The sequence below is a fragment of the Toxotes jaculatrix genome, chromosome 21, assembly GCF_017976425.1.
Source record: "Toxotes jaculatrix isolate fToxJac2 chromosome 21, fToxJac2.pri, whole genome shotgun sequence".
In the NCBI taxonomy this organism is placed as follows: domain Eukaryota; kingdom Metazoa; phylum Chordata; class Actinopteri; family Toxotidae; genus Toxotes; species Toxotes jaculatrix.
The window spans coordinates 17728964-17967613 of record NC_054414.1 but is presented as its reverse complement, the minus strand read 5'-3'; the positions used below and the strand labels follow the sequence as shown (position 1 = coordinate 17967613).

The following is a 238650-nucleotide window of genomic DNA, read 5'->3' as shown; positions in this document are numbered from 1 at the left end:
AAGTTAAAGTCCATTTTCATTTTCTTTATAAACTGTTAGCTAGCTGGAGCTCTTCCAAAGCGTGGATGTGCATGAGACGCTCCTCAGCAGTATGAGTCACAAGTGCAACACACTCCGGTCGTGTCGCAGTCCAGAGGATCACGACATCTGACGCCCATATCACACCGTGGTAAATCAGTTTACCTGATTCAGATTCTGGGTCAGTTTTGGATGAATTTGAATGTTGCAGTGTTTCGTTCGCGATCGTAACCGATTTTAGCAACAGTGGCTGAGGCTCACGGGTATCATTTAAAGCCATCTTTCACAGACTGATGAGTTAAAAGACACAATTTCTCCATATTGAGGTTAATTATGATCAAAATTGACACACAGCTCTGTTTAATTTAGCCAGACTTTTAGTTTTTAGGAACTCTCCTGGTCATTCTGCTGCTTTGCGTCTCCTTCCTCTCAGCCTTTACACCCACAGCAAATACCTGCTGACATAAGCCGACCCCGATATCTGACACGGGTCAGTTTGTGATATCAGGCAATAAAAAAACCAAGGCTTCTGTGAGGAACTGCGGATCAGTGAGGCTTTGATTTTCTCACGTTGCCCTCTTTGGAATCGTCTGTGGAGCCTGTAGTGCCAACAAAACCAATAACAGCCCGCTGGAAATATCAGTGTGGGCTTTGCTCAGGAGAGAAGAAATATTGAAGACAGAGGACGAGGAGAATAACGCTGGTTTTAATGAATTGTCTTGAGTCTTTCTTTTGGAGAGGCAGCACTGAGGCTTAGGAGTAAAATGTCTTTGATTTTGAACCAGCTGGCATTTTCTATACACTAGCTGTGTGTCTGTTTTGGAGTATTGCTGGTATTTGGGGGTGCTAGCAATGATGCCGAGTGCAAGTTGAAACACAGATGAGAGTGAAGCACTGTTTTCCAGCCTGGTATTAGAAAAAGCAGGTGTAAAATCTGCGTCAGTGTTCTGTGCAGCCTATAGCTGGAGCTTATAGATCAGACACACATCGAAACATCTTGGTGATAAATTACATTCTGCAGAGAATTTTTCAACAGTTCGTATAAGACCAGTTTATAGGAGAACAGTGTGACTGCTTATTTCTCATGTCGTCTTTTCCTCTGGTTTGCCTTTTAATCCTGTCACTGATCTTTTTGTTGGGGTGATAACACCAGGCTGCTTGACTAATATTTCCTCATGTATAGCCCTCCTCGTGCAGGAATAGTACACATTGTAGTGCCAAAAGTGTCTTTTGTTTTTTGTATTCCACATTCAGGAACAGAAAACACTTTCCTTTGAGCTCTACTGCTTTTCAGACGTGCGCAGCACATGTCTCAAATATCCCAGCACCAGTGCATGTCATGCAAACCAGATGAACTGTTGTAAGGCTGTTTTACATCTGTAGTCTCAGTAAACGCTTTGCTAAATAAAAAAAAAAAAAAGTAGTTTTCAGTAAAAATCTCTCTTAACAATAAGAGCTCCTTCTCTCTTCTTTGTTTCTTTTTCCCTCTTGCTCTCTTTCTCTTTTAAGATGATTTTCACTTGGACGCTAGTTAGCCACAGGGATGCTCCCAGTCCCTCCTCTAATCACTCACTGGACCTGCTCCAGAGCAGTGGGCCTCTATGCTACCAACCTCTGAAAATGTCTGCATTGCAGAAGAGTCAGAGAAGCTGGCAAACGACAGAAATGGGGAGATGTGAGGGAGGTGTATTTCCACTATGTGTGAGGAGAAAGAAAGCCCCCCCCCCCCCCCCCCCCCTTTGGCAGACTGACATTTCATTGGTGTGATTGGAGAGAGGTGCAGCAGAAAAGGTTAGGGGTACACGCCAAGAATGGAAGCTTTAGACAGTGTATGATGGAGGTTCCAGCTGTGCCAGGAGTCTGCAGTTGTGCCGGGAAAGAGGCACATCAGCAGCAGACTGTATGTTCCTTTGTAACGGAAACAGAGTGGAAAAAATCTAAAGTGAGCTTTGAGTTTGAACCATAAAATGATATATATATAAGAGAAATTAGATATTTTTACACACTGTTTATGCAGCGCTATCAGTCGCTTTAATATCCCTGGTTCAGTTAACCTGTTGCGATCAATGTTAAAAATAATTGATGAGCAGGACTGCTTTATTGGCTTCAAATGGCTTTTTGCATTAATGTGATGCAGTGCCAAGAAAATTAACTAATATATTTATGATATAACGACCCGCACACCTCTACTGACGTTTATATCCAACAAAAATATGATTATTTCTCATCCTAGAACTTCAGCCATGTCAGTAAACCTGAAGTGCAAGTAGTTCCACACACAAAAAAAAGCTTTCAGATGAAGGAAACATGAGAAGGAGCAGGGCTTGAAAAAGGAGAAGTTAGTGAGCTGTGGGTTTTGGATCAGTGGGTAAAAAGAAGAAAAAAGAGAAATGCTTGAGTAAGCAAAAGGGGTTAGATGTGACCAACGGGACCCGACTGTGTCACACTGTGCACAGGCGTGACCTGTTAACACACCGGGCCCTCTGTCTGCTCTGAATTGCTGAACCTTTATTTCCCGGGGTTGTGCACACTAAGGGCAGCCCTCAGTGGGCAACTCAGTGTCACCACAGCTGAAATGCCAGTGACCACAGTATTTACTGTAGTGTGTGAGTTTTCCTCAGTTTCTGATCAGCTGTTAAACACCAAACAAACTGCGATTTAATCAGTGCAGCAATAATTTCATGTTTAGTTTGCTCCCTGTGGTTTTTATAATAACCTAAGCATAATGTGCCACGTAAGTATCCTGTGCAGATATAGATACAGTCAGATTAGAGCCATCGTAGCAGCTGCTATGTTGCACTCGTACTATAAAAATAAGTGAGTGTATCATCCCTGTGAGTCTTCGTGCCTTTTTGGTGTAGAGTTCCTGCGTTTGGCATTCACCCTGCTGTATGTTTGTTTTTACCCAAAGTGTTCATTACATGGTATATTTGATGATAATAAATGAAATCTCAGTTGGAATGGCTGAGAGCTAAACAAGGGAACACTTCCCAACAACAAAGACATTTGGTTTGGCAGCGGCACACATGAGAAATTAGAGCTCGCATTCTTCCTGCTCGCATACCTCTGCAGCTTTTCCTCCTCTGCTTTCAGTGTCTTGTTTTCTCAGGCTTGTGTGGAATAAGAGACATCTGGGGAGAAATGGGTGCAGAGAATACCTAGCGATGCGGCGGCAGAGGCTGTGTTTGTTTTGGCTTCAGGTTGTAAATGAGGTTTATGACAGCTGTGTGCTTCCAGGCATGCGACATGATAAGGCATCTCAGGAGTTCTAGGCTACATCAGTGGCAGACAAACTCACAAAGGTGAGGAGGAGATGAGTGGGCAAAGCTTGCTTGCATGGTCTTAGATGTCCTGTGAGTTTGAAGTGAGATCACAGCCATTGTTGCATCACATCTCCCAGCTTCCCCTTTTTCCCCCCGCAAGATTATCCTTTAATGTATTTTACCTTTTATTTGACACAGACAGGAAACGTGGAGGAAGAAAGGCAAATGACATGTGAGAAAGGTTCCCCCGCTAGACTTCAACCAGGACAAAGTACAAGACTTAGAGCACTTAACCAGAAATGTTATCATCTCTACATTGTATGTACAAAAATCTCATGAGAAAAACAGTCATGGAAAAACCACTTTGTTTCAACAAAGTAAAAATAAGCAGGAATATAAACATTTGGATTAAACTGATCCGTTTTCCTTTCACCTGGGCACTAGGGAGGTGTGGCCTCTTCGTTAATGGTATGAAAACCAAGAGGCATATGCACATACACACACAATAGACAAACCATACAATATACAACAATATCCATACATTGTTCCCAGATCTTCTCTTAGTTTATGTGGAGTAAAATGTACTTTAATATAAATATATGTATTGAAATATCACCTGTAAGTGTGAATTTCATCTGCAAATTCATCTGCTGTTGGAAAACTTGGTGGCGCTGTGTCTACTCGTGGGACGAGCTGGAGAGCTACCCAGGAAAATGATAGCAGAAGCCAGCTAGCATCGTGAGCTCGACGGCTTATTAACAGCCAGTTAGGATGCTGCTGCTCAGCTGCCAGCTGGACGAAAACCACCGACTCATGTCTGACAATGGACTGTAAACGATGCCTCTTTAGTGAAGCGGTTTGTACAGCGGCTGAAGACAGTTTCACAAATACTTGTGTTTTTTAAAAAAATACGTTTTAAATACTTAATTTACTACTCGTGTTGGATTTGGTGTGAATATTATCAATACTCCACAGCTGTGGCAGATTGCTATCACCTCACAGTACATTAACAATGAATCTGTTGGTCTTGACGAGACTAATAATAAGAAAATATATCTTTTAATAAAGATTTTGAGAATTATGATCCATCATCAAACATTTTATCTGACAAAAAAACATTCAAAATAATATCATGTAATGTCTTTTTAACAGACAGCACACTACATGCTTGATTTAGTGTTTTTATTATATTCCTCCCCTCAGTTCTTTTTCCTGTCACCTGTAACTGTAATCCTGTTTACTTGATTTTATTTAGTTGTTAAAACGAATCATCTGAGCTTGATAATGTGTAATTTCATCATGAATTACTTACACAGGTGTGAGTCACATCCTCATCCTTACCTGAGGACAGTCTGTGGTTAAAACGTTGCCAGTTCGCATAAAATAAAAAGGAAAACTGGGGATGAGACGGCAGCGTGCAGGTATTTTTTCTTTCTTTTCTTTTCGGTGAGGTCTCACTTGGCCGTGTGCAGACTGAGGAAACATGGCCTGACAGCCTCGCCAAGTGTCAACATTGATAGATGCGTTACAGTTTGCACCGAACAGCGAATACGGCTTTCACCTCCAGAAAAAAAACTTTTCAATCAAGGCCACTCCAGTATAAGCTAACCCATCTCTCCCAGGGCTCCTTTATGTCTTACTCCGATGTCCTTGGCAATCACCACGCCAGCAGATCTTCCATTATCTTCAACACAAAGTATCACTGAGGTGGTGAGGTAGTGAGCGAGCGACAGCCATTGTGTAGCACAACAGCTTCATCAATTTGTAGAGAGCATCAGACCTTTTCTGAGGAAAAAGACGGTGATTATGTTGTAGCGCTCCTGTTTTGCTGTTTACCTGAGTGTTTGTGGAGAGAGATTGAAAGCAGTGCAAAGTGATGTTAAGAGGTCGCAACAGATGTTTCTGCAAGATTTCTGTTCTTCCCTCGGGTCAGATCTTTTAGGTTGATACAGCACCAGAGGGGCTGTAGCAGGTTGGCCGTTAATCGCATGGTTGGTTGAAGTGTACTTGAGAAAAGTGCTGAACCCCAAGTAGTTCCCAGTGCTTGTTAATGTGAAAATTGCAAGCCATTTGGATAAAAGCGTCTGCCAAATACTGGTAATGTAATGCACCGGAGTGGGCCTTGTTCCTCGACTGATGAGACTCCGTAACAAACAGAAATGGGAGGTGGGTTATTGTTACGGTACTGTAACTACCCAGTGCTGCCAGGTTTGTACATTTCTTCTTCTTTAATTTAATGTAAAAAATAACTTTAACAGCAAAGTCAGAACTTTTCGAAGGGGATGCCCTGAGAATAAAGAAAAATATAATTTAATGCTAATACTTCTTTGCACCACTGGGTTCAGCCAGCATATTAACAAGTGCCAGCTGAGCCGTCACTGTTACCAGTGTGACAATTGTGACTCGACATCTTTAAAAATCTTTAGCAACTTTGCATAATGAGATTTTTTTTAAGACAAACATTTTAAGGATTCACACTGATTCCCCACCGGAGCGAGCCCACTGGCCTGCAGTGCGGGAACATGAGAATCAGGGCAGCTTAGGACAAAAACGGGAGGATTTTTCTGATTCATTTCCCAGCTGCTGTGTACACGGAGGCAGGAAGTCTCTTTTGGAGGACATATACTCATTTTCTTCTCCTTTGCCATGAATATCGAGCAGGATTTACCAGCCTCCTCGCTGTGGTAAATCCTCTGCACCTGCAGCGCCTGGTCTCTGATGGAGCAGCACTTTGATCCTCGGTGCCGTCAAATCTACGCAGCCGGCGACGTTGTTGTTGTTGTTGTTTGGAGTGTTGGTGTGAATACGATGAGTGATTTCCTTTTACTGCAGCGACTGTGTGTGTGTGTGAGTTTTGTCTGTGTGTGCCGCTTGTGCCATTTGAATGTGTTAACAGTAAACACTCAGCACAGAGAACTGTAGGATTAAACGTGTATTATAGAGTGCAGGCTGTTTGTGCAAACATAATCATGGATGTGTATGTGGTTATGGAGAAATCATAGCTAAAATTGAATGATCTGGTTCATGTGGGAATAGCAAACAGATGAGTGCTTTAACACAAGTTTTAGGCTGTCATGATTTATTCAGCTAGCAAATAAAAAGGGACAGATTTTGACAAGTGATTCATTGAGCAGATACATCACTCAAAATCGAAGAGAAGAAGATATGACAGAGCCTTTCGTGCTCCAGGGCTCAGTCTCAGTGTGATGGAAGAGTCTCGTCTTTTGCGTCTGAAAACTGGCTCTGTCGGGGGCGATGGCTCTGTCACTCGGTCCGTCAGTCGGATGGTCCACCACTTTGGTCCAGACTGAAATATCTCATGGTCATTCACGGTCCTCAGAGGAAGAATCCTAACAGCTTCGGTGATCCTCGGACTTTTCCTCTAGCGCCACCAGCAGGTTGGCATTTTAATTTTTCCTATACTTTGGTTTACGACCAAAAAACTGCAAAACTAATGACATTCTCAGCCGCCTTCCAGCATCCCAGTTCCTAATTATCCCAATATTAATTGTTGATACTGAATAAATCGCCCAGTTCGATCATATTTTCTTTGCTTTCAAAAAGGGGAATGTGACGGAAAAAAAACTGAGAACCACTAGATCAAATACCAGAATTGTAAAATTCTCATCAGCTAGTGGAGAACAATGCTTTGCGTGATCCAGAGTGGATATCTGTATAAGAATATGCTTTCTCTTGTGGGCTCAGCACAGCTACAGACTGAAGTGATCTCTTTATAACTCTGTCTCTGTGTCTCACACACACACACACACACACACACACACTCTCATGGACCAAAAATATTCAGAATTTGCTTCAGATCCATGCCAGCTCCCGGGCAGAATGGCTGGCATGTGTTAGAGGCACATTTTTGCAGAACATACAGGCCTTGTAAGTGTTGCCAGGAGCCGGGTTTGCATTTGGGATCCTGACGCATTGCAGAGGGAAGCCGGTCTTGGACATGCGTCTGCGCTCACACGCGTACACGTTGTGTAGATGCACACAAATTACACAGACATGCATATTCGTAATTGTTATCATGCTCTCTCCTCACTTGTCACTCACAGCCTCGTGCACTCAGCCCATGCATTTAGATGGAAGCCTGTTTGGCAGAAGAAGAAAGGCGATAGCAGTGGGAATCTGGAGGCTGTACGTTCTATCAAACAGCCACATTAGTATGCAGAGGAGCCCAGGAGCAAAAACACAGGCGATCAAGATGCTTCTATAGCTGCTTGAAAAGAGATGAGGGCCACTTAAAGGTATGATGGCATACGACCACAAGTGTCCTCTGGGGTTGAGAGGCAATTTAGCACATTTACATGTAATATTTTAAACATTTGAGGCATTTCAGTGTCACCCACATTCACAGTAACCAACAAAAAAGAGAGGTTTCTCTTCTAAGCCTTAGTGGTATCAGGCCATACAGATAGTTTTGGTTTTTCTGTGGTAATGCTTTGACATGTTTTGACAAACCACCGCTTTAGTACATTACAGTACAATATGTGCGTGATTATTCTTTGACTTTAAGTGGAACCAAATTGCAGTGATCATACTGTCTTGATTTATAAAATTAAGATGTCCAGAATGAGTTATTTGAAGTATACGTTGTAAGTCTCTCAGTTTTTCTTCTGTTGTTACTGTTTTTTTTTTTTGTCTCATTTAATGCGTAACAGCGGAGCACTTATCATCACATTTAATTATTTCATGTCATTTTGCAAATGTATTGTGATACTCATTCTAACCTTTTTGCCCAGACCCTAATAGCAGTACATGTTCTGCTGCTGAGGAGTTAGAAATGTGCTATAAAGCATTGAATAGGCCAACTGACCTTGGAAATTTAATGCCTAACATCACTGACATTTGCTGTACACAGTCAAGACTGAACGGACCATAACAGCACAGCAGCAAATAAATAATAAATTCACAGTGGTGTAGTGAATAGCAGTGAAGAGGCAAACTGTTGACTTCAGCACTGAGACACACAATGTCTCAATTTTAATTCAGTGCCATTTCCACTGTTATTTTCTGTCTTCTTACAGTCTATGGTGTTTTCTTTCTCTCGCTCTGTTTGCCATGATCTCTGTCGCCATGGACATGTAAGCATGTTGTGCACAAACACTATAGATGCCCCCTCACAGTACAGAGTTCTTGGTAGCCGACAGTGTGATTCCAGCAGGCTGAATTTGCGCAGCTCTGGGTATCACACTACGACATACTGTATGCAGTATTGGATCATTTGATCCTATGATTAAAAGCTCTGCTTCAAAGAGGCTTTCAAATGGAAGTGTGAAGAATTTAAAAAAGACCTGCTGGAATATCTTTTTTCCACAACTGAAATATCAGAAGTTTATTTTTTGGTCTCTTGTATTGAGGTTGCCACCTTCAACTTTCTTCATATAAGCATGAAAAATAAGGTGCCTCTACGATCACTCTCAGTCTTTGTAGGAAAATAAATCATGAAGCACCTCCTCACTGTAGTCCTCAAATATATTTGCGCATGAGCTGTCATGCTCAACAGAGGAGAAATCATGTAGATCTCAACAGAGTGACAATACATCAGAATAGCTCAGATGTCACCGCTGGAACCAACTCATCCATCAGCTTTCAAAAATAGAGTTTTACAGAACCGCTATCTGTGCTCTACAAATCTGTAAGTGCGTATCTTCTCACTTGTGGTTCAGGCAACTCGGTTCAAGTAACTCAACACTGGTGTTTTATTTGTCTTTTTTGGTATTTTGGATAGTTGTGTCTCTGGAACTGCTAAAGGAAAATGTTATTCTGAAGGCTCTTCTGTAACTCCAGCGCCCAACAATGCCTTAAGACCTTCTCCGTGATGAATGGCAGCATGTTTACATCTTTGTGAGGTGTGAGGGTGTTACCAAGTGATTCAGTCTCCTAAGAATTATGCACTCGGAAACAGTGTATGTGTGTTTGTGTATTCTGACTTGCTCCTCAGTGGGGCAAGGAGGAATGATGGACTGCTAGCTATTACAGTTGTAATTTGCATTCATAGCTTCACTTGTGTGCATCACTAAACGGTGGACACAGACGATGCACAGGAGTCACAGCAGAAACGGCCGTGCTGGATTCTCTGTGTTCCTGCTGTTCAATCAAGGTGTCAGTTTTTTTTTTCTGCCAGGCTGGGATCTTGATTATAGACACGCAGACTGAAATATGTCCGGAGCTGCAGTTCTCCTCTACTCTTCAATTAGACTATGGTTCCATTCCTGGCTCTGCGTCAACACATGAATTACTGCATCTGCACTCTAAGTGGTTATAGGACCACGTTCAAAGAAACCCAAAACAGACTTTCCCTTTTCAATTCTAATATCGGATAACTATTGTGGCAGTCCTCCATCTGAGGTGTTGTACAGTTCAGGTTACAAGTCTGAAGCTGAGTTATCACACTTCTATTTAAAAGTCTGTTGCTATATTAACAGTGGCGAAGCGTTTTCTTATGTGTGAGAGCTGCTAACTGAAGTACGCATGGATGGTAATATAAACGTCTTCAAGCAGGCGAGAGACAATACGTCATCTGTGTTTATGAATGTTTAATCGCCTGACGTTAAGCGCACAGCAGAACACTGTTCACCAAACCACAGATTGTTTGGCATTTCTGAAACACGCTTATTTGCTTTCTTGATGAAAGTTAGTTGAGAAGATTGATGTCACTCTGTGCAGCGTGCGCTGTCTGGAAGTGCTCGGCGGATACATTTAAATCCGGAAATGCCATTTTTACATTTCTGTTTCTTATATGGAAAAAAAAAAAAAAAACCAAACAAACGAGACGCGAGTGTGTTAATTATCGAGCTTTAAAGTTGTTGACAGGTGCACTTTTAAACACAGAGAGCTGTTTCCTCCTGCTTCCAGTCTTTACGCTTACCAGGAAGCCTCCTGGTTCCTGCCTCATATTAACACACAAGTATGAGAGTGGTATTGATCATCTCACTCTCAGCAAGAACGCCTGCTATTTAAGCATATTTCTCAAAACGTTGACCTATTCCTTTAATATTATTGATTTTTTTAATTATTTTTTTAATTATTTAATCTCTGTACATTTTCTGAAATTGAAAATTATGTGTGAATCCACATTTATGATAAGAGCTTAATGCTTTGTGACTAATTTCCTAATTATTGTAAACAGATTATGGCTGATCTGTTCTCCGTGCAGCCCCAGCTCTCTCATCCACCCATCTTTACTGCTGGACACTGTGAAAATAATTGAAAACCTACTCCACAGATATTATCTTCAGTATATATTCAACACCCCAGGATCTTTTCAGATAGCCAGTTCCCTTCAGATTTCCTCGTCTCCCCACAGAGATGTAAAACACTGTAGGAAATATCATAGTAATCACTATTCATGGAAAGTGTTTTTTAGACAGTTTAGAAAACGGTCTCACCACAGGAACTCCTAAAGGTGCAGTGGACACGTCCATTAACAATCCACCTCCCGAAACGACGCGTGCTCGTGCATTAGTGCATTGCATTGTTCCAGCGGGAACGCTGAAGATCAGGGTCAAAAGCTGCTCTTCTCTCTGTGACATCCGATCAGGAACAATTTCTCACATTACCTTAAAATCACTGCACGCTGATCGGTCACGTGAATGTTTTAACAATGTCGAGTCAAATGAAAACTGTAGGTTCTTAATAATGGAGTGACTCTTCCAAGGTTTCCGGATATTTTGCAGCTCTACAAAGTAGAAGCCAAAACTGAAAGTAAAAAAAATGCCCAAACATTTCTCTCCTTACTGTACAAAAAAAAAAAAAAAAAAAGCAAAAGTCATGCACTGTTTAGGAATATCAGCTAAACACAGACACAGACTTGTGTTCAGTGTCAATGCCAACAGAACTTCGAAATAAAGCATCCTTTTTGAAACTTTATTCTGCAGCAGACCTTCTTTCTGTGCTTTGTCTGTCCCCAGCCACAAGTCTTTTCATTCCTTTGTTCACAATTATTTCTTCACAGGCCTCCTTCGCTTTGTTTAGTCTTTTCTGCGCATCTTTCTTTTCCTTTTGTTTCATTTTGTCTCCTCGCCGTATTCCCCCAAGTTGCTTGCATATGCGTGTGCTTTCTCAACGCAGGCGCGTGGCCATGTGACCTCGGTACACATGTTGACGTTGCTTACAGAAAACCTTCACAGAGCCTCCGTGCAAATCGTCCTGTCAGTCAGAACCAACTGGGCTGATCAACGCCGGGATTGTGTCCAGACCAGAATCTGATGAATGTAAACTGTGTGTGTGTGTGTGTGTGTGTGTGTGTGTGTTAGATTGGGTGCTGCACAATAGACGGAAAGAGGCCATGTGACACACATAGAGTGTTTGTGTGGAATGGAGAAAGAAAGAGAGCACACAGAAGTGAATATTCTGGCAGGGAGGGGATTCAGAGAGGAGTGGGCCAAAGTGTTTATGGTGTTTTCGCCATTAGAGCTCAGCTTCACATTTTTCAGACACAATGATGACCAGGCCTCTCCCATCAACCCTGACTTGTATTGTGCCCTCATTAATAAAATGGCAGCGCAGAATAAATGTTTGTTCTCCCTACTGCAAGTCTCTCTTGGGCCACCCTGGCCCAAAGAGGCAGCTTGACCACATCTCCAAACCTTGAGGTCCGACCGCACTCAAACTCTTCATGAATCCATATGTTGCTTGTTTAAAAGCGCTGACGTACACACTCAGTGGATGGTGCTGACATAGGGAAAGCTAAACTTCATGGTCAACCAGCGTGCTTGGCAGCTGGGTGGATGTAAACACACTGTGCAATTGCAAACTTATGTTTTCATTGCCAAAGTCGGATCGCACATTTGGAGGAGAGTGCACTGTATCTCTGCACTCGTTTCTCCATTTGACACATGCTGTGTAATTACTGCTGCTGTCAGAGGCAAGTGGATTGTTGTGATTCACGGGCTGATGAATGAAAATTGAATGTAATGATATTTGGTGCATATATATATAATTTTAGGTTTTGTCGCCTAGTTTCATTATGGGTGAACTTAAGTGGAAGAAAAGTACTGGGTAATTATTCACGGACACTTTCTACATTCCTTCGTTGGTGTTCCAGCTGGCGTAGACCTCCTACGGGGCTTCTATCACAACAGAAATTTTTTTTTTTGTAAAGGTTCACACCTCAGAACTCAAAATCTGGGACTGTTTTCATAAAGTATCTTATTTTACTGCTGGCACTCCTCCTAAATACCACTTAAAGTTCCTAACTAAGACTTTCCCCTTAAAACCCACAAAGCTACTAAGAGCAACTTTTGCTAAGGAGCAGAGAGGAAGGCAAGGTTGGCTCTGCTGCTATGGCTGGAATCATGTTTCATGAATGAGTTTACCATGTCTGCAATGATCATATCGAATAATTATAAAAACACACAATAATTACATTAGCTAAATAGAAACCGTATTCGTGTCTCTTAATTCACACTTGGCAAAACAGTCTCATCTCAAGGTCCATGTGTCTCTTCTGCAGTAACTCAGCTTTGGTTGTGTAATATGTTCGAAAGCACAGCCTCTAAACTGCCCTTGAGGTGAGACTGTTTTGTTAACTGCTGCTTTCAAACTCAAAATTAAAAGTGAACATGAACAAGGACTCCTTTAACTACTCAGATAAAAAAAAAACCTTTAAAAGAACCTTAACATTTCTAAGGGCAAACTTCTTTGGCTGATGAAGATCTTGTGATATGATAGAAAATGCGAGTACAGCCACTAAAGTGGATACTGAGCTGAGATCGCTTTGTCAGTAAAACGTTGACTTGTCAGGGATATTGAATCTTTGATCAAACTCAATCTACATGTTGATTCTTTTACATTTCTTTCCAAACAAATGGTGTGATCCTGCTCATTGACACTCATAAAGCTGCTGAGTGGGTCTGAAGAGGGCATTCACAGTCTGATGAATGCTTCTGAAACATGGCTGGGTATTTCAAGGTGGCTTTCCTAAGCTTGAATGTGCTGCATGTTTTTCTGTGGCTCTCAGTCGTAAATGGATTGTTTTGATTTGTGTGTTGAGCTGATTGGATCCCTACAAACTCTCCTGCTGTCAGAAAACCCTCTCATCTGACAAGATACCATATTTTAAAGTTCATTATTGTTTAACTATCTGTTTTCTTCTCCATTTGGGGGCAGCAAAACAATCTGTTAGCACAACACTGACCTATTCTCACCTATTGTTGTCTGTTTACCCTTCAGCAGACACAGAGCAAGATCTGTATTCATCTGGACGTGTGTGCCTGACAAACCTGAGTCCAGTTTTTTTTCCCTTTTTAGCTCAGTTTTGGTTCCCATCACTTCTTACTGCCAACACGGTCACTGTGTGGACATGATGCTTCTCAGTGCGTCCGTCTGAGTTTGCACGTGTCGTCCAACTGGTTTTAGGTAACTTCTACACCGCCGTGTCACACTGGGAGCTGCTAATCACCTCTAAACAAGGTGTGCCTTCATCATGGAATGAGACACTTGGCGCTGTGCATTTCAAAGGGTTCCTCTCATGACTGGCCATATCCATTTGGATTTTGCTCCACAGGGATTTTGCCTCCCTCATTTCCTCCCCGCCACTGCAAAACCAGAGGAAATCAGTATTTGCCGGTGCTGAGCCCCAACTGTAATGAGATTTGAAGGACATCAAAGTGCCTCTCCTTTGAGGAGGATAAATAGATGTGATGAAAAATACGCCTGAAATGCAAATGTCCCACTGTGATGATGAACATGAATCAGCTTCCTCAGGAGTGTGGCACAAAGGGGATGAGACAAGTTTGGACAGCTGAGAAGTTTTGGAAAATGAGTTAATGGATGTGTTTCAAAACTAACCTATTAGTGTCTGAATCTAGTTATGAATCATGTTGTGAGGAACGGCCGCAGGGGGGCAGACACAGAGGCGAACGTGTCAGACCAGATGCATTAAACAAGTTAGTCAACACGGGAAACTCAGTGGTGTCACAGGCAGCGTCATCCAATCTCTCTTCAGCTTTGATTATTGATCGCTGACCTCACTGTCACATCAAATAGGTGCTTCGTTGGCAAACTGTAAGGTCAACCCCGGCTTTTCAGTCTCGTGACGTGACTCAGCCCGAGCTCCGTTGCCATGGTAATGGTAATATCATTGGGACATACAGTTGAACAGTAAGAGGCGCTGTGGTTGAGTTAGCGGTTTGCTTTTCAACATAATCAGGTGTGACCTTAAATCAGAGATGTAATACATGTCTGTGCTCAGTAAGGAAGTTTAATGATCTTTTACAGATTTCTTAATTCAACTCTCATTTCATAAAGTACGACTGACTGAATAAATCCATGAACTCTGCCCTTCTCTAATGAATCATAAAGGCGTATTCTGGTTTTCTGCGTGCTTGATGTTCCTGCTGCCTTCCTCTTCCTCAGAAAGTGGTGATTTTTGTATAGTATTGTGTGGCTGCTGTCTCCTCATTAAAAAAACAGCTGAGTAGAGGCTCAATTGACTATTGATGAGCTGGCCCCTCCAGCTACCGATACTGTCGAAGGGTTAGGGTAAATGAAAGTTTCCTGTAAACACCAGGGGCCAGCTGCCAAAACTCTGTGCACGAGCAAAGACTGAAATATGCAAAGGGATTCTTTTCATCAGATTTAGAAAGGCCTGTTTAGACCTGGTTCTGTTTTATAAATCTCAGTCGTTGGGTACACATGCACAGTCTCATTTCCACTCCCACAGTTAGCCAAGACTGGAACAGCAAAGAGGACATGTCATTTTACAAAATGTGCCACGCTTAGTGCACACGTAGGCTGCATAAAACTTGGGAGAGCACATCAAGTTACCCTCATTAGCAGCTGCGTCATTGTAAACACTTATTTTAATTAGTGATTTATTAACAGTGCTTACTGAAACAGAGTGCTTCACAACAAAGGATAAAATGAAAAGACCATTAACTCAGGGAAATAAAATAATGCCTCCCATCAAAGAATGACAAAATGGATAAAAAAAAAAATGGAAATTAAGTTTATAAATCCATGTTTGACATTTTTCAGATCTGTTATATAACAACACCAACAATGAAACTGGCTAACAGCCAAGTTTTAAACAAGCTTTAATATTTGGATTCTGTCTCTTATTTTTCATCTCCATCTTTTATCGCCCTCAGATCGCTATCAAAAAAAGTGTTTATGTCTGGTCTGGAGAATTTGTGACCTGCACACATAGCAGGCTCTTCCTTATCAGTTACCAGAAATGTTGTATGCATGCTTTTCGTGTGTGTGTGTACACATTGTTTACACATCTGGCTCCGGGCTCTGCTCTTCCTGCCTTAAAGTTAAAGTTGAGTTTGGCTCTCGGTATCCCGCAAAGTTATTATAAGGCAGACTTTCTCCTGCTCATACACTTTAACTGATATTTTTCATGTTATTTTTATTCTAGTTTGCAATTTCGCTCTAAGTCTTTTCTCCCACACAATACATTTACCTGCACACACGCTTCCGTTTCATTAACCTGAACAGCAGTATGAAAGACTGCACCTCTCTGTGACAGTAATGAGTCATTTCCTCATAGCGGTTTGAATGAAACTTGGCTGCTGTCACTGTTATTACAAGCAGAGCTTTTATACTAACATTACATTTACACAACCCTGTAAAGGTTGCTGGAAAATGGACAGTGTAGATGCAGGGTTAGTTTGAGCCAATGAGCTGGTTACATAAAGGACATGTTGCTTGTGATCAGTATGACGGTAATTACAGTAAATTGTTGGCTGCCTGATCAGGGACGTGTCTTTTATACAAGCTTAATATTGTCATTTTGGAAATTAGTGTAGAATTTGGTCGACAGCACTAATAATAAGAGGCACTGACCTGGAGCAACATGGTAGAGAAAAGTGAAAAAGGAATGAGAAGTACATTTTTAGTGTGTGAGTATCAGTATCTGGAGAATTGGTCGGGGTTAACTCATTTTTGCCTCCTTTGCTCTTCTGGTCTCAGTACACTCTTTTTTTTTCCCTTTTTCTCTGGGAACTCAGTCTGTCTGTTGTTTAGAGCAGCACAGCGAGAAGGAAGAATGTTCAGATTTTTTTTTTTTCGACCTCAAACCATCAAATACAACAAAGGAAGAGCACAGAAATAATAACTGATTTTATCAGTGAGATGAAAATCCCAAGGGGCTGGTAGAAACAGAAATTTCTCCGGAAAACAATGGAGAGGACAAACAGGAACATCATACAGCTGAAGGATGCTCGAGATACATTTATTTCATAGCTAAATGGTACATGTGGGATGACTCAGAGAACACTGATGCAAGATAAGATGCATAAGATAATAGAAAAGCAGCCACGGAAAATTAATAGAAGCAGGAAGATGGAAATTTATAAATGGCCACCCCTTCAGTTAATTTTAGCTGTTTTTTTTTTTTATGAAAGTACAGACGTAAACATAATATCATGAATCCACAGTGACTGCCTTGAGTGGGAGTGACATCGACAACCCATAATTCATTTAATTTAACCAGTTTAAAACGGCTGCCTTTGGAAAAAGTTTACTGCTGGATGACAATTTGAAAAAGCAAAGGTAGTCTTACATTTGGACTGATATCCGACGAGCTAACTGAAGAATAAGGGTTGATTCAGTTACATGATTTGTTTTTTGTCTGTTGCATGTTTACAGTAAGTAGGTTGTCAATGGGGGTTATGTTATTTCCTCTTGTGCGTTTTGTTTGTTACAGAAAAAAAACAAGTCTCTACTCTGCAATATTTGTACTTAATCATCTGGAATCACTGCTGTGAAAATAAATGGAACCTTGAATAATAATTTTCGAGAGGAAAATTGTACCACATCACACCACTGGCCTGAAATTAATGGAAGTATTTACCTGTTTTTCCAGCCCAGTGTGTTATCTCATCAGAAACACGCGCAGTTCACCAATTTGTTTTAAGGAAAGTAGGAGTCCTTCTTTTTTTTTTCCCGTGTGGCTGAATTTGACCTCACTCTGAAGCTGTGAGATTGACAAACATAATGTTCTTGAGGTGCTGGTCCTCAACACCTGCAACACCTGTGGTTCCTGGTGTTAAAAGCAAGTGTGGTTTAATGCTACAGCAAACACTTGATGAGCAGCTACTTTGTCAGAAGTACAACAGAAGAGCAAGCGGTGCATGTGTTTACAGAGCCGTCAAACAAACCTGTTTTTTCTTTTGCTAAAGAAGCCAATCAGAAATAATTGCAACCATGATCTGATTTCATGCTGCACACATGGTGAGCAGTTTTCCACACGACGGCAGGGCACAGGGAAGTTTGTTACCTTGCTGCGGAGCTGGAGGTGTGCTTCATGTGTACAAGTAAACAGTCTAAAGAGGTAGGACACACATTCAAGGCTTTTTAAAAAAATAATTTAAAAAACAAAATAAAATAAACCAGTTTTGCAGCTGAGATAAATCTGAGTCACTGTGTTGAAATGAGACAAAGCAAATGGGAGCACTTCAGTGACAATTAGAGTCTTAGTGTATAAAGCTTTATCAAAACGAGAGATGACAAAATGATTCTGCCAACAATTTTCTAATTCACAGTTAGTGTGGCAGTCAATTAATAATGCATTGCCACATAACCTTTAACACGGCGGTTCTGTATAAACCAGAGAACAACACGTTAACTTCAATCAACAGAGGGCTTTATCATGGGCTGGGTTGGGTGCAGGTTCCATTAAGGCGGAGGACAAGCTGCAGATGGAGTGATCCATTATTCAGGGCAGAGTCTCTCCAGTATCAGGCTCTGACAGCCATTTGTTAGATTAACTCTCACTTGTTTGCATTTGGACAAAGGATGGTTCATGCTGAAAAATGTATGGGCTAATTGGAAAGTGCTACATCTCAACCTATGCACATAAAACACTTTTAGAGATGTAGTTTAAAATGGCGGCTTCCGCCAAGGTTCTGTGTTTGTATTCAGAAAGGTTTAGACTACTCATTTGTTGTCGTAGCTTTTCAGTGGGAGGAACAGCGGGTAAATGTCACAGGTGCAGCCCGTCATTAAAGCCAGGTGATGACAAAGTGGCACAGAATCACTCAAAGGGTCAAGAATACAAGTGCAAGTGAAGGTAAATTGAGGGCAGAAGCATGACCAGTGTCAACGACTGACCACTCCAAAATATTTGTTCCAACCTTTGAAGCCTGATTTGGAAATTGTAATTAATGAACACTCATCTCCACACTCAGCTCTAAGAGCTGGATCCTCAACAACAAAAATCATCAAAAGGACAGAACTCGATTACACACAGAATTAGATGATTTTTTATTGCGCATTCATTTTGGGCAAATGCCCTTCCTGAGCGTTCAGACAAACCATACTCTGATATTATACAACAGCTTATGTCCGTGATATTTAACTTATCTTTTATAAAGTACGCTTAAGGTACAAGCAAACTGTTTTTGAACTGTCACAGTTTTCACATCTATACTTAAAGAACATGTGATGTATCTCATCTTTATCTCGGTTAGTGCTTTAATAACAAGTCCTTAAATAATGGATAACAACAGTCTTGCTTGTTGGTCCATTACAGGCTCAGCCGTGTGCCTTAAGGGATGCACATAAAATAATAAACTTTCACTATTTTAATTCAGTTTTAAATTCAGATTCAGATAAATGATAAAGACATTCATAGTGTCAAGTGCAACCTTTGAAATACAATGAAAAAAGGAGGGTCAGGATGAAAGCTGTAAATTCTCTGCCTTTGTGTGCATGTTCTTAAACAAATGCAAAAGCGGTTTGTCGACATTTTGAAAACAAAACTTTGACTTTGGATGTGAATAGCAATAATATTAAATCTTTAAAACATAGCGTGTGTGCATCCGTATGTGTGAGTCCGCTCATGAATGCTTGCTCTTGAGTGTTTGAGAATGATTCACAACACTGGCAATAAAAAGTTTATTTATGTAACACATTTCATTCCAAGGGTGTAATAACTGTGCTTCACAGAAAAGCAAAGATCATTAAAAGTACACATGCATGCATGATGTGCACTAACAAATGGTTAAAACTATGCAATTAAAGTCACCATCACAGTGACACAAGGGTAATTTAAAGCACACGAGACAATAAATATTTGTAGTTTGTTTTTCCAGATTGTGAGGTATTTGTTTATTTAATCGTCCTAGATGTCTTAGCACGTCAAACTGTGACACTTTGCAGAAAACACTGCAGACAGATTTGACTGTGGCAACTTTCCCTTTGACCAAATGTTAATTTTGTGGCTTCAGTAGTGGTTGTGAATTGTAAACCCAAATCAAAGCCTCTAAGTCCCCAGATGCTATGGCCGTATTTTTTTTTCTATGGTCTGTGGTGGGAATAGATTCATATAGAAGGGCTGTTGTCCATCTGTCCATCCCTGCACTCATTCACGTATTCATCCATCCATCCTCCAGGCCAGACGCCCTCTTCCACAGCAGCTTCCTCCAGCTCCTTTACAGCTGAACCTCTCTATAGCAACAATGTTCACTAGGACAGTTCTGCAATTTACGACTTATGTCCAGTGCCAACGCTCAGTGCCAGTGCAGGAAGGAGGGTGACCTTTATAAAATGCTGCCAAAAGAAAGGTTGGAGTGTTGGACATGCATATAATTAACATGCTTGATTGGACAGTGGAGGTTGGAGATTTTTATTTATTTTTTTTTTTTTTTGCCACCTGATTTGACCAACTCAGTCTGCTGAAGCCTCATATTAGCATCACTACTGTTGAGTTGCACTAGAAAAGGATCTCTTCAAAGCCATTATGGGCAGGAAGAATGATTACAGCAAACTCTTTCATATGTAAATATGTATGTAAGTATTGTATTGAGATGGACCTATTCTTTAAACATACTGTGACCACACTGTTTATCATGACCATGATTGTTACCCAACCTTATAGTTTTAGTTGCCTAAATTTAACCTTAATGATTTTCTTGATTTGATGAGTTGATTGTTTTGTCATTGTACTGTGAGCAGAGTCACAGCTGCTCCCTGGGAAATGTATTCCCCCCTGCCTGTCCTGATTCTGTCCTGAAGTCTCCTCTGAAGAGCTTGTAATGTCGTCTTTCAATCTGAAAAGCTGTAGGGAATCTGGTAATTGGTATCACTCAGTAATTGGTATCTTTCAGAGTTGTCACGGCAACTGAAACAGATGACATTTACATTGTAAACCGGACACAACCCTACAAATCATACACACACACAACGGGCACTTTAAAGGGGGACGGAAACCAGCACCATGGAGCTTAATGTGGATGCTCCACTTTGTTCTATAGGGTAGACTTCCTGGAAACTGAAGTGGAAGTGAAACGGTGCAACCAAAGACACTGGCATATCATCAAATAATAACTTCCTGTATCAGGCCACTTTATTCACTCGCACATACTGAAATGGAAAAAAAAAACAACCTTGTACAGGCATGTAGCCACAAACACACACGTTCACACAGACATCAGTAATGGTTTCAGAGAAAAAGCAGGAATCTTTTATGTGTTTGCCGCAGTGGCATTTGCACTTAAACCTTGATTCTCTACCACAAGTTCTTTCACTTCTGCAACTGTAAACCATAAAATGTAAATATCACACATGCTGGGCATTCAGCACTTGGAGAATGTGTCACTCTCACAGCTGGTGATTTTTATTTATTCATTTTTTTTTGCATATTTGCCTGCTAGATCAGTCGTGCAGAAATATCTATATGAGTTTTTGGACATATATTTGCTCAGCACAGAATTTGTTCCAAGACTGAAGAGAGGAAGGAGAAATCATTTCAATCGTAGCTGAAGCCATCCCACTGAACATTATTTCATAAACCCTTCCTGCACTATATATTTTAAGTTGAACTTCACTCTAAAAAGGATGTGATGGTATGAATCTATAAAAAGGCTTATTCAATTTGCCATATGCTGACGGATTCCTCGGCTCCACGCTGACGTCAGGATCCTAGATGTTTTCAGGATGCCGATGTCAGTGTGCGGCCTATTTGAAGCAATTATGGTAATTTTGTAGACGGAAAAAAAGATTCTGTTTTTCCAGCTGTTGTTTTGATCCACGTAAGTGGAGTGTATTAGCTCTCAGCTTAAAATGGAATGCAGATATGATGATGATGATGAGGAAGAATATTATCCACTTCTGTCTATCCGTCCGTCCAGCTAAAGATTTGTTGGCTGCCATTAAATAAGTGAAGTGATGTAAAGCAAACCAGGGATTATTTAAAAAATCCTCCTTTAGCAGGATCAGAGTGCTAAAGGTCCGCCGTGGTTGTGTTCATTCTGTGATAACGGCCACCACAAAAAAAAGTATCGCTTACAAAATGCGTTCAAAATAATTTTATGTGATAACTGTCACATGTTCAGTACGGTAGCTGACGAGTCAAAGGTCAAATTTCCCACAGAATGATAGGCCCAGGTTGAGGATGTAATTGTGGTGGAAAAGATATTTTTTCATTAATTTATTCAGTCTACAAAATGTCAGCAGACAGTGAGACAAGTTTCCAGACCTTTGTACTGTTTGTTGTTCATTCTGAGCATTTCTTCTGATATTTTACCAAGATTTTTAGTGACTAAATGATGAACCGGTTATAAAGCAGTTGACAAATTAATTGATAATGACAGTAATTATTAGTTGCAGCCATACTCGTTTTGTCTCCAACCCAAAGATTTCCAGTGAGCAGTGATGGAAAACAGAAAAGCTGAAATCCCAGAGAATATTTTGCATTTGTGTTTGATAAATGATTCACTGATTATCAACATTATTTATTTATTTCCTATCACTCAACTGATAACTGATTAACTGACAAATTCTATGAACACTAATTAATATTAATATCATATTAATAGAGATCAAACAGTCAGTCAGTAAATCAATTAGTCAATCAACACAAATTGAATTGTCAACTATTTTAATTACGGATTCATTTAAATGATTGATCTCGTTCTAGTCTCAAATGTGAGGATTTTCTGGTTTTGTCTGTTTTCTATTATTATAGATTGACTATCTGAGGGTTTCTGGACTGTATGTGATAAAATAAGCAGTTTAAAGAGGCTCAGAACACTTGGTTAATAGTATTTTTCACTATTTCCGTACATGTTAGAGACTAAACGATGAATGGATTAATGAAAATGATCATTAGTTGCAGCCTCACTTCAAATTTCTTGTTTTTTTCCCACAAACATTGAATTAAAAATGAGAAAAGCAGTAAATCCTCACATTTGAGAAGCTCAGAGTTGTAAACGTTTTACTTGATAAATTATTAGTCGATTTGTAAATTTCCTGTCAAGTGACTAATCGATTAATGGTCTTATGATTTCAGCGCTAATCAGTTTTATTACTGTTGAATATGTCTGACAAACTAACAGCTATAGTAATTCTTCTGGACTGCGGAGGACAGTGCTTCTTATGGCAGTGTTTAATGGCTCAGTCGTCTCCCTTCACTAAATCTCAAATTTCTTATCCACCTGGCAAAAGGTAGAGAGACTGAGCTCATCCCAGAGCGAGGAGGGGGAGGGGGGGGGGAGGAAGGAGGAAGGATGGGGAGGGAGTGAAGTGATGAAGTCAATAAATAAGAACAGCAGAGGCGACTCGAGGCAGAGGACGTTCCGCATCTCACCCCTCGGCGTCCCAACATGTGTTTGTGTGTGTACAGTTTGTGCTTTACAGTGGTGGTCCTGTAGAGAGCGGTAGATAGTTTTAATAAGTGGTTACACAGCCGAGCGCTCCCCTTACTGTACTGTACATCAGCGGAGGGAGGAGCGACCGTGTAGTATTTCTTTTTTGGTTCTTTCCCCCTGTCGTTGCAACCCATCCAAACGCTTCTGGAAGGCAGCGAAAGGGGAGACAAACTACTCATTTTCACGCCCAAAGCTTTGCAGGAAGGAGGACGGGGAGCCGTGCGAGGAGGGAGGGATAATTTGACGGTACGAGGCGCAGCAGCTTGGCGGAGGACTGGGCTCGGGGCGAGGGGAGGACGTGTAGCCGTCCAGCGCTGCCGCTACACTTGTGCAGAAATCGGAGGAGCCCCGCTGACTTTCTCCCGCTTCATTTCCGCCTGATGCCCTAATATCCGACCCGAGCTGGCGTCCGGACCGCGCCGGGGGTAACCGATGGTGAGTGCCGTTATCGGGCTCTGACCTGCCCGACGTCCACAGCGTGGTGTGCATGCAGTTGTTTGGCCGTGCTAGCTCCAGTGGCCTGGGCTGGTCTTGACAGATCAGATCGGCAGCCAAGGTACGCGCGGCGTACAGTACAGGAGGCGAGCGCTTATCTCGTCGGCGTGTAGCCATTTCGCCGCTATTGTATCGCTGTGGTTAGCGATTGTTGTCATTGACGCGCTAACGCTGCCGGATGTGAGCGTGCAGCGGTAGCGGTGCCTTTTCGGTGTGTTCTGCTCGCGCTGTGCGCTGCACACAGGCCCCGAACTTGGATTTATGCCTGCTGCACTGCCGCACGCGCGCACGGTCCGCTCCTGCATGCACACACACACACACACACACACACACACACACACACACACACACACACACACACACACACACACACACACACACCGAGGCAGATAAGGTAATCGATAAGGATCACTAGATATAATGCACCTGTAATACTCCGTTGGGGAGCTTTTAGTGTTCTTGGTACTCACTGTCTGTTCAGTCATCTGAACCTAATTTACTTTTCTCCTACAAATGTTGTAGAAGTGACTTTTACTTACTTCTTTAATATTTGCATTATTGTTAACATGTCAATAACAATCCTACATGTCTACATTAAGTGTTACAGTTAAGTTAAGGCTGTAGTGAAAAGGGAAACTCACCTAAACACAACTTGCATCTGCACACTTTATAAATCTGTGTAAACAAAATGCAGTGAGTGTTACTGACTCATTAACACTCACACAATTCACGCATCTCTGGAAACGTAGAGGACTTTTGTGTACAGTGGCTCCTGTGATGCGCACAGACTGGCATTTATAGAGTTCATTTGTCCATCTTTTGCCTCGTGGTTATGTTATTGATTAGGATATGGCAAATGCTCAGTGCAGCCCTGATTATTGTTCACTGTCTGATCTGATCAGTGGACGTTTATCAGAAACTGAGTTGTGGTGGGGGACAGTGTGCGTTATATTAAAACTGTCAGGGCTGGGTGCTGAATCACTGCGACTCATACAAAAGAGGAAAAAAAAAAACGGTGTGTTTAAGATAAACAGAACTCGAATGAAGGAACTGAGTTTAATAATACAGCCTGATGTCCCACAGCCCTGACTGACTGCTGACACGCAGCACCGACACTTTATCATCCACTCAGACCATGTGAGAACCCCCTGGGAAAATAATCTCAGTGATATGATTGAGCACAGCGGATCGTGAATATAACGGTGATGGTTTGCGTGGTGCATTGGCAGCTGTTTGTGTGTGAAAGCCTTCATCGCCACATTACAGCGCTGTAATAATTAAATCACTCAGTGTAACCACTCTGCTCAGACCCTTTTCGGGGTCTCCATTCTAAGTCAAGTGCATTTTCACAGGAGTGTCCTGCACAGTCCTGATAGAAAGTGACAGTCTAAAAGCTGTATGCTCTTGCAGCTGAATCCATCAAGCTGGCAACATATGCATTTCCTCTGGCACACTGAAGCTTGTTTTAAAAGGCAGAGTGTATAGATGTTCCCATCAACATGGTAAACACTGAAAATTTTAAATAATTTAGGCTCTTAGATGTCTAAATTTTTAGACTCCAGATGTCTTTGTAAACTTTGACAAGGTTGTAGTCTCAGTACAATATTTACAGTTGTGAATACAGTAAATCAGGGACAAAAATATCTAAAAGACTTTCTCAGTGTGGTGTGTTACAGAAATTAATCTAGAAAATACAGATTTATGTGTTTATTTCAGCTGTGGGTTAATGTTGTGGGTTTTATGTTTAAAAACTGTTTTACATGAAGATATGGGCCAGTTTACACCTCAGTTCAAAGGTGTCTTATGTAAACGTGTGCGGCACTAAACCACTGCAGAGTGTTAGGATTTTATACATAAAGGGGGCAAAGTAAAGCTAATTTATGTCAGATCAGCAGGTATGGCCCCAGATGTTCATCCACTGTTCATTAATCATTATCCATCAGTTTAAATCGCAGTGTTCTCTCCCTGGGTTGATTATTAGCCCTGGACAAATCCACCATTCAAGTATAAACATTTTCTCTAAGGATACAGTTTTAAATACACCAAGAGGGTAAAACCCTGTGTAATCAAAGGCAGGAAGATGAGTGTTGCACCAGAGACATTTAAATGATCTTTATTTCCCCCCCCCTCCTTTGCTGTAAACATTATTCCCATGCATAGAAGGAAAGCTAGCGATTGGTTTTGCTAGTGACTGAGTGATGTAACAGTGTTATACATGAGAACACAGAGAAGTTGGATGGGTGTAGCCCCACATGACCTGGTCCTTCTCTCCTCTCTTCTTCCCTCTTCTCAGTTGGGGCTCCTTCAGGGGGCCAGAGGTGACCTTCTTCAGTCTTTCCCTGCAGCAAGCACCCCAGCGGGCCTCTCTTTTTGTGACCCTGTTTCTGTCTGTCTTTCTTCCTGGCCTCCTCGCTCCTTTTCCTTCTCCTTTACCCCCCTCCCCCACCTCCCCCCCTCTCTGGTCTACTCCCATTCCCTCCTATTCCCCGTGGTGGGGCAGCAGCGCCGAATGCTTAGAAACATAGTGTTCACTTATATAACCTCGGCTGCGCAGCTGATGTCCTGGTTTGTATCTGCTGTATAATGATGTCAGAGCTGTCTAGAGAGGCAGAGGGCATGCTGGGTAGGCCAATATGTTAAGAGCTATTCCTGAACTGAGCATGGTGAGTGGGGAGAGCCCCAGGTTTGCCCCCTATTACCTCGTTTTTTGTTACTCAGAGTAATTTTGGGAGAAGACGATGCAAAGACGACTCGTTTTATTTGTCAGTTTTAATGAAACGTGTGAGCGATGCATCCCAGTATAAGGAATGTCTTTGACATGGTAGCAGTTGTCCCGAGGGAACAGCTTCACAGTTTGCCCATGTGTCAGTCTGAATATCTCAAGACATCGCTTCCCTGATTTAGGTTTTTTTCGGGCATTTCCAAACGCACTCGTTGGAGTTTGGAGGACGCCGTAACTACAGGTCAGTAAAGGTGCAGATTAGCTGAGGTTAGCATCGCACGTGACATGTTCAGTGTTCACCTTTTCACCACAAATGCACCTCATAGACTACAATAGAAGGACATGCCTGTTATTCTCTCGCTTCTTTACTTTCTTTGTGACCTGAGCTGACTGCTGGTTATCCTATAGATAGTGCCTCTCCAAGGCACTTTACAGTGTTGTCTGTGTTTTCGCCTATGACTAATTAGATTATAGCACCCATATGCCGTAGACTTGTAGGTTGGTTTATAGGATCTATTCAGCCAGGGCGAATGCAGCCAACCACAAAATGTCATCTGATTATCACGGGTTTCTGCACTAGAACTGGGCTAATAGATTTTGTGGTGGTGTACAGTTTAGCTTTTTTTTTTTTTTTAACTAGCAAACTGTATTTAGAGGCATCATGTCAACAGAGCCATCTTTATAAAAGAGCACTTGCATAGAAATGTTTTGCAATTTGAGCAAAAAACCCGACTCCTTCATGCATGAAGAGATGGCTCAGATGACTAACCAAACATCAAGGCTCTTTATCTGTGTATTGTACATCATTGTATAAGCCAATTAATAGTCACAAGCTTACTGTTGTTCCACCAAATTCAGTTATGATGTGAAATATACAGCATGTACAGCCTGTCACTTCAACTGCTTTCGCTGCTTATACTGTGCCTCAGCTGAACCTGAACTAGCTCTAATTTCTTCCATTGAAATTTGGGCTTAATTTATCAACTACACGCTGCAACTGGCAATGTCAACTGGAGCTATATCGGTCAGTATAAGCTTATTGTAGGTACATCAGTGTCTGTGTTGGCTGATGAGTAACAGGAAATTGCGGGACAGAAATACCCGACGAGGTCGGGGTCTGGGATGAACAACGAAACAGTGTCACCGTTCACGTTTGTGAAGGTTCACAGCCATCCAGGTCGTGGTTGTCCACAGAGAGTTCATTCGAGGGCAGGTGGACTTGGTCGTCACTGCCTCATCGTTTGTCAACAGGAGATCACTGACAAGTTGATTTGTACACGTCCTGCTTTGAATGTACGTGGGTTACAAATTTCAAGCAGGCGCACAAACATTGTAGTTCAGAAAATTTAGCATTTTGTAGTTTTGATTTTAAATTCTGATTTCAGAAATTTAAAAGGCTGTACAGCACACCAGGGACTGTTGCAAAATTCTTAGTAAACAATCCCATTCAGACTATATATGCCCAAAAACACTTGGCCTATATTGATATAAAACAGGGAAAAGCAGCAAAGATTTGCATTTGAATAGCAAGAGCCACTGAATGTCTCTGTGATTCATCTATCATATGAAATCTATTGAGCTAAAGTAATTAGAGTCCTCACAAACTAGGCCGAGTCAGCTGATATCTATATCAGTAACAATAACAAGTAATGTGCATCCTCTCTCCTCGCTGCCATGAAGGAAATTCCATGCCGTTTCCTGCTGTAATATCTGGCACACAGAGTAATGAGTGTGTCCTCACTGGCAATTCAAACCTCATTAGCTGAGAAGAATGAGGCTAACCGCTCAGAGTGATGTTGTAGCTGGTTTGTTTTGCATTCAGAGACTCGTCGCCACTGATAAGCATGCTGTCATGGTGAACACGACAAGAGATTATCAGCGCGCTCTGCACCGGTCTTCACACACACCACTGGGGGTCCTGTCTTCAAGATACTGTAACAACCCATCCCCCTAACACACAAACACACTTGCAGACACATGACATCAGATGTCAGGCAGCCGCTCCAAGTTTGTGGCTTTTATCTCAGTGTTGTGTGTGTGTGTGTTTTTTTTTGTTTTTTGCCCCTCCCTCTTTCCAGCTCTTAGCATGTTTGATTTTGTTTTAGTCGTTTTTTTTTTCCTGTTGTTTCTGTTGAGCAGTGGTTTCTATGCAGATGGTTACCAGAGGCTCCCCTTTGTCTTTTTTTATGTCTTTGTACCATTGAACTCTTGTAACTCTCTACTCAGCAGACTTGCGCTTCATCGGCTTCCAAATCACCAGAGAAAATAATGACTTGGAAAACGGCCTTTATTGGCCAAAGAGAGTAGCAGAGCGCTTTTACACAGCTGCACTTCTCTCTTATTAACACCAGTCAGCTTGGCTCGGCCCGGGCACAACTGGGGCCACTCACAACTGTCTTTTCATCAACGGGAATACTTGGCACCGAGGCCCATGAGGTTTATTTTTGCCAGGGTGAAGCGGAACACTTTACGACGAGGACATCTGACATTTGCTGGCACCGGAGCGCTTTTGCTCCCTCTCTGTGAGAGCCGCCTCGATTTATGCAACAGTATGAAAATTTAGTCACGACACATTTGCAGACATGTTAAACAGGCAGTTCCCAAGACAATAAAGTGACTGCTTTTTTCTCTCCTGTCATAAACACCGAGGCGTTGTGGCGTACAGAGGGATTCCCTTCACATGGATTTGAGATTAAACTGGCAATAACAATTTCAGTTTCTGTGGCTCAGAGGCAGAAGATAATCAGTTTATAATCAGCGTTCCCCAGAGGAATTAAAGTGTGCGATTATGAGTTAGTTTGTATGTGGGCGTTAAAGTGTTAGATTATCGGTCGTTGCTGGATATACCAGCACAAAATGCACATATAACACCTGTGTGTTACATATGTACGAGGGCTGTATCAAATGATTGCTTTCATTAATCTGCTGACTCGGTTCTAAACTAGCTGATTCATTGCCTGATCTATTAACTGTCCAGAAGTAATGAAAAAGTGCAGAATCTAAGGCAGCACCTTTCCCTTTAATCGACTTTCCCACAGGGGATCAGTGAAAATCTTCAAATTGCTTGTTTTGTCCAAACAAAGAGTCAAAAAACTAAAAACTAAAATCTAATAACTCAGTGAACCTTAGTAGGAACTGTTATAATAATCGGTTTCTACATCAGTGTACCACATTTAGTTATTTGCTCTTATATGTGTATATAGTACACAAATCATTTTACCAGCCACCTCCCAGTGGTAGAGGAAAGCATGGCTGATAGCTCTAATGATTAAATCAATAGTGTTAGAATGCATGTGATAAGAGTCAAAAAGAGCTAATCTAAATAAATCTAACTACGTCCACTTGGATGGATGCAGTTTCCACCCTTCAACATGTTATCTGCTGAGGTAATGAATAACTCTGAGCAAAGAAATGCTTTTAAAAAAACCCACAATTAGAGTTTTGGCCCAAAACCAAGTCCTGCTATGGCTAATCTGCTCTTCCAACATGTAGTGTATATAGGTCAGCATTTCATTACTGTAGGAAAAAAAAAAGTCATGAGTACAGAAAAGTTTGACCTGTTTAAATATCAGAGTGAGTTTAATGCTTTTCCTTCACTGTTATAGTAAATAAAACTTAACCAGGCTTTAGGTTTGTTTTTTTTGGGAGAGCGGAGTTTGAGATGTTTTCTCTTATAAAGCCTCCACTGCTCGAATTCCTCTCGAATAACCCAGAATTAAGAGCTGGATAAATGGCTGGCTCTGCAGAAGAAAGGCTGCAGTTTTATTGCTCCCTGTTTTGTAATCTGTCATGCTTGAGGAAATTTGGATGGAGCCGTTCCAACGCCTGACGGTTTGGCAAGCTTCTAGTAAACTCCACCTCTTGATCATTATATATGTATATATATATATATATATTTATTGAGATTGGGGTTAAGGCCACTATTTATGTCAGACACCTACAGTACATTTGCTATGAAATAGCTAGATAATTACATGAACAAAATAAAAGTCCCAGGCCTTCAGATTAGAAGCATGTAGCTTTTCATTAGGGCCATGGCTTTTCGCTGCAGACTGTGTGGAATTACAGATGTCAGGAGTGAATGAGGCTTCACTTCACTTGTTCTACAGCAGCGACCTCTTTTGTCAGACGCACCCTTGAACTAATTTCAAACCAGATGTTATTTAACGATCATTAATCTTAAAGTAGATACAACAATCGACCTGTAATTGCACAGCTCTCCTGTTAATTTACAGCAAGGTGGTTCCTCAGTTGAAGAGTGCCCTAGATTTCATTCACACATCTGGTTTTCACAGCAGTCACAAAGCCACAACCTTGTCTAACTGGGCCAACAAGTGTGTGTGTGTGTGTGTGTGTGTGTGTGTGTGAGATATTCCCCTGGCCGAAGAATTAGACTTTGGTTTATGTTATGACTGTCTGTGAGGTTAGAGATCGCTGCAGAGTTTAGCTGGGTTTCTTTGAAGTGTGACTGACGGTGACCCACTCTCCACGGGGGCCCCTCCGTTACTGCTCACCAAGCACTTTTCTGTTTGGGGAAAGTTTTCTTTTTTATGACATCACATCCAAAACCTTTCCGAAACAAGAGGCGTTTGTGCGCCAGTGGCAGTTCTCCTCCCTCCGATTATTTGGAGTGCGTTGCATGTGAGAGAAAGCGAAGTCCGACACTCGTTGAGTCGGGTCGGTGCATTTGTTGAAGGAATCACCAGCGGCGAGGTCGCCTTTCTGTGCGTCTGTGTGAACGTCGCAGTGCGATCAAATACTGATGGTGGCGGAAAGTGTCTGCTGTCATATTACAGCTGCAGGTGGGTATGCTGGGGTTTTTGTGGAGGACCATGTTGGTGGCAGGAAACACAAATGAGTCACCTTTTCGACAGTTTGTTGATGCTGTGATGCCAAAGCCGATTGTGATGAATCTCCCTTTATCTGTCATCTTCGCACCTACTTCTTTGATTATTATCTCAAGTTCCTGCTCACTGGCACACTGGCACACTTGTCATTTATGTCGCTGATTAAAGGATGATCTCAAAAAAAAAAAAAAAAGATTAATGAGTGATGATCATTGTGATTAACATTTGAGTTATTTAGCATGTCATTTGGAATATTTAATTGAATATTTTAACATAAATTTAACATTAAAAAAAAAAGGCAGCATTAGTGTCGCTCAGTCATTGTGGCTTTGTTCAGAGATAACGAGGCAACGCTTGAGAGGAACTGCTCACCTGAAAAAATGTCGCTAAAAGGGGACAAAGTGACCCTTTTTTTTAATCCAGAGCAACGCTGCAGGCATTACTTTGTGATGTTCGTCGTCCATATGGGTTTAACCTTTTAAACCTTTTATGACAAACTCATGCTGTGTAGCAAAGCTCAGCTGGCCCTGCTCATAGCCGCACGCCCAACATGGGTTTCTCAAATGTGAGAATTTGAAGCTGCTCTTTATCATATCGGACACTGGAGGGAATATCTCTCTGGCCTTTGGATTATTGTTTGAATAAAACAAGCAGTTTGCATGTGTCGGCTTGGGATGTTTGAAACTATAGTGTGTGTTTTTCAGCATTTTCTGACTTTTTACAGAAAAAATAAGCGAATAATCGATAGAGAAAATGATGATTAATTGCAGCCCCAGTGTTAGGGGGTTTATTACTTGACAGTTTTTTGTTTGTTCTACTTCCTATTATCGAATATGTCCATTATTGTTCTTTTTGTACGAGGCATCAGATTTAATCATTAGACTTCCTGCTGCATGGTGACACTTTAACATGTTCCGGGCGTGATTCCTGTGAAAGCTGTGTATTGGGTTGTTGATCGTTTAAAGGGAAAATTGTTCAACTCTGGCAAATAATCAAACGAAAAGTGTAGTAACTGCTCTGGTGCTGGCAGACTGCCCTAAAAAAAAAAACTCAAACATAATTAAATCCCCATTTTCCAGAAGGCTGCTGCACAGTGGCATTCTGTTGCTCATGAGCTCTGATTAAAACCTTTAAAAACTTAAAGTACTAGTTGTGGAGCAATGTGGGACAAACAACGATTAACGTAACTCTATAAGATCACCCTATTCTGCACACAGCCCAGATATTGTTGTCCAATTTGAATGCGTCGCTTATCCAGGGATTTGCTCTGCATTTTACCTGAGCCTGTTTTTCGACCTTATTTGGAAAATCTCCAAGGACATTTTAGGTCTGTGAAGTATGGATGACAGCAGGTGCCGCAGAGCCAGGGAGAGTGTTTCATCTCTACCTGTTAGTGTTGCTAGCCAAGTAGCGGGAGGATGGAGAGCTACACACTGGGAGGTCCAGACTGCCAACTTAATGCCAAGTGCCCTGAGGCGGTGTGTATACGTGTGTGTGTGTGTGTGTGTGTGTGTGCGCGTTTGTACGAGGATTGAGAGACTTGCTGATCTGGCAGCCGTGAAACATTCCTCATCTGAGTTTTCTCAATTACCTCAAACAACAAAAGCTGGCATACAGTAGTTAGCGTAGTACAAGTTGATTCAGCTTCTTGCAGATATTGAAAGTAACGCCAGCTCTTTTACACAACCTGCGCGTGTGGGCATGTCGCAAGGGCTGTGCTGTGTGTTGATGCTTATACAGTTGAAACCAGAAGTTTACATACGTTGAATAAAAAGACACATTTCTCACTGTAATAAAAAAATTATCTGAAAAATTCCCTCTCTCATTATTCTGGCATTTAGCAAATAGAAATAATATTGGCAAATACTAACTGACCGAAAACAGGAAAAGTTTAGTCTGATTTAATGTCAGACAGTGAGGAAAAAAAAGGTTGTGCGTCTCTTTTTATACGGTGTGTGTAAACTTCTGCTTTCAACTGTACGTGCATGTGTGTGGCTGTGCGCAAGGCTGTTTGTGGGAGCACTGTATTTCTGCAGCGTCCCCATATGCTCGGTGTAGAGCACGGGCTCATGTTTCCCTCAACATAGCTGGCCCAGATAGCAGGAAACTCAATAGGCAAAGTGTGAGGCAATCACTCTGTGATTAGTGCTCACTAGTGCCCTGCCGCATCTTTGGTCTGGCAACGCCGCACACTGAAATTCAGTGGCATGCAAGCGTTTCACACTTGCACAGCCACTCGCACATGTGATATGCATGTTGTTTGACTTTGTTTATGCTGCTTTTGTTTGTTTGGGGTTCCAGCTAGGTCTCTCTCTCCCTCTGCTCAGTTTGTCTAGGTGTTTTCTCTCTTTGAAAATTTTTAGTCGTCCCTCATTACAGGATGCACGCCTGATGGCGTTTCCACCCTACACACTGAATCCAAACGAAGACGACACGCAAAAGTCTTAAAGTTCCTTTAAAAAAAAAAAAAAAAAAAGTAATCCCTCACAGCTCACAGCCTTCATTCACACAAAAAGACTTACACGTCCATGTTTTCCTGGAATCTTGCTGCTGGTAGTGAGAGAGAAAGAGTCAAGTCAAGTCAAGTCAGTGTTATTTATATAGCAGCAAATCATAACAGAAGTTATCTCAGGGCACTTTTCATATAGAGCAGGTCTAGACTGTACTCTCCATGATATTATTTACAGAGACCCAGCATTCCCCGCGAGCAAGCGCTCGGTGACAGTTACGAGGGAAAAAACTCCCCTTTAACGGGAAAAACCTTGAGCAGGACCAGGCTGCGGGTGGTCCGCTATGTGCCTCGACCGGTTGGGTTGAGAGAGAAGGAGAGAAGTGGGAGGGGAGGCAGAGAGCTTGGCTTCTGTGAATCCAGTGATCCAATAAGAAAGACGCATGTGAGGACAGTTGTCAGAGGTGGTTGAACAGGTGAGTGCGAGGGATTAAACAGCCTCGCTTTTAAATTGATATTGTGCAATATCAGGCGTTTTGCTCCGTCCGCCGTCTGTCCCCTGCACTCTCCCGCCGCCGCTGATTCACTGAAGCGAAAGCAGAAGTGGTTTGAATGGTGGCGCGAACAGCGACCATATCAGCGTGCAAGTGGGTGTTTGTGGAGGTGTTTAGAAGCAGGTAAATCCTGGTTATCGCAATGCATGCACGCATTCGCACCAGAGACACATCTGAAAACCACACACATTCATGTTCACATGTTCGCAGGCAGCTATTCTTGGTCTAAGATGTTATCACTCATGCTTTTCGCAGATCACTTCCCTGTGAAGAACACATGTTGCATTAGATACTCAGTGTTTATGCATTACTGTACATAGGAATATACACAAAGGCACTTACAGTTCATTTTTCACCTCGCCATGTCCCTGTTTGTCCCTGTTTGGAGACAACTGTCTCCAGTGAGTGTTTAATTAAAGTTGTGCCCAGAAACAACTGCTCGGCTTTGTTTAATGCAAAACGACACTGAGTGGAGTAAGAAGCTGACAACAAACCCTGTAGGACCGGAACAACTTCCTGTGTCAAAACAGTTGTTTGTCATTAATGCCGTCAAAATTTTTTTTCATTTATCGTTGTTTGGAATTTAGTCTATGGCAGTTTGTCTATATTCTAATAAAACCCAAACATCTCTATAAGACAAAAATTGAAATATCTCGATTTTTCAAATATCTTTTTGCAAAATCTGGAGGTAAAAGCCTGTAGCTGCTGTAAATGCTCTTTGTTATTCAATGAAATTGATAGGACTTTAAATTTAAGGATACTTTTGTCAGAAGACCAAGAATATGACCAAATTTTTGCAAAAGTGTGAAAGTGAACAGCCAAAATAATCAAACTGGCCCGTGGAGCGTTCTGGCTGGAGGCCCAGGGTGAGTGACAGGGGTGACGAGCTGGCCGGGTCCTGAGAAGAGGCTCCAAATGCTGCTTGTGTTCTCTCAGTTGTGCCCCTGACCCTTGTCCAGGTTGGACGGGCTCCAGCTGGTCCCCAGAGCTCTCTCCCCCTACTTTCACATCTGTAGTCCTCTTCTGTGCCGAGGCAGGCAGCGCTGACCCTGCTGACCTTGTGTTTGTGTGTGTGTGTGTGTGTGTGTGTGTGTGTGTGTGTGTGTGTGTGTGTGTGTGTGTGTGTGTGTGTGTGTGTGTGTGTGTGTGTGTGAGAGAGAGAGAGCTATAAACAGATAACGTTAGAGCGAGGAATTAGCATAAAGGGAGAGATGGTATACAGACCGTGTGTTGGACTGTGAGCTAATGTATTCTCTGTGTGTGCCTATTTGTGTGGGTATCATGTGAAAGTACATTGTTCACAGTCCATTGCTTCCCCTTGTTATTCCTGTACTTGTGTGTGTGTGTGTGTTTTAATGCGCTAGGCACGAGTGTGTCGGTAGACCCTTACCTGACACAGGGGGATTAGTTGACCGAAGGCGACCCCTGGTCTCCTCCACCCTCTGCTGGAGTCCTTCCCCTTGTTTTTCCACAGATTGCCACTTACGCATGTCTGCTCCGCTGCCGTAAAACCAGACTCTGCATCAGCTACTGTACATTAATTTAAAGGACCATACCGGCTGTTGTGCACGGTTTAGTCCATATTGTGCATTCTCAGAAGTCCTGTTAATCATTTCCTGAAGCGCACCATATGTTTCAGATTGATTTCCCAACCTTTCAGGTTTCCTTTCATTTTCATTTCAGCGTACTGCTATTAAAGGGTCAGTTGACCCAAATGACCAAGAAAGCTAACTTAGCTATAGTATTGTATTTCCCTGTGTTTGTCATTAAAGTCATAATCGGATTATGACTTTAAAGTTTTCATTAGCTTGATGCTGCACATGCACAATTAAACAAAACTAATAAAGGGAAGAACTTGTCAACAAAAACCAACAAAGATAACTTTTGCGTGAGTCCAATCATGCACAAACATATACATCGCCGTTGGTTTCCAGTATCGATACTGCTGTTAAATTATATATTTTGAGAAATCCACCTCTGAGACTTCTTCCTAATCCCTGAAACAACGGTGGTGAATGGAATGATGTGGTCCATAGTAACCTGGAAAATATGTTCCTTTCATAATTTGGGTGAGCCGGCCCTTCAGAATTCACTTGCACTGACTTAAGAAATGACGTACAACAGTGAAGTTACGCCTGAACGACACTGTACACCACATATGATCAAATTTGGAAAACCACAAATTATTATATGCCGCAGTGCTATCAGGGGAAATGTCTCCACATAATTGTGTATAATTACACATTCCTATATCCATCATCACGCTCTAATGTGACTGTTTCATTCTTCAGAAACGCGATAAGTAAATGTTTTTGTCTTTGCATCTCACAGTTGTGCCGGCTGATTTTATTATTAGAGATGAGCACCAGTGTATTTCCAGCGAGTGAATAATTGATTATTGAATCGTCTCCGTTGGAACACAGGCTTCTCATTATACATGCTGATGAACACATACAGTACATGTGCCTGTGCCTCGCATTGGGTACACACACACGCAAACACACACACACACACACACACACACACACACACACACACACACACACAAGCTCCCATCAAAGCCCACACACACAATATGAAACTGTTTTCAGTTCAAGCGTAGCGTGGTCTGTTTTCTTGTTCCAGTTACAGCGCTGCTATGCTGTAGATCAGGTTGGCATATGTGGATGTGTGTCTCAGTGTGTGGGTTTGGGTCCTGTGGCACTGCTTTGCGTAGAAACGCACAACTCACTGCTGCACCACTGAATCTGAGTCATAGAGCTTCTTTACTGTAGATTAGGGGAAGGAAGGAAATTAGAGAAAAGGAGGAGAGGGAGTGAGCGAGAGCAGAAAATGGGTCAGACATCAGAGAGCCTGGCATTCCTTCTGCGATGGATGTCAAGACATTATCCAATTGCACCATTTTTTAAAATTTCTTTTTCTTACTTTCTCTTTCTCTCATGCATGTTTTTTTTTTTTTACTCCTCACTTTCTCTGGCCAAGGAAAAGTGCAAAGAGAGGAGAGAGTTATTATGCTTGGCATGTCTGCAGAGGACGGGCTTTAATTTGGACACGGCCCAGCTGATCAATCTCCACATTGGCTCGGTTACACCACTGTGTGTGTGTGTGTGTGTGTGTGTGTGTGTGTGTGTGTGTGTGTCTGAGTCCATGTAACAGCTAAGCTTTTAAACTATGCAAACCAGCAGATCGCTATAAAAGTAAAGCACACTGGATTAATCCTGTGTGGAAATGACTTATTCTGTACACAGACCCGTGGAGGAACAATGAATTGGATTAGAGCTGGAATGAGCGTTAATGGAATACATGCTGCTCTCATCTGTTACAGAGTCAAAATAAAGGAAATTAAGTTTATTCTCAGAAAGGCAGTGTGGACAGGAGCACCAGCCGAACGCCAGAAATGGAAATGTGGAGTCTTTCAGGTGGCGCATCTGACATGAATGATTGTAGATGGTAAGCTGATTTGGAAAGGAGCTCTCCCTCTCTCACTCTCACATAAACACACACACACACACACTCTGATTTATACTTAAGTAACTCTAGGTGATTTGCATAATATGCAAACAGATGGATGTGATTCAGTGGGTGGTTTGGCAAAGTGTAAGCGAGCCTGCAACACTTCCTGTTTGAGGTCTTTCTCTGGCATCGAGAGCACTTAGCCCACTTCTGTTTGAAAGTCCTAGTTGAAGGCATGACAGCAGCTCTCAGAAACAAGCCTGCAGCCTGGGTCCCCACACAATTCATTCAGGATTAAATGCCCCACAACAACACCATTATTTAGTGCGGGGAAGAAAAGCGAAACAGTCCATTTTATTTCTTTTTTTCTTGCTGTGAAGAGACCAGTGCAGATTATTTTCTCAATCAATAAATTGGTTTGTAGTGAAAAATGCCTGTTACAATATCCCACCGCCCAAGGTGATGTCCCCAAAGGAGAGCAGAACATCTGAGAAGTTGGAATCAATACATTTTTGGCAAAAGACACGTGTCTTCTCTCGGGGTCCACAACTTAAAAGGTGCAGAAAAACGTGTAAAATATAAATGGACAATGAAAAAGCTAGAAAGCATTTTCTCCTCAATATATGTTCCTGCTTTAAAATGGAGAAGCTTGATGGTGTTTACGACATAAACGTCTGACAAGCAGCTCTGTCCCAAATGTCAGAGTTGTCTAAAAAGATTAACAGTAGCTTCAGTCTAGTTTTGGGAGATGCTGTCATCTTACAAAAGAGATGATTTTTTTTTTTTTTTTTTTATTGTGAAGATTAAGCGACACCAGCTGTGTACAGAATTTTGGTCTGCAGGACTGGCATTAAAATTTTTTAGGCACATTCCGTGAAACCCACAGGGGAAAAAAATGGGATAATTCATCAAGTAGGATACAGCTTTGGCATGAAAACATAGAAGGTGAAGTTTCTCATTCTTATGAGCCTTTAAAAAATCCTTTCTACTAACAGTCATACTGAAAATATGTAGTCTCTCACTAGTAAGAGAATGATTGCAGAGCAGACAAGCAGGCCTATATAAATGCCATATTGGCCTTTAGAGTTATTGGCAATTAGGTAGAGTCATATAACAAGGTGAGCAATGCATCGCCAGCTTTAATGCAGAGAATCACTGTGGATGCAGCTGTTCGTCTTCAGCCTCAAAGTATTTTCTCTTGTAAAAATGAAACATATGGTTAGGAAATACCTCCAGCTCTCACCTTCTGTGTAGCACGTTCAAGAATCCTTCATGTTCAGTTAGTCATAGGCATTCCTTCATTCTGTTTTTCAGTCACAGACTCACACACTTTTCAGAGGTGGTTAGAAGATTTACTCTGGACTGCTGCGTCTGTTCACAGATGGTAGAAACTTGTTAGCTTAGCTACATTAAGGCTACACACAGCCCAAAACATTCAGCCCAACATTTAGCTCTTTCTTTTAAAAAAAAAAAGTGCGTTGTATTATGAAATGTACACGAGCAAGTTCCTCCCATCTATCAGCAGACACGTTGCTAACAACATGTTTTTCTGCCGTGGAGGAAATTCCAAATGAGAGTGCAGACATTAGATCGGTATCTCAGTCCAAAGAAAGCAAATAAGTGTATTTGCTGAAATGTTAAACAGTTCTTCTGAGGAACTGTCTCAGCGTGTAACGCAGAGAACGTGTGCTGTTGTAGGGATGTAAGCGACTGGAGCTCAAACAGAACGCAGCCGCCACTTTTTCAAGCATCCGTCCACCCAGAAAGAATTATTTTATGTATAGTCAGGCTAATGCAATAATCCATTACCATCCTGGGATAAAACGAGTTCGTGTTTTTTCCTGTTTATGTTCTGGATGTGGTCATATGGTGAAGGAACAACTTATATTTTTTAATGCTTGTAAAACCCAGCCGTAGGGCTCATACCTCAATCTGCTGTGGCCATCTGCTGAACCTCAAAACCATCCGTCGACCCACTGGTGTGGCTGTGTGTTGTTGTGCCGTACGATATGTCACAAGACTAGAACTCGTGTAGGCATGCTTCGTTGTAGACAGAATAATTCAGTCTCTCTCTCTTCCTGGTTATTAGAGTGCAGAGCTCAGGAAGAGTAATATCCTTGGGAATTTCTGCTGCTCCTTCTATCTGTTATTCCATCTATTAAGTGTGCGGTGCAGAACAGAGCAAACCGGACATTTGATGGCAGATTTTGGTACTTGACAGGTTTCGATACTCGTCCTATGGATGTCTGAACCGTAAAAGTATTGAGGTTTCGAATGATTCCCAGCCCTGATAAAGATGCCACTGCACAAGATGCTCCTGAACAGGGCTGAATCATTACTGTACGTTTCCTATTTGCAAATACTAACCTTTAAGTCTGTCATTCTGGTTAAAGTAAAACGGGGCACTTACTGTGAACAGGTTTGAGTGCTGTCAGGTTTAACCCTAACCCTCTGGCCCTCTTATCTGTCCCGCCTGTACCCATGCATATTTATCTCTGCCTGAGTGGCTGAGAGCTGGCTTAGCATATGGATTAGCCGGAGAATCAGATGCATGGCCACACTGAATCGCCGTAGCTGCTAATGAAAACAAACTGCCGGCGCTGCTTAAAGAAATATTCAGTCCTTTGCTTCACCTCAGGCCTGAGTTGTGGAAGGGGTGAGCTGTGCTGTTGCGCCTCAGTCTCTAGTTAATAATTCTCCAGTATACAGGCATCCCTTGACAAATCCCACACATCCCACCAGTGGGTGAATTTCAAGCATATCAGTGAAGAAGTACTTGTTGAGACTCTTTGACCTTTCCAGTGATTTCTGTTAAAAATTGAAGGCACGCAAAAGGCTTCACTGCCCTCAGATGTGAGGCAGCATATACCTTGGGAATTATCCTGGTTAAGTGGTTACCAGAGCTGAAATAAAGTGTATAGTATTTGCCTACATTATTTGTATTTGGCCGAAATAGAAGTAGAAAAGGATAGGATAGGAAGAAGCCTGCATTGTATAATATGGTCTAATACTATATGTGCTTTTTTTCTCCTGTCTGCTAAAAGGCAGGTTCTCATAGCTATTTAAAGTCAGAAAAACCCATCAAAGTATGTTTCTCCGAGACAAGTGGGAATCTGTTCAGTCCTAATAGAAGCCTTCAATAAGCTCATCCACCGAAATCTAATAGATGTCAGTTTATGTGGAACTGCATTTAGCAGTCGGTGCTTTCTTTATGTTCTCTTTGAAGGTTCTTTCTTAAAAACATTTAATGGTATCTGAATTATGCGGAAAGAAATTTGTCTAATGTGAAATACACAAGTTCAGTGTTTAAGATACTGAACATGACTTTGATTTGTGAGACAGCGGCCGTTCTGAGACAAAATCTGATAGCAAAAGGCCACCAGATCTGTTTCATGTTCCCTTTGATAAAGCTGCCAACAAGCTGCCACGATTGTGTGGATCCCACAGTTATTTCATTATCGTCTCAGTGTAAGATAGGAGTGGCCTTATGATTACCGCCTGCCAAGTCAGGTGGAAAGGTGAGGGTGTCGCGGTGCCTCTTGGCTGAATGTCATCAGATGATGATACAACCTGGAAAAAATTATCTAATATGCCAGAGACAGAGGCAATTATTACTTAATGATAGTGTGTGAGTGAATGGATGTGTCTATCTGTAACGATCAATAAACAGATTTGTTGAATGACGGAAGTTAGTATAATGCATTTTAAAAATACTTTGTCACTCGTGTTGACATTCTGTGAACTACACACAGGGGTGTGTCTCTTCCAGTCTCAGGCGACACAATGCATATCAAGATAAACAGTCTGAGATCGGAGACAAAAACTACGCAGCTACATTTGTAATGATGAGACACGCTGCACAGTCAGTTCAGTTCATATTCCTCTGCCACAGAAGGATTTGTTTTAACAGTGGTAAGCACTGGCCTTTTAGCCAGTCACTAACGATGATGGGTTTTCCACAGGAATGCTGCTGACTGGGTGTTGTTTACCCCTGTTCCTGGGTCAGTGTCGTATTTCTTAATTAGCTGTGTTCAGTAAAACTGCATCGACACATGGCTTCATTAATCAGAGGGAGTTGGGGACCAGTAGAGATTAGCATTAGCTGCTAACGATAGCTTTACTTACCTTCTGTTGGCTGCACCGTAACTTTGCTGTCAGCTCACATCACCTTCTTATACTGTATGTGCACTGAGGTTTGTTGTTTTTTTAAATAAAAATAAAAACCTTTCACACACAAAATGCTGCTCAAAATGCAAAAACAACAAACACGGTTAAGATAATGAAATACATAAACAAAATGATAAACAATAAACAACAAGACTGCTAATTAGGCCTGCAGATAATATTTTTTATTGTCAGTTAATCTGTTGACCATTTTCACAATAAATTGATTGGTCTATAAAATCTAAGAAGATAATGAAAAATTTAAATTTCTCATGTTCACAATTCATTTCTCATTTCTGTATTGTTTAATCTTTATATCTCTGTGGTAAATACACGATTAATCAACTAATCACAAAATGAAATGAATGAAAGCAGTTTTAGCTGCAGCCCTAATCTGTGAATTACGTGTTCTGATGCACATGTTTTCCTGTGTGTATACAGCATGTCTGTGTACCGGTATGTTCATCTGACTGCGTGCATGTGTTTCTGTATTGCCCAGAAAAGGCACAGATGTGAAGCATTATTCAATTTGCCTCAGCCTGATCACTTTATTTAATCCAATGCAAAGAGGCAGATTTAGTCCTGTTCAGTGTAAAATGACTGAATGAGATGTACAGTGGAATATAAGGCCAAGGCTCCTATATTCATAAAACACATAAAAAGTGAAGGTTTCTGAACAGGTATGCCAAATATGCGCTCGCTCTCAGAGACACGACATTCACGACAGTTATGCAGATTCACACACTTAACAGTTTCTCACCTTCACCTATTATTCTACTTTTGCTGCCAGGATTTTGACATCTTGAGTATGAGTAATAATTATATTCATCTTGGCCAAGCCATCTGTTTAATATTGCCTGAAGCCTTTCTTTTATGTTAGTAGTTCCGTAGGAGTAAATGATAGGTGTAGTTGTGTGGAGAGTAAAGTAACCAAAGACATGATAAAGGGAGTACCTGAAGTACATTCCTGAACAGATACTGTGTACTCCTGGCCTTTAGAAACTCCAGCAAGGTTCATACTACGACTCCCTTTGATTCCTTTGGCTTGGCTAAGCCTTAAGTTAGACACTTCATTTGGCTAAAGGATTAGCCTGCTAAGCCTTTTAGTGGTAAGCTGGTCACATGAAAATCTAACATCGCTTTTGCATAGACAAGAAAACCTTGCACCTACCTCAGGGATTTTCCTCTCTTGAACTCTCAGACTCCTCCCATGTCACCCCTGACTTGGCAGAACATGCATGCATCAGTGGCCATGTGGATTTCCTTGTGCTAGAGCGACGGCTATCTGTAGGATTTGGCTAACTCCTGTCTTGCAGGATTGCTCTGTAAGCCTTTTCACTCCTCGTAGTGTTTTTCCTGGTGGATGTTTTTCTTTCTTCTGTTGGCAGAGATATGAAGGAATCACAGATTGTCTGTTCTGATTACAGAGTTCCCTGAGACCTGTGCTGGGATGAGAGCTGGGATCAAAAGTGTAAAAAACAACAGTGAAGTGAAGACAACTGACCACCAAGGTAAGAAAAGCTTTCATAGCTTTATTTAAACCTGTGGAGGTACATACGTAATTACCTGTGGAGCTGCATCAATGGGATCTGTGAGTGTATAGTTACAGTGATACCTCGCGTCACACAGTGAGAGGACTGGTATGGAGGTGGGGTTGGTTTTATTTTTCATTCTGGAACACAGTGTCTCATTTCCACAGGCGCAGATATCAGATTTGGTTTCGGGGGGAACGTTGAGGGGTGGCGCGGGGGGGTTAGTGATTTTTAGGTGTAATCATATACCCTGCCAACACGTTTTAGAATATGGCTGATCAAACAAATCACGTTTTGAATATCCTGTAAAAAAAATTATGTTTTAGCTCTGTGTGTCTGAACCTCACCTCACCTTTGTGCGGGAGAGATAAACGTCCACATCACTGCACTTTATCTGGATGACTGAGAAATCTCGTCATGCTGACACACAGTAAATGGACACACTGGAATTAGCTTGGTAATGCAACAGGTTTTCTGGGCCAGTTTTTCTTTATGTCTGCTGGCGGCGTGCCAGCATAGCATCGCGCAGTTCACAGACGGTGTTGAACCTGCACTTTTCCCTTTCGTTCCCTGTCGTCACAGATGCCGTCCACAGTTTAACACGCTGATCCTCACTGACAGGTCACACAGCAGTTTTCATGTTCACTGATGATCCTGTTCATGTTGCATCGCCATGCTTTAGGTGTGCACTGTGACAGGATAGAACGCACAGGTGTAGCATCTTGTTTGATGCTCAGGTCCATAGGAAATGGTAGTGAGATTTGTGAGGTGTGCGTATTGGCTGCTCTGTGACCAGCGATTACCCATAACACCTTTCTCTGTGCAGACATGAATCTACGAACATTAAACACAGCTTAAAAAAGGATCCAAAACAGAACCTCACTAATATAGTAGACTCATTTTTCTGTACCTGAATCCAAACAGAGTGACTTCTGTCAGAGGGATGAGGGGGGAGCGTGGCTGCTGCAGTGACCCACACATCCTGTCCTTGTATGTCTTGGGTGGCAGAGAGAATGAGCTGAGCTACTCCCTGCCCATCTGTCATGCCCATCAGGAGAATCACTTTCCCGCTCTGGCGCACGCTCTCACACACACACACACGGACGAGTGCACACACCCCCAACCTGGGCACGCATTCGCGGATGCAAAATGCAAACATGCACACACATAATCAAATGGACAAATATGTACAAACATCCACACGCGGACAGATACAAACACACACAGTCTCACACATTCAAATCCATACACAGATAATCTCTGAGCTGTGCTGACATTTATCTTCAACCAGGGAGCACAGGGGATGCACAAAGCAGGATGGGCAAACTGTGAGTGGGCTCAGAGCCAGCAGCTGAATTACTTTTATTCTCCGACAGTTTGACTCACCACCTGGCTGGGTAATCTCAGCTCACGCTTTTGGACAGCTCCCGTACTAAACCTCAATTTCAATTTGAGTGAATTGAATTTCTCATATGGCCATTCAACCCCTGCCTGGTTCTGACGGGAAGAAGCTTTATGGCCCGTTAATGCTGCGCACGGGAGAGAGACAATGACATTTAAAGTGAAACCATTACAGTCAGACGAATGTGCGTGCAAGCTGTCGCTATATTACTGCTGTCTCTTTTTCTGTTTGTGACATTTGAATGAGGATTTTTTCTTGATAATCAATAGACTAACTTAATAACCTGGCTTGAGGGTCTTGGATGTCTAGACAGCATGGAGAAATGGCAATTTGGTTTTACTCTGCAAAGAAGCCAGGGATTAATTGAGAAAGACAATTACCAAGCATGCTGCTAAATGACATTTCCAGGAACTGAAGAAACAACAACTGAATAATGATGCTGGCCAGGTTGAATTAGTTTGTCTTTGTCCAGCACAATTTGTGGTTGTGTTAATACTGTGATTGGTAGCTTTACCTGTGCTGTAGCCAGGAGGCTTGGCTGGGTCTCAGTGAATCGTTGGAGGTGAGTGCTCTCTGCTTTCTGCCATATGGTTTTATTGTAGTGCAGGATAAACAAGGTGTAGCTGTAATGTTAGGATGCAGCATCGTAGAGTTTTATGAAACTGTGCGGTTTCTTGGACAGCTTTCTCATTCACTGAAAGGAAGTGGTTTTTGCGTCCTCTCAGCAAAGCACAGAATGTTCCTCTTTTGCAGCTCCCTGTCAATACTCTGTTATTTCATTCATTTTTGTGCGTTCATATCAAGATCTCTATTAAGACGGGGTCTGATTAAGGTCAGAAGGAAGGCTCAAGTGGAAAAGAGCAAACCGCATTTGGCAGAGAAAGTGTTTGTGGTGTAATGTTAGGTACTATTGTTCCTGGTTAAGATTGTTTACCTCTCAGAGCTGTGTTTGCACTTGAACTGGAGTTGATTGGTCCCCACAAAGCTTAGGTTTGCTACACGTGTTTTTGCTCCTGAACTTGCACAGACTGTCTTTTAATTGCCTTCTTTTAAATCACATTTTTATGTCTTGATGTAGTTTGAACTGCGAGTAATCCACATCATCAATCCTCGAGTAATGTCTGGATAAAGGGCATACAGCAGTTGATGCCAAGGATAATATGGACTTTGCTATACTGGAGATGTGGCACAGGATTAATTTGCATAATTAAGTAGTGATATAGGACAGCACTTTTCAACACCACTTAATTATACTGTGCTTCCTGTGCTTTCTTTTTTTCTTTTTTAATACTGTTGGGTTTGTTGGTCTAAAAGTTATTTCAGATTGGGTTCTTCAGCACAGCCCTGTTTCTGGAACCAGTTTCTCAGCCCTCCTATATAAATATACCCTGTAGAGGTTCTCATAAACAAACAGTTATGTTTACATTCAGTGTTTTTCACCAAAACATATGTTGTTTGTCCTTGAGGCCTTATAAAGGTTCTGAGTGGCGTTTTCTGCTGAGCTGATAGTTGGATATATTGAAAGCAGTCTTCTTCTTCCCTGCCCTTTGGTAGGGCCGGCCTGTTGCAGCTCTGCTTGCGTCACCCACAAGCTTTTGCAAATACACGGGTGTCCGAGAGCATTTAACAGATGAGAGCAAGATAATAAAAAAGCCTCTCATCTCTGCTTTGCTCCATACTGCCACCTGTGGTCAAAAACAGAACCTGAGACAAACATTTTAATAAGGGTCCCTTGAAATTGATTAATTGTAAATATTTGATTATTGTAACCAAGATATTTATGTGATAATTTGCAGGCGTTTTCTAGCAACATCATGTTTAAATTACTTCAAACCTTAGACACATTTTGTACCACAGTGTCTTCTTACTTATCTTGGAGTGTAAATGTGTGATATGCTCAAATTGGGTGATGATATCAGCCACGTCAGTGTCTCGGGCTTTAGTCGAAAACTTCACACTGTATCTTTAACTCAGCTGAAAAAACGGATGTGTTGAACCTTCAAGCAAACCAACAGGAACACACAGAAAAAATAAGACGTCATGTTCCCTTTTGAGACTGACATTCATTTTAAATCTTCAGCAGCTCAGAGGCTGCACAGCTTTATTACTGGTCCACAGAACTGACTTTCTTCTTTCAAAGTAGGCTTCTCATGCTGTGAGTGCACTTTGTTTGATCACCTCAGGCCGAGACAGAAGGGAAAGCATCAGATTTGACATACTGATTACAGAGTGTGTCACAACGACACGACTGAAATGTTTGCTTTTACTCTGAAAATTTTTCTTGTAATTTTCTGTCTGAGTGACAACTGGGCAACCTGTGATCACGGCTTGGACTGCGAGTCACATTCACGTTGCATGTCACTGACGTTCCTCATCGGGCTCTGCGGAGCGCCGGCCACTGCGGCAGCTCCCGTCAGACCGTGAACTGGATATCACGGTGTGAAACAGATATGATTGAATCGTGTGGCATCCAGTTTCAAACTAACAATGAACGACTTCTGTTGGCAAACCAGACTGGGCATTGTTTTAAATTCACAAGTTTCACTGGGAACCCATGTTTCCTGACGCTGCAGTGACAGCTAGTCTGACGGGAATTGAAATATTTAAAGCCTTGACATTTCAGTACATACTTGCACAGGTATCGACATTAGCTACAGCCCTCTGGCTTTGTAGGTGTGTATATAGACAAAACCTTCAGTATACTCTCCTTTTCCTCTGTGTACTGCAGCTTGGTCAAAGATAACCGGATGTTTGCACAGACATTATTATCATAGATGGTTGTTATTGTAAATTAAAGCCATAGATACATTAAACTGCTGTCTGCTCCTCCTGCCACAGCTCTTTGAGCCTTTGGTGGCAGTTACATGTTCGTGAGGTGTGAGGGGATTGTGTAACATACCAATTTCTAATTACAGGGCATGATAAGAAATCTGATATAGGTGGTAATGAGGCATGGTTGAGGGCATATAAATTAAACCACTGTGCGAAGGGCCTCTGTGGTAATCACATCTTGGCAAACTGTCACGGGCAGCGCCTGCGGTCAATGCTTCAGCTATGTCTGTCACGGTAATTCATTTAGCTTTTCCCCACGTAGGACTCATATCATATATACATCTGATGCTGAGTAATGATATCGTATAAACATTTATACTTGCTATTACATGAGCTCTAAAATTGTCCATCTGCATGATTTGTAAGTGCAGCAGGTAGTGCTGTTGTAATCAATCAATAAATGTATAATTTGATCCTTAATCAACAAGTTTTGATGTTTGATGAACTATTAATATAAAACTGACTGTAAATACTGTGATTTACTGTGATTATTGTCTTATGTCTATGTTCTGTGTCCACCATTCACTGTCCATCCTCACGTAAGGCCTGGGTTCAACAAGTTCCTCAGCTTAAACAACAACAACGTAGGTCCTTTGTCACTGAAATCCAAAACATGATCTGACACAGTGTCAACAGGACACAAGGTTTAATCCGTGTTTTCCATGTGAGCCTCCCTGTGTCTGTGATCATGGTTACCACGGGTTGTTGCTTTTCATCGAACAATCATTGTGTCGCACAGATAATGTCATATGCTGGATTTAAAACTGCAGATGAAAAGAGTCAAAACGTGCGAATAAATGCAAAACAGCTGTTCACAGCTATAGTTGATGGAAAACCTAAACTGTTGACAGTCCTAGAAACAGTATGTGCTACAGTGAGTTATTTTACTGGTTACTTGATGCTAAATGCTTAAAAGATCTGCTGTTAATAACAACAGAGGATCTAAAGCGGTGTGTGTGTACGTTGATCACAGCTGTGTTTATGCTGAACGTGTATAGGTTCTGACAGATGCGAGGGCCTAATTCTTGCATCACATTTTGTCCCTCGCTGTCTCCCCCTGTGCCTCCTCCTCCGTGCTTAATCTTTCCCCCAGAGCGGTGCCAGTTGAGGCACAGAACAGGTGCAGCGGGGAGTGATAAGAACACACAAAGTTCCTGCTCAAACAGTTGGCCCCCTGCTCACATTATATATGACATACAGTCCAGTCTGCCACTGCGCCGCCATTCACATGGGAAGGCAAAACAGGTTCAAAGTACTCGACCACGCCAGATGCCTTTTCTTGTTGCGCTGGCTGTGTTTGCTCTCGGTCTCTCCCCGTCAGGGTTCAGCTGTATAGGATCATAGATAAAGATAACATACACGTTGCAGACTAAGACCTCAGGGTGTCTTTCACCTCCAGCTACGACCAAAAACACTGAGTGTCTGCTGGTTTACAAGTTTGCTGAGTAACACTTCAGAAGAATTGTACAGTATATCTTGTTTGGAAAGAAAAGCGGGTCATTTTTTTGCACATGCTCTGAGGGCACGCAAGAACATGCTGGCTCATATGGTTCTATACCTGATGTTTACGACTGTATATAGTACTTTGTATGTCTCCGTGGCGAGTAGGATCTGATACTTTGCACTCTGGTGAGCAGTGATCTCGACCGAGAGGTGTGGGTGTAAAGAGTTGGTGTTAATTTCAAAGATCCCTTTTGCCCAAGAAAGGCTCTCTTTGTGGTCACGGGCACCTCACTGAGACTCAAAACAAAAGCCAGTATGTCTGTAGCCAGCTTGTTTATTATGTTCAAACTGCTGTAAACATGGGTAGAAAGCTCTGGATACAGTGAACATTTCCTTAATCAAGACCAGACCACTTTTCCTAGAGGAGCAAAGACTCAGGGAGAAACAGGGGAAAAAAAAAAAAAAGAAGAGTAGAGGACAGAAAATTATGAGAAAGAGGGAGAAGAGGGTCGAAAAGGCCTGGGAGTGGTGGGCAGCATTAACCAGTTTAGAGATGGGCATTCCAGCTCTTTTGTTGCTGGGCCACAAGTATTCCAATCTTCCCTGCTCGCTCCTACTCCTTTGCCACACAACTGAAGTGAACTTCAGCTGACTCTAATAAAGGCAGAGAAGAGGGAAGAGTATTAAATGCCTGGGGTTAGCGGCGCTGGCTAACTACATACAGTGGACAGTGTTTTAGCTCTGCACGTGGTCTGAACTGTTAGCTGACACTTTTGAGTTTTTGGCAGGCGTGTTGGAAGAGTTTCCGAGAATTTCTGCGTCTTCGCATGGACACTAGCAAAGACAGACGAGGAGGAGGAGGAGGAAACAAGAACTTTAACACAGCGAGTTTTTTTTTTGCTTGCTCCAAATCTAAGCATGCACACAAAACCCGCCTCCCCCCCCTGCATACAGTTGAATGTGTGCACAAACATGTAGAGTATATTTGAATTTTTTCCCTCATAGTCATTCCAGCAGGTAGCGAGGGGATGGGCGCAGGAATGCTTCAGCCTACCTTTTGTACCGTATTTGGAGGAGTTCCAGATCAGTGAACCGTGTTCTGCACCTTCTCATTAACGACGCAGTTCAGCAAGCTGGTGGGCTGGTTTCAACACGCCGTGACTACTTACAGCCATAGTGGGACTTTTTCCCTCCATAACTTTCAGCCATGTAGGCCACATATAGATCATGTAATTAAAAAAAAAAAAAACACTCCTCTGTTTGTTTATCTTGATGCTTGGTTGTACATAAACTGAGCGTAGGCTTCGGCCTTTGCCCGTGTGAGTGATTTCATCAGTTATGTCAGAGCGAGCCGGCACTGAGGCCAGACGCATGACTCATATTATCTCACGTATTAGTCCCAAAGGACTGGAGAGGTCTCATTCTCTTTCTAGCTTTATTTATCTCTATTACATGAATTGCCCACGTGCCATTTGGCTAAGCACCTCGCGTGTCAGCCAAGTCTGTCAAGGTTAGTTAAGCTGAAATCGTGCCAGTGTGGTTTGACACACCTCCTGTGTGTGTTTGTGTGTGTGTTCAGGTGCTGTTAGAAAGCTGTGTGTCAGATAGACCTGTGAGACACACTTTTTTTTTCCCCCTATATTTGAATATTGTTTTGCATTGTTGATCCTTATTTATTCCAGTTAACCCAGTGGATTTAGATAAATAAAAATTGCATGTGTGGTTCGGTTTGACAAAGTGTCGCAGTATGCTGTGTTCTCAGAAAACCGGCAGCCTTGACCTTTGACCTCTCTGTACACTGCCTCAATCTGAGCAAGGCTGCTGGGGTCATATCAGTCAAGTACCACGTTCATCATGTCCCTGTGATCTCAGCCTCTCCTTGACAGCTCCACGTCTTTATGGTTCCGACAGACACAGTTTGACAGTTCCTGTAACGTTGTACATTTTGCCTCAGACTGAAATGAAACTCATTTGTAATATCTCAAACTAAATGTACGAGTGGACATTCAGTGGCTCAGGTGGTAGAGTGGATCTGCCGTTAATGGTAAGACTGCTGGGTACATTAGAGTGTACTTGAGCAAGACTCTGAACCCTCATAAATGACTCCTGCTGTGTGTATGTGGGGCCAACAAAAGGTAATCTGTTTTAGAAAAGAATGTGTGTAATGTTATTTTTATCATATAGTAATCTGCTGATTATTATTTTGATTAATCGACTCATCTTTTGTGTAAAATAGTGAAATATGTCCATCATAGGTCTCTAGATTATGTCTTCAGGTTGTTTGTTCTGTGGAGCAGTCTAATACCTGAAGATGTTCAGTTTGCTTTCATAGAGGGCAAAGGAAGACCAGCACATATTCACCTCAGACTCTGGAACCAGTGGATTTTTGTCAATTTTGGTTAAAACAAAAATCATTTCAGCTCTAGTAATGCAGCCTGGTGTGAGTAAACCAAACAAACAATGCCCGATGGTGACATACAGTCTGGACTGATTGATTGATTGATTGATTACCATCATATGAAGTCAGTTGTTTGTGTTTACTGTCCACAAATCACTGGATTGCTGCATTTTTCCTTTTACTGTAATATATTCAATGATGTGTTCATGTCTTAGTGTAAACCTTTTTGTTTGTGTATGTCTGTTTTTATCCCAGTCTGTGTGTGTGTGTGTGTGTGTGTGTGTGTGTGTGTGTGTGTGTGTGTGTGTGTGTGTGTATCACTCTCTATATTTGACTCTATATGTGCCCTCAAATGTTCGTCCTTGTGTAGTGTCTCTGAATGTGTCCTGGTATGTTTATAACCGTCTGTATCTTTGTCTACGTGTGCATGCCTGAGGCTGTGTGTGTCCATTTATGTATACGTCTGAATATGTGTTATTGTGTGTGTCTCCTCCTGTCTAGATAATTCCACCACTGTCCATATGCTCATGCACACGGCGGTGGGAGACGAATGCAGAGGCATGCCTGGGGATGTGGTCAGGAGAGGCCTGTGTTTTATGGAACATACTGTACTAAGCTGCGCTGCTGCAGTAAAGGTGCTATAAATAGAAGGTGCTGATAAAGAGGAAGAAAAAATAAAAAAGGGGGCTCAGTGTGAAACAGACTCACCGAGCCGGTTCCTGTTAGAACACTCAGGCAGCAGCTGAAGGATCACAGCAAGTCCAGGCTGAGCTAAAACCAACACTGACCCACGTAAACTCTTATAACCAAGAACAGAATCAAAAGCACCAGTGTGCTCAGATTTACTTTTTAATTTAAGTGTTTATGTTAAAAGTTAGGGTTTCGAGAGACGTGATGTATTTACGACTTTCATTAGGGAAGTAACTGTGCCGGACTGCAGCCACATCTGACGCCGGCATGGAGGTCAGTTAGAGAATCGCCTGTCTACAGACGCAGCAAATGTTTAGCGTTAGCATTTTTGAGTAGGAAAATCGGAATGAAAATGAATGATGTGCAAATGTTCTTTCAGAGGCTCAGAGATAATAAAACAGCTGTGCCGATGCTGAAAACCTGTGTAGGCCCACTTTTCTTTTTTCTTTCTCAGACTCTATTAGAGAGAAAGAGCATCAGCACCGGCAGCAGCTCCATCAATTAATGAGCAGCAGTGGTTGTAAAGAACAGTCATTTCCTCTGCACCTCAGTTCACACTCTGCCTCTCATTTCTAAGAAACACGTTTTTCTCCTGTGATCATTACGACACGGCATGTGATCAGGGCTCATAGCGAGTTAGCCACTCAGGTATTAGACATGCTGACACACAGGTCTGAGACCCGTGACTTGACTCTGGTTCTGGTTCCTAGTTAAAACGAGTGGTCCTGGACCAAGCTTGCGGACGCTGTTGTTAGCGAACAAGCTGACTGAAAAGAACATTTCTTAGTTATCAGTAATATCGTAGCGGTAGTAGACACAGTAATGGGATTTTTTAGGACAATAGTACATAGTTTTTTTTCTATTGTATTGTAGCTGTTGCCACTTTCTCAGTCAATTACTCTAAGCCAATTTTGTATTTATATTGACCAAAATTATAAATGTCCCACAAGGTGTTAGATGAGAAATGTTTTCAAAATGTGGCCTGTTACTGGCTGGATCCTTCACTGAGTTTTCTGGTGGTTGAGCATGAGAAATGAGAGGAGTCTTGACCCCTGTGGAGAGTGACTCATTCTCAGGAAAGTGGAGTTTTGTAGGTTCTCAAACAAATAGTTTGGCCTCTGATCCCACGGGTTATAATGGGGCTTACATTGATGAATGAAGGGGATGGAGGGAACTTTGTTTGCGTAGCCTCAGATAAAGGTGAAATGCATATGGATGGGAGAAGAGAACTGTGGCTCTCTCGCTCGACTCACAGCCTTCCTCATGTTGTTTTAGCATGAAAAAGCATTTTTGCAGTTTGTGCCTACAAGCAATTAATTTCCCATTGAAGGCCGTGCACTCCTCCAAGGTGCTAATACATACTGAACATATTCAGCCCAAGGTTGCGACACATCGATTTGGAAAGCCAGTTTCATCGCCATGTGTTCGTCAAAAGCCTCCGAGAAATCTGATTCAGGAAATTTGTATGAAATGACATGATCACTTGAGATTCTCAGTACTGGTCCATCAGGCTTTGTGAGGCACCATACGTGCCAGCGCTCCCAGTGGCGTACGACTCTTTCTTTTTTCATGAAGAGGCTAAATCCTTAGCGGACACCTTGACCCTGGTCTGCCCTCTTGCCCTTTATTCTAATTGTGCTTTACCAACTGTAACACTGCTTCAAATACACTTTATCCCTTCATGCTAACACACAGCGTTACACATATACACGTGTAACACAACTGGATATCTATCTGGCACCCTGCACGCACTGCACCCCCAATGTTCCCATTTGGAATTCTCCCATTCCCGCATTCCCAGAATCTTGTTTCACCAGTATGTCTGCGCTCTCTCTCTCTCTCTCTCTCTCTCTCTCTCTCTCTCTCTCTCTCTCTCTCTCACACACACACACACACTCACACACTTATTTTATATTCACCACATTCCCTTTTTTTTCCCCTCTCTCCTTTTTTTTTTCTTTTCCCTTTATACACCAGTTCTGGCCTGGTTTCTTTGGCCGCCCCCCTGCTTACTGTGTTCCTTCAGGAATTTTGGCTCACGCTCAAAAATCCTAAATCAACTACAGACTGCTACAGCACCCTGGGCCCCTTCGCTCCGCGTCTGTCACCCCACATGTTGACCCCAGGGAGTGTGTGTGTGTGCGTGCGTGTGTGTGTGTGTTTGTGTGGAAAGGGGGACTGACAATCAGGCCACTGACGACCTGTCCCAGGAAGGTTTTGCAGACCGTCAGACGGCTTTTACCCCCGTCTCTTTAGCTTTCTTTTTTTTAATTTTCTCACGCTTTTACTTCCAGTTTGCTTCTTTTTGTCACTACCTGATAAATTGTCCACCAGCGATTAGCTAACCTCTGTGACTCACATCACTCTCACTCTCCTTCAGGGATGCTTGATTTTGTAGCCTCCAGTTAAAATCTCATTATCTCTCACAAAGAATGGCTTTAATGCTTTACACTCATCCGTACATCAGTGACATGTGCCCGCACAGGTTACATCTTTATTGTCATTTTCCAAAACAGCCCTCGCAATAATAGAAATATGACATAATAGTGTAATAATTAAATAAAAAATACTCCTGAGGAAATTTGAGTCATCCTATTCCATGTCCCGTCTCAGATACTGTAAGTTATGGGTTACATCATATTAATCTTATTTTGTATAAAGGACTTTCAGCATTGCTTCATTTGTACATGTGCTTCTCTTTGCATTTGGCGGCCTCAGTCTCTTTTCTAGTTTTGCCTCTTTCTCTTCCTGAGCTCGCTCCGCTCTGCCTTTCCCATTTTGTGAAGGAAAAAAAAGCACAGTGAACTGGAAAGAAGTTTGTTCTACAGATGTTGTCTATCCTGAAGCCAAAAGCTTAGTCGAACAGAGGATTTCTTGCTCTCCCTACCCTTTCTGTCTTCATCTGCGTCCCCCTCTCGACTCACCTGCCTCTCCTCTACCTCTGTGTGACCCTTCTGTCTCATTTGCCCATTTTCCCTGTCTCGTGTTTGTCTGGTCTGCGCATGCTGATTAACAAACTGCCTTTAATTGTTTTAGTGTGCTGGTGTAGTGTAATGCTAAGATCTGCTAAGCCGTGTCAACACAGAGGTCTTCCTGCTGTGCTTTTATATGGGTTCATGTAGGCTAAATAAGACTTAGCATGTACAGAACTGGAGAAAACATTCAAGTGTTTTTTTTGTTTTTTTTATTGCATGTGTGAGATGCTCGGATGACAAACCTGCTGCACATTAGTCCCGTGATTTAGTGAGTTTGGCTGCGGCGCCATGCTTATCCCCTCCTGCCTCGACTCCCTTGCTTGTTCATCCCTCTATATTAGGCATCTTTGGTTGTCCATTATATTTGGTCTGGTTCAGATTTCCAGTTTGGTGGCTCCTCTGAGGGCGGAGAACACATGTGCAGAGCGGATGTGTTGTCTTGCATGTTTGCAGCCAAGCCAGCTCCCTCACATCTCGCCAGTTCTCCCTGTCATGGCCAGAACTGGAACCCAGTATTATTCATGCCTTTTGTGTGTGTTGTCACCTCAGAACGGCTCCGTACATGTAAACAGTCACTGTGTAGTGAGCTCTGTTTTTGTAATAGTGTGTCTGCCTTGGAGGGCTTTGGACATCACAAGTCCTCAGTCAACGCACATCCTTCGTTACAGTGAAGTGCTGCTGGTTAAACCTGTCCTAATCCGCCCGTCCTTTTTGTCTCTGAGCTTCACACACGGAGCTTAGGCTGTTTCTCCGAGTCGAATAGTTCTGGTGTCGCGCTCATTGACAACTGTTTTCTCAGTTAGAGAAGCAACCGACAAATCAGAGCTTTGTAGGCGGGATTAAGAATGGAGACGTACAGTTATCCGTTTCTGCTAACTGCTACCACAGCTTCCATGTTGATACAATCAGTGGGTCCATCACATGCTACTGATTATTTAGGGCAAAACAGAACAAATATAATCCCCCTTTCAGACTCTAATTGACTAGCATGAACAAAATAAATAAAGTGAACGACTACACAAAGGCCTCTTACACTGCAGTGGAAGCTGTTGCATCAGGCAGTTAGAAGTCTTTCAGTTGTTCTGCAGCCTTACAGTTTAGCAGTAAGATATTCATGCCAATTACCACAGAATGTCCTCCAGGCCTGTTGTGGTTGTTGACATATGTCTTTGAATATCAGGCTGCATTTTAACATTTAAAATCCTCTGGAAGATATAACAAGCCTGACTCACTTCAGCATTCTTCAGCTGCCAACTACTGCGCTGTATATAATTATTTGATATCTTCAGATGAGTAGATCAGCTCTTTGTTCAACCAGTAGACAGCTTTTCAGGAACCATTATCAGATGTCAGGCACAGGCGGGCTCGCAAGACGGCAAAAGCAGCAGGTATCCTGATCCAGGGTTCACAGAAAATGTTTCCGCTTTATCACAGATTTGATCGTAGATCATATAGCTGTCACATATCCAGTTCTCTGAGCACAAAAGGCAAGTATACAGTTACTCTACAAGGACTGTCTCTGTGTTGGAGATACCTGATCCAGCCAAAACATAGTAGCTCATATGCTGAACCATCAATTATGTACTACGTGGATGGCATCACGTTTTCTGTAAAGGGCTTGTAGTGCTTTCTTAATTTAAGTTTGGCTCTGGTGGTGTTATTCTGTGGCGGATGATGTTAGCACAGGCCAGCAGCAAAACATTGTATAGCATGCGATCCCCTGGCACCACAGAGCTCAGCTGTAAAATACTGTGAGTCATTTAGCTCCTGTTACTAAGAGAACCAAATCAAGAGGGACCCATTATGGTAGACTTCCCATAACTTCAACTGTTTAATCATTAAAAAACAAACAAACAAACAAACAAAAAAAAAACAACCTTCTCCCAAGATGACTATATGACATCAGTGCTCCACAGGCCCCTGGGAAAATGAGTTTTCTCTGCTAAGGCTGCTGCAGATGAAGACTTAAAAGAATGCAGGTGTACAGTATTGAGTGTTGCATCTCAACAGGAAGTTGTTGGTTAGACGTGCTACGCATGACACCGTACAGTATCTGTGCTGTGGCTGGCTGGTCTGGTTTTTAAAAAGCAACACAGCACATGTACACAATCGGAGGATTTGGCAGAGCGGTCGGTCAGAGTGCGGGGCTGCCAGAGCTGACGCTTTTTCCTCTGCCTGTTCCTCCGCCAGGCCTCTACTCCAGTGTTGTTGTGCTTATCTGGCGAAGAGAGGAGGAGAGGGGAGGGAGGCGGGAATTGGCTTGAACTTATGACAAAGTCAAAGTGAGTCCAGATCAGCTGGGAAACTTTGGCTGCTGTGCATTCATCAGGCTGCAGCTGAATGTCTTTCAGCTGACGGTCGCTGGGAAACTGGAAACTAATACTACAGTGTGTTTGCTGCACTATTTATTTACTGTGCTTGTGTTTATTTTGATTCCCTCCAGCATTGACTTTGCTGGGTATTTAATACAAATTCAGATACTGCTGTTGAGAGTGTGACAGGAAATGCTTAAGAATCTGATCTCAGTGATTGTATTTCCCATTGTCAATGAGCTGTGATTCTCATGCTTCTAAAGTCGACCTACTTTAACTCAATTTTGCACGTTCCCGGCCGGTAACACAAGAAAGTATAGCATGCATAATGAATGAGGCTGGCACTGTTTCATATAGGTTGTCGATACAAAAATCACTGGAATTTTTGTCATTTAATAAAAGAAGCTTAACTTCTCAAATGTTGAAGGTTATCCAAGCAGCCAATGAAGTTTTTTGTCTGAATAAAATTGTTTAAAACAGGCAGAATTAATTCATATAATAATATATATATAATACAGGTGTTATCTGATGAAAGATAAGGTTCTTGAAAGACACATTTTGTTACCGTCTCTATTTTTTGTGACGTAGTTTGTAGACTTGTTTTAAAGACCCTGTTCTGCTGCCTGGGTGAGTTTGTGTTGCATGACTCGTTCAGCATGTTTATCGTCTCAAGGGGAGCGCTGCCCCGACCTCACCCACACATGAGGAGGTGCTGAAGGACTCGGACGAAGGTCACTCACTGCAGGGTTTACAGGGTGAGCGTCACAGGGAAAACCGTCCATGAAATCTGTATCCATCCTCCCGTCTCCGTTCATAAGCAGAGTCATGAGGCGAACATTTGACTGACCTCAGGTCAGCCTACATTGAGCAGCTTGTCCGTCTCACAGAGCTGTTTATGGACTGGCACTGACCTCACCACTGGAAGTGAGGAGATAGGATAGGAGGTCATGTGGCTTCAGGCTGGGTAATTATTTTCCTTCTGCAGCTGGCAGCCGTCCCATCCTGCCTCCGCTTCAGACCTCGCCTCCAAAAACCTTGTGTAGCTCTGTACTCGGCAGGTGACTTACGTTCAGCAGCAGTGTGTGCTGTGTGTGTCTCATGCACACTCTGGATGACGGGCACACACAGAAGGCCAGTGCAGAGGCAGACAGGGCCGGTAAAAGTGTTATGGGCTGTTTGATGGTCTCTTTCTCTTCTTTCTCTCTCTCTCCCTCTCGCCTTGGCCAGTTGTTGCCACGTGTCTGAACTTCCTGTATTCGTCGTTTCCAAGTAAAAGCCCTCTGCAGAGTTGTGAAATTGCGACTTCATGAATTGCGGTGGTGGCAGTGTATACAAGGGAAACACTGAGCAGTAGGGGATAATAATGTCTTCCCTCACTTTTTTGCAAAAGTTTTATTTGTATCTGTATTTATTGTGTTCACCGCTGCAGTGAAGGAATGCAGCTTTGTTCCCCTGTTTACTGAGTATTGTATATAGAGAGAGAATGACAATTTTTCCTTGTGCCTTGAACTGTGAAAATTAATTTAACTTTGTAAAAGACCTTGAAACCCATCCTTCTTCACAGAGGGATATCTGTGTGGCTAGTATGAAAAACATGTTCTTGTCCTTTAAGCACGGAGCAGAACAGGCCAGGTTATTTTGTCAAAGCCATTTTTGAACAAGGTTTAGCCCTGAACACTTTCCTTCTCCTCCTCTTTCTTTGTGGGTTTTCTTTTCATAGAAGTGTCAACACCATGGCAAATGATTAACCTTTAAATGTTTTGCTGCATTTTTCTCTTGACGTCGCAGTGCCGCGATTCACCAGGCATCGTATCGTACAGGACTTTTGATAGACCCGCCCCACACAGAGAGACACACAGGAAAATTCCACTCTCATAGTTGTCACACAGTGTAAAGATGTTTGAAATCAGGGACTACTCAACATGTCCTGACACCAGCTTCATTAACACACAAACATGGCACTGATGTGAACCATCTAATCTCACTCTGCCTTTGACATGGCTCACACCCTTTTCCCTGTCGCTCCTTTAAGCTCTGCCTCTACAAACCTTTCCCATTTTTCCAGCTGTGAGAGAAAAGACGACTTTCTCTTCCTCGAAATGTTCACGGTGTCGTCAAAGAGGGCCTGTTACCGGTTTCGTGTGAGTGAAAGGGATTCTGTCACTTTCATCATTCTTCAAACGATCTCCTGCCATCGCCTTTTTAATGTTGTTAGACATACTGAAAGGCCACAGCAGGCTGTGACACAGCAGGCTCTAACACCATCTGATCTCTGCTCTAAAACAGACCTGCATCTGTGGCTTCACTTGATGAAGATCTCCCTGTGTTCATGATATAGATCCACTGATGTTGCCTCTCCAGCGGGGACAATGCGCTCTCACATCAGGGTTCACAGACGAATAGGCAGCGAGGTGGACACCCTTCTTATCTATGGCCTGATTCTGTAAGAGAGGAGAGAGGATTGTTTATCCTGAGACTGTAGCCCAGTTCAGTGTCATGGTTAAGTACATAATGTACTGCACATTACACATGCTGTACTGTACACTGCAGGGGAACACTGGAAGCTGGAGCCTGGCTAAGACAAATAAGGGTGTGTCCACATGACGCCCTGCTACAGAATTCAGCTTTTATAACATGAGCATGAAATGAAAGAGTTTATCATGAAGCAGAACAGTGTGTTTTATTCTAACACACTGGAGGGGTGTACGCTGTGAGATGTTATCTGTGGTGTGGGGCAGGCCTTCAGCTCGTTCTTAAGGTGGAACGGCGCAGTAGTGCTCCTGACTTACACAGTGATCGTGCAGCCACTTTCTCGCTCTCTGGGCCGGTTTGTGCTTTAGTTGTTATCTGCAGGGTGATACTGCACCAAGGCTGCAACTAATCTTTATTTCAGTGAGTTGATTATTTGTTTGGCCTATAAAATGTCCAGAGCTCAAGGTAATTTGTCTAAGATATTTAACTAAATTAAATGTATTTGTTAAATAAGCAAAATATTTGTTTAATAAACATTAGTAACTGAAAATCAACGAATCATTTCGACATTCCAATAGGCTGCAGTAGACTAACAAGTTACCTCACTCCTTTGGCAGTTGTTCTAGTGGAGGCAGACTGCCGTAAACGTCTGAAGCGGAATGTCTTCGGATTGGCAACAGGTTCAAATCATCACAGCCCACTGGCAGAATTTCTTTAGTAAAAGCAACACACAATGGCCAATCAGTCTGTGCAGTCACCACAATGACTGCAGTGGGTTTACTTGGGTCGCTTTGTGTTTCCTGGCGCAGTGTTTCCAGTGCAGAAATTCTCTGTGACACTGCTGTTGCTGCTCTGTATCTGTTCGACAGTGATTGTGAGAGTAGGCGCCTTCGGCGTAGCAATGGCGGCGTTTCGTCTCAGAAGTACATTATAGTACATCTTCTTTTCATGCAGTCGTTCAAAATCACTTTCACATTTATAATAATGCACATTACTGAAAACCAGCCTCGGGGCACAGCCATGCTCAGCAGTATGTCCTGCAGATCACCCAGTTTATTTAGATGTGGATGCTATATTTCTGAAAACATAAAGAAAAATAATACGGGTGTTAATTTAATATTTATGTGCCTGTTATGCACTGTGCGGTTGGCTGTCACTGAACCTGGATTTTAAAAAATAGTCCCGCTCATAACTCATCATAGTTTAAACAAATGAGATGCTAATTAGTGAGCTAATTAGCAGCTAGCTGTTTCCCCCCTTTCCAGGATTTGTGCTAAGTTAAGCTAACAGACTGAAACACTTAGACCAGTTCAGTGTCTGTGGGCAGTGAAGAGATGGCTGTAGTGATAGCAGGACAGTTCAGTATGTAGCTGTATGAACAGAGACCATACGACACAGCTACATGAAGCACATGCAAAACCTGAAAGAGAGAGAAACCTCACAGGACTTACATTACATGCCACCGCTGTGCAGATTCAAGCAGAGAAAGTGGAAAATCCTCAGAGGGAAGCAGTGAGAAACAAGAGCCCAGAAAAACAAAGATAAAGATACGCAGACGTACAAGTGGTTCACGGCTTAAAAGGGCTTTGCAGAGTCTGTGTGTGTGTGTGTGTGTGTGTGTGTGTGTGTGTGTGTGTGTGTGTGTGTGTGAGTGTGTGGGTCCCATGACAGTGTGATATCTCTATCAACCAATGTCAACGCACTGATTTTCAGTGAAATGAAGGCTTTGTGTGTTTAAGGTTTTCTGTGAACCTATTGGCTTTCGTGTGTGTGTGTGTGTGTGTGTGTCTTTCATTGTGCACTTTTGTCGGCCGTCCTGGGAGAACATACATCAGGATGGATTTCATTTGACAGTTTATGATACAAATACTGATATATTTACAGGAGTTTTGGTTCTGATGCCTGAATCATACTTTGCCTTAACAAAACACAGCCTCAGATTTGACACATATAGATTTATATATGTGTAAGTATGAAGTAATCAATCACAGACATGACATGACATTTGGTTTGCTCACATTGAACTTCCTGTCGTGTGACCTTAAAGGGTCGCATACTCTGACTATACATAGTCTGTGTCTCTTTAGGTTCAGTCTCGGGGTTAGGCAAATATTAGAAGTACGGTGAGGTTCAGTTGAGGTGAGGAGTGACGTTGTACAGCCTGTGGAGATGAATCTGTTTTTTTTTCTCTAGAATCGTCACTGGACTTATGAGATTGGCCAATATTTCCAACAACTTTTGGCCGTAGTACCGAAGTGTCCGCGCTGTGGCCTGCCTGGACCTGCAAGTGGAAATAAAATGAGAATGTGAAATGTCCTCAGCTTGTTTCAGCTGACTTTCTCTCCTCCCAGGAGTGTTGTGTGGGGACACAGCCAAACAGAGCCGACACAGAACAGAGGCCTGTCCCTCAAAACATCTGACTGCACAACAGAGATTTAAAAATAGATGTGCTGCAGCTCTTTGTGTACTTTTCTTTGTTTATGAGGGTGAACTAGGGCTGGAACAAATAATCAATAGGGCTATATACAGTGATATGTACTCACGCGGTGCTGAAGCGGAGGTGTCTTCTTCTTTTGTTACGGACATTTAAGCTTGTTATTCTTTTTCTGGCAGGTAAACAGTCAGTTATTTAATGGCTGCCTGGCATTTAATTGATGGCTCAGATGTGCTCTGTGTGTTTTGGATAACAGTTTCATCTCAGCTCCTTCACCTTAGACGCCTAGGAGTAAACTAATGTTGACTATTTCGTAACAGTGACACATTGGTTCCTGTTTTCACAATTACTTTGCCATCCTAAGGGTTATACGTATCTTTTCATCTGAACACATATCATGATATAATACAGAGTCTTGCAGAGTATCTGTCGCTGTGGTTTGATACCATCTTGAACACAACATCATGGCGGTACTTCATCATGAGGCATCTGTTTGATTCCTATCCCTAACGTTTTTATGCATGCCTGTTCCTTGAACCCAGGTGGAGACACACTAGGATGACTTCCACTCTGATGAGTTATGTTTGCAGCCCTCGCTGTCAATTCGACAGCAATTGCACAGCAAACAGCGTGTGAATCCGCGCACTTGTCTGTACCTCTTTGTTATTTATTTGTGCAGTGGAGAAGAGAAGAGTTTCAATTTAAAATAAAACAAAAGAAGCGAATGGGCGGTAAAAACGGTTGCAGATGGGGGCAGAGACAGACACAGTCGTAGATAACAGACCCATTGCCACATGTGGCATCATGTGGTGAGTCACATGCTTTGTCAGTTTGATGTACTCAACCACTTACTCCTAAATGTCTCTTACTGTGCAGTAAAACACCATAGTTGTAATGAGGAGGTGATAAACAGACTGAACAGTGTTTATATGTACAGACAGGTGACAAATGAAAGGAAAGTCTTGGCGTTGGGCCACGTATGGATCACATCATTTTCATACTCATCAGACCATTCAGTGACAGGCCGCTCCCATCAGGACAGAAATGTTTCATCACAGGATAAAGACGATCACTCAGAACAACTTTCGTTTTGATTTGCAGTGACTCTTCCCTCTGAGGGGACGAGTGAACCCAAACTAACCCCCCCTCCCCACGGCCGAGCAGCGCCACAGGATCCCCCCGCTGTAGTACACCATACATGCACTCGCCCGCTTGTGGAGAACATGGCAAATGACTCATCTGACCATATCAGTTTTTCCCATATCTCTGTAGACCAGAGCTTGTGGTTTTTGCACCACTGAACTCTCAAATGTGCATTCGTCTTTGTAATGAGGGGTTTACGCTCGGCAGTCCTACTCTAATATCCCTCTCTGTGTAACTGTGGATGGACCTGCTCTTGCTGATACAGTCTGATCACGTCCTGCATTGACATTCTCCATCACCTGAGGAAGAGCTGCTCTTCTGTTTATCCTTACACATCACACTAATGCGAGAGCATCACGGTCATCGAATGCGAGTTGTCGACTTCAATTTCCAGCCCTGTTTACTGACGTCTTACCCGTAGATTTGAGTGCAGATATCACTTCAGCCACAGTTCCTGCCACGGAGCGTGATTGGATCTTAATGGCTTAGTGTGGAAGCATCCGTATTTGTTATGTTTCTTCACTCATTTATTCGGGGGTTGGCTCTCTGCATTATACATCTGTTTAAATCAATGTTTTCTGTGTGCAAAGCCATATTTCAAAGGTTAATTAGACTCATAAAATTACAGTTGGTGAAGTTTTGACTGTTCTCATGTGTGAAACTCATCATGTGGTGGAATCTGCTGCATCAGACGGCTCCTTATGTCTCATGGCTTCTCATCACATATGTTCTGAAGGCACTAACTAAAGAACTCAGTGCACCCATGGCCCCAGCAGTGTTCTGGGTTATGTTAATAACATGGCTGCACAAAGCAACTGTCTGCTTTAATTATGGAAGAGTGTTGGGCTCATGGCTGCTGCTCCCCTTTCTGTTTCTTTGATATTCCTTCCTCCTCTTCCACACAGTTCCTTCCTTTTTTCACTGCTCCCCCTGATGCTGGCCCTTTGATTTCCCCTCCCCTGCACTGTGAGGAGAGGTGGACTAATCCCCTGAATCAAATGTGTCACCTACTCTAAGCAGGAATGAATAGGCCCTAGATTACCACTGGACACTAATCGCATTTAGCCTCCACGATGATAGCTTCTGTTCTGGCCTGGGCTCTGCGGTCAGGGTGATTTAATGCATGTCTTGAGCTTCGGTGGAGCCCAGCTGTTGTCATGCACCTGTTGAGCTTCTTCGTTCCTTTTCCTCCCTAGATTCTGTGGAAGGAAGCTCATTGTGGGATCATAAACAAATTATATGATTTGCACAGTTGGGGGAAGAGTCAAGTTTGTTTTTAAAACTCATATAAAATCAGCCATTGAACCACAGACATTATTGAACTTACTGAACATAACTTGCACACATTCAAACATAAGTGATCAGAGGGGAACCAGCTCGCCTGGCTCTGTCCAAAGATAAAAAAAAAACAAATCCACCCACCATCTCCTCTAAAATTCACAAATTAACACCTTTAATCATGTTTGTTTAATCCACACAAAAACCACAGTGTAAAACGACACGTTGCAGTCATACAGTGGGTTGAGTGTCGGTGATGTGGGTTGTAGATTCTTCTTCCTCAGTCAGTTAATGTCTAGCAGCAGTTGGCTGGTGTAAGTGCTGATGGATCGTTGTAAAATGCTTTACATGTGGCGTGTGACGCGCTGAGGAGCAGCTCCCTCGTTGTCTCTGTGCTGTTGGCTGTGCTGAAACATGATTAAAATGTTTCACGTGTGATAATTACATGGATCATTTGGGACATACATAGTAATGTACTAATTGTAACTGTGGGACCCAGTGGCATTGCATCTCAGTCATAAGTCCAGTTTTTATGTCTGTCAAGCTTTGTTTACGTTTGATGAGACTTGAATGAGAATGTTGTGGATGCCATGTGGTCAGTGGTGCGGGTTCCCAGACGGGCATCAGGACATGGCCCAAGAAAATTCATTTCCTCTAAATCCTCTAAATCCTGTTCTCGTCTCTGTTGTTAAAAGAAACCCCAAATCCCGAAAGGGAAATCATACTAACCTATTTCTTAAAGTCCAATTACATCAGCAGTAATTAAGGCACTTGATTAAGTCATATTTACAGCATCTGAACAAGATATTAATTTTATTTTGCACAGGACATTATACACATATGGCTGTACCCAGAAAACGAAGGAAAGAAAGGCTGGAATGCATTTTAAACTATTCACAGCCAGTCTCTCTCCGCCTCATGCCCATGCACAGATAAGGATTCTCAGAGCTTCCTTGCTCTTTCCTCACCCTCCTTGTTTTTTTCTCCACACGGTACTTTATGCTAATGCAGTGTCAGGGGCACTGGAGGAAAGCTATCTGCAGCTTGACCGACAGTAAATTTTCATTTTGACAAGTCCTGTTGCATTGTCTTCTCCCCGTTTGCCGTGACCTTCCCGCTCCCCCCCCCACTTCTGTCTCCTTGAACCATCCAGCTGTGTAGCCTCTCATCAACGAGGCCTTGTGTTCCTCGGTCTTTCGGTCTCGGTGTCCGTCTGTCTTCATCCTCTCTCTCCGTGTTGCTGTCCTCCTCCTCGTCTCTCTTTCGTCATCTTCTTCCTGACTGCCGTGCATTTTATGACTGCTCATATAGTGAATCCAGTCTTTCACCGGGACAGTTACTGTAGTTTATGTGTGAGGGTTTGGGCATGCACATCCATGTATGTGTGAATAACTGGTTATATCCACAGTTACACTCATTGCACATGGCTCAAGAATTGTTTCCTGATGTTTTAGGTTACATCTCAGGCTTTATAGGCTGATTGAAGAATGCATCCAAACCCCGACATGTTTTGTTTTGAACTACATGAAACAGCTAAAATACCATGAAGGAGCAATTTTTTTTGTCCCTCACTTTACATCAGTTCCAGATGGGCAGTACAGATTTCCCAAAAGAAATGTTTACATGTGTGTGTACTGCTGTCATGCAAAGCCCATAATGATGCGGTTTTAGGATGATGATGCCTGTGCTGATGTGCATTGTGGACCACATACACATGACATGGAGGACTCTCGTGGAAGGCAGTCCACCATGTCTTGCATTCCAGAGGGACTCCACATCTTGTATCCCTCCAGTGAGGTGAAGCCAAGGCACTGAGGTCCAGTTTGATAATCACTGCCCCCTGGAACAATGATCTTTTACATCAACTCCCCTTAGTTAAATAAAAAGGTTCAGTTTTCCATTCTTTGAAATGATTTGCTAGATTCTCAGTGGCTTCACAAACATGATGTGGACTTGAACATTCAACTAATTAATATGTATGAGCGTCATACCGAACATACATAATTCACCCTTTTAAGTAACAGTAAAGCTCAGTCTAATCTGTGATTCATTCAGTGATCAGTACAAGCTGCGATAGCTTCAGCAGCACTCCGTCGTCTGCCAGTGAAAAATAAATGTGATTTTGTGCATAAGATGGAACGAAAATAGACTCGATGCGTAAAACAGCACTTTTGTGTTCGGGTTGCACATAAGGTGTGAGTGGAATGTGAGCCATTACATCGGTGCTGTTTAACCATATCTGCTCTGATGCTTGTGAGATTTACAACTGAAAAATGCAGCTGAAATTTGTGCATGGGGACAAAAAAATACTAGTTTTTGTCCCCATGCACTAGAGTTTTTCAATGTAAGCTGGTAAAGACTGAAATCAACAAGCCTTAATTTTAGTGGAGCCTCAGTAAATGTGGCAGTACCCTCTCACCCACCCTGTCCCACCCTGAGAAGGTACTGTAGCTTGGGAGGTTCCAGTTTTAAGTCTGGACTGACGCCTGGACGAACAACTGATGCCCATTTCTGCCTTGACGTGGCTCCAGTGTGACTTATGCCTCTGTATTTTCTGTTTTCTCAAACCAATCATCCTCCATGTGATGAATAATTGATTAGTCATGTGGAGCTTATAAGATACATAATGCACGCATACACATACACATGACAGATGTCACACCGCTCTCTTCAAGCCAACAGAGATCCATACATCATGCAGTACACTCGCTGACTCGCTTATAACAATGAATAATTTTCTCTCTTGTTCTCTTGCTCACAGTCCCCAGCCAAACGCGTTTGTGCTCCCTCAGGCTCTTGGCACTGATGGCTTGATAGTGTTTTTCCTTGATGCCGCTGGTTTGTGTGGTTCAGGTTGTTGGTGCTCTGTCCTCTTTCAAAAAAGATCAAGAGTGGCTTTGGATGTTAGATCTAATTCACTGTTTATTTTGACTAAGTGAGATGGGTCAGTGTGCCATGTGGGGAGGAGGAGATAGTGTGAAGATGGTGATGATGGTGGGATTTAAGTGCTACGAAGGAGTTCTGTTTTCATGAGAACTCGGCGAAGCCATTGACAGGGGATCTGCTTTATAGCAAACCACTGCAGATTGGTTCTGAGCCCTTTCCCACAGACAAGCCACGAGAATATCCATGATGCAATGTGCTGATGCAAAGTAGACGAGTGGGATCTTGGCTGGCATTTTTGCTGAAATTACACGAGTTCCCTCCACCCAGCCTAGATTACTACTTGATCAAAACCATTGCAGCACATACTTCAGTTATAATCTCCTCAGCTTTGACATTTTAAAATAATGCATTGTTAAGAGAGCGCCTCAGAGTAATCCTGAAGGCATCTGCCTCCCGCTCTCATCGCCAATGATCTCTTTTGCCAAAATAACTGGTATAATTTAGGCCTTTGTGTGTTAAAGTGACGTTTTTCACCCCGAGCGCAAGAGCTTCGTAAGACTTGCCACGTTTAGCCTCGCATGGCTCGGACTGCTTCGTCAGAAGATCGTCTCCCCGAAGGCAGAACAGCGAGGCAGGATCTGATCGTTTCCATCCACCATCATTCATAGTCCTGACAGGCCAGTGAATTCCCCACACCCCTCCCAGCCAGCAGTTCAAAGCCTTACATTTGCCAACAGAGGGGGGGGCGTAGTGGTGAACGTGGGGCCCACTGACAGAATTTACCCTCAAGATGTTTTCAGTTGGATGTCCTCTGAAGTGGGAAGACTTTTTCTGCTTCTGTTTTAGACTTCCTCAAGTCCACTGCGGGAATTTTATCTGTTGACATCTTGTTAGTCGAACTTTCACTTTGGCATTTTTTGAGACACTTGGAGGAAGCAGAGGAAGCACATATGGTATAAAACAAGCCTCTCTTGAAGCGCGCATCAAAGACGCCTCAAATGTAGAACTTTCAAGTTGCCGCAGTACTTATGATTACGATACCTCTGCTGTTGCCGCAGAGTGTAACATCACCGCCTTTATTCTGTATCAGCTAATGATTGTTTTCAGTGTCGGACTGAAAAACAGAAGTGCAAATACTTGGGCATAGCAGTCTCTGAAATGCTTAAACGCCACGCCATAACTTGCTTTGTGGTCAGATTGTTAAAACATCATAAACTATATTTACAAGGCAGGTTTTACAGTCTCCCTTTGAAAACATAATGATGTGGTGGTGATGCTGGGACTTGGGGCACGCACGGTCAGATAGGCATCAAACAATCAGTCATGGTGAGCATGAGACTCAGCCTTTTATGGATCTTATCAAAGCCTCCCCCTTTAGTTTTTCTGGAACTCTTCCAGGCTCGTATGGTTCATTTGAAACTATCAGATAATTACATTTTCCTGTTCAGAAGCGTCTTTATGACTTCTCTGTGCCTTTAGGTCAAATGAAACGCATTTTGACACAGACCATTCAGCTCCTTCTGTACCTTTGATCAGCCTCTTAACAGTTCTGGTTCTGAGTGGAACCTGATCTCCTTGTGATGTAGTCTGGTACCTCTGCCATACTACCTTTTTTTTTTTTTTTTTTTTTGTGTGGCATGTGAAGGGTCAAGGGTCACCATGTCTTTATGCATTTAACAAAAACAGCATTACCAAAGGCATACAGTGTACTGCATATTTTATGAGATAATTAATTGATCAGCCTTTCATTGTCGAATTACATCATCATTTTCTTTTCACTGTGGAAAATTGTACGTTTTAATTCCTTGAGTTGAGTTGAGTTGAGTTGAGTTGAGTTGAGTCAAACTTGCCCTTTGCTATGCAGTGCTGATAATGGGCCCTTTTCTTTGTGCAACCTCACAACCCCATATGGTTTACTGTGTTTGCTTTGTTGACAGGAAATAGGAAGTTGCCTGTTTACATCTTGGTCTGCCGTTGCTTTATTTTTGATGCATCTGCACCTCCTGAACGTGCTTCTTGAAGTATTGGTGTCAGGTGAATATCACGCAGCACACCTATAAACCAAGATGTATGTGTCGCTTAGATATTTTTGTGGGTTAAGGTTAAAAAAAAAAAAAAAAACAAGTAATTTGATACAAAACATCATGAAAGCTGTTGATTACTGTGTGACCCTTGATACAGTTTGCTAAGGGTCATGCCACTGGTTTAGACCCGCCTCATTTACTGTACAACATGATCTGAGAGTGCTGCAGGACCGGCTTAGATACTCTATATAAGATAGCTGTCAGTACAAATATAGCAGGAGCATGTGATCACATGCCATACTCACACTACTGAAAACCAACTTGACACAGGACACCTATCAGCATGCACACAGGGCCAGCGAGGTTTCACACATACTGCACACAACAAACTGCATATTCACTTTATCAAAAACTAATCCGTCATAGATGCTGGATCCACCTCACGTCATGTTGTTTCAAATAAAACTAACGTTGTTAAAAGCCACAAAAGGACGACTGGTTTTACAGACAGTAAAACTCTCCATCATGATTAAAATTGACCTTTAGATGTAAAATCAGTGGATTTCTCCTTTAAAATCTCAATACCCATGAACATTAGAGACATTCAGCCAATCCTCAGCTGTAGATAGGCAGAGTAGCTGTTAGATTCTTGTAGGTCAGCCACTCCCCAACAATTCAATGTAAACACCAACTGGAGGATTCATATTGGGTTTTGACAACCCAATGCTGGTTAACCACCTGTCAGATCTCTGCCTTGGAAACCGGCTCAGCATGGGGGCTGAGAAATTCTTTCTCACTCACATACCTTTTTTCCTCCTCTCAGTTCAGAACACTCAAATTACATTATTACGTTAGTTTTAGCCCCAGCAGGAGGGCATCACAGGACTGCTCCTCCGTTCGGCTTCCTTATTGTTTGCCCAGTGAGCTACCTCTCTCCTTGTGCCCTGTCTTTTTTTGCCCACGCAGGCCTGCAGAGGAAGAGCCCTCCAGCTAATTTGAGACTTGCCAGTGGAATTTCACTGTGACAAAGGGAGCTATTCATGGCGGCGGGATGGTGAAAAGGCCGCCCTGGCAGCGGCGATAGCATTGCTTGGAGGAGTTAGCAAAAAGAAGAGACTTCACTTTGAAGCTCGTCTTGAAGACAGCGAAGCCTTCGACCCCATGCTGTCAGTGCCCTCTCACTTTGCCTCTGTTTGGCCCTCTCCTTCTGCTGTAGGAGGGTAGATCTGAGTTGGCCTCTGTCAGAGACAGTAGGCACAGGGGCTAAATAGTTGACCTCCCATCTTAACATGTTGTTTTCAGTGAGCTGATGGGGTGTCTCTGTCGTATCTGACCCATATTCCTTCAGTGTGCTTTTCAAGTCAAACATTCAAACACTGCACACACGCAATCCATTTCACTGCGTCACTGTAATTCCACTGCGAGCACCCCAGAGATCCCATATGTAAACTCTGTGTTTGACCTTCGACCTCATCGGTTTGCAAAATTAGTCGTGTTTAGAGCCACTTGCTCTTATTTGCACCTCCATCCATGAAACCATCCGTCATCCTACCCCACCCACCCCACCGTCCTTTCCTCTCCACTGCACTTTCTATAGGAAAATTGATTCTTCATGTTCAGACAGAGGGGAATTCCCCTCATGCGGCATGTTAAGCGTGCAACTTGTTCTTTTCTTTTCCTTCACATATACATAGATAAAATCATGGTATATGTAATTTCACATCTGCTGGATTATCACTTGAGAAACTTGATTGTGAAAGTTGACTTTTGAAACAGCAGTTGAACCAAAAAAAAAAAAAAAATTCCAGACAGAATTTTCTGTTTTGGGAAAATTTCATAATTGAAACACTTGAAATATCAAGCTCCACTTACCAGCTTTTTGTAAAGCTTTCAACCGCAACCTGTGGGAGTCTTCAGCAGATGGAATTTCCTAGGCCAAGTAAGATAGATATATACCTGAAAAAGAAAGTGACACAAAATGAAAATCAGTAAATCAACCATCCTCACTGATAATGCGGCAGTGCCTGCTATGGCCTAACACAGTCAGAGATGTTAAAGGGACACCTAACGTGGTGTAAACGATTTATAGAAACGTTTGATCTGTTGATCAGTTTATATCGTCTCACGGTAAAAATCAACATATTGCCAAACCCCAGTGTTCAACACATAGATTATACATACACATATCAGCCTGTATTAGATCATGCATACTGTCACAGCACGAGACACAGACACTCCCCAATTTCACATCATGCACACATGCACATGTTCCGATGGGACCGTGAAGACATTAACTGCTTCCTCTTTCCCCTCCTGTCTCAAAACACTTTACAGTGTAGGTGGTTTTCTTTCCTTCCTCTTTCTCACTTTCACAGATTTTCTGACTGACTGTGGATATTCTCTCACTGAATCTCTCTTTTCCTCTCATCATCTGTTTCTCCTCTCTCTCTCTCTCTCTCTCTCTCTCTCTCTCTGTTGTGGCCAGCGTGCCTGCTGATGCTTGTGTGCATTCGCGTCCATGTGGAATTTTTATGGACACACAAACCATAATGAATTGTTGCAGGGATAAATTGCCTGTAAAAGCTTAGATACATTTTGTCATTATGTCTTTATGAAGTAGTAATTTTTGTAATGAGCTTCACCAGAGAATGGACGTGTTGTGACAAACAGCTGGTGTAATGACAGCTGATCAGCTTTTCATCTTGCGCTTAATAGAAACTGACTGACAGGAACTAAAGTCAGAAGTTGTATTGAAGCAGAACAGCAAGGTCACATATCTGCCCTTCAGCTGACATTATGCTGAGTCACTTTTTTTTTTTTTTTGCATAAAGCTGAACTCTGAACTGAATTTTCTCTCGTTGCCAAGTCGCTGAGGTTTAAAATTTTAAGCTTAAATTACCACCAAAATTGTAAAAGTATTTTGTTAGAAATAACTTTGCTTTTCTGACTGAAAAACAGAAAAAAAATCCGCTGCCTTCCTGTGAACGCGGACAAATCGAAAGCACGGAGGAATTGTGCGACATCTCAGGAAAAAAAAAAAAAATATATATATATATATATATATTGATTTCTTGCTGAAAATAAGATGAGAAACTCCACACCACTCTCATATCTGTCCGTTATAAATTGAACTGAATTGTTCTCAGGAGGAGTAGTTCACACACATTAACTTCCTCTAACACCACAAACTGTCATATTTACATTTCTGTTTTTTTTGTTTCTTTGTTTTTTTTGTTTTTTGTTTGAGCAGACTGTTTCCCCTATTTCCAACTGGACTAAATATTCTCTATTCAACGCATAGACATGGGATTTTCTGTCTGACTTATAGAAAAGAAAGAAATATGTTGAACTAATTCTTCAGTTATACTGAAATTTGGTAATTTGGCGTTGCTAGCTTAGCGTAAGAGTGCTGCACCAGCTTCTTATCTGAGATTATTGGTTAGTAAACATCAAAGTTAGACCCTGGTTGTTGCATAAGTCTGTAGCATGCATGCTAATGTCTGCCTGATGCCAGTCTGCCGAAAGTCTCTATTTCCAATGCTGACATTAGAACCAGTAATGCTAGCTGTAGGAGGGTGCTTCTGCACCTATTATAGCATGACTGTGACGCAGGCCCATAGATAAATGTTTGGCTTTCATGTCTGTCTGTGAGGTAAACAAGCCAAGGCTCCTGAGGCCTGAGTTAAATTTTCACAGAGGGTGAGGGAGGGGGGGGAGAAAAAGATGGAGGGAACAAAATCAGGGTCTTTAAAGTAAGAAGAAATGGAAAGAGAAGAAAAATGAAGGTAAAGATGTCAGAAGAAGAAAAGTAAGCATGAGGAATGAGTGCAAAGGGGATTTCAGGGAGAGGATGGGTGGGTGTCTCTACTGGCCTTTGTGCTGTATGGCCTTGTTTGTTTTCTATACGCTATTTCCCTTCCTTCCCTCCTCCCTCTGCCCTCTACCCTCTGTCTCAGCCGCTCACCCACCCTAACAATCCCCTTTTTATTTCTTCCAGGGCGGAGACAAGGCGGACCACACAACGCAGGAGGCCTGGGGAAATCATTAACCATGCACAAACCCATACGAAATGACTGGTACGTTGTGTCTGCCCGCCTGCCCCACGTGTTTAGTACATGTATGCATATTGTGTGTGTACGTAACAGACTCAGTGAGCGGCTGGTTTAGAGTCTCCGCTGTTTGTATAATGATTCATTATCTTTATCTTTTCTGCTGTCTTCATTCCCTGATGTGTGCACAGTGATTTGTTACATGTGCAGCGTGCTCATGTGCTCACTCTCGCTGCGGCCACGCCCCTTACAATTACACCTCTGCAGCTTATAAACAGGAAGCTTAGGTGACTCCCGCTGATGACCTGCCACAGTTTAAATCGGAGGAGCTCAGCTTCGTAAAAATGTGGACATGTGTTGCTGTTCTGTGTTACCTTGAGTGATGACTTTGTGCTCAAATTTAAGTAATTAAGAGCAGAGAAATAAAAGAAAAGCAGAGCTAATGACATGCATGGCTTTACCTGGACCAGGGATGTTGCAAATCATGATCAGCAGAGAATTATCACCTGAATGTGCAGCTTCCCTCTGCTTCATGGAGATGCACAGCAAGTTTGGTTCACTCCCATTTCTCTCATACTGTTGTGTTTGTCTGCAGCAGGCAGCTGTTTTCAGTGACAAAGCTCCAAAAGCCCACTGCTCAATACTATTAGCATTCGAACACAGTGGAGCATTTAGCAGCTAAAGAGCTGGATATTTCCCTCAGGAGTTGAGAACAAAAACAGAGCTAAAAGAGAGAGAATATTGAACTGCTGCATGGTGAATAGGCAGCTGTTTTCTGGCTGTTTGCCATATCAACTTAAAAGATAAAGATATGTCAATGTTGTGTTCGCAACCTGTTTCCGATTGCTCTTTTGTGGTTAGACGTGCTAACAAAGCCTTATCTCAGTCACAGTTCTCTGGTAGTAAAACTGAAAGCAGTGAATCACTAATGCAGATGTTTAGGCCATGTTCAAAGTTTAATTCGATTCCTGACCAGAAGAATCGGACTGTGCAGCTGGAGCTCGCCATGAAAAGTGTTTTTTAGATATTGTCTCAATAAAGATGCGACTGTGGTTTGTAGAGACCCAGATATTTTCATACCGCAGCAGTAGGCCCATTGTAATAAATACAATAGGACAGAAGAAGACATGCCATCCTATGCTATTACATAATGAAGAATAGCATGAAATTTTAAAGGAGTGCACAGAGTGATTGGTAACTATAGATTTCTGATTTTGATCATCTTTGTTTCGGAGCTTATTTTCTCATTCCTCATGATTTATTCAGGTTTCAATGGTTAATAATGACAGAACCGGTTAAGTAAGAGGTTTTTCTCAGCAGAAATCTCCTAGACAGGAAATTGACAAGTGTGATTGTTGGCACCATGTGCCGATCCTGAAATCAAAGATTAGATTTTTATTTAGATTCCATTTTTAAGGCTCTGCTCAAAACATCTTTAAACAATCAAGTTTTGAATTGTGTTTCCTATATTCCTCTTCTCCTGTCCCCTCCCCTCCTCTCCTCTCTTCTCTCTCCTCTCCTCTCCTCTCCATGCACAGCTGGAGAGAATGGGGAAGCGCATAATTGAGGTTTAATCCTGCTCTAAGTCCCTGCAGCATTAGGGAAGCATCAGAGGCAGATAATGCATAGCAGCTCGGGCAGAGTGAGACGGAATAACCCCCAGAGTTGTTTGGACAGATGTTTGGTGAGAAAGGCTTTAATGGTAGAGAGCTCATAGCAGACCAAAGGGGACTGGTGTCAGTCACAGGCTGAAGTGCCACATGAGGGAAGTGGACACAGGTGATATTAACCTGAGTCTCTGTAAATGCTGCTGTAACCATGAGAGGTAAATCCAGTATGATAGAATTAGATAATTAAATAGAATTTTAAGTTAGAAACTGTATGATGAACTACATAATTATGGAAAATTATACAGATGTGGCGTGTATTTGTTCTTGAAAATTCACAAAAGCAGCATTTTTTTTTTTACTGCATATTTGCTGACTAATCAAATACTGTTTCCAAAATCTATACCTCTGAGTTTACTTGTTTACTCAGGCTATAGAATATTTAGCAGCAGCCAGAAAAAAAAATGCAGCTTGACACTTTCTGTCAGGGATGAGAGCATCTCCAATGTCATCCAGTAAAGCGAGAGGCCTTGGTGATTCATGACGCTTGTAAAAGCTGTGAAACGTCCTCCCTTGTCACTGGCTCTGGCAGTGACCGTTTGAGCCACTTTCAAGCTGAGCCTTTCAGTCAGAATGGTCGCCACTGGACATTATCTCCCTGCTCTTAGGTTAGACAAAGGCCAGGACTGTGTGTGTTTTTTCCATAGGAGGAGGAGATGAGGGAAAGAAAATTGTTGGAGGCAGTGGAAATTGGTACTGGGGATATTTTAGAAGGTGTGTTTATCCCCAGGAAGTGAGTCTTTCAGCGCAGCGATGGGGGCGGTGCAGACGTTAGGCTCACACTCTAAGGTTCAGGGGTTGATGTGCACGTAGGTGTGTGTATGTGCCGCCGTGTGTTCATGTGATCGTGTGTCTGTTAGCCCCTGTGTGCGTCTTTAAGTAGGAGCCAGGCAGGGTGTCAGGCGGGGGTACAGGCAGGCGAGGAGGTGGGATCAGTCTCCCGTCACTGGGTTACAGGCAAGCATTCTTAACACCTCATAAATCTCACCTGGTGCTACAGGACCTCTGCTTACATAGCTGCTACGGTGCACACTCACACATGCATGCACTTTTTTTTTTTTAAGTGTGTGCATGTCGTATGTTGCTGTGCGTATATATATAGTAGGTTTAATTGCACACACGCAGTAAAGTAAGAGAGTCAGTCATGTCAACAGCAGCAGTGAAATTGGAAAAATAAAGTGATGTATAAACTGTCGGCCGTCTCCGTGGGAACAGTACACCTCTTATTGAAAATTATTTCTGTTTGAACAAAGAGAAGAAATAAAGTAGAATTAAGAAAATCTGGCTTTGTTACTCTGACTAAAGCCTCCTGCGTCAAAGTTTCGTGTTACTTCATAGCTGCGCTGTGATTTGATGTTCTCCTTCCTCTACAGGTGCTGTAGAGAACGAACATCTGGAACATTCGGTCACACGGTTTTTCTTTTCTGTCTGGGTTCGAAAGCGTGCGAAAACAGGCAAAGCCGCCAGTTTACTACAACTCCGGCTTTGTTGTTGTTTTTATCAGTTATAATGACGCGATCAGAGAGGTTGTGAACAGTTTAGCCAAATTAATAAACTGCTTAGTTTGCCTGTTCTGGTCAAATTAATCTCAGAATGCAGTAATGATGATAATGTGTTTTAAGCAGATACCATACAGAATAAACCCCACGAACTCAAATGACATAGTGGCAAAAATAATTCGCCACTCTGAATCAGTATTGTCGGAGAAAAGTCCCATTTTTATAGACATGTTTATCAAAGTGTGACCTTATGCCCGTCCACTCTTTTGACAAACACAAGAACAGAGTAAACTTAATCTTGGCTGCGCTGTAGATGCAGAGTCCAACCCATTGAATTAATCCAAGTAAGACTAATCCCTCTCCCCATTTGTCCTATTTCTCATCACAATCCAGTGACTTTTATGTTGATCCTTATTGATTCTGTTTTTTTCTGGTAACATTAGGTGTCAGTAACTGTCCAAACCAGGTCTAAAATCTTAACATAATGCTCTACATAAAACATTAGCCCCTTTTTTTTTTCAGACTTATTGGTATTCATTGGATTTTAATAACATGCCTGCTGAGACGGTCTGTCAACTCACATTCACACTGTGACGCTGAGCCAGTTGGTGATGCATCCAAAAACAGGAGCAAGTCTTTGGTTTATTAGTGACATGGTGATTTCGAGGTTTAAGTTTGTTGTGATATATATTTTTTTCCTCAGTGATTTTACAGTGATATAATTACTTTTAATCAATAAAGTAAATAATTCATTTATTCATAGACAAGTGATTTTTCCTGTTACCTGTTGTTTTGGTTGTGTAGCTCTCTGTAGATACTACAGCCCCGGGGCTCTGCACAAGACAAGAAAAACATGTTTTCCACTTTGCTAGTGGGAAATCCCAGTTACCCCCCTTGGCTCTACCCCTCCATTGTGTGCACTACAGCTTTGGGTATAATGTCCTATTTTGTTTTGGAGATCGAAGGGGAGCTCCACCCATGTGAGGGCACTCATGCTTTCTTATTTTCTCCTCCGCTAAAAAATGTGGATGTGTTGTCACTGACAGTGAAGCAAATTACCCAAATAACCCGCTGTAAATTTACAGCGATTAACTGCAGTCAGAAGACAACAGATCCTGGGGTGGGATGTTAGGGTACTTCTGAGTTTCCTGTACAGAAAGCAGGATTAAACATTTCTTCAGGTGTACTGTAAACACCTGTTAACAGAGTGCAGTAATGGCTGGATCGATCTGAGTGTCGGGGGAAGAGAAATCTTTCTTTTTCTCTGAAGCTGCTCACACAGTGCACCTGCTCTGTCTTTTTAATCCAAGAAAATTAGTGATGACTGATGTGCCCACTCAGCACAAACACACACACACAGACTCGACTTTAATGACCACAGGGCCGCGTTCAGTGGAATTTGTTTTCGGAAAAGTATGACAGGTAAGCTCCGTTCAAGGTACGGGTAAAATCAGTCTGCCCGAGGCATCATGGGAACAGTCAAGCATTCTTCCAGTTTACCTCAGCCAGTTCACCTCTGACAGAGAAGCTGTTTATTGACTCTTCTCACTATATGTTGCCAGTGTTTCTGCAGGTTACCATAGATGTTTCCTGTGGTTTTAGGAGGTGACCAGTAATTTTGCTTTGGAACAAAGTAAAGTCTTAGCAGGGTTGGGGATTAGCGCTCACTGTCTTCCCCCCGTCATGCTCACTCACCAAAGAAGTGTTGAGAGGACAGCACATGGTGTTATCGCCACTCTCTCCTCTGTCGTCTTTTTCACATGGCTGTGAAGAACACACACACGCCTGTGAACGTTTGCACAGTAACAGCAAGCAAAAGCCGCCAATTCGCTGGCTATCACACACGCTCCATCAGATATAGATGAGAATAAATATTCACATTTTTAAAAAAAAACAAAAACTGTGATTTCAAATGTTTTTATTGTTGTTGTTTAATTTGTTGATTATTTTTCTGATCACTAGTTTATTTAATATTAATTTGAGCCCAAGGTGATATTCTGTTATTGTTTGCTTTGGGTGGGGGGGGGGGGGGGATGTTATTGCCAGCAGCAGTGGCTCAGTGGCTGTGTGTTTAAACCGTCACTCCTCCAGCCTGTAACAACCACAGGGAGAGATTCACACATACACAGAGGACCTTGGCTTCGTCAGCCTGAATGTGTCTTTGCTGGTCTCTGTCAGATTATCAGCTGAACTAACTAGCTGTCTGATGCCATCCTGTCCGCAGCTCATTGATCACCCGGCTCCCCCACCACTCAGGGGCTATTTGCTAGCGGCTCAGGGGGGAACGGTTTCCTGGCAAACAAGCGTGAGTCTGGGTAGGGATAGAGTGAGTTCTGTGTGGCGGCCACGCACACTCACGGCAACTGAAGTGAGCAATGTTTTAGCTTAACGAGAGATCGAATACATTAGTGCTGAGAGTATACAGTGCCGAAGCCGCAGCTGACCACCGCACTTCATTGCCGCCGCTCATGTTTTTGAGTGAGTGTGGTTATTTGTTGCTGTCATGCACAAGTGAGGCCCTGTTTTGTGGTGGTTGAAGACCAGACTCATTCATTTTCCCTGTGGCATTTTGATTTGTATTTGAGGATGTCAGCTCCCCCAGCGCCGCCCCTACTTTTAGATGCTTTTTTTGGGTCTTTTTGCCTTCTATTCCCAGACCTGGTTAACATTAATGAGCTGTTATGTTAGCCACCAGCACTGCTGCCTTAGCCACATCTCTCCTTTCTCTGACTTCATGTCAGTATACACTATATATATATATATAAATGGAGCGAGGCTGAAAGTCCCACATTTTATGTGCTTGCTGGCTGCTTCCTGCACTGCTGGTGAAACCTGGGCAGACGCAGCGTGATGTAGGAGTTTTGGCTGAGAGATGTTTTATCCAGCATTAAAGGATAAGGCTGCTGTTATTCTGGATCCTTTATTGTCAGCAAATCTCATGAAAAGACCAAAACCAAAAATCAAAGTCCGTCAGTACTTTCTGTGGCACTCACCCCAGTCAAAACATAAATATCTAAAAATGGATCATTAAAAAAAAAAAAAAAAAAAGGTAAATGGTTTTCTTAAACTGCTGGGCACTGTCGTTTGAACAAATGTACTCAAACAGGACTGAACAGTACATTTGTTGGGGACTGTTTTTAGCTACAGATTAGTTGCTCTGGTTTTCACAGTAATGAAGAAACAAGTCCCCCAGTTGATTTTAGTATATTCCTCTGAACTCTATGGCCCAGAGGAATAAGGTATTTCAGGTTTGGAGTACACACTTAATACTTGTTAAACAAAGATAAAGTTCATTGTTGGTTTTTGTCTTTTTATGGGTTTGGTTGAAAATCGGAAAAATATACGACATTGCGAGTGCAAAGCGCATCGTTGCGTTGCACCTCAACATGTCTGAAGAGCAAGCATACCGGGCTCTGCCACTAATTGGACAACGGTTTGGCTGCAGTAATTGCAAACAGGTTAGAGTGTGTCTCCTCCCAGCTGCAGTTTCCTGGAACGATGTATCCGTAAAACCGGGGAGGGTTTTATGGTGTTTTGCCGCCTGCCAGAATCCTCGCTGATAAATTATCATGCGGTAATTATCATTTGTTTTGTTTTGCTTTTCCATAATAAATCCCTTCGAGGTCAGTGGCTAAGGCTGTCATCCGAAATCTCACTGTTTGAGCGTGTTCACATCAGATAATGAACTAGAACAAATAAGCCTCCCTCCCTGTGTCTGTGTCAAGTGTCCAGTGTAATGACTCGTCCACATCCTCTCCCTGCTTATCTTTTGGCTCGTCTCGCTCCTCCTCACATGCCCAACATCGTCTCTGTGCCTTCAACACAGAGACACAGTGATGCTGTTCAGCTTGTGAGGAGCAGCAGACTCGGAGGGGACCCAAAAAAAAAAGTGCCTGTTTGCATTGTATGTGCGTATTTTTGCAGCATGATAAATGTGCAACTGCTTTTAGCATGTGCTTGTGTGTGTCTACAATTTAGTCCCCCAGGACTTCAAGTATGACAGAGTGTAAATATTCACACGCTGTATTTTATCCCAAAATGGCATCTGCATATTCAGGAACAAATATTATGCGTTTGGGGGTAACAGCATAAAGAAATCCTTGTTACGCTGCCAAAGCATGTTGCAGTTCTTCCTCCTTCTATTACACCAGGGAGCAAAAATTTTTTCAGACTTGTCAACATGAATTTTTCCCCTGCGAATACAGTATTTCATCTGGTGTGGGCCGCCGCTGATGACATCAGAGCGTGTACAGTGTGGGTCTTTGCTGATCAAACGACCACAAGCGGCCGCCTGGTCATTGTCCCATCAGTCAGCTCGTAAATGTCATCAGAAGGATGTGGGACGTGGCAGCTCTGGGACAGAAACATGTTGAGAGGACTTTTATCCGGCACAGTGGGATACAGTGGGAGGTAGAACTTTACTCCTGGTCTGGGCCAGTTATATAAGTTAGAGCCTGGTTTCTTTAAACTAGCAGCTGGGGCCTGGTTTGGTTGACAGGCCTGCGTCGGGTCAGTCCCCCAGCGAGAGCGGAATAAAGTGATTTTTCCAACCATGAAACCAGCAGGATTTTAAGGTCCATTCTGAGTCAGGTGTATCACCTAGTGTCATGAAACAAGGAACCGTAACTGGGCTCGAGCCGGGGACGTTGTGACTCTGACAACTCTGCTCTTTTTATTCCTTATTTATGGGGCTTTCTGCTGGTGTGAAGGCAGCGTGACATAAATACTTTGTTTACAGTAGAGGCAGAGGATTTATTTTTAAAGTCTGTTTCCATCTGCGTTTATCACAGCACGAAAGTCCCTTGCATTTTGTTTTTCCTCAGATTTCTGACATTTTCACTCTGAAAATTTAAATGCAGAAAGTGAAACCACTTGCATGGAAGTCGTTTTGAGATTCTTGTTTTTCCATTAACATGGACACGTAAAACAAAATCATAGTCAAAGACTGATTAGTTTCCTGTGGAAGTTTCCAGCAGTGCTCTTAGAGTTTAACAGCAGATTCCTCAGACTCACTCTGCATGTGCACAGACGCATTCATACACGCTGCTTATAAACCAGATACCTAATGATGTGGATTATTAGAGCCCACCCACAGCATGAGCTTGGACCACTGTCTATCTGTTTGATCAGATAATTATCACCATTATCCACACACACAAACACACACACACTACCCAAGAGGCTGGTTTAATGCAGTGCAGTCAGTGCCGCTGGGCTTTGGCTCCCCCCTCTCCCTCTCTTTACTCCTCACCATCCTCCTCTTTTCTTCATTCCTGGCCTCAGAGCAGCAGCTTGTGAGTTAACAACGTCTGGAAACCAAAAAAAAAAAAGTATAAGTGGCCTTGAGACTTGTTAAATTTATATCAGTCCTCGACATGGCACTCCAAAACATTGTTGGGTACCGGCTCTAAGCTGCGGTGTGTGTTTAATGATGAGGGTGAAATATGAAATTTAAGGTTTTCTGATGCGTGGAAATTCTGCATTTACAGGACCGTAATTTAAATGCTTTCACTGAAACATGCTTTATTTAGCTAAGTCCTGCAGCATTCAGGCTTGGACCTTGATCTTGTTGTACTGCTACTGCTTTCTGAATGTTAACGACCGAGCTTTCACTCAGTGATTAACGTAGAAACATGGATCAGAAACAGGGATGGAAATATCTGACTGCTGGTCCAACACTCTGGTCCAGCCTAAAATATTTCAACTACTGTTGGATGGATCCCATAAAATGTACAAATGGATCCACAAAATGTTTACAGAGGAAATCTTCTTTTATATATAAATATCTGAAAGTTAGCGTTGACATTATCATATGACATTATGAGCACACAAGCGAATTGATGATAGCATTTAGCTAAGAATTACAAAAACCTCTCTGCCGACCCGTCCTCTTTTAACTACCATCTCTCTTTCTCACTTTCTACATGTCCCATTTTTTATTCACCTTTTCCCTTCACATGTGCCCTCGCTTTTTTCCCCTCTCTCCTTCATTTCTCCCCTGCAGAAAGAACGAGACACTTTTCTTCTCTGTTAATTACCATAATCGATGATGGTCCTGCCACCGCGTTACCCATAGTGCTGCTTTCTGCTGTACTAGCACCTGTATGCTCTCCCTCTTCTCTCCCTTTTACCACCTCCGGAGTGATTCCTGCTCGGACAGATTAGGGTCATTACCTGGCAGTCGGGCCTGGAGTCCTGCTCAGTGCATTACAGCCTTAAACTTTAACCTATATCAAGTGACTGAAAAGCACAAAGACAACACAGCCCGAGCCATTAGCAGCTTCTCAGGCTATTGTATTCCTTACCATAGGGAGTCAGAATATTATAGCAAAGCATCTCAGTGCCAAGAAATACATTTAATACCTTTTTATAATCTTTTACAAGTGATTTTCTTCAGGCAGGGTTATTTATTTTTTATACGTTCTTTCATTTTTCTTGGATTTAACTCCAAGATTTATGTTTTTTGCTGCTTTACGGTTGTTGGTCAGAAGGCCAGAGCTGGAATTTCCCCTATGCGAGCCTTGTGCTGTTGCAGCCTTGTGTTTACTCATCGTGTAAAACTGCAGTTTTACATTTCCTTAATTTAATTTCAGCTCTTATAAAAGACAGCTAAGCAGAACGGGCTGGATCACATCCACAGACTGCACTGCTAGGTTTCTAATTATAGCAGATCATCAGAGCTTATATCTTTTACTAGTTCTACCTCTCTTTCTTTGTCCACAGGCTTTTGACTGTCATTCAGTTTTATGTCCATAGCCATACATCAGCAGCTAAGCGGTGTGTAGATGGAAAGCTCTTACAGGTGGTCTGAGATGAGGTTCCCTCTATGAGTAAAGTGTGTGGTTTAAAAGGCGGGCTCTTGGAAAAGCCACAGAAAAAAAAAAGCAAGTTCAGGTTTAGAAAAACTTCTTTGACCCATAGGAACAAACTTTTTCAATATCCTGCTCCTGATTGTACGTCATTGGTCCCTTTTATGAATCAGGGTGACTGTCACCTCACCTCACCTCATCAAGTGCTTCCCAGAGAGCCTATCAATGAAAGAGCAGTGGAATAGAAACACAGTGTGTAGGTGTAAGCAATGTGTTTTGACACGGCCAGTCACTCTTGGCAGCTGTCCTCCGCAGCACATTCCAGCTCTGACGTTTGCTAATGCGCTGACTCCTGCACCAGTGTGTCCGTACTGTATCTGTGTTTGTTCTCCATGTCTGTGGGAAGATGTTTGGATGTATATGTGTGCGTGGGTGGATGTACAGTCACATGACAGAGATGCAAACCTCTAATTGCCGAGTCAGAAAGTCCAGGAGCTAGTGCCAGGAACCTCGCTAAGCATTTCAGAGAGGGGCGTGTCGGGGGTGTGTACTGCTTTTATCCAATCAGCTCGCAGCTCTGGCAGGAAGCTGTGGTTTGAACACGTGTTATTGTGGCTACAAGGGAACTGAAAGGATAACGAACAGGGAGGAGAAGGAGCTGTTTAGTGCTGCAGTGCAGCCTCTGCAGTTCGTTTAAGACTGTTCTTTTATTTACAGATGCACTGACATAGAATGAGGCAGATAGTTTTACTGGAGTCTGTAATGATTAAAGGGGTGTGAGGCAGCGTTAGAGCTTCGACCGCAGAAATGCAAGCACACAGAAATGAACACGGATGCTCACACAGATCGATGAAAGGAAAAAAGAAAAGGCAAACTTATCTGCGTGGGCTGGCTGTGAGAAATTTAGTCTCAGCTTTCACAGCACAGCGCTGTCATGTCGCTTTGGTAATGTTCTCCTCGCACTCTTCCATTGTCAGCTAATGGACCAGGCCAGTATAAAGGCGTTTTCCCCATACATGCAAACACACAAAAGGCCTCACAGGTCGCCCGGTGTATTCAGTTATCCTGGGAGAAGATTGAATGACATAAGCCATTATCTTCCTGCCCAAATAGAGTCACACTATTACTGCAGGTGATGCACAGTGGTGCATTTGCATGGTGAGGTCTCGGTACAACAAAAGAATTATAAAACAGCAGCATTAGTGAGGAGGCTTACACACTGTCATGAGGGTACGTGGTGTACAGGTCAGAGGATTGAGTTTCGAAGAAATTTCAGCAAAAATGATTGAAACGTGTCTTCTTCCCTCCGGGAGAAACGGACACCGCCGCCCACCGCCTCTGAAATTAACACCAGCTTTCGGAAAAACTCGTCTTTGCAGATAAATCCAGGTTGGATTAATTAGCGAAGATCCCCTGCCATGTTTTGACAAGAATGTGATTGAATTGTATAGCATCTTTTTCCTCTCTGTCTTGCCGTAGTGCCTCGGCCACTCAGATCAGATCAAAACAATGGCTCGGTATCAAACAGGCTCCTGATTTGCTGCCAGTTTCCTTGACTCCAAACAAAGCGGTAATGTCTAAACTAGCGTAAAACTCTCCTGTTCTTAATCTACTCCCTGGCATCTGGTGCTTCATCAAACATAACATTACTCCCACATGGTGAGTGAGAACGGTTTAAAATGAAGCTCTACATCTGCTCTCTCTGTCTTTGTTAAATGTTTAGCAGCAGAATAGCATTTCTATAAAAGCTTGTGCATTATGTACATTCGCCTATGAAGTTTTTCTAGTATGAAAACCTTTTGTTTAAAGAACAGCAGCTGAAAAGCGTTGCCATGTTAATATCAGAGTATTTTTCTTACTGTTCAGCGCACATCAACTTACAGCTCACATTAAAACATAATACAAGATTTGGTTACTGTATTAATCAGGCACACCTTAGACGCACACCTTGCGATGAGGAGTGTGGGTAAAGAAAAAGAGAGATAGAAAGAATTAGAGAACAAAAGAATGAAAGGAAAGAGCAGGCGCCTTCCCCGGCAGAGGGGGTGGTTAAAGCCATTTTATTAAATCAGATCTTCAGTTTATGCTCTGTGTGCAGGCACAAAGGCTGGTTTCCCCTCGAGAAACTTTCTGCCTGGCATTTCCTGCTCTGGGATGGCCCCGTCCAGATTAGAGGAAATTGATTTAATGGCTTTAGTTTAATGGCTCAAAAGGCTCCATCTACACTGTGGATGCTTTCTGTTTTTTTTTTTTTTTTTTTTTTCCTGCTCCCACTTATTTCTTTCTCATCCTGTTTGTGATTTCACCTAATTTCCTTTATTTTCTTTGCAGTAGGTATGGTGCAGTGTATGCGTACCTATGTGTGGATGCTCCAGCAGACAGGATAGCAGGCTGGTCTTTGCTTTAATAAAGAGAGACCTGGGATCAATAGCCGTGGTAAACCAACACATCTAGCCTCAGGCCCAGCAGGGTGTTCAATTAACTGAGGCTGGTACAAACACAAACACACACACACACACACACACATAAAACTGGGGTGTTTCTGCTTACCATCAGTGCACATCCTTACCTTCACACTACACCCTGCGGATCCTGAGTGACCCAACGGTGCCCCTGGGGGAGATTCTTGGAATGAAATTACGAGAGAACGATATTGAAGAAAAAAAGGGTGGAATTCCTCAAATGTGCGTAAAAAAAAAAAAAAAAAAGCCAAAGTCTAGCATTCACGCATGTTGGTGCAGGAGCAGTGTCAAAGAGTTAAAAAGACAAACGGTTTGTTTAGAAGAAAAATAAAGAACAGGGAATGAAATTTTCTCATTCAGCTTGGTGCTATGAGCAGTGAGATCCTTTATAAAAACATTTAGAATTTTCTGCCAACAGTTGGAACAGTTTTCGGTTATTTCATGATTTATTCATTTATTTACTTATTTATTTATTTATTGGGTGGGCCTTAAATGTCATACATGCTGTATGTGTTATGCAAATAGTATTATACTGTTACGGTGCCAACATATAAACTTCCTGGTTTTTGACATTTTGCCAACAGACCTATTGACATTGTATTCCAAAAGAAGGGAATACATGAATGCAGCCTCGTTTTATTTCTGCTGGTTATGTAAATAAAATCATTGAAGTTTAGAGGAAGTGGTTCATACAGTGTACGCCATGGGATTATTACTGTCAGAACCCTGTTTGCCAGCGTTCAAGAACAAAGGTCATATTGTAGAGTCTGTAAGTCCTGCTGTGTTAAATGTATAAAACTTACAAGTTCATGACAAGTAAGATAAACAGTGATCTGGCAGAGAGAAAACTTTTCTGACTTTTGATCCGAACACACCCAAATGTGTTTAAGTTGTGGCACATGCACTGTTTACGTGGGCCTATAGAGAGGGTGTATACCTACAACGTGAGGAATGTGTATGTGAGCTTTGAGTTTTACGGGATCCTCTTTCACCGCTGTTAAATCTCCACATATGGATGACATGACAGGTGCGAGCCAGCGCTGAGGTCAGGGCCCTTGCAAGGACACAACACATTGCTGTGCACTGTTAACAAAAACTAAAATCTGTGGGGCTGAAATATATTTTCATTTTCATCATCAAACTCTTGATAATGAAACTGTGAGAACATAGTAAGATTTCTTGTTTTATCCGTCCAACAGTCCAAAGATATTCTGTTTTAATTTACATTCAGGAAGGTGGAAGCAGTACGTTTTAGCATATTGACTTGAAAAATGAATCAGAATCGACTTCAGAACCGTAGTTTTCCAAATGTGGCTTTTATTACATGACAGTGTGCAGGGGTTTCTACTTCCTCTGTACAGTTGGTTTACCTTTGCACATATACATTCATGATAGTTCACCACATCTCCTTCCAAGGGCATCGCTTGCATGCGTACAAACAAATTCCTGTGTTTGTGGAAACATGTGCAAATCAGCCCGCTCACAGGCTGAACATGTAATCTAATGTTCCGTGTTTGTTTTATTCTGCTTAGCTCTCGAACGTCGCGGTAGATGCCACACAAACATGCAGACAGAGAGCACGGTGAGCCCAGCCAGCTCGCCACCACACCGCAGTAAACAACGGATTTTGTTGTGACTTTTATAATGTAAAAAACAACACTGGATCCCGCAGATGACCTCATGTTAGTCGTCCCATGTGGCCATTAGGCGACAGATGTTCACAAGCAATGAACTTCCTTGGATGGAACCCATTCAGAGTGCAATTAATTAAACATAGACACAACAATGACATGTGCCCATTCTCCAAAACGGCCTGTGTGACAGCTAATAAAGATAACCATGGGATTTTGACTAATGAGCAAGGTAATTAAATACCCACATACAATGTGATTAGCTGCAGCGTACAGAGGTCAGGGAGGGGACACACACACGTGTTCCTTTCACCAGTGCTGAGGGACCGTTAGCGAAGGGAAGCAGGATGGCTCCAATCCTCTTTCCCGGTCCCCTAAGGTCCCATGTTATTTTAATGTTTCCCATCTGACATCGGCCATGCATGTCTGGCTGTGTTAGTTAACAGCGGCGGAGAAGCCAGCGTAGCCAGTCTGTCTGTTGTGCTACCTCGCGTGATCGCGCATGGTGTGTGTTTGAGTGTGACAGATGAGGGGACGCAGTGTGCTATCTAGGTTATCTATTTAGACCGCTCGTTGAGTCGCAGAGAAGCCTTGCGGGCCGTGATTATGAGTCACTGCGGCCTGAATCCTTCCCTTGTTTTCCAGGCTTCATGGTGGTGAAATAAATAATTATAACTGCCGTGTTATAATTCATAGCAACGGTGATGCGCTTCTTTGTTGATGTGCAGGATTGTACGCAGCCTGGCAACTTGTGGATGTTGTACTTTAAATATTTTTTCTGCAGTAATAATGTTTTTAAGCTGGTCAGCTCTTTGTTTGTACACATCATGGCGGCTGTGGAGAATGAGCCTGTTGTGGATTCTTGGTATATCCTCTTGTGTCCTAAATATTCTTTGTTGAGGGGATTAGATTTTGTTAAAGCTATTCTTTATAAATGCATCGCAGCCGAACAGTTTCAGCCGTGGTGCAGTTTGTCAGTTGCATAAAGTCGCAGTTTACTGACTTTTCCTTTAAATCCCTGGATTAATACTGGTAATGGGTTATGGTTCACTGCTTATACAACAGAAGCTCCAAGAGGTTACTGGCATCATTATATACGCTTCACAAATAATGCATAGATGTTCAAACGCTCAGTAAATAACGCCCCCCATAGGGGTGCTGCATTCAAAGCACCGGCTGAAACTTCAGTGAGATCAAAGACCAGACGTTTGTTTTATAGTCCAGTTACACAGCAAAGATAAAAAACTTTCCACATGCCCTAAAAACGTGCGTTTGGCGAGCAACAAAACTATTGCCAATTGTGTTGATTTATAACTGGGGTGGTTTTTAGCTCCATTCACTCGACTGACCTTTGTTGAAAACGATTCTGCGCTGGCTGCCAATGCAGGTACTGGAATTGAATCTGAAGGTGAAATAAGCTAAATATGTCATGTTGCTCGCAGCAGTTCATTAATTATTATATATCTACACACTCTTTCCCCATCATTTATTCACACGACCATGGAGACTTTAATATTGTACTTTTCACGAGAAGTCTTGGCATGCAAAATAGGAGTTGTGCAAACATAAAAGAGAATGTTTAAAAAAAAAAAAGTTCAGTTAAACAAATGGCCGCCTCATTTTCTTGCTCAAACATTCCTCAGTTATTCATATTTGCTTTAGGCAATGTAACGGCTAACTCCACCTAAACCTTACTTTCTCCCTAATGTGTAGCTCCATACTTACTGATGGTTTTTAAGGCCTTTTATAATGTTCTTCTTGGTTTTTGCACACAATCAACATAGTTTGAAATATCAGAGCTTGTTGTCTGACCTTCACAGGAAGTTGTTTGATGTCATTTGTTTTTGTACAGTACAAAAATCAGCGTCCACGGGAATAAAAGTCAGCATTAGTAGAGAAAAGATGTTGCTGTGCGGTTGCAGGGGATCCTCTGTGAGCCAGAGATGATATTAAAGTTAGTTTCAACACTATAAATAATATATATATATATATATATAAATATCTACTAACATGCAGATAAAAATGGCAGGGAACAGTTTATGTGGACAGAGGTCTAACTCTAAATTCCAAAAATTAGAGGACGTTCAAGCTGTGGGAAAACTGCAGCGTTGTGTTTGGGTTCAGATTCACTTGGATTGAGCTGATTAATGTCCCCAGTTGACCTGAATAAACCAGGGAGTAGGTTATTTCTAATGGGAAGGAAATGACAGTAATGTTAAACACTGGCGCAGACGGCGTAACCCAAATGTACCTTAATTAAACAAGCTTTGTCCTGTGGTTCGTGTAGACTAAATGTTGACTTGGCACTGCTTTAAAATAACTGATGTGTCACTACTGTTTTTACACACTGCTCCCTGCTCTGCGTGCACTGCACTGAAAGTCAGAGCTGCCTCAGCTGAAGCAGAGGGAGTCATTCTTCACACTGGCTATCTGATGTCTTACAGCGTCCGTCGGAATCACACCTCACGCTTTCTCCAAATATATTCCGCCTGCCAAACGATACAAAGCGTGGATTAAATCTCAGCGCTGATGCTCGGCCCCTGTGGAGAAACATACCTGTTGTTGCTGCTGTTGTTCATCCTGCAGCTCTCACTGTCTCATTTTCACCAAACACCCTCTCGCTTACATCAAAAGGTGAATGTAATGCCTCTTAGCTGTGTCTCACACACAGACTCCCACCACCGCCGCCACTGCCGCCATACCCGTGTGCAGAGTCAAGCTTTCGAGCAGCATAGAACCCCTCTAGTTGTGATGTTTAGCAGAAACTGTCTGGTTTGAATTCCCAGTCCTTTAAATGTTGCCCAGCCATCATTTCTTTGGGGCTGATTTGTTCTTCGTGGTTCCACTTTGTCATCTGGTGAAATCTGAAAGGGATCAAATTGTATGGGCTAAATGGAGGGCGTGTTACAGATTATTTTAGACGTGATTTGTCCTCAAGCAACATTTTTGTGTATATCTCGTTTCTATTTCTCACCATCAGGGCGGAGAAAGAGAAATTTAAGATGCTCTGTGAAAGAAAAGTAGAAAAAAAATGCTTGTATCCGCCCTGGATTATCATGAAGTGTTATCATGGCAGACTCATAACAAAGGAAAAAGGAAGACGGATCGTTGCGTAATCAAGAACAGATCACAGCTGAAAGGTAGAAGGCCACCTGCAGAAAAAGCCTGCCAGTCAATTATATTATTAATGGCTCTGCACCGACCTGTAGATCTCCCTGATATGAGCTCTGCTGGCATGTTAACATTAATCGACCGCCCATTAGGCTAATGATAGGTCACATTAGCTCCAGGCAGCTGGCATGGGCCTGCTGGTTGTGATAAGGCTGCTGAGTGCAGCTGTTAGAGGAGGGCTGTGGTCGCAGCATAGTGGGCTCTTTGAGCATCTACGTCTGAACAGATGCAGGGGCTGCATGGTCCCCAACGGCCGACATCAGACCACCTGTAGTTGTTTTAATGTTTATTTTGTTCTCTCTAAGATTTTTTAGTTTTGATATGTCTGTTCTATTAAGATTTTCCTTTGGCAGCAGTGTATGTACAGTATTTGATTGTTGACCGTAGAAATAAGGGGACGGACATTAAACAAAGACCCTCAGCTGGACTCAAACCGGGGTATATTGCACATTGTGTCATAGACTGGATGACCCAGAATGTCTTGCTGTTCCAGGTCATGTACAGCTAATGCAGTGTGAGTTTGAAGGCATGTGTACATTCAGTGCGGTGTGCATGGCAGCACAAGATATTTATCATGAGGTCTTGAGATGGTACTGAGAATGTCTGGAGAATGTACATAGACTTTCATGTCCTCCTCCTCTCACAATCTCTCCGCTCATCTTCTGCTCCTTCCTCTGTCAGCCTCCCCCTTCCACCTCTATCTTCCTCCCTTATCTCTGTGTCTTGATTGGGTGCTGAGCCAGCTGTTTGGGCTGCAGTCGTAGCAGCAGAGCTCAGAAATATATTCCTACAGTGGTACTGCCTATCATAAATTATTTTCTAGCATGTATGATTTATTATTTAGGAGAAGTTGGATGCAATACAAGTTTAGTTTTTTTAGTGTATTACTGTAATATTTCTTGCAGTGCTCTATAGTATTGTCTTGTATTCTCAAAGTCAGATATCCTGCTCACTGGGCTAAATGCTGAGTTTGGCTTTGTACACAATTAGCTATTGTAATCCTATGTAAATGTTATATCGCCTGGATCCTTGTTATCTTGTAACTGTAGGTCCCATCTTGACATATTGGGAGTTGTTCGGGCCTTTGCATCAATAAAAGCTGAAAAATGCCACAAGCATTCAGACACACAGAAACAGAAGATGCCTTTTTTCAGGCTGGTGTGTGCATCAGTGTTACGCGTGCCTCTGAGGAAGTAAAGCAGACGTATATATGTGTGTAGCTTCCCATCACTGTGCCGCAGAGTGAATCTTTATCTGTTATCTGTTGTACCCTCCCTGCTGCCTCTCCTTCAGCAGCAATAAGCTTGATTTCAGAGATCATTGCAGGAAAATCTCTTATCTAACACTTTCCTCAGCTTAAGTAGAAGACGTCCTCTGTGCACTACTGTAGCTCAGTGTCCCATGGCAGTGTATCATCCCCCATCTTTTTTTCCATCTGCGATGCTAACGCCACAGCCAAATCTAGACCATAGATCCCAGCAGCCCTGTGTTCCACCGCTGGGCTTAATGGGGCTAGGCAGAGCTTATTCACTATTTATGTCACTTGGGTTCTCCTGTAAGACAGAGGAGAATAATGGTTCTCTTTTGAACTTTATTCCCAGAGATATGACTTAACCGTTCCAGCGAAACAAAGGCCACTTCTGATCCGAGGTTTTTAAGTCTTTATGGAGGCCCTGGCATTGGCTGAGTCCCCACTCGACTAATGAGAGCTGAGGGAGTGGCTGCTGGCTGTGAACTAGATACTGGATCTGTCATTGCACACAGTGTGGCCCAGAATAGCCAGTTACAGTAGTTAATTGATTGTCTTTGAGTCACAACAGATTGTTTGTCTTTGATGTCTTTGTTGGGTCAAATTGATAAATGAAGGCATTAACTCAACAATAGCAGCGTGTATATGATGGCAGGCTTCCACCCGCCCCTATGCTCCACGTTCTGCATTGCTATCTTTGGGTAAAACACACATGGGAATCTGCTTTTGGTATGTTTGTAATGCGTGGCATGTTTTTGATGCGTTCAAATGTTTTTGCTCCTTTGCTTACTTATCTTCCATCTGTGAATGTTGACCCTGTGTTATGTGTTTGTATAACACAATGAAGCTGGCGTCTTGGCCAGGAACCAGAAAATTTGGATTTCATCAGATTGCGCTGGTTTAAATACAGGTCAGACAGAGGAAAATGAAAACGATAGGTTCACAATTTTCAGAGTTTGTGTTAAAAACAACACCCATGTGTCCATGTGGTCAATGAGGAAATTTATCCCTGTGCACTTTCATAGTGACAGGGACAAAGTCCACAGTCCTCATTCTCTGCAAAAGTACTTTACATGCAAGTTAATATGAGGCTCCAGCAGTCTTGAGTTAGAAAAATCGTTTGTGTGTTAAATTCCCTCTTTGTGTTACTGTCCCTTCAGCCAGGAAAACACTGTTCGAGGAAACACACAGAGGGAATTCTGCACTTTGGAAAATTTGAAAAACATAATCACTTTATTTGATAAACTCAAACCTCAGATGAACTTCATATAAACTTGCAGGACTTTGGATTTTGTGACGAAAATGGAAAAAGGCGGTGTATCTTAAATCATACGGATGAAAGATCCACTTATGCTCTTGTGATCTTGATGTGTTTTCTTTCTCCTAGTCAGTTTTTTTTTTTTTACTTCAAACTTTAGCACTAACGCTTTTTAAATAAGCCTTGAACGCAGACTCATAACCTCCACAAACTTTTCCTTTGAGCTACAGTAAAAATAGCTGTTGATTCCAGTGAATAATGAACATGAAAGCTTGGAAAACAGATTTATAAGGAGCGTGTTTCACAGAGGAGAGGTTGCCAAAAGATAAAGATAGAATGAACTATTATTTGCACCTGTTAATGCACACTGTTATGACAGACAGCTTCCCCTATTGTGCACATATACATATATACGCCTGCATGCACCCACATATAGTGTAAATCAAACATGTGCAGATCGTGGTGTGAAGTCAGCCATGCAGGCATTCTCTCTCTGTCCTCTTTGTTTATCTCAGCAGTCGCCCTCCTTTCTCTCTTCCTTTTCTTTTCTGTCCTTTTTTGTCTCTACCTTCTCTTTGATTCAGAGGAGCCTGTGGGTAAGAGCATGCGGGGGTCAGTGGGCCGAACTGATGCAGTGCTGACTGAATAGTTATTTTCTAGGAGAGAAAGTGTGTGTGTGTGTGTTGGGTTCACTTCTTCGACAGCCTGTAGCGGAGCGGTGAAGCTAAGCTCAGTGAATCCCTCTGACCTTCTCGTGTGCATGTGTCTGTACAGTATGTGTGGGCGTGTTTCCGTGCGCGTGTTTTTCTGTGCATGTGTCGGCGCCCGCACAGTTTTTATGTACGTATGATAAGAACGTTTGAAGGTATGTTTGTGTACGTTGTGCTATTTTGAACACAGACTCTGTGAAGTGTGAAGGAGCCTCACCGCCATATGTTCTCCATAATGGCTGTTATGTATCCGGTCAAACAGGATAGTTCATTCTCGTTGTTGTCCCCCGTCGAGGAGCACGTTTGCACCGCTGGCCTTCCCTCTGGCGGAATAACTGCTCAGACGAGAAGTAAACGAGTGCACGTAATTTTCCATTTGTCCAAGAAGCTTTTCATCCACTTGTGCAGGTTAAACAGCGCACGGATCTGAGACCTGCCTTATTGGAGGTTTTGTCATATCTCGTTTGTTTTATCTGCAGACACTGTTAATATCTTACTGCACATGTCCTTTTTACATCCATCCATCCATACTTACTCTTTCTTGCTTTTTGTTCATATATTTCAGTTTTGACTTTCACGCACATGTAACTCTGAACAACTTACAGCAATTCTAAAACATAATGTAACATATAGTCTGTCCATAAAGTCTCTTTCTCTTCTATCATCAGCCGCAGTTAAACCCCTGAGTATATTTAATTGGGCACCGCTGTTTCATTGCTTATGAATTTTAATCAACTTTTAATTTGTAGGAGAAGGAAGTAGAGAGGAGAAAGAAAAGGCAAAGACAAATTAGAATTGAGAAAACGTGGCCTGCTGTTTACTTTTCTGTAATCTAGACTTTTTCATATTAGTGGATCAACTACACATGGTTTCCACATTCTGGCTACTGTAGCCTTACATTCTGATCATGCACTTCAGTAATCTAACTGCACATGAAGCTGATTAGTATTTTAAAATGTTGCCTCAAAAGAAGAGCAAATGAAAAGAGGAAAAGGCTTCAGCTTACCGTTGAATGTGAAGACTGAAACCCACACAGCGTCGAGTAATTGTCTGCCTCCACCTCAAGGACAGTTAAAGACAAGCACAGGCATGAGAACTAACGCGGACTGTGACCACACATAAGCTTCTTTGTTAAAGTCGTCCTCTGCTCAAAACTCCAGTGTTTTACTTACTGTTACCTCTCTTGGATGTTTCAGTGCACCCAATGATGAACGTGCAGAGTTTGACACTAGAAACCAGCAGTTGTAGTAGTTAAACTTTTCAATGGAAAACTATTTGCATATTCATAGAGTTGATTTAATTTCAAGAATCTTAACAAGGTAATTGAATTTTTTGTGCGTGTGAGAGAAAACCACAGCGGACACAAATTATTATCCAAAGCAAAGTATTTTTATATCTTAAAATGTGCCTGGAGGGGATCTTTGACAAGAGCAGGACCCTACAAATCCAGCACAACGCAATCTAAACCCAAATAAAGTACAATATACAGTATGCACATACACTCATGTTCATTCTACATATTGTAGAATACCCTGCCATATAGCTCCAACACGTATTTTATAGAGCCTACTGGATCTTTGGGCAGATCCCAACCCACCAAAGCAGAAACACAAAGCGGAGGTGGCAGTGACGGGCTGCCGACAGCTCGCCCTGCCCTTTGACCCTCTTCCTTCCATCTGAGGATGGAGTGCGGCTTGGTTTTTTCAACCTTTGCCACATGGAGCTATTTTCATTTCGGTGTTGGAGACGTATGGTTTCGCTCTTACATGTTTAAGAATGAATTTCGTTAAAGTGCTGTTGTAGTAGTCAAACAAGTGAAAGCGAATCCCGGGTTCTCTGTGACTCCGTTTTCGAAATGTGCACAAACTTTTCATGAAAAGAGTAAAAACAGAAGCAGATGGAATTATGTGTTAGGTCATTGTGTTCTTAGTTTAAAAGAAAAAACTCGGTATGATGACGGACAATAAAGCCTGTAGAGGAATACTCCCTTCTCCGTATCTTTTACCGTTCCAACATTACTCTGAGCTGTGACACTGACACAGACTCACAAAGATTCAAAGACATATTTGGGGTGGCATAAAATTCATCCTGGCTTCCAACCTAAAACACGCTAACACACATCCACGTTCACACACACAACCTGGACATGTTACGTATAGACAGCCACATGGACACAGTTTTCCTCAAGTTCCTTAGGCAAATACAAAGTGGCAGCAAACTCCGGATGAACTCATACATACTACAGAAAAACATTTCTCTTAGTACACACACACACACACACAGTATCTTTGTGTGTGTGTAACATCCATGAAAAGAAAACAAGGAGAATGCATGGAAAAGATGAAATGATTGAGTAACTCTTTCATTTTATTCCTCGGGGATGTTTGCAGTGAAAACTCCAAACCAAGCGCTCTGACAGCTTTGGCTCTTGCCTCATTCTTCCACTGCTTCTCCGCTCGCTTTCTCTTCTCCCACTCTGCCACTTTGCTCTGTTTCTTATCACCATCTTGCGTTTATGAGTTGAAAAACTGTAAACTGCCTGTCTCCTTCATCTATTCTGACAATGTTCAGGGAACAAGTGAAGCTCTAAACTGTGAGGTGTTTGCACTTTTGGAAATGTTGTGTATAGAGCCTGATTGGATGTTTGTGCGAGTGTGTAAAATCTAAGTATGTGTAAATCCTAGCTTGTGTTTCCATGCACATGAGGGCATCTGCACCTTGTGTGTGTCTGTTGCGTATGACAAGGGCTTGGTGCGAATCACACCCAGGACCACACAGGCACTCGGGTGGGTGCCGGGGGGAATATGGGCCCCTGGTCCTCAGTACCCCAGCCCCACTCTCTGCCAAGAAAATCACCTTCCAGCCCCTTGGCTCCACCTTTTGGACCCCACAAAGTTCTCCTCCTTTACCACCTTCTCCTCTTTCACAGATTCTGCTGTATCCAGAGTTAAAGATGGAGATTTTAGTGTGAGGGGGTGTAGTTATGGCTCTGGGGCCCGGGGGCCTCACCAGGCCTCGTAGGCTTCATTACACCCCTGGGTGGGAGGGATCGGCACGGGGGAACATGTAAGAAATGTGTTGGTCCTTTGTGAGCGTGTGTGCATCTGTGGTCTCTTTACAGTATGTGTTTTATTGCTCATTACAGAGGTGTCTGAGATGTGGAGATGAATGGAAAAGCTTGAGGGGGTGGAGAAAGGTGACGGTGCACAGAGTGTGTGTTTGTCTGTGCAGGTTTCTGCACATCTGTGTCTTGAAAACGTCTGTATCTACATTCTGCATGGTACTGTATGGCACAAGTGCTGTTAAAGGAACAGTTCATCCCATTTCTCCAAAGTAATCATGTGATGAGTGAAGCAGTGTTGATGCACATTAGAATTGTAGCAGGTGAAGTGTGAAATTATTTCAGCGACAGCAAGTTGCGGGACTGTTTTCCCTTCAGCGGACGATAATCCTGGATCCGTGCTCAGCATTGCTCGCTCCACTGTTGACATCTACCCGGCACTTGTGGTTATAATCGTTGCGCTGTCATTATCAGCTAAGCGCAGCTAAGTTTCTCGCTTATATGCTTCACTCACAGGTGTGTGAATTGACCTGAATATGAAGCGCAAAATAATATAATGTTAGTTTCTGAAGAGATAAGACGCAGTCCTCTCCTCTCCAGCAGCCAGAGACCTGATATCCGCTCCCTTGCTTACACGTCTTTACGTGTGCCCTCTTTAAACTCGGAGAAGAGGCTGGCGTGCAGATGTCCTGAATAACTGACTAACATAGTTCACTCAGCGAGGAGTGAGCTACTTGCTGGGCTGAGATCTCAAATATGATCAGGACGGCCTCAGTGTTGTCACCTGGTGTCAACTTATACAGGCCGATGATTGGCCAGTTAGCGTCATGCATGCACTTGGCAGGCGCTTGCCATATATGCGCTTGACACATACATTACCCAGCAGAGCCTGGACCCTCTGTATCTAAGCCAGCCAGCTGATGGTGTTGCCTCATACTGAGGGCAAGCTAAACAGCATGAAATGGAAAGATCAGCATGAAGTTCAAAGAGTAAGCTGCAGTTATATTTGGGCCTGTACCAAGAATCGGTGCATGCTTACCGGCTCAATAATCAGGCCGCTGAACCTCATAGGACCCACCTGTATGACAGGAGCCACCCTGGACCTCCACCTACAGCCAGGGCTAAAGCAGCGGCTCACCACCACCATGTCCACAGTTTTTCCTGGCTGAAGTCTGCAGTCAGCAGCTAATACAGACGTCGAGACAGAGACAAACAGACCTGTTTCAGTTAAGAAACCAGACGAGCTGCATCCTAATGTTTCTCTCCCTCTGGAGCTCAGACTGCCCCCCTCCCCACACACACACACACACACACACACACACACACACCATAAACCCATCCCAATTTGTTGAGGCTTTGCTATTTTGCTTGATAAATTTGCACATATTTATTTATATCATTTTATTTGTGCCCTTGTTTATTCGCCTGACGCGAGTCTGGTTTGTTTTATTTGAGCTGCGGCTGGTGCCTGGATCCCAGCCCTGTGTGTAAACTCTGAGAAACTGAGCGCACAATACACGCACTGAAACACACACACAATGCTCACTGCCAGGCTTGTTTAGTGCAACGCTACATGCACATATACTCACACACACACACACACGCGCATACAATTGCTGTTGTTTCACAACTACTTTGAGAGACAGGCATCTGTGAATCCATGTGTCTCCCAATGTGCTTTTATATAAAACAAACAGCTCGTTAAAACAAATGCTCAGGTGTGTTAATACAGCATTATAGATCGTGGGTTGAGATATTTATTCAGTTTTTGTATGTTAAGTGTAAGATACATTTTTAACTGAGAGACATTGTGATAGCAGTTTGAACACCTAGCTGGGTTTTCCCAGAACTCATCCAGTGTGTGTGTGTGTTTGGAAGGAGGAAAACGAACATGCACCATATTTTTTCGTGCTCATCCAGTAGGAAACATATGTTGATAGAACCATGTGCCCTCCATGTGGGGCTTTTGGGGATTTCCCTGTTGCTCCATCACTTATCTGGGAAAAGGAGACCTCTCCCCGGGCTGTTGGCATAGCAACAGCACCTGTGTGGGAGCAGCGGAGAGACGAAGCACGGGGGAAACGGGAGGGAAGGCAGAGCAGAGTGGTTGCCCAGACTGCTGGCACAGTTGGACAAAGTTACAGTCACATGCCCGTGTGTGAGTGTGTGTGTGTGTGTGTGTGGTGCTGCAGGTTAGGCTCTGTGCCCAGACGCATGCACACACACACACACACACACAGCCTCTCCTCTGGCCTGCTATGTTAGCACTGCCAGCTCAATCTGTCTAATGTTGGATACACACTCATGTGTGTATACTCTTTAACACACACTAATAAAGTACATACACATTCTCTCTCTCACACACACACACACACACACACACGCTGAAAGTGGAATTCCCTACTCTGCTTCCCCATCTAATTATGCCACCCACACATGCTGACACACATGTGCACCACACACTCACATCTTTCCCTCCCCCTCAGAATGAAATCTGGCATGACTGCTGCCTCCAAACATTTGTAAACACACGGGGATTCAGTCACTAAAGCAATATGACTCTGTGTGTGTGAGTGAGTGAGTGAGTGAGTGAATGAGCGAGTGAGTGGGTGGGTGGGTGTGTGGATAAGCATACTTGGTTTCTCACTTGGTTCCTGCATGTTTTATTATCAGGGATTGCTTCCTTTACATTGTTTTAAATAGTAATTATTATTATGGAGGTTAATGTCCATCAAAGCATAAATAGGACAGAGACACAGTAACTGTCTACAAATGGAAACTGTAGAAGACCCTCCACGTTAAAGACCTTTAAATGACCTGTGGCCCACAAACCAATCAGCAGCTGTCTGAAGATCTCACTTCATCCCCGTGTTGTCTTGTTAAAATTAGACATTTCCATTAGCTGTGAGGAAATGAACAAGTGCAGGGAAGTGGACATCTCCGGGAAAATAATCGTGGAAAGCACACATACATACTGTACAGCCTCCAGTTTCACAGAGATAGCAGTTTTTCTTAAGGTGGTCTGACGTAGGGAGGGGGTGGGCGCGCGCAAGGCTGGAGAAACAGCTGAGTGTCTGATTTGGAGCGCTGGGTGGAAACAGGACTGGATCAGCTGAGTTTAAGTTACACGATGAGCTGAACAAAAGGCAGCGATCGGCAGATTGTTTGAGCCCTTTGAAAGTACCGGCTGAAACCTTTGGCACTGCGGCACTCATGGGCCCACCTTAAGAAAAAAAAAAAAAAACTGCAAGTGGAGGAAAAGAGAAGAAGTGAAAAAAAGAGAAGTGAGCTGGATTTGTTTTCCAAACGCAGTCACATTCTTGGCAGCACCTTCGCTTGTCCTGGCCAAAGGAGGGTGGGAAGAGGAGGGATGAGTGAGGCAGAGAGAGAGAGAGAGGAGAAAGTGGACGTGGGAGAGAGAAAGAGCAGATTGTTTTTCTTTTTTTCCCTTTTTGCTCACTGCCTATTCCATTAACATTTAATACAGTATGCTAACATTATCTATAGATTTAATTTAATCTTTTGCCTTGGCCCCTTTTAAGTAAAAAAACAAATATTTACTGGTTGTAGCTTCTCAAATGTAAAAAAGCTGCTGCTTTTCGCTGCTTCATTTTATTGTAAACTGAATATATTTATTGGATGAATTTGTCAAAGAAGATGGAACCACAAAAAACGAGACACAAAGAGGGGGTCACAAAACATCTGTTGTGTTCACATCAGGCTCTCATGATGCCACACGTTAACATTTACATCCTCTCTGCTGTAATGGGGCAATAAAACGATAAGAACGAGCGATGCTGAGAGGGAAGGAAGGAGAGAGGCTGGCAGCATCGTTAGAGAGTGAACCTGCAAGAGCAGATGTCGTGTAAATTTATGTCTTTGACTTCTCATCCGTCCCACAGCCAGGCGCAGACAGCTCTGCCTGGCGATGACGGCCGAGGAGCCACTGAGGAACCCTTAACTCTCCCAGTGACTGTGCTCAGTGGCTGATGTCAGAAATCTTTCTGGTGTGAACATGTGCTCGGAGAGCCTCCTGAGTGTAAACAAAGGTTTAAAAGCTTTGCATGTGAATTAGCGCTGCTCATCTCTACATGTCCAGCTGTCTTTCTTCAGACTCTTCTGCCCTTGCTTTTCTGTTTCAGCGTCTTCACCTGTGCTGCCTCTGGGGGCCATGTTGCAATCATGGATATTTTATCAGACGATGGGCCCCTGGACACAGACATGTAAAAGGCCCCTAACCCTCTTACATAGGAGCAAGACACACAGACTGAAAGAGACACAAAAAGTCCATGGCCATGTCGTGTGCAGTCGTCGATCTCTGTGATAGTTTTGTGTGGTTTGTGTCATCGTTTTGTCTTTCCTTATCGTAGTCACAGTGAAAGTGACGCGCAGACAGCCAGAGACTTTTATCAGAACGAGGTGAAGACAGTTGGAGAAGTGGTGACGTTTAAAGAAAGAAAATCTGTTGAAAAAGAACCAGAATAGGGCTGAAAGAATGATAAAGGAGATGCGGAAAGAAACTTCGTGAAAGGGACAGATAACGCAGAGCGACCGAAAAAGCAAATAAGAGAAACAGGAACGGCAACAAAAACATCCTTGTCCTCAGTGCGTCTGGCGTGTCCTTGGCTGGTGCAGACGTATCTGTATGCACACCCAAACAGACAAACTGTACATGCAAACAGAATAAGAAACATACTGTTACCAGCAGAGTGAGGGAAGCACACCGTGTTTCCATTTTCAGCAGGTCAACGCTGAGGGATTTGGTGTGTGTACTATATAAAGGCTTATTGATGTACACACTGAGATGGGGGCTCTTTAAAAAAATGTGCTGTAGTAACAAACACACTGCTTTTAACATACCAGTCGAAAGGACGTCCTAATTTAAAGGAACTGTCGTGTGCATCTGAGTTTGGGACACATGAGACGCAGCGAGCGCTGCTGACTGCAGCTTGAAGCTCACTGTCAAAGTAGGTCAAAGTTCAAACTGAAACTGGAGATTCATGTCTTGCCGTTTTTCTTGAACAGCTTCCTGCTTAAAGCTGCTGAGTCACTGCTTCCACCGTCATAAATAAATGGATGTGTGCAGTTTCTGAGAAGGTTTTTTTTTTTTTTTTTTTATCTGACATGAAACCCCAAACTCGTGTACACGCGTGTAAGTTGAACATTAACATTCTTATGTATGTGGACGTCTGTGTTTGTGCATACGCTCAAGGTCACGTTCACTAAGAAGGCTGGGCAGGTAGCATTCAGTCACTTTGCTGTGATCTATTAGAGCCTATAAATAATCCCCTGACAGTAATTAGCCTGGCGAGAGAGCGAGCAGAGACGTAGCGTGAAACATGATCTTTTTGCCTTTGACAGCTTGCGACCCTGGGGTACTAACACCCACCCTCCCCCCCTTTCCACCTCCATTTCCTCCATGATCAGACTGCGTACACCACATCAACAACTTGGCCTTGGCCTGCTCCATTACTTAACCACTAATTGCGCGGGCCACCCTCGGGAGTCGGGAGCACTGACCCCCGCGTTTGCTATCATGGTGTGAATTTTAACAAGGGTTCTTCTCAGGAGCTTAAGGGCTGAAATTTGCTCACTGCAGTCGAGCGTGTGTGCGACGTCTCGTACGGCCGAAACAACGCGGTTTACATTCTGCCCGCCGCACGCTAATCCCTCTGCATTCACGGGGAAAGATAAGTTTGCAGTTGCTGTGAGGTTATTTCAGGTAAATTCCTATTTCAAGTGAACATTTTGAGTGAACAATGACACAAAAGTCTGTTTCAGAGTATTCAGCGTATGATCTGCCGTAAGAAGCATGTTGTAGCTTCAACAGGTGTCTTGTGGACTGGGCTGGCCCCCCCTATAAAGTCCAAGATTCAAATAATTGGTCAGTGAGCCCTAAATCCATTTGTATGTTGTTTGTATGTTTTGCAAGCGTTTGTGAGCGTTCACATTTTAGCAACTCAGGATGGTTGGATGACAGCAGCTGGTCATGTGAGGGTTAAAAATACTGCGCACAGACGATGTGACACTCCCAGACCTCCACAGAGATCACTGAGTCTTAAATACGTTTCTCAGTATAACAATATAAACCTGTCCATTTTCTCTGAGGAGAAAGAAAGTTCCTAAATGTTGTTTCTTCACCGTGTTTCTTTAATAACGATTGATTTCTCTCTGTCAAAACACAACCTAAACATCCTTGAACTTAACGATTTTTTTCCAGGTGCAGAGCTACGTTTCACACTGGCCTAGCTTATACTGAAGAATTCATACACCTCTTTTTTTTTTCTGCTCTCTTTCTGATGAACAGAGGGACATCGATCTCTTTGGCCTGGAACAGAAGAGAAAGAGAGTAGGTCATGTTTAATTTATTCTGAGCTTCTCCAGGCATCAGCACACATTCACTAGTTATTCTTTTGATGCATTTTAAAGTCTGCACTTCAGAACATGCAATTAAAGGTGAACCCTGCTTAAGGGGAAATGCCAGTTTTTGTGGGCCCAATTAAAATTTGGAGGCTGCACTGGAAGGGAAGAAAATCAAGGTGCATGTGCCTGAGCCATGTGAGTCGTGGTGTTGCGTGGGTGTGCGCACTCTACAGAAGTGGTGTTATTGTAAAGCATCTGAGAACTTACGTGTTTGGCTTTATCTTCACAGGAAATGTCACACTTTGATTGCGCACCACTAATTTGGTTCTTGCTCAGTGATTACAACTTCTTGGATCTGGCGTTTAAAAGATGTAATCTCACGCATCAGAAACGCAGGATCTGTCTGACCAATCTGTCAACGCAGCATCAAAATATGGCTAAATACACCGCTTCCGTCCGGTGCTGTCATCCTGCTTGATGCTCCGCTGCAATTATTGAGCAGTAGAAGTTGATGGTGTTGCAGGAGTTGTTTGAGAAAATGGTTTATGGGGCGAAAATGGTTTAAGACTCTATGACTGCATGTCCTGGGATTGAGTCCAGCTGGGGACCTTTGTTGCTTGTCATCTTTGTCTATCCCACACTTCTTGTCTGCTTCTCTGTTGGTCTCTATCAAATAAAGACAGAAATGCCCTTTAAAACAAACAGTTTCTGAGTGGAGTATGGTTTTAACTTGGCTGCCGTTCGAAAGTTTCCCAATAACACGTCCCACTAAAGCCATTCATCACCTGTTTAAAATCAAGGGATCACATGTTATTATACATTTGTTTCCTGATACAATCACACTATGACACGCACAATGAGCTGAGTATTCACATTTTATTGCTCAGACCATAACTGGTTCTATGATAAATCTGTAGCTGACACTGCACATGTATTTGTATGTGTACATTTGTGCTTAAAAACATCTGAACGCCCTAAATTTGCCTTTTGACACGCCCTGCTCTCTTCCTGTTATTTGTCTTCTAGCTCTGATAAGTGGGTTTATTTTGTCTTCATTCCAACAGTGGCCTAAGTCTACGTCAAGTGTTTGTTTTGTTTTTTTTTTTACTTTTCACCTTTTTACTTTTTCATCAGCTTTAACTCCATGCTCCTCTCCTCTACAGAACATACATATATTATCTCACTTTATCTCACTCTCTTTTTTTTTTTCTTCTGTCTTTCTCACTTTATACCTGCATCCCATTTCTCAGTCTTTCCTCAAGCATGCTGTGTTCTCTTTTCTGGCCCCAGACCACTTGACAAACTGACCTTGGAATATAGTGGATATTAATATAAGTGTAACTTTCTGGGAGGGAGCAAAGGCGAAGGAGTGCATAAAAGGAAACAGTGGTTTAGAGGGAGAGGGACATTTTCAAAGATTTATCAGGCTACTGATGTGCTTTTTTTCAGGAAATACCTTGATGTAGATTAACAGTTTCTTTGCCATCCACAGAAATAAGAAGAATAAACTGCCCTAAAATATAAGTAAAGGTGTTTTTGGGTGGATTTTTCCCTTTAAGACCAACTGAAATGAAAATGACTACCATTACTGAATACTTGTTGCTGTGGGTTTTCATGCTGGTTATTTGTCCTCAGCACGACTGGACTCCAGCTGGACTCTTTCCTCTAATGCTGGACAAACATAGCACTGAGCAAGACTAAGTAGCTTCCAGTTTCCCAGTCAAAGCGAGTGAGTGTAGCTTGTTACTTCCACTTTACATCGCGTCTTGTCCTCCAAGATGTTGAAAGTTGTCTTAAACACAACCAGCGCTATGTTGAGGTGGGACATTAGTTCATTTATTTGCTGATACTTAGAATTAATTTCAGTTCCTAATCAAACAATGGGCCCCTTTTCTTATCTGTCCTCTCTGTCCCAGTGTGATAAACAACTAATTGTTTGTGCTACAAACACAAACAGAAGCGCTGAGTCTAGTGGCACTTGCATCAACAGTCGATGTGAATAGAGAGGAGGCATTTTATAAAGCACACTCCATTAGTGGTATAAGCCTGTGGAGTTTATGTCCTCACCGTCCTGTTCACCATCACGCCACAGGCAGTTCTGCTCGGGCCAGAGTGGTCAGTCAACTCTGCCTGACCTTTTTCATCACACTGAGTGGAGCCTCCCTGTGATTCACTGACAGCTGTGTGTTTGTTTGTTTGTTTGTTTGTGTATTGTATGTGTGATTGTGTTGAAGTCCGTGCTTGATGAATAGTGTTTGCTGTATTCTGAATAAGAGTCTTAATTAAGTTTTTTTTGTAAGAAACAAAATAAATGGGAATAAAGTTGGAGCTGCAGCGCTGGCTCTTTATCTTTTAGATGGTAATTAGCTGATATTAATGTTACAACATGCAGGAAACAAATTACACTACATTTTTCTAATATAATACAGCTTTATCTCATTAATGAAAATGTTGTTAGCTGTGATTTGAAAGAGCTCAACCTCCACATCATCCCCTGATATCGTGTCTCAGAACCTTATCCATGTCCTTGGGAGAGGTCGCTGCGTTTCTTATCTCAGCCTCTTGGTGAATCACAAAAAGAAAAAGAAGTTGTGCCATTTATAAGTCTGTTAAACTCTTTTTAACATTGCAAAACTTTACTTATCGTTATTTTCTGAGATGCCATCAGCGCGGGCCGCAGGTTTTAGGGTGTGGATCAGTCGCCTTCTGCTGTGCAAAAAGTTTACACGCACCGAAGTGATGAAATGCTCCTTTGCCTGCAGAGGAAGGTTGTTTTGAATATTGCTTATAATCTCTTTATTAGGAGTAAAAGCAATAATAATATCAGTCGCGTATAAGGCTATTCTCATGCCCTGTATCCCACTGCTCCGGATTAGAAAGGCATTGAACCAGGGATTAGCGGAGGAAAGAGTAAATCCTTCCTTGGACAACAGGGGGAGGGAGGCAGGGGCTAATGGATCAGGACCCTCTGAGTACTTACACATGTACCCACACAGACACACATAGTCTTTCACATAGATTCAGCTGCTCATCTTAAAGCTACTTAACCCTGTGTAAGAGGTGAATTCCATAAGCAGTTTTCCAGGGACTATCCAGTTGTAGCAGCAATAGCTGAAGGTGACAGAGTCGCCCCTGTGACCTCCAGGCTACCGTATCCAGCCTTAAATTGGTGTGTGACTCAGAGGAACCCCTGTGCTGCCGGCAGCATGAGGAAAAGCCTATGCTTCATGTGACTAAGGGTCATGTAATGTTAGATGGAATGTGAGACCCACTCACACTGGAGACTTAGTGGAGTTGACAGCATAACACAGTGTAGACACAACATGTGGAGGAGCATTCAGGGAAGCTCTTATTTAGTCGCTTGCAATGGAAGGATCTCTTTGGTGGAGCAACTTGAGAAACGTATTTGAGGCAGACTCAGTGATCTCTGCAGAGGTCTGGCACACAAACCCAACACTTTGTCACAACTCGGCGGGTGCGACTTTGTTGCCTAAAATGTTGGGTTTGGGTTTGGTCATTTTCCAACAGAATTTGTTTAGAAATGTCTCTTTTTCTCTCGTGCTGTGCCAGTTATCTGCATCTATGCATGTTATGTGTTGTAATTAGTTACACAATGTCCCGTGGAAAGAAAGAGGGAGACACTGTGCACCCTGTGCTTTGCATCTGTTTTGTGAGCTAACAGTCGATAAAGGCTGAATTATAAAGCCACAGTTCAGGTCTCGCACTCAGATTCAGATGGGGCACTGGCAAGGATTTAATCTTAGGATCAAGCCTTTGCAGACCTTTAGATCTGAGTGATTCACAACATCCAAAAATCTAAAGGGGGAATGTTTTACTGTAGCACACACAAACATTTGACTCCTCAAGAAAGAGTCACTTTGCAAAGGCTTCGATAACAGAGGTTGAGATATGTACTTGGTACAAAATTAATTCAGTAGTTTGCAAAGGGTTTTTAGAATCCTGGACATTTGGAAGACCTTCAGTGTAAAATTAGCTTTCATATTAAATCACGGGAGGCTTTTTTTTTTTTTGGACAAAGCCGTGATAAATATATGACAAAAAGATGAATGAAGGGAAATAACAGCATTGCCTTTTCGTAGTATAATTATTTTTATTAGAATTATTTAACATTATCAATTTGGTTTATTAAATGCTCTTCACAGTCATCCTCAGATGTCTTGTTTTTTTCCAACCAATAGTCCAAAACTAAAAGATGTTGAGTTTACTGTCACTGAGGACTAAGAAAACCAACAAATATCCACATCTGAGAATTCAGAACCAGTACATTTGTTGGCGCTTTCACTTCAAAAACAGCATAAATCATTAATCATCAAGACAGTTGCTGATTAAATTTCAGCCCGACCGATTCATATTTTCAGCTCTGCTCACACTGTAACCTGACTGTGTTCTTTGTTTTCTTCCAGACTGGATCCCACTTCACCCTCCGTATCCCTGAGACCGACATCCACCTCCAGCCCCCTGGCCCCAGGGCCTGCGGATTTACCCCGGCACAACTTCCGTATCTCGCAGATTGACACCAAGCTACAAAAACTCCAACCTCATAGGGGGTCGGCTCTTTGTGGAGAGCCCCTTCTCCCTCCCAAGCCCCCGGGGACGGGACCCTGTCATGTTTCACTGACTGACCCCTCCCAACCGGCGAATGACAAGTGTGCATCCGAGGGTGGGGCTTGCCTCAGTCTCTCATAATTGGCTGCTGGATGGAATTAAGGTGAATGGAACACATGCCCAAGGAGCAGGACCCTAACCCATCAGAGGGAGAAGAGAAACGGTGAGTCGGGCTTCGAAGCTTTTTGAACATTTGCTGTCATGTTGGCCAGAGCAATGTTAAAAGTTTAGCCATACAAATCACACCAGACCACTGCAGAAACTGTCGCCGTGTCTTTCCTGATTTAAGCTTCTGTGTGAAATAAAGCAGGAATGGCTTTCTGTCACTGTGGAACTGTGTTATGTATGGACGAGGTTTTCTGAGGACATCCAAGAGACAGTCTTTTTCTGTCTTCTAAACCATTGTCATTGTGCTCTTTGTTTTTACATCTCTGGCCACTTTTTTCAACACAGGTTAAACAGTGCATTGGCCTATTTTTCCTCCCAGCCGCTCTCTTCCTCTTGTCTGAATTGTTTTCAGAGAACTTGGGCCTATAGCTAAGACCGACCTGGACGACGCTCCGCCCCTCACTCCTTCATTTCTTGAAAAGCTGAGGCAGTCAGGCCAGCCCAAACACAAACAAACACAGCACTGTTTAAGCCCCTTCTCATTAATGAAAACATAACATTAGTGGAATGGAGCCTCTCTCATAGTGACTCTGTTAGAGGAAGGGGCCTCTGGGTAAAAGGAAAAGGTTATCAGTCAATTTCAATCTGCTTCTGCTTTAACAGAGAAATTCACTTAATTTATAAAATGCTAAGCTAATTTTAGGGGAAATGTTTTTCCTTTACATTAAATGAAAAAGTTTTATTGAGTTAACCTCTGTCTGGGAATGATTAAAGTTGTGTGCATAAATATGGGTCTGGTATGTGTCCTCAGAAAGTGTAGGAAGATCAAGGAAGCTTCTGTTTAATCAGATCATGTTTTCATCATCCTAATAAGCTGGTGAGGAAGCAAACACTGCAAGCAGCTTTCAAATCCTGTTAGGTTATATTGTTCGAACAAATATCTTTTTGCTAATAAAATCATTTAAAAAAATTATGAATGTGCATTATGCCCTTTCATCCATTCAGAAACCTTTTATTGCCTTATTTATTTAAAAAAAATAATAAAACATACCAAGAAGTAAATGGATGAGAGGAAACATATAAAGGCAAATAGACACAGGCCATTAACCTTCTAACTCTTGAACCTCCACAGTTAAATTTAAATTGATGTAATAATAACAGCAATAATATGAGTTTATGTTTTTATTACCATGTGGAAGGACTAGCTGCAGCATCAGATTCCCTTCCACTGTGTCTCCATGTGTTGTCTCACAAGCTCGTGTTAAGAAAGTCAGTCCGGAGCCTTGATAGATTCCTCAGCTAACACGCACACCTGTCAGGAGATTAACAGCTCTGCCACTGGGGGACAGGGACAGTTGGTGTGGTCGTGGATGTGGCAGTGAATGCACCGGCCTTTCTGTTTCATTTGATGAGCTCGGGTTTAAGTATTCTGTGTATTTCTGCTTGTGTTCCAACACCTGTACCAGGCGCGCTGGCTGCAGCGCTTTGCGCCGCAGGGATAATTAAATGCACACGGAACTGAGCTCTCGGGGCTTCATACCGGAGTGGATATCAGGGGTGTGTTTGGCATGACAGTGGGTTTTATTAAATCTGCATCCTGCCAGCCTGTTGTTTTGAACTGGTCCGGCCCTTTGAAGTGATGCAGTTTATCATACACCAGTACGCAGACGGAGAACAGAACATCCTGCGCCTATGGATGTAAAGATTGTTTGTGCTCCGCCGTTTTCATCTGTTTTTCTTTTACATAAATATGAGGGATTCTCTGTCCAATGATCAAACACCACCGTAATGAAATATTTCACATACTGAATTTCATTTCGGGCAATTGAAAAGTTTTCTTCGTGGAGCGTCTCATTAAAAAGCATAAATATTTGTACAGTTTATGTCATGCTTGATTTAGATAAAACGTGTAGTTGGAGCATTTCTGCTTGCATCACTTCTACTAACATGTCACCTCAGCTGATGCAAGGCTGCTTGCACAGTGGCAATGGCTTACACCATAGCGTTGTGTGGTTTGTTGTATGCAGGAATCTTTGTAGCTAATGGGCTTCAGGAGGCCTGCTTTTATCCTCTGTAGTCATCTGAGAGCCTCCACTCGAACACGTATGAGAGCAGACGACAGTGCTCAGTTAATTGTTTGTTCAGATTTTCACAGGCAACAGTCCTGTTGGTGCTAAAAAGACAAACCCAGTGGCAGTAAGTGATCTCATTGACTTGTTTACTTACCAGATCAGATGGATTCACTAAGGTGGATCAGACGCAGAATATGCATCTAACCGCTTTTTCTTCTCTAGTCCCACTTCTTTCTTTTTACTTGCTTGACAGAGTACCAGCGCTCATCTGAATTTCATATTTACCGCAGGTATGAGAACTGTTTTGCTCAGCTGTAAATAACATGAGATGGGTGATAATAACTCTGCAGTATTCATGTCAGGGAACAAACATATTTTCACACATGTAGAGAAAAAAGAACTACTATAAAGAAAATATTTCCACGTTGAGACACTGGCAGAAAATGTGACTTTTTTTCCATACGTATGCTGTATCTGAAACTTGTTTTTATTTTGTTTTCCTTACCTCCTGTCACATAAACACAGGTCTCCCTGTGTTTTCTTCCTGACTGCCTTTAATGTCTGCCACAGCCCCTGCATGTCTGTGTTGATCAGGTTTCCCCTGCAACTCTACAGCACAGTATGTCGGTGCTGCAACTGAAAACGTAAACAACAAGATTCAGCTTTTCCTTCCCCTGGACGAGGATGTCCGTCGTGCTCGGGTTGAAAGCATTGTTGTTTTCTCTCTTACTGTGGGTTTTATGACTTGTTATGTCACTGGTCCCTTCGTCTGCTGGGGATTTGGATATTACTTTAGACTTTAAAACTCAACGAATGCTGAATGAGGTTGAATAGAATCGGTGTTACTGTACGTAAGATGAAGACGTTTCGTTTGGTTAACATGTTCTTTGTGCAGGATATGGGGGTGTAAGGTGTATACATACTCAGATCACTGCAGCCCCTTTGTTACCATGGCAATCTGCCCTGGTTAAATGTGTTTAGGTCAAAATTCACATGGCAGTTTCCACTAATGTGAGAGAGAGGCAGCCATTTACAGCCAGGTGTGTGTGCGTGTGTGAGTGTGTGTGAGTGAGTGTGAGTCAGAGAGTCAGTCAGCATGCACCTCTGCTAATCAGAGTAATTGACCGAAATGCTGTCAGTTTCTTCAGTTAATTATTGTTCCTGGATTTGTACAAGCGACGTTCCCCTGCAGTGATCTCAGCGCTCAGCACTCTGAGGCAGTGGTGACATTTTCAAGCCAACATTCACTGAAAACTGTTGGTTTTCAAGGTAAAAACAAAAAGAAAGAAAGAAAGAACTGATTTCTGCCCAGTATCAAAGCTGCTTTGAGCCTTTCTGATTCCAGGTGGGTGGATATAACTGTGAATGGATGATACTGATGATGCCACGTCGCTGTGTTATTCCCTGGTGCAGCACATTGTGTTTTTCATTTAAAATAACTCACAAAAGCAAGTGAAGCTATTGGGAATCTAGATCGAGATTATGAGCTGCCTTCATGCAGAGTACACACTGGAAAATATCCAGTTCATCAGTGCGGTGTGCTTTTTGTTTTGGTTGTGATTTGACCGACATTGTTTACTCATCAGCAAGTGCAAATACAACACCTAGAAATCACATTATGCAAATATGCTGCTGTAGATTCAGATGCACCTGCTGCAGACATTTGATAGTTTATGTACATGGATGCATGAGGCATGAACCTATTCCCCCCCTCTATTTTTTTATTTTATTTTTACCTCAACATGTCTCAAAATGAATCCTACACTTTCCCACATTCCCACATTTATTTATACATTTCTACAATAATCTAAAAATAACTAACTGTGTAAATGGTTCAGTTATAATTAGAAGTAAATTTAGGAAACTGCAGTAGAGTAAGAATAGAATTTATAGATGTAAAGTACAAACCAGATGCCTATTTCATATGTGAACTAAACTGAGCTAAACACAGGCTAAATGTAGCCCTTTAGCCTCCAGTACAGGATGTATTGAGCTTTATGTTTTTGAGGATTTAACTCCATGTTTACTGTTGGTTATATGTGTTTTACAGTACACTTGTGTGTTTGGACAGAGGGAGTTGTCTCACTTTCACTCAGAGACATGCTATATCCCCTTCTGGCTTTGCCTGTAATTTAGACAGTGGTGAGACACATGAGGGAACAAAGTGTCCATTAGCGCTGGATGCATAGGACGAGACAGACCCAGCTGTAGGCCTGCAGCATATATGCTGAACAATGGGCCACTGTGGCACTCTAAACATAGGACAGGGGGCCTCATTCAGACCCTGTTATGGATATAATTCTCTGGACTATTCTGAGTGTCTTTGTATTGTTCTGTATGCTTAAAGTACATGAGCTTCAAAGCAGGTGCTTCTCTGTCTTCCACTTTTCAGTTTCAGTGCAGCCAAATCATGAGAAAAATCATATTATCTCACTGATGCCTTGTGGCATCTGGCCATGCAGATAGTTTTGAAGGATTCATCTCTGAGGTCTCTGCCTCTGTCCCAGTACAATGGTTTTGACCGGAAATGTTATTTGGGGTGATCACAGCAATGACAAAGAAAGATTTAGAAAAACACCAACTTTATCCTTTAAGTGTGCCATCTTAAGGAGAATTATCTTTAAGGACATGCAGTTCTTTCTACCCCTTGATGTCTTTAGCAGTCACGCATGTTGCTTTGGCCTTGATGAGACCCGCACTGTCTTAAAATAGTCACATCTCACGAGAGTGCTCAGTTACCTGACAGCCCAGTGATTACCTGTTAGACGCACTCCACAGTCACTGTCAAAGTCACAGGTGGAGAATCTGGCCGTGCTCCAATCAGGGTAAACTGGGTGGTACTTGCAGCAGATCAAGAAAGTCCCTCAGACTGAAGGACGAGAGAGCCAAACATACTGTAGCACAACTGGTAGAGACATCAGGCTGAGAAAACAGAGACTGAGTTAGCTCCATTTGCAACTTCAGCTGGAACGTCTCCTCTGCCATGCATATTTTACAGTCCCACTGCGTCATCAGGTCAGTGCTGTTGTCTTTTTCATATCATCTTTTTGGCTCATGTTGTTGATTCTTCTGTTCTGTATTTGTTTTGGGCTGTGCAACATGCGCTCAGTTGTGCAACATGTACTTATTCTGCGCAGCGACTTGGCCATAAGAATGAAATTACTGCTCTTGCACATAAACTTAAGTTTTAAATGGAGCGTGTGCTGGAGAGACTGGAGAGAAAGTACAGTGCGTGCCTGTTTGTGTGGGGTTGGATCAGGTTGTTGTGAGGCACAGTGTGCAGAACCATGCATATTTAGAGGTGTGTTGCAATCCGTATCCCATCAGGGTTTAAGAGCTGGAAATTGAAAAGCGCTCTGTGGTATGCCTGCGCAGCCCACGGCATCATGCCCCAACCTGCACAAACTCACATTCCATCAAAAAATATCCAGTTATGAGTGATGCTTAAATCTGTAGAGCGGGACGACTTGTATTGGCACTAAGCGGCCACCCGTACACCAGTTGTGTGATACAGTCTGAAATCCTGTCGGGCCGCCTGCTTTTTGCATAAGCAAAGTTTGTTGTTTTTGGTTTAGATCTTGTTTTATAGCAGTGCTTCAAACCATCACGTTAGACAAGGAGTTAATTATTGTTTCAGGTGCAGCCTCCCCAAGAAAACCTAAACAGACATGGAAACCCTCACACTGACTTTGTGTATATTGTGTTTTTCTGTGGTCATGTTTTTGTTTTGTTTACTCTTTGCTTGCTTCTTAAAGACACTTGACACCAGTTCTCTCTTTTTCTTTTCACTGAGAGCTCTTAGAGTGGTGAAAAGCACTTCCAAGGCCCTGCCAGGAGTGCTAAGCTCCACTTTTAGCTGCAAGGGTGCTAATATTTTCATTAGTGGTATTTTGGGAATGATCAGATCTTAATAGAGGGTTAGAGCTGGAGCTTAATAGAGAGCCAGTGATTTGTGTTTTCATTTCATTATCATGTCATTGCTGTGCCAGTTCTCTGGCTGTTGTGCCATCATATCTCAAATGTGTGCTTGAAAACAGAACACTGCGCAGCTCAGGTGAGGGAAAACAAAGCTTTCTAACGTGGCAGGTTGTGGCATCTGAGATGGTGAAGGGCATGTTGTTGGGTTGCAGGATCTCAGCGCAGAGATTCAGAGAAGGTGTAGTTGTCGCAGGAGTCACAGAGACCTGAATAAAGAGTATCTGTTCTTATCCTGTTTGCCTACGTTTCTATCTAGAACAACATGCTGCCGCATGGGAGTATTGATCTGTCACATAGCTGACAATTTGATGGCTGTCGCCTCCAGCGGCTGTATGGAGTGATGGGGAAGCCATGTGGCAGAGCGAGAGACATTTACCTTTGAGCAGCAGTGAAAACCCCATCTTGTCTTTCTGCTACTGTGACAGCTGTAATTCTTTTCTGCCCACAGAGTGAATGAAAAGCATTATTCATGTTCAAAGACTTTGCAGATCCTCTTACTTAGTTTTATTTTGAAATGTGCACCTTGCAACCTTTGCTCTTATTGTGTGCCAGGAAGTGTTGCAGACAGGAACAGTATATCCACGAGCTGCACCGCAGATGAGTCAGATACTTCAGATACAATAATAATAACATCATAATAAATCGAGCTTTAACTCAGTAGGCTATTTAAGAGCTTAATTTAATGCCCTGCTAAGCCATCTGATGCAGTCTGAAAAGGGCAAAGGGAGCCATAACTGTGAAGAAGACAGTGCTGTAATTGAAGCCAAGATAAAATGTGAAGGGCAGTTTGAGTTGGCATTTAGGCTCAATTACAGCAACTCGTGAACTTAACGGGCAGTTACATCGTTGTGTTTCTCAGGGGCAGGCAGTGTTTGCTGGTGTGAAAAATGAAAATACTCTGAAAATGTGATTTTGATCCTCAGTGGGGAACAACAGAGCCACTTTGCTTACAGCAAACCCTTTAATGTGACAAACGGTCAAGTTCAGGAAGAGCAGCAGAGGAGGGATCCTTCATCCAGACAGTGAAGCACGTTCTGTAATATGTAAACTTTAGACCTGTGCATTGCATCTTAGCAGAGTGATGCTAATGGAGTCCTGTTTCGTCTCCTGGAGCTGGTATTAAAGGGGTCTGGTGTGGGAGGAGGGCTGGAGGCCATCAGGAGTGTCTGAGAGCAGAGAGCTGGACTCTCCGGATTCTAAACACTTCCACCACCGACATGGGGCTCTCACTTACTCTCTGCCATGCTCTCTTTTCTCTCCCTCCTCCATCTTTGCGCTTTCATAATTCCCTTCAGAGCAGCCAGTTCCCATCTGTGCTTTACATGCCTTTCACATGTGTCAGTGTGGGTTGCAGGTGTGTGCGTCTGCCGCTGAGCGCACATGCTCGCTGGGAACACATGTTGCTTTGCGTGTGCATGATTTGTATTAGAGTGGCGGTCTTTGTGTTTCCCTTGTTGCTGTGGGGTTTTCCCATGTGTACGTTAATAATTAGAGCTGTTTTGGAGGTTTAATTGGATTCCCCACAAAATCATTTTATCTGCTGCATGGATTCAGTTTGCGAGCACCATCGAGGGCAGAGCTTTTTCTCCCTTCTCCTTTCACATAGTGGTTATGGCAAAAACAAAAAACTTTGGTCTAGAGAGCTCCATTACTCCTCTGTTAGAAATTAAAGTGGCAGTAAATCATGAATCATGCCCGTGTTTTTTTAACCTAAATTGAGAACCAGATGGTTGGCTGGTAAAAGGATACAGGATGATGAGGGGAGAAGGTTTACACACATACAGAAAACTTTCCAAAAGTCAGTTTAGTTTTCTTTTTCTTGAGCTGAAATGCCACTGCCTGAATTGTACTGATGCTACACAATTAGCAGGAAGAGAAGGTCTTAGGTGAGCTTTTAAGCTGTTAAATGTTTTTTCTTTGAAATGTGGCCAAACTGTACAAACTGCTTTTACACCTGAGATCTGATCACCCCCTCAGTCTAGATATGATCTGGCTAATCCAGTTCAGATTGCAGTGTGTTTTGCATACCTTCACACACGCTTTTCTTTACTGAGGTAACCTATCCAGAGTAAGTCCAAGTACTGATTTCTCTTTTCTCTTTGTCCGTTTCGTTCTCTCTCAGGTGGCTCAATGGCCCAAAAAGGAAGAGGAAGAACAGCCAATGTTCGGTGAAGAGTATGACTGGTGAGTAACTGATGGATGCTGTTTTAATGCAGAGAGACTCTCAAAAGCAGCTGTGAATTGGCAGCTCGGGAATAAACTTCTATTCTCTGACCTGAAGTGTGAGTGAAGTCTGAATTCTTAAGTCTCTCCTCTCTGTTTTTTTTGTTTGTTTTTTTGTTTTTTTGTCCTTTCCAAATGCAGAGAAACCTTCATTTTGAAAATCACTTTACACGCATTTTGTTTGTGGATGTTTGAAATTTATTTCTGGATCCTTTGAATGTTTCTAGAAAAGGATGATTGTAGCTGTCAGTCTCACCGCAGCGAATGCAGGCAGTTGAGTGACTGCACTGAAGCTGGTGGTACACCATTCATTGCCGCCTGGTGCACATTATGCTTTCGATTTGTCACCTCGAAGAGAAAAAGTAAAACATCTCGGCTCCTGTCATCAATAAACGAAGGCCTCCGCTCTGTCTGCTTTCTTGTCGGACGCCGCACATCGCCTGAGTGACAGCTCTGAATCCCACGAGCTGAAAGAAGCAAGTAAAGAAGGAAAGGGAGCGATATTGACAGAGATAGGGTGGGAGGTACACGAGCATAAAAATCTGAGTCTACAGGGTGGTTCATTTGGCATTTATAAAACGTATCTCCCAAGGCCCGTCCTTTCCACATGTTCTCCCGCCCAGCAGGCTTGTTGTCTGCCTCTCTGCATCACTGCTGGAATTTTGTACCATATTCTACCTGCCATGGTCCATTTGAACCGGGAAAGTATGACAGTATGTCTGCCTGAGGGGTATGGTTGTCTGAGATTGAGCTGCATACGCTGTAATGATGTCAGCATATTCCTGTCGGGAGAGTGGACCCTGAACGAGGCTTTGGACGCTTCAGGACTCGTTCAGGACGCTAAAGAGGACTGGTCAAACGTGTGCAGTGATATTTGTCATTTGTTTCAACCTGGTCTGAAGAACACACACACAGACGGACGCACAGCCTTTATAATAGAGTTAAGTTTATTAGAGAATAATATGTCCATCCTGTGTTTTCAGCTGGTTCTGCTGCCCCCGAGTGGTCAAAGATTAACGCCGTCACTTTAAGTAACTCCTGAAGTAAACACTGTTATTTCTTACTTTCTCCAGTGTGAGGATTTGCAGCTTTTCTCTCTCATATCAAACTAAACTGAATCGCTTTGGGGTTTTTTTTAACTGTTCTGACACAATAAGCGATAAACAGAGCAGCAGAGGGTGCACAGATTTTGTTTATCCGCCGCTGTTTCAACTCCAGCTTCTGTGTATAGTTCGAGTCTTGTCCCCTGATGTCTTCACTGTTTACAGTCTCAAATGTCACCTCACCAGTGCTGTTGTCATGTAAGGACGGAGGAGAAACATTCCCGAGACTCCTTCGGGGACCCCCCCCCCCCCTATGCACACACTTCGATGAAATAAAACGGCAGATATTACTTTGGGAAACTTGTGAAGACAAAATATTTATCTTGACTCAGCCGCACTAGAAAAATCTCTTTCCCCTTCCTGGATTTTGTTGGTGGAGGTATTGCATGGGAGGGGAGCCGTCATGGGAGCCAGAGAGCTGCAGCGGTATTGATTTTGGGCTTGGCTTCCTAACACAGCCACAGCAGACTGGCTCAGGATCCGGCTGCTGCTGCTGCTGCTTGCCCTGCCAGCACAGTGGAGCTGACATTTTTCCTATATGATCATTCTCTGATGTCCTTGTTATCTTTTAGTTGGCCTGTTTACTCCTCTTTCTCCAGCTCTTCTCCTCCTTTGTCTTCCCCCATTTAGTGTTTTGTTGTTTTTTTTAGGTTCTGCTGGCTGCACTTTGCTCTTTTTTTCCTCTGTCAAAGATTGAGGGTCCTTTTCTTTCACTATTTTCATTACCAAATGTACTTTTGTGCTTTTCTCTCCATATTTTACTTAAGTTTTAACAACTTTTAACCGCTCTTTTATTATTATTATTATTTTTTACTCTCTGTCTAAATTCTTATTAAGCTTCCTGATAGATTTTCCTTATCAACACAAAGAACTCAAGAGCTTTTCAACAATATGTAAAAATCAATTTGGCTGAAATGCCACTTGTGCCCCTTTATCACTCTCCCTCGTCTCTGCTTCTCCTCTTCTTTCCTCTCTCTTTCCCACCATCCTCTGCCTGCCTGTCCCCTCCTCCTATAAAGTCTGTAACAAAGCCAAAAGGCAGAGCCCAACTGACACTGCCAGTCACAGCTCTCACCACGCCTTGGTACACACACACACACACACTCACGCACACAAACACACACACACACACACAATCACGTATGTCATGGGAACATCACATACATGTATGTCCCTAGTGCAAAGATTTGCCAGTGGCTCAGTGTGTGTGTGTGTGTGTGTGTGTGTGTGTGTTGGGCCTTAAACACCCACACTTGTGCATTTATTTGTGACTTGCAGTGTACCATCTCCTCCCCCTCCCACTGTCTTAGCTATATTTCATATGAAATGGCTGGAAATCTGCTATTTCCTGTGTCTCTGCGCTCGCTCCCTCAGTCTCACTGGCTTTGCAGGCAATATGGAAAAAGAACAAACTGTCCCATTCCCAAGTTAAAACAGAGGAAAGGCTGCAGAGCGAGTAAGAGTGTTAGAGAGAGAGGGAACAATCCAATGACTGTAAACGAAGATCAGCCGGCCCAACACAAAACCATACGATAATTGCAGCTTATTTATTTTTGGTTAAAAGCCCAGTCTGTAATGTTGTGACCACACTTATTTGAGGTTTGAGTTAAACATGAAAAATTAGCATTTTGTGTGTTTCTAATGTGTGAGTGTGGTAGAATTACTGGATTACTGCTGTGATGGGCACAGGAGGCTTGTCCAGAACATCTTCACTGATAAAAGATGTGTAATGTTTCTCTGCCTAACTTTATTTTGCTCCTGTGTCTCTGTGTTTCAGGGTACATCCCCAGCTACCTCGAAAAGGATGAGCCATGTGTGGTGTGTGGCGACAAGGCCACAGGTTACCACTACCGCTGCATTACATGCGAGGGCTGCAAGGTACACACACGCACACGCACACACACACACAGTAGTCTGTCTGACACATCAGGTTCAGCTTTGAATCATTTGTCCTCCTTGCTGTTTATCGGGTGTGTGATCTGTTTCTGTTCTTACTGTTCATCAGTTTTTTTCATCTATGACCATGATATCTAAGGCACCACCGAAGGGACTGTGATTAAACTTAGTGGGAAATATGTTTGATGTATGATTAATATAATATCTGCCTGGATTTATTTTGGCCTGTGTGCAGTCAAACACACAGGTATCTTCACTCCTTCACCTTTAATCAAGTAATCCAGTCGCGATATTTAGGCTTATTTTATGGATAGAAATTTTATTTCCATCTATGATTTGTTCATTTCACTCCCACACTGTTGCCTCGCAGAGATTTTAACACTTGGGTGTTAACATTTACACAAATTGTGGCAGATTTGGAAATGAGTCAAGCACACAACAAATTAGATTCAATTCTAGATTAAAGATCTTTTTTTTTTCTTAATTAGTTTTATCACACAGAGAATAAGCAGTAATGCTAATTAAAATGTCTCCCTGCCTGTCTGCCTTTCAAACTGTAATAAGCGGCAGTATGTGTTAGACTTTTTATTCTTTCTTTTCTCTGCCTTCTTGTTGTCTTTGTCCCTGATACTTTCATTTCTGCCTCCCCTTATCGTGCCAATCTCTGTGATTCATAATCAACCTCCTGCTCACTCATCTTGCCCTTTTATCCTCCGTAAACCCTCTATATTCTTCCCTTTCTGTCTTCAACTGTCCCTGACGTTCTCTCTCTGCCCGTGACATCCATTCATCCATCTCTCCCTCTCCATCTACCTGCAGGGTTTCTTCCGTAGGACCATTCAAAAGAACCTCCACCCCACCTACTCCTGTAAGTACGACTGCTGCTGCATCATCGACAAGATCACCCGCAACCAGTGTCAGCTCTGCCGCTTCAAGAAGTGTATTGCAGTGGGCATGGCCATGGACTGTGAGTGCTGCACTTCCACTCATGTATACACAAGCAAATGAGCTCACTCACAAAAAGAGAACACGTACATCAGTGCACCTTCAGATGTAACTGGGATTAGAAGTCTCGCTTATTGCTGCTCTTTATGTTTGAGGATTTGCAAATTATTGTAGGATAAGTAGTGATGTAGTCGTACTTTATATAAGAGAGTTTGTTCAGAAACTTTATATAGAAGCTGCAAACTGTAGGTAACATGCAGACTAATTGCAGACCTCTTTTCCTTGGCGCTCTCTCTTGCTATGGCTCTTTTTTTTTTCACCTCCCCTGCCTTCCTCCATCTCCTCCCAGTGGTGCTGGATGACTCAAAGCGGGTGGCTAAACGGCGTCTGATTGAGGAGAACAGGGAGCGACGCAAGAAGGAGGAGATGGTGAAGTCCCTCCAGAACCGTCCAGAGCCCACCGGGTCCGAGTGGGAGCTGATCCGCCTGGTGACGGAGGCCCATCGACACACCAACGCTCAGGGCGCACAGTGGAAACAGAAGCGCAAATTCCTGGTAAGAAGAAGTCATCAATACATTTTTTTGTTGTCACCATATCACTGCAATAGCCCGAGAGTGCATCTGCGTAAAAACGTGTTGTGTTGTTCAAACAAATACATGGTGATATTTCAAGTTTATTAGAACTCGGGTCTTGTTTTTCTAGCTATCGTTTCTACCTGTGATCAGAACATTGCACCCACTAAAGTACCTGCCAAACTCTGGAAACAGGGCGACATCATTACAACAGAAGTCTGGCAGGACAAGAAACGAGCAGTGAGACGATGAGACGACTTGTAAACAAGCCAGCAGTTTAAACAGATTACTCCATCTTAACCACTTAATGTGGAGGTGAAACAGAAAGCGAGAGCATTTGAAGTGTCACTTATAATCTCGCATTGTGCAAGAAAACCGTGTGTGCAGAAGTATGGTCTGGGCCATTACTATGGAAAATAGAAGTAATAGGACAGTAGTATGGAAAATAATTTTACTCTTCAGCTTTGTTTTCTCTTGCGAATAACTGTGGTTAACCCAAGGGTTTGTTTGGTTTGTTGACGGCTTGTGTTTTTTTGCCTTATTTGGCCTCTTTTTCACAAAGTGGAGTCTTCTCCGATAACAGCAGTTTGTTTGCTGAGTGCAGTGTTTAATATCTGATAGAAGCAATGACCATAAGTGCAGAAATACGTTATAACAAACCAGAATTATCCTGAACATTCTTTATAAATGACACCGTGCAAAAACAATAAAAAGCACAGATCGGATGCTAAAATTATGTTTGTGTGGCACAAAGTGTGTTCTGAGAACAGCAGTAAAAATATAACCAGACATTCAGAAGTTTCTTTCTGAAAAGTCGCAGTAACATTGACTTTTCAGTAATATTAACCCTTTTTAAGGCACGTTGGAAAAAAAAAGTGCTGTTTGAGCCACATCAGAACCTAACGACAGGACAATATGGATTATGTTCTCACACAAACACGCACACTGAAGTCGGAAATGATACGGGTTTCATTTTATCTGGGTGAGCTGAGTCTCTTTCCTCTTGTGAATGACTGTCACAGTAGCTCTTTATGACTTGATCGCTCTGTATTCCCTGCTGTCTGTTTCTGTCTCTCTCTGCCTCTGTCTTTATTCCTCAGCTCTCTCTAGCATTTGGGGGGTTTATTCATTCTAATCCTTCTGGGCTCTTAACCAGAACTAATTCCCTTCATAGTTTTTATTCACACCTCGAGTCTCTCCTTTTGCTTTAATCTCTTTCCCGTCTTCATTTCTTTGTTTCATCTCTTGCTGTCCCTCAGTGTCTACCCTTACTTTCCCCTCTGTTTTGCTCGTCTGTTTTCAGCGAGCTTCCTGCTTATCTCAGCCAAGGCAAATCCTCAGTCAAGAGCGCTCATCTGCATGTTGGCAGGCATGTTGGCAGGCGGGGTTTCTCTCTCTCACACTGTCTTCCTCTGCAGTGCTGCTCAGTTTTATCCTGAACAGCCCTGTCAGAGGGTCCCTGCCTAGTATCAGTCTTCCCTCTGTCACACACAAGGACACAGACACTGACCTCATGTTTGGGCTCAGGATTATCTGAGGTGCTTACAGAGTTTTAAGTGATCGTTAACAGTTTGACTGGACCAGAGCCCGTGGTCAAATCAAGGGGGATTTATCTACAAAGATTTCTGCACCAGCGACCTGTGAGGTGTAGATGGGTGTTAGATGAGACAAATGAGGGGGCGTTCATCTGGAGAGGGTTTGAAAGCACTCGGGGTGTGGTGGGAAGTATTGTGGAGGGAGTTGCTAGGCAGCAAGAAGGATGCGGCCGGGTGTGATGGGAAGCAGGCCATATGGGGATTACGTAGGTGAGGAGGTGTAAAGCTTCAAGCGCAGGAGATGTGAAAGATTTTCTTTAAAGAGAGGAGAAACATTTGAAGAACAATTTTATTTATTTTATTTTGTGTGTTGTTTTTTTTCTTTGTTTTTTTAGTGAAGTCAGTTCATTTTGTCAAGTCCCCACTTCTTCATGCTTCAAGACACTTTAGTTAAGTGAGCATGTTAAGGTTAGTATGAGAATTTAGGTTAAGAAACATATTTTTATAAACCCTGCAAACCTGTACGAAGCCTGTCTGTAGAGCAGGGTTTACAAAATAAGCCTCGCCCCTGTGAACTACTGTAAATTTTAGGCCTGAGCTTGGTTCATCGAAAAGGATAAACAGTTCTATTTCACACAGGCTTCACCCTCTAATGGGGCTCTAGAGGCCGAAGCCACTGAACCCTGAATATTCAAATTTACATGGTGAGCACCCGGATGAGCCAATTCAGCCCTGTGGGGATGGCAGCCATAAAACAGCAGCAGTGACACAGCTCCTCACACACTGTACTTCAGCCCACGGACGATGAGTATCCGCTCATGGATGACTTTGTGGAATGATGCACTGATTGAGCTCGGCGTCCGGTCAAGCCAAAGGCTGCGGCGTTTTAGAAGAAGGAGGCAGCAGGTGAAGTCGGTCAGTGTACTGCGGATATGTTTATATCAGGATTGTAAATATACATTAAATAAATACCATCAGTAGACTGTTTGATTGATTGATGAAAGAACAACGGTTAAAAAATTTGAGATGTGAATTCAAATGTTAAAAGGATGCAAAGAGTTTCTGTCCCTACAGACTATCAAACATCACGTAGCTCAGTGATTCATGACATTTCTGGATCCTGTTTACGTCACACACATTCTGTTAACTCCTCATGAAGGAAAGAACCTGGTCAGGAACAGTTTTGGGAATCACACTGACTCTGAAATGATGGTCTGTTGACGCTGAATAGTCACAACAACACTGTGTTGAAACTTGCTTCACTTGTGCATCTCGCCCATTGTGTAGATAACTGAGCGTTTAGATGTGCAAGCACACACACTGGCCTGAGTTAGTGTTCTCTCTCTCCCACTCTGTGGTCTGGCATCTGGACACAGAATCTAGGAGAGCACATTCAGTGCATACAGATGTGTGTGTGTACCAGCATGTCTGGAAATAGTCCCAGTTGTTTGGTTGCTTATTACATTAAAAATACATTGAAATTCTTAGTTAATTCTCTGAGGCAACAATCCTCTAAACAAGAAAACAGATGGCATCCTGTGTGTGATTAATATAAAAGTAATCAACAAACAAGATTCCAGACAATAAACAAAGTACATAAGATGCATCTCTTCTTGTGTGTGTGTAAGTGTGTGTGTGTCAGTGTGCATATTGATGTACTTACCTGTGTTTGTAGGAAAATGTGAAACATATAAACAGCTCTGTAAGGATTTGCATCCTTGAATCCAAGAAAGATGCAGTGTCAGGTGTTCGTAGCCAAGATCAACAATCCCAGCTCACGGAGAAACATGGACACACACTCACAAAAAAATAAAACAGGCTCCTCAGGTGCAGAAGAATTGATTGATTCCACGTGCATGTGGAATAAATAGTTTTTTTGTCAGTGTTCAGGCTCTTTTTCCTGAGTTATATCTGCAACACACCTGATCATACAAATCATCAAGGATGACTTCAAAATTGCTAATTCACTTACATTTACTAATCTACAGGATGATCTGTCACTGTCCTTTAGTCCCTACGATCTTTCTAGTAAAGGTCATTCCACACTTTACGCTCCAAGTCCTCTATTTAGTTTTCCAGGCCAAGTGAAGCATAAACCCGACTGGCAGCCTTTCAAGTCAAACAAATCTCCTATTTTCGATAGGTCGTGAACTTACAGACTTTACCCACGGTCATTTGCGGTTGGTCTCAGCAAAACTAACCAAAGAGGACGGCTCATCTGGCTGGCTTCAAATGTGCTGCCCAGCTTGTTCAGACAGAAAGTGAATTACACTAAATCCTAACAATAAGAAACAGAAATAACTGGAATTCAGTGCATGCAGAGCACAAGGTTTTGGTTGAACTCAGACATTCAGAGTTAGACGTTCAGAAACATCTTACTGCCACTACATACCTGCAGATGTGCGCTCATGTGGTGATCGTATTGTGTTGTCATGTTGTTCACTGTACAGCGTATTTGAGCACATCATTACAACAAGTTGGTTTCAGTGTCTTAAACTTGCTTGGAGAATATTTACATTAAAGGTGAAGGTTTGGAAATGAGAAATCTCAGTGATTTGTAAAGTTTTTCGATTTATACTGTACTGAGCAGCCCATCAGTAAAACTACCCTTATTGCTCTGTGATATTTTCTGCCAAAAGTAATTTGAAAACAAAACGCATGGTACAACCAACTTTATTAACTTAAAATGCATCTTAATCACATAAAGCGTGACCCAGAAGCACAGTTCACCACACCCTGACGAGACAGTCCATTTAGATCAGCCAGATTAAAACATATATGGACCTCATTTCTCTTCTGCAGCTCTACTGGAACAAACTCTGCAGAACTAATCCATCTGATAAAAGGTCAGCAGTTGAAGCTCACCACATAACAGATGAGACTGCAGTAAAAAGTTGTTTTTTTTTTCCCATTTCTTCTCTCTGTGTAGAGATTGCAATAATTCCCCAAGTTCACAAAGGCTCATGTCAAAGTCCAAATATCTTGTTTGTCTCTTATGGCACAGTTCGTAAGTTGTTTCTTTTGTCTATAAGTGCCAGTGTGTGCGGCAACAAAGACGTAATCCCTCGCCAGCTCTGTGGATATAGCTCCCTGTGTCCCCCGATGCCACCCAGATGGTCATGCAGTTAAACAAACATTAACATTTCCAGGAAAATCACATTAGTCTATGAGACAGCATGTATGAAGCTCCACAGGCCTAAGATAAACACCCATGTACAACATAGTTGCGCACATTTTTCTATTTGCCTGTGTATTAACTGGCCCGTGAAAGCGTCAAAGCTGCAGCAACAATTTATCATGAAATCACAAACACCATTGAAGGACAGCTAAACACACTTTTCATTTAAAGATAGCTGTTAGCATTTTTCAGTTCTGTCAGCACCTCAGCTGCTTTGGGGTTGTGGCAGAAACCTTGGATGTCTCAAAAGCTGGACAAATAAAACCAAAACTATCTTCCTGGGTAGATGCCAGTGGATATAAGTGAGAAAATGTGTTCAAGACTCCATATTCATTTCTATCATCTGTGCCAGTTGTGACCCGTGACACGCAGCTGAACCTGCACTGCTTCTGTCTCGTGGCTTGTTTTGAAGTTTCTCTGCTTGAGAGAGTAGCATGCGTTCAGCAGCCCTGAACCTCAGCTGCTCTCTCAGTCCGGTGAGCTATTTTATTTATATATATATATGTGTGTGTGTGTGTGTGTGTGTGTGTGTGTGTGTGTGTGTGTGAGAGTGAAAAATGCCACTGACCTCCATCAGTGAAACCACTTCTTTGTTTTGACTCTCGTGTTGCAGTCCGTCAAAGTTATTATTACAATTATTAAAATTTTCCATAATTGCTCAGCTCTCAGCTGCACAGCAGTGAGCTGGCTAAGTTCACTCTGACGTACGTAATCCATTTCCTTCAGGATTATGACCGATGGTTCTTTGTGTGAGGTGATTATTCCTGCACTTTTATCTCATCCCGTTTATTGTTGAAGCCAGGCCTGAATAAATGACTACCGCCTTGACGCACGCTTTATTCACTGGAGCGTGAAACAATAGTCACAGCCTCGATTCACACAACTGTGTAAACATATGTATTACTGATTTGTAGTTCCCCACTGCAGTCCTCCACTAAGTAAGCACTATCTGTCTGGTGACATGTCCTGTTCCTTTCACACACAGAACAATCTTCTGTCCTTATCTGATAAATTGGTTTTCATTTGTCTCCCAAGGCAAGTGAGCACTCTGTAAAGGGAGCATAAAGGGTATAAACCCGTTTAAAACTATGTTGCTTCCTCCTCTATATTTTACTCCAAGCACCACAACAGTCTTATCGATTCCTCTATAATCTTATTTCATCCTTTTGTGCTTTTGTATTTCAGCTCTAAGGACACACCCTTACTCCAACTATAGCTTGTGCTAACATACTCTGTTGTTGTATAGTAAAGGTTCAGTGGTCCTGTGCAGATCAGACTTGGCCAGCTCTGCTCTCCTTCTCTCAGCTCTGTTTTCGTTTTCTAATCAGCCCCTCGCATTTGTTTTCCCATGTAGCCAGACAAAATTGGCCAGTCCCCGGTTGCCCCCACATCAGACGGAGACAAGGTGGACCTGGAGGCCTTCAGCGAGTTCACCAAGATCATCACTCCTGCCATCACCCGTGTCGTCGACTTTGCCAAAAAACTGCCCATGTTCTCTGAGGTGAGTGGTGGTTAATGGTCTGAAGGAGCAAAGGGCGAGTGGGGGAGTCTGACAGAGTGAACAGCCCAAAACACACAGCAGGCACAGCCAGGCTTTATAGAGGAAATGTGTGATTTAGGAGGTCAATTTGTCGAGTAGAATGAGTAGTTCCTCAGTCTGAGAAAGACCACAACAACATGTGGCGTGTGAGTTATCGCCTGTACTTACAGCGTAACAGTAAACTGTCAAAAAAAAAAAAACACACACAAATGTGTCAATAGAAATCTCACAAATTTAAGTCTCATGAAAATCAGATAAAGTCCAACGCACAGGCCAACATGCCGATCATTTACTTGGTGGATGTATACCTGGAAAAATAACAGCAGAAAGTGCGTTTGTTGGTGCTGACAATCAGAGGCACTTCTGCTCCTGTTTGCTTTGCCTTAATTAGCAACATGTAATCATGTTTCTTGTCTCTGCTGCCTGTAATGAGACCTTCTGTGATTGGACAATTATCAGTGTAGCTGAGTTATTGTCTAGTGGGACAGCTGCTGTGTGTGTGTGTGTGTGTGTGTGTGTGTGTGTGTGTGTGTGTGTGTGTGTGTGTGTGTGTGTGTGTGTGTGTGTGTGTGTGTGTGTGTTAGAAAAAGCTGTGTGTGGGAGTGTAATGAATTACAGCAGAGGAAAAGGTGTAATTGTAATCTGTTGCTGTGTTTGAGAATATTAATCACAGACTGAAAGTCTTCACTTTTTCAATCAGGATATTATAAAGTATATTTTGTTCAGATTGTTCTGTTATTACATAAATCTTACTTTTACGATGGATCCTACCATTCAAATCAAATTCCTCATATTGCTGCTGGATGGTCTATTAATTTCAGAGACGAAGATCAGGACGGAGCGTTTTAGTATTCTAGACACTGAAACAGATAATCAGTCATCGTGTTTAATATGTTATCTTTCATTCACAACACAATAGATTACGTTTTGAAAGAAGTCTTTTTAATCTGATGAAAGAGGTGGAGGGAGAAAACCTGTTTACCCTACATGAGACGTGTTCGTGCGACTTCAGTGAATTACTGATAAGAATGCACAGAAACAAAGCCCGCGCTCACTGAACCACTAAAAATGAATCTGTTGCTTTCAATTTACCAAGTGATGCAGCAGTAATTGCATTATAAGCATTTACTTAAAGCGCTCCCCCCCCAGGTATGAATCTACGAGACAAATCAAGCCAATGAATGCCAATTAATCCACTCAGCACTCAAGAGCAGAATATATGAAATAAGTCACAAGCTTACATTAAGGTGAGATTTCATTCAGCACACCAGAGTCTGTAGATTTAATCAAATGGGTTTTAACCCAGAGATTCTAATATCCATGTAAATTAGAGTGTATTAGTCATAATCTGTGTTCATCAGTGGGAAAAAAGAAAATGTCCGCCTCTTTTTCCGACCTTTCCCTTCTTCCTGTTCGGATTCCTCTCTGCCAGCAGTTTTCTGTACTGAATCCCTCTTTCAAGAATCGTTCTGGTTTATTTCAGTTTGGCTTCTCACCAAGTCGGTGGTTTAAATCTGGGAATAAGGCAACGCAGCAAACTTTATAAAGCTGAGTGTCAAGAGCTGCTTCTGCATCTGAGCTGGTTTCAAATATGCAACAAAAAACATTTCCTTTTTCTAGACTTTATGTTTTGATTGTTGATTGTTGTTTTTATGTGAAAGCAATAATACTGTTTTTGAAAATCACTGTTCAAATTGAGTTAATAAATATAATACAAGAATCAGAAGCAAGATTCAATAGGAAACAGATTCACTAACCCTTCGCTGAGCCTTTTTCATCCATAACAGTAGCATTAGCTTTAAAATGACAGAGGAAGTGGTGATTACATTACTTTTCATTTAGGTCAAATTATCTGCCATAATGTCCTTCTTGTAAAGACCGTTCTGTTTTTTACTACCTCAGTAGGTTGAATTATGTGCAGTACGCGAATTGTTTAAACATAAATGTTTATGTAATTAAATCACCATTAAACATGAAAAACACCCCTTTGTTCTCCAGCTGCCTTGTGAAGACCAGATCATCCTGTTGAAGGGCTGCTGCATGGAGATCATGTCGCTGCGAGCCGCCATGCGCTACGACCCCGACAGCGAGACGCTGACGCTGAGCGGGGAGATGGCTGTGAAGCGTGAGCAGCTGAAGAACGGCGGGCTGGGCGTGGTGTCGGACGCCATCTTCGATCTGGGCAAGAGCCTGGCACAGTTCAACCTGGACGACACGGAGGTGGCGCTGCTGCAGGCCGTGCTGCTCATGAGCTCAGGTTGTTACTGGTTTAAGGACTCGTGTCTTTTCTAAAACTTTACTCTGCACTGACAGCGTATAACATCAGTAGACTATGAGTCTGTGAGCTTAATGTAATGTAAATGTAAATTGCAGCCTTCTTTGCCCTTGGAGACACGGTTCTATGACAGTCCATATTCCTATTCATTACCCACTGCTATACGCAGTGTATATTGCAGCCTATTGTGAATCAAAATTTAATTATGGCCTGAAGATAAAAGTCCACATACATACTCAGCGCTGAAAGGAGGAAATCTAAAGCTCATCCTAAATGTGATTAAAAAGCCTTAACTCCCAGTTTGCTCATTGTAAAAACTCTTAACGTGAGACTGAGACGTTTCTGTGGACTGAGGACATACGTCACATAATATGCTCCAGGTTTTAAAATAATAGGATGCAGATAAAGAGAGGACGTGCAGCCTCGTGCAAGAAAAGCAGTGAAACAATTCATAGATGCATAACCTCATTTGTGAAAATTAATGTATTTATATTATGTTAAGAGACCATTCTTCCATTTTAATAATTTCATACAATTTGAGTTGAGAAAAAAATGTTCGTGTTTTTTCCCTAATGAGGTTTTGAATATTAAATACATTTATTACTTAGAAAGGTGAAATAGACTCATTTATGTACATTTGATGCTGGTGTCAGAAACATGGTGCCAGGGCTCAGCCCCTGTCCTAACTGTACATACAGTATTTCCCAGTGGGAATGGTCCTTGATAACAAATGAACATGTTCACTGAGCTGAGTCACAGTCAAAATTTCCTGCCTGAATTCTGTCACGTAGTCAGGATTACAGAGTCGGTGGTTGCTTATACACTCGTTTTCAAATGCCCTCCCTCCTTCCTGTCTTTCTTCTTCCTGTTTCCCTCTGCGCTTTACTCTTCCTGTCACCTTCACCTCACCCACTCCTCTGCTTCCCGCAGACCGCTCTGGCCTGACCTGCGTGGACAAGATCGAGAAGTGCCAGGAGACCTACCTGCTGGCATTTGAGCACTACATCAACTACCGCAAGCACAACATTCCCCACTTCTGGCCGAAGCTCCTGATGAAGGTGACGGACCTGCGGATGATCGGGGCATGCCACGCCAGCCGCTTCCTTCACATGAAGGTGGAGTGTCCCAACGAACTCTTCCCTCCGCTCTTCCTGGAGGTCTTCGAGGACCAGGAGGTGTGAAACACAGTTGCCACCACGCAAAGGGAAGAGGAAGTTGGGGCAAACTGGGAGATGGGAAGGGCCATCATTTTTATAGGGGAAGGATGGAGGGAGAGTCCTCTCGGCAGGAATCTGCATTTCTCCGATATCACATTTACAATATGTGGTTTAAAAACTGGAAACAACAATAACAGGAACAACACACCAGCAACAGGAGAGTCAAGCAAACAGAGGGTTTTGTTTTTTGAACACCCTCTCCTCCACCTCTTTCTCCTCCTTTTACTTACCCCTGTTTTAAAATCCGTGTGGGGGCCCTTCTGTCTGAGCATGATGTCTTATCTAGCAAGAGTTGTAGCCATTTGCCAAGACACGCACACAGATACACACAACACACACAGACACACACAGACACACACAGCCACAGCCTGTTCCACCTCAGTTCTTCAGAGCAGCACTCTTTGCAGGGGTTCGTTCCCCCTCTCTGGTTCTTTGTAGCGGTCACAGATTTACACGTTTTGAAGCCCGTGTCTCCGGCTTCAAAGCTGCCCAGCACCTCTCAGTATTATTTCTGAATACGTGTTAAGGCAGTAATTCAGAAAATATGGTCAACGGTGACATATTATCACTCACACTCATGCAGGCGCACGCAGTCAGCAAACACTGCACACTGAAATTTCAGTAGATGCTTTATTACTCTGGTGTGTAATGGCTGTAGTAAAGCTACCAGACCTAGTTATTATAAATTTCTCAACTCAATCTGAGCCGTTACAGCTGTTTTTGGAGCTTCTTCTTCTTCTTCTTCTTCTTAGATCCCAGTGAAACCGGTGCTATATTTATATAAGGCTACTCCAGTTTTATGAAATTGTGTTGTCTATCTTTGAAAAAAAACGTGCAGACCATGGCTCCATATCTACCTTCATTTTTGTCATTGGACCGGCTCCTGTGACATACAGTGCATGCACACACACACAGACACACACACACATATGAGCAGACTTGCCTAGTCATTGCTTGCGCCACTTGTGCCAGCAACCTAGCGTCTTATGAATGACAATTAAGACCTTCTCTCTCCAAGGAGTTTCTACAATGAGGACAAGAGAGAAAGAAAAGGAGAGAAGGGAGGAGGAAGGGAGACACTTGGAAGCTGAGAGGAGGGAGGAGCAGAGATAGAGGGAGAAAGCAAGATTTCAAAGCTGGACGGTAGATTCAGAGCCGGGGGTCAGGAGTAAATCTCCCAGACCCAGCTTCCCGACAGGGTTTGGATAGCAGCAACCACCAGAAGGACAACTACGCTCATCTTACACACACAGACACACACGTTCTCTCTCCTTCTCCATCTCTCTCTCTCACACACACACACACTCACACACAAACACATACATAAAAACACACAACATCACCTCAGAGTAACGTGAATGCCTCATTTTACTGTACACACTGCACGGCAGTGTTGATATACAGCCCTAACCTGCAGGGTTTGTACAGAGTCCTCTCCTCACGGACTCCGCTCAGTGTGGCCCCTCCAGGCTTCCATACACATTTGCCTTTTTTTTTTAACCATGGGCGTCACTGAGAGCAGGCAAATGCCAAGAAGGCTACCATTTACCTCAATGTGGACACACCCCCAGGCTGGGGCAGCAATACTGCCCCTGTGGTGTCAGGCACTACCTCACCTCTGTGGACACAGGGCAGCTGCCCACAGCCTACACACAGACATACACCATTCAAGTTGGCGCATGTGTAGATTAACACACAAATGTGCATAATTTTTGCGTAGGTGCACACTTGTAGTCATGGAAAGACAAAACACTCACAGCACACACACACACCCTCAGTGCTATCACTTGGTTGAAATGAAATACCACTGAAGACAGGAGGGCCAGCCATGCCCCGGGAAGGTTCCACCCGGTCCTGGGAATGGTACCCATCGCATTCGGGTTATCTCTTTTTGTTCTATGGGACCAAGTGTCATCTTTTCAAATTTGGATTTACTTGTTTCTGTCAAAACAGAAACCGACTCACAGAAGCGGCGAAGGACAAGTGTGGATGTGCAGCCCAGCTGACGTCTATCTAAGCGAGTAGCCAGAGGGTAGATAACTCAGAGCAACTGAGAACCAGTGGTGGCAACGTCCGTTAGAATTAGCATGCATAGAAAGGGCGGTTTCTGTCGGCATCGTGGCGATCTTCCACAGTACACTTATGATCGCTGCCATTGAGTCTTGGTAAATATTTTCATGGACATAAGCTTTGTGTCATGCATGGGCAGTGCATTAGACGCAGAAACCCGGGATGTTCTCGACCGAAATGAAGCCTCTTCCGAGGCGACTCAGCATCCCTTTAAGTCTCATTGCACATGACCAGTGCTCACCACTGTAACAGTAATATCTCATGGCAGATATCATAATGTATTAGCCAAATGACCATTCGAGAATGTTGATTTGATTATAAGAGCCCACTCTGTTCATTCCAATTCTGGGGCCAAGCCAGATCTAACTGGGTTTACCACTCTTACAAAGAAGAGAATGAAAGAAAAGAGACTAAGAAAATCTGTTTTATATTCAATGCCAAGCAGTAGTTCGTACTGGGCACTTGTACAGGATGGGTAATGTGCACCCCACAGAAGTACTTAAGCAGAGGAACGTGTGGCAGGGATCGTGGGTAACCGTCACAGATGGCCGAGCCTAACTGCTTCAAACATCTGGAGCAGTTCTGGTAGGAGAGAGGAACTGGAGCACCACCTTGGGGCACGATGGCAGTGTTTGGTCTGACTCTCAGAAGAATCCCTTCCTCGTGCACTTCACCGCTTCCAGCGATCCATCACCTGCCCTGTCCCACCCCACCTTGCTCTAGCCCATGACAGTGCCCTTTCTTGAGCCTAGCTCAGACTGAATTGCACCCCACCACCATCACGACAGCCCCCGCCCAGCCAGGCTGGTGTGAGTTTTTGCACTACTGCAACGGTCCTCCCTTTTTATGCCCTTACTCATCAAAGTTTAACCGGTGTCCCTCGTCGGCTCACACATTAGTTTCCTCCTCGCCCTAAATGGGCATCCTGACCTGCTCTGTGTAACAGAGGCTGGCAGTTGCAGTGGGCTCAGCCCCAAACCTTCTTGTTGTCAGTATTAGACCAACAGCACATAACCCTCACTTCTTACCAGGGGTGGAGAGAGATTCCTGCATAGAAGGGTAGGGAGGGCTGCGTAGCACTTACCCATTCTCCGTGTAGAGCCCATTGTCCCACCATCCTTCCTACAGCAGAGTCAGCCCAGTGACGTTTCGAATTCGGAGCCCTCCTCCAAACAGCCTCCCTTTCTTCGTCATTCTCTCTCCCCCTGTCCTCTTCCCTTAGCACCCGAGCTATCTTACCCACTCACCGCCGGGTGGGTTGCCCCCACTTTGGCCCAGAATCACTGACACCAAATGGGATCCAGGCCTCTCCCTTGTGAGACAAGGCTGGCCATAACTGCCCTTTAGAGCGGCGCCACCGAATGAATGTGAACGGCAAAGCAGCAGCGACGGGAACGAGGGACTTGAGCGCGAGAACGTGAGGATGCGAGAGAAGAAGAGAACGTGGGACAGGAAACAAAAAGCTGAGGGCCTCAGCCCTCACTGCCATCATTGACATGGGTGAGAGAGGGTGATGTGGCTGGTTGTAGAGACAATGTTAACAAACACTCGGAGGAAGGGGAGATGGCGATGTAGGAATATGCACCGTCTCCCCTTCAGTTCCCACAACAGCCCCACATGAGCCCCCGCTCCCATGCCAGCTGACCACCCCAAATGCCCCCTCCCCCCACCTCAGCTCCCTCAAAAAAAGGATAAGCTCCAGCTTTCATATGGTGAGGATCAGGAAAAGATCCATTCCAGAGATGCAGGTTTGGAATTCCAACACGTCTGTGTAAAAGAACTGAAAAAGAGTAAAAAAAAACAACAACAAAAAAAAAACACTGACATCCTTTGTTCTCGTGAGCTGTCTGGGTATGTGTGTGTGACAGTAGGGGTTATAATGCTGCTTTACCTTCTGAGTCTGATTTAGATTAAGAAAAAAAAAGATATATGAAATGATTATAAATCCATAAAACAAAATGAAAAGAGATGACTTTAAAAAAAAAAAGACTCCTGAACAAAATTATTGGAGATTTTTCATTTTATCATTTTCTTATTTTTCTGTTTGTTTTCTGATGCTTAAACTGCTCTGTGTAAAAGAGGAAAAAAACAGCTGTAGTCACTTTTTGACCATGCGTGCAGTGTAACATAGAAAATATTTCACTTCTTTTTCACATCTATAGTTTGTGTTGATAAGCCAACTGATCTGTTTGTCTGTGTGTCTGTCCAGTTGTCCGTCCCCTCTTATCAGGAGGAATTTACAACCAACAAAACAGGAATTTCTGTTTTTATATTTCGTTTCTTTTTTTATGAAATACGACTTTGGAGAAAAAAAAAACACAAACAGGAAAAAATAATGCAACAGAAACTGAAAATACAAAAAAAACAAAAAAAAAAAACAAACTGAAACACAATCTTGTCATACCTCACACAACACAAAACTCAAAGGAACTTGGGAGGAGTCATATTCTGCAGGCACATGTGAAAGTTCAGAGATGCATATATAGATTAAAAAAAAATGTATATGTTAAGATAATATGTGCTTGTGTGTACGCATCAGTAGAAGTTACAAAAGGGCTCTTCCCTCAAGCTTTGGTGCTCTCTGTTTTATTGATTTGGTTCTCGGATGATGGGAGATGCAACACGAACATGAGAACATGTTGTGAGATGTTAGAGATCATCTGCTAATGTGAGCACTTCTCCAGCTTAAAGGCACAGTCTATAGACGGTAAACCTAAAATGTGAATGGCCCAGAGACTGAGGGATTAAGACTTTTGTAATGGCTGAGTGTTTTATGGTAATGAATGTAGCTGACAGGAGGGGGCTGGACCTGAGCCTGGCACCCACAACCTAACTTCCACACACCAGCAGAAAGGATAGTGGTGTCACATAGAGGTAACAACCAACCAACAAAACTGAGAATATATATTGCCCATCCGCAAGGTGCAATACTGTGTTGTGTATTTTTGTATGTTTTCTGTTCTGATTTTATTTTCATTTCATTTTTATTTTTGGCCATAACCAAGGATGTAAATACAAAAAACATACAACACTCGAGATTTATTGCAACAATTTAAATGTAACCGCTCCAACCCGCTGTCATGTAAGAGGAAAAAAAAAAAAGCAAAGTAATGTGTAATGCTTCTTACATTTTGTATGTGTGCCCTCTCTCACGTGCATGCAGATCCATATTCAGAAGTGCCCCGTGACATTAATCATATACCCTGTGCCTCCTCTTGTTTTCAAAGAGATAGATTCGTATCCCTCATATTCTCACAACGCTAGACGTGAATGCCTAGAGTTGTGTGTGTTCACCTGTGGAATCAGATTCAGTTCTTCCAAACTATTGATGTGAGTGTTGCCAGCAGCCACAATGGCTGAAGGTCAGGAGGGCAGTGTGGTTGATTTTTTTTTTTTTTTTTCTTAGTGAGTAAAGTGGGAGGTGGAAGGGGGAGATATGAAAAGAACATAAGCAAGTTATTTTTTCGGCACGGATGTCAGCTAACCTGGCTGCTGCACACCCACATTATAGTTGGAAAAGTCCAAATTGGATTTCCCCATTTGTCCGCCAGCCTCCCAGAAGCCAGCCTTAAAATCTCGCAAGCTCGCTATTCAAGAACGCCTGGACAGCTGGGAACTTATAAAGGCCCCATTCACACTTATCATTCCAAGCGTCTTTTCATTTACACTTAGCCACTTATATTCATCTCTGTTGGCCAGTTCAGAAAAATCTTATTGCCTCCGTCTTGGTTTTCCTCGGGGTATTTGCAAATCAGGACCACACTGCTCCAGCCCAGAGGGTGGAATTAATGCACCTGAAGCTGGTTAGAAGCTGCCAAAATGACAAAAGAAGAATAATCTGTGCAGTTTAGTTACAACATTAAGGGTTAGCACATAGCTAATAACTCTCCATCACAAACACATGGATTCATTTGTATGACGGAGAACAGCGGCTAGTTTCAGTGTAATTTTAGCACCTGTTATCACAGGGGACCGACCCTGTACGTGGCTGAGCTTTACTTAGGAGGAGGAAACATTACGTATCTGTCTTGGAGACTTGGAGAGACAGATGCATTTCCACCTTTACAATATCTGGCCAGAATGTATCTCTCAGTCTTTTTTTTTATATAACTATATATAATAGCTAATTGGTGTAAATGGGGTCTTTGATGACGATGACAGTTTTGACAGAGAATGGTTTTCAGCTCTCACCAGTTAAAGCTGAAAGTAATTTTGGTTGTGCCCAAAATTGACACCACTAACTCGAGCAAACCCAGTTTTGCCAGACCACAACAAGCGAAGCGTGGTTTTCAAGGCTGGCTTTGTGGGGCCTGTAAGCCCGTCCCTCCATAGATATAATGATCCTGGTTTATTCTCACATGTTGACACATTGGACAAGGGTGGAGATTGTCTGTGATGTTTTTTCTTTTCTTTTCTTTTTTTTTTTTTGTTTTATGGTTGTGTTTGGTCCCCTCCATGCCAAATGTAGAGTTTGTGAAGACATGCAAGTAGCAAGATGTCTATGCAATTTCCCTCCAACTCCCTTCAAATTACAAGCTCAGTGTGACAACAATGAGCCAGTTTTGCTTACGAAATCAAATTCGGCCCGGCTCGAATTCCAGAGGTTCTTTGCTTGACCTAAAGACCCTTGCTACTTTGTGTGGGCGAGGGCCCAGACTGCCCGGGTGAGCTGGCCTGTAGCCCAGCTGACTGGCCGGTCCTCGGGGTCGGTAACTCTTTCGTAGTCTCTGTCCCAGAGGACAAGTAGGAAGGAAACTGGGGACGTTGTGGAGAATAAGGATTCAACGAGATGTGCTGGTTCTTTTTGTAAGCTGCTCAGAAAGTGGTGTGTGTGTATGTATATGTGTGTTGTTGAGAAGTTTGGGTACTATTTTCGTCTACTTGATGCGATGCTCTCATTGTTTTGGTGGGTTGAATGTTAAGGCCACAAAGCCTCTAATCCCAAGATTTAGACAAGCCCCTAAATTCAATCCTTCTGCAGTATGTGTGTGAAGCTTTAATTTTTCTATCCTGCGACCAAGTTAATGTAACGTTAAAGACTATTCTTGGTGGTTGATGTCCACCAGTGGGATGCACGTCGCATGAGCAGGTTTACTTAAACCCATTACCTCTGCTTCTGAGACGTGAGGAAAGGATTTGACCTGATTTGTCGTCACAAATCTTTCAAAAAAGAAAAAAAAAAAAACATCCCACTGGAGATGAACATCTAACTGACCATCACTTGTACGTAAAGCACTTAAAAGGAAAAAAAGCACTTTGAATGGCCCAAACCAACCCACGATAAGTGGAAGAATCTTTGGTGGTAATAATTGTGACAAGATAAAAAATATAAATTGCACCCAAGCCAAATGCCTTTTGCACCATTTAATGTTTTTTAAATTAGTTTAACCCGAGAACAGAGCTGCAGCCTTTAGGCAGAGACAGTTAATGACTAATTATAAAGTTTACAATTATTTTTTAATGAAGTGCAATAAGTGAGTGAGTGAACCTTTTGGCAAATTTCTCGTCTCATTGGATCTTTTTTATACATTTGTAGGGAAATAATAATCTTCTGCTTGCTTTTAAAATGCGCCCACCCATGAGAGCATCATCTAGACCCACTCCAGACACACACACGCACACACACATACACACATACACACACATGCACACACACAAACACAGACCACCTTTTGTGACTGGGGTAAAGGAAGCTATTGAAGGATTCTCTCAGGTAAAAGAACATTTTCTAATAAATGATGATGAACCTTAGATGAAAAACCATTGTTAGCTCATGTTTTATTTTTTGTCTTCTCAATTTACAATCATCGGTGTACCTTTTTTTCTGTGCTGTGTTCGATCCTGGACAAGTTTCAGGATAAAAAGGTGTAAACATCCAGGTTAAAAAAAGAAAAAGAAATTGGACCCTGAGTATACCTCAGCCATAAAGAATTATGCCCTCATTGCTTTCTTAACCCTGAATGAAAGCATATTTCTTCATGTGTGGAGGTGGGAGAGTGATGTGTCTGTCTGTTGGCTTTGTTTAGCTCTGAGTGTTTGTGAGTTGTCTTTGTTTGGGTTTAGTGCTGCACCGTATGGAAGCTCATTCCCTCCAGGAAAAGAAAAAAATAAATGAAATGTTAGAGGTGACCAAAATAAAAAGCACTCATGGTAAATCAAAATGATGAGATGCTGTCAGAGTGAAAAGAAAAAGATTTTTGATTCAGTCTCATGATTCTGACTTTATGAAAGTGATTACTATCTCGTGTTTTTGACCAAATTGTAGTAATGATGAAACTGAATGTCAGAATTTTGATTTAAAAAATCAAATGTATGACTCACAGTCTCATAAATTTGATTTACCATGAAGATATTTATTTTCTCATCTCTAAGCTTTGTCATATTATCTCAAAACAGTGTGACAGTGACACCATTTTGTAAATTAAATTTTTTTAGCTTCTTTTAACTTCTCATTAATTTAATAGCTATCATCCTTTTTATCTTTTGCTCCTGTTGGAAATGAGCTGTCATACCACAGTGAAAACACAAAAATTACATTTTTTGTCTTTTTTTTTTTTTTTTTTTTTTTTTTTTTTACTCCGGCCAGCTTAACTTAATTTGAAAAGTCCAATTTGAGCATGTCATCCTAAATAAATCACATTTTGACTTTTCCCATAAACACGTGCCAGAGTGTAAAAAAAAGCAAATTCAGCCCCTACTCCGTCAGTAAAAGCTTAGTCTTTGCACTTTCTCCCTTTACGGTCAAAGTGCCAGCAGCAATACTCAGCTCTCCCTCACCTAGTTGGCTCATGGTGTACATATAGCAGTACGTGGCTCCCATCCAAGCCGGGCACCATCCACCCTCGGGGGGCAGAGGAACTGGCTTTGTTCTTCAATCCACAGGCCTGTTCTATTTCAGTGTGCTGACCCTTAAACTTTGTGACGTACTGAAAGGTTGGCATGGCTAAACCTGAGGCTGTGCATGTACAGTATATAGCTGTGTGCATGTGAATGTCCACGTCCATGTTCACGTGTGAGACCTGTGTTTGGTGCGTGAACGCTTTGCTATGAACGTCTGTGGTGCTGATTTCTGATCGACCTGCTTCGCTTTCCGCCCCCCGAACCCCTCAAAAAGCACCTTTTTAGGCCGCGGTACGTGACAGAAGTCTGTAAAACAGGGTCCTGTCATAGACTTGTAATATTTCCTTTGAAGAATGTAACTCAGTATTGTGTTCAGCAGTGGCGAGGTTGTAGGAGATGAATCCTGAATCACAAGAGTGGGTAATATTTCAAAAGAAAAGCTGCAGCCATTCCCACAAACAAAGGCCAGACTGTTGCTCGCAGAATAGAACAGATTACTGCCGCAGTTGCAGCTCAAAGCTTTGCAATTTTATTTCTCTTTCCAAATGATGGCTTTATTGATTGCTTTTGTATCCCTCCTCCTCTGTGGCATTGTTCTACGGTGTGTTTCATGGGGCACTAGGGGATTTATTATGAAGGCTTGCACTTAGAAATTGCAAGCTGTGGAGTTAGATCTCTGGTAAAGAGTGAGTGAGTGTGCTGGGTGGTAGCAGTGGAGGACTCCCAAGAGTAATTTTTAAGTTATCGCTACACACAATATTAAATGACTGAATCTAAGCCAATAGCCCCTTTTTACGGTCGCATTAGCACAACAGCGAAAGTCAGTAGAGAATATTTAAGCCTCTGAGCTGAACGTTGTTTGCAAAGTATATGAATAGCTTTGAACGGACACAGACTCTGTCCTGTTCTGAGACCGCTCCCTAGTTCACCAAATCCCATGACAGAACTAAGAGCACTTACAGGTGTTACTGTGGCGTCAACTTGCAAGTTGTTTTGTGCTGCTCAGACTATCTACAAGGAGATTTATAGTTGTGGGGATATTTTTGTAAACGGGTGGGAAATCACATGCCTAGACAGCTAAGAATGTACAGAAATGAGCTCATTTATTCATAGTCTATCAATCAGAAATATAGATCAGAGATTAGATAAATGACTTGAATTATATTGTAGTCTGGGGAGATCTGTGCTTATGAGAAAAATATGCAATGTTTGTCAGGTAGAAAATAAGGTTTTGAATTGGTTCAGAACTGCTCAGGTTTGATAAACCGGCCTCAAAGGGTGCTTTCCGTCCTCTCTCTTCCCCGCGCTCTCTGTCCAACATGTCTCCTTCGTCCTCTGTTCTGTCAAACACCCCTGGAGCACATACACACTCAGCTCTCTTTGCACATGCAGTACATAAGCCCACTGTTGTATGCAAAACCGTAGGAAGTGCTCTCCTCTCAGCTAACTCTGAAACCTAAAGAAAGGGATCAAATTATGAACCATTTTCCATTCTGTAGCAGGTCCAAGCCACTTTACAGCACCAGCAAATCACCAACAACCACCTCTTCAAGGCTTTGTGTCCACTGGGAGCGTCTCCTTTGCTGTACCACCTTTTTGCTCACACTGTTGGCAGCAGAGAGGACTGAGTGCTGCATGTACAGAAAGCTTAGCGTGCTTATAGTATGTTCTCAAAAAACACACAGTGCTTCAAAGAGGTTTTTCAGTGCTCTCTTCAACAGCAGGACCAGCGTTTCACTAAAAAGCAGATACCTGGTGGATGCAGCAAGTTCTTTGTCTTGTATGGAGCAGTTGGTGCTGGTAGATGTTTCCATGTCCGACTGTTTCTAGATGGGGTTATGTTGTACAAATGTCTTTGAACTATATGTGTCTATATTCACTATTTTACTATCCACCGTCCTGTTAGAAAAAAAAAGATAAAATAGAAATGACAAGTGTATCAGAGAACATACGATAAATCAAGAAAAAGTGAAGAAGGTCAAGAAACCTTTCTGTAGATGTGAATGAATGGACCGTAAGCACTGACAGTGTGCAGGAGTTTACTTTATCTTGATTTAACAGATGTCAGGTTTAAGGTCTGGACAGTACATTTGGCAAACCTTGTATGTTTAGACTTTTCTGCAACTTCAACCAATAGAAGCGACTGAAGTAAACCTCAGAGTCTGCAGAGGTGGAGTTACCTCGGGGTTCGGTTTTGATTTGTTGACTTTTTTACTTTCTGTTGTCTTTTTTATTGGATTTTCTCCAGGACCCTGTAACTATGGAAACACAAACTATTACTTCATGACTTTAAACCAGCAGTAGATATTTTACAAAACATTCAAAAAAAATAAACATGCAAACAAGCTATAAAAAAAAACTTCACTACAACAGCTAATACAACTTTTCTTACTTTTCTATCACTCCTTCAAGAGTTCCTTGCTTCACTGTGCCTGCAGAGGCTGCTGGGAAAACTATGACGTGTTCTGCAGACACTCAGGGGTCACGACCTTTCCGGTCGGGGTCAGGGATAGTTGGAAGGTGCCAAAGACGGGATATGAGATGTTTTTGTCAGTTCTGTTGAAACCGTGTCAACCTGTTGTCACAGCTCTGCATGCAAACTATAAACCAGGCAAGTTGTATTATCTCTGGAGACAACAGAGAAGTACAAAGAGCACGAAGCAGGATCCAGGACTGATCCAGGACTTTCGTTTTTAAACCAGACGTTTCAGCCACTCAGTGGTTCCTAAACTTCATTATGGGAAGAATGTTGAAGGCAGCCGTCTTAGCGACTGATAGGGTGGAAAAAGATATGAACGACTCAGACCGAGAAAGGTCTCCTCCTTTTAAGATACATAACATGTAAAACTGATGAAAGGCGAATTCAAAGTAACAGCAAAACAACCAAGAAAGGTCGATACATGGCAGAATTTCTTCCTCACTCTCCATGCTTTGTATTGATTACACTATCGATTGATCAAACTTTATTTATATAGAACCTTTCATACAACTCAAATGAGACCTCTCTAGAACTGTCAAAAGGACACCTCAAACACACCAGGCAGAAAAACCTGGTGAGCAATTGTCATTGAGGTGAACGGGCACCATCTTGAGTTCTGGTACCCAGTTCTTATAATACATCTATGGTATTTATGGTTTTTTCCCTCCTCAAAAGTTGCCAAGAAGATTACGTATCATACAGAGAGTTTGTATGTTCCTCATTTTTCCCATAATGACTTTTTTGAGCCGGTGGGTGACTGATCAGAGCTAAGCTGTCATATGCTGAAGGAAGATTTCTGGAGAGGACAGGAAGCCAAAGGGAATAAAAACCAGATGGAAATGTGATGTAAAATAAAACATTGAGCTTGCAGTGTATAACAGAGTTGGCAGGCGCATCCATAAGTTAGAGTCGGCTACAAAACAATGGAAAGAGTACACAGTATGCAGGGAAACACATGGCCATTCACTGTACAAAGAGTAGAGATCTTCAGTCTCTATCCAGAGGTGCCAGATAGTCATTTATATTTTCAGGGTAATACAAAGAGTAGCAGAAACTATTTAAAGATTTATCCAGTTTACTTTTCTGTGACTATGATTCTATGTAAATTGCCCTGATACTACAAACCCCAGCCTCCGAGTATCTGGTGCAGATTGAACCAGACAATGAGAAGGATTTGAAAATATTCTTTGACCCAGGTTTTGTTCTTTTCCACTTTCTCTCTTCGTTTGACTCTCAGATGCTGTCGCTGTCACAGGCATGCAAAGCAAAGGAACAATATTCAGGATTCATTCCCACGAAGCACAGGGGCAAACAAACATGCAAGGACATACAGTCGAGCTTTAGGCAACACTCTGGGTTAAATAAATACACACTGTCACATCTTTCAAATAAACACAAACACACATATGCGCAGGAAACCTCCGAATATCTACTGTGATCTCCTCTCACGCCACCCACACCTTCATCACACCAAACCCCTCCTCACCTGGACCTGTCCTCCCTGCGATTACCCAATCCCCTGCTGTTCCTGAGCACCCACCGTCCCCTTTTTACCTCCTCCTCCTCCCGCCATAAGTCCAGTGGGTGGTGTGATGTCAGGTTTCTGTGGTGGGCTGCTTACGACAGGTCCAGACAATCAGCGTGTTTGTAAATGTCAATGTGTGATTTTCAAATCTTTGTTTATGGTCAGGGTTTTAAAGGAAGATATTTTTATGGTAATTGTCGCTGGTCTATTTTACTATATATTTATGTAATAAATATGTGACTAAATTTACATCTCACTGGCTCTTTGGTCTGTTATTGGCTCTCAGTTCTCCAGCCAGCTACGTAATGTGCTGGAGGGTTTTCATTAATAGACTAATAAATTAAACCAGCAGAAACATTTTCTTGTTATCACCTCATTGTCTCTGTTGTACGCGCTTGTATTTGTTTGGGCAAGTAAATATAGATGTTGACTGATTTTATCACTTTGTTAGGAAAGAAATTGAAAGTCATTTCTCTCTCGTGACCAAGATTGGTGAAATCAAAGGTTATAGCTGGAAATATTCTTTACATGATTCCTGATAATTGTTCTTACATGTGACTGAGCTGATCATTTGACCAATATGACAGATGAAAATTAGCACTAGCACTGCATCCACACTTTAAAACCTCACTGCAGTCCTGACACAGGTTTCAGTAATAATAGATGAAAATGTAAATGTCCCCGTGTACCATAATCCAAGATGAGCACTTAATCCTACTTAGATTGGGGACAGCTATGTTTGCCAGTGGTATGCATGCACTTCCCTTGGGTGAAAGATATTTGCATGATTGAAAAACAGTATTCTTTACACTTGCATGCTGCAAAATGTATGTAAAGTCAGTGGGCTGAACTAATGGCTAAATGAAGAGTAAACAAGCTTTGTCTGGTCAAATCAGTGTCAGAGTGGAAAGACGGGCGCTGACAGCACTGCTCAGTTCATCAGCACATGTCACAGCACATCCTGTCTGACTTATTGACAGATCAAATCAGATGTCTCTCAAAGTGCTGTGAGGTTTCCCAGTGAGAGACAGCTGGTCACAAGGCTATGACTGCTAATTCTTCACCCCAGAATGATTCCACCATCACAGACCTGCACACTTAGTCAAAAAAAGTTGTTTAATTCAGTGCTGATAATGTGTTACTGCCCCTCAGTGAGCTGCAGTCTGCTCTGATTTACTGAAATGTTGGGGAAAAAAATTCAACATTATTTCACCTACCTTGTAAATCCTCATGTCATGGGTCTATGATCCATGCTTTTGCTGCAAGTTGTGGCAATTTGGATTAGGGTTAGCAGCCCAGCAGCTTAGCAAATTGTGGAAAGCCTGTCATCAGCTCCCTAGTGACACCTTCAACTCAGACAGTACAAATATGGAGTAATGTCTTTCCAAAAGCCTTGTGAGGCCAAAAAAAAAAAAAACACATGAAACGGGATTTGAGGTTGAAGACTTTTCAGTTTTTGGTTTCTTGTAAAAACAAGGATCCAGGCTTGAGTCCAACCTGTGACAGAAGAAAATGTAAATGATAATGTGGAGTGAAGGTCTACAGCGAAGGGTCAGGTTATAAAGGGTCACGTGAGGGTGACATGTCCAGTCTGACAGTGCATCACCATCTGGTGGTCAAATGATAAAGAGCATTTTGTCGCTGTAATGTGAAAAACATTCATTTTCAAGATGGCAACAGTTACTTAAGAAACGGATACACATACAGTAGGCTGTGTGTAAAATAATATAACATGACATGTCTTCATACAGGATGTTAGTAAAAAAATAATAATAAAACAGCAAAATTCTGTTATATACCTGTGAGGACTATTATTGAATGATGATCGATACCAAATCACCCATGAAAATCAATGAAAAATCCTTTCCTTTAAAATGTATTCATACAGCAAACTTTTAACAAAGTTTACATTCATAACCAGTCGTGTTTCCGGCCACCTGATGAACGTTTGTCCCGTGTTAACTCTCCTTTTAGCTCTGTTTTTCATCTCCACCAACTCCTGAAGCAAATATTCATCTCTATGTTGCTGCTCAACAGTCCACTATGTGCACCAGGTATTCGATGTTATAGGTGAGTGTGATTTGTCATCGTACACTCTTCACTTTTACGTCACCGCATGTGTATAAAGAAACAGACTGTGATGCTACTCTACTGTAAATAAGTAATAGTCGCTGTAGTTTGCCAGTGAAAGGTCCGCTCTGATTTGTCTAGAAAAGCGTGTAGTTGTGCCTGTTGGTGTGCAGCAAGTGATGTGAGTGACTTGAAGGCTGCACTTCCTTAAGAAGACATTTTTTTCTATTAATTTGTTGTAGGCAGGGTTGATCTTTTCACATGAAGTCCACCGTGTGGGTGGAAGCTGTTGTGGGGGCTGTGATCTCACAAAGGCAGCTTTCCCGCCAACCAATCCCTCACTAGCTATTTGGACGATAGCCCAGCCCCCTCGGCTCACCCTCCTCCTTTCCTCTCTCTCCCTCTCTGGTGTGTGTCATGCACACACACCCTCTCTCTCTCTCCCTCTCACATACACACACTTCATGCTCCATGCTTCGTCATAGCAGGAATTTTCCACTCAGCAGCAGGAGAACATTGCAGCCAGCTGTGCTGTCAATTGCAGTATATGCTTGGATCTCACAGACTGTTTGCAGACATCCTTTTCTCTCCCAGCCTGCTTTTCCTAGCTTTCCTCGTGTGCATATCTTCATGCATGCACAAAACCACATATACACAAAGCACATGGTGTACTGTACATGGTCCGAGTGTGTAGGCCGACAGCAAAAGTCTTCACTTTGATCTCTTTGTACTTTTTTTCTTGCAAAAATGGCTAAAAAGAACTTCATGCAAACACGAACATGTGTGTTCTGTTCACTATGTACCAGGACAGTGGAGCAGAAGAATGCAAATCCAACTACTGGGACCCAGGAGAGACAGGACGGCCTACTAATACCTCCCCCTCTGTCTCTCCCTCTGTCTCTTTCACTGTTTTGTACACACTCTCTCTCCTCCTAAAGAATCTCACATGAATCAGCTCCAACAGTAGCTCCTTTTTCTCCTCTCATCTCAATTTATCAGTCTGTCTAATCCTCACAGTCATCACCACTCAGCACAGAAATCATGTGTGGACTCTTGACAGGACATCAAGGACAGCTATGTACATGTAGCATGTGTTCTGTATACATTAGAGGCCTCTTACATAAGTGTGAGCACACACACACCTCCCCCTCCCATCGCCCATGCATTTCCCTGCTTCCTCTCAAATCAGGTCAGGTGAGGACGGTAGAGAGAGAGAACTGCCCAGTCACTGAAAACATATACATAATCTTGGAAGCCTGCAACGCTCAGGAGAGGGAGAGGGAGGGGGTATGTGAGGAACTTTTTTTTATAAACATTAGCTGGATTTGTACCAATCTGTGTAAATGCACAGGGAGAGAAAATAAATAGATTCTGTATGAATCTCAAAAGCCCTTAAGTAGCAGAATGGTGCCACCTGTTTCAACATCTTATTTCTGTCGGTGCTGATTACCTGGAGTCATTTCAAATGGACATCTTGTCTACTTCTATATAAACTACACGGTCAAAAGTTTTATGGAGCTGGTGCTTTTTTTTTTTTTTTTGGTCTGCGGCTGTTTTTCATGGATCCCTTTAGTTCCAATTAAAGGAATTCTTAAAGGAATAGTCTGACATTTTGGGAAGCTTATTTCTTTTTTTTTTTTCCTGAAAGTTAGATGAGAAGATTGATACCTCTCTCATATCTATGCACTGCATATGGAGCCAGGGCCTGAAGGCTGTTGCCTTAGCATAAAGACAGAAAGCAGGAGGAAATAGTTAGTCCAGCCCTCTGTAACGTGTTGTTCGTCGACATAAGTTCCCATAAAACCATAAATTGTTGTTTCTACATTTCACTTTGTGTGTGGATTAAACAAATGAGATACACTATGTTAAACTGAAAGCTTTTGAGGTGTTTTTTTTTTTTTAACTTAGACTGTTCCTGCTGTTTCCACCTGCTTTCAGTCTTTATGCTAAGCCAAGGTAATTACCTGGATTTAACTTAATTAAACTTACACACATAGGGGTAGTATCAATCTTCTCAACCAACTCTAGCAAAGAAAATAAGTGAGCATATTTCTCATTATGGTTAACCTTTTTTTTTTTTGCATATAATAATATTTAACCAACATTGTGCTTCCAGATTTCATGGCTTCGGTTTTCCTGTTTCAACATGGCAAAACTAAGTCCATAAAGAAATGTTTTCCCCAGTTCGGTGTGGAAGAGGTTGGCTGGCCTGCACAGAGCCGTGACCTCAACCCCAATGACTGAGAGCCAGACCTTATCACCCGACGTCAGCACTGGACCTCAGTTATGCTCTTGCGGCTGAACGGGAGAAAATCCCTGCAGACAGGTTCCCGGAAGGTCTTTGCAGAGGAGAAGAGGCATCGGGTTATATCAGGTTATAGCATCAGATTAATGCCCACGGTTTTGATATGAGACGTTTAACAATCCCATGTGGGTGAAGTGTCTGCACACTTTTGGCCAAGTCATGCATATGCTCTGAACCTTTGGCAGTACATAACTCTTGGCTGCAGATGCAATCCATAAATATGGAATGTTTATTAATGCTTGAGTTACTTCATGAATTACTGAGACAGCACCCACAAGTCTAAGAGATAAAGAAATTCCAGATTGTATTTTTAACAGCACGAGGGGAGAGAAATACTTGGAAAAAAATGCATTGACTTGGAAAAGATCATGTGGTACTTCTGAGGAAAGCAGCCTCCTGGGGTGGAAGCTTCTCTGAGAGAATGCATTACTGCCGAAGTCAACACACTGTAAGAAGACATAAAACTGTAAAATATGTGCTTTTAAAGAAGCAGGAGTGGGAATGTGATTCATGCAAAGTGAAGCAAAAAGCCTTGATGAGGAATTATGAACTAGTCTGTTAAATAAGTAGTATGTTTATAGATGGGTGAGGAGGATTAAATTTAACAGGGAGATTATGGGTATGGGGTCTGAGAGGAGGGAGTCAACTAAACACACAGAAAGGGAAATATTTAGAGAGGACAGTGTATGTGTGAGTGTGTAGGAGGGCCCATAGGACTGCAGGTCAAAGAGTTGAGGATGTGCTAGTAAGTTTATGGGGGGGGGGGGGGGGGGGGGGGGGGTTATTCCAGGACGAAGGGAGGAAGGATGTCTCCCATGTCCTGCACGCCTGCATTTACTCCCAACATAAACACCACACACCTTATACAATACATTATAATGACGCCAACAGCTCATACAAAGTGATAGAATATACAGTGTTGATTTACTGCTCCACACTTCTCCCTCAATAAAACACTCCCCAGACTCCATGAGTCAAAAACCTGTTAGTGAGTACAACACCATGAATCATGACTGTATGCAGTGACACTTTGTGTACTGGCCAAGATAAAAACATAGATAAAGCTGGAGTGGAGGCCTGAGCTAAGTGTTCAAGATCGTGTATAGTGATTCACTGCTAAAAGCTAAAGCTTATATATGTAATTCTTGTTTTTGCTCAACACTTCATTTCTCATTACTCTTGGTAAAAATCTCATGTACACTACATTACTATGTGGATTTCTGAGCATTTCCTCCATATGTAATTGTTTATCATCTCATTCTGATAACCATTGTCGTTAATATTCTACAACACCAGCCCCCATGCTTTGGGAAGACATTCCACCAGATTTTGGAAGCTGGCTGCAGGGATGTTCTCCCATGAGAGGTGCTGGATGGGGTGGAGGTCAGGGCTCTTAGCAGGAGAGTCAGATGCTTCCGCACTAAACTGGGGAAAGCATTTCTTTATGAACCTGGCTTTGTGCACAGGGACATTGTCATGTTGAAAAGGCCTTCTCCACAATATTGCCAGAAAGTTGGAAACACACTTTTGTCTAGAATATCACTGTGTGCTGGAGCATTAAGTTTTCCCTGAACTAGCCCAGACCATGGTCCCAGACCAGACCATAGTCTGGGTCATGGTCATTTAGCGAATTTCACTTGGGCCACGTGAATGTGAATGAGCAAAATGGAATGAGCAGTGTGCGTCTAAAATATCAGTGTTAATGAATTCTTCATTGCACTATAACAAATTATTTAAGCAACAAGACTGGCGTAGACGTAATGTAGCTCTTGGTATGCATCCCAAGGGCCATAGCTAGATCTGTACTGTAGGCCCAGAGAACATAAAACACAAACCATAAACCATTAAATGTGTCCTTTCAACAAGCTCTTTGCTGAAATCTGCTAAAATGTTCATTAAACATTTACACAAGTCATGTGAAGTTCACAAAACAAGGATCAGGAGCTTAACAATAAGAAAGTTATAGTATATCATTTGTGTTAAACTGAAATTGCATACTTTCAGGAAAAAGTGGGGCAATTTTTGGCACATTTATTCAGAGCTTTTTAAATTTTATTTCACTTCTCTCTCCCTAGCAGTGTGCTTGTCATTTCCTGTACGCAAATTGACATAAACTACCACTGCTGTTTCATATATTTTTATATAGTGGTATATTTATGCAGCATACTGTTATAAATAAATTGAATGATGATTAATGCTTTATCATTTTAATTCACTGACGCTTTGCTCTGAGTAGTTTTACGCTTGAAAGTCGCCCCCTCAACCTGAAATCCTCTGTCCCACTTTATCCAACAGTAAATTGAGTTTTCCTCTCAGGCAGAGCGCTCCCTCCCTCAGAGATGCTTTTGATTTGATGGATCACTGTTATACCATAAAGATTTTTACAGTCTGTCGCCTAAACCCAAATGACAAACTGATATTTCACAGTAAACACCCAACGTGAGGAGACGTCAAGAGCCGTGATAGATTTATGATTAGGGGTTTTAGCGCCATCGTGCGGCGCGTAGGGGTAAAAAAAAAAAAAAAAGAAAAGAAAAAAAGGCGACGCTTACGTATTTCCGTTCAAGACGGAAGTGAGAGTTGCCCACAACTAATATGTCTGCGGTCGTTTGCGTTCCCTGAGCAAAAACAAGACTCGTGGAGAATGGCCGAAGGTGGAGTTGACGAGCTATCGCAGCTTGAGTATTTGTCTTTGGTGTCAAAGGTCTGTACGGAGCTCGACAACCATCTGGGAATAAGTGACAAAGATTTAGGTGAGTATTTATTGGCCGAGAACAGCCGCCCTAAACCAGAAATCGCTAGCTAGCTAGGCTAACAACAGCTAGCTAGCTGGCTAAGAACAGCTAGCTAGCTGCTGTTAGCCGGCTAGCCACAGCAATTATTATTAAAAAATCTGTTATCATTGTAAACTGGCGTGTTTTCCCTTCACATTAACTTAAATCAGGACTGTTTTGTGACGCATTGGCTAGATTTATAGGCCTGTGACAACACTCCACCGAAGCCCGACTCCTTGTTTCGTGTCATTCTCTAACGTTGCTGTCTAACGTTTTAATCTTGTTCACTGTTAATTTCCCGTGTCTGTCCTTTCGCAGCTGAATTTGTCATCAGCCTCGCCGAAAAACAACCGACATTTGATGGATTCAAAGCTCTTTTGCTCCAGAATGGAGCCGAATTCACAGTAAGTTCGCCGCTAAAAGCTGCGTTAGCACTCATGGAGTGATGTAAGCTAACAGTTAGCTAACTCAACTTGGTAACTAATCGTTTTACTTTCTTCTGATTTGTTGTTGTAATTGTAGGATTCTCTCATCAGTAATTTGCTCAGGCTCATTCAGACAATGCGACCGCCATCCAAGGCATCGACAAGTAAAGGTAAGTTAATGTTACTGATGAATAATGGCGTTAATGTACTTGAGAATTTAGCTTCCTCGAAATGTCAGACGTTTGATACCTAGGGTAACCTTCTCTGCCTAGTATTTTATTTCAACAGTGATGAAAATAGGGGTTTGGGCCCGCTTGGGTTGAACTAATCTAATCAGAGTCAAAAAGCGTCTTGCACATTGGAAGACATTTTTCGTCTAAGATACTGTGTCATGTCTGTTTATATGTTGTACCATCGCTAATTGCGACATAACTGTCCTTTGTGTATATGATGCTCTGTGGTGTTGCCTCCTTATTAAAACTCCAAATAATGAATATCTGTCCATTTTCAGCCTCTGAGGCTTTGGTCAAACCAAAGACAGAAAAGGAAAAGTTGAAGGAGATGTTTCCTGCACTTTGTAGACCAAATGATCCAGCACCAAAGGTATGTGGCTTAAACACATTATCTGTTGGTGTGGTCTGTTGAACTTGTAATGCCACCTTTATTAAAAATGCAAATTAAGATCTGAGATTTTGTTTCTTTTCTTTGTGGCATATTTGTGGTGCAGTATATTCAAATGTGGGCTGATGTGATTTTGCACTTGTTGTCTTTACACCTCCAGTACAAGTATTGTTTTCTTGTGGGAAATGGAAAACTAGACAAAAATGTTAAAGCAGTGAAAGATGAAAGCTGCTGTGTGGTTAATGCTTCTGTTTGGCTGACTCCCTCAGAGACTTCTAGATGAAGATGATGTGAAAGTTGCAGCTGATGCCATGAAAGAGCTGGAGATGTTTATGCCCAGTGTCAGTGGGACAGACTTGAAAAACAAGAGCAGGTAAGACGACTGTCACATTTTTATTTTTCCTCTTTAAATGAGAAGTTTTACATGAGAGTAATCTGTGCCTTGTTAAATATACCACAACCCAACAAATATGCGCTGAAGTTTGCAGTGTAAACTCAACAGTGGCTTAAGATGTTTACTTTTATGTGCTTTTCCCACTTATTCTTGCAGGTCAGAGAAGAGCAGACGCCACAGTCGAAGTCGCAGCAGAAGCAGAGAAAAAGACAGACACAGAGACCGAGACAGGGATCGGGAGAGGGACAGGAAGAGAAGACATCGCTCTCGGTCACGTTCCAGATCCAGGTCTCGCTCCAGAGACCGTGATCGGCACAGAGAGAAAGACAGGGACCGTGGCAAAAGAAGAGACAAATCTTCCCGCTGGAGTGACCGCACACCTAGTCCCAGAAAAGACCAAGACAGAGACTCTGACCGCTGGAAGGACAAGCATGTGGACCGCCCTCCACCAGAGGAGCCTTCTGTCGGAGACATCTATAATGGCAAAGTCACCAGTATCATGCAGTTTGGATGCTTCGTTCAGCTGGAAGGTTTAAGGTCAGTATGAAATGACCAAAGAGGCCACTGGCACAGTCAGCTCATGTCACCTGTGCATTACTGTGTATACATGGAGCTTAAGTTGCCAGGAGGGAACTGAATGTTCAGTCTGTTAATCTGGTTGTTAAGTCTGGTTGTTCTTCTCATGTAGGAAACGATGGGAGGGTTTGGTCCACATCTCAGAGCTGCGTAGAGAGGGCCGTGTGGCCAACGTGGCTGATGTTGTCAGCAAAGGCCAAAGAGTCAAAGTCAAAGTGCTCTCATTCACTGGCTCTAAGACCAGCCTCAGTATGAAGGTAAGAAAACACTCAGCAACATATATATAAACTGTAATTCCTTCCATTGTGAGCATGTCAGTTTTCTTATTTTTTCCTCTTTTCTTTGTCAGGATGTGGACCAGGAGACAGGAGAAGACCTGAACCCCAACAGGAGGAGAAACGTAGGCCCAGACGGAGGGGAGGAGATCTCCATGAGGAATCCCGACAGGCCGAGCAACTTGAACCTGGGCCACGCCCCTGAGCTGGAGCAGGACGACACCCTGGAGCGCAAGAGGCTCACTAAAATCTCTGACCCAGAGAAATGGGAGATCAAACAGGTGAGCTTATACAGTATAGACTTCTGCACACAATTTAAATTGACAGAAGCTGATTAAGTCTTTGAGACACTGAAAACACTGGATTCCTTTGAAGTCTTATTTTATTATGTGCTAATACTCAGCCTGCTCACGTGTCTGCTCACAGATGATTGCTGCCAATGTGCTGTCCAAAGAAGAGTTCCCTGATTTTGACGATGAGACAGGGATCCTTCCCAAAGTCGATGATGAAGAGGGTAAGAGATTGTTGTATCCTCCAGAATGCTTGTGTGATTCTTTACTAAACAAATAGAACAGAATTTCATATCTCCGTTCACAATACTGATGTAAACAACATGAGAAAAGATTGAAACACTTCTTATATGATACAATATATTTGAGTAATTTGATGTTTTTGGGTCTTTTTTCAGATGAAGATTTAGAAATTGAGCTGGTTGAAGAGGAACCCCCTTTCCTGAGGGGACACACCAAACAAAGCATGGACATGAGCCCTGTCAAGATTGTCAAGGTATATTAACCTTAATATATAAGCATCATATTCTGTTTCTTGCTAAATAAATCAGTGATTTGTTGAGTAATTCGGTGTGTCAAACTTTGTCTGATTAGTGAGTGTCTGCCTTGTAACTTGGGTAAGATCGTATGGCTAGCAGAATGAATATTAGAAACGTGCATATTATTTTTGTCCAGCTGACTTGGAAAAAAAATAACACATTGACATAAAAAGTCTTTATAGCCTTATACAGCTTATCGTCTATTAAAATGCACAATCTATGTGTTTCCTCTGCTGTCCATAGAATCCAGATGGCTCTCTGTCCCAGGCGGCCATGATGCAGAGTGCTCTGGCTAAGGAGAGGCGGGAGCTGAAGCAGGCTGCACGAGAGGCAGAGATGGACTCCATCCCCATGGGGCTGAATAAACACTGGGTCGACCCGCTGCCAGACGGTTAGAAATCCATTCGATGTGCATATCAAGTCATTTCAAAGTCACAGATGTCGTTGCTGAAGTATGATTCATTAAGTCATTGTGTAGCCACAGAAACATCTGCTAGCTTGAAATTAGCATATTTATTAGTTTAACCTCTGTCTCCAGATTTTACCTAAATAGATTTAGAGTTTTAAATATTAGCATTAATTTTGAAATGCAGTCTGCATATAAGGCCTCCTTTATAAAAACCACAACCCAGTCTGAGTGGGACATGCGACTTCCTCCATGATAGGAGACAGGACCCCTCAGGCTTGCCAGTACTTGAGATGGTTATCTGGCTTCCTGCAGCCCTCTATCTGGCCGGATGGAGTAGTTTTGCCATGGTTCAGTGTGCCTGTATGGCCTCTATGGCCCCAGGTGGTCTAGACCCTTTCCAAGGGTCAGCATTATGCTACTATAACCATGCAGCTATGGCAGCGAGATTTTAGTTGAAGTATTAAAAACAGACACAATTTTCTCTTTTTTATCAAGCACTCTTCTGCTCCTCTTTTACAGCTGATGGTAGACAGATTGCAGCCAACATGAGAGGCATTGGCATGATGCCCAATGACATCCCAGAGTGGAAGAAACATGCCTTTGGGGGCAACAAGGCGTCTTATGGAAAGAAGACCCAGCTCTCCATCCTGGAGCAGAGGGAGAGCCTGCCCATCTACAAGCTGAAGGAGCAACTCATTCAGGTTCATCACAGTTTCTAATAAGGTTCTACTGAAAATGTGATTATGCTTTAACAAGCAGATGTTGATGTGTAAGTACATTTACGCTTTGAGATGCATTGAGTGAAAACATCTGCTAAATGAAGATCACCAGATTTTGGCCTTGATCCTCGCGTTTGCTCAGTTTTTGTTCCCTGGTGCTGATGGTATCAAACTACTCCTACAGCAGTGTGGCTAAACAATTATTTTTTTGTTACCTGTTGCAGTCTTCGCTTTATTTCTGTCTAAAAGGCAGAATGACAACCAATTAAGTACCAGTTTGTAACTTTTGCTGTCTTTAAGATGCACATTATCTCTTTAATACCTTACTGATTCATTCTTTCACTTCACAGGCTGTTCACGACAACCAGATCCTGATTGTGATCGGAGAGACGGGGTCTGGTAAAACCACTCAGATCACTCAATACCTGGCAGAGGCAGGTTATACCACGCGAGGGAAGATTGGCTGTACGCAGCCCCGTCGTGTGGCCGCCATGTCAGTGGCAAAGAGAGTCTCTGAGGAGTATGGTTGTTGTCTTGGACAAGAGGTGAGTGTCCTACCCCCTGATATCTGGTTATTTATAGAACAAAGTAGTTTTAAAATCACAACTTTTTTTTGTTTTCTTTTTCTGTGTGTGTTGTTGAATCTCCAGACATCTGAGACACCTATTCCAAAATGCATCTGTGTTTAATCTTTCTTTTTTCAGGTGGGCTACACCATCCGTTTTGAGGACTGCACTAGCCCCGAGACGGTGATTAAGTACATGACAGACGGTATGCTGTTGAGAGAGTGTTTGATCGACTCCGAACTGGGCCAGTACGCCATCATCATGTTGGATGAAGCTCACGAGAGGACAATCCACACTGATGTTCTCTTCGGCCTGCTCAAGAAGGTGAGTAAGATGAGCACATGCTCATGTAGACATTTCCTGTCACTGTGGAGAGGGAGGGGAAATGTTTACAGAGATGCTGAGTGTCCTCGTTGTGTCTCAGACTGTACAGAAACGCACCGACATGAAGCTGATTGTAACGTCAGCTACGCTCGACGCTGTGAAGTTCTCTCAGTATTTCTACGAAGCTCCAATCTTCACCATCCCAGGCAGAACATATCCAGTGGAGGTTCTTTACACCAAAGAACCTGAGACAGACTACCTGGATGCCAGTCTCATCACCGTCATGCAGATCCATCTGACTGAACCTCCGGGTATGATTTCAAAATCACATGCTCGAAATGTTCGCTTCACCATTAGACTCTTACATCAGTCCATGTCAACATTCTCTGTGTCCCTCGTCTCTCTCCAGGTGACATCCTGGTTTTTCTGACTGGACAGGAAGAGATCGACACCGCCTGTGAGATCCTGTATGAGCGAATGAAGTCACTGGGGCCTGATGTTCCTGAACTGATTATTCTGCCAGTTTATTCTGCCCTGCCCAGTGAGATGCAGACCAGGATCTTTGATCCTGCACCACCAGGCAGCAGAAAGGTGCCTCTATATATATATATATATATAATAATATATATATAAAATAATGGTCTTTAAGTTTTTTGGTAGTGACAAAATCTAACTTTATGTATATTTGTATTTGGCTTTGGAGTAAATCTGGAATAATCTTTAGTCCCTCCTTTATTTTCTGTAGGTGGTCATTGCCACAAACATTGCAGAGACGTCTCTGACAATCGATGGAATTTACTACGTGGTAGACCCTGGCTTTGTCAAGCAAAAAGTCTACAACTCTAAGACTGGTATCGACCAACTTGTGGTGACTCCCATTTCACAGGTACAGTATCTCTAAGATGTACATGATATCGCAAACGTTTGATTTCTTCACACATATTAATATTAAAATCAGAACTGAAATTGCTCTTAAAGCGATTGAATAGCGGATCAAATTATTTGAAACGGTCTGGTCTAATAAAATTTGTTTTCTCTTTCTCAACATTAGGCCCAGGCCAAGCAGAGGGCCGGTCGAGCCGGCAGAACAGGCCCGGGGAAGTGTTACAGGCTGTACACTGAGAGAGCTTACAGAGATGAGATGCTGACCACCAACGTGCCTGAGATCCAGAGAACCAACTTGGCCAGTACGGTGCTGTCTCTGAAGGTACAGTGTTCACTCTGCAGCCAGCAAACTCAGCTTACATCTTATCCTACACAGAACAGATTATGTCCTGTGAGTGTAGCTTGGATATCACCTTCTGTCCCATGTTTTTTCTCAGCCTTGAAGTTTAGGTTTTAATTCAAACCATTAACATAATTCAGTGGTATTTCCTCCCGCTATCTCTTACTGTATTTGTGTTTCCTCCACCAGGCGATGGGCATCAATGACCTTCTGTCCTTCGACTTCATGGATGCTCCACCCATGGAGACTCTGATCACAGCCATGGAGCAGCTCTACACTCTGGGAGCACTGGACGATGAAGGCTTACTCACACGGCTCGGTCGAAGGGTAAGGAAAGCCTTTACTTGGTGGTTTTCCACAAGAGCAAATGTGAAGTTGATAAATTTACATCAGACCACATCACATATTATATTTCTCTTTCTTTTGCTATGAATCTGTCCACTAGATGGCTGAGTTCCCTCTGGAGCCCATGCTGTGTAAGATGTTGATCATGTCTGTCCATCTGGGCTGCAGTGAAGAGATGCTCACCATCGTGTCAATGCTGTCTGTGCAGAATGTCTTCTACAGGCCGAAGGTATGTTCAGCACGAAGCCTTATGTTTGAAATGGTTTATTCTGAGTGGGTGGTTTTCTAAACTAATTTAAGACCCAGTCAAAAATACATGACTCACAATAACCCAAACTCTGGTCCCACTATTTATGAATATTTAGAAAAACAGAGTTCAAATCAGAACTTGTTGTGAAATGCTGTCCTGACTGTTTCGGGAGCAGGTTTAAAAGATGATTCACTCATTGATTCTGGTGGGGTTTTTTTTCAAAGGACAAGCAGGCCTTGGCTGACCAGAAGAAGGCAAAGTTCCACCAACCTGAGGGTGATCATCTGACTCTGCTGGCTGTCTACAACTCCTGGAAGAACAACAAGTTCTCCAACCCCTGGTGTTACGAGAACTTCATCCAGGCTCGGTCGCTGCGCAGAGCCCAGGACATCCGCAAACAGATGCTGGGTATCATGGACAGGTAAGATGGAGTCATCTTAGCAAGACAAGCAACATGAAATTCCATTAAAATGTTGCTGATTTCTCATGAACGTCCAACATGTCTTCTTCTCTTCAGACATAAACTAGATGTGGTATCTTGTGGAAAAGCCACAGTGCGAGTCCAGAAAGCCATCTGCAGTGGTTTCTTCAGGAATGCAGCCAAAAAGGATCCTCAGGAGGGCTACAGAACCCTGATAGACCAGCAAGTTGTGTACATTCACCCCTCCAGTGCTCTGTTCAACCGCCAGCCTGAGTGGTACGTCACCTCATTTCAAACTTTTATCAGTCTGACAAGAAATAAATTGTCCTTTTTATAATATAATAATGCGTTTAACCATTAAAAATAGTCGTCTAACTTCCTGCTGTTCTTCTCCACAGGGTTGTGTACCATGAGCTGGTGCTAACTACCAAGGAATATATGCGAGAGGTGACCACCATCGACCCTCGCTGGCTGGTGGAGTTTTCTCCGGCCTTCTTCAAAGTGTCTGACCCCACACGCCTCAGCAAGCAGAAGAAACAACAACGCCTGGAGCCTCTGTACAACCGTTACGAGGAGCCCAACGCTTGGAGGATCTCCCGCGCTTTCAGGCGGCGTTGATATGTGTGATGTTACAAACACTGAAGACCGGTACATTTTCCTGTTCCTGCACTGGGCATGTGATCAGACCCTGCTGATTGAATTTGGTGTCATCATAACTCAGCTGAGAGCATTGTATTCAAGCCTTCTTTAAAATTTGTACACATTGTACATTTCTCCCCCGCATTTCCTAAATTAACCTCTTGGTCTGGGTTTGGGAAAAAAATTTTAGTGTCATTATTTTTAGAAAACCCAGAGCTATTTACTTTTTATAGCTGTGAACCGGGGAAAATAAGAAAACTCTGAAAGTTAATCTTCTTTAAGGAGATTCAGCAAAACAATGGACTATTTATTTTGGCACTGTACATTTTAATAGCACATTGAGCAGAAATCAGGACCTGATCATAATGGGGCTTTTATGTTTCACTAATCAATACTTTGAGGTCAGACCACAAGGATGGGACATATATGTTTGATAGATTTTGTACTATAACTGTGAAAACTTTCACTAAGTTGTCTGTTTTGTTTTTTTTTACCACTCTTACCAGTGAAACTATAAAATGTGTCCATTAAATACTACATTTTTAAAAAGCCTGTTGGCGTTTGTTGTGAACTTTAAATAGATGGAAAGTGAATGCAGAGAGATTTTACTGTTGAATGGGAGATTTTGGTTGTAGCTGTTGTTTACCCAAACCACACAAAGGAAAAAAAAACAAAACAACTTTAAAAATAATAGGTTTGAATGTTAATTGTTATGGATATAATATTGAAGGTCTATTTCTGGCCATATCATTCAAAATTAACAGGTTAAATTTGTTGTATGCTTCACATAGAAACAACACTTGTTTAGTGTGTGTCTGGTTTAACACACTCAAAACAGAGGAAAAAAATGATCTTTGATTAACAGTCAAGTGTTCGACTTGGTGAAATCAAATCCAAAACTGTGCAATGTTATGCCACTTCACTTTTATAACTTCTCAATTGTTCAGTGTCTGAACAGTGAGTGCTGTAATCTGCCTGGTGGCCGTTAGGGGGCGGCAGCGCTGAAACATGTCGCGGGAGCACAAACTAAAGAAGTTGAACCGCTTCCTGTTTGAGTCAAAGCAAACGAAAACTGTTTTCTTCAGATGCAATTGAACGTCTCATCATTTATCTTCGGTGTCAAAGGTGTGCACGGAGCTGGAGAAACACCGGGAATACGCGAAAAAAAGTTTTGGATAACGCTGCGTTACATGACAACTTTGTTTTCTCATCTGCTGAATTAGACAACTTGTCATTGTGTGATGAGAAACAAGCATGGTCGTGTTAAATGAATGGGTGTGTAAAACCAGCAGGTGTTTGCAGCTGACTTCATCATCAGCCTCGCCAAAAAAAAAAACAAAACCTGAAGCGTCTGAAGAATTTAAAGCTGAAAATGGAGCAGATTTCACAGTCAGCCCTTCACCATCTACAAGTAAATATACAAACACTTTTCATATGTTTTATGTATTTATAGCCTTTGTTTTTCATCTGTTGGACTTTAAAGAATTTCTTCTCTGTGGTTTGTGTCAGCACTGCACCCAGAGGAGAAGCCAGAGGGTGAGAAGGACAAGCTGAAGGAGAAGCCCTGCTTTCTGTAAACCAGATGATCCTGATGGTGAGGCTCATACCACTTTGAGGAATAGAGAGTAATCTGTGTGCTGTGATGGAGGAAGTAAGAATATGCTGAGATGCTTTTATTCCTCAGCTGCCTATCAATTAACCAGCTGATTTTAAGTTTAGAAGATAGATCTTATTGACCTTATATCACTGTAAAGTGCTGGAATATAAAAATATTTTTAGCAATAAGACTATACAAGGAGTTTGTTAGTATTGTTGATGTTTTAGTGTTTTGAATTAGTGTAATTTTTTGCCACAAGTATGACCTGAAATCAGAAACTAATTACAAGACAAAAACAATCAATGTTGTGTCAGCAATTTAAAATTTGGAAAATGAAATTCATCTCTCATGTGTAGAGCCTATTACACTGTTACCATGCCATGGCTGGAGATGATTATCTAGCTTCCCTATGAATTTATTCTGGCACACACAGACATAATGCACTGTGACGCTGTCTTCCATAGCCCGAGGGGATATCAGAGACTTTACAAGTTCCTTCCAGCTGGTGACTACCTCTGACTCATAGTTTAATAAGATCTAGTTGGGAAGTTCATTATCACTGCAGCTCATCTTAATTCAACAAAATGGTAGATTGCAGGAGGGTGGGATGGATCTTGCCGGAACTTTACATCTCCTGACTCACTGTTCTTCTCCTGTAAGATGAAGGAAGACAGATCGCTGCCAACATGAGAGGCATCAGCTGAGGAGTATGGTTGCAATCTGGGCCAAGAGGAGAGTGATCTCTAAATCAGCTTTTATGTTAAAAAACATTCCTGTTCTCCGTGTCTTTCCCCAGATGATCTCCTGAGAGATCCTGCCACTGAGGCCTGATGTTCCCGAACTGATTATTCTGCCGGTTTATTCTGCCCCGCCCAATAAGATGCAAACCAGGATCTTTGATTCTGCTCCACCAGTCAGTAGAAAGGTAATGTGCTGGCTAAAATTAGAACCCTGTTTAAGATAGATAGATAGATAGATAGATAGATAGATATACTTTATTCATCCCTCAGAGGGAAATTGTTATGTAATTGGTTACTTTATGACGTTTTTTAAGACATTTTAAGGTCAAAACATTTTTTGACTTTTTTTGTCCGATTTTGACGCCTTACTATACTATGACGTCTTTTATGACAGAAAAGTCAAAAACAATTTTGACTTTTTTTGTCCGATTTTGACGCCTTACTATACTATGACGTTTTTTATGTCATTTTGAGGTCAAAAAAAAATTTGACTTTTTTTGGCCGATTTTGACGCCATACTATACTATGACGTTTTTTATGACAAAAAAGTCAAAAAAAATTTTGACTTTTTTTGTCCGATTTTGACGCCTTACTATACTATGACGTTTTTTATGACATTTTGAGGTCAAAAAAAATTTTGACTTTTTTTGTCCGATTTTGATGCCTTACTATACTATGACGTTTTTTATGACTTTTTGAGGTCAAAAAAAATTTTGACTTTTTTTTCCCGAAAAAAACGCCATACTATACTATGACGTTTCTTATGACTTTTTGACGTCCAAAAAAATTTTGACTTTTTTTGTCTGATTTTGACGCCTTACTATACTATGACGTTTTTTATGACATTTTGAGGTCCAAAAAAATTTTGACTTTTTTTGTCCGATTTTGATGCCTTACTATACTATGACGTTTTTTATGACTTTTTGAGGTCAAAAAAAATTTTGACTTTTTTTCCCGAAAAAAACGGCATACTATACTATGACGTTTTTTATGACTTTTTGAGGTCAAAAAAATTTTGACTTTTTTTGTCCGAAAAAAACGCCTTACTATACTATGACGTTTTTTATGACATTTTGAGGTAAAAAAAAATGTTGACTTTTTTTGCCCGAAAAAAACGCCATACTATACTATGACGTTTTTTATGACTTTTTGACGTCCAAAAAAATTTTGACTTTTTTTGTCCGAAAAAAACGCCTTACTATACTATGACGTTTTTTATGACATTTTGAGGTTAAAAAAAATTTTGACTTTTTTTGGCCGAAAAAAACGCCTTACTATACTATGACGTTTTTTATGACATTTTGAGGTAAAAAATTTTTTTGACTTTTTTTGCCCGAAAAAAACGCCATACTATACTATGACGTTTTTTATGACTTTTTGACGTCCAAAAAAATTTTGACTTTTTTTGTCCGAAAAAAACGCCTTACTATACTATGACGTTTTTTATGACTTTTTGAGGTCCAAAAAAATTTTGACTTTTTTTTCCCGAAAAAAACGGCATACTATACTATGACGTTTTTTATGACTTTTTGAGGTCAAAAAAATTTTGACTTTTTTTGTCCGAAAAAAACGCCTTACTATACTATGACGTTTTTTATGACATTTTGAGGTAAAAAAAAATGTTGACTTTTTTTGGCCGAAAAAAACGCCATACTATACTATGACGTTTTTTATGACTTTTTGACGTCCAAAAAAATTTTGACTTTTTTTGTCCGAAAAAAACGCCTTACTATACTATGACGTTTTTTATGACATTTTGAGGTTAAAAAAATTTTTGACTTTTTTTGGCCGAAAAAAACGCCTTACTATACTATGACGTTTTTTATGACATTTTGAGGTAAAAAAAATTTTTGACTTTTTTTGCCCGAAAAAAACGCCATACTATACTATGACGTTTTTTATGACTTTTTGAGGTCAAAAAAAATTTTGACTTTTTTTGTCCGAAAAAAACGCCATACTATACTATGACGTTTTTTATGACTTTTTGACGTCCAAAAAAATTTTGACTTTTTTTGTCCGAAAAAAACGCCTTACTATACTATGACGTTTTTTATGACTTTTTGACGTCCAAAAAAATTTTGACTTTTTTTGTCCGAAAAAAACGCCTTACTATACTATGACGTTTTTTATGACTTTTTGACGTCCAAAAAAATTTTGACTTTTTTTGTCCGAAAAAAACGCCTTACTATACTATGACGTTTTTTATGACTTTTTGACGTCCAAAAAAATTTTGACTTTTTTTGCCCGAAAAAAACGCCATACTATACTATGACGTTTTTTATGACTTTTTGATGTCCAAAAAAATTTTGACTTTTTTTGTCCGAAAAAAACGCCTTACTATACTATGACGTTTTTTATGACTTTTTGAGGTCCAAAAAAATTTTGACTTTTTTTGTCCGAAAAAAACGCCATACTATACTATGACGTTTTTTATGACTTTTTGAGGTCAAAAAAAATTTTGACTTTTTTTTCCCGAAAAAAACGGCATACTATACTATGACGTTTTTTATGACTTTTTGAGGTCAAAAAAATTTTGACTTTTTTTGTCCGAAAAAAACGCCTTACTATACTATGACGTTTTTTATGACATTTTGAGGTAAAAAAAAATGTTGACTTTTTTTGCCCGAAAAAAACGCCATACTATACTATGACGTTTTTTATGACTTTTTGACGTCCAAAAAAATTTTGACTTTTTTTGTCCGAAAAAAACGCCTTACTATACTATGACGTTTTTTATGACATTTTGAGGTTAAAAAAAATTTTGACTTTTTTTGGCCGAAAAAAACGCCTTACTATACTATGACGTTTTTTATGACATTTTAAGGTAAAAAATTTTTTTGACTTTTTTTGCCCGAAAAAAACGCCATACTATACTATGACGTTTTTTATGACTTTTTGACGTCCAAAAAAATTTTGACTTTTTTTGTCCGAAAAAAACGCCTTACTATACAATGACGTTTTTTATGACTTTTTGACGTCCAAAAAAATTTTGACTTTTTTTGTCCGAAAAAAACGCCTTACTATACTATGACGTTTTTTATGACATTTTGAGGTTAAAAAAAATTTTGACTTTTTTTGGCCGAAAAAAACGCCTTACTATACTATGACGTTTTTTATGACATTTTGAGGTAAAAAATTTTTTTGACTTTTTTTGCCCGAAAAAAACGCCATACTATACTATGACGTTTTTTATGACTTTTTGACGTCCAAAAAAATTTTGACTTTTTTTGTCCGAAAAAAACGCCTTACTATACTATGACGTTTTTTATGACTTTTTGAGGTCCAAAAAAATTTTGACTTTTTTTTCCCGAAAAAAACGGCATACTATACTATGACGTTTTTTATGACTTTTTGAGGTCAAAAAAATTTTGACTTTTTTTGTCCGAAAAAAACGCCTTACTATACTATGACGTTTTTTATGACATTTTGAGGTAAAAAAAAATGTTGACTTTTTTTGGCCGAAAAAAACGCCATACTATACTATGACGTTTTTTATGACTTTTTGACGTCCAAAAAAATTTTGACTTTTTTTGTCCGAAAAAAACGCCTTACTATACTATGACGTTTTTTATGACATTTTGAGGTTAAAAAAATTTTTGACTTTTTTTGGCCGAAAAAAACGCCTTACTATACTATGACGTTTTTTATGACATTTTGAGGTAAAAAAAATTTTTGACTTTTTTTGCCCGAAAAAAACGCCATACTATACTATGACGTTTTTTATGACTTTTTGAGGTCAAAAAAAATTTTGACTTTTTTTGTCCGAAAAAAACGCCATACTATACTATGACGTTTTTTATGACTTTTTGACGTCCAAAAAAATTTTGACTTTTTTTGTCCGAAAAAAACGCCTTACTATACTATGACGTTTTTTATGACTTTTTGACGTCCAAAAAAATTTTGACTTTTTTTGTCCGAAAAAAACGCCTTACTATACTATGACGTTTTTTATGACTTTTTGACGTCCAAAAAAATTTTGACTTTTTTTGTCCGAAAAAAACGCCTTACTATACTATGACGTTTTTTATGACTTTTTGACGTCCAAAAAAATTTTGACTTTTTTTTCCCGAAAAAAACGCCATACTATACTATGACGTTTTTTTGACATTTTGAGGTAAAAAAAAATTTTGGACTTTTTTTGTCCGAAAAAAACGCCTTACTATACTATGACGTTTTTTATGACTTTTTGACGTCCAAAAAAATTTTGACTTTTTTTGTCCGAAAAAAACGCCTTACTATACTATGACGTTTTTTATGACTTTTTGACGTCCAAAAAAATTTTGACTTTTTTTGCCCGAAAAAAACGCCATACTATACTATGACGTTTTTTATGACTTTTTGATGTCCAAAAAAATTTTGACTTTTTTTGTCCGAAAAAAACGCCTTACTATACTATGACGTTTTTTATGACTTTTTGAGGTCCAAAAAAATTTTGACTTTTTTTGTCCGAAAAAAAACGCCATACTATACTATGACGTTTTTTATGACTTTTTGAGGTCAAAAAAAATTTTGACTTTTTTTTCCCGAAAAAAACGGCATACTATACTATGACGTTTTTTATGACTTTTTGAGGTCAAAAAAATTTTGACTTTTTTTGTCCGAAAAAAACGCCTTACTATACTATGACGTTTTTTATGACATTTTGAGGTAAAAAAAAATGTTGACTTTTTTTGCCCGAAAAAAACGCCATACTATACTATGACGTTTTTTATGACTTTTTGACGTCCAAAAAAATTTTGACTTTTTTTGTCCGAAAAAAACGCCTTACTATACTATGACGTTTTTTATGACATTTTGAGGTTAAAAAAAATTTTGACTTTTTTTGGCCGAAAAAAACGCCTTACTATACTATGACGTTTTTTATGACATTTTAAGGTAAAAAATTTTTTTGACTTTTTTTGCCCGAAAAAAACGCCATACTATACTATGACGTTTTTTATGACTTTTTGACGTCCAAAAAAATTTTGACTTTTTTTGTCCGAAAAAAACGCCTTACTATACAATGACCTTTTTTATGACTTTTTGAGGTCAAAAAAAATTTTGACTTTTTTTGTCCGAAAAAAACGCCATACTATACTATGACGTTTTTTATGACTTTTTGACGTCCAAAAAAATTTTGACTTTTTTTGTCCGAAAAAAACGCCTTACTATACTATGACGTTTTTTATGACTTTTTGACGTCCAAAAAAATTTTGACTTTTTTTGTCCGAAAAAAACGCCTTACTATACTATGACGTTTTTTATGACTTTTTGACGTCCAAAAAAATTTTGACTTTTTTTTCCCGAAAAAAACGCCATACTATACTATGACGTTTTTTATGACTTTTTGAGGTCAAAAAAAATTTTGACTTTTTTTGTCCGAAAAAAACGCCTTACTATACTATGACGTTTTTTATGACTTTTTGACGTCCAAAAAAATTTTGACTTTTTTTTCCCGAAAAAAACGCCATACTATACTATGACGTTTTTTTGACATTTTGAGGTAAAAAAATTTTTTTGACTTTTTTTGTCCGAAAAAAACGCCTTACTATACTATGACGTTTTTTATGACTTTTTGAGGTCAAAAAAAATTTTTGACTTTTTTTGGCCGAAAAAAAACGCCTTACTATACTATGACGTTTTTTATGACATTTTGAGGTAAAAAAAAATGTTGACTTTTTTTGTCCGAAAAAAAACGCCTTACTATACTATGACGTTTTTTATGACATTTTGAGGTCAAAAAAAATTTTGACTTTTTTTGCCCGAAAAACACGCCATACTATACTATGACGTTTTTTATGACTTTTTGACGTCCAAAAAAATGTTGACTTTTTTTGTCCGAAAAAAACGCCTTACTATACTATGACGTTTTTTATGACTTTTTGACGTCAAAAAAAATTTTGACTTTTTTTGTCCGAAAAAAACGCCTTACTATACAATGACCTTTTTTATGACTTTTTGAGGTCAAAAAAAATTTTGACTTTTTTTGTCCGAAAAAAACGCCATACTATACTATGACGTTTTTTATGACTTTTTGACGTCCAAAAAAATTTTGACTTTTTTTGTCCGAAAAAAACGCCTTACTATACTATGACGTTTTTTATGACTTTTTGACGTCCAAAAAAATTTTGACTTTTTTTGTCCGAAAAAAACGCCTTACTATACTATGACGTTTTTTATGACTTTTTGACGTCCAAAAAAATTTTGACTTTTTTTTCCCGAAAAAAACGCCATACTATACTATGACGTTTTTTATGACTTTTTGAGGTCAAAAAAAATTTTGACTTTTTTTGTCCGAAAAAAACGCCTTACTATACTATGACGTTTTTTATGACTTTTTGACGTCCAAAAAAATTTTGACTTTTTTTTCCCGAAAAAAACGCCATACTATACTATGACGTTTTTTTGACATTTTGAGGTAAAAAAATTTTTTTGACTTTTTTTGTCCGAAAAAAACGCCTTACTATACTATGACGTTTTTTATGACTTTTTGAGGTCAAAAAAAATTTTTGACTTTTTTTGGCCGAAAAAAACGCCTTACTATACTATGACGTTTTTTATGACATTTTGAGGTAAAAAAAAATGTTGACTTTTTTTGTCCGAAAAAAACGCCTTACTATACTATGACGTTTTTTATGACATTTTGAGGTCAAAAAAAATTTTGACTTTTTTTGCCCGAAAAACACGCCATACTATACTATGACGTTTTTTATGACTTTTTGACGTCCAAAAAAATGTTGACTTTTTTTGTCCGAAAAAAACGCCTTACTATACTATGACGTTTTTTATGACTTTTTGACGTCCAAAAAAATTTTGACTTTTTTTGTCCGAAAAAAACGCCTTACTATACTGTGACGTTTTTTATGACTTTTAGAGGTCAAAAAAAATTTTGACTTTTTTTGTCCGAAAAAAACGCCTTACTATACTATGACGTTTTTTATGACATTTTAAGGTAAAAAAATTTTTTGACTTTTTTTGCCCGAAAAAAACGCCATACTATACTATGACGTTTTTTATGACTTTTTGACGTCAAAAAAAATTTTTGACTTTTTTTGGCCGAAAAAAACGCCTTACTATACTATGACGTTTTTTATGACATTTTGAGGTAAAAAAAAATGTTGACTTTTTTTGTCCGAAAAAAACGCCTTACTATACTATGACGTTTTTTATGACATTTTGAGGTCAAAAAAAATGTTGACTTTTTTTGCCCGAAAAACACGCCATACTATACTATGACGTTTTTTATGACTTTTTGACGTCCAAAAAAATTTTGACTTTTTTTGTCCGAAAAAAACGCCTTACTATACTATGACATTTTTTATGACTTTTTGACGTCCAAAAAAATTTTGACTTTTTTTGTCCGAAAAAAACGCCTTACTATACTGTGACGTTTTTTATGACTTTTTGACGTCCAAAAAAATTTTGACTTTTTTTGTCCGAAAAAAACGCCTTACTATACTGTGACGTTTTTTATGACTTTTTGACGTCCAAAAAAATTTTGACTTTTTTTGTCCGAAAAAAACGCCTTACTATACTATGACGTTTTTTATGACTTTTTGACGTCCAAAAAAATTTTGACTTTTTTTGTCCGGAAAAAACGCCTTACTATACTATGACGTTTTTTATGACTTTTTGACGTCCAAAAAAATTTTGACTTTTTTTGTCCGGAAAAAACGCCTTACTATACTATGACGTTTTTTATGACTTTTTGACGTCCAAAAAAATTTTGACTTTTTTTGTCCCGAAAAAACGCCTTACTATACTATGACGTTTTTTATGACATTTTGAGGTAAAAAAATTTTTTGACTTTTTTTGCCCGAAAAAAACGCCATACTATACTATGACGTTTTTTATGACTTTTTGACGTCCAAAAAAATTTTGACTTTTTTTGTCCGAAAAAAACGCCTTACTATACTATGATGTTTTTTATGACTTTTTGAGGTCAAAAAAAATTTTGACTTTTTTTGTCCGAAAAAAACGCCATACTATACTATGACGTTTTTTATGACTTTTTGAGGTCAAAAAAAATTTTGACTTTTTTTGTCCGAAAAAAACGCCATACTATACTATGACGTTTTTTATGACTTTTTGACGTCCAAAAAAATTTTGACTTTTTTTGTCCGAAAAAAACGCCATACTATACTATGACGTTTTTTATGACTTTTTGAGGTCCAAAAAAATTTTGACTTTTTTTGTCCGAAAAAAACGCCTTACTATACTATGACGTTTTTTATGACTTTTTGACGTCCAAAAAAATTTTGACTTTTTTTGTCCGAAAAAAACGCCTTACTATACTATGACGTTTTTTATGACTTTTAGAGGTCAAAAAAAATTTTGACTTTTTTTGTCCGAAAAAAACGCCTTACTATACTATGACGTTTTTTATGACATTTTGAGGTCAAAAAAAATTTTGACTTTTTTTGTCCGGAAAAAACGCCTTACTATACTATGACGTTTTTTATGACTTTTTGACGTCCAAAAAAATTTTGACTTTTTTTGTCCGGAAAAAACGCCTTACTATACTATGACGTTTTTTATGACTTTTTGACGTCCAAAAAAATTTTGACTTTTTTTGTCCGGAAAAAACGCCTTACTATACTATGACGTTTTTTATGACATTTTGAGGTAAAAAAATTTTTTGACTTTTTTTGCCCGAAAAAAACGCCATACTATACTATGACGTTTTTTATGACTTTTTGACGTCCAAAAAAATTTTGACTTTTTTTGTCCGAAAAAAACGCCTTACTATACTATGATGTTTTTTATGACTTTTTGACGTCAAAAAAAATTTTGACTTTTTTTGTCCGAAAAAAACGCCATACTATACTATGACGTTTTTTATGACTTTTTGACGTCAAAAAAAATTTTGACTTTTTTTGTCCGAAAAAAACGCCATACTATACTATGACGTTTTTTATGACTTTTTGACGTCCAAAAAAATTTTGACTTTTTTTGTCCGAAAAAAACGCCTTACTATACTATGACGTTTTTTATGACTTTTTGACGTCCAAAAAAATTTTGACTTTTTTTGTCCGAAAAAAACGCCTTACTATACTATGACGTTTTTTATGACTTTTAGAGGTCAAAAAAATTTTTGACTTTTTTTGGCCGAAAAAAACGCCTTACTATACTATGACGTTTTTTATGACATTTTGAGGTCAAAAAAAATTTTGACTTTTTTTGGCCGAAAAAAACGCCTTACTATACTATGACGTTTTTTATGACTTTTTGACGTCCAAAAAAATTTTGACTTTTTTTGTCCGAAAAAAACGCCTTACTATACTATGACGTTTTTTATGACATTTTGAGGTCAAAAAAAAATTTGACTTTTTTTGTCCGAAAAAAACGCCTTACTATACTATGACGTTTTTTATGACTTTTTGAGGTCAAAAAAATTTTGACTTTTTTTGTCCGAAAAAAACGCCTTACTATACTATGACGTTTTTTATGACATTTTGAGGTAAAAAAAAATGTTGACTTTTTTGTCCGAAAAAAACGCCTTACTATACTATGACGTTTTTTATGACTTTTTGACGTCCAAAAAAATTTTGACTTTTTTTGTCCGAAAAAAACGCCTTACTATACTATGACGTTTTTTATGACTTTTTGACGTCCAAAAAAATTTTGACTTTTTTTGTCCGAAAAAAACGCCTTACTATACTATGACGTTTTTTATGACATTTTGAGGTCAAAAAATTTTTTGACTTTTTTTGCCCGAAAAAAACGCCATACTATACTATGACGTTTTTTATGACTTTTTGACGTCCAAAAAAATTTTGACTTTTTTTGGCCGAAAAAAACGCCTTACTATACTATGACGTTTTTTATGACATTTTGAGGTCAAAAAAAATTTTGACTTTTTTTGTCCGAAAAAAACGCCTTACTATACTATGACGTTTTTTATGACTTTTTGAGGTCAAAAAAATTTTGACTTTTTTTGTCCGAAAAAAACGCCTTACTATACTATGACGTTTTTTATGACATTTTGAGGTAAAAAAAAATGTTGACTTTTTTTGTCCGAAAAAAACGCCTTACTATACTATGACGTTTTTTATGACTTTTTGACGTCCAAAAAAATTTTGACTTTTTTTGTCCGAAAAAAACGCCTTACTATACTATGACGTTTTTTATGACTTTTTGACGTCCAAAAAAATTTTGACTTTTTTTGTCCGAAAAAAACGCCTTACTATACTATGACGTTTTTTATGACTTTTTGAGGTTAAAAAAAATTTTTTGACTTTTTTTGTCCGAAAAAAACGCCTTACTATACTATGACGTTTTTTATGACTTTTTGACGTCCAAAAAAATTTTGACTTTTTTTGTCCGAAAAAAACGCCTTACTATACTATGACGTTTTTTATGACATTTTGAGGTAAAAAAAAATGTTGACTTTTTTTGGCCGAAAAAAACGCCTTACTATACTATGACGTTTTTTATGACATTTTGAGGTAAAAAAAAATGTTGACTTTTTTTGGCCGAAAAAAACGCCATACTATACTATGACGTTTTTTATGACATTTTGAGGTAAAAAAATTTTGACTTTTTTTGTCCGAAAAAAACGCCTTACTATACTATGACGTTTTTTATGACTTTTTGACGTCCAAAAAAATTTTGACTTTTTTTGTCCGAAAAAAACGCCTTACTATACTATGACGTTTTTTATGACTTTTTGAGTTCCAAAAAAATTTTGACTTTTTTTGTCCGAAAAAAACGCCTTACTATACTATGACGTTTTTTATGACATTTTGAGGTCAAAAAAAATGTTGACTTTTTTTGTCCGAAAAAAACGCCTTACTATACTATGACGTTTTTTATGACTTTTTGACGTCCAAAAAAATTTTGACTTTTTTTGTCCGAAAAAAACGCCTTACTATACTATGACGTTTTTTATGACTTTTTGACGTCCAAAAAAATTTTGACTTTTTTTGTCCGAAAAAAACGCCATACTATACTATGACGTTTTTTATGACTTTTTGACGTCCAAAAAAATTTTGACTTTTTTTGTCCGAAAAAAACGCCTTACTATACTATGACGTTTTTTATGACTTTTTGACGTCCAAAAAAATTTTGACTTTTTTTGTCCGAAAAAAACGCCTTACTATACTATGACGTTTTTTATGACTTTTTGACGTCCAAAAAAATTTTGACTTTTTTTGTCCGAAAAAAACGCCTTACTATACTATGACGTTTTTTATGACTTTTTGACGTCCAAAAAAATTTTGACTTTTTTTGTCCGAAAAAAACGCCTTACTATACTATGACGTTTTTTATGACATTTTGAGGTAAAAAAAAATGTTGACTTTTTTTGGCCGAAAAAAACGCCTTACTATACTATGACGTTTTTTATGACATTTTGAGGTAAAAAAAAATGTTGACTTTTTTTGGCCGAAAAAAACGCCATACTATACTATGACGTTTTTTATGACTTTTTGACGTCCAAAAAAATTTTGACTTTTTTTGTCCGAAAAAAACGCCTTACTATACTATGACGTTTTTTATGACTTTTTGACGTCCAAAAAAATTTTGACTTTTTTTGTCCGAAAAAAACGCCTTACTATACTATGACGTTTTTTATGACTTTTTGACGTCCAAAAAAATTTTGACTTTTTTTGTCCGAAAAAAACGCCTTACTATACTATGACGTTTTTTATGACTTTTTGAGGTCCAAAAAAATTTTGACTTTTTTTTCCCGAAAAAAACGGCATACTATACTATGAGGTTTTTTATGACTTTTTGAAGTCAAAAAAATTTTGACTTTTTTTGTCCGAAAAAAACGCCTTACTATACTATGACGTTTTTTATGACATTTTGAGGTAAAAAAAAATGTTGACTTTTTTTGCCCGAAAAAAACGCCATACTATACTATGACGTTTTTTATGACTTTTTGAGGTCCAAAAAAATTTTGACTTTTTTTGTCCGAAAAAAACGCCTTACTATACTATGACGTTTTTTATGACATTTTGAGGTCAAAAAAAATTTTGACTTTTTTTGGCCGAAAAAAACGCCTTACTATACTATGACGTTTTTTATGACTTTTAGAGGTCAAAAAAATTTTGGACTTTTTTTGGCCGAAAAAAACGCCTTACTATACTATGACGTTTTTTATGACATTTTGAGGTCAAAAAAAATTTTGACTTTTTTTGGCCGAAAAAAACGCCTTACTATACTATGACGTTTTTTATGACATTTTGAGGTAAAAAATTTTTTTGACTTTTTTTGGCCGAAAAAAACGCCATACTATACTATGACGTTTTTTATGACTTTTTGACGTCCAAAAAAATTTTGACTTTTTTTGTCCGAAAAAAACGCCTTACTATACTATGACGTTTTTTATGACTTTTTGAGGTCAAAAAAATTTTTGACTTTTTTTGGCCGAAAAAAACGCCATACTATACTATGACGTTTTTTATGACTTTTTGACGTCCAAAAAAATTTTGACTTTTTTTGTCCGAAAAAAACGCCTTACTATACTATGACGTTTTTTATGACTTTTTGACGTCCAAAAAAATTTTGACTTTTTTTGTCCGAAAAAAACGCCTTACTATACTATGACGTTTTTTATGACTTTTTGACGTCCAAAAAAATTTTGACTTTTTTTATCCGAAAAAAACGCCTTACTATACTATGACGTTTTTTATGACATTTTGAGGTTAAAAAAAATGTTGACTTTTTTTGGCCGAAAAAAACGCCTTACTATACTATGACGTTTTTTATGACATTTTGAGGTCAAAAAATTTTTTGACTTTTTTTGCCCGAAAAAAACGCCATACTATACTATGACGTTTTTTATGACTTTTTGACGTCCAAAAAAATTTTGACTTTTTTTGTCCGAAAAAAACGCCTTACTATACTATGACGTTTTTTATGACTTTTTGAGGTCAAAAAAATTTTGACTTTTTTTGGCCGAAAAAAACGCCTTACTATACTATGACGTTTTTTATGACATTTTGAGGTAAAAAAAAATGTTGACTTTTTTTGTCCGAAAAAAACGTCTTACTATACTATGACGTTTTTTATGACTTTTTGACGTCCAAAAAAATTTTGACTTTTTTTGTCCGAAAAAAACGCCTTACTATACTATGACGTTTTTTATGACTTTTTGACGTCCAAAAAATTTTTGACTTTTTTTGTCCGAAAAAAACGCCATACTATACTATGACGTTTTTTATGACTTTTTGACGTCCAAAAAAATTTTGACTTTTTTTGTCCGAAAAAAACGCCTTACTATACTATGACGTTTTTTATGACTTTTTGAGGTAAAAAAAATTTTTGACTTTTTTTGTCCGAAAAAAACGCCATACTATACTATGACGTTTTTTATGACTTTTTGACGTCCAAAAAAATGTTGACTTTTTTTGTCCGAAAAAAACGCCATACTATACTATGACGTTTTTTATGACTTTTTGACGTCCAAAAAAATGTTGACTTTTTTTGTCCGAAAAAAACGCCTTACTATACTATGACGTTTTTTATGACTTTTTGACGTCCAAAAAAATTTTGACTTTTTTTGTCCGAAAAAAACGCCTTACTATACTATGACGTTTTTTATGACTTTTTGACGTCCAAAAAAATTTTGACTTTTTTTGTCCGGAAAAAACGCCTTACTATACTATGACGTTTTTTATGACTTTTTGACGTCAAAAAAATTTTTGACTTTTTTTGTCCGAAAAAAACGCCTTACTATACTATGACGTTTTTTATGACATTTTGAGGTAAAAAAATTTTTTGACTTTTTTTGGCCGAAAAAAACGCCTTACTATACTATGACGTTTTTTATGACTTTTTGAGGTCCAAAAAAATTTTGACTTTTTTTTCCCGAAAAAAACGCCATACTATACTATGACGTTTTTTTGACATTTTGAGGTAAAAAAATTTTTTTGACTTTTTTTGTCCGAAAAAAACGCCTTACTATACTATGACGTTTTTTATGACATTTTGAGGTCAAAAAAAATTTTGACTTTTTTTGGCCGAAAAAAACGCCATACTATACTATGACGTTTTTTATGACTTTTTGACGTCCAAAAAAATTTTGACTTTTTTTGTCCGAAAAAAACGCCTTACTATACTATGACGTTTTTTATGACTTTTTGACGTCCAAAAAAATGTTGACTTTTTTTGTCCGAAAAAAACGCCTTACTATACTATGACGTTTTTTATGACTTTTTGACGTCCAAAAAATTTTGACTTTTTTTGTCCGAAAAAAACGCCTTACTATACTATGACGTTTTTTATGACTTTTTGAGGTCCAAAAAAATTTTGACTTTTTTTGTCCGAAAAAAACGCCTTACTATACTATGACGTTTTTTATGACTTTTTGACGTCCAAAAAAATTTTGACTTTTTTTTCCCGAAAAAAACGCCATACTATACTATGACGTTTTTTATGACTTTTTGAGGTCAAAAAAATTTTGACTTTTTTTGTCCGAAAAAAACGCCTTACTATACTATGACGTTTTTTATGACTTTTTGAGGTCAAAAAAAATTTTGACTTTTTTTTCCCGAAAAAAACGGCATACTATACTATGAGGTTTTTTATGACTTTTTGAAGTCAAAAAAATTTTGACTTTTTTTGTCCGAAAAAAACGCCTTACTATACTATGACGTTTTTTATGACATTTTGAGGTAAAAAAAAATGTTGACTTTTTTTGCCCGAAAAAAACGCCATACTATACTATGACGTTTTTTATGACTTTTTGACGTCCAAAAAAATTTTGACTTTTTTTGTCCGAAAAAAACGCCTTACTATACTATGACGTTTTTTATGACATTTTGAGGTCAAAAAAAATTTTGACTTTTTTTGGCCGAAAAAAACGCCATACTATACTATGACGTGTTTTATGACTTTTTGACGTCCAAAAAAATTTTGACTTTTTTTGTCCGGAAAAAACGCCTTACTATACTATGACGTTTTTTATGACTTTTTGACGTCCCAAAAAATTTTGACTTTTTTTGTCCGAAAAAAACGCCTTACTATACTATGACGTTTTTTATGACTTTTTGACGTCCAAAAAAATTTTGACTTTTTTTGTCCGAAAAAAACGGCTTACTATACTATGACGTTTTTTATGACTTTTTGAGGTCAAAAAAAATTTTGACTTTTTTTTCCCGAAAAAAACGGCATACTATACTATGACGTTTTTTATGACTTTTTGACGTCCAAAAAAATTTTGACTTTTTTTGTCCGGAAAAAACGCCTTACTATACTATGACGTTTTTTATGACTTTTTCACGTCAAAAAAAATTTTGACTTTTTTTGTCCGAAAAAAACGCCTTACTATACTATGACGTTTTTTATGACATTTTGAGGTAAAAAAATTTTTGACTTTTTTTGCCCGAAAAAAACGCCATACTATACTATGATGTTTTTTATGACTTTTTGATGTCCAAAAAAATTTTGACTTTTTTTGTCCGAAAAAAACGCCTTACTATACTATGACGTTTTTTATGACTTTTTGAGGTCCAAAAAAATTTTGACTTTTTTTGTCCGAAAAAAACGCCATACTATACTATGACGTTTTTTAAGACTTTTTGAGGTCAAAAAAAATTTTGACTTTTTTTTCCCGAAAAAAACGGCATACTATACTATGACGTTTTTTATGACTTTTTGAGGTCAAAAAAATTTTGACTTTTTTTGTCCGAAAAAAACGCCTTACTATACTATGACGTTTTTTATGACTTTTTGAGGTCAAAAAAAATTTTGACTTTTTTTGGCCGAAAAAAACGCCTTACTATACTATGACGTTTTTTATGACTTTTTGACGTCCCAAAAAATTTTGACTTTTTTTGTCCGAAAAAAACGCCTTACTATACTATGACGTTTTTTATGACTTTTTGACGTCCAAAAAAATTTTGACTTTTTTTTCCCGAAAAAAACGCCATACTATACTATGACGTTTTTTTGACATTTTGAGGTAAAAAAAAATTTTTGACTTTTTTTGGCCGAAAAAAACGCCTTACTATACTATGACGTTTTTTATGACTTTTTGACGTCAAAAAAATTTTTGACTTTTTTTGTCCGAAAAAAACGCCATACTATACTATGACGTTTTTTATGACTTTTTGACGTCCAAAAAAATTTTGACTTTTTTTGTCCGAAAAAAACGCCTTACTATACTATGACGTTTTTTATGACTTTTTGACGTCCAAAAAAATTTTGACTTTTTGTCCGAAAAAAACGCCTTACTATACTATGACGTTTTTTATGACTTTTTGACGTCCAAAAAAATTTTGACTTTTTTTGTCCGAAAAAAACGCCTTACTATACTATGACGTTTTTTATGACATTTTGAGGGAAAAAATTTTTTGACTTTTTTTGCCCGAAAAAAACGCCATACTATACTATGACGTTTTTTATGACTTTTTGACGTCCAAAAAAATTTTGACTTTTTTTGTCCGAAAAAAACGCCTTACTATACTATGACGTTTTTTATGACTTTTTGAGGTCCAAAAAAATTTTGACTTTTTTTGTCCGAAAAAAACGGCTTACTATACTATGACGTTTTTTATGACTTTTTGACGTCCAAAAAAATTTTGACTTTTTTTGGCCGAAAAAAACGGCTTACTATACTATGACGTTTTTTATGACTTTTTGAGGTCAAAAAAAATTTTGACTTTTTTTTCCCGAAAAAAACGGCATACTATACTATGACGTTTTTTATGACTTTTTGAGGTAAAAAAAATTTTTTGACTTTTTTTGGCCGAAAAAAACGCCTTACTATACTATGACGTTTTTTATGACTTTTTCACGTCAAAAAAAATTTTGACTTTTTTTGTCCGAAAAAAACGCCTTACTATACTATGACGTTTTTTATGACTTTTTGACGTCCAAAAAAATTTTGACTTTTTTTGTCCGGAAAAAACGCCTTACTATACTATGACGTTTTTTATGACTTTTTGACGTCAAAAAAAATTTTGACTTTTTTTGTCCGAAAAAAACGCCTTACTATACTATGACGTTTTTTATGACATTTTGAGGTAAAAAATTTTTTGACTTTTTTTGCCCGAAAAAAACGCCATACTATACTATGACGTTTTTTATGACTTTTTGATGTCCAAAAAAATTTTGACTTTTTTTGTCCGAAAAAAACGCCTTACTATACTATGACGTTTTTTATGACTTTTTGAGGTCCAAAAAAATTTTGACTTTTTTTGTCCGGAAAAAACGCCTTACTATACTATGACGTTTTTTATGACTTTTTGACGTCCAAAAAAATTTTGACTTTTTTTGTCCGGAAAAAACGCCTTACTATACTATGACGTTTTTTATGACTTTTTGACGTCCAAAAAAATTTTGACTTTTTTTGTCCCGAAAAAACGCCTTACTATACTATGACGTTTTTTATGACATTTTGAGGTAAAAAAATTTTTTGACTTTTTTTGCCCGAAAAAAACGCCATACTATACTATGACGTTTTTTATGACTTTTTGACGTCCAAAAAAATTTTGACTTTTTTTGTCCGAAAAAAACGCCTTACTATACTATGATGTTTTTTATGACTTTTTGAGGTCAAAAAAAATTTTGACTTTTTTTGTCCGAAAAAAACGCCATACTATACTATGACGTTTTTTATGACTTTTTGAGGTCAAAAAAAATTTTGACTTTTTTTGTCCGAAAAAAACGCCATACTATACTATGACGTTTTTTATGACTTTTTGACGTCCAAAAAAATTTTGACTTTTTTTGTCCGAAAAAAACGCCATACTATACTATGACGTTTTTTATGACTTTTTGAGGTCCAAAAAAATTTTGACTTTTTTTGTCCGAAAAAAACGCCTTACTATACTATGACGTTTTTTATGACTTTTTGACGTCCAAAAAAATTTTGACTTTTTTTGTCCGAAAAAAACGCCTTACTATACTATGACGTTTTTTATGACTTTTAGAGGTCAAAAAAAATTTTGACTTTTTTTGTCCGAAAAAAACGCCTTACTATACTATGACGTTTTTTATGACATTTTGAGGTCAAAAAAAATTTTGACTTTTTTTGTCCGGAAAAAACGCCTTACTATACTATGACGTTTTTTATGACTTTTTGACGTCCAAAAAAATTTTGACTTTTTTTGTCCGGAAAAAACGCCTTACTATACTATGACGTTTTTTATGACTTTTTGACGTCCAAAAAAATTTTGACTTTTTTTGTCCGGAAAAAACGCCTTACTATACTATGACGTTTTTTATGACATTTTGAGGTAAAAAAATTTTTTGACTTTTTTTGCCCGAAAAAAACGCCATACTATACTATGACGTTTTTTATGACTTTTTGACGTCCAAAAAAATTTTGACTTTTTTTGTCCGAAAAAAACGCCTTACTATACTATGATGTTTTTTATGACTTTTTGACGTCAAAAAAAATTTTGACTTTTTTTGTCCGAAAAAAACGCCATACTATACTATGACGTTTTTTATGACTTTTTGACGTCAAAAAAAATTTTGACTTTTTTTGTCCGAAAAAAACGCCATACTATACTATGACGTTTTTTATGACTTTTTGACGTCCAAAAAAATTTTGACTTTTTTTGTCCGAAAAAAACGCCTTACTATACTATGACGTTTTTTATGACTTTTTGACGTCCAAAAAAATTTTGACTTTTTTTGTCCGAAAAAAACGCCTTACTATACTATGACGTTTTTTATGACTTTTAGAGGTCAAAAAAATTTTTGACTTTTTTTGGCCGAAAAAAACGCCTTACTATACTATGACGTTTTTTATGACATTTTGAGGTCAAAAAAAATTTTGACTTTTTTTGGCCGAAAAAAACGCCTTACTATACTATGACGTTTTTTATGACTTTTTGACGTCCAAAAAAATTTTGACTTTTTTTGTCCGAAAAAAACGCCTTACTATACTATGACGTTTTTTATGACATTTTGAGGTCAAAAAAAAATTTGACTTTTTTTGTCCGAAAAAAACGCCTTACTATACTATGACGTTTTTTATGACTTTTTGAGGTCAAAAAAATTTTGACTTTTTTTGTCCGAAAAAAACGCCTTACTATACTATGACGTTTTTTATGACATTTTGAGGTAAAAAAAAATGTTGACTTTTTTGTCCGAAAAAAACGCCTTACTATACTATGACGTTTTTTATGACTTTTTGACGTCCAAAAAAATTTTGACTTTTTTTGTCCGAAAAAAACGCCTTACTATACTATGACGTTTTTTATGACTTTTTGACGTCCAAAAAAATTTTGACTTTTTTTGTCCGAAAAAAACGCCTTACTATACTATGACGTTTTTTATGACATTTTGAGGTCAAAAAATTTTTTGACTTTTTTTGCCCGAAAAAAACGCCATACTATACTATGACGTTTTTTATGACTTTTTGACGTCCAAAAAAATTTTGACTTTTTTTGGCCGAAAAAAACGCCTTACTATACTATGACGTTTTTTATGACATTTTGAGGTCAAAAAAAATTTTGACTTTTTTTGTCCGAAAAAAACGCCTTACTATACTATGACGTTTTTTATGACTTTTTGAGGTCAAAAAAATTTTGACTTTTTTTGTCCGAAAAAAACGCCTTACTATACTATGACGTTTTTTATGACATTTTGAGGTAAAAAAAAATGTTGACTTTTTTTGTCCGAAAAAAACGCCTTACTATACTATGACGTTTTTTATGACTTTTTGACGTCCAAAAAAATTTTGACTTTTTTTGTCCGAAAAAAACGCCTTACTATACTATGACGTTTTTTATGACTTTTTGAGGTCAAAAAAATTTTGACTTTTTTTGGCCGAAAAAAACGCCTTACTATACTATGACGTTTTTTATGACATTTTGAGGTAAAAAAAAATGTTGACTTTTTTTGTCCGAAAAAAACGTCTTACTATACTATGACGTTTTTTATGACTTTTTGACGTCCAAAAAAATTTTGACTTTTTTTGTCCGAAAAAAACGCCTTACTATACTATGACGTTTTTTATGACTTTTTGACGTCCAAAAAATTTTTGACTTTTTTTGTCCGAAAAAAACGCCATACTATACTATGACGTTTTTTATGACTTTTTGACGTCCAAAAAAATTTTGACTTTTTTTGTCCGAAAAAAACGCCTTACTATACTATGACGTTTTTTATGACTTTTTGAGGTAAAAAAAATTTTTGACTTTTTTTGTCCGAAAAAAACGCCATACTATACTATGACGTTTTTTATGACTTTTTGACGTCCAAAAAAATGTTGACTTTTTTTGTCCGAAAAAAACGCCATACTATACTATGACGTTTTTTATGACTTTTTGACGTCCAAAAAAATGTTGACTTTTTTTGTCCGAAAAAAACGCCTTACTATACTATGACGTTTTTTATGACTTTTTGACGTCCAAAAAAATTTTGACTTTTTTTGTCCGAAAAAAACGCCTTACTATACTATGACGTTTTTTATGACTTTTTGACGTCCAAAAAAATTTTGACTTTTTTTGTCCGGAAAAAACGCCTTACTATACTATGACGTTTTTTATGACTTTTTGACGTCAAAAAAATTTTTGACTTTTTTTGTCCGAAAAAAACGCCTTACTATACTATGACGTTTTTTATGACATTTTGAGGTAAAAAAATTTTTTGACTTTTTTTGGCCGAAAAAAACGCCTTACTATACTATGACGTTTTTTATGACTTTTTGAGGTCCAAAAAAATTTTGACTTTTTTTTCCCGAAAAAAACGCCATACTATACTATGACGTTTTTTTGACATTTTGAGGTAAAAAAATTTTTTTGACTTTTTTTGTCCGAAAAAAACGCCTTACTATACTATGACGTTTTTTATGACATTTTGAGGTCAAAAAAAATTTTGACTTTTTTTGGCCGAAAAAAACGCCATACTATACTATGACGTTTTTTATGACTTTTTGACGTCCAAAAAAATTTTGACTTTTTTTGTCCGAAAAAAACGCCTTACTATACTATGACGTTTTTTATGACTTTTTGACGTCCAAAAAAATGTTGACTTTTTTTGTCCGAAAAAAACGCCTTACTATACTATGACGTTTTTTATGACTTTTTGACGTCCAAAAAATTTTGACTTTTTTTGTCCGAAAAAAACGCCTTACTATACTATGACGTTTTTTATGACTTTTTGAGGTCCAAAAAAATTTTGACTTTTTTTGTCCGAAAAAAACGCCTTACTATACTATGACGTTTTTTATGACTTTTTGACGTCCAAAAAAATTTTGACTTTTTTTTCCCGAAAAAAACGCCATACTATACTATGACGTTTTTTATGACTTTTTGAGGTCAAAAAAATTTTGACTTTTTTTGTCCGAAAAAAACGCCTTACTATACTATGACGTTTTTTATGACTTTTTGAGGTCAAAAAAAATTTTGACTTTTTTTTCCCGAAAAAAACGGCATACTATACTATGAGGTTTTTTATGACTTTTTGAAGTCAAAAAAATTTTGACTTTTTTTGTCCGAAAAAAACGCCTTACTATACTATGACGTTTTTTATGACATTTTGAGGTAAAAAAAAATGTTGACTTTTTTTGCCCGAAAAAAACGCCATACTATACTATGACGTTTTTTATGACTTTTTGACGTCCAAAAAAATTTTGACTTTTTTTGTCCGAAAAAAACGCCTTACTATACTATGACGTTTTTTATGACATTTTGAGGTCAAAAAAAATTTTGACTTTTTTTGGCCGAAAAAAACGCCATACTATACTATGACGTGTTTTATGACTTTTTGACGTCCAAAAAAATTTTGACTTTTTTTGTCCGGAAAAAACGCCTTACTATACTATGACGTTTTTTATGACTTTTTGACGTCCCAAAAAATTTTGACTTTTTTTGTCCGAAAAAAACGCCTTACTATACTATGACGTTTTTTATGACTTTTTGACGTCCAAAAAAATTTTGACTTTTTTTGTCCGAAAAAAACGGCTTACTATACTATGACGTTTTTTATGACTTTTTGAGGTCAAAAAAAATTTTGACTTTTTTTTCCCGAAAAAAACGGCATACTATACTATGACGTTTTTTATGACTTTTTGACGTCCAAAAAAATTTTGACTTTTTTTGTCCGGAAAAAACGCCTTACTATACTATGACGTTTTTTATGACTTTTTCACGTCAAAAAAAATTTTGACTTTTTTTGTCCGAAAAAAACGCCTTACTATACTATGACGTTTTTTATGACATTTTGAGGTAAAAAAATTTTTGACTTTTTTTGCCCGAAAAAAACGCCATACTATACTATGATGTTTTTTATGACTTTTTGATGTCCAAAAAAATTTTGACTTTTTTTGTCCGAAAAAAACGCCTTACTATACTATGACGTTTTTTATGACTTTTTGAGGTCCAAAAAAATTTTGACTTTTTTTGTCCGAAAAAAACGCCATACTATACTATGACGTTTTTTAAGACTTTTTGAGGTCAAAAAAAATTTTGACTTTTTTTTCCCGAAAAAAACGGCATACTATACTATGACGTTTTTTATGACTTTTTGAGGTCAAAAAAATTTTGACTTTTTTTGTCCGAAAAAAACGCCTTACTATACTATGACGTTTTTTATGACTTTTTGAGGTCAAAAAAAATTTTGACTTTTTTTGGCCGAAAAAAACGCCTTACTATACTATGACGTTTTTTATGACTTTTTGACGTCCCAAAAAATTTTGACTTTTTTTGTCCGAAAAAAACGCCTTACTATACTATGACGTTTTTTATGACTTTTTGACGTCCAAAAAAATTTTGACTTTTTTTTCCCGAAAAAAACGCCATACTATACTATGACGTTTTTTTGACATTTTGAGGTAAAAAAAAATTTTTGACTTTTTTTGGCCGAAAAAAACGCCTTACTATACTATGACGTTTTTTATGACTTTTTGACGTCAAAAAAATTTTTGACTTTTTTTGTCCGAAAAAAACGCCATACTATACTATGACGTTTTTTATGACTTTTTGACGTCCAAAAAAATTTTGACTTTTTTTGTCCGAAAAAAACGCCTTACTATACTATGACGTTTTTTATGACTTTTTGACGTCCAAAAAAATTTTGACTTTTTGTCCGAAAAAAACGCCTTACTATACTATGACGTTTTTTATGACTTTTTGACGTCCAAAAAAATTTTGACTTTTTTTGTCCGAAAAAAACGCCTTACTATACTATGACGTTTTTTATGACATTTTGAGGGAAAAAATTTTTTGACTTTTTTTGCCCGAAAAAAACGCCATACTATACTATGACGTTTTTTATGACTTTTTGACGTCCAAAAAAATTTTGACTTTTTTTGTCCGAAAAAAACGCCTTACTATACTATGACGTTTTTTATGACTTTTTGAGGTCCAAAAAAATTTTGACTTTTTTTGTCCGAAAAAAACGGCTTACTATACTATGACGTTTTTTATGACTTTTTGACGTCCAAAAAAATTTTGACTTTTTTTGTCCGAAAAAAACGGCTTACTATACTATGACGTTTTTTATGACTTTTTGAGGTCAAAAAAAATTTTGACTTTTTTTTCCCGAAAAAAACGGCATACTATACTATGACGTTTTTTATGACTTTTTGAGGTAAAAAAAATTTTTTGACTTTTTTTGGCCGAAAAAAACGCCTTACTATACTATGACGTTTTTTATGACTTTTTCACGTCAAAAAAAATTTTGACTTTTTTTGTCCGAAAAAAACGCCTTACTATACTATGACGTTTTTTATGACTTTTTGACGTCCAAAAAAATTTTGACTTTTTTTGTCCGGAAAAAACGCCTTACTATACTATGACGTTTTTTATGACTTTTTGACGTCAAAAAAAATTTTGACTTTTTTTGTCCGAAAAAAACGCCTTACTATACTATGACGTTTTTTATGACATTTTGAGGTAAAAAATTTTTTGACTTTTTTTGCCCGAAAAAAACGCCATACTATACTATGACGTTTTTTATGACTTTTTGATGTCCAAAAAAATTTTGACTTTTTTTGTCCGAAAAAAACGCCTTACTATACTATGACGTTTTTTATGACTTTTTGAGGTCCAAAAAAATTTTGACTTTTTTTGTCCGAAAAAAACGCCATACTATACTATGACGTTTTTTAAGACTTTTTGAGGTCAAAAAAAATTTTGACTTTTTTTTCCCGAAAAAAACGGCATACTATACTATGACGTTTTTTATGACTTTTTGAGGTCAAAAAAATTTTGACTTTTTTTGTCCGAAAAAAACGCCTTACTATACTATGACGTTTTTTATGACTTTTTGAGGTCAAAAAAAATTTTGACTTTTTTTGGCCGAAAAAAACGCCTTACTATACTATGACGTTTTTTATGACTTTTTGACGTCCCAAAAAATTTTGACTTTTTTTGTCCGAAAAAAACGCCATACTATACTATGACGTTTTTTAAGACTTTTTGAGGTCAAAAAAAATTTTGACTTTTTTTTCCCGAAAAAAACGGCATACTATACTATGACGTTTTTTATGACTTTTTGAGGTCAAAAAAATTTTGACTTTTTTTGTCCGAAAAAAACGCCTTACTATACTATGACGTTTTTTATGACTTTTTGAGGTCAAAAAAAATTTTGACTTTTTTTGGCCGAAAAAAACGCCTTACTATACTATGACGTTTTTTATGACTTTTTGACGTCCCAAAAAATTTTGACTTTTTTTGTCCGAAAAAAACGCCTTACTATACTATGACGTTTTTTATGACTTTTTGACGTCCAAAAAAATTTTGACTTTTTTTTCCCGAAAAAAACGCCATACTATACTATGACGTTTTTTTGACATTTTGAGGTAAAAAAAAATTTTTGACTTTTTTTGGCCGAAAAAAACGCCTTACTATACTATGACGTTTTTTATGACTTTTTGACGTCAAAAAAATTTTTGACTTTTTTTGTCCGAAAAAAACGCCATACTATACTATGACGTTTTTTATGACTTTTTGACGTCCAAAAAAATTTTGACTTTTTTTGTCCGAAAAAAACGCCTTACTATACTATGACGTTTTTTATGACTTTTTGACGTCCAAAAAAATTTTGACTTTTTGTCCGAAAAAAACGCCTTACTATACTATGACGTTTTTTATGACTTTTTGACGTCCAAAAAAATTTTGACTTTTTTTGTCCGAAAAAAACGCCTTACTATACTATGACGTTTTTTATGACATTTTGAGGGAAAAAATTTTTTGACTTTTTTTGCCCGAAAAAAACGCCATACTATACTATGACGTTTTTTATGACTTTTTGACGTCCAAAAAAATTTTGACTTTTTTTGTCCGAAAAAAACGCCTTACTATACTATGACGTTTTTTATGACTTTTTGAGGTCCAAAAAAATTTTGACTTTTTTTGTCCGAAAAAAACGGCTTACTATACTATGACGTTTTTTATGACTTTTTGACGTCCAAAAAAATTTTGACTTTTTTTGTCCGAAAAAAACGGCTTACTATACTATGACGTTTTTTATGACTTTTTGAGGTCAAAAAAAATTTTGACTTTTTTTTCCCGAAAAAAACGGCATACTATACTATGACGTTTTTTATGACTTTTTGAGGTAAAAAAAATTTTTTGACTTTTTTTGGCCGAAAAAAACGCCTTACTATACTATGACGTTTTTTATGACTTTTTCACGTCAAAAAAAATTTTGACTTTTTTTGTCCGAAAAAAACGCCTTACTATACTATGACGTTTTTTATGACTTTTTGACGTCCAAAAAAATTTTGACTTTTTTTGTCCGGAAAAAACGCCTTACTATACTATGACGTTTTTTATGACTTTTTGACGTCAAAAAAAATTTTGACTTTTTTTGTCCGAAAAAAACGCCTTACTATACTATGACGTTTTTTATGACATTTTGAGGTAAAAAATTTTTTGACTTTTTTTGCCCGAAAAAAACGCCATACTATACTATGACGTTTTTTATGACTTTTTGATGTCCAAAAAAATTTTGACTTTTTTTGTCCGAAAAAAACGCCTTACTATACTATGACGTTTTTTATGACTTTTTGAGGTCCAAAAAAATTTTGACTTTTTTTGTCCGAAAAAAACGCCATACTATACTATGACGTTTTTTAAGACTTTTTGAGGTCAAAAAAAATTTTGACTTTTTTTTCCCGAAAAAAACGGCATACTATACTATGACGTTTTTTATGACTTTTTGAGGTCAAAAAAATTTTGACTTTTTTTGTCCGAAAAAAACGCCTTACTATACTATGACGTTTTTTATGACTTTTTGAGGTCAAAAAAAATTTTGACTTTTTTTGGCCGAAAAAAACGCCTTACTATACTATGACGTTTTTTATGACTTTTTGACGTCCCAAAAAATTTTGACTTTTTTTGTCCGAAAAAAACGCCTTACTATACTATGACGTTTTTTATGACTTTTTGACGTCCAAAAAAATTTTGACTTTTTTTTCCCGAAAAAAACGCCATACTATACTATGACGTTTTTTTGACATTTTGAGGTCAAAAAAAATTTTTGACTTTTTTTGGCCGAAAAAAACGCCTTACTATACTATGACGTTTTTTATGACTTTTTGACGTCCAAAAAAATTTTGACTTTTTTTGTCCGGAAAAAACGCCTTACTATACTATGACGTTTTTTATGACTTTTTGACGTCAAAAAAAATTTTGACTTTTTTTGTCCGAAAAAAACGCCTTACTATACTATGACGTTTTTTATGACATTTTGAGGTAAAAAAATTTTTGACTTTTTTTGCCCGAAAAAAACGCCATACTATACTATGATGTTTTTTATGACTTTTTGACGTCCAAAAAAATTTTGACTTTTTTTGTCCGAAAAAAACGCCTTACTATACTATGACGTTTTTTATGACTTTTTGAGGTCCAAAAAAATTTTGACTTTTTTTTCCCGAAAAAAACGGCATACTATACTATGACGTTTTTTATGACTTTTTGAGGTCAAAAAAATTTTGACTTTTTTTGTCCGAAAAAAACGCCTTACTATACTATGACGTTTTTTATGACTTTTTGAGGTCAAAAAAAATTTTGACTTTTTTTGGCCGAAAAAAACGCCTTACTATACTATGACGTTTTTTATGACTTTTTGACGTCCCAAAAAATTTTGACTTTTTTTGTCCGAAAAAAACGCCTTACTATACTATGACGTTTTTTATGACTTTTTGACGTCCAAAAAAATTTTGACTTTTTTTTCCCGAAAAAAACGCCATACTATACTATGACGTTTTTTTGACATTTTGAGGTAAAAAAAAATTTTTGACTTTTTTTGGCCGAAAAAAACGCCTTACTATACTATGACGTTTTTTATGACTTTTTGACGTCCAAAAAAATTTTGACTTTTTTTGTCCGGAAAAAACGCCTTACTATACTATGACGTTTTTTATGACTTTTTGACGTCAAAAAAAATTTTGACTTTTTTTGTCCGAAAAAAACGCCTTACTATACTATGACGTTTTTTATGACATTTTGAGGTAAAAAAAATTTTTGACTTTTTTTGCCCGAAAAAAACGCCTTACTATACTATGACGTTTTTTATGACTTTTTGACGTCCAAAAAAATTTTGACTTTTTTTGTCCGAAAAAAACGCCTTACTATACTATGACGTTTTTTATGACTTTTTGACGTCCAAAAAAATTTTGACTTTTTTTGTCCGAAAAAAACGCCTTACTATACTATGACGTTTTTTATGACATTTTGAGGTCAAAAAAAATTTTGACTTTTTTTGTCCGAAAAAAAACGCCTTACTATACTATGACGTTTTTTATGACTTTTTGAGGTCAAAAAAATTTTGACTTTTTTTGTCCGAAAAAAACGCCTTACTATACTATGACGTTTTTTATGACATTTTGAGGTAAAAAAAAATGTTGACTTTTTTTGTCCGAAAAAAACGCCTTACTATACTATGACGTTTTTTATGACTTTTTGAGGTCAAAAAAATTTTGGACTTTTTTTGGCCGAAAAAAACGCCTTACTATACTATGACGTTTTTTATGACATTTTGAGGTCAAAAAAAATTTTGACTTTTTTTGGCCGAAAAAAACGCCTTACTATACTATGACGTTTTTTATGACTTTTTGAGGTCAAAAAAATTTTGACTTTTTTTGGCCGAAAAAAACGCCTTACTATACTATGACGTTTTTTATGACATTTTGAGGTAAAAAAAAATGTTGACTTTTTTTGTCCGAAAAAAACGTCTTACTATACTATGACGTTTTTTATGACTTTTTGACGTCCAAAAAAATTTTGACTTTTTTTGTCCGAAAAAAACGCCTTACTATACTATGACGTTTTTTATGACATTTTGACGTCCAAAAAAATTTTGACTTTTTTTGTCCGAAAAAAACGCCTTACTATACTATGACGTTTTTTATGACTTTTTGACGTCCAAAAAAATTTTGACTTTTTTTGTCCGAAAAAAACGCCTTACTATACTATGACGTTTTTTATGACATTTTGAGGTAAAAAAATTTTTTGACTTTTTTTGGCCGAAAAAAACGCCTTACTATACTATGACGTTTTTTATGACTTTTTGACGTCCAAAAAAATTTTGACTTTTTTTTCCCGAAAAAAACGCCATACTATACTATGACGTTTTTTTGACATTTTGAGGTAAAAAAATTTTTTTGACTTTTTTTGTCCGAAAAAAACGCCTTACTATACTATGACGTTTTTTATGACATTTTGAGGTAAAAAAAATTTTTGACTTTTTTTGCCCGAAAAAAACGCCTTACTATACTATGACGTTTTTTATGACTTTTTGACGTCCAAAAAAATTTTGACTTTTTTTGTCCGAAAAAAACGCCTTACTATACTATGACGTTTTTTATGACTTTTTGACGTCCAAAAAAATTTTGACTTTTTTTGTCCGAAAAAAACGCCTTACTATACTATGACGTTTTTTATGACATTTTGAGGTCAAAAAAATTTTTGACTTTTTTTGTCCGAAAAAAAACGCCTTACTATACTATGACGTTTTTTATGACTTTTTGAGGTCAAAAAAATTTTGACTTTTTTTGTCCGAAAAAAACGCCTTACTATACTATGACGTTTTTTATGACATTTTGAGGTAAAAAAAAATGTTGACTTTTTTTGTCCGAAAAAAACGCCTTACTATACTATGACGTTTTTTATGACTTTTTGAGGTCAAAAAAATTTTGGACTTTTTTTGGCCGAAAAAAACGCCTTACTATACTATGACGTTTTTTATGACATTTTGAGGTCAAAAAAAATTTTGACTTTTTTTGGCCGAAAAAAACGCCTTACTATACTATGACGTTTTTTATGACTTTTTGAGGTCAAAAAAATTTTGACTTTTTTTGGCCGAAAAAAACGCCTTACTATACTATGACGTTTTTTATGACATTTTGAGGTAAAAAAAAATGTTGACTTTTTTTGTCCGAAAAAAACGTCTTACTATACTATGACGTTTTTTATGACTTTTTGACGTCCAAAAAAATTTTGACTTTTTTTGTCCGAAAAAAACGCCTTACTATACTATGACGTTTTTTATGACTTTTTGACGTCCAAAAAATTTTTGACTTTTTTTGTCCGAAAAAAACGCCATACTATACTATGACGTTTTTTATGACTTTTTGACGTCCAAAAAAATTTTGACTTTTTTTGTCCGAAAAAAACGCCATACTATACTATGACGTTTTTTATGACTTTTTGACGTCCAAAAAAATGTTGACTTTTTTTGTCCGAAAAAAACGCCATACTATACTATGACGTTTTTTATGACTTTTTGACGTCCAAAAAAATGTTGACTTTTTTTGTCCGAAAAAAACGCCTTACTATACTATGACGTTTTTTATGACTTTTTGACGTCCAAAAAAATTTTGACTTTTTTTGTCCGAAAAAAACGCCTTACTATACTATGACGTTTTTTATGACTTTTTGACGTCCAAAAAAATTTTGACTTTTTTTGTCCGGAAAAAACGCCTTACTATACTATGACGTTTTTTATGACTTTTTGACGTCAAAAAAATTTTTGACTTTTTTTGTCCGAAAAAAACGCCTTACTATACTATGACGTTTTTTATGACATTTTGAGGTAAAAAAATTTTTTGACTTTTTTTGGCCGAAAAAAACGCCTTACTATACTATGACGTTTTTTATGACTTTTTGACGTCCAAAAAAATTTTGACTTTTTTTTCCCGAAAAAAACGCCATACTATACTATGACGTTTTTTTGACATTTTGAGGTAAAAAAATTTTTTTGACTTTTTTTGTCCGAAAAAAACGCCTTACTATACTATGACGTTTTTTATGACATTTTGAGGTCAAAAAAAATTTTGACTTTTTTTGGCCGAAAAAAACGCCATACTATACTATGACGTTTTTTATGACTTTTTGACGTCCAAAAAAATTTTGACTTTTTTTGTCCGAAAAAAACGCCTTACTATACTATGACGTTTTTTATGACTTTTTGACGTCCAAAAAAATGTTGACTTTTTTTGTCCGAAAAAAACGCCTTACTATACTATGACGTTTTTTATGACTTTTTGACGTCCAAAAAATTTTGACTTTTTTTGTCCGAAAAAAACGCCTTACTATACTATGACGTTTTTTATGACTTTTTGAGGTCAAAAAAAATGTTGACTTTTTTTGGCCGAAAAAAACGCCTTACTATACTATGACGTTTTTTATGACTTTTTGACGTCCAAAAAAATTTTGACTTTTTTTTCCCGAAAAAAACGCCATACTATACTATGACGTTTTTTTGACATTTTGAGGTAAAAAAAATTTTTTGACTTTTTTTGTCCGAAAAAAACGCCTTACTATACTATGACGTTTTTTATGACTTTTTGAGGTCAAAAAAATTTTTTGACTTTTTTTGTCCGAAAAAAACGCCTTACTATACTATGACGTTTTTTATGACATTTTGAGGTAAAAGAAAATGTTGACTTTTTTTGTCCGAAAAAAACGCCTTACTATACTATGACGTTTTTTATGACTTTTTGACGTCCAAAAAAATTTTGACTTTTTTTGTCCGAAAAAAACGCCTTACTATACTATGACGTTTTTTATGACTTTTTGAGGTCCAAAAAAATTTTGACTTTTTTTTCCCGAAAAAAACGGCATACTATACTATGAGGTTTTTTATGACTTTTTGAAGTCAAAAAAATTTTGACTTTTTTTGTCCGAAAAAAACGCCTTACTATACTATGACGTTTTTTATGACATTTTGAGGTAAAAAAAAATGTTGACTTTTTTTGCCCGAAAAAAACGCCATACTATACTATGACGTTTTTTATGACTTTTTGACGTCCAAAAAAATTTTGACTTTTTTTGTCCGAAAAAAACGCCTTACTATACTATGACGTTTTTTATGACATTTTGAGGTCAAAAAAAATTTTGACTTTTTTTGGCCGAAAAAAACGCCATACTATACTATGACGTTTTTTATGACTTTTTGACGTCCAAAAAAATTTTGACTTTTTTTGTCCGGAAAAAACGCCTTACTATACTATGACGTTTTTTATGACTTTTTGACGTCCCAAAAAATTTTGACTTTTTTTGTCCGAAAAAAACGCCTTACTATACTATGACGTTTTTTATGACTTTTTGACGTCCAAAAAAATTTTGACTTTTTTTGTCCGAAAAAAACGGCTTACTATACTATGACGTTTTTTATGACTTTTTGAGGTCAAAAAAAATTTTGACTTTTTTTTCCCGAAAAAAACGGCATACTATACTATGACGTTTTTTATGACTTTTTGAGGTAAAAAAAATTTTTTGACTTTTTTTGGCCGAAAAAAACGCCTTACTATACTATGACGTTTTTTATGACTTTTTCACGTCAAAAAAAATTTTGACTTTTTTTGTCCGAAAAAAACGCCTTACTATACTATGACGTTTTTTATGACTTTTTGACGTCCAAAAAAATTTTGACTTTTTTTGTCCGGAAAAAACGCCTTACTATACTATGACGTTTTTTATGACTTTTTGACGTCAAAAAAAATTTTGACTTTTTTTGTCCGAAAAAAACGCCTTACTATACTATGACGTTTTTTATGACATTTTGAGGTAAAAAAATTTTTGACTTTTTTTGCCCGAAAAAAACGCCATACTATACTATGATGTTTTTTATGACTTTTTGATGTCCAAAAAAATTTTGACTTTTTTTGTCCGAAAAAAACGCCTTACTATACTATGACGTTTTTTATGACTTTTTGACGTCAAAAAAAATTTTGACTTTTTTTGTCCGAAAAAAACGCCTTACTATACTATGACGTTTTTTATGACATTTTGAGGTAAAAAAAATTTTTGACTTTTTTTGCCCGAAAAAAACGCCATACTATACTATGACGTTTTTTATGACTTTTTGACGTCCAAAAAAATTTTGACTTTTTTTGTCCGAAAAAAACGCCTTACTATACTATGACGTTTTTTATGACTTTTTGACGTCCAAAAAAATTTTGACTTTTTTTGTCCGAAAAAAACGCCTTACTATACTATGACGTTTTTTATGACTTTTTGACGTCCAAAAAAATTTTGACTTTTTTTGTCCGAAAAAAACGCCTTACTATACTATGACGTTTTTTATGACTTTTTGAGGTCCAAAAAAATTTTGACTTTTTTTTCCCGAAAAAAACGGCATACTATACTATGAGGTTTTTTATGACTTTTTGAAGTCAAAAAAATTTTGACTTTTTTTGTCCGAAAAAAACGCCTTACTATACTATGACGTTTTTTATGACATTTTGAGGTTAAAAAAAATTTTGACTTTTTTTGGCCGAAAAAAACGCCTTACTATACTATGACGTTTTTTATGACATTTTGAGGTAAAAAAAATGTTTGACTTTTTTTGCCCGAAAAAAACGCCATACTATACTATGACGTTTTTTATGACTTTTTGACGTCCAAAAAAATTTTGACTTTTTTTGTCCGAAAAAAACGCCTTACTATACTATGACGTTTTTTATGACTTTTTGAGGTCAAAAAAATTTTTGACTTTTTTTGTCCGAAAAAAACGCCATACTATACTATGACGTTTTTTATGACTTTTTGACGTCCAAAAAAATTTTGACTTTTTTTGTCCGAAAAAAACGCCTTACTATACTATGACGTTTTTTATGACTTTTTGACGTCCAAAAAAATTTTGACTTTTTTTTCCCGAAAAAAACGGCATACTATACTATGAGGTTTTTTATGACTTTTTGAAGTCAAAAAAATTTTGACTTTTTTTGTCCGAAAAAAACGCCTTACTATACTATGACGTTTTTTATGACATTTTGAGGTTAAAAAAAATTTTGACTTTTTTTGGCCGAAAAAAACGCCTTACTATACTATGACGTTTTTTATGACATTTTGAGGTAAAAAAAATGTTTGACTTTTTTTGCCCGAAAAAAACGCCATACTATACTATGACGTTTTTTATGACTTTTTGACGTCCAAAAAAATTTTGACTTTTTTTGTCCGAAAAAAACGCCTTACTATACTATGACGTTTTTTATGACTTTTTGAGGTCAAAAAAATTTTTGACTTTTTTTGTCCGAAAAAAACGCCATACTATACTATGACGTTTTTTATGACTTTTTGACGTCCAAAAAAATTTTGACTTTTTTTGTCCGAAAAAAACGCCTTACTATACTATGACGTTTTTTATGACTTTTTGACGTCCAAAAAAATTTTGACTTTTTTTGTCCGAAAAAAACGCCTTACTATACTATGACGTTTTTTATGACTTTTTGACGTCCAAAAAAATTTTGACTTTTTTTGGCCGAAAAAAGCGCCTTACTATACTATGACGTTTTTTATGACTTTTTGACGTCCAAAAAAATTTTGACTTTTTTTTCCCGAAAAAAACGCCATACTATACTATGACGTTTTTTATGACTTTTTGACGTCCAAAAAAATTTTGACTTTTTTTGTCCGAAAAAAACGCCTTACTATACTATGACGTTTTTTATGACTTTTTGACGTCCAAAAAAATTTTGACTTTTTTTGTCCGAAAAAAACGCCTTACTATACTATGACGTTTTTTATGACTTTTTGACGTCCAAAAAAATTTTGACTTTTTTTGTCCGAAAAAAACGCCTTACTATACTATGACGTTTTTTATGACATTTTGAGGTCAAAAAAATTTTTGACTTTTTTTGGCCGAAAAAAACGCCATACTATACTATGACGTTTTTTATGACTTTTTGACGTCCAAAAAAATTTTGACTTTTTTTGTCCGAAAAAAACGCCTTACTATACTATGACGTTTTTTATGACTTTTTGAGGTCAAAAAAAATTTTGACTTTTTTTGTCCGAAAAAAACGCCATACTATACTATGACGTTTTTTATGACTTTTTGACGTCCAAAAAAATTTTGACTTTTTTTGTCCGAAAAAAACGCCTTACTATACTATGACGTTTTTTATGACTTTTTGACGTCCAAAAAAATTTTGACTTTTTTTGTCCGGAAAAAACGCCTTACTATACTATGACGTTTTTTATGACTTTTTGACGTCAAAAAAAATTTTGACTTTTTTTGTCCGAAAAAAACGCCTTACTATACTATGACGTTTTTTATGACATTTTGAGGCAAAAAAATTTTTGACTTTTTTTGCCCGAAAAAAACGCCATACTATACTATGATGTTTTTTATGACTTTTTGATGTCCAAAAAAATTTTGACTTTTTTTGTCCGAAAAAAACGCCTTACTATACTATGACGTTTTTTATGACTTTTTGAGGTCCAAAAAAATTTTGACTTTTTTTGTCCGAAAAAAACGCCTTACTATACTATGACGTTTTTTATGACTTTTTGACGTCCAAAAAAATTTTGACTTTTTTTGTCCGAAAAAAACGCCTTACTATACTATGACGTTTTTTATGACATTTTGAGGTCAAAAAAATTTTTGACTTTTTTTGGCCGAAAAAAACGCCATACTATACTATGACGTTTTTTATGACTTTTTGACGTCCAAAAAAATTTTGACTTTTTTTGTCCGAAAAAAACGCCTTACTATACTATGACGTTTTTTATGACTTTTTGAGGTCAAAAAAAATTTTGACTTTTTTTGTCCGAAAAAAACGCCATACTATACTATGACGTTTTTTATGACTTTTTGACGTCCAAAAAAATTTTGACTTTTTTTGTCCGAAAAAAACGCCTTACTATACTATGACGTTTTTTATGACTTTTTGACGTCCAAAAAAATTTTGACTTTTTTTGTCCGGAAAAAACGCCTTACTATACTATGACGTTTTTTATGACTTTTTGACGTCAAAAAAAATTTTGACTTTTTTTGTCCGAAAAAAACGCCTTACTATACTATGACGTTTTTTATGACATTTTGAGGTAAAAAAATTTTTGACTTTTTTTGCCCGAAAAAAACGCCATACTATACTATGATGTTTTTTATGACTTTTTGATGTCCAAAAAAATTTTGACTTTTTTTGTCCGAAAAAAACGCCTTACTATACTATGACGTTTTTTATGACTTTTTGAGGTCCAAAAAAATTTTGACTTTTTTTGGCCGAAAAAAACGCCATACTATACTATGACGTTTTTTAAGACTTTTTGAGGTCAAAAAAAATGTTGACTTTTTTTTCCCGAAAAAAACGGCATACTATACTATGACGTTTTTTATGACTTTTTGAGGTCAAAAAAATTTTGACTTTTTTTGTCCGAAAAAAACGCCTTACTATACTATGACGTTTTTTATGACTTTTTGAGGTCAAAAAAAATTTTGACTTTTTTTGTCCGAAAAAAACGCCTTACTATACTATGACGTTTTTTATGACTTTTTGACGTCCCAAAAAATTTTGACTTTTTTTGTCCGAAAAAAACGCCTTACTATACTATGACGTTTTTTATGACTTTTTGACGTCCAAAAAAATTTTGACTTTTTTTTCCCGAAAAAAACGCCATACTATACTATGACGTTTTTTTGACATTTTGAGGTAAAAAAAAATTTTTGACTTTTTTTGGCCGAAAAAAACGCCTTACTATACTATGACGTTTTTTATGACTTTTTGACGTCCAAAAAAATTTTGACTTTTTTTGTCCGGAAAAAACGCCTTACTATACTATGACGTTTTTTATGACTTTTTGACGTCAAAAAAAATTTTGACTTTTTTTGTCCGAAAAAAACGCCTTACTATACTATGACGTTTTTTATGACATTTTGAGGTAAAAAAATTTTTGACTTTTTTTGCCCGAAAAAAACGCCATACTATACTATGATGTTTTTTATGACTTTTTGATGTCCAAAAAAATTTTGACTTTTTTTGTCCGAAAAAAACGCCTTACTATACTATGACGTTTTTTATGACTTTTTGAGGTCCAAAAAAATTTTGACTTTTTTTGTCCGAAAAAAACGCCATACTATACTATGACGTTTTTTAAGACTTTTTGAGGTCAAAAAAAATTTTGACTTTTTTTTCCCGAAAAAAACGCCATACTATACTATGACGTTTTTTATGACTTTTTGAGGTCAAAAAAATTTTGACTTTTTTTGTCCGAAAAAAACGCCTTACTATACTATGACGTTTTTTATGACTTTTTGAGGTCAAAAAAAATTTTGACTTTTTTTTCCCGAAAAAAACGGCATACTATACTATGAGGTTTTTTATGACTTTTTGAAGTCAAAAAAATTTTGACTTTTTTTGTCCGAAAAAAACGCCTTACTATACTATGACGTTTTTTATGACATTTTGAGGTAAAAAAAAATGTTGACTTTTTTTGCCCGAAAAAAACGCCATACTATACTATGACGTTTTTTATGACTTTTTGACGTCCAAAAAAATTTTGACTTTTTTTGTCCGAAAAAAACGCCTTACTATACTATGACGTTTTTTATGACATTTTGAGGTCAAAAAAAATTTTGACTTTTTTTGGCCGAAAAAAACGCCATACTATACTATGACGTGTTTTATGACTTTTTGACGTCCAAAAAAATTTTGACTTTTTTTGTCCGGAAAAAACGCCTTACTATACTATGACGTTTTTTATGACTTTTTGACGTCCCAAAAAATTTTGACTTTTTTTGTCCGAAAAAAACGCCTTACTATACTATGACGTTTTTTATGACTTTTTGACGTCCAAAAAAATTTTGACTTTTTTTGTCCGAAAAAAACGGCTTACTATACTATGACGTTTTTTATGACTTTTTGAGGTCAAAAAAAATTTTGACTTTTTTTTCCCGAAAAAAACGGCATACTATACTATGACGTTTTTTATGACTTTTTGAGGTAAAAAAAATTTTTTGACTTTTTTTGGCCGAAAAAAACGCCTTACTATACTATGACGTTTTTTATGACTTTTTCACGTCAAAAAAAATTTTGACTTTTTTTGTCCGAAAAAAACGCCTTACTATACTATGACGTTTTTTATGACTTTTTGACGTCCAAAAAAATTTTGACTTTTTTTGTCCGGAAAAAACGCCTTACTATACTATGACGTTTTTTATGACTTTTTGACGTCAAAAAAAATTTTGACTTTTTTTGTCCGAAAAAAACGCCTTACTATACTATGACGTTTTTTATGACATTTTGAGGTAAAAAAATTTTTGACTTTTTTTGCCCGAAAAAAACGCCATACTATACTATGATGTTTTTTATGACTTTTTGATGTCCAAAAAAATTTTGACTTTTTTTGTCCGAAAAAAACGCCTTACTATACTATGACGTTTTTTATGACTTTTTGAGGTCCAAAAAAATTTTGACTTTTTTTGTCCGAAAAAAACGCCATACTATACTATGACGTTTTTTAAGACTTTTTGAGGTCAAAAAAAATTTTGACTTTTTTTGGCCGAAAAAAACGGCATACTATACTATGACGTTTTTTATGACTTTTTGAGGTCAAAAAAATTTTGACTTTTTTTGTCCGAAAAAAACGCCATACTATACTATGACGTTTTTTATGACTTTTTGAGGTCAAAAAAAATTTTGACTTTTTTTGTCCGAAAAAAACGCCTTACTATACTATGACGTTTTTTATGACTTTTTGACGTCCCAAAAAATTTTGACTTTTTTTGTCCGAAAAAAACGCCTTACTATACTATGACGTTTTTTATGACTTTTTGACGTCCAAAAAAATTTTGACTTTTTTTTCCCGAAAAAAACGCCATACTATACTATGACGTTTTTTTGACATTTTGAGGTAAAAAAAAATTTTTGACTTTTTTTGGCCGAAAAAAACGCCTTACTATACTATGACGTTTTTTATGACTTTTTGACGTCAAAAAAATTTTTGACTTTTTTTGTCCGAAAAAAACGCCATACTATACTATGACGTTTTTTATGACTTTTTGACGTCCAAAAAAATTTTGACTTTTTGTCCGAAAAAAACGCCTTACTATACTATGACGTTTTTTATGACTTTTTGACGTCCAAAAAAATTTTGACTTTTTTTGTCCGAAAAAAACGCCTTACTATACTATGACGTTTTTTATGACATTTTGAGGTCAAAAAAAATTTTGACTTTTTTTGGCCGAAAAAAACGCCATACTATACTATGACGTTTTTTATGACTTTTTGATGTCCAAAAAAATTTTGACTTTTTTTGTCCGAAAAAAACGCCTTACTATACTATGACGTTTTTTATGACTTTTTGAGGTCAAAAAAAATTTTGACTTTTTTTGTCCGAAAAAAACGCCATACTATACTATGACGTTTTTTATGACTTTTTGACGTCCAAAAAAATTTTGACTTTTTTTGTCCGAAAAAAACGCCTTACTATACTATGACGTTTTTTATGACTTTTTGAGGTCAAAAAAATTTTTGACTTTTTTTGTCCGAAAAAAACGCCATACTATACTATGACGTTTTTTATGACTTTTTGACGTCCAAAAAAATTTTGACTTTTTTTGTCCGAAAAAAACGCCTTACTATACTATGACGTTTTTTATGACTTTTTGACGTCAAAAAAAATTTTGACTTTTTTTGTCCGAAAAAAACGCCTTACTATACTATGACGTTTTTTATGACTTTTTGACGTCCAAAAAAATTTTGACTTTTTTTGTCCGAAAAAAACGCCATACTATACTATGACGTTTTTTTGACATTTTGAGGTAAAAAAAAATTTTTGACTTTTTTTGGCCGAAAAAAACGCCTTACTATACTATGACGTTTTTTATGACTTTTTGACGTCAAAAAAATTTTTGACTTTTTTTGTCCGAAAAAAACGCCATACTATACTATGACGTTTTTTATGACTTTTTGACGTCCAAAAAAATTTTGACTTTTTGTCCGAAAAAAACGCCTTACTATACTATGACGTTTTTTATGACTTTTTGACGTCCAAAAAAATTTTGACTTTTTTTGTCCGAAAAAAACGCCTTACTATACTATGACGTTTTTTATGACTTTTTGAGGTCCAAAAAAATTTTGACTTTTTTTTCCCGAAAAAAACGGCATACTATACTATGAGGTTTTTTATGACTTTTTGAAGTCAAAAAAATTTTGACTTTTTTTGTCCGAAAAAAACGCCTTACTATACTATGACGTTTTTTATGACATTTTGAGGTTAAAAAAAATTTTGACTTTTTTTGGCCGAAAAAAACGCCTTACTATACTATGACGTTTTTTATGACATTTTGAGGTAAAAAAAATGTTTGACTTTTTTTGCCCGAAAAAAACGCCATACTATACTGACGTTTTTTATGACTTTTTGACGTCCAAAAAAATTTTGACTTTTTTTGTCCGAAAAAAACGCCTTACTATACTATGACGTTTTTTATGACTTTTTGAGGTCAAAAAAATTTTTGACTTTTTTTGTCCGAAAAAAACGCCATACTATACTATGACGTTTTTTATGACTTTTTGACGTCCAAAAAAATTTTGACTTTTTTTGTCCGAAAAAAACGCCTTACTATACTATGACGTTTTTTATGACTTTTTGACGTCCAAAAAAATTTTGACTTTTTTTGTCCGAAAAAAACGCCTTACTATACTATGACGTTTTTTATGACTTTTTGACGTCCAAAAAAATTTTGACTTTTTTTGGCCGAAAAAAACGCCTTACTATACTATGACGTTTTTTATGACTTTTTGACGTCCAAAAAAATTTTGACTTTTTTTTCCCGAAAAAAACGCCATACTATACTATGACGTTTTTTATGACTTTTTGACGTCCAAAAAAATTTTGACTTTTTTTGTCCGAAAAAAACGCCTTACTATACTATGACGTTTTTTATGACTTTTTGACGTCCAAAAAAATTTTGACTTTTTTTGGCCGAAAAAAACGCCTTACTATACTATGACGTTTTTTATGACTTTTTGACGTCCAAAAAAATTTTGACTTTTTTTGTCCGAAAAAAACGCCTTACTATACTATGACGTTTTTTATGACATTTTGAGGTCAAAAAAAATTTTGACTTTTTTTGGCCGAAAAAAACGCCATACTATACTATGACGTTTTTTATGACTTTTTGATGTCCAAAAAAATTTTGACTTTTTTTGTCCGAAAAAAACGCCTTACTATACTATGACGTTTTTTATGACTTTTTGAGGTCAAAAAAAATTTTGACTTTTTTTGTCCGAAAAAAACGCCATACTATACTATGACGTTTTTTATGACTTTTTGACGTCCAAAAAAATTTTGACTTTTTTTGTCCGAAAAAAACGCCTTACTATACTATGACGTTTTTTATGACTTTTTGAGGTCAAAAAAATTTTTGACTTTTTTTGTCCGAAAAAAACGCCATACTATACTATGACGTTTTTTATGACTTTTTGACGTCCAAAAAAATTTTGACTTTTTTTGTCCGAAAAAAACGCCTTACTATACTATGACGTTTTTTATGACTTTTTGACGTCAAAAAAAATTTTGACTTTTTTTGTCCGAAAAAAACGCCTTACTATACTATGACGTTTTTTATGACTTTTTGACGTCCAAAAAAATTTTGACTTTTTTTGTCCGGAAAAACGCCTTACTATACTATGACGTTTTTTATGACTTTTTGACGTCAAAAAAAATTTTGACTTTTTTTGTCCGAAAAAAACGCCTTACTATACTATGACGTTTTTTATGACATTTTGAGGTAAAAAAATTTTTTGACTTTTTTTGCCCGAAAAAAACGCCATACTATACTATGACGTTTTTTATGACTTTTTGACGTCCAAAAAAATTTTGACTTTTTTTGTCCGAAAAAAACGCCTTACTATACTATGACGTTTTTTATGACTTTTTGACGTCCAAAAAAATTTTGACTTTTTTTGTCCGAAAAAAACGCCTTACTATACTATGACGTTTTTTATGACTTTTTGACGTCCAAAAAAATTTTGACTTTTTTTGTCCGAAAAAAACGCCTTACTATACTATGACGTTTTTTATGACTTTTTGAGGTCCAAAAAAATTTTGACTTTTTTTTCCCGAAAAAAACGGCATACTATACTATGAGGTTTTTTATGACTTTTTGAAGTCAAAAAAATTTTGACTTTTTTTGTCCGAAAAAAACGCCTTACTATACTATGACGTTTTTTATGACATTTTGAGGTTAAAAAAAATTTTGACTTTTTTTGGCCGAAAAAAACGCCTTACTATACTATGACGTTTTTTATGACATTTTGAGGTAAAAAAAATGTTTGACTTTTTTTGTCCGAAAAAAACGCCATACTATACTATGACGTTTTTTATGACTTTTTGACGTCCAAAAAAATTTTGACTTTTTTTGTCCGAAAAAAACGCCTTACTATACTATGACGTTTTTTATGACTTTTTGACGTCCAAAAAAATTTTGACTTTTTTTGGCCGAAAAAAACGCCTTACTATACTATGACGTTTTTTATGACTTTTTGACGTCCAAAAAAATTTTGACTTTTTTTGTCCGAAAAAAACGCCTTACTATACTATGACGTTTTTTATGACATTTTGAGGTCAAAAAAAATTTTGACTTTTTTTGGCCGAAAAAAACGCCATACTATACTATGACGTTTTTTATGACTTTTTGATGTCCAAAAAAATTTTGACTTTTTTTGTCCGAAAAAAACGCCTTACTATACTATGACGTTTTTTATGACTTTTTGAGGTCAAAAAAAATTTTGACTTTTTTTGTCCGAAAAAAACGCCATACTATACTATGACGTTTTTTATGACTTTTTGACGTCCAAAAAAATTTTGACTTTTTTTGTCCGAAAAAAACGCCTTACTATACTATGACGTTTTTTATGACTTTTTGAGGTCAAAAAAATTTTTGACTTTTTTTGTCCGAAAAAAACGCCATACTATACTATGACGTTTTTTATGACTTTTTGACGTCCAAAAAAATTTTGACTTTTTTTGTCCGAAAAAAACGCCTTACTATACTATGACGTTTTTTATGACTTTTTGACGTCAAAAAAAATTTTGACTTTTTTTGTCCGAAAAAAACGCCTTACTATACTATGACGTTTTTTATGACTTTTTGACGTCCAAAAAAATTTTGACTTTTTTTGTCCGGAAAAACGCCTTACTATACTATGACGTTTTTTATGACTTTTTGACGTCAAAAAAAATTTTGACTTTTTTTGTCCGAAAAAAACGCCTTACTATACTATGACGTTTTTTATGACATTTTGAGGTAAAAAAATTTTTTGACTTTTTTTGCCCGAAAAAAACGCCATACTATACTATGACGTTTTTTATGACTTTTTGACGTCCAAAAAAATTTTGACTTTTTTTGTCCGAAAAAAACGCCTTACTATACTATGACGTTTTTTATGACTTTTTGACGTCCAAAAAAATTTTGACTTTTTTTGTCCGAAAAAAACGCCTTACTATACTATGACGTTTTTTATGACTTTTTGACGTCCAAAAAAATTTTGACTTTTTTTGTCCGAAAAAAACGCCTTACTATACTATGACGTTTTTTATGACTTTTTGAGGTCCAAAAAAATTTTGACTTTTTTTTCCCGAAAAAAACGGCATACTATACTATGAGGTTTTTTATGACTTTTTGAAGTCAAAAAAATTTTGACTTTTTTTGTCCGAAAAAAACGCCTTACTATACTATGACGTTTTTTATGACATTTTGAGGTTAAAAAAAATTTTGACTTTTTTTGGCCGAAAAAAACGCCTTACTATACTATGACGTTTTTTATGACATTTTGAGGTAAAAAAAATGTTTGACTTTTTTTGCCCGAAAAAAACGCCATACTATACTATGACGTTTTTTATGACTTTTTGACGTCCAAAAAAATTTTGACTTTTTTTGTCCGAAAAAAACGCCTTACTATACTATGACGTTTTTTATGACTTTTTGAGGTCAAAAAAATTTTTGACTTTTTTTGTCCGAAAAAAACGCCATACTATACTATGACGTTTTTTATGACTTTTTGACGTCCAAAAAAATTTTGACTTTTTTTGTCCGAAAAAAACGCCTTACTATACTATGACGTTTTTTATGACTTTTTGACGTCCAAAAAAATTTTGACTTTTTTTGTCCGAAAAAAACGCCTTACTATACTATGACGTTTTTTATGACTTTTTGACGTCCAAAAAAATTTTGACTTTTTTTGGCCGAAAAAAACGCCTTACTATACTATGACGTTTTTTATGACTTTTTGACGTCCAAAAAAATTTTGACTTTTTTTTCCCGAAAAAAACGGCATACTATACTATGACGTTTTTTTGACATTTTGAGGTAAAAAAAAATTTTTGACTTTTTTTGGCCGAAAAAAACGCCTTACTATACTATGACGTTTTTTATGACTTTTTGACGTCCAAAAAAATTTTGACTTTTTTTGTCCGAAAAAAACGCCTTACTATACTATGATGTTTTTTATGACTTTTTGAGGTCAAAAAAAATTTTGACTTTTTTTGTCCGAAAAAAACGCCATACTATACTATGACGTTTTTTATGACTTTTTGACGTCCAAAAAAATTTTGACTTTTTTTGTCCGAAAAAAACGCCATACTATACTATGACGTTTTTTATGACTTTTTGACGTCCAAAAAAATTTTGACTTTTTTTGTCCGAAAAAAACGCCTTACTATACTATGACGTTTTTTATGACTTTTTGACGTCCAAAAAAATTTTGACTTTTTTTTCCCGAAAAAAACGCCATACTATACTATGACGTTTTTTTGACATTTTGAGGTAAAAAAAAATTTTTGACTTTTTTTGGCCGAAAAAAACGCCTTACTATACTATGACGTTTTTTATGACTTTTTGAGGTCAAAAAAAATTTTGACTTTTTTTGTCCGAAAAAAACGCCTTACTATACTATGATGTTTTTTATGACTTTTTGAGGTCAAAAAAAAATTTGACTTTTTTTGTCCGAAAAAAACGCCATACTATACTATGACGTTTTTTATGACTTTTTGACGTCCAAAAAAATTTTGACTTTTTTTGTCCGAAAAAAACGCCATACTATACTATGACGTTTTTTATGACTTTTTGACGTCCAAAAAAATTTTGACTTTTTTTGTCCGAAAAAAACGCCTTACTATACTATGACGTTTTTTATGACTTTTTGACGTCCAAAAAAATTTTGACTTTTTTTGTCCGAAAAAAACGCCTTACTATACTATGACGTTTTTTATGACTTTTTGAGGTCCAAAAAAATTTTGACTTTTTTTTCCCGAAAAAAACGGCATACTATACTATGAGGTTTTTTATGACTTTTTGAAGTCAAAAAAATTTTGACTTTTTTTGTCCGAAAAAAACGCCTTACTATACTATGACGTTTTTTATGACATTTTGAGGTCAAAAAAAATTTTGACTTTTTTTGGCCGAAAAAAACGCCTTACTATACTATGACGTTTTTTATGACATTTTGAGGTAAAAAAAATGTTTGACTTTTTTTGCCCGAAAAAAACGCCATACTATACTATGACGTTTTTTATGACTTTTTGACGTCCAAAAAAATTTTGACTTTTTTTGTCCGAAAAAAACGCCTTACTATACTATGACGTTTTTTATGACATTTTGAGGTTAAAAAAAATTTTGACTTTTTTTGGCCGAAAAAAACGCCTTACTATACTATGACGTTTTTTATGACATTTTGAGGTAAAAAAAATGTTTGACTTTTTTTGCCCGAAAAAAACGCCATACTATACTATGACGTTTTTTATGACTTTTTGACGTCCAAAAAAATTTTGACTTTTTTTGTCCGAAAAAAACGCCTTACTATACTATGACGTTTTTTATGACTTTTTGAGGTAAAAAAAATTTTTTGACTTTTTTTGTCCGAAAAAAACGCCATACTATACTATGACGTTTTTTATGACTTTTTGACGTCCAAAAAAATTTTGACTTTTTTTGTCCGAAAAAAACGCCTTACTATACTATGACGTTTTTTATGACTTTTTGACGTCCAAAAAAATTTTGACTTTTTTTGGCCGAAAAAAACGCCTTACTATACTATGACGTTTTTTATGACTTTTTGACGTCCAAAAAAATTTTGACTTTTTTTGTCCGAAAAAAACGCCTTACTATACTATGACGTTTTTTATGACTTTTTGACGTCCAAAAAAATTTTGACTTTTTTTTCCCGAAAAAAACGCCATACTATACTATGACGTTTTTTTGACATTTTGAGGTAAAAAAAAATTTTTGACATTTTTTGGCCGAAAAAAACGCCATACTATACTATGACGTTTTTTATGACTTTTTGACGTCAAAAAAATTTTTGACTTTTTTTGTCCGAAAAAAACGCCATACTATACTATGACGTTTTTTATGACTTTTTGACGTCCAAAAAAATTTTGACTTTTTTTGTCCGGAAAAAACGCCTTACTATACTATGACGTTTTTTATGACTTTTTGAGGTCAAAAAAAATTTTGACTTTTTTTGTCCGAAAAAAACGCCTTACTATACTATGACGTTTTTTATGACATTTTGAGGTAAAAAAAATTTTTGACTTTTTTTGCCCGAAAAAAACGCCATACTATACTATGACGTTTTTTATGACTTTTTGACGTCCAAAAAAATTTTGACTTTTTTTGTCCGAAAAAAACGCCTTACTATACTATGATGTTTTTTATGACTTTTTGAGGTCAAAAAAAATTTTGACTTTTTTTGTCCGAAAAAAACGCCATACTATACTATGACGTTTTTTATGACTTTTTGACGTCCAAAAAAATTTTGACTTTTTTTGTCCGAAAAAAACGCCTTACTATACTATGATGTTTTTTATGACATTTTGAGGTCCAAAAAAATTTTGACTTTTTTTGTCCGAAAAAAACGCCATACTATACTATGACGTTTTTTATGACTTTTTGACGTCCAAAAAAATTTTGACTTTTTTTGTCCGAAAAAAACGCCTTACTATACTATGACGTTTTTTATGACTTTTTTTGCCCGAAAAAAACGGCATACTATACTATGACGTTTTTTATGACTTTTTGACGTCCAAAAAAATTTTGACTTTTTTTGTCCGAAAAAAACGCCTTACTATACTATGACGTTTTTTATGACATTTTGAGGTTAAAAAAAATTTTGACTTTTTTTGGCCGAAAAAAACGCCTTACTATACTATGACGTTTTTTATGACATTTTGAGGTAAAAAAAATGTTTGACTTTTTTTGCCCGAAAAAAACGCCATACTATACTATGACGTTTTTTATGACATTTTGAGGTCAAAAAAAATTTTGACTTTTTTTGGCCGAAAAAAACGCCTTACTATACTATGACGTTTTTTATGACATTTTGAGGTAAAAAAAATTTTTTGACTTTTTTTGCCCGAAAAAAACGCCATACTATACTATGACGTTTTTTATGACTTTTTGATGTCCAAAAAAATTTTGACTTTTTTTGTCCGAAAAAAACGCCTTACTATACTATGAAGTTTTTTATGACTTTTTGAGGTCAAAAAAATTTTTGACTTTTTTTGTCCGAAAAAAACGCCATACTATACTATGACGTTTTTTATGACTTTTTGACGTCCAAAAAATTTTTGCCTTTTTTTTTGTCCGAAAAAAACGCCTTACTATACTATGACGTTTTTTATGACTTTTTGACGTCCAAAAAAATTGACTTTTTTTGTCCGAAAAAAACGCCTTACTATACTATGACGTTTTTTATGACTTTTTGACGTCCAAAAAAATTTTGTCTTTTTTTATCCGAAAAAAACGCCTTACTATACTATGACGTTTTTTATGACTTTTTGAGGTCAAAAAAAATTTTGACTTTTTTTGGCCGAAAAAAACGCCATACTATACTATGACGTTTTTTATGACTTTTTGACGTCAAAAAAAATTTTGACTTTTTTTGTCCGAAAAAAACGCCTTACTATACTATGACGTTTTTTATGACTTTTAGAGGTCAAAAAAAATTTTGACTTTTTTTGGCCGAAAAAAACGCCTTACTATACTATGACGTTTTTTATGACATTTTGAGGTCAAAAAAATTTTTGACTTTTTTTGGCCGAAAAAAACGCCTTACTATACTATGATGTTTTTTATGACATTTTGAGGTAAAAAAAAATGTTGACTTTTTTTGCCCGAAAAAAACGCCATACTATACTATGACGTTTTTTATGACTTTTTGACGTCCAAAAAAATTTTGACTTTTTTTGTCCGAAAAAAACGCCTTACTATACTATGACGTTTTTTATGACTTTTTGAGGTCAAAAAAAATTTTGACTTTTTTTGGCCGAAAAAAACGCCTTACTATACTATGACGTTTTTTATGACTTTTTGACGTCAAAAAAATTTTTGACTTTTTTTGTCCGAAAAAAACGCCTTACTATACTATGACGTTTTTTATGACTTTTTGAGGTCCAAAAAAATTTTGACTTTTTTTGTCCGAAAAAAACGCCTTACTATACTATGACGTTTTTTATGACATTTTGAGGTAAAAAAAAATTTTGACTTTTTTTGGCCGAAAAAAAAAACGCCATACTATACTATGACGTTTTTTATGACATTTTGAGGTCAAAAAATTTTTTGACTTTTTTTGTCCGAAATAAACGCCTTACTATACTATGACGTTTTTTATGACTTTTTGAGGTCAAAAAAAATGTTGACTTTTTTTGTCCGATTTTGACGCCCTACTATACTATGTTTTTTATGACTTTTTGACGTCCAAAAAAATTTTGACTTTTTTTGTCCGAAAAAAACGCCTTACTATACTATGACGTGTTTTATGACATTTTGAGGTAAAAAAAAATTTTTGACTTTTTTTGGCCGAAAAAAAAAACGCCATACTATACTATGACGTTTTTTATGACATTTTGAGGTCAAAAAATTTTTTGACTTTTTTTGTCCGAAATAAACGCCTTACTATACTATGACGTTTTTTATGACTTTTTGAGGTCAAAAAAAATGTTGACTTTTTTTGTCCGATTTTGATGTGTTACTATACTATGACGTTTTTTGGCACATTTTGAGGTCATATTATACTATGATGTTTTTATGACATTTTGAGGTAAAAAAAATTTTTGACTTTTTTTGGCCGATTTTAACGCCTTACTATACTATGACGTTTTTTATGACATTTTGAGGTCAAAAAAAATGTTGACTTTTTTTTTTACATCTTACCTTACTATGACGATGAAGCTGTAACTATTGAATTTTGACATTTTTATGTGAAAAGTACAATGAATTTACTGGTTTATTAAACGATTAATTTTCAGTCTTTGAACAAATTGATTAATTGACCAGATGTGTCACCTTAAAATAGTGATTAGTTGAAGCACTGTTTGTTATTAATTGTACATTTTTTCAGGCTTGTGAATGAGCTAGACTCGCTGTTTCCCCTGTTTTTAGTTTTTGCCAAAATCCTGCTCGCTCACAAAAAGGGGAACGACTTAAAGAATACCCATATGCTGCTCATAACAAAATCACAGGAAAGTAAATAGTCAGGAGTTCAGTTTGGGTATTATTATGGGTATTTATTAAGCAATCTTTTCAACCACAGTCATGTTTATGGATTGAATAGGCCTCAGATGTGAGAGGAATGCAGCTCTTAAAAACAAAACAAAAAAAAATCCCTAATGAGATTAATTTAAAACAAAAACACCTTAGCCTTATATACAAGTGGATGGGGTGGGCATGTGCAAGAGGTGCATGGGGTTTCAGGGCGTGTATGATGATGATGGGTTGGTACAACAGGAAGATTTCTGAAGGCGAGGAGGAAGGAGAGAGGGTGGGGGCTGGCTTTAGTACATGTAGCCTTTTGAGTAGGGCTGGGGGCCCATGTTTTGGGGGGCTTGTTCTGTGGTGTAGGGCACTCCCTCGTCCAGGTGGGACAGGGGCACAGTGTCCTCCTCGTTGACGTAGCGCTCAAACTCGGCCTTGAGGCTGGGCCGCTGATTGTCGGGGAAGGCCAGGGAGATGAGGGCCTCAGGCTCACACACAAACTTGTAAACATAGCGCTCCCCTGCCACCTGGAGAGAGAAGCAATGGCTTGAATCATATAGGAATGCAAATGAAAAAAAACCCCATTTTTTTCTGTCTTTTCAGGTGCCTATTTGACTTACATGGGTACAGAGCACAGATCTCACTGTGTCCATATTTAGATATCCAGTAAAGTAGAGATCTGCGTCACAGAAGTGCAGTGACCCAATTATCATCTGACAGAGCAACTGAGCGATGATTGATGGTGATTTAGTGAGATTAACCAGCATTTAATTTGACTCATGTTCTTGAACCCCATTAAACAAATATGTAAGTAAGGCCAGTACAACTGTTTTTCAACTAACTTTTTCAACTAACTACATTTTATATATATTATTATGTGCATATTGATGGTGAATATAGCAGCATATAGCAGTTAATGGATAACTCTCAAACTCGCTGATATGCAGTCATGATAAAATGCATGAGATAAAGGCTGATGCCCAAGAGATAAAATAGTATAGTACCTTTTTCTTATAACTAACCCTAACCCAAATTCAAGACTGTCATTTAAAACTTGTCCTTTCTCGAGATTTTATAGTATTTTAAATTTAAACATTAATAAGAAAAACGTGGGTTTTGTGGCAAAGTTTAGAAGATTATAAATATCTGAAAAATAAGGACAAGTTTAAAATGACAAAGTCTCTGAGTTTACACTATAAAAAGGGTGTGTTTTGTACCTTCTGCATGATTCCCTTCTCATAGTAATAGCGCAGAGAGCGACTGAGCTTGTCATAGTTCATGGCTGGACGGTTCTTCTGCATGCCCCACAGCCTGGCGACCTGAGGGAAGGGAGGCAGAGGAGGCAGATGAGGGGAAAGGATGACAGAAATGGAAATGGCTGTGGCTGCACTTTTGGCAGAGTTCAGCTTTGGTGAGGTTTATTTAAAGGTGAATTGTTATTTGCATGTTTCTGAAGAGCCTATATTGAAGAATATAACCTTACTCAAATGACATGTCAACAGATGAGAATTGTTTGTGTCAGTGTTTTTTTTTCCTGAACTTCATATTCCCAAAATCATTTTGAGACACAGTTGTCTGTACTTCCAAGCTGTGACCATTAGGGGTCCTCTGTGACAAGTCAAAGTCCTCTCTGCTCTTTAACTCAACAGTGTCAGCATGCCAAGACCAGGGCGAGTCCCCACATGTGGATTCACTTCCTTTTTATGTAACCCATTACCACTTGAATACAACCAGAGTTCCACAGTGCTCGCAGTGAAATAAGAGTCATGGCTGGTTGTCAGAGGCAGGCCGTGAAATACAGCCCCAACCCAAAACTGAACCATCAGCTGATGAGGTACCACTAGCTCTGATCAAAATTAGTGTCTCACAACAAACCCACACAGGCAAGAACGTGAATCAGATCATTTCACAGTCATCGTGTTGACAAACATCTCAGACACTGGGTGTAAAGCTGGGGGGAGGGAGAGGCTGAGATTCATGACTCAGGAAGAGACAAGTTGTATCCCACAGTGGCCATATGCAGCAGCCCTGTTTGATCTCTGAGTGTGCTCTCAGCCCTAATTGCTCTTGTAAAACTCTTACCCCCATTCATTTTTAATGTACAGTAAAAAGATAATGGAAAACATGGTATCGCCCTCTCCGTTTTAGGACCCGCCTAAATGGACGCTGTCTGACACATCCAATCAAATTGCAGACTTAAACATCGCAAAAATGTCTCGACTAAAGAAATGTGAGGAGGTAATAGATAATCTGGGTGTTGGATGATTCTGTGATAGTGCTTGTCCTTCATTTATCAATCCAGCGTTTCATGTGTTGAATAATGAATGGGGGACTAATGGAAGATGGATCAGAGAATAGACCTGCGAGGAAAGTGGCCAAATCTCGCTTCTAATCGCTCTAATCTAGGTAGCGCCTTAAAACCCCGCTAACATAAATTCATTCCGAGAATAACTCCTCTGCTGTCCTTATCAGATTTAAATTAACGTCGCGATCTCTATCAACACCTCTCCACTAGCTGCTGATAAGCCCAGACAGTAATATAAACTAACAATAATGTTTATTCCAAACACTTAAAAGGATAGAACTACCACAGCTTTCAGGAGCCCTGACCCAAATACATAAGGGGCTGTAAGATGCAGCTTACGCAAATTCAAGCCTCAAAACGTCTCTTATTTCAATAAAATATTCATCATTGTGTATTGTGCTTAAATTACTGTAATTAATCAGTGAATTTCTGTACGACAGCACTTCTACTCCTGCTGTTTGGACACAATGTTTTCCTCTACATGTTGTCTCAAAAGAATAAAGAACACATTCTGATTAAAGGAAAGATCTATTCAGTTTTACCTCTTCTGGTTCAATGAGTTTGAACTCCATGCCACGGCCAGTCCAGGCAATGAAGTGGGCGTTGCCCGGGTCGTCCAGCAGGGCCACCAGGAACTGCCAGAGCTGCAAAGAGCCGCGGCGCTGGTAAGGTGTGCCCTCACGAAAAACGCCACCTCCCTCCTGCTTCACTTCACCTGGAACGAGGAGAACATTGACAGGAGGTCAGCATTTTTACAGGAAAGTGAAATGATTTCAAAATGATTTCTTTTTGAATTACAAAGGACAGGAACTCCACTGACTCAGCTTATGATGGAATTCAAACATCTTTGCAGATTCAGTTTCACTGTGGTTTAGTGAAGTTAATTGGATATTTGATACATTCTCAGCAAATGAATCTACAACAGACCATTAAGATTCAATCTTTAAATGAAGGTCTATAACGGTTCTTATATTACATGTGAAAGCAAGAAAAGTTTGACTTGTAACAGCTGCACAGCATCTGAACTGTAGTGGGGCCAGTGCATCAGCAGGTCATTTAATCTGGATGTTTCATGTTTGCATGCTGATGTAAACTGAATGAACTGCTTACTAACAACAGCTTATCACTAAAAACGCAGCAGCGTGTTGAGGCAGAAACAGAAAAAGTTTGAGATAAGAGAGATATAAATAAAAAAAGCAAGAAAATGGATGCACACTGTTTGGGACAGAAATAAAAACAGTACTGGGTGAAGCAATATGTACGTAAACGGACACTGATTCGTATTTGGTTCTCGCTTGTTTACCGGTTACTGGATATGTTGTACACAAGTGTGGGAACATGAGAGGCTCAGCTAAGTTACTGCTGTTTTCTCTCAGAGAGCTTGCATGCTTCACTGGTTCAACCAGTGCTGACACCCTTGGGCTCTCCACTCAATCTCCTTTAGTGTCAATCACCGACACCACCATGGGACACTACCTGTCTCTGCTCTCACCATGACAAGGGAACCCTACATCGTGTGCGTGGAGAAACCAGACCCACTAACTAAGTTTCTGAATACGCAAAGACCCATGTACCTCTCACAGAAGCATCTCTGACGTCCATATAAGATGATAGTCAGGTATAGAGATTAGAGTGGGCGGCTAGTATTTCTCTGCAATACCTGCTGTTATCCAACTAACACCCCACCAAGTGGCCTGTGCTGTGCAAATGAAATTGTGCGTGTGTGAATGCAGAGGGATAATGGGGACCGCAGGCTTACCTTCGAACTTCTCTGGAACCACACGAGAGTCATTTTCAAACAGATAGCCTGGAAGACAAGGGAGGAATTGTGTTTAAGTTTCAAGGGGCCTTGATCCCAGTGCAACTAGGTTGTTCATTTGGGATCTGTGCCAAGCTTTGAATACCATCCCGACAAAATACAAGGACCTATTCACGCATGAATAACGTTAAGCCAATAAGTGTGTACTCTTTTTACTCCTTTTACAAAAGCAGACCAAAGCACTTGAGTAACAGGGAAAGGATTTCATAGTGGAAACATTTAAAGGGTCTTAGATCTTTGCTTCCAGTTTCAGGGCCAATTAACTTATTTCTAACATCTTTTAGGCCTTTAAGGTTCATTCTAAAGCTCCTATGTTCTGAATGTAATTGGTGAATAAGGATTTAAATGACCCAAAATGGTGTGACAAACAATGGGACTAAGGGGAAGGATTGTTTCCCTTTTTTGCCGGGGAAATAGTGTGCTTTTTCCAGGAGTTATGTTTATTCAGGGATTCTTGAGGCAGGGGTGAGCAGAGAGCCTCTGCCAATGGAAACATAGACACACCGCTGGTTAGCCAATGGAAACACGAACACTCTGCGCCGGTTAGCCAATGACCGCAGAGCTATAACCAATGAGGGCTCAATGTAGATAAAACAATGAAGAGGAGGAGATTGGACATACACAGTTGTTATATACTGACATCACTACAATTCCTTCTATTGATTAAGAGTTTGGCAGAGGCTTCTAAAGGGGCAGAACATGAAGGTTATTACCCCAAAAGTCTAATAGGAAATTCAAAAATTCTGATTACCTTCATTGCTGTGCTGGGGGTTCGGGTAGCCCTCGTTGTGGTGGTACATAGAGGGACATCCAGGCACATCTGTGACAGAAACACAAACAGCGATAGGTCAAAGTTCAATTCATTTTTGACAGTTAAACAATGTCTCCTAACTTGCCCGGCAACACCCTTTGTGGCCAAAACTGGGTTTTTAACTGATGGTTTTAACAACCATCAGTGAACGGCAGAACTGAAACTGGTCACAAGGTGTCAGATGTTTAGGAATAATCACTTTGAGTACATCTGATTCTAAGTCTGAGTCAATGAAAAACCCAAAACAAACTTACTGCTTACTAAGCCAGCGTCTGCAGAAGAGAGTGGGTGTATGGTACAGATACTTTTGTGTGATCGCTCTGAGCATTGCAAGGACAAATGCTGCATTTATCATATCACTTCTCTTGTCTCTGCTGGTATTTTTAGGCCATGAGCAAGCACCTTCACCAGACCAGAAAAGTGGTACAGTATACAGTGTCTGCACTTTGTCTGGGCACATCGACTGACTCAAATAGCCGCCTTCACCAGAACAGATTTTATTTTCTTCCTCATAAATCTTAAGGCAAAATTCTATGCAAGTTCGAACACTTTTAACGTGTTATAATGAGTTCAGCAAGACTATTGTGCTCAGTTTCCTTTGAGTGCTCAGCTCACCTTTGTGCGGGTGTTTTTCTTTTTCTTTGGCTCTACGTGCATACAAAAAAGGTGTGTCGCTGACTATTCTGTATGTGTTTGTCCGTTTTGTCTGTCAACTGTATGAACGAGACAAGCGAGAGAAGAAAAACTGAAAGGTGCAGCTCTTTGCCTCTGGCTCTGGCTGTGACTCACTCCTGGGGAATGCAGCTGCAGCGCTGCGACTGTGATAAGATGCCACTGGGGAAAATCAAACCCTCCATTCCGGGGCAGCAGCACTCGATCATACTGTAAATAATATGTCTGCCAGAAATGGCAGGCTCCCACCAGGGAGTGATGGGTAGATTGGGCGTGAGAGCACCGGGGTTAATTGTGTACTGAGTGGCATGAACATTTTGTGTCTTTCATGCGACACAATGGCAGTGATTACGCGATGGAAGTCTCTTTCTCAAGCCTGCTTTTAACACGGGACTGTAGATCGGGGCGTTTGGCTGTCATTGTTCCCATTGTACACATTAACAGAAAACACTGGCGTTGTTGTCTTTACACACTATTTACCTCAATACACCTCTTTTGTATGCTCCATTACCATTTTCCCATTACATGCATATGACCTTACAATTTGGGACAAGCTTTTCTTTTAATTAAATGACCATAAAATGAGTGACATTATGAAACAGCCAATAAACGACACTTACTGGCACCAGCGTGGCAGCGTGGCTTTTATAAACCATATTAATGCCTATGTTTTGTTTGCAGCGAGCATATTCATCGAAAAGCTCTTAAGCACAAATTATCCAATTAACTGCCTGAAAGAAACAATATTTTCACTGTGTCTGCAAATTAAATTTACATTACTCAATTTATATGGTAGTAGATTAAGGTTTCTCATTTATACTGATGTTTTTAATTAGCTTTTTATGACTACCTGGCATCCCATGACTAATCCCTTCGACAAATGAATGTTATTATTTTTGCCTTCATCTTACATCATCGTTTGGATACAAACAGGTCTATACACTGGGGACTGAGAAGCTCTGCTCAAGGACATCTAGTGATAATCATGAAGGGAGAAACTGATTCATATTCTCCAGACATTCATTTAATTGACAAACGTGTCTCCAAATTTACTGTGACCCTGCACTACCTGTCTCACGAAAACGCCAGGGCCTTGTAGAACTGTTGAGCTCTGTGAAAACAGAATGATAAACTCTGATCTCTTATGTCTGATCAGCTCCTGCAATTGGTCAAACTCATATCAGAGATGCAGGAAGCCCCACCAAATTCAACTTTCTCCTCCTCCCAGTAGTTATCCACACAAAAACATCCTTTTGTACTTTCCCTCTGTCTATCTCAAGGTTGTGTGATTCCTTGTCAGGGCTGTCCGCCCTTCAATCAGAGGTGAGAGAATAAAAACATAGTGAGAGAGAAGAATTGGGCTGCTTTTTTAGGGGGGTTTATTATACATAAAGTATACTTGTTTCAGTGCTGGAGGGTATGCTTTGTAGGACCTGTGGGAATCTCGACAAAAGCATTGTATGCTGTTGGTCCCGTATCTGCTGTAATACAGGTGAATAAGGACAGAACGTATGTGGAGTGTTATATTTCTCACTCCTTGCTGTTTTAAAATCAGAGAGCAAAGCAGAGGAGCTGGTTTCTGTGCTCTTCAGTTGTAAAGCTTGTTGTTAAAGCCCCTGAGCTGGCTACCCCACCCCGTACTCCCCCATCAACCCCCCCCCCCCCCCCCCCCCACTCCTACCACTCCCTACCCCTCACCCTCTTCCTAAGCCCAGCCAGTGAGAGGTTCAGGTTACTGCGGCCACGCTCATTTTTCCATTATGAGTTCATCTGCCTGCAGAAAAAGGAAGCCGCTGGTGCAACCTGAAACCCTGGAGCACTCCACCAGGGACTCTAGTCTTTCCAGTGCCCTCCATTTTCTCAATGAAATTCCTCTGCCTCTCTCTCACAGAGAGCAGTGCAGGGAGGGAGGGAGGGAGGGAGGAGTGTAACTGCCGCAGAAAAAAAACAACAACTTTTTTTTCCTTTTCTTTGCAAAGTGTCAGAGAGTTGAAAGGAGGAGTTTTGGAGGTAGGGAGGGAGCTGGGTAGGAGTCTACATACAGTGAAGAAGTTTGTTTGCCATTTGGACATTTTGTTCTTGAGTTAGCTGTGCACACTGGGGAGCATTTGTCTTTAAAGGGACTGTTTTTGAGTCAGAATGGAAATCAAACGTCCCTCGAGGAAGAAATTGTAAAGAATAAATAAAAAAAGACTCTAGTTTCATTTCACAGACACGTACTGTATTTGCTGCACTCTCTTAAAGACTAAAATTTGATTTTATGCAAACATATTAGTTGAACTGATCCTTGATATGTCTCTATATCTCTTAATTATGACCTAAAACAACTGCCTTTAATTTTACTTCGTGGTGCTAGACCTTCAGTCTGTGAGTTAACCGTCACTGATAGTGACGATCTCATGCATCATTTTTAAATATAGTGCCAACACTTTGTATCACTAACCAGCTTCGTAGGTGTAGTCTGTGGGCTCCTGCTTGACCATCATGTGGGCTGGTGGGAACCTGTGTTGGTGTGGGGGTGGATGTGGGTGAGGGTGAGATCCGTGGCCATGTCCCGGTCCGTTCCGGTGCCCGGGACCTGCCATGTGAGCCGCCCGCTCATAAAGCGGGTCCAGGTATTCTTGCTTAAAACTCTGCTGCAGGTAGGGCATGCAGGGGTCAGAGTGCTGCCGATGATATCCCCCTCCGCCGCTGCCGCCACCCCCACCACCTCCACCCCCTGGCCCTCCACCCCCACCAGCTCCGCTGCCGCCATGTCCTGCTGGTGCAGATGGCATACGCTGAAAAGCCTGCCCTGGTGGGGGGAACTGGGGGCACATGGGGTCTCCTGAAGGGCCCTGATACCTGGAACTGAGAAATAAGAAACAGCAGCTCAGTTTAGGATCTTGTATATACTGTGTTAGTCAATGCAACTCAAAACTTTAATGGAAACTTTACCACAACAAAAACTGTGCAGTATGTATAACCCTGTATGTGGTTAAATTTTAGTCACATCTGTCCAGACTTTTGTGTTGTGTCACCTGGTGTTCATGGGGTAACTGTTGCTGGGCAGAGGCTGGGAGGTGGCAGCAGGGTTCATGTAGCCAGCATCGGGCCGTCCGGCTGTGGCAGGTTTCGGGGAGTAATGCTGCTGCATGGGAGACATGGGAGTCCCTGGGCAGGAGCTCTTGGCTCCTCCTGCAGCCCTTTTCTGCTCATAGGCACTGTAAAACATACATGAACACAGTCATGAGGATGTGCATCCATGCACATGTCACAGCAGGGCTGCACTGGGGAGGGGTGCTAGTTTTACATGGTTTTTTTTCAGTCAATACAGCAAACAGAGCTAATGGGAGTTCTTTGGTGGGGGTTTGGTGGTCAATAGCATGTGATCAGTGTTTTAGCTGCACTGACTTATTCATGACAGCTGACCAGTGCTGGGTCATTATAAAAGGATAGCGGCTGAGAAGGGTAAAACGAAGAAATTGTTCATTGTTTCATTTATTTCGCCCTTGGCAACAATGCATGTCAGTAAACAGGCAGAGAGACAATAAACCAGCCCATGAATCATTGCCCTAATTAAATTTGAACTGTTTTCCAAACAAGAACTGAAAAAAAAGCTTAAAAGATGCCTGGTACATACAAGAATGAAGAAGAGGAAATGACAAGCCTTCTCTTTGCTTTTTGAGAAACCAGAGACTGTGTGTGAAGTGTAAGAAAAATAGTTCAAACACAGTAATGAACTATTTTGTACCGAAGAAATAGTTTCTGTGAAAACGTTTGGCAGTGTGTTCTGTGGATTCTTCACAGTAACCAGGAAACTTTTTCTACAACAAGAGGCAGTGGTAGATTTTATGCAGAAGTTAAAAGTTCGCCCACATTGTATATCGTCAGAGTAACAAAATCTCAGAGACAGATTTCTCAAAAACAGTGCGTGAAAGAAATGAGGAGAACCCGGAGGTACCTGGCATAAAGGCACTGCTCTCCATTGGGATAGCTGAAGCTCTGCTTGTGGCTACAGGACTGGCTGGGGTCGGAGCCTGGGCTCTGCGGTTCCTTCTTGATAGTGACTGGAGGGCTGTGAAATGCCACCGCTAGAAGAGACAGTAAACAGAAAACACAGATGAGGGTTGGCACACATACAGCGGGCTTTGTATATTCTTTTGTCATTCAGCCCTGCCCCGATACTACTGTCATTAGGCTCAAAGGCAAAAGCAAATACTTCTGTCTGCACAGGAATCTCTTTTACGTGCCAGCCAAAATGCTTAAGTTACAGTAAGCTGCAAAACACAGGGCAAGCAGACAGACACATATAAACACACGCTTACAGACACACTGAGAGGAACAGGCACACAAAAACGCACACGCTCACACACGACTGCATTCCAGCAGTCATTTGGAAGCGTCCTCGCCCACTTTTCTTCACTCTTCCAGACACAACAGCAGCCAAAACTTCCTCTGTCAAAGTCAAGCTTAAAGCTAAACAACTCTACGGGCCAGAGAGATGTCTGTGGACTGATGAAAGCAAATGTCACACCTCTGTTAGAACAGCATATACACCGACTGTGTGTCTCTGCATTCTTTCCTATTGGTATCCAGATGTTTGCCATCGCTTGTACGCTTTGTTTTTTTGCCTTTGAGCAAAGAGGGTAACATAAAAAGTAAGTGTATGATAATCTGATAATGCCACGTATTCCCTCACAATATTTACCACTTGATGTTTCCCCAGAGGCATCCACTCATTGTCCAGCACACCAAACTGTCTATCAAGCTGGACTGCTGGAGGGGACCTTTGCCTTCACGGCCACAGAAACCACCCAAAGTGGAGCTTCAAACTGCGCCGAGGGCTTGTGTTTATTATGTGAGGGGAGGTTTTCACCCGGAGAACTGTACAGGATGTTTTTCTGGTCCCGACAGGGTAAACAGCAGCAGCTGTGCACTTCCAGCTGGGGAGGCCTGTATTTATGTGTGCGCATGTGTGCACGAGTGTGTATTAGTGATCTCGGTGAGCGTGTATCTGATTGTGCGCTTGTGAATGTGTACGTGTGTGTGTGACTGCTTAAAAGTGCGTATCTCTTTGTGTGTCTGCAGTGGGTGTGGAGCTGACGGAGCAGGCCACACTGAAAGCTCAGCCCAGGTAATTACATACTGTCGTCCATTCACAAAAAAGGAGGAGAAAAAAATGGCTGGCTGGCTGAATAAGGCCCAAGATGACTGTTCCACTAAGGCGAGAAACAGAAAGTGAAAAAATGAAGGAGGAAAAATAGAGTGAACAAAAAGATTACAGTGACAAACAGCCTGAGGATCTGCTGATTTTCCTTCAGCTCTCAACACTGATAAAGTCGGCTGAAAGGTCTAACAACTCTCCATGGAGAAGAAAACAAAGACTTTAAAAGTCAAGCAAGAAAACTATGATAATCTATCAACTGTTCAAATCATTTATGAAAATAACAGATTTTTGTTGTTGGTTGGATAAAACAAGCAAATCTTCACTTTGGGTTCAGGGAAATTTTGATGCACAATTTTGACCCTTTTCTGATGATTCATAAACAGAACAATTAATTGTTTAATCAAAAAGTGATAAGCAGTTTAATGTTTGATCCCTGATCAAACATCTCCAGCATGTTGTGATTCACAAACACCTACATAATCTTCTGTGCTTAAAAAAAAAAAGCTTTAATGTTTAAGGATTCTTACGCTGTTCCTACTCTGAAAAGTTGAAATTCCTTCCTGGTGCTAATCAGACATTTATTTCACGTGAAGCTATTTGCTTTGACGGAGAATTGGAACATGTATAAAATGATAAAGTGAGTCTAACAATCGAACAGCGCTGCTCATCATCATAACCTTCCTATTTTTGGTGTGTACTCACTCTCCCATGGCAGGCAAGCAGGTGAGGAAGTGTTGGCTTAAGCAGAGGATCAGCGGGATTAGAGAGCATTTACCCAGATTTCCCAGACAGACACGATGGGATTCCAGCCTCCTCTAAGTCTCCGACAGCTCGTCTGCCAATACACACAGGGTGGCACATGACTGCCGCTCTAATAATACTAGTGTGTTTGTCTATTGACATTACCCCCTTTCTCTGCCATGGTCATGAACTGCAAACAATCCCCAGAGAGTGTACACAAGTCCAGTCACAATGTGGCCACGTAAAGCCACTAATGCAATTGACAGGAATATTGCCCTTGATGTGGCTCTTGGTTTATGAGGATGTTCCATTTCAAACAGTCCGGCCTGGGAACAGCGTCAGCTGTATACAGACGGGTCTGCTGTGTGTGTGTGTTTACGGTATGTGTGTGTGACCTTTCTGGAATATTAATTAATCTGGTAAATGAGCATTAGGCTGCTTTTTGTGTTCGCTTTCTTGCCTGTGATTGTGATTGCTGTTGCATGCGTTTCCAATTAGATAGAGTTGGTTAACTTTCTGGTTAACAAATGCCTGAACAAGAAATACACTGATTCCAGCACTAAACACAAAGTAGAGCAGAGGCTGAAGGGAATATCTTTACTTTTGAAGCTATTTGGTCATAAACCAAAGTGTGGGACTAATTTAAACATTGATAATAGATGCAGGAGAAAAGTCTATCCAACAATTGAAAAGCAAAAGAAAGAAAAAAGAAAATCTTTAACATTTGATGTTAAAGATCAGTTAAAATCAGTGACTAGTTAAAACTTTAACCTTTTGGTGGCACTAAATGAAAAGCCAGGGGATCACCAAAGTCATTACGATTCGTCCTCTGGCAATCTGAGATATCTGCCTCAAGTTTAATGGCAATCTTTCCAGTTGGTGTCGAGATATTTCAGTTTGGACCTTTAACCCTAACCCAACCCAACACTGCCATTTCTAAAGCCACGCCGCTAAAAACATGATTTTGGAATTAAACTAACATCCAGTTCCAGGAATAGTCCTTAAATTAAAACAAACTCTGGTCTCCACCAACTATAACAAACTCTCTGGCATATTACAGTAAATCTCCCTGTCCAAATGATGTCAAATTTTCTGCTAAAGTTTATAAGGTAGTGGCAGTCTTGTAAACGGATCCAGGGAGAGTTATGTTCTTCAGGTTCCCTTCTCTTCCTGCTTTTATTTGGGGCAATATGACCTCTTCTAACTGCTTTGTTAAATGTTACATCACGCTTTCACAGAGATCCTCATATTTCATAGCTTCTTTTCTACACTGGGGGAGGGGGAGGGTCAGTTCATGAACTTAAGCACGGAGCGTGAAGAACCTGAAAGGTGTTTAGAAGTGAAAAGACAGATATAGTACACAGTAGCTGTTCCCTCTTTTTTTGAGCAAACGCAGAAGTTTGCACAGTAAAGTCTATGTGGATGGACGTATGCACTTTCGCCTTCAGCAGTGGGCGGACTGTGGCAGATTCCCAGCACATCCTAAACTGATAAGGTCAAAAGGGTTCTTCCTCACTCCAAACCTGTCTTATCCTCCCTCCTTATTTTGGGGTATTCTTTACCGTCCCCCATTCACAGCCTATTCTGAGCGCTACGTATGGAGATGACCCCCGGCTAAAGACAGGGTGGAGCTGGACTTTTACATATGTAAATGTCGGCTCTTAGAAGGAGAGGATGCAGGGTGAAAGGTGATGGTCATGGTTGAGTGCTTTAGGAAGTAGAGGGATCATTACATGGGGGTGGGGGGGTCCCATTCAGCAGACACCCACCACAAACAAATCACACACACACTCACACACTCACACACTCACTACACAGCGGGCCCCTCAGTTGAGCCATACAGAGGTAGTGTGAACATGTTGGGAAAAACTATTGGATTCTTATAAACACAAAACAGCTTGTGGAAAAGATTTGGTTTGCACAAAAATAAGGACAGTGGTGATACACTAATCACAAATCTGATTAAAGCGCTTTGGATAGTCTGAATTTTTAGGCTGGCTCTGAAAGCGATAAAATCAGGGCATTAAACTTTCATATACAGGAATCAAAACATTTCATATCCCCTGTGAATGAGCTGTTCTGGGGAATTGACGAGACCTCGCTGTGAACTCTCCCATCCTATTTTAGACAGAGTATTTCCTACCATTAAAGGCCCTGGTGTAGGGAAATCCAATCTGAAGACAGGAGTGGATCTGGAGAGTCTTACCTTGGATGTTTATGTGCGACTTGGCCGAGGCTAAAGCCTCTGGAAGTCTGCAGCACACGACAGGCTCACTCACAATAAGTCATTGGACATCAGCCCCAGTGTCAAACAGGGTGACTGGATCTTGCTAAACCGAAGAACATGCGAGCGTAACGTAAATACGCACTTAATGGGTCCAATTGTACAAATAAGATTCGAGTCTTGCTCCGGGAGGGACCATCTCAGAGCTGTCTGGAGATCTGGTTCTTATCTCAAATGAAATGTGTTGCATCCTACATGTGCAGTGCGAGCAGCACGTGGCCGCAGCGTGCTGCACAGACGCACTAAAAGCAAGCTGGAAACGTGTGATAGGCTACACCTGGTTCTCCCACTCTTGCCAATTGATCTCTTATGTGGTGATGGATCAATAAAAACAAGGATGCCAATTATGCCACGATGGTTTTAAAGGTTAAAAAGGAAGCTATTGATTCACATGGGTTGCAAATGACATTAGTTGCTTAGCTGAATACATGGCTCCATTGTGGTGAGAGGGAGGAGGAGTAGGAAAAAGCAACTGTATAATTTAAAAGTATTTGACTGTCAACACATACACTATAAGTCAGACGTAACCTATACTTTAATGGTAATTTTAAAGTTTCGCACACAGTGGTATGTTTTGCTTTCTCTGACCAGGTTTGGGTGCTATTTCTAAATTTCTAGCTTTGTTTTTTATGAGCATGAAGCATTTGGATGAAAATAAAAAGCTGACAGCAGAGCATCCAGTCAGATTTTCTAAGGTCCACACTGAGCACGATACTAGCTACACAATGAAGTGACCACACAGTACTTTAACCTGATGTTTCTCTGCTTAGCTTGCTATGACAGGGAGTCCAATCGGTGTGACGATGTTTTCTGGAGATCACAGATTACGTGCATTCATAGAAACTTAAGCAGGTGGCAAGCTTTATTTTAGTGGGTTCCATATTTTCCAGCTAATTTTCTGCAGACGTTCCTGTTATTTAATTGTAAATTTAAATAAAAGGATGTTTCCAAGGAATACTTAAATTCCTTATTTTAAGTTACTTGACGGTAATTTGAGACCATGAGTGATTCATTCTTGTGCACCAATAAGGGACATTTAAGGAATGAATTACACATTTGTATGCACATTTGAAAAAAATATATACTGGTACCACTATTTACATGATAAATCAACTGTCAGAGCAGTAAAATTTTGTCTTCACTGTTTTGACAAATATGTATTTACAACTATTTAGATTGGTAGGTTATAGGGCAGTGGAAAAATTAAGAGCAAGAGTGAGAGGGTGACAGAGAGGGAGAGGGGTAGGGGGGAGGGAAGTGAGGCGATACAATATGATCCAGACCGTTTCGACTGCAGAGCCTATCCAGTCATTCCACTGGTGCATGGAAACATGTGCTGTACATGTGTGTGAGCTTCTCAGGTCACTGCACAATCAGGAAGACAGAGAGCGAGAGAGGAAAGCAGCTCGGCCAGCGCCGACAAACTCATCCTCATGTCTGAGAGCCAACGGGCCTCAGAGTGGCTTCAGTATCTGTCTGCTCAGGGAGCCCAGGAGTGTTGCATCCATTAGTGTCTGCTCTATCTGATTTACAGGTCGTCCTCTCTCATCTGATAATGGTTCGGGCTCCTTGAATATTTAAAGAATGGTTGTCAGATACCTGCCGAACAAGCCTAACGAGATTGATGGAAAGTACAATGGTATCAGCGAGACAGATGATTGGCTGGCACGGCACTGTGGCCCTTCTCACAAATGGAAATTTTTTTTTGGTCCGTTAAAACGTTTTTGGTGCATCATATGGTGCATCATATTGCGTAACAGGATGTAGATCTGAATGACACCCATCATGGGAAAGGCAGTAAAACGGTACATTTTGCAAACAGCAAAGTTTCACTTCCCTCTTGTCAACTGGAAATGGATCACAGCGTTTGTCTAAAGCGATGGGAATGTTCTTGTCTTAATAAGTCTCAGCTTTTTTTAATTTTAGAATGATCCATAACCTTTGGGCCTTGAATCTTAGTGAACCCAGTATCAATCAGCATTAGTATAATGGGTTATCAGTCACTGACTGAATCTCGAAGCCATACACGTCCAAGCCACAGCAGAGACACCACTGTGTTTGACAGATGAGATGGTGGCTTTGGATTACGAGCCGTTTTTCTTTCCTCCCACATTTTCCTCATTCCATCATTTTGATAGAGGCTGATTCGTGTTTCATCACTTCATAGAACTTTGTTCCACAGCCCAAACGGCTGATTTCTCTATGTTCTTGCAAACTACACAATCTTGGTAGTGTGAAGGGATCACCGTTTTAATCGGTAAATGTTCTGACATCTCACGTTTTCCCTATTGTCCACTTCACTTTCAATTGTGCCGCGTTGGCTTTTTATAAATGGCCATTGACCAGTCATAAATCTCACTCTCCCATTGCTGTTTAGTGGACTCGATACAATACATCCCTGTCCCGGGACATGTGCAGCGAGAGGGACATCCCGTCACAGGCGAGGGATGGATGTAATTAATCTGGCACAATATTGACTCCTCACTCGCAATCCCTCAGCCCCCAATATAGCCGTCCCCTCTTAATGTTTAATGTAACGATCGATCCACCCCCACGCTGTTACTGAAATGATATAATGAGCTCCCACCGCCCACTGGGGTATCCTGGATGCGAGGGAGGGGTGTGCACGAGCAGTGTTTCATTTGTTTGTTTGTCTATCTGGCCTGTGCTTGTGTTTGGAGCAGGCGAAATCTGCCCCATCAGAAGGAGATAACACACAGAAAGGCCGAGACACCTTGCCTGAAATTATCAGCGAACATGCCACATCCACAGGTCTTCCTCTTCTTCTTGCAAACCCCTCCCCTTCCCTTTCACCCCCTCTCGGTTTCTTGATCGCGATCTCGACCGTAATGCTTCACGGCACGTTTGACCCTCTCTTACCCCTCTCCTTCCCCTATCTGCCTTCATGTTGATTTATCTGTGCTTTATCTTTATCAAGTCATCTATCAACCCTCTTCCATCTCCTCCTCCTCCTCTCCTGGATCAGCGAGGATCGATACGACCATATGCTGGCTCTCAGCTCGCTCCACACACCTACTGGTCTGTGTCAGCAGGTTACTATAGGTCCACCTCCTCCACTCATGTCCAGCGTGTGTTTCGTGTGCTGATAAATGTGTGTGTGTTACATGAAAGTTATAAAAAAAAAAAAAAGAGGGCTTTGAGTTTGAATGTTGTCCAGGAAAGGATGACAAAAACAGATCTTAAAAGATCTTTCTGTTCTGTTACAACTTGGGTTGGATTTTCATAGCTTTGGCGATCATTCTGAAAAGTTATAACAACACTGCACTCAGCAAAGTAATCGCTAAGACAGAGCGACAACAAAGTCAGATAGGTTAAGAAACACAAGCAATTAGACAGGCAGGTTTCAGGGCAACGTATGTTTGAGAAGAACTAGTTCATGTAAGGTCTCCTCCAAACATGTCTGCAGGTAAGGTGAAAGGTCCTGTGGAGGAGCAACATGCAAGAAATTGTAAATAAGTAATTGCCTGAAGTGGCAATGCTTTTAAAACTGTTGCTTAAAAAACTTGCCAGAACCAAGCAGGCCAAAAACCGGACTAAGAACCGAGTTTCTACTGGAATCATCCTTCAACAGGCCAAATGCCCAAACTGAACTTCACCACTGCCATGTGTCCACAGCTGACACACTCCTTGTATCTTCTTATTAGTCGTTACTTCAAGTTTAACTGCTGTTATTTTTATGGCCTCGCCCCTTCTCTTTCACAGCATCTGTTCCTCTCTTTGGTCTCTGCTCGCTTTCGAAAGAGAAAACATTCCAGCTGCAGAGAGCACAGCCGCCCTCCCGGACTCAGCACACTACCACGGACATAGAAACGCACAGACACGCATATGAGCATCGCAGTGATGCACTAACACACACAAACTCTCTTTTCCTCAACACACACACACACACACCTCCCCTCACTCTTCTGTAATAAAACACACACTGCCGTCCATTCACAAAGCTATGCTGCTGACACTCGGGGCCGCGCTGCCTGGCTTAAATCCCCGCGGCCCCCTGGCTTTGACAGGGCTGTTCTGAATCAACACGGAGGAGTTCAGCTTTTACTTCCCGACTGGAAGCTGTTAAACGCCTATTACGCTACATGCCCGGCCTTTACATACCCATTTTTTAAACTGGATTTGATTGACTAAAGATGACTAAATAATGCTGTAAACTGGCTATAACCTGTGGATGAGAGCACTGTCTTTTCTGAGGTCCCACATGAAAACAAATTCAACTGAAACTTTGAGGTAACCAAATATGTGGCTGGTCTACACCAAAGAAAGGAAACGCAGACAGAAAACACGGATCTTCACCCGATAAAACAGGAGTTTCAGGCCTAAGATCTCGAGAAAAGTTGTAGTCAGATGAGGGCTGACAGAAAAACAGGCCTGTACCTCTCATAGGTGTTGTTAGTGGTGGAATAATGGTCCCCAATGTCATGAATGAATGTTCACTCCCCTTAACTCAATGTGCTGCCTCAGCCAGTCTTTCACAACCAACCCATTCATAAAACTGCAGGGCTTAAGTTTGCGTGTGCGTGCATGCGTGCGTGTGCGTGTGTGTGTGTGTGTGTGTAGATCAGGTCAAGTGTGTTTATGTGTGTGCAGGAGGAAGTGGACGAGAGGCCGTCAAATCATCTGCTCGAGTACGAGAAATCAACCATTTTACTCATAAGCAAAACAAAACACTGCAACAAACACACAGCTCATTGAAGAAGCCTCGCCTCCCCAGAGCGAGTAAGCGAGCTGTGTCCGTGCATATCTGGCAGGCACCTGGCTGTTTTTGCGCACTTTGTTGCATAGCAGCTGTATTTTGGAAAGTGGAGACATGGAGTTGCATGTTTCCCTTTTGGGGGAGAGGGGGAGCTGGGGGAGAGGGGGGAGGGAGGGGCTCGATTCACCCATCGCCCCATGCTCCAAATAGGGCCTGATTGGGCCAGTTCTGATCCAGAAAAACAACCCAAACAAGAGGAAGGCTGTGAATTCATGACAAAGCAGAACACACAGAGCCAGAGAGACACACTGCTGGGAGGGTCTGGTTCGAGCTGGGTTACTGGAACCTTTCCTTTCTCTTGTTTCTTTTCTTTTTTCCCCTCTTGCTTTTCCCTGTTTTCTTCTTTCTTTCCTTGTCTTACTTCCTTTTCTTTCTTTTTTCTTTCAAGTCAGTCAACAGAAGATTGAGGATTTTCCGGTTTTCTTTGTCATAAGATCTAATAAACTGAACATATTTTGGTTTTGAACTGTTGATCAGACTAAAAAAAAGGAATCTAAAGATGCAACTTTGGCCAAACTTTCACACACCAGACAATTAATGAAAAAATTGTATATTCTATACTAAAAAAAAAGTTAAACTACTTATTTTAATTATTAAAAATAGTAAATTATGATACTTATTTTTTTAACAAATTTTGAATCAGTAAATCCTCAAAAATGGTGAGAACCACATAATAAGAGACTGAAAAAGATCAAATGAAAAAAGAGGAAGAAGTTAATACAGTTGCATGCGTTCATATCACTCTCTTTTTCTTCTCTACTTCCTCAAGTCTCTCCCTTTTTATCTTGCTCTCTCTCCTTTGCTAAACTTGCTCTGTGAAAAGCTCTGTAACAGCATTGTATTGCCACAACTTCCTATATAATTACTGCAAGGCACAAAACTAAACAATCGTCCCACACAGCCCCAAAAACGCTGGATTAGTTCACATCTTGGAACACTCAATGTGTGTGTAGAGAGAGAGAGAGAGAGGTAGAGAGAAAAGCGAAAGGGGGGGAGGGGGTGTCCAGATTTTTAAATTCGACTTAGTTTGTACAGACACAGGAAGGGAGGGAGGGGTTTGGAGTATCCACTTGGACAGGAGGGGGGCGTCAGAGAGGGGGGATCTGTAGTACTGTAGGGCTTTTTTATGAATGAAGACCGAAGGAGAGAGCAGCCGAGGACTGAGAGAGTGAGAGAGAGGGGGGGAGGGAGAGGCACACTTCCTCTTACGCACGCAGGGAAGAAAATTTATGAATGGGTCACATCTCTCGAGCTGCTCCAAGTGTAAACAACATACTTGGACAAAGAAGAACGAGCTCTTAGCGCAGGCAGCGCCTCGCTACACGTTCCGACTGTGGCGTTTTAGCGTTTCTGACACAAAAAGCAAAGCAGTGACACGCTGAAGCTATTTTAATTAAGTATGTGCTTTCTAAATTTGACTGACACCTCCATGTGTTTCCTCCCCGCAGGCAGTAAACAGACAAAGGAATCGGTCCAACAGCCCAGCGTCAGTTGAGGGTAACCCCTGAAGGTGCTGTCGGCGCCGAAAACCAAACATTAATCCTCCCCTCCCCTTGATGAGCATGAGATAAATATCACATTTCTTCCACGAAGAGCCAATAACATTAGTTCAATGGAAGAAATATGGTGCTGTTATCAGCAATGGCTCAATTACCTTCAAACACACACACACACACACGCAGGTCAGCAAGTACATAAAAGTTGCATGTTTGCATAACCTTCTCTCAATGGCAGCCTGCAGACAGAGCGAGCTTGTTAGCTATGAACTAAGGGAGAATGGACCAGATGAGATAGATTTACCAGATGTGCAGGTATTGCACAATCCCTCCTTTGCCCCCTCCCCTTCCCTAATCTAGCATTCCAGCGTGTCCCACTGTTTTCGCGTCTCTTGTTTTGCTGTTTCACTGGCTTCCTCTTTCTGTCTCTCCGCTCTTTGTCAACACCACACCCATGCAGGTAACAACCTGACTCAGTAAACAACAATGTTTAATTTTACCAGGGCACCGTTTTCAATGCAGGCCTCAATTATATTACGGTCACCTGGGATTAGGGCTTTGCTTTATGCCTTTTTTTTATGTGCTAGAGTTTCCAAAACAGGTGAGTCACCTGTTTTTAAAAGTACGCCAGGCAGCGTGAATGCCTTTCGGCTGAGTATGAGAAAAGATAAGCCTTTTTATGCTTTTAACAGGCCACATATGATGATTATATTTTAGGTTTCTTGTCAGCTTTAATTTTCCATCAGTCAAAGCTGAATAGAGATGCTCCAACTACACTCTGTGGCTATTGACTACGACCAGCAGGGACTCTGTCTGTCAACGCGGGATTGTCTCTGCCATGTATAAGTGAGCTGCCCGTCAAACTGAAGCCCCCGTGACCCTGCAAATCACACCCGGGTCAACCGTTAGCAGAGCCCTGACAACTGATTGGCTGACAGGCCAGGAGGTTAAGTAGACATGACCTCTGCGTGCCCTGGGGTTCATCTGCACTTCCTCCTCCGCATTGTTGGCCAACAGACAGTGACAACGTTGCACAGGGCATGTGTCACAGAAGGGCTGACCAGTTGTGACTTCGAGTTGGTTAAATCACATGATGTTTACACACAAAAGACGCATGGGTTTCAAAGAGAGGAAGTGCTTTTGACTGGGACTGAAAGCTGTCACTTCTACTTTGGGGATGAGATTATTCCGGAGGTATTTCAAGTTCTCTTTAAGTTTCTAACCCCGTCAGTGTCATTGCTAAAGTTAGAGAAGCCTGCAGTGTGTTGAATGGGACAGAAAAAAAAAACTGTTTGTAGAGCGACACGTACTCCCACCCAGATCCTGAGTCGCCATTGTGAAGACACACAACAAAAAAGGGAAACTCATTCAAATAGCCGCTCAGTTGTGCGGCCCAGGAATTTGCTTTTCCATTTTACACCTTCCGATGTGCACAAAGGGTCAACTTTGTACCTGGGCCCTGAATAATTTTTTTTACTGGTTTCCTGGGCTGTACCCATTCAGCTTTTCAAAGGCATGCAAATGGATGACAGGAGCACATAATGCCAGCATCCAAATTCACGTCATGGCTGGCTCATTAGGCCCTCTGTTCCTCCATAGCTTTGTCTGCCAAAGAGATTACTGTACCATCAGCGAGTTACAGTATCCCCACATAAGCCTCTGGCGGTTTCACAGCCCAAATTTGTCTGCGTGTTTTGTCCTCACTCTTTCTCATGACATGCATAGTTTAGCTGGACATGCATGAGCAGGCCAACTGACCAAATCTGAAATATGGGTGAGACTGCCCACGCAGAGCTCTCTGTGTTACATGGATCAATATCTGACTAAAAAAACAGCAAAAAAAAAAAAAAAAGAAAGCGACACATAGTGTGACTCTTTTGGTGCATGTTTGACATGAACGTGGACACACACACAGACACACATTGACAGGACACAGAAGCAGAGAGTACTCACAGTTCTCAGAATGGAAATCAGGAACAAACTGTTCATCACTGTCAGGAACCTGAGCTGAAATTAGAAAGAGAAAGAGAAACCACAATTTTAATATTACGGTTATATTTTAGTCAAAATCTGACCTTCCTCTGTCTCTCCCTTTTTCCTCCTCATTCTGTCTTTTTCTCTTCCTTGAAATCTGAGTCAGAGCCAGGCTGGGCTTCATCCAGGCGACCTTCACTTCATGATTTTTGCAGCATGCCAGCACTTTGCTCCTCCATGGATCAATACACAAGAACGTGGAGCTCCTGAATGAATGGCACCACAGATGTTAACCTGCCAGACTGGTTTCATGCAGCTTTAACATCTTTTGGTAATTTCTTGGACCTTTGAATGAGAAATTTCAGGCATTGAAAAACAGACACGTTGACCACACTGACTGGTGCTTCAGTCTGAATGAGCACACAGTTGAAGCCCAGTCAGAGGATACGTAAAGTAATTCCCTAAACAGACTGTTCTGGCTAAACTAGCGAGGAAGTCTGTCAAGGCGTGTGACGAACCAGCAACTCCTTCACAAAAAGTTGTGGACTCTAAATCTGAAAGTAGTCTGGATTTCATCCGCTGCATGGGTGAGGAATCACTGTTATAGTTAAACAAGAAGCGGACAGAGAACAAGGAAGCAGGACTAGAAAGCAAGTGGAGGAGTGAGACAAAGGAAAGTTAAGGTTAAAGCACTTCTTAGATCTCATTGTCAAATGGCCTCTATCAGTGGTAAATTAATGTGTTTTCTATAGTTATAATCACAGAGCAAAGATCTGATAAGACGACTTTTCCTGTTCAGGAGTAGAAACTGGTCATACATCAACCTATATCGCACTGAGTCCAAGCCAGAGATGCTTAAATGTACGTGACTTAGAAATAATACACAGCCAGTTTACACTGATTTGTAAAAATAGACGAATCGATACAGTGGTATAGTGTGTGTGTGTGTGTGTGATATCTTGATTTGATCTATAATTATTGCTGTGGTGTACAGTTTCACTGGCCCTGATTAAGCACTCGCCCATAATGAAACTCATCTAGGATCCAACTGAAAAAGCAGAGTCAGTGATGCCAAGCCCAGGTGCAGCAGAGCTAGACACATGCTATTGTATGCCTCTTTTTTTTTTTTTTTTTTTTTTAGAATCCCAGCCCATTCACAATTGTCCTTTCGGAGCTTTGGACTTTGACTCACACAAATAGTTTAGAAAAGCCCAAACCATTTGACTGCCAACACCCTGCTAGGGGTGAGGAGGTCAGATTCAGATACTGCGGCATGAGCTCGCCGGCATTATTACCTTCGCTGAATTAATGACCTAAACAGACAGACAGACAGACAGACAGACAGAAAACTTTATTAATCCCCAAAGGGAAATTAGGTTGTTCCAGTAGACCGTGAAGAGTAGATAAAATAGGATAAAACAATATGAGATATACAAACAAGAACTCCAGTACTAAAAATATGTATAGATAAAAGTAGAGATAAATAGAAATAACAAGAAATAAAAATGAAAAATAAAAATCTAATACAATAGAAATAACGAGGTGTTAGAACATATGGTATATACATAGGAAGGTGCTGTGAGTAAGGTGCAGTGGAAGGATGGTGTTTAAGGCTAATGGTAGTGTAATGGGCTAATGGTAGTGTAAAAACGTAGAGCAGAACCAGGGCGAGCAACCTTTTAATCTAGCACTGCTCCAGCTCCACAGGTTCCCGGGGTTTCAAACATCTTTCCATTGCTTGGGAGTCACACTTGCGTCATAGTACAAGCTAACTGGAAGGGAAAAGTTGATGGCTATCATTAAATATCATGAACCTTATCACGGGCGTAATGGGCTACAAAATAAAATGGCACCACATTGCAGGTACTTTAGCAACATTCACACACGTGTCCAAAATGGACAAAAGAGACATTTTAAAAATAAAACAATTGAATATCCTTTTAGAATTATCTTTATTTTTTACTTTCAAAGTAGATGTCATGACTCTGCGACTGACTGTGGTTGTAATCTCACCCAACATTCAACCTCGCAGCCATCTCCTCCCTCTGCTCATCCACTACCACGGTTTCCAGACAACGATATAAAACACAGAGACCAAAGCTCAACAGCAGCAGACGCAGAGGACAAAAAGAGGAAATAAGAAATTCAAATCCACTTTCTTGTCGTCACACTCCTTCTTCCTGTGCAGAGGAAACCGGATGACGGCGTTTTGGAGCATGTTCAGATAAATGACATCGATTTCTTATATAACGCCACATCCTGTGGCTTACTATACCATAATAATATTACCCCCTTTTAACTTTTCAGCCTTTTAGCCTCAGGGGGGAGAAATAAAACTGCTGCATGAGACAGAGCAGGGGCCAATATTTAGTTGTGCAGATCCAACAATCATTTCCACTAGTTTCAACATGTCCGAAATGGAACATGCTGGATCTCATAAATCACAGGAGAAGAGAAACACGGATGATGACCATCGGACACTATCACAACCCTGGTGTGTGTATGTGTGTGTGTGTGTTCGTCTGTACACTTTCCTGTGTGTGCATGTGCGCTTGCATGTGTATCTGATTTGTTTCCAGGAACACCTCGTCAGAGGCTTTCAGATGCAAGTCAGCACAAGAAGGAAAGTGTGTTTATATGAGCACAGACGCATGTTCTCCCCGATGCTCCCAGGCACCTTGAATGACTTTTTTTTTTTCTCTCAGTGGGAGATCCTGGGAGGAGCTAAGCAGCCTCAGTCATATAAACCTAAAGGCCAAAATGAGACAAGATGTGACAAGTTCCTGAACTCTTGCCATTCAGTACTTCACCCTTTCTGTCTCTCTCTTGCTTCCGCTCTCCTTTGGCAACAAAAAAAAAGAAAAAAAAAAACTCCCTCCAGCTAACCAGCTTTTACAATCTTGGTGAATCCCTCACAACTGCAATCAGTCATGATAAGGTCTTTAATTAATGCAACAGGAAAGGAGAGGTCTTAGCCGGGGAAGCTGAAAACAAGCCAGTACTTAGGGTTAAATAACACTTTGATAAAGTTACACTTCCATCTTTCTGTCTTGCTTTTTTTTCTTTTCTGTTCCACTTTTTAAGTCAGTACATGACAAAATTTTTTATTTTTTTATTTTATTTTTTCCCTTTTTTTCCTGAGCTACATTTTCAGATACTCTTTATTTTATTTTCCAGCAGTTCAGATACTGCATCTGTGTGATTTCTGCTGTTACCAACGTACAATGGAGTGAAAGGAATGTGTGCTCACAACTATGAAAAATTGCGTTTTAAAAATTCATCAGCAGGCTCTTCTAGAAACGGCACCGCGGCTGCTCTGAGTAATCCAGAGAACACGGTGTCATCAGTTTCCATATGAACTATTTCTTTTGTAAAAAGTTGTTCTAATGAAAACTGATCACAGTGAATTCTGCGGATTATTCGGAGTAACCAGGACATTGTTCCAGAAAAGACACATTTCTAAATTTTTGTGAAAGCTCTGAGCACAAAACTACATTTTATTCACCTCCATTGTAGTGGGGCAGCAGCAGAAGTCTCAGAGACAGTGTGGCTGAATAAAACCCAAAACCCAAACTATCCGACTGAGCAAATTCCTCTAGAGGTAAGCGAGAAGAAGTTTTTTGGGGTGAAATAATCCTTAAAGGACGGACTTTATAGCTGAATCTTGCGAATACAAATAGGATCCAACTTTGAAGCGACACCCATTGTTGCAGTTTTATTGGCTCTGGCTCTTGTCTTTGTCTGCGTGAGACGCTGGTGTGAAGTGAACTTGCTGTTGTTTGTTTTTGACGCTGCATGATAAAAAGGTGAGAAAGCTAACATGCATACAGCATTGTTTGTCATAAAACAGTATTTGGCCCTGGGGAACAGGTTCTATTTACATGTCTAGTCTGATCTTAAAACAGATGAAACTGCTTCCACACTGTCACTGATTGCAACTGCCTCACTTCCCTAATTTGCTGATCTGCTGTATACTGGGCATGACTCAGTGCTGGGACCCATTGTACTGGTTTAAAGGTGACATAAGTGATTTCTCATTAGTAGAAATATCATGAAATTCCACTGTAGCCATAGCAACAGAGCACCACCCATACACTTCATATGCACTTCATTAAAATAACATTTACAAAGAATACACATCACTGCCATGAATTTAAGATTCCCCTCAGACAAGCTTTAAGACAAATAAGAAGTACTCCAGCACTAAGGCCTGGAATCATAATCTGTGTCTGATTTATAAGTATTTTCACAAATAAAGTTCAACTACCTGGTTACTGAAAATGCAAATGTTTTTCATTTCAAAAGTTTGACTCTGAGACACAAGATGTCTCCTATGTCACTGAATAGTAACGTAGGTGTGGAAGGTTAAAGCCACTGAGAGTGCTCAGTATATGTGCGTTGAAGGTTTTAACCTTCCACACCACATGTGTGAGTTACACACTGGACTAAAACTGGCGCCAAGCTATATCATAATATCACGACATTGCTTTTACACACACACACTTCACACTGAGATTTAAGGTGAGCACAGAGAAACTTTCCTTCTTCAGCAGGTGAACGTGAAAATAGCCTCGTAGCTGTGAACGTGCATCATCCTGCACAGTGAAGGTCAAACGAAACACAACGCATTTTTGAGCGTAAGGGGACTAAGGGGATTCATCAGGCTGATGTTCTTCACGTCAGAATATAAATGTCAGAAATGAGCGGCGTCTCCTTTTAAACCTCCACATCAAAGCAACCGACACAACAAAAATTCACACCTCCTGGTGCAATTCTCATTTTAGACCCTCGGTTCTGCCACTGTTGTGCTCCAGGTTAGCACCAAAAACAGCCATTATGACTCACAGCTTGTCTGGCCCCCCCACCCACCCTTGACATACAGTATAATTACTCTATTAGGGCTCATGTCATCATTGCACTTATTAAGTCTACAAGCTGACAATTGCCTCTGACTGGGCCTCATTTCATCGCTATGTGCCTTTGAGTGACACAGGCCAAATAGTCTGTTTGTTTGCACTGGCCGCTGGCTGGCAAGCACACTACATGCCAACATGGCCAAAATAGGACATGCTCAAAGCTAATAATGTCCCGTCTGTGTTCTCTCTGGCCTCTTTGGTTTTTTTTTTTCAGTGTTGTGTGGTTTATGAGCATCAGTGTGTTGCATCAGAAAGTTTGGGCTTCCCAAAAAAACACTCTACAAAGCAGCTAAAGTCAGATATCATCTTTTTCACAAGTCATTCTTTCCCCCCACCAACGCCAGAGGCGTATAACAGCAAATTGCATTAATGAAACGTCGTCGTAACACTGCTGGACTGACAGAAAACCTGGCAGCAATACTTTGTAGGTTTCTGTGTGTTCACCAATCCTTCCAGACCAAACACATCATCAAGCTTCATGACTGTCATAAATGGGGATCACAGAAAAGCACAAATTAAGAGGAAAATCAGCCTGCAGGCATGTCTCACCTTCTGTGAGCCATGTCTCTTGGAGCTGGCTTAAATCCTGGAAGAGGTCTGAAAAGAAGGAAGAGAAAAAAAGAGAGAATATTCAATCAACACACTGCAGAATGACAAGCTGACAGTTCAGCAGAGTATCGCTCACTAACATGCCGATGATATTTAAATACAGTGCCTCAGACTGAGGCTGACATTGCCTGGGGTTCCCAGACCATGATGTAAACATGCATCATGTAAAGAAGCTAGAGGCCAAAATTGTGAACTTCCACTACTTTACCTTCAGATTCCTGAGGGGGTAATTCTGTGTCCATGTATTTCCTTTTCGCTGCCATCAACAGTCTATTTAGGGGCCCATTTCCTTGCGACTTCTGCAAAACCCACAGATGTTAACAGATTAGAAGTGAGAAACAGACTCCAACGGGACATGTCCAACACATTAGTGTCCAAACAGAGTATGCCATGTTTACTGTGGCCTGGAAAAAACATAACTAAAGTGATGCAGGAGTTACCACTTGGACACAACTGGCAAAAATAACAAACATTAAGTAATAATAATTCTCATGCTGATATTTTTTTAATGGGTTACAAATGGGAGCCTACTGCAGCTATAGGTGAACATCGGGCTCCTCAGAAAACAACAGTTGTGGAGGAAAAACAAACGCGCTGTTTGCGTCTGAAGAAAGTGACCATTTGCCTCGCACCGACACGCTGCTCCACCGAAACAACCCGCACAAGAAACCCGCTGACAAACATTATTACATGCACAACTTGCTACGCTTTACTTTATGGAGATTTTGCGGTGGTTTTCCAGCGGGCTAAGAAAGTGTTTGCTATCGCGCACATACACACACATACACATACACAGCTGCTTCAGCAAAAAAAAGAAAAAAAAAAAAAAAACTCGTGCAGACACCGAGAGATAAATCCCCGGCAGCCGAGTCACTAAAAAACACGTAAAAATACAGGCACCGAAGTAACAGAAGAGTTCATCCATACGTACATTTGCTAAAGTGTAAGGCACTTGCTGGTCCAAATATCCATCCATCTTATAATCCATCCGTTAACCGTTTGTGGTCATTTAGGCTGAGTTGAGTGAGATCCACGCAGCCTGCAGGGAGAGAGGAGGGAGCGCTGCTTGTGAATGGAGCTGCGTGGAGGCTGCATGCATAATGAGCTCCATTCACAAAAAATGCCGAGGGGAAGTGATGGCAAGTGATTACCCAGCGGGCTGCTGCCCTCTTTACAAATCTCTTTTGTGTGTGTATGTATGCGTATGTGTGTGTGTGCGTGTGACAGACAGCTCGTCATATTACCTACAAGTTTCAGGTAAAGCTAGTTTTACACCTCAAGCAGCTGTTTCCCCACTTTTTTTTTTCTTTTTCCGCAGAATAACGCAGTTTGGTTCGGTCTCTGCGCTGTGAGCGGCGCTCACTGCTTTAAAAACATGTCCGACGGGTCATAAAGCGCGTATGAATGATGAGTGTTATTTAGCAGCCTGTTCTGTTCCTTGGGCTTTTTGCCACGTCTGCCCTCGTTGCCAGGCTCCACTTTCTTTAGGAA

General features: G+C 39.8%; 3 protein-coding genes across 4 annotated transcripts; 2 read left to right on the top strand and 1 right to left on the bottom strand.

Moving 5' to 3' along the window:
- The first annotated feature begins 23033 nt into the window (after positions 1-23033).
- On the top strand, positions 23034-137879 carry thrab (thyroid hormone receptor alpha b). Of its 2 annotated transcripts, XM_041066534.1 has the most exons (12): positions 23034-23326; positions 43003-43086; positions 73394-73472; positions 103270-103311; positions 107750-108114; positions 116232-116293; positions 119213-119313; positions 120151-120298; positions 120626-120831; positions 126917-127063; positions 129101-129359; positions 130308-137879. In XM_041066534.1, exons 5-12 carry the CDS (start codon positions 108059-108061, stop codon positions 130556-130558), a joined length of 1230 nt encoding a protein of 409 aa, XP_040922468.1. In that variant the 5' UTR covers positions 23034-23326; positions 43003-43086; positions 73394-73472; positions 103270-103311; positions 107750-108058; the 3' UTR covers positions 130559-137879. The 2 variants fall into 2 exon arrangements, with proteins under 2 accessions (XP_040922468.1, XP_040922467.1); XM_041066533.1 differs by lacking the exon at positions 103270-103311.
- Positions 137880-150473: 12594 nt separating this feature from the next.
- Positions 150474-159227, top strand: dhx8 (DEAH (Asp-Glu-Ala-His) box polypeptide 8). Its single transcript, XM_041066531.1, has 23 exons — positions 150474-150636; positions 150976-151061; positions 151180-151252; positions 151594-151685; positions 151973-152076; positions 152254-152634; positions 152786-152930; positions 153023-153229; positions 153375-153462; positions 153637-153734; positions 154021-154168; positions 154706-154887; positions 155256-155450; positions 155610-155795; positions 155896-156106; positions 156205-156386; positions 156541-156681; positions 156847-157002; positions 157210-157347; positions 157466-157594; positions 157840-158036; positions 158133-158312; positions 158435-159227. Exons 1-23 carry the CDS (start codon positions 150528-150530, stop codon positions 158652-158654), a joined length of 3648 nt encoding a protein of 1215 aa, XP_040922465.1. The 5' UTR covers positions 150474-150527; the 3' UTR covers positions 158655-159227.
- Positions 159228-209782: 50555 nt separating this feature from the next.
- On the bottom strand, positions 209783-238298 carry etv4 (ETS variant transcription factor 4). Its single transcript, XM_041066532.1, has 12 exons — positions 238091-238298; positions 237368-237458; positions 237100-237147; positions 231614-231667; positions 219157-219286; positions 218234-218416; positions 217657-218063; positions 214482-214550; positions 213671-213718; positions 212454-212626; positions 210824-210925; positions 209783-210133 (listed from the first exon to the last, which is right to left on the bottom strand). The coding sequence occupies exons 1-12, from the start codon at positions 238145-238147 to the stop codon at positions 209906-209908; spliced, it is 1590 nt and encodes a 529-aa protein (XP_040922466.1). The 5' UTR covers positions 238148-238298; the 3' UTR covers positions 209783-209905.
- Between the last annotated feature and the right edge of the window lie 352 nt (positions 238299-238650).

Coding starts and splice junctions, on each gene's coding strand:
- thrab (XM_041066533.1), top strand. CDS start 108,059: ATGGAACACATGCCCAAGGAGCAGGACCCTAACCCATCAGAGGGAGAA. Junction 108,115..116,231: donor TCAGAGGGAGAAGAGAAACG/GTGAGTCGGGCT, acceptor GTTCTCTCTCAG/GTGGCTCAATGGCCCAAAAA. Junction 120,832..126,916: donor AACAGAAGCGCAAATTCCTG/GTAAGAAGAAGT, acceptor TTTCCCATGTAG/CCAGACAAAATTGGCCAGTC.
- etv4 (XM_041066532.1), bottom strand. CDS start 238,147: ATGGATTATAAGATGGATGGATATTTGGACCAGCAAGTGCCTTACACT. Junction 214,551..217,656: donor AGACTACACCTACGAAGCTG/GTTAGTGATACA, acceptor TTTCTGTCACAG/ATGTGCCTGGATGTCCCTCT. Junction 212,627..213,670: donor GGTTCCAGAGAAGTTCGAAG/GTAAGCCTGCGG, acceptor TCCTCGTTCCAG/GTGAAGTGAAGCAGGAGGGA.
- dhx8 (XM_041066531.1), top strand. CDS start 150,528: ATGGCCGAAGGTGGAGTTGACGAGCTATCGCAGCTTGAGTATTTGTCT. Junction 151,062..151,179: donor AGAATGGAGCCGAATTCACA/GTAAGTTCGCCG, acceptor TTGTAATTGTAG/GATTCTCTCATCAGTAATTT. Junction 152,077..152,253: donor GACTTGAAAAACAAGAGCAG/GTAAGACGACTG, acceptor TTATTCTTGCAG/GTCAGAGAAGAGCAGACGCC.